Raw genomic sequence first — 273,052 nt, 5'->3', positions numbered from 1 at the left:
ATGCCTGAGGATGGATGCATGTAAATGTGTGTGAAGGCTGAGTGAAAATGTACCCCTCCTTTGTTTGTTTGTTAGCCAATGTAACTAGGTTACCTCACAACCTCTGAGGATGCCTGCCATAGATGTGGGGGAAACGTCAGGAGAGAATACTTCTGGAACATGGCCATACAGCCCACAAAATATAAAACAACCCTCTAACTGTAGGTTGTTTGTGAATACAATATAATTGCATAGAATTTGTATGTCTGTATGTCTAATGTTGTTCTTTGTTTTTCTGTAAAAGTTCTGATATACCCTCTCACGCCGAAATTGCAATAAAAAGAACCTGTGCTTTAAAGTTATTGAAAAGTTGTTCACAATATTTTGGTGTCAGAAGTGGGATATTCTGTTCAGTCTGAGCAGGATATTTTAACCTTAGTTTTAAAAGTATTCATTACAGTTTTATATCAAAGACACTATTATATTACACCTTTGTATAGTATGGAATTGATTTTAGGAGCCTGGAACTAAATACTTTAACTAAATACTGCACATTGGAAGGAAAAAGGCAATAAATTGGATGTATCCCCAGTCCACACACAATCTTTTCTCCAGGATTCCTGTTTTCTGGGTAGGCAAAATTAGGGTATACTGCGACACGTTTGGTTTTTATGGTTTGATGGACACAGGTTTTGTTTCATGCACAAAATTATTAATAATACTGTGCATACAATTACCTTCATGTGTGTGTAATAAGGTGTAAAATAAATGAATAACATGTAAAATAAATGAATAAATAACATGTAAAATAAATGAATAAATGATGTGTGTTCCATCTCTGAGATATTTTTTAAAAATATTTTATTTATGGTTTTAACCTGTACATAAAGTAGGAACATTGAGAAAAAAAGGGAAAAAAAATAAAAAACAAATAACACACTTAGAAAAATAAGAAAAAAAGGAAAATTATAGTAATTGTATAAAAATAAGATAAAAATGACAAACAAGACGACCCCCTCCCTCCTTGAATAGCACTTCCAGCTCCTCTACATTGCTTCTTAAATCTTCCTCTATACATACAATTTTTAACAGCAAACAACTATATCAAATCTGAAGTCTAAGGGTTCCTATAAGCATAAATCATAAAAGCTCTATATTACTTCTTAGCAAGTATTGCCTCAGTTTATTCCAATCCATCCGCTGTTTTGGCGAGATATTCTGTGATACTTTTTGTGTCAATAAATCCATATTTTTTATATCGATCAACTTCAACATCCATTTTTCCTTTGTGGGAATTTCTTGTGTTTTCCATTCTTTGGCAATGCATATCCTGGCGGCTGTTATCATGTAAGTCAAAAGTTTCTCCGTGTTGGGGTCCATTTGAAAATCAACTATACCTAATAAAAAATATTCTGGTTTTGTATTGAATTTAATTTGTAATATTTTTTCCATTTCTCTTTTTAATTCCTGCCAAAACCTTTTTACTTTTCTACATCCCCACCACATATGCTTAAAATCTCCATTATGTTTCTGACATTTCCAACATTTCCCATCTCCTTTGCCTTTGCTGAACTTCGCAAGTCTATCCGGTGTAAGATACCATCTATAGAAGATCTTGTACCAATTCTCCCTTAGTTCTATTGCGTATGTGAGTTTTTGGTATACTGCGACACGTTTGGTTTTTATGGTTTGATGGACACAGGTTTTGTTTCATGCACAAAATTATTAAAAATACTGTGCATACAATTACCTTCATGGGCGTGTAATAAGGTGTAAAATAAATGAATAACATGTAAAATAAATGAATAAATAACATGTAAAATAAATGGATAAATGATGTGTGTTCCATCTCTGAGATATTTCTTTATGTAAGTAGATTCAAGCAGAGATATCTCAAAATCCAGGGGGAAACATCAAAAACATCTCTGGTTCCAGGCATTTTGGATAAACCACTTTTAATTAGCTTATGTGGTATGCACTTTTAACAGATTTCATGTTTATTTTAATATACTGCTTTTCCCTATCTTGACCCATGGGGAGAAATGAGGAAGAAATAACAGCAGCAACTCAACTTCTAGTATAATTGTAATAATAATAATAACTCATCTTGCAGTATCACTAAGGTTAAGATCTTCTGTGTCGCACCCCTAGGCTGCATAGGCACCTTGAAACCACACTGGAGCCCAGAATATAAGCAATAAAGCTGTTTATTGAATATTATAATTGAGCACAAGCAAGTAAAGTTCAGAGTCAAAAAAGTGGGTTAAATCCACAAAAGCAGTATACTTATTAGTCTTTAAGCAGGAGTCCAAGAAAGTCACTCAAGGTTGTAGTCCAAACTAGAACTGGCACTTAGTCCCACAAGAAGTATCAAGAGTAGTCCATACAGGATTCAATTCCAAGGCATGAAACAATCAAGAAACCACAGGAAGCAAGGCTTGAGTGCAGGATCAAACTCCAAATATAATCCAAGGCATTGGTAATCCACAGGGTAAAGACACAGAAGTAATCAACTGGATCCAAAGGCAGAAATTAGGAAGGAACTTGACTTAAAAGTCCACGGCAGCAAAGCATACAAGAACCCGGAGGCAAAGATCTTCCTCTCTTGAATTGCCAAGTTGCCACCTCTGCCGAGCAGAGAAAGGACAAAGTATTTAAGGAAGATCCAAGGCCTTCCTCCCTGGGAACACTATTTCTCTCATGGGAAAACTACTCATTAGCCTGCTTCAAAAGCAGGCGTTCACTCCTTCGTAAACATTCGCGCTCCCTTCTTCTGTGAGTGATAACCGGAACTCTACTGAATAATGAAAGCCTTAAGATCTGCCACACATTGGTCAATGGTCAACCCGTTTTAATTTCCAGACGTAGAACAGGTAGAACAGGTAGTCCAGCCCCCGATAAGCCCTCATTGCGGACCACGTAGTCCACGCGGAATGCCTTCTTAGGACAATCAGAACATCTGCTTCTTCTTTCAAAGGGAAGGAGGAAGCAGCGTAGGACGAAGGGGCCAAAACATCGTCTCTGATGCCATGCAGCGAAAATAAGAAACTACAAGCAATGTTTAATCTTCTAGTTTTGATTAGTTTGCCTTTGTTAGGTCAGGAGGTATCAAAAATAAAAGAGCATTAAGAAACAAACCTATTTTTGTGCCTCTCAGTTGATGACTGAGTGTTATTTCTTAAAACACCAGATGTCATTGAATTCAAGGCAGCTTGCTCCATGGCTTATCTCCTCTGCAAGGTGCCCAGGATCGCCTTCCCGGCGAGAAGGAAGACGTTCCTCGGCACTTTGCAGAGAAGAGAAGCGGCGCCCGTTTCTCCCGCCGCAGGAAAGCCTGGAAAGCCGCCCACTGTAAGTCTGCGGGGGTCGCGGTCTCAGGAGCAGAAGCCCCGGAAAGCCCTGATCCTCCTCTCCCTGCTGCTCAGCCCCGCTCCGGTTTGGGGGCGGGGGGTGGTGCCAACATTCGTTGGGGGGGGGGGGCAAAATTCTTATTGCCTACACATGAAAATTACCTAAGGATGGCTCTGCCAGGAGGGCACCATCAAGAGCTTTCTCAATCAATAGGAAATGTGATCCTGTGCTGATTGGAGGCAAAGCCACCACCAAAGCTGTCCTGGTGGCCCATAAGTGACCTTTGAATGCTTTAATGCAATTTCCTGCTTCTTGGCCGGGGGTTGGACTGGATGGCCCATGAGGTCTCTTCCAACTCTACTATTCTATGATTCTATGATTCAATAGCTGCACATTGCGAGCCCGTATCACACCAGAGCCAAACGAGTAGGCAAAGAGTACGCATTGCACCTGAAGTCTTGTACCTGCCTCCTACAGAATCCCAAGGCCTGGAGTTTAGGGGAGGGGCCCTTAAAATGCCCAGCCAGAGAGGTCCTGAGCCAGAGCTGGAGGCTGGAGACAAGGCTGCCATGGCTGCTTGGCTTCCTCGGCTCCTCTGCCTTTGGCTCCTTTCAGGGGCCTCACTAGCCGTGACGTTTCATGAATGTCCGCTGGCCAAGATTTTCCTTGAGGAAGGGCTGGACGGATACGCAGGCATCTCTTTGGAACAGTGTGAGTCGGTCGGACCCTTCCGGCTTTTTATTTGGGGCAACTTGGTTATTTGGTTATTGGTTGGTTTTGGTATTGGCTGAGGCTCCTGGACGTCTTACCTTCCCGTAGAAAGCCATTGTACGCAAGGGACCGAAATGACGTCCCTGAGATCAAGTGCCGAGATCAAGGTTTGCTTTTTTGGAATTTTGATGCAATGGATCTTGGTTGATTCTGTGGTTAAGGAGGGCTGATGTGCATCTAGGGTGGGAAAGAATGAAGTTGCGGACACCCATGAGCTGCCATGGCTCAAAGCTATGAAGTCCTGGGAGTTGTAGTTTGGTGAGGCGCCAGAACTCTTTGGAGGAGAAAGCCATAACCCACAGCCCCCTGCTTTCATTCCCTTCCTTTTGTCTCGCTCCTTTCCTTCTCTTCTTTTTTCCTCCCTCCCTCTGTGATGACTCATGGGCCTTGTAGTCCTGTTCCTAGTACTATTGTGGCAGACGAAGAGGAAAACATGGGGTTTTCGCCGGTTCAGCAAGAGCCGGAGTCTCTTCACCTGCAGGATGTTGATGTTTGCCCTCAAGAATTCAGCCAAACAGGCCTTGGGCAGAACTCCCCTCCGTTTCCCAGGAGGGAAAATTATTCTAAAGACAGGGGAGTCAGGGAGGCTAATCGGAGAAGCCTGAGAATTGCTGCCAAACAAATGGCTGATTAGGTCTGCTTCCCTTGGGAAATTCTAAGGAGTCTTGCATCTGGACAGAGTTGGGTTTCGTTTCCCGTTCTCTAGGGAAAGAGTTCTGTTGGCGGGAAAACGAGACCCAATATAGGTGTTTGGCGCGAGGGATTCTTTGCGGAGTCAATTGATCAGCTTGAGGAGAGAGATCGTGTGTGGACTTCGTAATCCCAGTTCCTTGCTTCCCGGATCAAGCTTCAAGCCTTGCCCTGTCTCACGGTTTTACCACGGACTCTGTTTCATGCTTCATGTTTGCCTTGTCTCCAGTCATGGATCTAGCCAAGAATCAAGTTTATTTCCAGCCTTGTTGTCAAGCTTCATTGGACTCTAAGACTCTGTTATTTCCCCACACTATTGCTTGGCAAAGTGTGTGTTTCGGTCAAGTGGATTAAAACTTTGAACTCTAATATCATTTATTGGACAATATATTTTTGGACTATATTTGACCTCATTTGAAAGGTCTGCTTCTGAACTATATTCTTCACTTGTTTTTATTGATTTTATATATTTCTTTAATAAAGATATTAGATAGAGACTGGCCTCTGTGTAAGGTTATTGGTGCTCTGCTGCCAGGGTTCTGACACCCTCCCTCCCTCCCTCCCTCCCTCCCTCCCTCCCTTCCTTCCTTACAAATGCAAGATACTCCTCTTAGGTAGAAAAAAGGAAATGCTGTCACACCTCAGGCTAAGTTCACCTTGCTGTAGATACCCAGTCAGACACACAGAGAGTCTTTTGAGGTTTTTATTAAGCAAAGCAGGATATAAATCAAGCAAGCAATCAAAAGGTAGTTCAAAGTTGTAGTGAAAGAGTCAATAAGTCCAATAAGATCACAAGGTAAAGAAATGTCCAATAATCCAAAATGCAAGGTCCATAAGTTCAGAGAGCATGGCAAAAGCGATAATCCACAAGGCAAGGTAATAGTCCAATGAGTCCATAGAACAAGGCCCAAGAATCCAAGAACACTGACGAGGAGAACATCCACCTAGATCAAGCGAAGAATTGCTCTGACAAAAGAGTGGTCTGCAAAAGCACCCTTTAATAACAATTCAGAAAAGCGTTCCTTTTCCCACAGCTAGACTCCCTTGCAGTCTCCTTTTTCCGCGCTAACCGCTCACTTCTACGAAACTGGGAACCCATCCAAGACAAACGGTCCTCTCTAGATAACTCATTGCTTGCGCTACTGTTATCTTGCACCTGGTCAGGAGCTAACCCGTCTTCCTCATTATTTCCCAAAGCTGAAGTTTCTCCTACATCAGTTCTCAAGGGAAGAATGTCAGCCTGACCGTTATCTATCTCTCCTGGGGTCAGCAGGTCATCCTGCTCAAACTGAAACTGCATCTCTGAGCTGGCTTCATCTTCATCCTCAGACTGCTCAAGAATCCCAAAACCAGAATCCCCTTCAGCTTCATCTTGAATCTGGCCAGCCTGTGGCTGGGATACAACAAATGCAGAGAAGGAATGGGGGACGATGCCTGGCTCGACAGCAGGACATGTGAAAAAGATCTTGAAGTCCTTGTGGTGAGGAAGGGGAACATGAGCCAGGAATGTCATGCGGCGTCAAAAAAAGCCAATGGGATTTTGGCCTCCATCAAGAAGAGTCTAGTGTCTACATCAAGGGAAATCATGCTAGCCTTCTATTCTGCCTTGGTCAGACCACACCTGGAATTGCACTGTGCCCAATTCTGGGAACTGCAACAGAAGGGAGATGCTGACAAGCTGTGTCCAGAGGAGGGCGGCTCAAAGAATCAAGGGTCTGGAGAACAAGCCCTAGGAGGAGCGGCTTAAAGAGTGGGGCATGTTTAGCCTGCAGAACAGAAGGTGAGAGGAGACATGTGAGGGCCATGGATCAAGAGGTGACAGAGGGGAAGTCCTAGGGAGGAGGGAGCAGGCTTCCTTTCTGCTGCCCTGGAGACTAAGACGCAATGGAACAATGGCTTCAAACTACAGGAAAGGAGATTCTACCTGAACATCAGGAAGAACTTTCTGACTGTGTGTGAGAGAGAGCTCTTCAGCAGTGGAACTCTCTCTCTCTCTGCCCCAGAGGGAGTGTGGTGGAGGCTCCCATTTTGGAGGCTTTTAAGCAGAGGCTGGATAGTCATCTGTCGGGGATGCTTTGAATGTGATTTTCCTGCTTCTTAGAAGAATGGGGTTGGACTGGATGGCCCACCAGGTCTCTTCCAACGCTATGATTCTATGATTCCTTCCTTTCTTTCCATCCCTTCATACATTTTCTCCCTCTCTTTTCTTCCATATTTCATTCCTATGTCATCCCTTCTTTATCTTCCCTTCCTTTTGTCATCCATTCCTTTCTCTTCCTGTCCTTCTCTTTCTTTCCTTCCCTTCCCTCATACCCTTTCATCTTTCTCTTCTTTCCTTTCCTCTTTTTTTCCTACCTTTACAGTCTTCCTTGCACTCCTTCTTCTTTTTTAAGCCTCATGTTCCACTTTATAGCCTTTGGAGGTCTCCATTTTGTTCAGACCTCATGTTCAAATAGCAGACAAAGGTTTGAGGTAATGAGACAAAGAGAGTTCCGGTTGTTGTCGAAAAAGACGTTTATTCTCAGTGGCCAGAGAGAATAAGCAATAGGAAGGACCCTCTCCTGTATTCAGGACAGCGAGGGTACAGAACCAAGAAACACAGGCCTTTTATACCACTTTTGCCTTCATCTACCTATGTCATATAGGCATTTTCCATCACCAATTAGAGTCAAAAAAGTCTTACTTTGCACTTTACTAAAAGCTACTATTGTGTTTTCCTAAAATATAGGCTACTGTCAAGACCTCTGACCCTCCATTAGGCCTTATCTAAGGAATTCCTATCTAGGCTTTCTGGGATCCCATTAATTGAGGAATTTCCCTTTATCTTGGCTCTTAGGGAGTCATTAGCACTCCTACATGGCGCCAGGTCTTATCTTGACATCCCAAAAGCCTTGATTTGTCTTTTGTCCATTAGCATGGAGCTTGTTGACACTTGACATATGTTTCTGGCACTTAGGGTGAACTTTGGTCTCTGCTGGGTATTTGCTAGGCAGAGTGTATTTTGGAGCTATATGCACACCTTCTGCTTATGATTATATATATCTATATTTTATTCCCATTTCTAATATGATTACATTTGAACCTTGGATCTTTTGGTCCGCAAGTTCAGCAGCTCAGTGCTTTAACACACTGTGCCACCAGTTTATTGATGTTTATTGATGGTTATATGTAAGCAAAAGCAAAATAGAGTTCAGAGTCAGTAAAGTAGGTTTAAATTCACAAGAGCAAGGTACTTGAAGTTCTTTCTTGAATAAGCAATGTTACCACCTCTGGCTGTGGCAGAGAAAGCAAGCCATTTTAAGGAGAATCCAAGGTCTTTCTCTCATGAGAAAACTACTCATTAGATTTCTTCAAAAGCAACTGTCTGCTTCTTCGCAGGCATTCTTGTTTCCTCCTCCCATGAGTTATTGCTGCCTTCCTGTCAAACTCATTATCCTCCTCTATATCCGGTTGCTCCTGACACGAAAAAAATATATATATTGATAATAATAATGTAATACAATATAACACTAATAATAATACCATATAATAATATTAATTATATATTCTATATTACATATATATTTATTACTAATAATATTACAGTATAGTGGTATAGTTCAATATAGTAATATATAATGCTAATATTGTGCTATGCTGATAATATAATATATTGTATGTACATATAATTTGTAAGCCACTCTGAGTCCCCTTTGGGGTAAGAAGGGTGTGATACAAATGTAGTAAATAAATGCAGTAAATAAATAATAAATACATTATAGACTTAGGCTCACCCAAAGTCTGAAATGACTTGAAGGCACACAACAACAACAACAACAACAACAACAACCCTAATTAACTTGACTATCTCATTAGCCAGAAGCAGGACCACACTTCTCATTGAAATCCTGATAAATACATGTTGGTTAAAATTGTTTTTATTTTTAAATATTGTATTGTTCTTTCATTGTTGTTGTTGTTGTTGTTGTTGTTGTTTTTGCACTACAAATAAGACATATGCAGTGTGCATCGGAATTTGTTTGTATTTTTTTCAAATGATAATCCGGCCCCTCAACAGTCTGAAGGATTATGGACCGGCCCTTGGCTTAAAAAGTTTGAGGACCCCTGGTCTAGTCCCCTGAAAGGCACAGTTGCACTCTCTCAGCCATAGAGTAAGATACACACACACAGATTGAATATAAATCTTCATTATATTACTTATATTCATTACAGTGAATATCTTGGCTGTGTCTTTTAGGGCTGTGCTAATAATAATAATAATAATAATAATAATAATAATAATAATAATAATAATAAGTTTATTTTTGTATCCTGCCTCCATCACTCCGAAGGGACTTGGGGCGGCTCACATGGGGACGAGCCCAGTATCAACATAAGTTTTGTCTTATTCCAAGCCTCAACCATTTGGAGGATTGTTATCCTGAAAGGTCAGAGGTTTGAATCCGGGGCGGGGTGAGCTCCCGCTGTTAGCCCCAGCTTCTGCCAACCTAACAGTACGAAAACATGCAGATGTTTGTAGATCAATAGGTACCATTCCAATGGGAAGGTAACGGCGCTCCATTCAGTCACTCTGCCTCCATGACCTTGGAGGTGTCAATGGACAACGCCGGCTCTTCTGCTTAGAAATGGAGATGAGCACCAACCCCCAGATTCAGACAGGACTGGACTTAATGTCAGGGGAAAATCTTTACTTTTACTCTATATAGTTTCTAAAATTCTGATAATAGATATGGTTCATTGATCTTGATGTTTAGGTTTGCCAAAGTAAAGTGTGCGTGTCATTTTCAATGCCTAAATATTTGAAAACATGCCTAAGAAAGAGTGACAGGACTTGCACTCTTGAGTGTCCACTGAAGTTGATCAGTGGAGCCTGATTTCTGTCAAAGTGTATTGACACAGTTTCCAAGTGTTTCCAACAGACGTTGTTGTAACTATAAATTACCAATTGACAGTCATTTTCCGTTATTTTAAGACTTAAAACTTTGTAACTAAAATAGAAAATGGATTTAATTAAGTCTATATAAAATATAGAATGATCCATACCATTTAAATTATATTGTGTTCTGGAACTATTCTTCATGATTAAATTTCAACCCCCCCCCCTTTTTTTTCTGACTGTATCCATACATTGTTCTCTTTGCTTTTAGGGATGTGTATAGCATTTCACTCAAGTTCGTACAATACGGATCACACCAACAAGTATGGATTTGGATTGTTTCATTTCGACAGACAAGTTTGGTGCAAAACGGGCGAGGAGGACTCACTGAACCTCTGCAACATATGCTGTTCAAGTAAGTGCTTTGAGAAAAGTTTTCTCTCTTTCTTAAAAGTTTCAAAACTGCAATTTCGAAGCAGGTAAAAGAGGCAGGGGGGAAAAAGAAATGGAATAGACAAAAATGGGTAAGGCAGGATTTGGTAGGAGAAAGGAAAAGGAGGAAAGAGAAAGAGAAGAAAGAAAGAAAGAAAGAAAGAAAGAAAGAAAGAAAGAAAGAAAGAAAGAAAGAGAAAGGAAGGAAGGAAGGAAGGAAGGAAGGAAGGAAGGAAGGAAGGAAGGAAGGAAGAAAGAAAGAAAGAAAGAAAGAAAGAAAGAAAGAAAGAAAGAAAGAAAGAAAGAAAGAAAGAAAGAAAGATCTATCAGGCAAATAATGAGAAGAAAGGAAGAAAAGTGAGAGGGAGAAAGTGCATAGGGATGTGGGCAAACTACAACTCCCGTCATCACAGATCAGTTCTCTCTAAACCCCATAAAAAAATTTTTGTCCTCTCTAGAGTTAGGTGCACTGTCATGAGAAGCTTGTGTGCTCTCGGGTTGGGTGCCCTTCAACTCCCATCATCCTGGTCATGAGAAGCTTGTGTGCTCTCAGGTTGGGTGCCCTTCAACTCCCATCGTCCTGGTCATGAGAAGCTTGTGTGCTCTCAGGTTGAGTGTCCTTCAACTCCCATCATCCTGGTCATGAGAAGCTTGTGTGCTCTCAGGTTGGGTGCCCTTCAACTCCCATCATCCTGGTCATGAGAAGCTTGTGTGCTCTCGGGTTGGGTGCCCTTCAACTCCCATCATCCTGGTCATGAGAAGCTTGTGGGCTCTCAGGTTGGGTGCCCTTCAACTCCCATCATCCTGGTCATGAGAAGCTTGTGTGCTCTCAGGTTGGGTGCCCTTCAACTCCCATCATCCTGGTCATGAGAAGCTTGTGTGCTCTCGGGTTGGGTGCCCTTCAACTCCCATCATCCTGGTCATGAGAAGCTTGTGTGCTCTCGGGTTGGGTGCCCTTCAACTCCCATTATCCTGGTCATGAGAAGCTTGTGTGCTCTCAGGTTGGGTGCCCTTCAACTCCCATCGTCCTGGTCATGAGAAGCTTGTGTGCTCTCAGGTTGAGTGTCCTTCAACTCCCATCATCCTGGTCATGAGAAGCTTGTGTGCTCTCAGGTTGGGTGCCCTTCAACTCCCATCATCCTGGTCATGAGAAGCTTGTGTGCTCTCGGGTTGGGTGCCCTTCAACTCCCATCATCCTGGTCATGAGAAGCTTGTGTGCTCTCAGGTTGGGTGCCCTTCAACTCCCATCATCCTGGTCATGAGAAGCTTGTGTGCTCTCGGGTTGGGTGCCCTTCAACTCCCATCATCCTGGTCATGAGAAGCTTGTGTGCTCTCGGGTTGGGTGCCCTTCAACTCCCATCATCCTGGTCATGAGAAGCTTGTGTGCTCTCGGGTTGGGTACCCTTCAACTCCCATCATCCTGGTCATGAGAAGCTTGTGCGCGCTCGGGTTGGGTGCCCTTCAACTCCCATCATCCTGGTCATGAGAAGCTTGTGTGCTCTCAGGTTAGGTGCCCTTCAACTCCCAACATCCTGGTCATGAGAAGCTTGTGCGCGCTCGGGTTGGGTGCCCTTCAACTCCCATCATCCTGGTCATGAGAAGCTTGTGTGCTCTCGGGTTGGGTACCCGTCAACTCTCATCATCCTGGTCATGAGAAGCTTGTGTGCTCTCAGGTTGGGTGCCCTTCAACTCCCATCATCCTGGTCATGAGAAGCTTGTGTGCTCTCGGGTTGGGTGCCCTTCAACTCCCATCATCCTGGTCATGAGAAGCTTGTGTGCTCTCGGGTTGGGTGCCCTTCAACTCCCATCATCCTGGTCATGAGAAGCTTGTGTGCTCTCGGGTTGGGTACCCGTCAACTCCCATCATCCTGGTCATGAGAAGCTTGTGTGCTCTCAGGTTGGGTGCCCTTCAACTCCCATCATCCTGGTCATGAGAAGCTTGTGTGCTCTCGGGTTGGGTGCCCTTCAACTCCCATCATCCTGGTCATGAGAAGCTTGTGTGCTCTCGGGTTGGGTGCCCTTCAACTCCCATCATCCTGGTCATGAGAAGCTTGTGTGCTCTCGGGTTGGGTACCCTTCAACTCCCATCATCCTGGTCATGAGAAGCTTGTGCGCGCTCGGGTTGGGTGCCCTTCAACTCCCATCATCCTGGTCATGAGAAGCTTGTGTGCTCTCAGGTTAGGTGCCCTTCAACTCCCAACATCCTGGTCATGAGAAGCTTGTGCGCGCTCGGGTTGGGTGCCCTTCAACTCCCATCATCCTGGTCATGAGAAGCTTGTGTGCTCTCGGGTTGGGTACCCGTCAACTCTCATCATCCTGGTCATGAGAAGCTTGTGTGCTCTCGGGTTGGGTACCCGTCAACTCCCATCATCCTGGTCATGAGAAGCTTGTGTGCTCTCGGGTTGGGTGCCCTTCAACTCCCATCATCCTGGTCATGAGAAGCTTGTGCGCGCTCGGGTTGGGTGCCCTTCAACTCCCATCATCCTGGTCATGAGAAGCTTGTGTGCTCTCGGGTTGGGTACCCGTCAACTCCCATCATCCTGGTCATGAGAAGCTTGTGCGCGCTCGGGTTGGGTACCCGTCAACTCCCATCATCCTGGTCATGAGAAGCTTGTGTGCTCTCGGTTGGGTACCCGTCAACTCCCATCATCCTGGTCATGAGAAGCTTGTGTGCTCTCGGGTTGGGTACCCGTCAACTCTCATCATCCTGGTCATGAGAAGCTTGTGTGCTCTCGGGTTGGGTACCCGTCAACTCCCATCATCCTGGTCATGAGAAGCTTGTGTGCTCTCGGGTTGGGTGCCCTTCAACTCCCATCATCCTGGTCATGAGAAGCTTGTGCGCGCTCGGGTTGGGTGCCCTTCAACTCCCATCATCCTGGTCATGAGAAGCTTGTGTGCTCTCGGGTTGGGTGCCCTTCAACTCCCATCATCCTGGTCATGAGAAGCTTGTGTGCTCTCGGGTTGGGTACCCTTCAACTCCCATCATCCTGGTCATGAGAAGCTTGTGTGCTCTCGGGTTGGGTGCCCTTCAACTCCCATCATCCTGGTCATGAGAAGCTTGTGCGCGCTCGGGTTGGGTGCCCTTCAACTCCCATCATCCTGGTCATGAGAAGCTTGTGCGCGCTCGGGTTGGGTGCCCTTCAACTCCCATCATCCTGGTCATGAGAAGCTTGTGTGCTCTCGGGTTGGGTGCCCTTCAACTCCCACCATCCTGGTCATGAGAAGCTTGTGCGCGCTCGGGTTGGGTGCCCTTCAACTCCCATTATCCTGGTCATGAGAAGCTTGTGTGCTCTCGGGTTGGGTGCCCTTCAGCTCCCGTCATCCTGGTCATGAGAAGCCAGAATATAAGCAATAAAGCTGTTCATTGAATATTATAATTGAGCATAAGCAAGTAAAGTTCAGAGTCAACAAAGTGGGTTAAATCCACAAAAGCAATATACTTATCAGTCTTTAAGCAGGAGTCCAAGAAAGTCACTCAAGGTTGTAGTCCAAACTAGAACTGGTACTTAGCTCTGTAAGAAATATCAAGAGTAGTCCATACAGGATTCAATTCCAATAATAATAATAATAATAATAATAATAATAATAATAATAATAATAATAATAATAATAATATCGAAAAATCAGCTGATGACCCAAACTGCAGACTGTGCAAGGAAACCGACGAAACCATGGGTCATATCCTCAGCTGCTGTAAGAAAATTGCACAGACAGACTACAAACAGAGGCACAACTATGTGGCCCAAATGATTCATTGGAACTTATGCCTCAAGTACCACCTCCCAGCAGCAAAGAACTGGTGGGATCACAAACCTGCAAAAGTATTGGAAAATGAGCACGCAAAGATACTGTGGGACTTCCGAATCCAGACTGACAAAGTTCTGGAACACAACACACCAGACATCACAGTTGTGGAAAAGAACAAGGTTTGGATCATTGATATCGCCATCCCAGGTGACAGTCGCATTGACGAAAAACAACAGGAAAAACTCAGCCGCTCTCAGGACCTCAAGATTGAACTTCAAAGACTCTGGCAGAAACCAGTACAGGTGGTCCCGGTGGTGATGGGCACATTGGGTGCTGTGCCAAAAGATCTCAGCCGGCATTTGGAAACAATAGACATTGACAAAATTACGATCTGCCAACTGCAAAAGGCCACCCTGCTGGGATCTGCGCGCATCATCCGAAAATACATCACACAGTCCTAGATACTTGAGAAGTGTTCGAATTGTGATTTTGTGATATGAAATCCAGCATATCTATCTTGTTTGCTGTGTCATAATAAAATAATAATAATAATAATAATAATAATAATAATAATAATAATAATTTTATTCTTATATCCCGCCCCATCTCCCCGAAGGGACTCGGGGCGGCTCACATGGGGCCATGCCCAGACACAACAACACAAGTCAAATAAAACATTAACAACCGAGCAATAAAACTTCAACATGATTAAGAACAGTCGTAAAAGTCCATATATAAAATAATATTAAATCACGATTTGAGTCCAAGGCATGAAACGATCAAGAAACCACAGGAAGTAAGGCTGGAGTACATGATCAAACTCCAAATATAATCCAAGGCATTGGTAATCCACACGGCAAAGACACAGGAGTAATCAACTGGATTCAAAAGTAAAACAAGGTAGGCACTTGACTTAAAAGTCCACGGCAGCAAGGCATACAAGGACACAGAGGCAAAGATCTTTCTCTCTTGAATTGCAAAGTTGTCACCTCTGCCGAGCAGAGAAAGGACAAAGTGTTTAAGGAAGATCCAAGGCCTTCCTCCCTGGGAACACTATTTCTCTCATGGGAAAACTACTCATTAGCCTGCTTCAAAAGCAGGCGTTCACTCCTTCGTAAACATTCGCTCTCCCTTCTTCTGTGAGTGAACACCTCCCTTCTGTCAAATACATCATTCTCCTCTAAACTAGAATGTCCATCTGGCAGCTGTTGAACTGACCTTGACAGGGGAGAAGAATGTGCTTCAGAATGCCTGCTTGCAACCATCTCTTCTCTGGCCCCAGAATCCACTGGATTTCAGGCCCAAAACCAGAGTCTTGTGGCAAGTCCTCTGGCAAAGTAGGTGCAGGTACAATTACTGGCTGAACGGGGCTAATGTCAGGCTCAGGCTGAGCTACAAGTCACTCAGATCCATTTCCCGTTGGGTGAGAAGAGTGGGATATAAATGTTGGAAATAAATAAATAAATAAATTTTGACTTGGATGCTGTTATTGATACAGTTCCAATGGATGTAACTTTGGCTCCTGCTTGTCCAGTGTTGATGGATACCTTTCAATATGTGCAACCTGATGATGTGGACAGGATCCCTGGAGAGCTGAGAGCTACCACATGTATCATCATCATCATCATCATCATCATCATTTAATTACTTATTAATCGCCCTCCATCCACGATGCTCTAGGCTATTTACAAGATATTATAGATCCTTTTCCTTCCTGGCTGAACAAACAGGCCAGAGAGGGACTGGCAGAGTGGGTGAAGGTGATGGTCAATGCCTCCTTGGAACAAGGCAAACTTCCAGCTTGCCTAAAGGAAGCAGTTGTTAGACAGATATTTAAAAATCCAACCCAGAACCCCTCTATGATAGACAACTATCAGCCAGTGTCCAACCTTCCCTTTCTGAGCAAGGACTGACAGCGGTGGCGACGGTGGGGTGAGACCCTGGTTGCCGTGCAGAGTGGGTTCCAAAAACCTCATCCCGGTCTCACCTCCTTCTCCAGGCTGTATTCCCATGCGGAGAATCAGCAGTGGTCAGCCAACACTCCAGCAGGCGAAATCCAACTGTTGTTTAACTTTATTTACATAACTATTTACAGTTGCAGTTATTTCCAATAAATCCCGGACACATGGCTGTGTCTCCTCGGCTACAGAGCATGGCATTCATAGTCCATCTCCAGAGAATGCTCAAGCCGAACACACACTAACAGACGACACTCCCCTGCATTCCACAGACCAAGAAGGAAGTCCCGGTCAAACAAACTTGACCCCATTGGTCCTGTGATACATCAATCAAAGCAGGTTCTTATTAACTCCATAGTTACTGAAATGCCTTGCCGAAACTCACACAGAAGGCATTTCTAACAGCCTAGATTGATTTCAACATTTCACACAATTCACAATACCCTGACAATTCCCCTCCGAAATGTTTAAATCAATACTCTACATACTTAAACACTCTACACATTTGATCAAACTCTCTCTTGAACTTCTACAAGATAACACATGTATACATACAGTCTCTATCAATCACATGTAAATTGCATTGATTACAATATATCAACACTCTTCTCGCATCTTTATTAACACAATCGATGCTAGCAATATATCACAAAACACTTTTGCTTCACTTCATTAATCAATAGTTTTCCCAACCTCTGAAAAACTTGATTCATTGTGCCACATTGATTCACTTAATGCTGCCAGGCTATATTTCAACTCACTGCTGGCTTATTCATGGATTTCAGTTTCTCTTAAATCCAAGTCATCTCACAATCATACTTCACCCAAAAATCTAGAGAGTTCTTTCTCTCACTCTCTATCTCTATTACATATTGATTTTTCCACAACAATGATTCTCAAAAAATGATTAACGTCTTGGGGCGTATGGTGGCCGCCAAACTCTAGGGATTTCTGTATGAAACAGATTATCTAGATCCATTCCAATCAGATTTCAGGCCTGGCTATGGAACAAAGACAGATTTGGTCATCTTGGTGGATGACCTGCAATGAGAGCTAGACAGGGGTGTGTGTCCATGTTGGTTCCCCGGGATCTCTCAGCAGCTTTGGATACCCTTGACCATGGGATCCTTCTGTGTCATCTCGCTGGGATAGGACTGGGAGGCACAGTCTTACAGTGGCTCCATTCCTTCCTGGAGGGCCGCACCCAGGAGGTGGTGTTGAAGGACTCCTGTTTGAGCTCCCAACCATTAACCTGTGGGGTTTCTCAAGGGACCATTTTGTCCTCCATGCTGTTTAACATCTACATTAAACTGCTGGGAGAGATCATCTAGAGTTTTGGAGTTTGATACCATCTGTACACGGATGATGCCCAACTCCATTATTCTTTCCGTGGGATGTCAAGGAAGCAGTTCAGTACCTGAACTGAAGCCTGAAGTGTGTAATGGACTGGATGAGGGTAAACAAATTTAAGGTAAATCCAGATGTTGTAGTCCAGCCTCTGCTGGTGTCCGATGTGTCTGATGTCAATGACGTTTCCGGGGCTGCGTCTGATTGCAATGGGGTTGATGGTACTGACAGGCTTGCTTTAGAGCTAGAGGTTTTCGCAGAACAGAGACTGGAGACTCAAGGTCACATTCCTGAAAGGGGCCGGTTTTCTGAGGAGGATTTGTCAGATGCAGATGTAGAGGGCAATGAGCTGGCCAATAGACAGAGAAACTTTTGTAAACACAGAGAGAGTTCCCAGGTCCTTTGATGGTCAATTTGCCTTCGAGAGAAAAGGGCAGATAAAATATCTGGTGAGAAAGTGAAACGAAATGTGTTTTTCTCACTGCAGGAGGCTTCATTGAGTTCAACGTTGGTGATTTAAGCCAGCCAGGAACGTTCATGCTCAAAGTTTCCTAAATGGATTTTTAGCTTCATGGCTCCTGTCCTGCCAAGTTCCTGTCTTTTGATTCCAAGTGTGCTTTAATTTCATGGTTCCAGTTTATCAAGTTCATGCCTTGACTACTGGGATTTACACTGCCTTGTGTTTTTGGGTTTTGCAAACTTGTGCCTTGTGTTTTATTCTTGTACATTGGAAGCTGTGGACTATTGGTGATGTTTTAGGAAAACATTTTGGACTATACTCTTAAATCCTTTTTATTGCTTGGCTTTTATATATTCTTCAATGAACTGCTTGCTGATAATACTTAGCTGGTGTGGTGTTTTATGGTCAGAGGCGTTCCATTTCTGGGATACAAAACCAGATTAGATGGAAGTAGTGCTGGTCTTGTGTAAGATTGATCCGGGAGTAGGGTTACAACTTGAGATAGACGGGGTTACACTCTCCCTGAAATCCCAAGTTCGCAGTTAGGGGGTGATTCTGGAAACCGCCTTAAACCTCGAAGCCCAGGTGGCAGCGGTGACCAGGACTGCCTTTGCACAAATTATTTATTTATTTATTTCTCACATTTATATCTGCCCTTCTCACCCGAAGGGACTCAGGGCGGCTTACAACAGTGGCAACAATTAGATGCCCATACAAACCAATATAAAAACAGCACATAAAACAGTTAAAACTATTAAAATACATTATGAATTAAAAATATACATTTCAAACATAAAATCAGATCCGCTGTGTGCCCGCTGAGCCAGTTCCTGGAGAAATCTGACTTGGTCACTGTAGTACATACACTGGTTATATCTCGTTTGGGCTACTGTAATGCGCTCTATGTGGGACTGCCCTTGAAAAGTGTCTAGAAACTTCAATTGGTCCAGAGGAGAGCAGCCAGGTTAATCATCGGAGCCAATTCCAGGGAGCACACCACACCCCTGTTGAAACAGCTTCACTGGCTTCCGATTTGTTTCCGGACCCAGTTCAACGTGCTGGTTCTAACCCTGCATGGCTTTGGTCCAGGTTACCTGAGAGACTGTGCCCAGTGATACAGACTGGGTGAACCTTTAAGGTCCAGCAATGTCCTGTTTTGTCTTTCAAGAACAGCCTTAAAACACTGTGGTAAGTAAATGAAAAGTGCTTATAGAGGCTATAGAGTCCCCTCTCAGCTGCTAGGGCAGTTCCTAATTACTCACCTGCATTTCTGGCCGATATTCTAGTTGAACAATGTCTCTGCTCTGTTTCCTTTCACCTCTCCTGAAATGTGGGTACTGGCAAAATCTCCTCCTCAGATTCCAACTCGCCCTCAGATTCATGAACACTTTCCTGCTCCCCTTCCTCTTCTGAAGAAGAGGAATCCCTAACAAGCAAGGAGACTCTCATTTCCACACAATCCGAATGCCCGATCACCGTCTCCCAAAGCAGTTGCTCTACTCCGAACTCAAGAACAGGAAACATAATGTTGGTGGGCAGGAAAAGAGATTTAAAGATGGGTTTAAAGCCAACTCCCATCATGCTGGGCCAATCTCCCCCCAATCCCTCCAGAATGTCATGCCGGTCTTGGGAGTCTATGTGCAAAGCTCGGTCCAGATCTTGTTGTTGGTGGCAGTTACCATGCTCTCTGGAAGTGGTGGCCATCTTGGAAAATACATACAAACCAACATAGATACATTGTAGCTTCCATTAAAAATCTCTCTCTCTCTCTCTCTCTTTTTTACAGAGTTGGCAGATGCTGACATCCACGATGACATTAAGTGCGTCAAAAAAATTGTGCGCTCACCAGATAAACTAACCCTATTGTAAGTCCCTGTTTTCCAAAAGCATCTTTAATATCCTTTGGTTTAATTCCTTGTTTATAACATTGACCATCTAAGCTACAATCAAAATTATTTACATTAAATAATAGGGCAAAATAGCAAAGCTTATCGAAGAATATATATGAAAAGCAATTCAACAAAATAGTATAAGAATGCAATGTTCAAATACAGTAGAGTCTCACTTATCCAACATAAACGGGCCGGCAGAATGTTGCATAAGCGAATATTTTGGATAATAAGGAGGGATTAAGGAAAAGCCTATTAAACATCAAATTAGGTTATGATTTTAAAAATTAAGCACCAAAACATCATGTTATACAGTAGTTCAATAAGTAGTTCAATACGCAGTAATGCTATGTACTTATTACTGTATTTACGAATTAGCACCAAAATATCACGACGTATTGAAAACATTGACTACAAAAATGCGTTGGATAATCCAGAACATTGGATAAGCGAGTGTTGGATAAGTGAGACTCTACTGTATAAGGAATAATCCACAAAATCCAATAACCCACAAAATCCAAAATAATCCACAAAATCCAATCATCCGCTTCCTACATGAGTCCAACCGTCATCTTCCTAACGGTCCTGAGCTGTGATTTGTTTATGTCTGTGTCCCGAGACCTTTTTGGTCCTCGGTTTTAATCTTGTTCCTTTTCTCCGTCCCTGGCTCTCTCTCTCTTAACAAATGCTCCTTATAACAACTACGTGAAGGATTTTCTCCCCGTTGCATTTGCCTGCGCCATCGCATGTCACGTTTCCAACCCTGTTCTGACACTCTTCAATGCCTTTGTTTACTCTGTGCGCCCGCGTTCTCTGTTTTAGACCCCTCTCTGTCTTCACACTGTCGGCTCCCTTCACCGGACCTTGGTACAAACTACATTTATCTCCCTCGTCCACCGTCATCTCTCAAAAATGCATTCTTATTCAAATAAATGAAAATATTTTTGTACTGCTACAAGTTTACAGAGGTGGAGAACGGAGGTAAACAACCAACAAAAAGATTTAAGTTAATTGATAAAAAAGGAACAATCCACAAAAGTTAAAGTACTTGAGAAGCATCAAAAACTAGGGGGAAAAAGCAGGATAAATCCAAACATGAAATGTTGGAATCACAGACGCCTTAAAGGTCCAGACTTAAAAGTAACTTCAAAACTGAGTTTATTGCAACAAAAGAAAAGGGACACAGGGATACTTAAATGCAGTTCCACTGGTCAAAACTCAAAATACCAAACCAGACTTGGTCCAAAAGGTAAACAGAAATGTAATCCAGATTAACTGGGTGCAAAGAGCAACAAGACAAACAAAACGTCTGAGGCAAAACAAAAAGGCACAATACACAAATGGTTAACAAAGGAGTTGCAAGAAGAGAAGCGTCGTCAGCCGAAGTCTAAGGTCGAAAAGGGAGGAATCCAAAACAGCGTTGCTCCAGTGTTCGCAGAAGCAGCGTCTTTAGCCAAACTGGTTCAGATCCAAACTGCAGATCCAAGTCCAACGCCGAACATGAAAGCAGGCAGCAGCAAGACTACAAGAAACTTTCCCAATACACAACACCCAGCACACGAACACACAACAACACCTTGCCTTCTGCAAAGACCCCTCACCCCTGAACCCACGTTTATCTACAAATCAACATCAGAAGATGAATTGACCACCGCCCCATCACTATCCCCGCAGCTGCTCCCAGCTCTTCACGTGAATTCCCTTGACTCTCCCTCCAATTCCTCCATCTCCTGTCAAGACTTAGATCCCCAAGAATCAGTTGGATCCCCTGATTGCCAGTCTTCACTCCCAGAGAACCCCATAAAGGTATCACTAGTTGTTGGTGCCTCACAAATAGCTTGCACTTCTCTTATCTTAGTCCAATCCATGGTGTCTCCTTCTACTTCACTCATTGACCCATCATCCCCAGAGAATCCCTCAAACGACTCCTCATCTGTAGGTGCCATAAGTATGTCCCGGATCCTCTTTCTCTGCTGCTCTTCATCAGATTCCTGTTCCTGAGTAACCCTTTCCCCCCTTCTGACACCCATACTACTGTCTGTGTCGCACCTCAGGCTAAGTTCACCTTGCTATAGATACCCAGTCAGACACACAGATAGTCTTTTGAGGTTTTTTATTAAGCAAAGCAGGATATAAATCAAACAAGCAATCAAAAGGTAGTTCAAAGTTGTAGTGAAAGAGTCAATAAGTCCAATAAGATCACAATGTAAAGAAATGTCCAATAATCCAAAATGCAAGGTCCATAAGTTCAGAGAGCATGGCAAGAGCAATAATCCACAAGGCAAGGTAATAGTCCATAGAGTCCAAAGAACAAGGCCCAAGAATCCAAGAACACAGACGAGGAGAGCATCCACCTAGATAAAAAGAGGAATTGCTCTGACAAAGAGTGATCTGCAAAAGCACACTTTAATAACAACTCAGAAATGCGTTCCTTTTCCCACAGCTAGACTCCCGTTTTCGCGCTAAACGCTCACTTCTACGAAACTGGGAACCCATCCAAGACAAACGGTCCTCTCTGGACAACTCATTGCTTGTGCTACCGTTATCTTGCACCTGGCCTGGAGCTAAACCGTCTCCCTCATTATTTTTCAAAGCTGAAGTTTCTCTCTAATCATTTCTCAGGGGAAGAATGTCAGCCTGACCGTTATCTATCTCTCCTGGGGTCAGCAGTTCATCCTGCTCAAACTGAAATTGCATCTCTGAGCTGGCTTCAGCCTCAGATTGCTCTTGAATCCCAAAACCAGAATCCCCTTCATCTTCATCTTGAATCTGGCCAGCCTGTGGCTGGGATACAACAGTCTGCAACATTATCATCCCCAGAGAATCCCTCAAACGACTCCTCATCTGTAGGTGCCGTAAGTATGTCCCGGATCCTCTTTCTCTGCTGCTCTTCATCAGATTTCTGCTCCTGAGTAACCCTTTCCCCCTTCTGACACCCATACTACGGTCTGCAACATTATAATCCCCAGAGAATCCCTCAAACGACTCCTCATCTGTAGGTGCCATAAGTATGTCCCAGATCCTCTTTCTCTGCTGATCTTCATCAGATTCCTGTTCCTGAGTAACCCTTTCCCCCCTTCTGGCACCCATGCTACTGTTTGTAACGTTACTCACAGGCTCTACTACAACATGAAATTCAGGAACAGTCCTTAGAAACTTGAGCACATGAAACATGAACAAAGGAAGCATGGAACTAGAAATCCCTTAACAGACTTGACTTGGCAGAAGTTCTACACTCAAACACCAACGTTGCCTCAACTGACGAAGTAGCCTCTTGATCTTCGAATATAGGTAGAAAAATTGTGCCTTTTCCCTTGAGAAGTCAATGAGGACTTTTTTGCTAATAGGTGGCTTGACCTTTGTACTCTCTCCGGAGAAGCTTTATGATGATGGAACATCAATCTCCTATCTAACTGCTGCTCGTTAGTCTGTCCACCTGGACTTTCATTTTCATCCTCTGAGCTCAGTTCTGTCTCTGACCTTGCTTCTCTAGGGAACTGCCTTTCTGGAATGCGGCCTCCCTCGGACAGAGATCTCACATTCTCAGGGCTTAAAATCTCTTGATTCTCCTGCTGGCCTGAAAGCCCAGAATCCCCAGTGTCAACATCAGGCAGCCTAGCAGTCCCAGAATCCCTAGTGTTATCATCAGGTACAGGCACAATCAAAGGCTGGACTACAATACAGCAGTCAATAAGAGAGCAGATCCAAATCAGCCTTCATTTTGACCAATCAGGGGAGAGAGAGGCCGGGGTGGGCAAGTTTGAATAGCTGACAAGCGTATAAAGTCTGGCACCTCTGTATTCATGTTATGTGTGTATTTTCAGCACTAGCCTTACACATCCCCCTTCTAGCCTCTGCTTAGTTTCATCATTTATGTGTCTTCGGTTGAAACCTTTTCCCTTCTGTGTTTAAAACCAAAGTGAATTATCCTGCAATAATCTTGAGTGTCTGTTGTCCCCCAACTCCACACTTGTTTGTTCTCTCTTTGTCTTCTAGCTGGGCATGGAACTCGGTGTGCAGGTCTGACTCTATAGGGCATTGGGCTGGAAAAGTGAACTGCAAAAGGCTCAATCGTCCATCGAAGAATATATTACGAAAGAAAGGCAGTGCTGTTCTTGATTTCTTCTGAAAGAAAAGGGACGAGAACTGTCTTCTCTCCTTTTGATCCATGTTCTGTCTCTTCTTGCTTTGGAAAAATGTCCTTTCATTGCTGAAATTGTCAATAAATTGAAGCAGATTCTAGGTTCTGCTGAATGAACGTTTGCAACCAAGGTGGCTGTTATTTTTTTTTAATGGTAACAACTTATTTATTTTTATGAAGCTTGCATAATATGCATAATATCACAGCTCTATAATCTTGCCTGATCCCACAGATATTTGAAAACTCCTTCCTTGTCAATCCCCTAATGCACTGGTTCTCAAACAGAGTTCCATGAAAGCTTATCTGTTGCACCTCAGCACTGGTTCACCTTGCTCTAACACACACTCCACCACAACAGGCTTGGTTTTTCCCCCAGTTTTATTTATTTATTTATTTATGGGCTGTCTGGCCATGTTCCGGAAGTATTCTCTCCTGAAGTTTTGCCTACATCTATGGCAGGCATCCTCACAACCTCTTAGGATGCCTGCCATAGATGTGGGTAAAACGTCAGGAGAGAACAGCCTGGAAAACATTCAACAACCCTCTAACTGTAGGTTGTTTGTGAATCCAATATAATTGCATAGAATTTGTATGTCTGTATGTCTAATGTTGTTCTTTGTTTTTCTGTTCTGATATACCCCCTCACACTAAAATTGCAATTAAAAAAACCCTATGCTTTAAAGTTATTGAAAGGTTGTTCATAATATTTTGGTGTCAAAGTGGGATATTCTGTTCAGTCTGAGCAGGATATTTTAACCTTAGTTTTAAAAGTATTCATTACAGTTTTATATCAGGGACACTATTATATTACATCTTTGTATAGTATGGAATTGATTTTAGGAGCCTGGAACTAAATACTTACTAAATAAGTGCACATTGGAAGGAAAAAGGCAATAAATCGGATATATCCCCAGTCTACACACTAGGGTTGTCAAAAAAACCCCACTTTGATTCTTATATCGGAATTATTTCAGATTGTTCTCGCTTTTTGAAACGCATTCCGAGACGTTGTCTCACAGCGCAACTGGCAATGTAATTTGAACCATCGTTGGCCCATTCTCTAATTGTCTCTTAAGGTTTTGTTAATTTTTTCCCCAAATTTTTTTTCCCAAATTTTTTTTAAAATATTTTTAAAAATTATTTTGTTTCTGCAACCTATCTTGAATGGGAGCTTAGCGCAGCCTAACTTGGCTGCCACTCCCCAACATGGCTGCCGCTCCCCGGTCAATCAGAAGCTTCCACGATGGACGCAAAGGTGGGGGCTAGAGTCCTCTGCGTCCACGTGGAAGATTGGCATGAAGCCCATTGCGCAGCCCGGGCAAGCCATTCTGGGATGGGTTTTGTGCGGAGAGGGTGGTGGTGTGGAAGCAGAGAGCAAGCAAGCCTGTCTTGAGGGGGAGAGGGAGAAGGGGTCCGGTCTGGTCTGGTTTGGAGAAAGGGTTAGGCTTTTGTTGCTGGCTCCTTCTTTTGGGAGTGACTGAGTGTGTTAATTTTGGGCAGCGCTCAGCTATAGAGCTGTGAATTCCAGGTTCTTTTTTCCATCTTAAAAAAAAATCTAGCTTTCAATTTCATTAAGAATAGTTCTTGCTGGATCACAGCATACCTTTGTTGCAGAATCAGTAGTCTATTTCATTAAGAAGGCATTGGCTTTGAGGTGCGTGGCATCACATAGCCAAACAACATTGATTTCCAGAGTTCTTGCTTACAAATATAGCAAGGGAATTTATTTATTTATTTATTTACAGTATTTATATTCCACCTTTCTCACCCCGAAGGGGACTCAGGGTGGATTACAATGAACACATATATGGCAAACATTCAATGCCAACAGACAAACAACATACATTAGACAAACTCAGAGGCATTTTTAACATTTTTCCAGCTTCACGATTCCGGCCACAGGGGGAGCTGTTGCTTCACCGTCCAGTAGTGGCTGTACTTCCTCATTCCTTTCCTCGTGTTTTGCTGGCAGTTTTATGGTGTTGTAAATTAGCCTCCCACATAAAGCGTCCCTAAATTTCCCTAATTGACAGATGCAACTGTCTTTCGGGGCTGCATAGGTCAACAGCAAGCCGGGGCTATTAATGGTCGGAGGCTTAACCCGACCCGGGCTTCGAACTCATGACCTCTCGGTCAGTAGTGATTTATAGCATCTGGTTACTAGCCAGCTGAGCCACAGCCCGGCCCCACTTTATAGTTTTCAAGGTATCTTTGCACTCCTGTCATTGCTCTATTTCGAATTGAAAGCAAGGCATTGCCTTTGAGGCTTGTGGGATCACGTAGCAAGACACACCATTGATTTCCAGTGTCCTTCTTGCTTAAAAATATAACAAGGGAATGTATAGTTTTCAAAGTATCTTTGCACACCTTGCCCGAGCATTGGCCAGGTTGGTCACTGGTACATTTCCAAAGGAAGGCATTGAGTTTGGGGCTTGCGGGAGCACATAGCAATAATAATAATAATAATAATAATAATAATAATAATAATAATAATAATAATAATAATAACTTTATTTTTATACCCCGCCCCATCTCCCCGAAGGGACTCGGGGCGGCTTACATGGGGCCTTGCCCGATAAACAATCAAATATCAAAACACAGCAATAAAACAGTTATCCAATAAAAACATCAATTACGTAAAAACAATCGTTAAAATCAACATAAAACATACAATATTAACACTGGAGACTAATTCATAGAACCCAGGCAAGGCATAACATTGAATTCCAGTGTCCTTTTTCCTAAAAAATATTACAAAGGGAATCTCTAGTTTCCAAAGTTCCTTTGCACACAGTGCCTGAGCATTGCCTGGCTTGGTCACAGGTACATTTCCTAACAAAGGCATTGGGTTTGGGGCTTCTGGGAGCACATAGCAAGACATAGCATTGATTTCCAGTGTCCTTTTTCCTTAAAAATATTACAAAGGGAAAATCGGACACAGAAACCAAGTTACACAAGTAGAAGAAGGACTTTCACATTGAAAAAAACACAATTGAACAGGAAATAAAACTTTCAAACCAGGAACAGGTTTCTTCAATTATTAAAAAATAGTTTATTATAAAAGCTATGAAAATTCACCAAAAATCGGAGGATACAGAAAACATTCTGCAATTTGGTGAGCTAGGAGGGTTGAATGTGTTCTCCCACTATACCAAATTTGATCAGGATAGCTCAAGAAATGAGGGCAGGAGAGCCCTGTAAAAGTCCCCCCGGGTGCTGTTTTTTCTGTTTTTTCGTAGTGATTGAAAGTAGTACATATCCCATCACCCATGGTCCATCATCCCGCAAACGGCACCAGGACATAAAGCGCATCATGGGGTAGGCTGTCTGGAATTGTGGGAGTTGGAGTCCAAAACACCTGGAGGGCCCAAATTGGCCCATGCCTGGTTTGAAGGCTTTCATAGAATCCTAGAGTTAGAAGGGGCGCCCAAAGGCCATCTAGTCAAACCCCCTTCTGCCATAGAGGAAGACACCATCCAAGCCCTCCTGACAGATGGCCATCCAGTCATAAATATGATTGGGAGATAGATAGAGTCCTAGATTTGAAAGGGGTCTCTGAAGGTCATCCAGTCCAGCCCCTTCTGCCGCAAAGGAAGAGACCATCCAAGCCCTCCTGACAGATGACCATCCACTCATAAATACGATTGGGAGATTTGAAAGGGGTCTCTGAAGGTCATCCAGTCCAGCCCCGTCTGCCACAAAGGAAGACACCATCCAAGCCCTCCCGGCAGAAGGTCATTCCAACCATACATACGATTGAGACATTTATCTATTTATTTATTTATTTATTTATTTCTGATATTTCTCCTCCACCTTTCTGCAATGGACCCAAAGTGGCTTGCAAGGTCATTAAGCCACGTGCTAACATCCACCATATAAATAAAACATAAAAGTAACGTCAAGCAATAGTAGTATAAATAAGACATCGCGGGGTTCAGTGGGGGCAGGTGAACTACAACTCCCATATGCAAGTCCATCATCCATGGTCCATCCCACCCCAATCAGTGCCCGGATGTATAGTGGGTCATGGGGACTGTATGTGTCAAGCCTGTTAGAGTGAGTAGGCCGAAGCCTGCTGGTCGTAATAATAATAATAATAATAATAATAATAATAATAATAATAATAACTTTATTTTTATACCCCGCCTCTATCTCCCCGGAGGGGACTCAGGGCGGCTTACATGGGGCCAAGCCCGAATAAAAACAGTAGCAGTATAAAACACAGCAATAGACAACAACTTGCACAATAAAAAAATAAAAAAATAAAATAAAACATTAGCCAATAAAAAACAAGAACTAATTAAAAACATGGATTAAAACGGAGAGATTGTAAAAGTAGACTGGGTAAGGTGCACCATATAAATATTGTAAACACAAGGTGACTGATAAAGTGCTGCAAATTCTGGAAGTGCAAATTGGGATGGGAGTTTTTTGCCTCAGTAAAAACTGAGGGGGGGGGGGGAGTAAACCATCCTTAAAAGGAAAGATTAAAAAGATAGTCATTATTTTCTCTTTAATGTGCTGTGAATAGTACTGTGTCCCAATGAGCCAGGGAAAAGCTGCCTTCTTTGGAACAATGCTGAACAGGGAAGATGGCATCCTCTTTTTGGGCCTAGCAGCCTTTAAAGGCCGAGACATGTCAGTAGAAATGCTGAAGGGGGTGAGGTGAGGGGGGTAGAAGTTTTCATAAACATATCCGCAAACATTGTTTAAAAGGAAGCATTAAAACATAATCATTTTCCATCATTAGTTGGATTCAGAATGCTGTGAATGTGTGAGTGAACTGTAATTCCTAGCACCCAAAGTTTTTTTATTATTAGTATACACAGTTGGCCATGTTGGGTGTATTTGGTCCAGATCCGTTGTCAGTTGGTTCATGGGTCCTAGGGGTGATGTGTGTCAAGTTTGGTCCAGGTCCGGCCTTCCTGGTGGTCCCAGTGGTATTTTTGATTACAAAAGTGTAGGCCGAAGGCTGTTAAGTGTACCAAAGCTAGCGTCGTTCTGAGGAGAAAGAGTAGACCGAAGCCTGTTTGTGGTAGTTTTTGCCTCAGGGGTCCCAGTGGCCTGTGAAAGTGGCGGCCAATCAGAAAGCTGGCCCATATTCTGGCCGACCAATCAGAAAGCTGGCCCATATTCCGGCCGGCCAATCAGAAAGCTGATACAAACATACAAACATTCACTTTTATTATATATAAAGATATAGATACTGCCTTTCCCTATCTTGACCCATGGGGAGAAATGAGGAAGAAATAACAGCAGCAACTCAACTTCTAGTATTGTGATGACTCATGGGCCTTGTAGTCCTGCTCATGACATTGTAATGCCTGATGAAGAAGAAAACTTGGGTTTTTTACCTTCCCAGTCAGAACTGGAATCTTCTCAGCCAGATCTTTCCCAGGCAGATCTGGGAACCTTGCACCTGCAAGAAAGTTGTGTCCCAGAAGTATGTCAAACAAACCCTGAGCCTACATCTCCCGTGTTCTCTCGCCATGAGTTTTGTAAACAACAGAGGGGTTTGGAAGCAGCTTCGCGCAGGAGTGCGAGGATAGCAGCTAAGAATGTACCCAATTAAGTCTGCTTTTCGTGAGAATCTTTAAGGAGTCAGACATCTGGTCTCAGAGTTTAGCTTTCGTTTCTGGTTCCCAGAGAACTGCTTCGGCGGGAAAGTTAGACTCTATATAGGTGTTTTACCCGCGTAGTAACTTCGCGGAGTCAATTCGTCAGCCTCCGGAGCGAGTTGTGTCTGGACAGCGCGCTCCGATTCAAGCCTCGTTCCTGCTCAAGCCTTGCCTTGTTTCCAGCCTCCGCTCCTGTTTCCCAGCCTTTGTTTACCTACGGATCTGCCTTGTTTCCCAGGACTAACCCTTGCCTTGTTTCACGGATTTTACCAAGTTATTCCACGGACCTTGTTCTTGTTCCTCGTTACCTTGTTCCACGTTTCAAGCCTTGTTTCAAGTATCAAGTTATTTCCTAGCCTTGCTCAAGTTCATGGACTAAAGGACCTTGTCATCTCCCCTCACTTTGCCTGGCAAAGTGAGTGTTTCGGTTATTGGATTACAACTTTGGACCTTAATATTTCATATTGGACATTGTTTCTTTGGACTAATTTTGACCTTTCCTGAAAGGTCTGCTTCTGGACTAACTTTTATATTTGCTTTTACTAACTTTATATATTTCCTTAATAAAGATATTAGATAGAATCTGGCCTCTGCGTATGGTTATTGGTGCTCTGTAGCCTGGGTCGTGACAGTTTGACTCCGCCGCCTCTTCCAAGGAGACAGACCCATGTCTCAGTACATAGCCGAGTTCCGAGTGCTGGCCCACAACACCGGCTGGAACGATGTTGCCCTCAGAGGACAATTTCGGGAGGGTCTCAACATTGAAATGCTGGAGGAAATCTCCAAGGTGGATCCTCCCCAAACGCTGGAAGCACTCATCGATCAATGTTTACGGGCTGAAGTCATGATTGCCAACAGAAAACAGTGGGTCCGAGGCCAGAGCGGTAGAACTGGGGCAAAACCCCCCGCTCCCGTCAGCGTTCAGCCGCGTCCAGTGTGGAGACCCCCACCACCATCCCCATACCCCAGAGGGAGCGAGGAGGTGCCGATGCAGTTGGGCAATGTGCGTCCCAGATTAGATGCCGCCGAGAAGGCCCGCCGCCAACGCCTAAATCTCTGCTGGTATTGCGGGAATGGGGGCCACTTCGCCAGAGAGTGCCCAGCCAAAGGGAAGCCCGCCGCCCGTCTTGCGGCGGCGTCCTCCACGGAGACGAAGGCGTCTGAGGCGGCTGGCACACAGCCGGCGGGGGAAGCCAACGACCGGGCGTAGAGAGGCTCGCCAACCCGGTCAAGAAACCCGTTCAAGAGCCGCCAACCGGGGTCCTGTTCCTTCTAGTGGTCACCTTATGGTCAGCAAAAAAGGGACCCGTCATGATCCACGCCATGATAGACTCAGGAGCTACCAACAATTTCATTGATAGAGAGTATGCCGACTCTCTGGGATTACAATATCATGACTTCAAGAATGCCCGTGTGGTGCAAGCCATTGATGGCCGCCCTCTCAAGACGGGCCCCGTAAGCCAGTGGTCGGAACCCACCAGGATGTGGATAAGGGAACATATGGAAGAGATTTCCTTCTTTGTTACTGAGGTTCCCCATTTCCCTGTGATTTTGGGGATTCCATGGCTGACACTTCACGACCCAAGCATCTCCTGGTCCAACAGAGAACTGCAGTTTGCTTCAAAGTACTGCCAAAATCATTGCCTCGTAGCCAAGGTCTGCCATGCCACAGACACCGAGCCCATTATCACCTTGCCAAAGAAGTACTCCGAGTATTGGGATGTATTCAATGAAAAAGAAGCCGAAAGGTTACCCCCACATAGACCTTATGACTGTGCCATTGACTTGGTGGAGGGGGCCCCGATCCCGCGAGGGCATCTCTACTCCCTGACTGAACCAGAGCAAGAAGCTCTCAGGGAATTCATAGAGACAAACCTTCGCAAGGGATTCATCAGACCCTCTCAATCCCCAGCCGCCTCCCCAGTGATGTTTGTGAAAAAGAAGTCAGGGGAATTACGCTTGGTGGTGGACTACAGAGCATTGAATAATATCACCAAGCGGAACAGCTATCCCCTGCCCTTAATCTCGGATCTACTAGACCGACTTCGAGGAGCCAAGGTTTACACCAAGCTGGATCTTCGGGGAGCTTACAACTTAGTTCGCATCAGAGAAGGGGACGAGTGGAAGACCGCCTTCCAGACTAAATTCGGATTATTCGAGTCCCGAGTTATGAATTATGGATTATGCGGAGCTCCCGCAACGTTCCAGCATTTTGTCAATGACATTTTCCAGGACTATCTAGATAGGTTCTTGATAATCTACCTGGACGATTTTTTGGTGTTTTCTAGATCACAATCAGAACATGAGAACCACGTCAAAATGGTGCTACAACGATTGCGGGATCATGGGCTTTATGCCAAGCTGGAAAAATGCGCTTTTGATCTACAAGAGGTAGATTTCCTTGGATACCGTATCTCGCCTCTAGGGCTCTCCATGGATCCAGCCAAGGTTTCAGCAGTATTGGAATGGCGGGCGCCAACTAACAAGAAGGAGGTGCAGCGATTCTTGGGGTTCGCGAACTACTACCGCAAGTTCATTCCAGATTTTGCCCGCTGGTCTGACCCAATCACTAGCTGCATCCGTGGAAAACGGCCCTTCCGCTGGACTGATCAAGCAGAGAAAGGGTTCCAGCAACTAAAGAAATTATTCACATCCCAGCCAATCCTTCAGCATCCAGATCCTGAAACCCTTTTTGTGGTGCAAGCGGACGCCTCTGATGTGGCAATTGGGGCTGTGCTCCTACAACCGGTGGGAGATCACCTTCATCCTTGTGCTTATTATTCTCGTCAACTAACCGCACCAGAGAGGAACTATACCATTTGGGAAAAAGAACTATTAGCCATAAAGGCAGCTTTTGAAACTTGGAGACATTGGCTAGAAGGGGCCAAATTTCCCATTGAAGTCCACACTGATCATCGGAATCTAGAACATCTAAGAACTGCCCGCAAGCTAAATCAAAGGCAGCAACGTTGGGCTTTATTCTTTGAACGTTTCAACTTCCAGATTCATTATGTGACCCCAGCCCAAACCAAGCAAGCAGACGCCCTGTCACGTAAACCGGAATACGCTGCGGGACGCAAGGAGACCTTTGAATCCCAACTACTACAACCCGAGAACTTTGCCACGCTCACAGTGGGGAACACCAAATCCACTCCCATTGATTCAACTCCCCCTAATCCAGGGCCCATCTGTGCTCAAGAAATCAGGGCTAGTCAGCAAGCAGATGCCTGGGCGCAGGACCAACTTCGTCAAGGTCTGCACTTTCCCTTTTCGCTTAAAGATGGACTGCTTTGCTATAGAAATCATGTTTATATCCCACCCGGACCGGGCAGGGAAAAAGTACTTCGTCTGTGTCATGACTGCAAACCAGCAGGGCATTTCGGACTATTTAAAACCATGCATTTGATCCTAAGAGATTTCTGGTGGCCCAAGATCCGCAAGGATGTAGAAAAATATGTTAACACCTGCCCAGTATGCCAGCGCTCCAAGATAAGAAGGGAGAAGCCCTCAGGGCTTCTACACCCCCTTCCTAACCCATCTCGCCCATGGGAAATAATTTCTGCGGATTTTATCACTGACTTACCACCTTCCTGTGGATTCACCACGATCCTAGTGGTGGTGGACCTTTTCACCAAGTTAGCCCATTTCATTCCCTGTGAAGGTCTTCCCACGGCCCAAGAGACTGCAGATTTATTCCTCCAACATGTTTTCAGACTACATGGATTGCCCAAGAGTTTGGTCACAGACCGTGGATCCCAATTCACCTCTCGTTTCTGGAAGGCACTACAAAAACTATTGGGCATAGACTCTCGTTTATCTTCAGCTCATCATCCCCAAACGGATGGGCAAACGGAGCGCACCAATGCCACTTTGGAACAGTACCTTCGCTGTTATGTAAACTACCAACAGGACAATTGGGCTTCTCTGTTACCACTGTCGGAATTTGCCTACAACAATGGAGTCCAGGCTTCTACAAAAGAAACGCCGTTCTTTGCAAACTACGGCTTCCATCCACGTTTCTTTCCCCCTGTCATTGAAACTTCAGAAGTTCCCGCAGCAGAAGATTGGCTGCAGGAACTCACAGCGGTGCAACAACTTTTGCTTCAGCAACTGGAACAAGCCAAGGAGGACTATAAACGTCACGCGGACAAACATCGCCAGCCGGGCCCCGAAATCAAGGTAGGAGATCGGGTTTTTCTGTCCACTCGCTTTTTGCCCTCCCACCGCCCTTGCCGGAAGTTAGATGCCCGTTTCATTGGCCCCTATCCAGTGGTGGCGCAATTAAACCCCGTGACTTTCAAACTCCAACTTCCACGTTCAATGCGCATTCACCCAGTGTTTCACCGCTCCCTGCTCCTTCCGGCGGATGGTGTGCGGCCAGATGTAGACCGGCCGGCCCCCGTCCCTATTTTGGTGGATGGGGAGGACGAGTTCGAGGTTCAGGACATTTTAGATTCTCGCTTTCACCGCCGCCGCCTGCAATATCTCATTGACTGGGTGGGTTTTGGCCCTGAGGAACGCTCTTGGGAAGACGCCTCCACAGTCCATGCTCCTGATCTAACCCGTCGCTTTCATCAGACCTATCCCGCCAAGCCACGACCTCGCGCCTCGGGGAGAGAGTCCCAGTTTGGGAGGGGCCTTGAGGAGGGGGATAGTGTGATGACTCATGGGCCTTGTAGTCCTGCTCATGACATTGTAATGCCTGATGAAGAAGAAAACTTGGGTTTTTTACCTTCCCAGTCAGAACTGGAATCTTCTCAGCCAGATCTTTCCCAGGCAGATCTGGGAACCTTGCACCTGCAAGAAAGTTGTGTCCCAGAAGTATGTCAAACAAACCCTGAGCCTACATCTCCCGTGTTCTCTCGCCATGAGTTTTGTAAACAACAGAGGGGTTTGGAAGCAGCTTCGCGCAGGAGTGCGAGGATAGCAGCTAAGAATGTACCCAATTAAGTCTGCTTTTCGTGAGAATCTTTAAGGAGTCAGACATCTGGTCTCAGAGTTTAGCTTTCGTTTCTGGTTCCCAGAGAACTGCTTCGGCGGGAAAGTTAGACTCTATATAGGTGTTTTACCCGCGTAGTAACTTCGCGGAGTCAATTCGTCAGCCTCCGGAGCGAGTTGTGTCTGGACAGCGCGCTCCGATTCAAGCCTCGTTCCTGCTCAAGCCTTGCCTTGTTTCCAGCCTCCGCTCCTGTTTCCCAGCCTTTGTTTACCTACGGATCTGCCTTGTTTCCCAGGACTAACCCTTGCCTTGTTTCACGGATTTTACCAAGTTATTCCACGGACCTTGTTCTTGTTCCTCGTTACCTTGTTCCACGTTTCAAGCCTTGTTTCAAGTATCAAGTTATTTCCTAGCCTTGCTCAAGTTCATGGACTAAAGGACCTTGTCATCTCCCCTCACTTTGCCTGGCAAAGTGAGTGTTTCGGTTATTGGATTACAACTTTGGACCTTAATATTTCATATTGGACATTGTTTCTTTGGACTAATTTTGACCTTTCCTGAAAGGTCTGCTTCTGGACTAACTTTTATATTTGCTTTTACTAACTTTATATATTTCCTTAATAAAGATATTAGATAGAATCTGGCCTCTGCGTATGGTTATTGGTGCTCTGTAGCCTGGGTCGTGACAAGTATAATTGTAATAATAATAATAACTCGCAGTATCACTAAGGTTAAGATCTTCTGTGTCACACCCCTAGGCTGCATAGGCACCTTGAAACCACACTGGAGCCCAGAATATAAGCAATAAAGCTGTTTATTGAATATTATAATCGAGCACAAGCAATTAAAGTTCAGAGTCAAAAAAGTGGGTTAAATCCACAAAAGCAGTATACTTATTAGTCTTTAAGCAGGAGTCCAAGAAAGTCACTCAAGGTTGTAGTCCAAACTAGAACTGGTGCTTAGTCCCACAAGAAGTATCAAGAGTAGTCCATACAGGATTCAATTCCAAGGCATGAAACAATCAAGAAACCACAGGAAGCAAGGCTTGAGTGCAGGATCAAACTCCAAATATAATCCAAGGCATTGGTAATCCACAGGGTAAAGACACAGAAGTAATCAACTGGATCCAAAGGCAGAAACTAGGAAGGAACTTGACTTAAAAGTCCACGGCAGCAAAGCATACAAGAACCCGGAGGCAAAGAGCTTCCTCTCTTGAATTGCCAAGTTGCCACCTCTGCCGAGCAGAGAAAGGACAAAGTATTTAAGGAAGATCCAAGGCCTTCCTCCCTGGGAACACTATTTCTCTCATGGGAAAACTACTCATTAGCCTGCTTCAAAAGCAGGCGTTCACTCCTTCGTAAACATTCGCGCTCCCTTCTTCTGTGAATGATAACCGGAACTCTACTGAATAATGAAAGCCTTAAGATCTGCCACACATTGGTCAATGGTCAACCCGTTTTAATTTCCAGACGTAGAACAGGTAGAACAGGTAGTCCAGCCCCCGATAAGCCTTCATTGGGGAGCACGTAGTCCACGCGGAATGCCTTCTTAGGACAATCAGAACATCTGCTTCTTCTTTCAAAGGGTTTTAATTAGTTTGCCTTTCTTATGTCAGGAGGTATCAAAAATAAAAGAGCATTAAGAAACAAACCTATATTTGTGCCTCTCACCTGATGACTGAGTGTTATTTCTTAAAACACAAGATGTCATTGAATTCAAGGCAGCTTGCTCCCTCATAGATGTTGATAGGATTGCAATCCTTAGGTGGCTGTCTATGAGGGGTGTGCAATAGCCAGCAGAGTGATCTTGTTTGTTGTGGACTCATCTTGTTGTGTATCTAATGACAACAACAACAACCACAACACCAACAACAACGACAACAACAACAACTTTATTCCCAAAAGGGACATGGGGTGTCTTACATATGTGACAGAATGCCGATAGACACAAATACAAAACAATCAATCAACACAAAAACACAATTAAAATAAGACATAGTTGAATATAGCCATCCAGTTAAAAGTACAATTCAATAAAACATAAGAATATAAAATAGCCGTGTAACTCAATCAATAATCAACAAGATCACTGGTCAATTTCTCTCCCCCCAGTATTTTCTGTGGGTCAAAGGGTGCAGTGAGTGCAGCAAACGGCTAGCTGTTGTTGGCTGCAAGGAGTGCACAACTACTCTGTTGCAACAGCTCCACTGGCTGCCAGTCACATTTCACAGGGCTGGCTTTGACCTACAAAGCCCTATACAGCTCCAGTCCAGGTGATCTGAAGGACCACATCTCTTTCTATGAACCTGGTAGACATCTGTGACCAACGGGAGGGGAGGCTCCCACAATGTGAGATTGATCAGGAGGCAGAGGCGGTTCAACTGCCAGGCCAACTAAGGCACTTGCCTGTGGCGCCATCTTTTAGGGGGCGCTGTTGGGGCCCGGCCCCATGGCTTATCTCCTCTGCAAAGTGCCCAGGATCGCCTTCCCGGCAAGAAGGAAGACGTTCCTCGGCGCTTTGCAGATAAGAGAAGCGGCGCCCGCTTCGCCCGCTGCAGGAAAGCCTGGAAAGCCACCCGCTGTAAGTCTGCAGGGGTCGCGGGTCCCAGGAGCGGAAGCCCTGATCCTTCCTCCCTTCCCTGCTGCTCAGCCTTGGGGGGGGGGGCACCAAATTTCAGGGGGGAGGGTGTGCCAACATTTGGGGGGGGGGCAAAATTCTTATTGCCTATGCATGAAAATTACCAAAGAACGGCTTTGCCATCAAGAGAGCACCATCAAGATCTTTCTCAATCAATAGGAAAAACGATCCTGTGCTGATTGGAGGCAAAGCCACCACCAAAGCTGTCCCGGTGGCCCATAAGTGACCAATAGCTGCACATTGTGAGCCCGTATCACACCAGAGCCAAACGAGTAGGCAAAGAGTACGCATTGCACCTGAAGTCTTGTCCCTGCCTCCTACAGAATCCCAGGGCCTGGAGTTTAGGGGAGGGGCCTTTAAAATGCCTGGTCCTGAGCCAGAGCTGGAGGCTGGAGACAAGGCTGCCATGGCTGCTTGGCTTCCTCGGCTCCTCTGCCTTTGGCTCCTTTCAGGGGCCTCACTAGCCGTGACGTTTCATGAATGTCCGCTGGCCAAGATTTTCCTTGAGGAAGGGCTGGACGGATACGCAGGCATCTCTTTGGAACAGTGTGAGTCGGTCGGACCCTTCCGGCTTTTTATTTAGGGCAACTTGGTTATTTGGTTATTGGTTGTTCTTGGTATTGGCTGAGGCTCCTGGACCTCTTCCCTTTCCGTAGAAAGCCATTGTACGCAAGGGAGCGAAATGACGTCCCTGAGATCAAGTGCCGAGATCAAGGTTTGCTTTTTTGGAATTTTGATGCAATGGATCTTGGTTGATTCTGTGGTTAAGGAGGGCTGATGTGCATCTAGGGTGGGAAAGAATGCAGTTGTGGACACCCATGAGCTGCCATGGCTCAAAGCTATGAAGTCCTGGGAGTTGTAGTTTGGTGAGGTGCCAGAACTCTTTGGAGGAGAAAGCCCCCTGCTTTCATTCCCTTCCCTTTCTCTCGCTCCTTTCCTTCTCTTCTTTTTCCCTCGCTCCCTCGCTCCCTCGCTCCCTCCCTCCCTCCCTTCCTTCCTTCCTTCTCTTCCTTCCTTCCTTCTTCTCTTCCTTCCTTCCTTCCTTCCTTCCTTCTTCTCTTCCTCCCTTCTTCCCTTCCTTCCTTCCTTCCTTCCTTCCTTCCTTCCTTCCTTCTTCTCTTCCTTCCTTCCTTCCTTCCTACCTTCCTTCCTTCCTTCCTTCTTCTCTTCCTCCCTTCTTCCCTTCCTTCCTTCCTTCCTTCCTTCCTTCCTTCCTTCCTTCCTTCCTTCCTTCCTTCCTTCTTCTCTTCCTTCCTTCCTTCCTACCTTCCTTCCTTCCTTCTTCTCTTCCTCCCTTCTTCCCTTCCTTCCTTCCTTCCTTCCTTCCTTCCTTCCTTCTTCCCTTCCTTCCTTCCTTCCTTCCTTCTTCTCTTCCTTCCTTCCTTCTTCTCTTCCTTCCTTCCTTCCTTCCTTCCTTCCTTCATTCCTTCCTTCTTGTCTTCCTTCCTTCCTTCTTCTCTTCCTTCCTTCCTTCTTCTCTTCCTTCCTTCTCTTCCTTCCTTCCTTCTTCCCTCCCCTCCCCTCCCCTCCCCTCCTTCCTTCCTTCCTTCCTTCCTTCCTTCCTTCCTTCCTTCCTTCCTTCCTTCCTTCCTTCCTTCCTTCCTTCCTTCCTTCCACTATTGGAAGTATAAATCTTCATTATGTGGCCAACTGCCTGGTTTGGGGTAGGAATCCTGGCTGTTGTTGCACCCCTAGGCTATGTAGGCACCTCAAAACCTCTCTGGAGTCCCAGAATAAAAGCAAGCTAGTTGTGTATTGATGTTTATATGTAAGCAAAAGCAAAATTCAGAGTCAGTAAAATAGGTTTAAATCCACAAGAGCAAGGTACTTGAAGTTCATGAAACAAGAGTCTATAAAAACAACTCAAGAGAATAGTCCAAACAGGTATGAATCAATAGTCCAAGGTATGAATCAAGGATAACCACAGACAAGACAAGACTAGAGTGCAGGATTAATTCCAAGGTAGTCCAGGGTATAAAGTCAATGATGAACCACAAGGCAAAGGTCTTGACTGGAATAAAAACCAAATGGCAAAGTCACTGAAATATCCAACTGGATTCATAGGCCAAGGCAAGGCTGGAACTTGAAGCCAGATACACAGCTGCAGGAATACACAGAGCAAAGATCCTTCTTTCTTGAATAAGCAATGTTACCACCTCTGGCTGTGGCAGAGAAAACAAGCCATTTTAAGGAGAATCCAAGGTCTTTCTCTCATGAGAAAACGACTCATTAGTTTTCTTCAAAAGCAACCGTCTGCTTCTTCGCAGGCATTCTCATTCCCTCCTCCCATGAGTTATCGCTGCCTTCTTGTCAAACTCATTATCCTCCTCTAAACTAGAATGTCCATCTGGCACCTGGAGATCTGACCTTGACTGCTGGGAGGAATGTGGTTCGCAATTGCTGCTTGCAACTATTCTGTCTCTAGTCCCAGAATCCACTGGGACAGATTCTGGCTGCATCTTAGGCCTAATCCTAGAGTCCCTTGGCAAGGCAGGTGCAGGGACAATCCCTGGCTGAATGGACCCAATCTCAGGCTCAGGCTGGGCTACACCAGCTGTGGCCTTCACGCCTGTGTTCTCACCTCCTGCTAGGCTGCTTGTTGGGCCTTTCCTGGAAGAGGCTGTTTGCGTTGTTGCTTCAGTGGGTGCCATTTTCTACAGTGTTTGAGAGGACTTGACAGGTCCTATTTGTTCAGGCTCATGGTCATAGGCACAGTTGCACTCTATCAGCCACAGATTGTATATAAATCTTCATTATCTTGCTTGTATTCATTAGGGTGAATATCTTGGCCGTGTCTTTTAGGGCTGTGCTTATTATAATAATAATAATACTAATAAGTTTATTTTTGTATCCTGCCTCCATCTCCCCAAAGGGACTTTGGGCCGCTCACATGGGGACGAGCCCAGTATCAACATACGTTTTGTCTTATTCCAAGCTGTAAAAACGTCAGGCAGGAGGAGAGAAATCTTTTAATCCCACCACTGCCAACGATTTGTAACATGGCAACCACCAATTGGCAAGGAGGTGCCTCCTATTTCAGCAATGCACAACCACCAAAGACTCAGGGAGGAGACCTTTTACTTGTTTTTTCTTTCTTCTTCTTCACTTTAGATGGTAACGTAACTTAGTTTAGAATATTTGTGACAGAGGCTGAGATGTTTGAGAGAACAATAGCACGTTTATTGAGGCACAAGCTTAATGGTTGGTTACAATTCTCACTTAGAGGCACTTTGATTAGTTGCAAAGCTAGAATGAGGTGATTCAAACTTCTTAAAATGTCACTTCTTTCTTTACTACTCTAAACTGCAGTCACCCTATGAATTTCAATCACAGCCAATCTGTTCCTTATCTGGAAACAGACTACCTTAAAATAAGCCACCAAACTTATTTTAAACTGACTCAAATAAGCACTTGAGCCTCCCTGATTCTCCAACTGAGAATCAGTCTTCACTGTAATTCATCCGATTACAGACTACCTTAAAATAAATCACCAAACTTAAAATGACCAATTGAGTCTCTCTGGTCCCCTAACTTAGGATCAGCCTTCCCTGAGCTTCAACAGAGCCCAGACTGAGTTTTCCTCCAAATTCTACTCTCTCTTCAGCTAAAGGCAGTTGGCTCCGCCCCCTTCTCCATGGCAATCACTCATGATAGCAGAGTAACTGAAATACTGACTCTTTTAAAACACAGTTAAACATGACATCTGTAAACGAAAATAAAAACACACTTCTTTACACAAGCCTCAACCATTTAGTGGATTGTAATCCTGAAAGGTCAGCAGTTTGAATCCGGGGCGGGGTGAGCTCCTACTGTTAGCCCCAGCTTCTGCCAACCTAACAGTACGAAAACATGCAGATGTTTGTAGATCAATAAGTACCATTCCAATGGGATGGTAACAGCACTCCATGCAATCATGCCGCCTCCATGACCTTGGAGGTGTCTATGGGCAACACTGGCTCTTCTGCTTAGAAATGGAGATGAGCACCAACCCCCAGAGTCGGGCACAACTGGACTTAATATCAGGAAAAAACCTTTACCTTTACCCTATATAGTTTCTAAAATTCTAATAATATATATGGTTCATTGATCTTGATTTTTAGATTTGCCAATGTAAAGTGTTGTGTGTCATTTTCAACACCGAAATGTTTGAAAACATGCCTAAGAAGCACAATGGGGCAAGAAAGAGAGATGGGACTTGCACTGAAGTTGATCAGTGGAGACTGATTTCTGTCAAAGTGTATTGACACAGTTTCCAAGTGTTTCCAACAGACGTTGTGGTATTCTTTTGTAACTATAAATTATCAATTGACAGTCATTTTCAGTTATTTTAAGACTTCAAACTTTGTAATTAAAATAGAAAATGGATTTCATTAAGTCTATATAAAATATAGAATGATTCATATCATTTAAATTATATTGCGTTCTGGAACTACTCTTCATGAATAAATTTCAACCTCCCCCTCCCCCATTTGTTCTGACCTTATCCATACATTGTTCTCTTTGCTTTTAGGGATGTGTATAGCATATCACTCAAGTAAGTACAATACGGATCACAAGAATCGGTTTGGATTTGGAATTTTTCATTTCGACAGCCAGGTTTGGTGCAAAACGGGCGAGGAGGACTCACTGAACCTCTGTAACATATGCTGTTCAAGTAAGTGCTTTGAGAAAAGTTTTCTCTCTTTCTTAAACTGCAAGTTTGATGCAGGTAAAAGAGGCAGGAAGAAAAAAGAAATGGAATAGACAAAAATGGGTAAGGCAGGATTTGGTAGGAGAAAGGAAAAGGAGGAAAGAGAAAAAGAAGAGATAGGAGGGGAAAAAAGAAAGAAAGAAAGAAAGAAAGAAAGAGAGAAAGAAAGAAAGATCTATCAGGCAAATAATGAGAAGAAAGAAAGAAAAGTGAGAGGGAGAAAGTGCATAAGGACGTGGGCAAACTACAACTCCCGTCATCACAGATCAGTTCTCTCTAAACCCCATAAAATTTTTTTTGTCCTCTCTAGAGTTAGGTGCACTGTCATGAGAAGCTTGTGTGCTCTTGGGTTGAGTGTCCTTCAACTCCCATCATCCTGGTCATGAGAAGCTTGTGTGCTCTCAGGTTGGGTGTCCTTCAACTCCCATCATCTTGGTCATGAGAAGGTTGTGTGCTCTTGGGTGGGGTGCCCTTCAACTCCCATCATCCTGGTCATGAGAAGCTTGTGTGCTCTGAAGTTGGGTGAACTTCAACTTCCATCATCCTGGTCATGAAAAGCTTGTGTGCTCTCGAGTTGGGTGCCCTCCAACTCCTGAACCCATCCTGTCCAAGAAACCCTAGTATCTTAAGATGGTCATGTTGGGTATGTGCTCCAAGTTTGGTCCAGATTCATCATCGGTAGTGAAGCCAAAATCCAGCTACCCACCATAGAGCGGAATGAGGATCCAGTGCACCACAATTGCTCCTGAACATCCTCTCTCACAGAACAGAGCCAAACGAGTCTCTTGGTTTTCCAAGGAGTTGGTAGTGATGAAGCAAGTGAGACAGAGACTAGAGCAATTTTGGAGTAGAACTCGAAGCGAACCTGATGTAGTCCAGCCTGTTCTGGTGTCTGATGTGTCTGATGTCAATGACGTTTCTGGGCCTGTGTCTGATTGCAATGGGGTTGATGGTACTGACAGTCTTGCTTTAGAGCCAGAGGTTTTCGCAGAACAGAGACTGGAGACTCACGGTCACATTCCTGAAAGGGGCCGGTTTTCCAGCTTGCCTAAAGGAAGCAGTTGTTAGACTCCTGTTTGAGCTCCCAACCATGAACCTGTGGAGTTCCTCAAGGTTCCATTTTGTCCTCCATGCTGTTTAACATCTACATTAAACTGCTGGGAGAGATCGTCTAGAATTTTGGAATTCGATACCATCTCTACACGGATGATGCCCAACTCCATTACTTCTTTCCATGGGATGTCAAGGAAGCAGTTCAGTACCTGAACTGATGCCTGAAGTCAGTAATGGACTGGATGAGGGTAAACAAATTGAAGCTCAATCCAGATGTTGTAGTCCAGCCTGTGCTGGTGTCCGATGTGTCTGATGTCAATGACATTTCTGGGCCTGTGTCTGATTGCAATGGGGTTGATGGTACTGACAGGCTTGCTTTAGAGCTAGAGGTTTTCGCAGAACAGAGACTGGAGACTCAAGGTCACATTCCTGAAAGGGGCCGGTTTTCTAAGGAGGATTTGTCAGATGCAGATGTAGAGGGTAATGAGCTCGCTGATAGACAGAGAGACTTTTGTAAACACAGAGAGAGTTCCCAGGTCCTTCGATGGTCAATTTGCCTTCGAGAGAAAAGGGCAAATAAAATATCTGGTGAGAAAGTGAAACGAAATTGTTTTTTCTCACTACAGGAGGCTTTTTAAGGGAAAGGGAAAAGCCTTTTGCTTCATTGGGTTCAATGTTGGTGATTTAAGCCAGTCATGCCAAGTTCATGCTCAAAGTTTCCCAAATGGATTTTTAGCTTCATGGCTCCTGTCCTGCCAAGTTCCTGTCTTTTGATTCCAAGTGTGCTTTAATTTCATGGTTCCAGTTTACCAAGTTCATGCCTTGACTATTGGGATTTACACTGCCTTGTGTTTTTGGGTTTTGCAATCTTGTGCCTTGTGTTTTATTCTTGTACATTGGAAGCTGTGGACTATTGGTGATGTTTTAAGAAAACTTTTTGGACTATACTCTTAAATCCTTTTTATTGCTTGGCTTTTATATATTCTTCAATGAACTGCTTGCTGATAATACTTAGGTGGTGTGGTGTTTTACGGTCAGAGGCGTTCCATTTCTGGGATACAAAACCAGATTAGATGGAAGTAGTGCTGGCCTTGTGTAAGATTGATCCGGGAGTAGGGTTACAACTTGAGCTAGACGGGGTTACACTCTCCCTGAAATCCCAAGTTCGCAGTTAGGGGGTGATTCTGGATACCGCCTTAAACCTCGAAGCCCAGGTGGCAGCGGTGACCAGGACTGCCTTTGCACAATTAAAAATTGTATGCCCGCTGAGCCAGTTCCTGGAGAAATCTGACTTGGTCACTGTAGTACATACACTGGTTATATCTCATTTGGACTACTGTGGGACTGCTCTTGAAAAGTGTCTAGAAACTTCAATTGGTCCAGAGAACAGCAGCCAGGTCAATCATCGGAGCCAATTCCAGGGAGCACACCACACCCCTGTTGAAACAGCTTCACTGGCTTCCGATTTGTTTCCGGACCCAGTTCAACGTGCTGGTTCTAACCCATAAAGCCCTGCATGGCTTTGGTCCAGGTTACCTGAGAGACTGTGCCCAGTGATACAGACTGGGTGAACCTTTAAGGTCCAGCAATGTCCTGTTTTGTCTTTCAAGAACAGCCTTAAAACACTGTGGCAAGTAAATGAAAAGTGCTTTACTTCAGCAAAACCTAAAGTACAGCACACTCAGTGGAATAATGCAAAAGGAAACAAGGCGGTCTTAGGGTAAACACAGTTCTTAGTCTCTGTTAAATTCCCAAATCAAATAGCAGCCTTACTTCAGACAAAGAAACAGCAATAAATCCTTAGGAGCAGTTTCCCAGATGCAGACTCGAAGCAGGCACAAGGGGAGCGAAGGCTTAGGCATTAGTTTGTTACTAGCAAGAGCTGGCTGCACCTGCTTCTGCTTTATAGCCCTGAGTCCCCTCTCGGGCTGCTAGGGCAGTTCCTAATTACTCAGCTGCATTTCTGGCAGATATTCTAGCTGAACAACGTCTCTGCTCTGTTTCCTTTTGCCTCTCCTGAAATGTGGGTACTTGCAAAATTTCCTCCTCAGATTCCAACTCGCCCTCAGATTCATGAACACTTTCCTGCTCCCCTTCCTCTTCTGAAGAAGAGGAATCCCTAACAAGCAAGGGGACTCTCATTTCCACACAATCCAGGGACAACGTAGAGATACCAAGGTGCTTGTTCATAAAGCCATTCCCCCCCAACCCTACTCTACGCCTGCAAAACGTGGACGGTGTACAGATGTCACACTCAACTCCTGGAGTGTTTCCATTAGCGTTGCCTCAGAAAAATCCTGCAAATCTCTTGGGAAGAGAGGCGGACAAATGTCAGCATGCTTGAGGAAGCAAAGATCACCAGCATTGAAGCGATGCTCCTACGCCATCAACTCCGCTGGACTGAAGGCCATGTTGTCTGAATGCCCAAAGATCACCGTCTCCCAAAGCAGCTCCTCTACTCCGAACTCAAGAACGGGAAACGTAATGTTGGTGGGCAGGAAAAGAAATTTAAAGATGGGCTCAAAGCCAACCTTAAAACCTCTGGCATAGACACTGAGAACTGGGAAGCCCTGGCCCTTGAGTGCTCTAATTGGAGGTCAGCTGTGACCAGCAGTGCTGCGGAGTTCGAAGAGGCACGAACGGAAGGCCTAAGGGAGAAGCGTGCCAAGAGGAAGGAGCATCAAGCCAACCCTGACCGGGAACGCCTTCCACCTGGAAACCGATGTCCTCACTGCGGAAGGGGGAACATGCAGATCAAGAATAGGTCTCTTCAGCCACCTACGAACCCACCCCCAAGACCCCACAACTGGAAGGCAATCATCCTCGTCCTATGAGGGATCGCTTAAGTATATCTTTTGGGCAATTACAACTGCAACGAAACATTCATCCTCTGCTAACCAAATATATTTTTTATAGTGGCATGTCTTTGTGTCCTTGGCAGTTCAAAGACATGGTTCTTCAGTTTAACAGCTGAGTTACCTGTGTGCCATTAAATGAATGCTTATGAATATCACTTGTTCAAAGAGTTAACTTCTAACAAGACCATGCTTTTCTTGACTAGTGGTTTTCAAAAGGTGGTCTCCACATATTCATGGAGATTCACATTTGCCAAAAGGATATGTATCCAGAGACTGGGTGCAGTTATTTTTCAGTAACTAATGCAAGAGGTTATGGATACACATTGTCACTAATGGGCCAGATCTTTCAGTTGCTAATCCGAAAACGGCTTTTTTGCATTAACTGATTTCAGATTCGGGTACTCACTGAAATTCAGATACCAAAAACAAATTGTGGTCCAGCTGAATTACACAACCCTAATTTGTGCCAGGTCTGGTCCAGATCCATTACTGCTGGGATTCACAAGGCCCTCTGGATGTGGAGGAACTATAACTCCCATCATGTTGGGACAATCTCCCCCCAGTCCCTCCAGAATGTCATGCTGGTCTTGGGAGTCTATGTGCAAAGCTTGGTCCAGATCCGTTGTTGATGGCAGTCACAATGCTCTCTGGAAGTGGGGGCCATCTTGAAAAATACATACAAACCAACATAGATATATTGTAGCCTCCATTTAAAAATCTCTCTCTCTCTCTCTCTCTCTCTTTTTTTTACAGAGTTGGCAGATATGAACATCCACGACGACATTAAGTGTGTCAAAAAAGTTGTGCGCTCGCCAGAAAAACTAGACCAATTGTAAGTCCCTGTTTTCCAAAAGCATCTTTAATATCCTTTGGTTTGATTCCTTGTTTATAACATTGACCATCTAAGCTACAATCAAAATTATTTACATTAAAAGGGGGGAAGTGGAAGGAAGGGGGGAAAAGACATAGAACTTAAAAACATAAGACTCCAGTCCAGGGCAAAATAGCAAAGCTTATCAAAGAATATATATGAAAAGCAATTCAGCAAAATAGTATAAGAATCCAAAGTTCAAATATCAAGAATAATCCACAAAATCCAATAACCCACAAAATCCAAAATAATCCACAAAATACAATCATCCGCTTTCTGCATGAGTCCACCCGTCGTCTTCCTAACGGTCCTGAGCTGTGATTTGTTTATGTCTGTGTCCCGAGACCTTTTTGGTCCTCGGTTTTAATCCTGTTCCTTTTCTCCGTCCCTGGCTCTCTCTCTCTTAAGAAACGCTCCTTATAGCAACTACGTGAAGGATTTTCTCCCCGTTGCATTAGCCTGCGCCATCACATGTCACGTTTCCAACCCTGTTCTGACACTCTTCAATGCCTTTGTTTACTCTGTGCGCCCGCGTTCTCTGTTTTAGACCCCTCTCTGTCTTCACACTGTCGGCTCCCTTCACCGGACCTTGGTACAAACTACATGTCTCTCCCTTGTCCGCCGTCATCTCTCAAAAATGTATTCTAATTCAAATAAATGAAAATATTTTTGTACTGCTATGAGTTTACAGAGGTGGCGAACGGAGGTAAACAACCAATAAAAAGATTTAAGTTAATTGATAAAAAAGGAACAATCCACAAAAGTTAAAGTACTTGAGAAGCATCAAAAACTAGGAAAACAAAAGCAGGATAATTCCAAACATGAAATGTTGGAATCACAGACGCCTTAAAGGTCCAGACTTAAAAGTGACTTCAAAACAGAGTTTATTGCAACAAAAGAAAAGGGATGCAGGGATACTTAAATGCAGTTTCACGGGTCAAAACTAAAAAAACCAAACCAGACTTGGTCCAAAAGGTAAACAGAAATGTAATCCAGAGCAACAAGACAAATAAAGCGCTCTGAGGCAAAACAAAAAGGCACAGTACATAAATGGTTCACAAAGGAGTTCCAAGAAGAGAAGCGTTGTCAGCCAAAGTCCAAGGTCGAAACAGGAGGAATCCAAAACAGCATTGCTCCAAAAGGAGATGCAAGAAGAGAAGCGTCGTCAGCCGAAGTCCAGGGTCGAAAAGGGAGGAATCCAAAACAGCGTTGTTCCAAAAGGAGATGCAAGAAGAGAAGCGTCGTCAGCCAAAGTCCAAGGTCGAAACAGGAGGAATCCAAAACAGCGTTGCTCCAAAAGGAGATGCAAGAAGAGAAGCGTCGTCAGCCGAAGTCCAGGGTCGAAAAGGGAGGAATCCAAAACAGCGTTGCTCCAAAAGGAGATGCAAGAAGAGAAGCGTCGTCAGCCGAAGTCCAAGGTTGAAACAGAAGGAATCCAAAACAGCGTTGCTCCAAAAGGAGATGCAAGAAGAGAAGCGTCGTCAGCCAAAGTCCAAGGTCGAAAAGGGAGGAATCCAAAACAGCGTTGCTCCAAAAGGAGATGCAAGAAGAGAAGCGTCGTCAGCCAAAATCCAAGGTCGAAAAGGGAGGAATCCAAAACAGCGTTGCTCCAAAAGGAGATGCAAGAAGAGAAGCGTCGTCAGCCGAAATCCAAGGTCGAAAAGGGAGGAATCCAAAACAGTGTTGCTCCAAAAGGAGATGCAAGAAGAGAAGCGTCGTCAGCCAAAATCCAAGGTCGAAAAGGGAGGAATCCAAAACAGCGTTGCTCCAAAAGGAGATGCAAGAAGAGAAGCGTCGTCAGCCAAAATCCAAGGTCGAAAAGGGAGGAATCCAAAACAGCGTTGCTCCAAAAGGAGATGCAAGAAGAGAAGCGTCGTCAGCCAAAGTCCAAGGTCGAAAAGGGAGGAATCCAAAACAGTGTTGCTCCAAAAGGAGATGCAAGAAGAGAACCATCGTCAGCTGAAATCCAAGGTCGAAAAGGGAGGAAGCCGAAACAGCGTTGCTCCAGTGTTCGCAGAAGCAGCGTCTTTAGCCAAACTGGTTCAGATCCAAACTGCAGATCCAAGTCCAACGCCGAACATGAAAGCAGGCAGCAGCAAGACTACAAGAAACTTTCCCAATACACAACACCCAGCACACGAACACACAACAACACCTTGCCTTCTGCGAAGACCCCTCACCCCTGAACCCACGTTTATCTAAAAATCAACATCAGACGATGAACTGACCATCGCCCCATCACTATCCCCGCAGCTGCTCCCAGCTCTTCACGTGAATTCCCTTGACTCTCCCTCCAATTCCTCCATCTCCTGTCAAGACTTACATCCCCAAGAATCAGTTGGATCCCCTGATTGCCAGTCTTCACTCCCAGAGAACCTCATAAAGGTATCACTAGTTGTTGGTGCCTCACAAATAGCTTGCACTTCTCTTATCTTAGTCCAATCCATGGTGTCTCCTTCTCCTTCACTCATTGACCCATCATCCCCAGAGAATCCCTCAAACGACTCCTCATTTGTAGGTGCCATAAGTATGTCCCGGATCCTCTTTCTCTGCTGCTCTTCATCAGATTCCTGCTCCCGAGTAACCCCCTTCCTCCTTCTGGCACGCATACTACTGTTTGTAACGTTACTCACAGGCTCTACTACAACATGAAATTCAGGAACAGTCCTTAGAAACTTGAGCACATGAAACATGAACAAAGGAAGCATGGAACTAGAAATCCCTTAACAGACTTGACTTGGCAGAAGTTCTACACTCAAACACCAACGTTGCCTCAACTGACGAAGTAGCCTCTTGATCTTGCGAATATAAGCAGAAAAATTGTGCCTTTTCCCTTGAAAAGTCAATGAGGACTTTTTTTCTAATAGGCGGCTTTATGATGACGGAACATCAATCTCCTCTCTAACTGCAGCTCGTTAGTCTGTCCACCTGGACTTTCATTTTCATCCTCTGAGCTCAGTTCTGTCTCTGACCTTGCTTCTCTAGGGAACTGCCTTTCTGGAATGCGGCCTCCCTCGGACAGAGATCTCACATTCTCAGGGCTTGAAATCTCTTGATTCTCCTGCTGGCCTGAAAGCCCAGAATCCCCAGTGTCAACATCAGGCAGCCTAGCAGTCCCAGAATCCCTAGTGTTATCATCAGGTACAGGCACAATCAAAGGCTGGACTGTCCTGCTCACTTCAAAGGATCAGTCTGAACGCAGATTAAAGATAACTGCTCTCAAATCCAATCTTTATTGAAGAACACATGACTTTGGAAAAGTCAAGAATGACTCAATGTTTACATACAACTATTTTTATAACTTTTGATGCTACGTAACACCACACGTAAATATCATCATCAAGTCCCACCTCCAATATCACATTACTACCATTTTCACACACTAAACCAATTATAATTGTTTATACTTTCGGTCCCAAGTTCCCAGGCGTATTCTATCTTCTTCTGCCAGGTGCTTCTGGGATTGTTTATGTTATGACTCCCAGTTACAGGGCTGAATTACCAAAGCCCTGTAACTGGGTTCCATGACATGGTGCCCTCCTTTTCTTCGTCCTCCTCTTCGGTTCTTCCTTCATCACAAACCTGAAACAAAACAATAATTCTATGTGTCCATTTTGTCCAAAGTACCCATATATTTTTTCAGTAAGCTACGATGGAATACAGGGTGTATTTTCCCTAAACTTTTTGGCAATGCCAACTGGAAAGTCACTTCGTTGATAACACCCTGTATTCTAAATGGTCCAATATATTTAGGGCCTAATTTTTTCGAAGGTAGCCCCAGTTTGATGTTTTGGGTACTTAACCACACTAAATCTCCTTTCTCCAATTTATCACCTTCCACCCTCTTTCTATCTGCGAACACTTTATACTTTTTATGTGCTTCCTTTAAGGATGCAGTCACTTGACTCCAGCATTCCATCATTTGTGTTTTCCATTTCCCCGCCTCTGTTCCCTCATTCTCTGTCCATCTTGGCAGCTGGGGCAGAGGCTGTATTTCATACCCGTAGACTACTTCAAAGGGGGTTTTATTTGTTGCTGAATGTATAGTCGAATTAAAAGCTAGTTCTGCAAAAGCCAACCACCGAGACCAGTCATTTTGTCTCATGTTAGAGTACATTCGAAGGAACTGCCCAAGTGTCTGCTGAGTACGTTCTACCGCCCCATTTGTCATGGGGTGAAAAGCAGAACTTAAACTCCTTTCTGCTCCTAGCATTTCCAAGAATTTTTCCCAAAATTTTGCTGTGAATTGTACTCCTCTGTCACTGACTACTCTACTGGGACATCCATGCAGTTTGTAAATGTGGTTTATGTACAATTCAGCTAGTTTCTCGGCTGATGGTAGTTTTGGCAGTGCTATAAAGTGGGCCTGTTTAGAAAACAGGTCTAATACTGTCCAAATATAACGATGTCCTTTGCTAACCGGTAGTTCCCCCACAAAGTCCATAGCTACACATTCCCAAGGTCTGGTAGGTTCTGCTACTGTTTGTAATAATCCCATTGGTTTCCCTCCTCTCGATTTATTTCTGGCACAATCATCACATTGAACCACATGGTTCTTTATGTCCTTCCTCATCCCTGGCCACCAGCAATGTTTTGCTATTGCTTTTGTTGTTTTTGTAATTCCTGTATGACCAGCGCTCTGGTTATTGTGAAAACGATGCAAAATCTTGATCCTTAATGTTGCTGGGATATACAGTTTCTTGTTCACAAACCAAAATCCCCCCTTCTGCTCCCCCTGTTCCGCATTGGATGCGATCCATTGGTCTCCTTCATAAGACTGTTTCAGTTCGTTTCCCCAATTATCTTCCCCGCCGAGTTCAACCATAGCAGTGTTCTCTTTTTGGGTTTGTGCTCTTGTCCTGACAGCTAAGCCCCATTGTTTATCAGAGAATATTGTTCCCTCTTTTGCTGTGGTTATTCCTTCGTGTTGAGGCATGCGTGAAAGGGCATCTGCCAAGACATTCTGCTTCCCTTGAAAGAACTTTAATTGGAAATCGAACCTGCTGAAGTATTGTGCCCATCTAATCTGTTTGGGGGACAGTTTTCGAGGAGACTTTAAATACTGGAGGTTCTTATGGTCAGACCAAATTTCAAATGGGATTCCGCTTCCTTCGAGAAAGTGCCGCCAGCATTCTAAGGCCTTTAATATGGCTAGTGCCTCTTTTTCCCATATCGGCCAACATTTTTCAGTTTCGCTGAACTTCCGGGACAAATATCCACAGGGTTTTAAGTTCCCATTTTGATCTTTTTGCAATAGTACTGCTCCGTATGCACAGTCTGAGGCATCGCAATGGATTATGAAAGGACTCCTGATATCGGGGTGTTTTAGGATGGGTCCTTCTGTGAAGCATTCTTTTAGGGTTTCGAATGCCTTTTGGCATTCTGGCGTCCAACTTAGTCTGGCGCCAGGAGCTTTTACTTTTGCTGTCTCCCCTTTCCCTTTTGTTTTTAAAAGTTCAGTAAGGGGTGCGGTTATTTGCGCGAAGCCTTTTATGAAGGGTCTGTAAAAATTTGCAAACCCCAGGAATGATTGCAATTGCCTCCTTGTTTGAGGCACTCCCCATTCTTTCACATCTGATACTTTAGCTGGATCCATAGCTAACCCTTCTGGAGATATCCGATACCCCAGAAAGTCAATTTGAGTTTTATTAAATTCACATTTGGACAGTTTTGCGTACAGCTTTGCTTCCCTTAGCCTCTGCAAAACTTCCCGGACCAATTTTACGTGTTTTTCCTTATCTTCACTCACGATCAAGATATCATCAAGGAATATGAATACCCCTCTGTACAACAATGGGTGTAGTATTTCATTTATAAGCTGCATAAAGCAACCGCCTCCGTTTTTTAAACCGAAAGGCAAAATTTTATATTCAAAATGGCCGAATGCGCAGGAAAATGCAGTTTTCCAAGTATCCTCCGGTTTTATTCTTAATTTATGATACGCTTCAATTAAATCAAGTTTAGTAAATATGCTCCCTTTCTTCAATACGGTAATTAAATCCTTTACTAAGGGCATAGGGTATTTATTGTCCTTAGTAATTGCGTTTAAATTTCGATAATCAATGCACAATCGTAGGGAGTTGTCTTTCTTTCTCCTAAATAACACTGGGGCCCCGAGAGGAGAGTTGGATGGCTTAATGAAGCCTCGCGCCAGGTTTTTATCAATATATTTCCTCAATTCCTCCTTCTCCTGCACAGACATGGGATACACTTTTGGTTTTGGTAAGTCTGCTCCTGGGGTTATTTCAATTTCTACTTCTATATTCCTTTTGGGAGGCAATTTACTGGCCTCTTTCTGATTGAAAACATCCACAAAGTCTCTGTATTCAGGTGGCAATAGCTGTGGGTTTATCTCACCTGCTTCATCTTCCTCGTCCTCCTCTTCTGCAATTTTGCTTATCTCCCATTGCGTCTGCTGTTCTTTGAATGCTAAGCTCTTTCCTCTCCAATCTACTTCAGGATTTGCCTGTTCGAGCCATGGTATCCCTAATATTACGTGGTATGTGGCAATAGGGGCTATTACAAAGGATATTCTTCCTTCCCATTTGCCTATTTTACATGGGACCTCCCGTATTTCCTTTGTAGATACTTCCCCAGCAGCGACTGATCCATCTAGCTGCGAAAATGCAATTGGGGAGTCAAGCGCCATCTGCTGGCATTTCAGCGCTCCTGCTAATTCCGGAGTTATAATATTTCTAGAACAACCACAATCCACAAATGCCTTGCAGGTGGCCTGATTCTCTAGTCCCGAGAGGCAGATTGGCACTACTATCATGCGTTTGTCCCGACTCACCAATTTTTCTGAAGATTCTGGGGCCTGCACCTCCTCTTCCGCGCGCCTCCCGGTTGCTGGCTTGGGCTTTGGGGGTTTTGGCGGCTCCCCCTTCCGGGCCCAGCATTCTGCTGCTCGATGGCCCGTCTTCCCACATACAAAGCATTCCAGTTTAGGTTTGTTGTAGTCTCCTCTGGAGGGAATCCCCGGCCTCCCTCCGGGTCTTTCCTGCTTCCTCGTTTCTCCTCGACCTCTCGCCACCGGTCTTTGCTGGCCGCTGCTGCTTCTGAAGCGCTTTACTTGGGCCAGGGTGGATTCGACGCGCCCCGCTAGTTGAATCCATCCCTGGAGCGTTTCGGGGTCATCTCTGTGCGCTGCCCAGCTGAAAATCTCGGGGCGTAGTCCCTCTTTAAATAACTCCACTTTGGTCACTTCAGACCACTCTGGTACCCTTTCCGCGAGGTGGAGGAATTCCTCTGCGTACTCGGGCACTGTTTTGTCCCTCTGCTTTATTCCTTTCAGCTGGTCTCGAGCCCTCAATTGCTCTAGCCGGTCTCTGAACCGGTTTTCCAGTGCGGCGAGGAAGCGGGGCACTGACCTCAGACATGGGTCGTGTCTGGCATGGAGTTGCACGTACCAGCTGGCTGCTCCTCGCTTTAGTGTGTTGCCGATGGCTCGAACCCTGCTTGCTTCGGAGGGGAATGTGTGTGCGTTGTCTTCCATGTATCCTCTGATGCTAATTAGAAAAAAGTTCAGTTCATCTGATTCCCCTCCGTATTCCAGTTTGAGATCTTCCCTTCTCGGCATCCATTCTGCGGCCCGTTGATGCTGTCTGGGAGGCATGGGGAAGGGTTGCATCAGGTTTCCTCGGGCGGCTCCTTGGAACACGCCGCGCCCCACTCCGGTGGTCATTCTGCGCGGCTCCCGAAAGTCTGCCGCCGCTGTCGGCCCTTCCGCCCATCCGCATACTGGCCTCGCTGTAGCTCCCTCATCTCGCCTTTCCTCGTCGTACGGCACATCCTCCTCCTCTTCCTGGATCCCCCGCTCCTCTCCGCCTTCGTCTGCAAATCCACTGGACCCGATTCCTGGCCCCAGTGGCCTTTCCACCCCGACGCCCATTCGGGGGGTTGGGAGCTCTGTTGGAGATGGCGGCCTCAGAGTTCCCAGAGCTCGCTGGCGCTCCACTTCGCGCGCCATTCTGTCTCGGAACTCCAGTTCCTGCCAGTATTCCTCATCCCCCTCGTCCCTTGCCGCCACGGGACTCTGCGTTGACGCTCGCTGGCCCCTCTGGCTCCAATCTCCTTCTTTACTTGGCTCTCTCTCGGCGCCATATCGGATGGGCTCCTTTTGGAGATTCTCTTCTAATAGTGGCACCAACCTCCCCACGGTTTCCGACAGCCTGGATAAATTTGTTTCCAGGATGGATAACCGCAGGGCCACGGTCTCCGGCATGCTTCCTCCAGATCCCCAACTGGTTTCTGCCGCCGCCGGAACGCCTCTTCCCCCTCTGGGAATCCTCTGAGTCACGCCGTCCGGCTTGGGGTACCCCGTAGAGGAAGCTATGGCTTGCAATGTCTCTTCCGCCAACGGCCGAGCTCCCAGCGAAGGCCCCTTTGCTCCGTCATGGCTTTGATCTCCTTCCCTGCTCATTATCACTTCACTGCAAATTTGCAGGAGGGTGAGAACTGGATTCTTGACTTAATTGTCCTGCTCACTTCAAAGGATCAGTCTGAACGCAGATTAAAGATAACTGCTCTCAAATCCAATCTTTATTGAAGAACACATGACTTTGGAAAAGTCAAGAATGACTCAATGTTTACATACAACTATTTTTATAACTTTTGATGCTACGTAACACCACACGTAAATATCATCATCAAGTCCCACCTCCAATATCACATTACTACCATTTTCACACACTAAACCAATTATAATTGTTTATACTTTCGGTCCCAAGTTCCCAGGCGTATTCTATCTTCTTCTGCCAGGTGCTTCTGGGATTGTTTATGTTATGACTCCCAGTTACAGGGCTGAATTACCAAAGCCCTGTAACTGGGTTCCATGACACTGGACTACAATACAGCAGTCAATAAGAGAGCAGATCCAAATCAGCCTTCATTTTGACCAATCAGGGGAGAGAGAGGCCGGGGTGGGCAAGTTTGAATAGCTGACAAGCGTATAAAGTCTGGCACCTCTGTATTCATGTTATGTGTGTATTTTCAGCACTAGCCTTACACATCCCCCTTCTAGCCTCTGCTTAGTTTCATCATTTATGTGCCTTCGGTTGAAACCTTTTCCCTTCTGTGTTTAAAACCAAAGTGAATTATCCTGCAATAATCTTGAGTGTCTGTTGCCCCCGACCTCCACACTTGTTTGTTCTCTCTTTGACTTCTAGCTGGGCATGGAAGGCGGTGTGCAAGTCTGAACCTTTAGACCATTGGGCTGGAAAAGTGAACTGCAAAAGGCTCAATCGTCCGTGGAAGAATATATCATGAAACAGTGTTTCTCTTGATTTGTTCTGAAAGAAAAGGGATGAGAACTAGCTTCTCTCCTTTTGATCCATGTTCTGTCTCTTCTTGCTTTGGAAAAATGTCCTTTCATTGCTGAAATTGTCAATAAATCGAAGCAGATTCTAGGTTCTGCTGAATGAACATTTGCGACTAAGGTGGCTGTTATTTAAAAAAAAAAATGGTAAAATAGCATAGTACTTCTGGAGAAACAAGGTCTCATGAGCTTCAAAAATATAATCCAAATACAGATGAAACGCAGCAAAGATATATGTCCATGAACCAAGACAAGCCAAGAGTTTAGCTTCCAAAAGCAACGTTGCTCTGTCTGAAATCTTCCCCAATTTCACCCCTTTTTAACCATTCTTGCAAGCTAGAAACACATTCCTCTGAGCTTTGGCTCCCCACGCTTAACCACGATTCTCACGGAAGGTCTGGGGCCCAATCTCAACTTTAATCTAGTGTTTCTAAGGAGAACTCCTCTCTCTTGCTGCTGCCAGAGCCATCTGGACTTTGTTGATGTTGACAGTTCTCAAAATCCTGTGAAAGGTCACCCTTATCACTAACTTCAGCGTCCCTGCTAAACCCAGAGCTTTCCACATTCCCCTGATCAGCCTGCATTTCTGAGCCTTCAACATTTCCTGGAACAAACTGCTGAAACCCAAATCCCCCTTCATCATCAGACTGAACCACAACATTATCAGGGGTCCATGAGAAGATTAAGATAATGGCAGTCAAATTTTTTTGTCTGTTTAACATCTTTATTCATGACTTGGATTAAGGTTTAGAGAGCCTGCTTATCAAGTTTGCAGATGACACCAAATGAGGAGAGTGAGCTAATACTTTTTAATCTATTTTTGTAAACCGCTCTGAGCCAAACCGGGAGTAGCGGTATATAAGTTTAATAATAATAATAATAATACTTCAGAGGACAGGATCAGAATTCAAAATGGCCTCAACAGATTAGAGAGCTGATTGGCCAAAATTAACAACATGAATTCCAACAAGGACAAATGTAAGATACTACACTTAGGTTGAAAAAAATGAAATGCAAAGATACAGGATGGGAGACACCTGGCTTGGCAACAGTCCATGTGAGAAAGATCTTGGAGTTTTCGTGGGGAACAAGCTGAACATGAGCCAAGAGTGTAATGCAGCAGCTCAAAAAGCCAATGGGAGTTTGGGCTGCATCCAAAGAAGTATCATGTCTAGATCAAGGGCAGTCAGTGTGCCTCTCTATTTGGCTTTGGTCAGACCTCTTCACTTGGAATAACACAGTGTCCAATGCTGGACACCACAATTTAAGACAGATATTGACAAGCAGGAAGGTGTCCAGAGGAAGAGGGTGGGTAAAATCATCAAAGGTCTGGAGACCATGAATCCCAATAAGGAGCATCTTAAAGAGCTGGGTCTGTTCAGCCTCAGCAGAGAAGGTTGAGAGGAGACATGAGAGGCATGTATGAATATGGGAAAGGGGGTCATAAGGAATAGGGAGTACGCTTCCTTATGACAGGACCCAGAACAAACTAGGACTGATAGCAATGGGTTCAAATTACAGGAAAGAAGATTCCACCTGAACATTAGGAAGAATTACCCAATGGTAAGATAGTTGTTCGGCAGTGGAACTCTCTGCCTCAGAATCTGTTGGAAGGTCCTTCCTTGGAAGCTTTTAAACAGAGGCTGAGTGGCCATCTCTTAGGGGTACTTTGATTGTACTTTTCCTGCAGGGTTGGGTTGGACTAGAAGGGGTTGGTAGAAGGGGGTTGGACTAGATAGCCTATGTGGTCTCTTCCAACTCTGATTCTATAATTATATGACAAACAGTGGCAATTAGCAGAGAAGCAGCCATTAAGCCCAGTCACAACGTAGCTAATTGGAAACTGCCCTGAGTCCCTTTGGGGAGATAGGGCAGTCTATAAATAAAGTTTATTTAGTTAGCGCATATGCATCTTGTCATCTGTTCCAGGACCTTCTCGCTTGTTCTCCAGTCAGTTCATGGTGTGTATGTGTGTGTACATATCATTCAGTGTTAAGACATGTTGTAAGTTATATTTTGTCTTGGACAAATGGTGCAAAAGTGGCATTATAATGCAAAATCTAAGGCTGAATTTACCCAATCTTAATGAACAAGTCAAAGACGTCTAAGGCAACAATAACAATCCTAGAACATCCACTGAAAACAAAAAATAAAAATTCAGAAATACCTTGGGGAATGTTTGTCATATTGTTTCCTTTCTGTGGGAGATCCTTGTGTTCTGACTGCCCAGCATGTAATCTGCTTTTGGACATTTAATAACAGCCCATTAGCTCTAACTTAGCTGCTAAGACACCTGCATACAAATCACAGTGTTTGTAAAGACAAAGAAAGTATTTTTGTCCAATGCAAATTGGGCGAATTAAACCAAAGCAAGACAAGTTTATCCTCCCAAGCTCTTGCCAGCAACAATGAAAAGGCGATCAAGCTTTAAGTAAGTTACCATGTGGTTAAGGCTGGGAAGGCATATACAATAGGCTTGTGCATGTGGTGCGGTTGTTTTTGGGACTCGTACATTCTTCAGATGTCCAGCACTTCCGAAGGGGTTTTCGATGTGCCTGGAGAGAGTGAGAAAGCCTGGTGGCAGAACTGGAGGAAGAGGAGTTTGGCCCAGCTGTAGAACAAGTAGAACAAACCACTTCCATTAATCTGGGAGAACAACTGATGCTCAAACAGGTCATACAGGTGAGAAACCTGGAGAAAGCCTATCATGATGATTTTTCCCCCAGGCCAGGACAAACTGGGTTAACACAACATCACATATCCACAATTCCAGGGAAAATAGTAAGGAGTCCAGGAAGAGAATGGCCGCAAAAGTTAAAAGAGGTAATCAATAGGGAGGTAGAGGCTATGTTGGAGCTAGGGGTCATTGAGGAGTCCCACAGTCCATGGCAAAATCGGCCAGGGCCACTTTTTACTTACTTACTTAGGCAATCCCTTGTAGGCTGGGGATGATGGTCCTCCCATTCGGGTGTCTTGGAGGTGTGTCCATAGGTGGATGAAGAGACCTATTCTTCATCCGCATGTTGTTCCGCAGTGAGGACATCGGTTTTCGGGTGGAAGGCGGTCCCGGTCAGTGTTGGCTTGACGTGCTTTCCTCTAGGCCCGTTTCTCCCTTAAGCCCTCCATTCGTGCCTATTTGAACTCCACAGCAATGCTGGTCACAGCTGACCTCCAGTTAGTGCACTCAAGGGCCAGGGCTTACCAGTTCTCAGTGTCTATGCCACCGTTTTTAAGGTTGGCTTTAAGACCATTTTTACATCTTTTTTCCTGTCCACCTACTTTCCGTTTTCCGTTCTTGAGTTGGGAGTATAACAACTGCTTTGGGAGACAGTGTTCAGACAATGTGGCCATTCCAGCGGAGTTGATGGCGCAGGAGCATCACTTCTTTTTTTTTTTTAATATATATTTTTATTGAAGTTTTACCTTATAAGATAGAGTAAATTAACATTGAAAGAGTGAGAACATTTGATTGTATAGAAAGTGGGAAAACTGAGATTTAAAAAGGATCAAAAAGGGAGAGAGAGAAAACCAAAAACCAAAAACAAAGCTAAAATGTCCATATTTATATAAAAAAGAAAAAAAGATCTGAACAAATGGCGATATAAAAATGCAAAGTACTTGGCAAAGAAATACACCAAAAAGCAAAAGCAAAAAGCTCACTGTTTCACAACCTGTTCACAAGCCACCAGCAATTGTGAACTGTAGTTCTTTTTTTTTCTTCATCATGACCTTTTTTTTTTTCACAGAAGGAAGTTAAACGAGTGGTGAAAATTAAAATTTATAATAGTCAAATTTGAAACCCCCATGTTGAAATGGTCTTTCCTTCTAAAAACCTTTTGAAGGGATCCCAGACTTTCCTAAACTCAGAAGGGTCTTTTGACTGGAGATACCCTGTCAGAATGTCCATCTCAGCCACCTCCGTCACTTTCACGATCCATTCCTCCATTTCTGGTGTTTCCTCCAATTTCCAGGCTCGTGCATAAACTATTCTCGCAGCCGTTGTCATCAAAGTGAAGAGTTTATCGTGTGGCTTCAGCAGTGATGTGTCTGTTATTCCTAGTAGGAATATTTCTGGGTGCATGGGTATTTTTAACTTTAGTATTTTTTCAGTGGTTTTATGAATCTTAATCCAAAAGTTTTTTGCCTTCTTACAAGTCCACCACATGTGGAAAAATGATCCCGTTGCTTGTTTACATTTCCAGCAAGTGCTTTTTAATTGTGGCTGTATTTTGGCTAATTTAACAGGTGTCATATAAGCTTGATAAAACATTTTGTAGAAATTTTCTAGAAGGGAATAACTTCTGAAAATTTTTATTTTTACTCTCCAGAGGTATTCCCATTCATCTATGCTAATCGAGCGACCAATGTTTTTAGCCCATTTTACCATACACTCCTTGATATATTCATCTTCTGTGTGTAATTTTAACAGGAGACTGTAAAGCTTAGATAGTTGTTTATTTCTTGATTGAAGTATCCTATCAAGGTCTGTCTTTTCTTCTTCAAATCCTGTATGCACATCTTTTTGATATTGTTGGTGTATTTGTGCATATTCAAACCAGTTCATGTTATAGCCCTGCTGGTTTATTTCTATCAATGATTTCAGTTGGAGGTTATCTTGTGTTTTCTTGAGTATTTCTGCATATGTTGGCCATCTTTTATTGCCCTTTGAATTTCCACTTTGTTTGAAAGCTTCTTGGATCGAGGTCCATTGTGGTAATTTTCAGGAGCATCACTTCAGTGCTGGTGGTCTTTGCTTCTTCCAGCACACTGACATTTGTCTGCCTGTCTTCCCAAGATATTTGTAGGATTTTTCTGAGGCAACGCTGATGGAAACGCTCTAGGAGTTGATTGTGACGTCTGTAGACAGTCCACATTTTGCAGGCACATAGCAGGGTTGGGAGGACAATGGCTTCATAAATGAGCACCTTGGTCTCCCTATGGATATCTCGATCCTCAAACACCCTCTGTGTTGCACCCCAAGGCAGAGTGAGCACTCGAAAACCAGGCAGGGGCCCAATATAACACACAAGCCTTTTATTAAAGCAGAGTATATATCTATGCGGAATTAAGGCAGAAAGCCAGAGTAAGAAATAGTCCTTATATATATAGTCAATTGCAGTTCAGAAAGAGTTCAGAAATGTCCAAATTGTAATCCACAAGTGAAAACTCAATAGTTTTCTCCAAGAAATCAAAGTTTGTCCATGAAACACCAACAGTAACACGGCACTGCAAATCTGCAAACTCCAAATCAACTCAAAGAGTCCCGTAGCAGGACCAAGAAAGCAAGGTAAACAAGGCAGAGTCAATCTCGATTCAGGAACAAGGAAAACTTGATACAAGGTGAAGTCTACTCGGGAGTCGCAGCACGGTGTGGCTCGCCTGGAACTGGGAACTTGGCACGGATTCAGGAGACAAGGCAAGGAGCTGGAAACTGGAACCTCTTCCGAGGAAAGGCAAAGTTGACACCGCAATGAGAATACAGTGAGGGGCACTTTTAACAAAATCCCAAGTATGCAAGATTAGGGAGTACAGAACCCACAAAACTTCTCATGGGAAAGTTAGCCATTATCCAGTTTGAGAGCTAACCTCCGACTCCTTCTCACACCCTCCCTCCTGCTCCTATCTTTTGTAACAAATTCCTTCGGATTAAAAGTCTCATCTTCACCCAGATCAACACCATCTGGTGTGGGTAACAATGAGGAGACATCAGAATATTCACCAATTAGCGGTGTCTCTGGCACAACCATATCAGGCAGCTGCAAGGCCAAGGGGCCCCGGTCCGAGGCAGAAATGTCTGCAAAATCCGCAGCAGCATCTGTTTCCAACTCCATTTCTTGATGGAATACAGGCCATAATGGCTGAGCTACAACATTCTGCTTCACTCGGAAAAATGCTGCACTCACAGAGCTCAGGCGTTGTTGTATTTCAGTGTCAATGTTGACTTTTGTGGAGAGGTGTCTGCCAAGGGGGCAGAAATGGTCAACTTTTTCTAATGTAACATAACATTAGCCAGTACTAGTATCCAAAACAGGTGGTGGTATATGTTTTTGTATTGATTTTCATAGGCTAAATGCAATTTTTAAGTTCAATGCCTACCCTATGTTCAGAATCGACGAATTATTGAGCAAGCTGGGAAATGCAAATTATGCCACATTCTTAGATTTAACTAAAGGTTATTGGCAGATTCCTTTCATAAAGGACTCCTGAAAGAAAACAACTTTTGTCACTCCTAATGGGCTCTACCATTTTAGCCTCATGCCCTTTGGGTTACATGGGGCCACAATGACTTTTCAGAGACCAGTACAGGATTGTGTTGCTGCCGATATCGACGATATCATTATTTTCAGTTCCTCCTGGGAAGCTCACCTGATCCATTTACAGAAAGTTCTCAACACTCTTAGGCAAGCTGGTCTCACTGCTAATTCCAAGAAATATAAAGTGGCACAAACCGAGTTGCCTTACCTAGGTTACATGTAGGAGGGGGGGCAAATTAGAACAGTACCTGAAAATCCAACAATTTTTGGAGTTGGCAGGATATTATTGTAAATTTGTTTCGCATTTTGCCAGTCTAGCTTCTCCTTTAACTGATCTGATTAGGAAGAGGTGTCCTAAGAAAATCAGATGAGGGAAGAGAGAGGGACAGGTATTTCAGGGACTGAAAGACAAGCTATGTCAGGCTCCAGTATTGACTGCACCTGATTTTTCTGAGCCCTTTATTGTTCAAATGGATCCTTGGGAGTATGATTGGGGGCACTCTTGGCACAGTGGAGGGGCTCGGAAGAACATCCTATCTTGTATTTGAGCCAGAAATTAAGTCCTAGAGAACGTTATTGAATGGGAGGCACTGGCTGTAAAATAGTCTACATACACCTTAAGACACTATCTGTGGGGTGCCCCCTTTCCGTTAGTCACAGATCATGCCCTCTTCTTGTGGTTGCACCGGATGAAGGATGCCAATCCTAGATCGACTACATGGTATCTTAGTCTATACATTTATAATTTCTCACCGGCATGGCAAGGAACATGCTAATGTCAATTATTTCTCTCGACAGGGTAAGCTAGCCAGAATGCAAACACTGGGTGGTTCCCTCTTGGAGGTGGTGGTGGAGGCGTGTAAGGGGGAGGCAGTGGAGGGTCCCAACCAGGAATTGGAAAGGAGCTGTGACATCCTGTGACTGCAACCACTAAGTTTCACAAGCAAAAGGTTGACAGACTGATTCAGGATGATCGTTGTATCCCTCAGAGAGAAATTTCAAGCATAATCGGCAAATCAGACCCCGGACTGATTTACGGCTACAGCATGAGGATTTTGGAGGAATGGATTTTAATCATATGTTTTATATTTTATATTGTTTTAATTGTTTTATTGGATTTTCATTGCTGTTTTAATTATGTGTAGGCATTGAATTGTTGCCAATTTGTACGCCGCCCTGAGTCCCTTCGGGTGAGAAGGGTGGGATATAAATGTTGTAAATAAATAAATAAATAAATAAATTTCACAAGAACGTGTGGGTCACATTATTGCTTCGCTTGGCTATCGGAAGATCTGTACACGATGGGGACTGCGAGACGCCGGTTGTGGAAACAGAGTGTTGAGTTCTTCCGTGACGGCTTCAGAAAATTTGTTCATCGTTGGCAGAAATGTACCCAATTGTCTGGTGATGATGTGGAAAAGTGAATAGTGGTCGTTAAAGAGGACATTCGAAGGATTCTTTATATGTTTATTAAAATATTCCCATCCAAACCCAAGTAACGAAGGTGGAGCCATTACTTTTCATTGAACCCTCATAAAATTAGACATTTAGGAAAAAGAGTGAAGGGTTAAGAAAAAAACAGAAGGGATAAGAAAAAAGAGGAAAGTTGGGAGATGGGGGAAATGTGTGTGTGTATGGGGGGGGGGGGATGGGGTTGTTGGCTGACTTCCTGTCTCTTTCGTCAGGATTTTGAGTCTGCTTGAAGTTGCTTTTGTTCTCTACTGCCCTTCGATTTTCTTACTTGTATTTCTTTCATGGTTCTTTCATAGTTAAACTAATATTTTCATTCTTTTTCTTTCTCCAGACTGGCATCAGGTCTGGTGTCATTTTTGGGAACCGGGAGCCCACAATCCTTGACATAGTCCCAATTGTTTTTGCCTTCACAGTTTGATCTCCAAGCAGTCCTGAAAGAATAAGATACATGTCATTTCTCTGGTTGGAGCCTCCTGGTGTGGGTTAAACCTTTGTGCCGGCAGGACTGCTGGCTTGAAGGTTGGATTTCTGACCTAAAGGTTGCTGGTTTGAATTGAGCCCGGGGAGAGTGCAGATGAACTCCCTTTGTCAGCTTCAGCTCTATGTGGGGACAGGAGAGAAGATTTCCACCACGATGCTAAAAACATCAAAATATTTGGGCATCTGTCCTTGCAGATGGCCAATTCTCTCATGCCAGTAGAGACTTGCGGTTTCTCAAGTTGCTCCTGACACGAAAAAAATTATCTGGTGCCTACTGGGTGTGTGTGGGGTGTGTGTGGGGGGGGTGGGGGTGGGGGGAGGTCATCCACACTGGGGAAAGAATGCAGTGTGGCCACACTTCCACTGCTATGCAGTCCTGGGAGTTGTAGTTTGGGAGGGAAGGCTAAGGGAAGGGTTTGGCAGGGAAGGCTAAGGACCTTGCAAAACTACAGCTCCTATTACTCACCAAGAATCCAGCCCTTTGTTCTTGATGTGCATTTTAAGACATTGAATATCATCTGATAGGTCTTCGTTTACGAAATCTGCCAAAATATATCCATTAGCATATATAAGTGGTGTAAGGACTGCTTTTTCCAGCTCTCTTCCGTCCTTGCCTGGTACTCACAAAATGTCACAATGGAGACTGTCTTGCACTCCTAGAGTGTCATTATGGCAACATTCTGATATTCTTCCGTTTCTCCTCTCTCTTATTGTGTCGGTCAGTAGCAATTCCTATCTATCCATATATTGCCCTCTTGTGCTTACACCTGAGGCCCGGGGCCAGAAGTGGCCCCCTGGGTGCTCACCTCAGGCCCTCCTCATTTTCCCTGTCTCGAGCGCTCTCAGACAACATGTGTCTCTCCCTCCTCCTGACATAAGGATGGTATGAGCAACCCCATTCTTTTGCAATTAGGACGGCTTGAGGAAGGCATGCAGTGGCTGAGAGCCCTCTCGAGCACTCTCAGCCACCATGTGTCTCTCCCTCCTCCTGGCATAAGGATGGTATGAGCAACCCCATTCTTTTGCAAGGAGGACAGCGTGAGGAAGGCATGCAGTGGCTGAGAGCCCTCTTGGGCGCTCTCAGCCACCATGTGTCTCACCCTCCTCTTGGCATAAGGATGGTATGAGCAACCCCATTCTTTTGCAATTAGGACGGCTTGAGGAAGGCATGCAGTGGCTGAGAGCCCTCTCGAGCACTCTCAGCCACCATGTGTCTCTCCCTCCTCCTGACATAAGGATGGTATGAGCAACCCCATTCTTTTGCAATTAGGACGGCTTGAGGAAGGCATGCAGTGGCTGAGAGCCCTCTCGAGCACTCTCAGCCACCATGTGTCTCTCCCTCCTCCTGGCATAAGGATGGTATGAGCAACCCCATTCTTTTGCAAGGAGGACAGCGTGAGGAAGGCATGCAGTGGCTGAGAGCCCTCTTGGGCGCTCTCAGCCACCATGTGTCTCACCCTCCTCTTGGCATAAGGATGGTATGAGCAACCCCATTCTTTTGCAATTAGGACGGCTTGAGGAAGGCATGCAGTGGCTGAGAGCCCTCTCGAGCGCTCTCAGCCACCATGTGTCTCTCCCTACTCCTGACATAAGGATGGTATGAGCAACCCCATTCTTTTGCAATTAGGACGGCTTGAGGAAGGCATGCAGTGGCTGAGAGCCCTCTCGAGCACTCTCAGCCACCATGTGTCTCTCCCTCCTCCTGGCATAAGGATGGTATGAGCAACCCCATTCTTTTGCAAGGAGGACAGCGTGAGGAAGGCATGCAGTGGCTGAGAGCCCTCTTGGGCGCTCTCAGCCACCATGTGTCTCTCCCTCCTCCTGGCATAAGGATGGTATGAGCAACCCCATTCTTTTGCAAGGAGGACAGCGTGAGGAAGGCATGCAGTGGCTGAGAGCCCTCTTGGGCGCTCTCAGCCACCATGTGTCTCACCCTCCTCTTGGCATAAGGATGGTATGAGCAACCCCATTCTTTTGCAATTAGGACGGCTTGAGGAAGGCATGCAGTGGCTGAGAGCCCTCTCGAGCGCTCTCAGCCACCATGTGTCTCTCCCTCCTCCTGACATAAGGATGGTATGAGCAACCCCATTCTTTTACAATTAGGACGGCTTGAGGAAGGCATGCAGTGGCTGAGAGCCCTCTCGAGCACTCTCAGCCACCATGTGTCTCTCCCTCCTCCTGGCATAAGGATGGTATGAGCAACCCCATTCTTTTGCAAGGAGGACAGCGTGAGGAAGGCATGCAGTGGCTGAGAGCCCTCTTGGGCGCTCTCAGCCACCATGTGTCTCACCCTCCTCTTGGCATAAGGATGGTATGAGCAACCCCATTCTTTTGCAATTAGGACGGCTTGAGGAAGGCATGCAGTGGCTGAGAGCCCTCTCGAGCGCTCTCAGCCACCATGTGTCTCTCCCTCCTCCTGACATAAGGATGGTATGAGCAACCCCATTCTTTTGCAATTAGGACGGCTTGAGGAAGGCATGCAGTGGCTGAGAGCCCTCTCGAGCACTCTCAGCCACCATGTGTCTCTCCCTCCTCCTGGCATAAGGATGGTATGAGCAACCCCATTCTTTTGCAAGGAGGACAGCGTGAGGAAGGCATGCAGTGGCTGAGAGCCCTCTTGGGCGCTCTCAGCCACCATGTGTCTCTCCCTCCTCCTGGCATAAGGATGGTATGAGCAACCCCATTCTTTTGCAAGGAGGACAGCGTGAGGAAGGCATGCAGTGGCTGAGAGCCCTCTTGGGCGCTCTCAGCCACCATGTGTCTCACCCTCCTCTTGGCATAAGGATGGTATGAGCAACCCCATTCTTTTGCAATTAGGACGGCTTGAGGAAGGCATGCAGTGGCTGAGAGCCCTCTCGAGCACTCTCAGCCACCATGTGTCTCTCCCTCCTCCTGGCATAAGGATGGTATGAGCAACCCCATTCTTTTGCAAGGAGGACAGCTTGAGGAAGGCATGCAGTGGCTGAGAGCCCTCTCGAGGGCTCTCAGCCACCATGTGTCTCACCCTCCTCCTGACATAAGGATGGTATGAGCAACCCCATTCTTTTGCAAGGAGGACAGCTTGAGGAAGGCATGCAGTGGCTGAGAGCCCTCTCGAGCGCTCTCAGCCACCATGTGTCTCTCCCTCCTCCTGGCATAAGGATGGTATGAGCAACCCCATTCTTTTGCAAGGAGAACAGCTTGAGGAAGGCATGCAGTGGCTGAGAGCCCTCTCGAGCGCTCTCAGCCACCATGTGTCTCACCCTCCTCCTGGCATAAGGATGGTATGAGCAACCCCATTCTTTTGCAAGGAGGACAGCTTGAGGAAGGCATGCAGTGGCTGAGAGCCCTCTCAAGCGCTCTCAGCCACCATGTGTCTCACCCTCCTCCTGGCATAAGGATGGTGTGAGCAACCCCATTCTTTTGCAAGGAGGACGGCGTAAGGAAGGCAGGCAGTGGCTGAGAGCCCTCTCGAGCGCTCTCAGCCACCATGTGTCTCACCCTTCTCATGGCATAAGGATGGTGTGAGCAACCCCATTCTTTTGGAAGGAGGACGGCTTGAGGAAGGCATGCAGTGGCTGAGAGCCCTTTCGAGCGCTCGCTAACACGATGTGTCTCACCCTCCTCCTGGCATAAGGATGGTGTGAGCAACCCCATTCTTTTGCAAGGAGGACGGCGTAAGGAAGGCAGGCAGTGGCTGAGAGCCCTCTTGAGCGCACTCAGCCACCATGTGTCTCACCCTCCTCCTGGTATTAGGATGGTGCGAGCAACCCCATTCTTTTGCAAGAAGGATGGTTTGAGGAAGGCATGCAGTGGCTGAGAGCCCTCTTGAGTGCTCTCAGCCACCATGTGTCTCTCCCTCCTCCTGGTATAAGGATGGTGTGCGCAACCCCATTCTTTTGCAAGGAGGACAGCTTGAGGAAGGCATGCAGTGGCTGAGAGCCCTCTCGAGCGCTCTCAGCCACTGCCTGTCTTGCCCTCCTCCCAGCATAATGCCAAGAGGACAGCCCGAGGATTGGAGGAGGAGGAGGAGGAGGGGGATCGGGGCAGTCTCTGCACCTCCTGCCTTCCTCCTGGAATAGGGATGGGGCAGATATCCCCTTCCTTATGCTAGGATGACAACCTGATCACAACCTAGGTCCGGCCTTTCCCTACCCAGTGTGTGACAGCCCCTCCCCCTCCTGGCCCGGTTATCCTAGCCAGCCCCGCAATATGGCCCCACGGCAAAAAAGGTTTGCCCGTTCCTAAATTTCATATATACCTTCCTCTTGTGGTCGCATACATAGATAAGGTAAAGGTTTCCCCTGACGTTAAGTCCAGTCATGTATGACTCTTGGGGTTGGTGCTCACCCCCATTTCTAAGCCGAAGAGCCGGCGTTGTCCGTAGACACCTCCAAGGTCATGTGGCCACTGGCATGACTGCATGGAGCGCCGTTACCTTCCTGCCAGAGCAGTACCTATTGATCTACTCACATTGGCATATTTTCGAACTGCTAGGTTGGCAGGAGCTGGAGCTAACAGCGGGCGCTCACACCATTCCCGGGGTTTGAACCTGGGACCTTTTGGTCTGCAAGTTCAGCAGCTCAGTGCTTTAACGCACTTCACCACCAGGGCTCCTTCATACATAAAGACCTATTTATTTGATTTTGGAGCCCTATGAGGTTGGTGGACATGCAAACAGCAGCTGGATGTCCACCTGCCAGGAGAGCTTTGATTCCCTCTTCCCACACAACACAAGGAGGTTGGTCTGTGTGGCCTTTAGAAGCCCCTTCCAACTCTAGGATTCTTGGTGTCACAGAGATTCTGGCAGTAAGGAAGTCACTTACAAGTGCAGCAGGTTTGGCAGAGATTTGTATATGATTCTCTGGAATTATCCTGGCAATGATCTGTGTTGCTCAGTTTGAAAATCCCATAATTCCTGTGCGGTCCTGTAAATGAAAGGATTTCTGCGCTATCCAGCTTACTTGCATGAGTAGCAAAACAGACCCCTGTAAGAAAGCAAGGCAGTTCAATCCTTATGTTGAGGACAGAGCAGTCTCTAAAAATTTTCTTTATTGGTACTTTCCACCCACAACACCACGTAGAAAGTGCTCCCCATCCAAGAAGAAAGCCAGGTATACCCCAATTTTGTGTACTCTGTGAATGCACATTAGTGGAGACTAGCAAGCTAAGTGTAGACAGGTGGGACAGAGCAAACCCGACAATGAGCTGAGTGTCCAAACACATTATTTATTAAGGCACATATAGAGGCAACAACAGTGCAAGCCAAAGAGGCCTACATTACAGTCCAAGTGCAAGGTATATAAGGAATCAGAGGTAGGCTCAGGGGTACTCTGGCCACCCAGTACAGCTGAGGAGGTCGTGTGCCATAGCCACAAAATATCTCAATGATAAAGGATGAGATCCGCAAGAGGTGAGGAAGAAGGTGAAATCATCTTGAAGTCACAACCCTTGAAAAAGGGGGAACAATTTTTTAATAAACATGTAAGAAACAGTGAACTCTGAGTCTTTGACCTTTTCTTTGTGAAAGGGAGAAATCGACGGAATGTCCTTAGGCAAGGCAGGAGGAGAGGACCGATCTGCCCAAAGTAGAGTCTCTATGGGCTCTGGAGTCTATTCTGTAGTGCGAGACGAAGGTCAAGGGGGTTGACCAAATAGTTGCCTTGCAGATGGAGTCAAGGGGGGTATTGTAGGCATAAGCCCGAGAAGTGGAGGGTTTGTGGGCCACCTGGCGGATTTTTTGCAGGCCAGGATGGGAGGTATTCATGTCAAAATGTTCCATGCCGAGAGGTGAAGAGAGTGAACGTCAGGATGGAGAAGTTGACCCCCCTGTCTGGTGAGGAGTTGAGGATGGGTTGGGAGAGGATGATGGTTCCCTGAAGACATTTAGAGGAGAACAAGGTACCAGAGCTAACGGGGCCAGGCCGGCGCTATGAGGATCGTCGATGTGGAGGTGAGCTGCAGTCTTTCCAACACCTACAGTATCAAGGGGATTGGGGGGAACATGTAGAAGAGTTCCGCCAGCCAGTCGAGGAGGAAGGCATCTCCTAAGCATCCTGGGGCTACTCCTAGGGATAGTCTTGCTCCGTATCGAGGCAATTGAACATTCTGGGGAGAGGCAAAGAGGTCGATCGTCATCCATCCACACTTGTCGAAGATGGAATGGAGAACATCTGGATTGAGCTGCCACTTGTGGGAGGACCTTGTCATCCTGCTGAGGGAATTGGTGAGGTGGTTTTGTTTGCCTGGAAGGTGCAGGGCCAGGATGGACATGTCGTGAGCCAGAGATGGGTGGAGAGGGTCATCAGTTTCCTCAATCCCGTTCTGCCTTGTTTGTAGTTGTACTACATCGCTACCATGCTGTCTGTCTGGATTTGGGCAGTCTTGTGGGCGATGAGGCGGGAGAAGGCTTTGATGGCCTTGAAAATGTCTGGGAGTTCGAGAAATTTATGTGGTGGGACCTGTCCTGGGGGGACCAGAGGTCCTGAATCATGAGATCTTCTAAGTGAACTCCCCATGCAAACTTCGAGGAGTCGGTCATTATGGTCGTTATGCAAACATTGGACCGGCTTCTCCACCAAGACAGGGATCGACTTGTGGTACCATGAGGTAGATCGGGTTCGGATGTCATGATGGCTTGAAGACATCGATGAACCACCTTTGTAGTGGTCTGAGGTGCAACCTGGCAAAAGGAGTGACCAGGAAGGTGGTGGCCATGTGGCCAAGAAGTACCTGGATGGATCTCACCTGAACTCTGCGACTGTATTTGCAGAGGGTGATCTCTTGTTGTAAAGCCAGGAACCTGTCTGGTGGTAGGGATGCTATTTGTGAGACGAAGAGGGCGCCTATGAACTATTTTTCTCGACGGAGCAAGATTTGACTTTTCTGTGTTCAATTGCAGATCTAGTGAGTCCAGTCGTTCTGTCATCAAGCTGAACGACAGAACTGTAAACTGGTATGTTAGGATTCTGAAAGAAAGGAAGCGCCCATGGGAACTCTGTATCGACACGTGGAAGTATGCGTCCCGTAGGTCGATGAATGCAAAGCAGTTTCCTCGATGCAATTTTGGGAAGGTTGAGGAGATGCTGACCATCCGGAACTTTGTGGACCAGATAAATGAGTTCGCAGTCCTGAGATCTAGGATAGAATGGAGGCGTCCCCCTCTTTTCAGGATAGTAAAATATCTGGAGAAGAAACCGCGAGGGTCCAGTTCTGAAGGAGAAGGCTGGATGGCACCTTTTGAGATGAGGGTCTCAATGTCACAGACAGAACGCCAGCGAGTAAAACAAAACTCAGTTTATTGAGGTTACAGAACTAAAAACGCCCGTAGGAAACAAAGAACAGGGCAAACACTTGACTTCAGTGTGATAAGTAACAAAAAACAGCTCAGTTTGAGTAAAAACGGTTCAAAGGGATAAACCGGGTTAAACAGAAGTATAATCCGGATTAAATCAAAAGTGCTTACTTCAGCCTGGCAAACAATGCAAACAAAAGAGGATCAACAGGAGTCAGAATGTAAACAACAGACTGGTAGCAGATTCCTCTCTGCTACTCAGAAACAGCAGGAGAATAAACCAGGCTTGTTTATTCCTTCCTGCAGCGAACGAAAAGCGTGGTCGTAGTCAGGATTCAGTTTAAGGTTCAGCGGCCAACGATATCCAGGTCCAGGCACAGCAGTCAGCAGTAACGGCAGTCAGCAGGGTCCCAATCCGGTCCAGAGATCAATAGCCAAGCGTAGTCGTCTAGGAATCCAAAGGTCTCACCGATAGCCAGCAGAAGGGATAATCCGGAATGGAAGTCAGTCAGTCCAGCGTCAATCCAGTGCGAGTAGATATTGCCCGTCAAAAAGACGACGGAGGTCCAAGGTATCCAGTACGAATCACACCCGTCTTCAGGAAGTTCCCCAACAAAAGCCCAAGCGTCCGTCCAGATTACCTTGCCCAACGCAATTAGACATTGGTCCCAAACCCCAATTTATCCCAGTTCAAGCTCATCATCACTGTCAGCTGCCATCCCAATTCCAGGTGCCCCAACATCCTCATCCTCATCAGAGCTTAAGCACCTTTGACTACACCCCCACAGCATCCCCAGCTGTGGATCCCGCTCCATCCCTCCAGCCAGTCCATGGGTCTGATCCTGCAACCCGCCAATCACCTCCCATGCTTTCATTGCCTGTTTCCCCAACACCCAAATCCTCCCTCACACGAGTCCATTCCATGTCGTCCTCCTCTGAGCTGGCCATCTCTTCCTCCAAACCCTCAGAAAAACCCTCAAATGAGTCCTCATCTGTCGGGTCTGTAAACAAATCCCGGAGCCGTTTTCTTTCACGCTCCTCGAAAGAGTCTGACTCTCGAGGAGTCTTATGACCCCTTCTTCTATTACCGGAGCCCGAAGGCTCAATCATAACACTCAACCTTCGTGAGGATCTTGGGCGATGGGTTGCTGAGGAGGACACGGCCAATTGGAGGCAGCTCTTCGAACCCTAATACATATCCATCTTGAAGAATATGGAGCACCCAGGCATCTGAGGTGATAGTCTCCCAGGTATTTTCAAAGGAGTTTGGTGGTGAGATAGGGGTGAGGATTGGGGACCTGGAGGACTGATGACGGTGGCAGTAGTAGGCAAGGTGGGGGCAGTACTGAGGAGTACACTGTCAAACTCGACGGTGAGTCTGGTTGCTGGCAGAAGGAGTTTGACCCCTATGCTTGGGGGGCTGTTGATGCTGGTGTTGCTGTTGCTACTGGTTTTGCTGCAGCGGTCTCGAGGAGTGTCTATAGCCCTGTGGTTAGAAGGGCTGGTGAGAATAGCAACGGAACCGTTGGTGATACCAGCGGGTCCTTTGAGCATGTGATTGTTGCACTCTACACTTTGCTGCCAAGATCTTAAAGTCTTGTTTGGACTTGAGTTTATTGTCGGTACCTGCATTAAAAAGACCCAAAGCGTGGAAGGGAAGGTCTTCTATTACTTGCCTTGACGAAGTAGAGAGACTGGAAGATCTCAGCCAGGAGTGGCAGCGAATAGCAACCGCATGAGCAATCATCTTATCAGCGGTGTCGCCCTTATGCTTCGCCAACTGGATCTGCTGATGGGCCAGAGAGTCAGCTTCTTGTTGCAGGGTCATCAGGACTGAATGATTCTCATCAGAAGCTTAGCGAAGAAGGGCTGGGCTTTTTCCCACAATATCTGTTGGTAAGCCCCCATTCGGGCCCCATAGTTTGCCATTCTGCTGAGGAGCAGGGCTCTGGAGTAAAGCTTTCGACTCACTGCATTGAATCTTTTGCCCTCTCAAACACTCGGCATATTAGAGTGTCGGCCAGAGGATTGGGCCACCTTGACCACCACCAAGTTTGGATCAGGATGGTGTTTCAGACACTCGAGTGAGGCATCATTAGTTCGGTATCATGCTTCAATCCTCTTCAAGGTCTGCGGTATCGACAACGGAGCCTTCTAGGATGCCTGGATTACATCCAACAAGTAAGGAAGAAAGGGTAGTAGGGTGACTGGAGGGGCTTCTGCCTGGACCCTCTTAAAGACAGGGTCGGTAACAGCCTTCGATGTTTGCTTTATTTCTAGGCCTAGAGCGTCCGCCATTCTGACCACCTGGTTTGAGAAGGCTCGAACATTGTCCATAGGCGAAGGTGGGTAAACTTCGTAGGCCTCATGAGCCGTCGAGAGGTCGTGGCCTAAAGATAAGACCAAGTCCGAATGTACAGATTCCGGAGAGTGGTTCTCTTGCTCACTGTCTTCAGCCTCTTGAGGAAACTAAGAGGAGAGGATGATACAGTCTCTGGAAGAGGCAAGGCCGTAAGGAGAGAAGAGGAGGTGGGCCTGGGATCCTTGGAGGCTGAAGCTTGGGCGGCTCGAGCCAGATGGGCTGTTTGCCTTCCACCAGTGTAAACAGTTCTTGGTGGGCCTATGATTGTTGGGGCCGAGCCTCTGGAACTGACACCCGGACCACCATTTGTGTTGAGTGGTGGGGTAAGTCTTGGATTTGTCCCTCAGATAAGTGCTGGGTAGGGAACTGAGAGGAAGACCTTTGTGGTTGGGCCAGCTGGATTGGCAAAGACCTTCTGGACAAGGTGGTCGAGGAGGAAGGGATGTCCTTTTTCGAGGAAGCCGAGGAGGATGACCATTGAACCAGACGCTTTTTAGCTGTGAGTTGCTTCGAAGGAGTCCACATGGACTTCCCTGGAGTCAGGGCGATTGGGCAGGAAGCTGCAAAATCCAACTGGGCCCAGCGTGTCTCCTCATGTGCCTTTTAAAAGAGATTTTCATCGCCGATGTCGGAGGAGGAGACACCACTTGGGAGCGGACCGAGGCCACCAAGGTCACCGAGCTTGAAGTCGAGGAAGGCCCAACTTTGCCCGACTGGGTCAACACCATAGCGGTTGTTACCGTGCAGGGAGGTTTGGAGGGCCCGGATGTTATCGAAGTTTTTGAGGTTTTTGAAAGATTCAGCTTGGAAGAGTTTCCGTTGGAGCCTGCGCAGGCGCAGTTATCTCCACTAGCGTGCATTCACAGAGTACACGAAGAAAAAGGTACATGTACCTAGGTTTTCTTCATATATACACAATAGAAGTGAAGATATGTATAGTAGAGTTCCGGTTATCCAACATTAAGGGGCGGTCCGAATGATGGATAACTGGAACTGTTGGATAATAGGGAGGCCCTATTATCCAAGCCAGGGGCTTGTCAAGGAGGGAAGGGACTTTTGCACACCATGCCTGGAGAAGCCCCTCCCGGGGGTGCAGAGGGGGAGGCCAAGCTGGAGAGGCGCCCTTTGAGCAACTTTTTAATCTTCTCTCTCTGGAGGCCGCAGGCAGGTGCCTCGAGGGAGGCAGGCTCCGAAGGAGAACTCAATGGAAGTTTTATTCTCCCCGCGCCTCACTTGCTTGCTTTTCAGGAGCTCGCCAGGTGCTGCGGAACCCTCTCTTTGGGCCTGGCATGGGTCTCCTCTGCCAGGGTGACCCCAAACCTTTGATCTCCTCTATCAATGGTGGAAGCTGTAGTTCACCTACATTCAGATAAACTGTGGCCACTACCGATGGTAGATCTCGGCCAAACTTGGCACACAGAACCCCCATGGCCAACTGAACCTACTGGAGAGGTTTGTGGGGACTGACTCGCCATGATGGGAGTTGTAGTTCATCCTGCAGCCAGAGCAAACACTGAACACTACCTAGAGCACCTAGAGCAAACTTGCCCAATATGAGAAACTTTAAGTTTTGATGGAGTTTGAGGGGGCTAACCTGGCATGATGTGAGTTGTAGTTCACCCACAACCTTACGCATTTTGTAAATTTTTTTTTAAACGCTGGGTACCCAAGCTAGTTGAAAAAAAAGTAATCTCAGAAGAATGAATGCAGTTTGACTCCTCTTTAAAAGCCACGGGAGCATGGGAGTTGTAGTTTGGTGAGGCTCCCACCTGCTTTGGCAGGGAGGGCTAAGGACCATGTCAAAGTGAGATCGAACTGCATTAACTCTACAGCAGGGGTCCTCAAACTTTTTAAGTGCAGGGCCGGTTCACGGTCCCTCAGACTGTTGGGGGGCCGGACAATGATGAAATAGTCCAAAATTAGGATTGTTGTTGTTGTGTGCCTTCAAGGCATTTCAGACTGAGGTCAACCCTAAGTCTAAAGTTTAGGACAGGGGCCAGGGAAATGACCTTGGAGGCCTGCATCCGGCCCACGGGCCTCAGTTTGGGGACCCCAGCTTTACAGTGTAGATGTGCCTTTGGAGGGAGCAAGGGGATTACCAACATTAATGCTTAAGAGAAGAAGGGACGGATTCCGTACCCAGGATTCAAGGAAGGAACCCAATGAAGAAAGAAAGAAAGAAAGAAAGAAAGAAAGAAAGAAGAAACTCACAGTCAGCCACGCCGAGGCCCTCGTATCCCTCCACCTTGGCATCTTGCAGAATATGGGCCAAATGGCATCTTGAGAAAATCTTGCCTTTTGTCCCTGTTGCAGCGAAGTGAAAGAGAACCACCAAAGGGAAAAGCTTCATTGCTCCGGCCTCCTTCCCTTTGCAGCGATCTGCTTTTTATCTCCAAGGAGCCCAATGTGGGAGGACCACACAGGGAAACGGGCCAATTCCCAGAGCAAGAAAACAGCAAGAGAGAGATAGAGAGTACGGGGGCTGAGTGTGCAGAAGGATCAGTCCTCAAGCTGGGAGGTACTCCAAAGGCCATCCGGTCCTACCCCCTCGTTCCATCAAGTTAGACACCATCCGACCCCTCCCGACAGATGACCATCTTGGGAGTGTGGTGAAGAAGGTGACTCCACTGGACTCCCAGGCAGCAGGGGAATTAAAGGATGTTTGAAAGGGGCACCTCAAAGCCAATCCATTTCAGTTCCCTTCTGCTAGGCAGGAATACCCCATTTAAGCCCCCCTGACAGACGGCCATCCAGCCTTGTGTTTCTAAACCTCCAGAGCAGGAGACTCTGCAGAACTCCCAGGCACCAAAATATCCCATGGTTGAGTAACTCCTATTAATGAATGAATGAATGAATGATAAAATATAGGAGGCACCTCACAAGTCATCTAGTCCAACTCAATCTGCCTATTGTTTAAGAAGTAATAAACTCAGTTTCAGGATCCAACCAAAGGTGCATCTACACTGCAGAATGAATGACATTTCACCCCCTCGAACGGTCAGAGACAGAGTTGTTTTCTCTGCCAAAAAGTGCTGGTGCCTCGCTGAACTACAACTCCCAGTATCTCACTACTTAGAACCATGGCAGCTCAAGTGTAGTCAAACTGCAATCATCCCACAGGAAAGACACCCCCTGAGATGTCAAGGAGAAGGCAAGTGGAAGAGGGAAGCACACACTGGGTCCCCAGGTTCAGATCAAGATCTTCTAATTTGAGGACATGCTCTGCTTGAGCCTCCACAGATCACACAAACTGCCTCATTTGAGAGATAATCAGAACATCAGCTGCTTGGTTAATCTTTCTTTGAAAAAGGTGGGCAGAGGATGAAAACCTGGAAAGGGAGGATAAATGGAAATGAAGGACAGGTGCGTTCATAAATTATTATAGATGACTTAGACATCTATAATGGTGGCGGCGCAGTGTGTTAAAGCGCTGAGCTGCTGAACTTGCAGACCAAAAGGTCCCAGGTTCAAATCCCAGGAGCAGAATGAACGCCCGCTGTTAGCCCCAGCTCCTGCCAACCTAGCAGTTCGAAAGCATGCAAATGTGAGTAGATCAATAGGTACCGCTCTGGCGGGAAGGTAACGGCACTCCATGCAGTCATGCCGGCCACATGACCTTGGAGGTATCTACGGACAACGCTGGCTCTTCGGCTTAGAAATGGAGATGCGCATCAACCCCGAGAGTCGGTCACGACTGGACTTAACGTCAGGGGAAAACCTTTACTTAGACCAGTGATGGTGAACCTATGACACGCGTGTCAGCACTGACGCGCCTAGCCATTTTGGTGACACGCCAAGAGGGACGTTTCATCCTTGGCTCCTGCACAGCCAGATGCAGTAGCTGAGAGTGAAACATTTGCTGTAGTGTGGCGGCCCCCGCTCGTGCAGCAAAAGGGGCTCCACCAGGCCAGGCCGCTGCCTCAGTTCGGGGGTAGTGGCCAAAGCCCCGGATGAGTGAGCGGAAAAGGAGGGGGAGCGTCATCCAGGCATAGCGAGGGAAGGGAAGAGGAGCTGAGGAAAGGGAGAGAGAGCCGCCACCGGCCCCGAGGCTGGGCCAGGCACAAAGAGAAGCCACTTGTGGCTCTGAGGAGGGTTTTTGTGCAGTCACATCAAGTGGCGCAGGCAGTGCAGGCCGCGGAGGGCACCAGGTAAGCTTTGCCTGGGCTTGAGGCACGGCTTGCTCCAAATCCCTGGGGCGGTGGAGGGGATAGTGCTGTGCGCAGGGATGCCATCCCACCCGGGGCCATCAGGGATCCAGCCGAGGCGGGGGGAAAAAGAGGCCCACCACTCAGCTGGTGCAGGCCCTCAGAGCCAGGCCCTCCTTTGCGATGGCTGGTAGCCATGCAGTGGGTGGCTTTCACAGTGTTCAGCCTTGTGTCTCTCACAGTTAGCAGCAACTTCCCACTGCACATCAGAGCGGGTGTTGCACCCTAGGGCTACGAGAGCACTCTGAAAACCACACTTGAGCCAGAATCAAAAGCAAAGCAGTTTATTGAAGATATATATATATATATATATATATATATATATATATATATATATATACACACACACAAATATTTAAAAGTCTCTGAAGTATATAGTCTATAATAAAAGGTACTTGACTGTGCAATTATTGTTGTGATGGTGTCTTCGAGTAGATACTACTAGTTGTGTTAGGAGAGGCAGGAAAACTACTTGTGAGCAAGACTCCGATGAGGAACAACAAAGGAAGAGAATCCGGGAAATACTTTTAGAACCCACTGATGATGATTCCTTTGAAGGTTTTGAAGGGGATTATGGGGCTGGGAGTCAGGAGGATGGGATATTGGACTCTGGGAGTGAAGAGATGGATTGGACTAGGATTCGAGAGATCCGGGATATTTGTGAGGAACCCACAAGCAGTGGTACGTTTGAGGGATGGCACAGCAAAGATACAGCTGGATCTCAGGGAGTTATGGGTTTGGATAGAAGGTGGACTGGCTGGAGAGATCGTAGAAGGGCAGCAGCTGGAGGTGGGTTTGATGGGGCATTGGGCGACTCTAGCTCCAATGAGGATTTGCGGCAACAAGGTTCAGCAAGGTCAAGGGACAAAGTCAAGGGACAAGGTCAAGGGACAAATTATTTTGCCTGAATGTTTTGATGGCTCTCGGGACCATTTGTCAGTGTTCCTGGCTCAAGTGGAATTGTATTTCACTCAAGTTTCTCCACTGGCTTTTCCCACTAAAAAAGCTAAAGTTTCTTTTATGCTCAGCCTACTCTCTGGGGCTGCTGCACAATGGGCTGTTGGTATTATTGCTGGTAATAGCCCAATTAAGGACAGCTTGGCTGCTTTTAAGATTGCACTGACTGAAGCGTTCGGGGACCCTTTGCAAACTGAGACCGCTGGGTGGGCATTGTAATGCACAGGAACACGATTATTCCCATCCAAACCCAAGTAACAAAGGTGGAGCCATTACTTTTCATTCAACCCTCATAAAATTAGACATTTAGGAAAAAGAATGAAAGGTTAAGAAAAAGTAGAAGGGATAAGAAAAAAAGAGGAAAGTTGGGAGATGGGGGGAATGTGTGCGTGTAGGGAGGGATGGGGTTGTTGGCTGACTTCCTGTCTCTTTCGTCGGGATTTTGAGTCTTTGCTTCAAGTTGCTTTTGTTCTCTTTTGTTCTCTTCATTTTTCTTACTTGTATTTCTTTCATGGTTCTTTCATAGTTAAACTAATATTTTCATTCTTTTTCTTCTTCCATATAATGTTTGACTGGCATCCCGTCTGGTGGCATTTTTGGGAACCGGGAGCCCACAATCCTTGGCGTACTCCTGATTGTTTTTGCCTTTACATTTTGACCTCCAAGCAATCCTGAAAGAATAGGATTCATGTCATTTCTCTGGTAGGAGCCCCCGGTGGCGCAATGGGTTAAACCTTTGTGTCGGCAGGACTGCTGGCTTGAAGGTTGGATTGCTGACCTAAAGGTTGCTGGTTTGAATCGAGCCCGGGGAGAGTGCAGATGAACTCCCTCTGTCAGCTCCAACTCCATGCGGGGACATGAGAGAAGATTTCCACCACGATGGTAAAAACATCAAAACATTTGCACATTTAATACAAATGTTCATACCTACACATCATTTATCTATTATCACATTTCTCCATCCTCTTCCCTTCTATATTGTCTACTCACATATCTAATATATCATCATTCTATTCATTTCCCCCCTTCCCTCCCCCTCCCCCCTCCACTCCCCCGCCCCTACCCCTTACCACAATTCCATTAGAAATTTAACTCCATCCATGAGCACAACTTTTCCCATTTCTGTACAACAGTTACATTGGCTTCGCCCCTTTTTATCCAGTCTGAATATATTGTCCATTTCTCTTTAATTTTCCTCATTTTATCTTCCTTCTTATCCTCAGAGGTTACATTTGCAATAATTTCTGATTGGACCTGGTCAAACAAATAGTTATTCCAATTCACCATATTCCACTTTTTTTCGTCTCTCCAACCCCAAGCTATTACTGCCTTCCCTGCAAGAATCATAGCTTTGAATAGATATTGATATTTTACGTTAATTTTATTGTTCCCTAATATCCCCATCCACATTAATTCCATGTTTACTTGGAGTGAAATTCTAAATAATTCCTCTATTTTCCCTGTTATTTTTTCCCAAAATATTTTTACCCTTGGACATTCCCACCACATGTGGGCATACCATCCCTTGCCTACTCCACAATGCCAACATGTTGAATTTTTATTCCTCATCATATTAGCTAATTGTGCTGGGGTGCGGTACCATTTCCATATGAATTTCCTTTCCATTTCTTTGTACTTCTCGATTTTAATTTTTGTGGCCTCTCTTTTTAAGTTCTCTATTATTTGTCTTGTAAGTACCCCCTCTTTTTGCCATTGGTCTTGTAATGTTCTTATCATATATTCCTCATCTTTGATCATCCCTTTGTATATTACTCCCACCAGCCCTTTCTCTGAAATCTGTGCTTTCTTAATTATGTCTTCCATCATACTCTTCTTAATTATACATTATCCATATTTCCCTTGTTTCAGTTTATTATATAGTCCTAATATCTTAATCCAATTTTTATCTCCCATTTTATCTATTACTCTCTTTATGGGGATAAGATGGCCGTTCATATTGTATAAATCTTTAATTCTATAGTATCCTTTGGCCTTCATTTCTCTCCACCAGCCGGAATCAAACTCCTTCTCATAAAGGCTTTTGATTGGGGTCCATTTTGATGTTCCTGGCATCCATTTAAATTTCCATTTTTTCCAAATTTTTAATGACAGTTTTCTGGTGCCTCTTGTTCTTTTAATGCTTATTTCCAAGTTTCTTGTAAAAATTCCAAAACTTGCCTCTCTCTTACTAACTCCTTCCTCTATCTTAAACCATTTATCCCTTTTCTCTCTCATATTTTCGAATAATGGTTTTATCTGGAACGCTTCATAGTATAGTTCTAAATTTGGGATTCCCCACCCCAGATCTTCCTGGTGTGTAAAGTATATTTTATTTGGTAGTCTAGATTTCTTTTCTCCTAAGATCCATTTCTTGATAATCCTATTCCAAATATTAAATTGTCCTTGTTTAATTTCCAGTGGGAGAACTTGGAATAAGTATAATAATTTAGGTATCAGGAACATTTTAGTTGCTTTTATTTTCCCTAAGGTGCTCAAATTTTTGTTTTTCCAATTTTCCATTTTGTTTGAAATTTTCTTCCATGTCTGTTTATAATTAATCTCCACCATCTTTCCCATATTCTTATGTATAGTCACTCCCAAATATTTTATTTCCTTCTTACCCATACCTATTTCTGTTATATTATCTATTTCTCTTTTTTCTTTACATCAAAATACATAATTTCTGATTTCTTTATGTTTACTCCCAATCCTGTATTTTTTTCAAAATCTGTTAGTATAATTTTTAATTCTCTTATTCCTATTAAAGGATGAGATAAAATTATCATAATGTCATCTGCATAAATATTCAGCCTGATTTCCCCGCCATCAAATTTGAAGCCTTCTATCCTTACGCTGTTTCTTATTCTGTCTGCCAAGATCTCAATAACCATTATAAATAGATGTGGTGATAGCGGGCAGCCTTGCCGGACTCCTCTTTGAATGGGAAACTCATTTGACAAGCCGTCATTAACTCTAACCACAGCATCACTTTCCCTATATAGTTCTCTGATTGCATTTATAAATGGATTTCCTATTCCAAATTTAATCATTGTCTCCCATAGAAATTCATGATTTATTGTAGCAAATGCTTTATATATATACAATTTTAAAAACGCTAATTTCTTTCCTTGTCTGTGCTCCATTATGTTTATTATATTTCTGATTGGATGTCCAATTTGCCTCCCTTTCACAAATCCATATTGATCCTCTTTTATCACTTTAGGTAATACCGTTTCCAATCTATTTGCTAAAAATTTTGCAAATATTTTATAGTCTTGGTTTAATAAACTGATTGGTCTATATGAGCCTGTATCTTTTGGGTCTCTCTGTGGTTTCAATATAACTCTTATTTCCGTTTTCCTCCAAGTATTAGGGGCTTTTCCTCCCCTCATTATATTGTTAAATAATCTTTGCATTTCTGGGCCTAATATTTCTATAAATTCCTTATAAAATTCAGCTGGGAAACCGTCCAGTCCTGGGGATTTAGAATTTTTCAATTTCTTAACCACTTCCTTTATTTCCTGTTCCATGATTTCTGAATTTAATCTTTGTTTTTCCTTCTTTCCTAACCTTATATCTAAATTTTCCTCCATTTGACCTTTATTATCTTCCTTATATAATCTTAGATAAAATGAGGCAAATGCTTCTCTTATTTTAACAGAGTTACGAATAATTTTGTTCTCCTGAGTCTTTATAGCCTTAATCTTCTGTTTTTCCTTTCTATTTTTCAAATATTTTGCCAAACTCTTCATAGAATTAATATTAGGTCTATGAATTTCATTTTTAACTAAATTTTGTCTTTTCCAAATTGAAAAAAAAATCCAATTCATCTAGTTCCTTTCTCAGCATTTCAATCTGGTTCTATGTTTGAGCCTTAAACTTAATCTGTTGTTGTCCTTGGAGGTTTTTTATTTTCTGAATTTTGTTTTGTCTATCTGCATGCCATTTCCTTTTAATTATTTTCTCTTTGAGGATGCAATGTCCTCTGATCACAGCTTTTGCTGCATCCCATATTATGCTATCTGAGGATGAACCCTATTTTCTTGAAAATAATACCAAATTTGCTTGATCATATAATCTCTATCTTCCTTTCTCCCTGTAATTATATTATTGTATTTCCATAACTTATTTCTATGTTCTATATTAATCTCTAATTCCATTATTATTGGAGCATGTTCTGAGAGCCAAATTCCTTGAGTGTATATATTTCTTATTTCCATCTCATTAGATTCTCTAATCATTATATAATCTATGCATGTATATTTTTATACCTATTAGAATAGAATGTAGGATTAGCTTTATTGTTGGCTATCTCAAATGCATCTTTTAGTCCCCAGTTTCCTAATTTATATAAGTTCTGTTTGCTTATATCTAAATTGAAATCCCCTGTTAGAATAGTTTCTCCCTCATAGAAATTCTGAAGTTTTTTCAGGATTTTTCTCAAAAAACGTTGCTGACCTTTATTTGGGGAGTATATATTAGCTATGGTAAAAATTTTATTGTCCATTTTAAATTTCAGCATTACATATCTTCCATCTGTATCTATGAGTTGATCTAATATCTCGAAATTAATATTATTATTCATAAGAATTGCTGTTCCTCTAGCTCTTTTGGTACCTCTAGCCTCAATCACTGTTTGCCAAGTATTAGAATTCAATAATGGGCATTGATCCCGTTTATCTTTGTGCAATTCTTGCAGACAAATTATGCTAGCCCCTTCTGCCTTGGCCAATTTAATTAATCTATACTTTTTTACATTTGACAACAAGCCATTCACATTAAATGTGCAATATACTCACAACATGAAATATATATATATGTACTAGCTGTGCCCGGCCACGCGTTGCTGTGGCAAAGTGGTGGTGGTATTGGTTAAAAATTGTTGTGTAATTTTTATTTGACGTTATTTGCATTTTTTATTAATTTTATTGTAAGTTATATTTTTATTTATTATATTTTATTATTTTCTTGTATTATTTTTAGTTATTTTCTGTTATTATAGTATTTTATTGTATCATTTTTTTAGTATTTTTTATTATTTTTTATTGGGTTGCTAGGAGACCAAGTTGGAGGAGCTTAGCCTTCTAACTGGCAGCAATTGGATAAAAGCAATTATTCCTCTCTCTCTAATTAGGACTTTATTTTTCTTTTCTTTTTGTTGTATCAACCTAGAGCCGTGGATGATGGGTTGTGTGGTCAAATTTCGAGGTTGGGGGGCCTGTAGTTTTGTTGTTTTGTGGGTCGCCGTGATGCCATCACTCTTTTATATATATAGATATAGATATATACATACACACATCTCAAAACATCAAAACATTTGGGCATCTGTCCTTGCAGACGGCCAATTCTCTCATACCAGTAGAGACTTGCAGTTTCTCAAGTTGCTCCTGACACGAAAAAAAATTATCTGGTGGCTACTTGGTGTGTGTGTGTGTGGGGGGGGTGGGTGGTCATCCACACTGGGGAATGAATGCAGTGTGGCCACACTTCCACTGCTATGCAGTCCTGGGAGTTGTAGTTTGGGAGGGAAGGCTAAGGGAAGGGTTTGGCAGGGAAGGCTAAGGATCTTGCAAAACTACAGCTCCTATTACTCACCAAGCATCCAGCCCTTTGTTGTTCTTGATGTGCATTTTAAGACATTGAATATCATCTGATAGGTCTTCGTTTAGGAAATCTGCCAAAATATATACATTAGCATATGTAAGCAGTGTTGCCTGGGAATGCATTTTGTGAGCATAGCATTCTGTGAAGAGCTGGGTTTCCTCACAGTAAGGACTGCTTTTTCCAGCTCTCTTCTGTCCTTGCCTGGTACTCACAAAATGTCACAATGGAGACTCTCCTGCACTCCTAGACTGTCATTATGGCAACATTCTGATATTCTTCCATTTCTCCTCTCTCTTATTGTGTCAGTCAGTAGCAATTCCTATCTATGCATATACTGCCCTCTTGTGCTTACACCTGAGCACTGCATCCATCCATCTCTAGAGGCCAGGAGCTAATCCAGGCATGGGCAAACTAAGGCCCGGGGCCAGATGTGGCCCCTTGGGTGCTCACCTCAGGCCTTGCTCATTTCCCCTGTCATCTTGCAGATGGACACAGTGGCCTGCCATATCCTTATGCCAATAAGGTGTGTGCAGAAGAGAAGGCTAAGAGGAGACATGATAGCCATGTACAAATATGTGAAGGGAAGTCATAGGGAGGAGGGAGCAAGCTTGTTTTCTGCTGCCCTGGAGACTAGGACGCAATGGAACAAGGGCTTCAAACTACAGGAAAGGAGATTCCACCTGAACATCAGGAAGAACTTCCTCACTGTGAGAGCTGTTCGACAGTGGAACTCTCTCACCCGGGCTGTGGTGGAGGCTCCTCCCTTGGAGGCTTTTAAGCAGAGGCTGGATGGCCATCTGTCGGGGGTGCTTTGAATGCGATTTCCTGCTTCTTGGCAGGGGGTTGGACTGGATGGCCCATGTGGTCTCTTCCAACTCTACTATTCTATGATTCTATGATTCTATGATACCTCAGGCACCTTTGGCCCCTGACCCTGTAACTATTGCTGACCAGGACGAAGAAGACTTTGGTTTTCTTCCAAGTCAGCAAGATTCAACTCCTTTCCAGATGCCTTCTATTGACTTTGCTGATCCATCACCAATTAAGGATGCCCTTGAAACAGTGCAGGCTCTCTCAGATTCTCCGGACAGGTTAGCATTTGATCGCAGGGCTTTTTTGAAAACAGAGAGATCGCAGAGACAAAGTTTGAGGAGAAGCGGCAGATTAGCAGAGTGTGGTGACTATGGCTAAGCTCAGTTCTCTTGGGAAGAATTGGGGAGTCAGGCACCTGGTTTGGGGGATCTGATAAACTTCAATAAAAGTATTGCGCTGGGAACTTTCCTTTGCGGTGTCAACGTTACTTCTGACTGAAGAACATCATCGTCTCTAGCTCTCACATCCCAAGCGGTCTGACGGCACGCTTACTCTTGAGTAGACCGGGTGTCAGACTACGCTCCTGCCCTGGTTTGGATTGCGATTCAGCTCCAGTACATCTAGCCCGTGCCTTGCCCTGAAATCTTGGTTTTGGACATTTACTTCAGAGAACTCATCTATGCTACCTTGCTCCTTTCCCCCCACTTAATCCTCAAACCGAGGTTGAGTGTGTTTCAGTTTATGGACTTTGGACCTTAATATTGGACATATGACTTTCACTTATTGGACTAATTTTGATCTTTCCTGAAAGGTCATTTGCTTGCTCAACTTTTCTGCTTATTTTCTTTTGGAACTTTATTTGCTTCAATAAAGATATTATATTGTTATTGGCCTCTGTGTTGGTTTTCAGTGTTCTCGCTGCCTAGGGATGTAACAGTGGGAGAGGAAGGCATGTAGCAGCTGAGAGCCCTCTCGGGCACTCACAGCCACCATGTGTCTCATCCTCCTCCTGGTATAAGGATGGTGCGAGCAACCCCATTCTTTTGCAAGGAGGACAGCTTGAGGAAGGCATGCAGTGGCTGAGAGCCCTCTCGAGCGCTCTCAGCCACTGCCTGTCTTGCCCTCCTCCCAGCATAATGTCAAGAGGACAGCCCGAGGATTGGAGAAGGAGGAGGAGGAGGAGGAGGGGGATCGGGGAAGTCTCGGCACCTCCTGCCTTCCCCCTGGAATAGGGACAGGGCAGGCAGCCCCTTCCTTATGCTGGAATGACAACCTGACCATTACCTAGGCCCTGCCTTGTCCTGCCCCTCCTGGCCCTGCCCTCTCTCAGGTCCGGCCTTTCCCTACCCAGTGTGTGACAGCCCCTCCCCCTCCTGGCCCGGTTATCCTACCGTGTTTCCCCGAAAATAAGACATCCCCATAAAATAAGACCTAGTAGAAATTTGGGGGGATTGTCTAATATAAGACACCCCCCAAAAGTAAGACCTAGGAAGAGGGAGCCGAAGAAGAAGGGAAGGCAAAGGAGGAGCCCTCCTTCACTTTCCCCAATGGCGAAGGCGCTCTCTTTTGCCGCCTGGAAAGGAGAGGAGGCAGCCCTTCTTCTCCTTTCCGGGCGGCAGTGGTGACGGCGGCCCCCTTCGCCGCCCATGAAGGAGGAGCCCTTTTTCTCTTTCTTGGCTGGCGATGGCTCTCTTTCGCTTCTTCTCCTGCACACCGCTGCCATGGTGGAGGAGAAGAGAGTGAAATAAGACCTCCCCCGAAAGTAAGACCTAGGGGGTCTTTAGAGCAAAAAAAAATATATATATAAGACAGTGTCTTATTTTAGGGGAAACACGGTAGCCAGTCCTGCAATATGGCCCCAAGGCAAAAAAGGTTTGCCTGTTCCTGAATTTCATATATACCTTCCTCTTGTGGCATACATAGGTAAGGTAACGGTTTCCCCTGACGTTAAGTCCAGTCATGTCTGACTCTTGGGGTTGGTGCTCATCTCCATTTCTAAGTTGAAGAGCCAGCGTTGTCCATAGACACCTCCAAGGTCATGTGGCTGGCATGACTGCATGGAGCGCTGTTACCTTCCCGCCGGAGCAGTACCTATTGATCTACTCACATTGGCATGTTTTCGAACTGCTAGGTTGGCAGGAGCTGGAGCTAACAGCAGGTGCTCACGCCGCTCCCAGGGTTTGAACCTGGGACCTTTTGGTCTGCAAGTTCAGCAGCTCAGCACTTTAACACACTTTACCACCAGGGCTCCTTCATACATAAAGACCTATTTATTTGATTTTGGAGCCCTATAAGGTTGGTGGACATGCAAACAGCAGCTGGATGTCCACCTGCCAGGAGAGCTTTGATTCCCTCTTCCCACACAACACAAGGAGGTTGGTCTGTGTGGCCTTTAGAAGCCCCTTCCAACTCTAGGATTCTTGGTGTCACAGAGATTCTGGCAGTAAGGAAGTCACTTACAAGTGCAGCAGGTCTGGCAGAGATTTGTATATGATTCTCTGGAATTATCCTGGCAATGATCTCTGTTGCTCAGTTTGAAAATCCCGTAATTCCTGTGGGCTCCTGTCCACGTAAGGATTTCTGCACTATCCAGCTTACTTGCATGAATAGCATAACAGAGCCCTGGAAGAAAGCAAGGCAGTTCAATCCTTATGTTGAGGACAGAGCAGTCTCTAAAAGCTTTCTTGGTACTTTCCACCCACAACACCATGTAGAGAGCGCTCCCCATCCAAGAAGAAAGCCAGGTATGCCCCAATTTAGTATACGTCTTCATTGGAGATCTCAAAATGGTGCCACTCTTTTGGAAGGAGAGACTTCATTCTTTCGCCCAGCCTTGTGCTAGAAGCAATACAAGGATGCTTTCAGGTCTCCCCTTATCCTCCATATGGCTGTGTTAGGCTGCATCTACAGGTGTGGGAGGAGGAGATGAAGGAACCAAAGCTTATGAAATAATTTACCCCTCCCAACCAGAGAGGAGATGATGCAAGCTGTGAGCGCCGTGGTCTGTGGTTTGGGCTCGTAGACACATCACACCTAGTTCATGCAACAGGGTGCATAGACTTAATGAGGAAATGGAAAAGTAGAGATTTCACCTGCTAGGGAAATGTGGTAAGGTTCCTCGGAACTGTTTACAGTGATGTATAAAAGGGAGCCAAAGCCTTGGTGGGCGCGGCAATCCTTTGCTTTGCTTGCATCAAGGTACTTGCAAATTGCTCGCCTTTCTCACAGCTGTGATTAAACATAAGACTTTTTTCTCCTACCCGGAATTTTGTGGTTCTTGGTGAGTCCTCCCTCCATCAGCCCTAAAATCTCTTTGGGCAGCGCGGGTGGGGGGAGGTCCACTACAGAGAGAGTATAGCGAAATACGAATATTGTATAGATATTAGGAAATATTGTATTGGTTCATGCATATGGAAAGGTTGCTTACCTGTAACCGTATTTGTTTGAGTGGTAATCTGTGAATTCACACTAGTGGAGATAACTGCGCCAGCGCAGGCTGCAACAGAAACTCACCCAGGCTGAATATTCCAAATTTTGGTGGTAACCCCGCCCCTCTACTTGCAGGACATAAAAGGCAGCCCTGGGCACATGCTCCCCAGTTCCTGCTCCACAAAGGCAACAACAAAGGGAGAGATTTGCTAGAGGTTAGGAATGGCGGGTTTGTGTGAATTCACACAGTACCACTCGAAGAAACATGGTTACAGGTAAGCAACGTGTCCTTTTTATTTGTGTACTCTGTAAGTGCACATTAGTGGAGACTAGCAAGCTAAGTGTAGACAGATGGGACAGAGCAAACCCGACAATGAGTTGAGTGTCCAAACATATTATTTATTAAGGCACATATAGAGGCAACAACAGTGCAAGCCAAAGAGGCCTACATTAGAGTCCAAGTGCAAGGTATATAAGGAATCAGAGGTAGGCTCAGGGGTACTGTGGCTACCCAGTACAGCTGAGGAGGTCATGTGCCATAGCCACAAAATATCTCAGTGATAAAGGATGAGATCCGCAGCAGGTGAGGAAAAAGGTGAAATCATTGGTATGAAAGTTCAATGGCTTGAGCAATCCTGTAGGAAAGTCTCTGGGATGAGATTGGTTTTGCCATCTTATCTGGGGCATAGGAAACAAAGAGTACAGAACCGAGAAATCTTGTAGGCATAAGCCTGAGAAGTGGAGGGTTTATGGGCCACCTGGAAGATTTTTTGCAGGCCAGGATGGAAGGTATTCTTGTCAAAATGTTCCATGCCGAGAAGTGAAGAGAGTGAACGTCTGGATGGAGAAGTTGACGCCCCTGTCTGGTAAGGAGGTGAGGCTAGGATGGGAGATGATGGTTCCCTGAAGACATTTAGAGGAGAACAAGGTACCATGGCTAACGGGGCCAGGCCGGGGCTATGAGGATTGCTGACGTGGAGGCGAGCTGCAGTCTCTCCAACACCTACAGTATCAAGGGGATTGGGGGGAACATGTAGAAGAGTTCCTGTCAGGACCCAGGCTGCAGAGCACCAATAACCATGCACAGAGACCAGAATCTATCTAATATCTTTATTAAAGGAATATATAAAGTCAATAAAAACAAGTGAAGAATATAGTTCAGAAGTAGACCTTTCAGGAAAGGTCAAATATAGTCCAAGAAAACAATGTCCAATATGTGATATTAGAGTCCAAAGTTATAATCCAATAACCGAAACACACACTTTGCCAGGCAAAGTGTGGGGAAATGGCAGGGTCCTTTAGTCCAATGAAGCTTGACAACAAGGCTGGAAGCAAACCAGAGCTCCTGAATCATGAGATCTTCTAAGTGAGCTCCCCACGCAAACTTTGAGGAGTCGGTCATTATGGTCGTTATGCAAACATTGGACCGGCTTCTCCGCCAAGACAGGGATCGACTTGTGGTACCATGAGGTAGATCGGGTTCGGATGTCGTGATGGCTTGAAGACATCGATGAACCACCTTTGTAGTGGTCTGAGGTGCAACCTGGTGAAAGGTGTGACCAAGAAGGTGGTGGCCATGTGGTCGAGAAATACCTGGATGGATCTCACTCAAACTCTGCGACTGTATTTGCAGAGGGTGATCTCTTGTTGTAAAGCCAGGAACTTGTCTGGTGGTAGGGATGCTATTTGTGAGACGAAGTTGAAGAGGGCGCCTATGAACTTTATTTTTCTTGACGGAGTGAGATTTGACTTTTCTGTGTTCAGTTGCAGACCTAGTGAGTCCAGTAACTGGAGCCTATGTACAACATGGAATTATAACGTAGCGGGGTCGGGTCTGACCAAAAGCTAGTTGTCCAGATAGGGAAAGATGATGATCCCTTGCTTTCTGAGGTGGGCTGCGACAACAGCTATGACTTTGGTAAACACCCTCAGTGCCGTCATCAAGCTGAATTACAGAACTGTAAACTGGTATGTTAGATCGAGGATTCTGAAAGAAAGGAAGCACCCATGGGACCTCCGTATCGACACGTGGAAGTATGCGTCCCATAGGTTGATGAATGCAAAGTAGTTTCCTCGATGCAATATTTGGAAGGTTGGGGAGATGCTGACCATCCGGAACTTTGTGGACCAGGTAAATGAGTTCGGAGTCCTGAGATCTAGGATAGGGTGGAGGCCTCCCCCTCTTTTCAGGATAGTAAAATATCTGGAGAAGAAACTGTGAGGGTCCAGTTGTGATGACTCATGGGCCTTGTAGTCCTGTTCCTAGTACTATTGTGGCAGATGAAGAGGAAAACATGGGGTTTTCGCCGGTTCAGCAAGAGCCGGAGTCTCTTCACCTGCAGGATGTTGATGTTTGCCCTCAATAATTCAGCCAAACAGGCCTTGGGCAGAACTCCCCTCCGTTTCCCAGGAAGGAATCTTATGCTAGAGAAAGGGGAGTCAGGGAGGCCCAACGAAGGAGTTTACGCATCGCTGCCAAAAATCAAGCCGATTAGGCCTGCTTCCCTTGGGAAATTCTAAGGAGTCACACATCTGGACAGAGTTGGGTTTCGTTTCCCGTTCTCTAGGGAAAGAGTTCTGTTGGCGGGAAAACGAGACCCAATATAGGTGTTTGGCGCGAGGGATTCTTTGCGGAGTCAATTGATCAGCTTGAGGAGAGAGATCGTGTGTGGACTTCGTAATCCCAGTTCCTTGCTTCCCGGATCAAGCTTCAAGCCTTGCCCTGTCTCACGGTTTTACCATGGACTCTGTTTCATGCTTCATGTTTGCCTTGTCTCCAGTCACGGTTCTAGCCAAGAATCAAGTTTATTTCCAGCCTTGTTGTCAAGCTTCATTGGACTCTAAGACTCTGTTATTTCCCCACACTATTGCTTGGCAAAGTGTGTGTTTCAGTCAAGTGGATTAAAACTTTGAACTCTAATATCATTTATTGGACTATACATTTTTGGACTATATTTGACCTCATTTGAAAGGTCTGCTTCTGAACTATATTCTTCACTTGTTTTTATTGATTTTATATATTTCTTTAATAAAGATATTAGATAGAGACTGGCCTCTGTGTAAGGTTATTGGTGCTCTGCTGCCAGGGTTCTGACACCAGTTCTGAAGGAGAAGGCTGGATGGCACCTTTCGAGATGAGGGTCTCGACCGTGAGGATCTCAGGCGATGGGTTGGTGAGGAAGACACGGCCGGTTGGAGGCAGCTCTTTGAACCCTAATGCATATCCAATTTAGAACAATACGGAGCACCCAGGCATCTGAGCTGATAGTCTCCCAGGTATTTTCAAAGGAGGCCAGGCGATCTCCAAATTGTGGAGTTTGGTGGTGAGGTAGGAGTGAGGTTTCAGGACCTGGAGGAGTGATGACGGTGGCAGTGGTAGGCAAGGTGGAGGCAGTACTGAGGAGTACACTGTCAAACTCGACTGTGAGTCTGGTTGCTGGCAGAAGGAGTTCGACCCCTATGCTTGGGGGGCTGTTGATGCCGGTGTTGCTGTTGCTACTGGTTTTGCTGCAGCTGTCTCGAGGAGTGTCTATAGCCCTGTGGTTAGAAGGGCTGGTGGGCATAGCTATAGAACCATTGGTTGTACCAGTGGGTCCCTTGAGCATGTGATTGTGGCACTCCACACTTTGCTGCCAAGATCTTAAAGTCTTGTTTGGACTTGAGTTTATTGTCGGTACCTGCATTAAAGAGACTCAAAGCATGGAAGGGAAGGTCTTCTATTACTTGCCTTGATGAAGTAGAGAGACTGGAAGATCTGAGCCAGGAGTGGCAGCGAATGGCAACCACATGAGCAATCATTTTACCAGCGGTGTCGCCCTTATGCTTCGCCATCTGGATCTGGTGATGGGCCAGAGAGTCAGCTTCTTGTTGCAGGGTCGTCAGGACTGAATAATCCTCATGAGAAGCTTGGTGAAGAAGGGCTGGGCTTTTCCCCACAATATCTGTTGGTAAGCCCCCATGCGGGCCCCATAGTTTGCCATTCTGCCGAGGAGCAGGGCTCTGGAGTAAAGCTTTTGACCCACTGCGTTGAATCTTTTGCCCTCTCAAACACTCGGCGTATTAGATTGTCAGCCAGAGGATTGGGCCACCTTGACCACCACCGAGTTTGGATCAGGATGGTGTTTCAGACACTCAAGCGAGGCGTCATCAGTTTGGTACCATGCTCCTATCCTCTTTGAGGGCAGCGGTATTAATGACAGTCGTCCAGGAAGAAAGGGCAGTAGGGTGGTTGGAGGGGCTTCTGCCTGGATCCTCTTAAAAATAGGGTCGGTAACGGCCTTCGATGTTTGCTTTATTTCTAGGCCTAGAGCGTCCACCATTCTGACCACCTGGTTTGAGAAGGCCCGAATATTGTCCATAGGCAAAGGTGGGTCAACTTCGTAGGCCTCATGAACCGGCGAGAGGTCGAGGCCTAAAGATAAGACCAAGTCTGAGTGTACAGATTCCGGAGGGTGGTTGTCTTGCTCACCATCTTCAGTCCCTTGAGGGGACCAAAGAGAAGTGGATAACGCAGTCTCTGGAAGAGGCAAGGCCACAGGGAGAGAAGAGGAGGTGGGCCTGGGATCCTTGAAGGCTGAAGCTTGGGCGGTTCGAGCCAGGTGGGCTGTTTGCCTTCCACCAATGTAAACAGTTCTTGGTGGGCCTGTGATTGTTGGGGCCAAGCCTCTGGAACTGACACCTGGACCACCGTTTGTGTCGAGTGGTGGGGTAAGTCTTGGATTTGTCCCTCAGATAAGTGCCGGGTAGGGAACTGAGAGGAAGACCTTTGTGGTTGGGCCAGCTGGATTGGCAAAGACCTTCTGGACAAGGTGGTCGAGGAGGAAGGGATGTCCTTTTTCGAGGAAGCCTATAAGGACGACCCGACCGTTGAACCAGACGCTTTTTAGCTGTGAGTTGCTTCGAAGGAGCCCACATGGACTTCCCTGGAGTCAGGGCGATTGGGCAGGAAGCTGCAAAATCCAACTGGGCCCAGCGTGTCTCCTCATGTGCCTTTTAAAAGAGATTTTCATCGCCGATGTCGGAGGAGGAGACACCACTTGGGAGCGGACCGACACAGGGAGGTTTGGAGGGCTTGGATGTTGTTGAAGTTTTCAAGGTTTTTGAAAGATTCAGCTTGGTAGAGTTTCCGTTAGAGCCTGCGCAGGCGCAGTTATCTCCACTAGCGTGCATTCACAGAGTACACAAAGAAAAAGTACATGTACCTAGAGCAAAATTGCCCAATATGACAAACTTTAAGTACTAACCTGGCATGATGTGAGTTGTCGTTCACCCACAACCTTATGCATTTTGTAAAATATTTTTTTAAACGCTGGATACTCAAGCTAGTTGAAAAAAAATGTAATGAAGAAAGAAAGAAGAAACTCACAGTCACCCACGCTTAAGCCCTCGTATCCCTCCACCTTGGCATCGTGCAGAATATGGGCCAAATGGCATCTTGAGAAAATCTTGCCTTTCGACCCTGTTGCAGTGAAGTGAAAGAGAAACACCAAAGGGAAAAGCGTCATTGCTCCGGCCTCCTTCCCTTTGCAGCGATCTGCTTTTTATCTCCAAGGAGCCCAATGTGGGAGGACCACACAGGGAAACAGACCAATTCCTAGAGCAAGAAAACAGCAAGAGAGAGATAGAGAGTACGGGGGCTGAGTGTGCGGAAGGATCAGTCCTCAAGCTGGGAGGTACTCCAAAGGCCATCCGGTCCTACCCTCTTGTTCCATCAAGTTAGACACATCCGACCCCTCCTGACAGATGGCCATCCTGGGAGTCTGTTGAAGAAGGTGACTCCACTGGACTCCCAGGCAGCAGGGGATGGGTGAATTATGGTGTTTGAAAGGGGCACCTCAAAGCCAATCCATTCCAGTTCCCTTTTGCTAGGCAGGAATACCCAATTTAAGCCCCCCTGACAGACGGCCATCCAGCCTTGTGTTTCTAAACCTCCAGCACACGAGACTCTGCCAAACTCCAAGGCACCAAAATATCCCATGGTTGAGTAACTCTTATTAATGAATGAATGAATGATAAAATATAGGAGGCACGTCACAGATCATCTAGTCCAACTCAATCTGCCTATTGTTTAAGAAGTAATAAACTCAGTTTCAGGACCAAACTAAAGGTGCATCTACACTGCAGAATGAATGACATTTCACCCCCTGGAATGGTCACAGACAGAGTTGTTTTCTCTGCCAAAAAGTGCTGGTGCCTCGCTGAACTACAACTCCCAGGATCTCACTGCTTAGAACCATGGCAGCTCAAGTGTAGTTAAACTGCAATCATCCCACAGGAAAGACACCCCCTGAGATGTCAAGGAGAAGGCAGGTGGAAGAGGGAAGCACACACTGGGTCCCCAGGTTCAGATCAAGATCTTCTAATTTGAGGACATGCTCTGCTTGAGCCTCCACAGATCACACAGACTGCCTTGTCTGAGATAATCAGAACATCAGCTGCTTTGGTTAATCTTTCTTTGAAAAAGGTGGGCAGAGGATGAAAACCTGGAAAGGGAGGATAAATGGAAATGAAGGACAGCATCCTCTAGATTAGTGGTTTTCAACCTGTGGGTCCCCAGGTGTTTTGGCCTACAACTCCCAGAAATCCCAGCCAGTTTTCCAGCTGTTAGGATTTCTGGGAGTTGAAGGCCAAATCTTCTGGGGATCCACAGGTTGATAACCACTGCTCTAAAGGAAGTTCATGGTCATTGACTAGGTCCTCCAGTCGTTAGCTCGGTCTTCCAGTGCTCCAGAGGCATTGGCTAGATCTTCCAATGTAACCCTAGAGTCATTGTCAGATCTTCCAATGCAACTGTCAGAACCCTGCTACTAGAGCCTGGATGTGGCTCTAAGTTTCAGGGTCACTGACATTGATAAGACACCTGCGTCTCAGGACTCGGAGAAGAAACTGCTGCTGGACTTGGCGGGGAATCTGCGCGGGGTTTTGCTGAGCGGGAAGAGACTTTTCAAATGAGGGGGAGGGTATATAAAGGATGGTTGGCCGGAGCCTCCCATTCTTGGCTTTTCTGATGTCTATGTTTCCTGCAGTAAAGTTTCTGGTGATACCACAGAGTGTCTCGTGTGTTTATTCAGGAGCGGCTGTAGTGAGCTGACACTAAGCCAAGAATACGGACACCATCCCGTTGTAGCGGTGAGGTGTAACATGCAAGTGGAGGATGAAGAGCTCTTGGGCGCAGGAGGAGGAAGGTCGGGAAGGGCCACTCCCGAGCCGGACGCTGAGTTCCACCAGCTGGCGGCCCTGGCATCATCCACCGCTTATGCCCAGCCGAACGGGGTAACCCAGAGGCGTGGAGTGGTGCAGGGAGACAGCACCGGAGGAGAGGAAGATCTACCCTCCCCAGCCCCACAAAGGATGGTGTTTCTGGAGGAGAGGATGTCGGCGATGGAGACCACCCTGGCAGTAATGTCGAGGGTGATGGAGCGCCTGGCGTTTTTGGCGGAGCCAGAGAGAGGAAGGGAACTTCGGACTGGCTCAATGTGGGACATGAGCGTGGGAAGCAGCCAGGGCTTTGCAGACCTCCCAGCACCGAAGGGAAGGGGAATGCGAAAGGAGCCCGGCGCCCGGCCCAAGACCCAAACAAGCCTGACGCGGGTGGAGGAGAGTGACGACGAAGGGGAAAAGCCTCAGAGAATCCCGGCTACGCTCCCAGCTGAGACCCGAGTGCCCCTGGCGAATGCCGGGCGTGGCACAGGGCCAAGAGAAACAGCGGCGGGGCCCACTGGTCCACAAGTGGGCTTGCGACGGACGGAGGATTGGGGATTGCCGCCACAGGGACCCCTACCGAGACGAGAGGAACTAAGGATCGAGTTTGGGGGAGAGTCCTCTGAACTGGATTTTTTCCTTACCACGGTGAGGGGCTATATGGAGGACAATGCTCACACTTTTAGAACGGAATCCAGCCAGATCCGGGCCATTGGTGCAGTGTTGAAGAGGGGAGCGGCTAGCTGGTACGTTCAGCTGCACGTGCGGCGCGACCCATGTCTGGGGTCAGTCCGGCGCTTTATGGGGGCCCTGGAGACCCGTTTCCGAGATCCATTGGAGCAAATCTGGGCGAGGGAGAAGTTGAAGCTCTCCCAGGGGCAGAGGTCGGTATCTGAGTATGCGGAGGAATTCCAATGCCTCGCCGAAAAGGTGCCGGAATGGTCTGCAGTGACAAAGATGGAACTCTTCAAAGAGGGGCTCAGGCGGGAGATCCTCTCCTGGGCGGTGCACCGTGATGAGCCTGACACACTGCACGGATGGATTCAGCTGGCGGGGCACGTCGAGACATCGCTGGCCCAAGCGAGGAGGCACCGAGGAGGGCTACAGCAACGGCCGCAGATGTGATGACTCATGGGCCTTGTAGTCCTGCTCATGACATTGTAATGCCTGATGAAGAAGAAAACTTGGGTTTTTTACCTTCCCAGTCAGAACTGGAATCTTCTCAGCCAGATCTTTCCCAGGCAGATCTGGGAACCTTGCACCTGCAAGAAAGTTGTGTCCCAGAAGTATGTCAAACAAACCCTGAGCCTACATCTCCCGTGTTCTCTCGCCATGAGTTTTGTAAACAACAGAGGGGTTTGGAAGCAGCTTCGCGCAGGAGTGCGAGGATAGCAGCTAAGAATGTACCCAATTAAGTCTGCTTTTCGTGAGAATCTTTAAGGAGTCAGACATCTGGTCTCGGAGTTTAGCTTTCGTTTCTGGTTCTCAGAGAACTGCTTCGGCGGGAAAGTTAGACTCTATATAGGTGTTTTACCCGCGTAGTAACTTCGCGGAGTCAATTCGTCAGCCTCCGGAGCGAGTTGTGTCTGGACAGCGCGCTCCGATTCAAGCCTCGTTCCTGCTCAAGCCTTGCCTTGTTTCCAGCCTTCGTTCCTGTTTCCCAGCCTTTGTTTACCTACGGATCTTGCCTTGTTTCCCAGGACTAACCCTTGCCTTGTTTCACGGATTTTACCAAGTTATTCCACGGACCTTGTTCTTGTTCCTCGTTACCTTGTTCCACGTTTCAAGCCTTGTTTCAAGTATCAAGTTATTTCCTAGCCTTGCTCAAGTTCATGGACTAAAGGACCTTGTCATCTCCCCTCACTTTGCCTGGCAAAGTGAGTGTTTCGGTTATTGGATTACAACTTTGGACCTTAATATTTCATATTGGACATTATTTCTTTGGACTAATTTTGACCTTTCCTGAAAGGTCTGCTTCTGGACTAACTTTTACATTTGCTTTTACTAACTTTATATATTTCCTTAATAAAGATATTAGATAGAATCTGGCCTCTGCGTATGGTTATTGGTGCTCTGTAGCCTGGGTCGTGACAGCTTGACTCTGCCACCCTAAGCACCAATTAACCTCGGCCAGAATGTCTACCGGAACCGTACCTGGGCCGAGCGGCCAGCCGATTACCTACACCATCGACAAGGATGAGGTGGACCGAATCCGTGATAAGCTCAATGCACAGGATGGGGAAATAAAGGGTTTGAAGGAACGCGGAATCCGTCTTCCGGCCATGGCGTTGCCAACCAAGTTTACTGGAGAAGCTTCTAAGGTTCATGTTTTCCGTCGCCAATGCCAAGCTTATCTAGAGGCCCGTGATGCCGAGTTTCCCCAGGAAGACATCAAGGTGGCGTGGATTTACAGTCTCCTAGACGGGCCAGCGGCTAACTGGGCGACGGCTCTGTTCGACCAAGCCTCCCCACATCTAAGGTCAGCGCAACATTTCTTGGACCACCTTAAGGCGACCTGGGGAATCGAGGACAATTTGGAGGCCGCCGGGCACAAACTCTGCCGCCTCTTCCAAGGAGACAGACCCATGTCTCAGTACATAGCCGAGTTCCGAGTGCTGGCCCACAACACCGGCTGGAACGATGTTGCCCTCAGAGGACAATTTCGGGAGGGTCTCAACATTGAAATGCTGGAGGAAATCTCCAAGGTGGATCCTCCCCAAACGCTGGAAGCACTCATCGATCAATGTTTACGGGCTGAAGTCATGATTGCCAACAGAAAACAGTGGGTCCGAGGCCAGAGCGGTAGAGCTGGGGCAAAACCCTCCGCTCCCGCCAGCGTTCAGGTCCAATGTGGAGACCCCCACCACCATCCCCATACCCCAGAGGGAGCGAGGAGGTGCCAATGCAGTTGGGCAATGTGCGTCCCAGGTTAGATGCCGCCGAGAAGGCCCGCCGCCAACGCCTAAATCTCTGCTGGTATTGCGGGAATGGGGGCCACTTCGCCAGAGAGTGCCCAGCCAAAGGGAAGCCCGCCGCCCGTCTTGCGGCGGCGTCCTCCACGGAGACGAAGGCGTCTGAGGCGGCTGGCACACAGCCGGCGGGGGAAGCCAACGACCGGGCGTAGAGAGGCTCGCCAACCCGGTCAAGAAACCCGTTCAAGAGCCGCCAACCGGGGTCCTGTTCCTTCTAGTGGTCACCTTATGGTCAGCAAAAAGGGGACCCGTCATGATCCACGCCATGATAGACTCAGGAGCTACCAACAATTTCATTGATAGAGAGTATGCCGACTCTCTGGGATTACAATATCATGACTTCAAGAATGCCCGTGTGGTGCAAGCCATTGATGGTCGCCCTCTCAAGACGGGCCCCGTAAGCCAGTGGTCGGAACCCACCAGGATGTGGATAAGGGAACATATGGAAGAGATTTCCTTCTTTGTTACTGAGGTTCCCCATTTCCCTGTGATTTTGGGGATTCCATGGCTGACACTTCACGACCCAAGCATCTCCTGGTCCAACAGAGAACTGCAGTTTGCTTCAAAGTACTGCCAAAATCATTGCCTCGTAGCCAAGGTCTGCCATGCCACAGACACCGAGCCCATTATCACCTTGCCCAAGAAGTACTCCGAGTATTGGGATGTATTCAATGAAAAAGAAGCCGAAAGGTTACCCCCACATAGACCTTATGACTGTGCCATTGACTTGGTGGAGGGGGCCCCGATCCCGCGAGGGCATCTCTACTCCCTGACTGAACCAGAGCAAGAAGCTCTCAGGGAATTCATAGAGACAAACCTTCGCAAGGGATTCATCAGACCCTCTCAATCCCCAGCCGCCTCCCCAGTGATGTTTGTGAAGAAGAAGTCAGGGGAATTACGCTTGGTGGTGGACTACAGAGCATTGAATAATATCACCAAGCGGAACAGCTACCCCCTGCCCTTAATCTCGGATCTACTAGACCGACTTCGAGGAGCCAAGGTTTACACCAAGCTGGATCTTCGGGGAGCTTACAACTTAGTTCGCATCAGAGAAGGGGACGAGTGGAAGACCGCCTTCCAGACTAAATTCGGATTATTCGAGTCCCGAGTTATGAATTATGGATTATGCGGAGCTCCCGCAACGTTCCAACACTTTGTCAATGACATTTTCCAGGACTATCTAGATAGGTTCTTGATAATCTACCTGGACGATTTTTTGGTGTTTTCTAGATCACAATCAGAACATGAGAACCACGTCAAAATGGTGTTACAACGATTGCGGGATCATGGACTTTATGCCAAGCTGGAAAAATGCGCTTTTGATCTACAAGAGGTAGATTTCCTTGGATACCGTATCTCGCCTCTAGGGCTCTCCATGGATCCAGCCAAGGTTTCCGCAGTATTGGAATGGCGGGCGCCAACTAACAAGAAGGAGGTGCAGCGATTCTTGGGGTTCGCGAACTACTACCGCAAGTTCATTCCAGATTTTGCCCGCTGGTCTGACCCAATCACTAGCTGCATCCGTGGAAAACGGCCCTTCCGCTGGACTGATCAAGCAGAGAAAGGGTTCCAGCAACTAAAGAAATTATTCACATCCCAGCCAATCCTTCAGCATCCAGATCCTGAAACCCTTTTTGTGGTGCAAGCGGACGCCTCTGATGTGGCAATTGGGGCTGTGCTCCTACAACCAGTGGGAGATCACCTTCATCCTTGTGCTTATTATTCTCGTCAACTAACCGCACCAGAGAGGAACTATACCATTTGGGAAAAAGAACTATTAGCCATAAAGGCAGCTTTTGAAACTTGGAGACATTGGCTAGAAGGGGCCAAATTTCCCATTGAAGTCCACACTGATCATCGGAATCTAGAACATCTAAGAACTGCCCGCAAGCTAAATCAAAGGCAGCAACGTTGGGCTTTATTCTTTGAACGTTTCAACTTCCAGATTCATTATGTGACCCCAGCCCAAACCAAGCAAGCAGACGCCCTGTCACGTAAACCGGAATACGCTGCAGGACGCAAGGAGACCTTTGAATCCCAACTACTACAACCCGAGAACTTTGCCACGCTCACAGTGGGGAACACCAAATCCACTCCCATTGATTCAACTCCCCCTAATCCAGGGCCCATCTGTGCTCAAGAAATCAGGGCTAGTCAGCAAGCAGATGCCTGGGCGCAGGACCAACTTCGTCAAGGTCTGCACTTTCCCTTTTCGCTTAAAGATGGACTGCTTTGCTATAGAAATCATGTTTATATCCCACCCGGACCGGGCAGGGAAAAAGTACTTCGTCTGTGTCATGACTGCAAACCAGCAGGGCATTTCGGACTATTTAAAACCATGCATTTGATCCTAAGAGATTTCTGGTGGCCCAAGATCCGCAAGGATGTGGAAAAATATGTTAACACCTGCCCAGTATGCCAGCGCTCCAAGATAAGAAGGGAGAAGCCCTCAGGGCTTCTACACCCCCTTCCTAACCCATCTCGCCCATGGGAAATAATTTCTGCGGATTTTATCACTGACTTACCACCTTCCTGTGGATTCACCACGATCCTAGTGGTGGTGGACCTTTTCACCAAGTTAGCCCATTTCATTCCCTGTGAAGGTCTTCCCACGGCCCAAGAGACTGCAGATTTATTCCTCCAACATGTTTTCAGACTACATGGATTGCCCAAGAGTTTGGTCACAGACCGTGGATCCCAATTCACCTCTCGTTTCTGGAAGGCACTACAAAAACTATTGGGCATAGACTCTCGTTTATCTTCAGCTCACCATCCCCAAACGGATGGGCAAACGGAGCGCACCAATGCCACTTTGGAACAGTACCTTCGCTGTTATATAAACTACCAACAGGACAATTGGGCTTCTCTGTTACCACTGTCGGAATTTGCCTACAACAATGGAGTCCAGGCTTCTACAAAAGAAACGCCGTTCTTTGCAAACTACGGCTTCCATCCACGTTTCTTTCCCCCTGTCATTGAAACTTCAGAAGTTCCCGCAGCAGAAGATTGGCTGCAGGAACTCACAGCGGTGCAACAACTTTTGCTCCAGCAACTGGAACAAGCCAAGGAGGACTATAAACGTCACGCGGACAAACATCGCCAGCCGGGCCCCGAAATCAAGGTAGGAGATCGGGTTTTTCTGTCCACTCGCTTTTTGCCCTCCCACCGCCCTTGCCGGAAGTTAGATGCCCGTTTCATTGGCCCCTATCCAGTGGTGGCGCAATTAAACCCCGTGACTTTCAAACTCCAACTTCCACGTTCAATGCGCATTCACCCAGTGTTTCACCGCTCCCTGCTCCTTCCGGCGGATGGTGTGCGGCCAGATGTAGACCGGCCGGCCCCCGTCCCTATTTTGGTGGATGGGGAGGACGAGTTCGAGGTTCAGGACATTTTAGATTCTCGCTTTCACCGCCGCCGCCTGCAATATCTCATTGACTGGGTGGGTTTTGGCCCTGAGGAACGCTCTTGGGAAGACGCCTCCACAGTCCATGCTCCTGATCTAACCCGTCGCTTTCATCAAACCTATCCCGCCAAGCCACGACCTCGCGCCTCGGGGAGAGAGTTCCAGTTTGGGAGGGGCCTTGAGGAGGGGGATAGTGTGATGACTCATGGGCCTTGTAGTCCTGCTCATGACATTGTAATGCCTGATGAAGAAGAAAACTTGGGTTTTTTACCTTCCCAGTCAGAACTGGAATCTTCTCAGCCAGATCTTTCCCAGGCAGATCTGGGAACCTTGCACCTGCAAGAAAGTTGTGTCCCAGAAGTATGTCAAACAAACCCTGAGCCTACATCTCCCGTGTTCTCTCGCCATGAGTTTTGTAAACAACAGAGGGGTTTGGAAGCAGCTTCGCGCAGGAGTGCGAGGATAGCAGCTAAGAATGTACCCAATTAAGTCTGCTTTTCGTGAGAATCTTTAAGGAGTCAGACATCTGGTCTCGGAGTTTAGCTTTCGTTTCTGGTTCTCAGAGAACTGCTTCGGCGGGAAAGTTAGACTCTATATAGGTGTTTTACCCGCGTAGTAACTTCGCGGAGTCAATTCGTCAGCCTCCGGAGCGAGTTGTGTCTGGACAGCGCGCTCCGATTCAAGCCTCGTTCCTGCTCAAGCCTTGCCTTGTTTCCAGCCTTCGTTCCTGTTTCCCAGCCTTTGTTTACCTACGGATCTTGCCTTGTTTCCCAGGACTAACCCTTGCCTTGTTTCACGGATTTTACCAAGTTATTCCACGGACCTTGTTCTTGTTCCTCGTTACCTTGTTCCACGTTTCAAGCCTTGTTTCAAGTATCAAGTTATTTCCTAGCCTTGCTCAAGTTCATGGACTAAAGGACCTTGTCATCTCCCCTCACTTTGCCTGGCAAAGTGAGTGTTTCGGTTATTGGATTACAACTTTGGGCCTTAATATTTCATATTGGACATTGTTTCTTTGGACTAATTTTGACCTTTCCTGAAAGGTCTGCTTCTGGACTAACTTTTACATTTGCTTTTACTAACTTTATATATTTCCTTAATAAAGATATTAGATAGAATCTGGCCTCTGCGTATGGTTATTGGTGCTCTGTAGCCTGGGTCGTGACAGCAGATGAAAGAGGGGAGCCGGAAGGAGGGATCAGCCCCAGCCGGGAGGAGAGCAGAGCCAAGAGGGAACGTGAGCACCAGCAGGAGCGGCTGCTTCGTGTGCGGCCGGTTGGGCCACAGGGCTGCCGAGTGCTGGCAGAGAAAAGGGGAAGGCGGAGGCCCACCCAAACCAAGAGCCGTGGCAGGAAAACGCGCCGAGGAAGAACCACCGATGAGGGACCATTCGGGGGGGGTGGTGGTAAGTCAGGACAAAGCTATGATAGTGGTCCCCATTCAGCTTGAAAATGGCAGCAAACAAGCAACATGCAAAGTGTTTGTGGATTGTGGATGTTCCAGGAACATCATTTCCCCTGAATTAGCCGGGGGATTGGGATGCAAAAGAACGAGCCTAGAATCCCCAATAGCATTTTCGCAGTTGGACGGATCCACAGCATCAGGATCGTTAGCTAGGCACAGTGTCGAAGATGTAAAGTGTAAGATAGGGAGTTGAGACAAGAAATGTTAAGGAAATGCCACGATAACAAGGGTGCAGGTCATCTAGGCCCTACCAGGACTATTAAACTGTTGGCCAAACAATGCTGGTGGCCCGGAATGAGGAAAGACGCCAGGGGGTACGTCACGCAGTGTGAATTATGTGCAGAGGGCAAAACACCACCTGGGAAGCCCCAGGGGCTTTTGCAGAAGGTGGTGGAGCCCATGAGGCCATGGGAATGCGTGGCAATGGATTTTGTAGGCAAACTACCCCCCAGCAGAGGCCACAGATACATTTGGACAATATTGGACCTATTCTCAAAACAGGCGCACTTTGTGGCCCTGCCAAAACTCCCCTCGGCTGAAAAGCTCGTGGATTTGTATGTAAAGCACGTCTATCGCCTACATGGGTGCCCCGACAAAATAATTAGCGACCGGGGAGTCCAATTCACTGCAAAATTTTGGGGAAAATTCTTACAGCTGTTAGGAGCAGAAAGGAATCTGAGCTCGGCCTTTCATCCCGCGACCAACGGGGGGGGGTCGAACGTACCCAACAAACACTGTGCCAATTCTTGAGGATGTACACCAATTATAGACAGGACGATTGGTCAGACCTTCTGCCTTTTGCTGAGAGGCATTTAACGGGGCCGTACATTCGGCCACAGGTCGTGCCCCATTCGAAATAGTATACAGACAGGAGGTGGCACCTTTCCCCAGGCTACCCGAGTGGAAGGAAGGAGAGGGCCAGACCGACAAGGAATGGCCGGCTAAAATTAAGCAAGGGTGGCAGAACGTGGTGGAGGCATTGCGGGAAACGCAAAAGAAGTACAAGCTCTTTGCAGATCGTAGGCGCCGAGAGGGGGACAAATTGGGCGAAGGAGATCTGGTTTGGCTGAGCACAAAAAACCTGAAATTGGGGTTCCCATCTAAGAAATTAGCTCCACGCTATATAGGGCCGTTCAGGGTGGCGAAAAGAATAAACGAAGTGACCTATCAGCTGAGGCTACCCAAGAACCTAGGAAAGGTACACCCGGTATTCCATTGCAGCCTGTTAAAAAAGTATAAAGGAACTCTGGACAACGGAGAACAATAGTTGTGTTAAATCTTTTCCTTCCAGGACGAAGGGGAGGAGGACGCCATGTCAGAGCCCTGCTACTAGAGCCTGGGTGTGGCTCTGAGTTTCAGGGTCACTGACATTGATAAGACACCTACGTCTCAGGACTCGGAGAAGAAACGGCTGCTGGACTTGGCGGGGAATCTGCACGGGGTTTTGCTGAGACTTTTCAAATGAGGGGGAGGGTATATAAAGGATGGTTGGCCGGAGCCTCCCATTCTTGGCTTTTCTGATGTCTATGTTTCCTGCAGTAAAGTTTCTGGTGATACCACAGAGTGTCTTGTGTGTTCATTCAGGAGCGGCTGTAGTGAGCTGACAGCAACTCCAGAGGTTCTCCAAATCAACTCCAGAGGCATTGTCTAGGTCTTCCTATGCAACCCTAGAGTCATTGGCTAGGTACTTGACTGTGCAATTATAGTCCAACAAAGTCTTTGAAAGTTGTAATCCACAGACAGAACTCGATAGTTCCACACAGAGTCAAAGACAGCAAGTAATCCGAGGTTGCAGAGATCCAAACAAGGCGTAGCAATTTCAACAACTGTAATCCGCATGGAAAACATCCACTAGGAGTAACGAGAAACAGGAGCAACAAGGCAAGGCCTAACCGAGAGTCAGCAGGCTCAAACTCTCTCCAGGTATCTTGAGAAACAGCACGGGAAACTAGGCAAGAAACAGGGACTGGAACTGAGATGCTTCTCCCAAGGAAAGCAATGTTGACAGTGCAAGGAAATCCGAGAGTGAGGTCCCTTTAAGGGATTCTCAAGGCTACCTGCCCTGAGAATCCAGGCATCTCCCGTTTCACAAGGGAAAGTTGACTCAACAGCGTTTGAGAGCTAAGCATCTGCTGCACCTTAGACATTCTCTTTCACTCCTTTCTTGTGAGATAGATTGTCTGCGGTCAAAGAATTCATCCTCCCCTGCCGCCTCTCCATCTGATGAATCCAAACTTGGGTGATCATCAGAATGTTCCCCAATTAACTGTTTTTCTGAAGATTCAACAATAGGCAGCTGCAAGATCACTGGGCTCGGATCCCAATCCTGCAGAGGCCCATCATCCGATTCAGTCTCTGAGTCAACTTCCATTTCCTGTGGAGGTTCTGATCCTGATGGTTGGGCTACAACACTATCCCGCCCGCTCAGGGCCCCCCAGCCCCTCCCCTCCTCAGCTGGCAACTCCAGCTTTATTGTAGAGATTATCAACAGGTGTAGGTTTGATACATCCTGTGATTATTCTGCATGTTTCGTTCAGTGCTATGTTCACCTGTTTCGCTTGGGCAGACTTGTGCCAAACAGGGCAGGCATACTCAGCAGTTGAGTAAGACAAGGCCAGGGCTGATGTTCTTATTAATTTTGGGTCTGCACCCCAATGACCAGCTGATTCCTAATCCATCTTCAAAGAGGTTAGGTAAAATTGCAAACCAATACACACATACAATACAGTAAGCAATAAGATACATAGCAAACCACTAGTGGGAGCTTGAGAAGATTACTATTCAATATATTAGAATTATTATATTACAATATTAGTAATATAATAATTAGGATGCCAAGTCACCTTATCTGTCTCCTGAGGAATCTGTATCACAGCCAAGTCATAACAGACCATGGAACAACAGACTGGTTCAAGATTGGGAAAGAAGTGCGGGAGGGCTGCATCCTCTCAACTGACCTATTCAACTTGTATGCAGAACACATCATGTGATGTGCGTGGCTTGACGAATCCAAGGCTGGAGTTAAAATTGCTGAAAGAAACATTAACAACCTTAGATATGTAGATGATACCACTCTGATGGCTGAAAGTGAGGAGGAGATGAGGAGCCTTCTCACCAATGTGGAAGAAAGGAGAAAGCGCAAAAGCCATGCTGCAGTTAAACATTAAGAAAACCAAGATTATGGCAACCAGACCGATTGATAACTGTATAGCATTTAAATCTGGATGATTGCTGTCTATAAATCTTATTATTTGTATTATTGTGAACATTATTATGTATATGAGGCTCTAATATACATATTGTGTTCGTTCTATGGTTTGAACCTTTATCATGGTGCACATTTTTCATATATTGTTTAAAATGGACAGCTGTGTTTAGTTATCATTATACTGTTACCGCCACCGCCAGCCGAAAAGCCCCCCCCCCCCCCCCCAGTCCCAGGACAACATGTCAGAGCCAGTAACCCTAAAGGAAGGAGAAGCCATCAGAGGAATCTAGCCCAGGGCAAAATCTAAGGCTGAATTTACCCAATCTTAATGAACAAGTCAAAGACGTCTAAGGCAACAGTAACAATCCTAGAACATCCACTGAAAACAAAAAATAAAAATTCAGAAATACCTTGGGGAATGTTTGTCATATTGTTTCCTTTCTGTGGGAGATCCTTGTGTTCTGACTGCCCAGCATGTAATCTGCTTTTGGACATTTAATAACAGCCCATTAGCACTAACTTAGCTGCTAAGACACCTGCATACAAATCACAGTGTTTGTAAAGACAAAGAAAGTATTTTTGTCCAATGCAAATTGGGCGAATTAAACCAAAGCAAGACAAGTTTATCCTCCCAAGCTCTTGCCAGCAACAATGAAAAGGCGATCAAGCTTTAAGTAAGTTACCATGTGGTTAAGGCTGGGAAGGCATATACAATAGGCTTGTGCATGTGGTGCGGTTGTTTTTGGGACTCGTACATTCTTCAGATGTCCAGCACTTCCGAAGGGGTTTTCGATGTGCCTGGAGAGAGTGAGAAAGCCTGGTGGCAGAACTGGAGGAAGAGGAGTTTGGCCCAGCTGTAGAACAAGTAGAACAAACCACTTCCATTAATCTGGGAGAACAACTGATGCTCAAACAGGTCATACAGGTGAGAAACCTGGAGAAAGCCTATCATGATGATTTTTCCCCCAGGCCAGGGCAAACTGGGTTAACACAACATCACATATCCACAATTCCAGGGAAAATAGTAAGGAGTCCAGGAAGAGAATGGCCGCAAAAGTTAAAAGAGGTAATCAATAGGGAGGTAGAGGCTATGTTGGAGCTAGGGGTCATTGAGGAGTCCCACAGTCCATGGCAAAATCGGCCAGGGCCACTTTTTACTTACTTACTTAGGCAATCCCTTGTAGGCTGGGGATGATGGTCCTCCCATTCGGGTGTCTTGGAGGTGTGTCCATAGGTGAATGAAGAGACCTATTCTTCATCCGCATGTTGTTCCGCAGTGAGGACATCGGTTTTCGGGTGGAAGGCGGTCCCGGTCAGTGTTGGCTTGACGTGCTTTCCTCTAGGCCCGTTTCTCCCTTAAGCCCTCCATTCGTGCCTATTTGAACTCCACAGCAATGCTGGTCACAGCTGACCTCCAGTTAGTGCACTCAAGGGCCAGGGCTTACCAGTTCTCAGTGTCTATGCCACCGTATTTAAGGTTGGCTTTAAGACCATCTTTACATCTCTTTTCCTGTCCACCTACTTTCCGTTTTCCGTTCTTGAGTTGGGATTATAGTAACTGCTTTGCGAGACAGTGTTCACACAACGTGGCCAGTCCAGCGGAGTTTATGGCGTAGGAGCATCGCTTCAGTGCTAGTGGTCTTTGCTTCTTCCAGCACACTGACATTTGTCTGCCTGTCTTCCCAAGATATTTGTAGAATTTTTCAGAGGCAACGCTGATGGAAACGCTCCAGGAGTTGAGTGTGATATCTGTAGACAGTCCACATTTTGCAGGCACATAGCAGGGTTGGGAGGACAGTGGCTTCATAAATGAGCATCTTGGTATTTCTACGGATGTTCCGATCATCAAACACTCTCTGCTTCATTCGGAAAAATGCTGCACCCGCAGAGCTCAGGTGGTGTTGTATTTCAGTGTCAATGTTGACTTTTGTGGAGAGGTGTCTGCCAAGGGGGCAGAAATGGTCAACTTTTTCTAATGTAACATAACATTAGCCAGTACTAGTATCCAAAACAGGTGGTGGTATATGTTTTTGTATTGATTTTCATAGGCTAAATGCAATTTTTAAGTTCAATGCCTACCCTATGTCCAGAATCGACGAATTATTGAGCAAGCTGGGAAATGCAAATTATGCCACATTCTTAGATTTAATTAAAGGCTATTGGCAGATTCCTTTCATAAAGGACTCCTGAGGGAAAACAACTTTTGCCACTTCTAATGGGCTCTACCATTTTAGCCTCATGCCCTTTGGGTTACATGGGGCCACAATGACTTTTCAGAGACCAGTACAGGATTGTGCTGCTGCCGATATCGACGATATCATTATTTTCAGTTCCTCCTGGGAAGCTCACCTGATCCATTTACAGAAAGTTCTCAACACTCTTAGGCAAGCTGGTCTCACTGCTAATCCCAAGAAATGTAAAGTGGCACAAACCGAGTTGCCTTACCTAGGTTACATGTAGGAGGGGGGGCAAATTAGAACAGTACCTGAAAATCCAACAATTTTTGGAGTTGGCAGGATATTATTGTAAATTTGTTTCGCATTTTGCCAGTCTAGCTTCTCCTTTAACTGATCTGATTAGGAAGAGGTGTCCTAAGAAAATCAGATGAGGGAAGAGAGAGGGACAGGTATTTCAGGGACTGAAAGACAAGCTATGTCAGGCTCCAGTATTGACTGCACCTGATTTTTCTGAGCCCTTTATTGTTCAAATGGATCCTTGGGAGTATGATTGGGGGCACTCTTGGCACAGTGGAGGGGCTCGGAAGAACATCCTATCTTGTATTTGAGCCAGAAATTAAGTCCTAGAGAACGTTATTGAATGGGAGGCACTGGCTGTAAAATAGTCTACATACACCTTAAGACACTATCTGTGGGGTGCCCCTTTTCTGTTAGTCACAGATCACATAGAATCATAGAATAGTAGAGTTGGAAGAGACCTCATGGGCCATCCAGTCCAACCCCCTGCCAAGAAGCAGGAAAATCTCATTTAAAGCACCCCCGAGAGATGGCCATCCAGCCTCTGCTTAAAAGCCTCCAAAGAAGGAGCCTCCACCACTGTCCAGGGGAGAGAGTTCCACTGCAGAACAGTCCTCACAGTGAGGAAGGTCTTCCTGATGTTCAGGTGGAATCTCCTTTCCTGTAGTTTGAAGCCATTGTTCCATTGCGTCCTGGTCTGCAGGGCAGCAGAAAACAAGCTCCCTCCCTCCTCCCTATGACTTCCCTTCATGTATTTGTACACGGCTATCATGTCTCCTCTAAGCCTTCTCTTCTGCAGGCTAAACATGGCCAGTTCTTTAAGCCGCTCCTCATAGGGCTTGTTCTCCAGACCTTTGATCATTTTAGTTGCCCTCCTCTGGACGCTTTCCAGCTTGTCAACATCTCCCTTCAACTGTGGTGCCCAGAACTGGACACAGTGTGATTCCAGGTGTGGTCTGACCAAGGCGGAATAGAGAGGGAGCATGACTTCCCTGGATCTAGACGCTATACCCCTATTGATGCAGGCCAGAATCCCATTGGCTTTTTTAGCTGCCGCATCACATTGTTGGCTCATGTTTAACTTGTTGTCCACAAGGACTCCAAGATCTTTTTCACATGTACTGCTATCGAGCCAGGAGTCCCCCATTCTGTATCTTTGATTTCCATTTTTTCTGCCGAAGTGAAGTATCTTGCATTTATCCCTGTTGAACTTCATTTTGTTAGTTTCGGCCCATCTCTCTAATCTGTTAAGATTGTTTTGAATTCTGCTCCTGTCTTCTGGAGTGTTTGCTATCCCTTCCAGTTTGGTGTCATCTCAAACATGATGATCGTGCCTTCTAACCCTTCATCTAAGTCGTTAATAAAGATATTGAACAGAACTGGGCCCAAGACGGAACCCTGCGGCCCTCCACTCGTGACTTCTTACCAAGATGAAGACGATGCATTGGTGAGCACCCTTTGGGTTCGTTTGCTTAGCCAATTACAGAGCCACCTAACCGTAGTTTTGTCTAGCCCACATTTTACTAGTTTGTTTGCCAGAAGGTCGTGGGAGATTTTGTCGAAGGCCTTACTGAAATCCAGATACGCTACATCCACAGCATTTCCTGTATCGACCCAACTCTATCGAAAAAGGAGATCAGATTAGTCTGGCATGACTTGTTTTTGGTAAATCCGTGTTGGCTATTAGCAATGACTGCATTTGTTTCTAGATGTTCGCACACCACTTCCTTAATGATCTTTTCCAGTATCTTGTCTAGTATTGACGTGAGGCTGACCGGATGGTAATTGTTTGGGTCATTCTTTTTTCCCTGTTCTTGTGGTGGCACTGGATGAAGGATGCCAATCCTAGATCGACTAGATGGTATCTTAGTCTATGCATTCATCATTTCTCACCGGCATGGCAAGGAACATGATAATGTCAATTATTTCTCTCGACAGGAAAAGCTTGTCAGAATGCAAACACTGGGTGGTTCCCTCTTGGAGGTGGTGGTGGAGGCGTGTAAGGGGGAGGCAGTAGAGGGTCCCAACCAGGAATTGGAAAGAAGCTGTGATGTCCTGTGACTGCAACCACTGAGTTTCACAAACAAAAGATTGATTCAGGACAATCGTCGTATCCCTCAGAGAGAATTTTCAAGCATAATCGGCATTTCACAAGAACGTGTGGGTCACATTATTGCTTCGTTTGGCTATCGGAAGATCTGTACACGATGGGGACTGCGAGATGCCGGTTGCGGAAACAGTGTGTTGAGTTCTTCCGTGACGGCTTCAGAAAACTTGTTCATTGTTGGCAGAAATTTATCCAATTGTCTGATGATTATGCGGAAAACTGAATAGTGGTAGTTAAGGAGCACATTCTAAGGATTATTTCTGTGTTTATTAAAATATTCCCATCCAAACCCAAGTAACGAAGATGGAGCCATTACTTTTCATTCAACCCTCATAAAATTAGATAATTAGGAAAAAGAGTGAAGGGTTAAGAAAAAGAAGAAGGGATAAGAAAAAAAAGAGGAAAAAGAGGAAAGTTTGGAGGTGGGGGGAATGTGTATGTGTGTGTGTGGGGGAGGGGGATGGGGTTGTTGGTTGATTTCCTGTCTCTTTCGTTGGGATTTTGAGTCTTTTCTTGAAGTTGCTTTTGTTCTCTACTGCCCTTCGTTTTTCTTATTTCTATCTCTTTCATGGTTCTTTCATAGTTAAACTGACATTTTTGGGAACCGGGAGCCCACAATTCTTGATGTACTGCAGATTGTCTCCTTTTGCACAGTGTGTCCTCCAAGCCTTCCTGAAAGAATAAGATACATGTTATTTCTCTGGTTGGAGCCCCCGGTGGCGCAATGGGTAAAACCTTTGTGCCGGCAGGACTGCTGGCTTGAAGGTTGGATTGCTGACCTAAAGGTTGCTGGTTTGAATCGAGCCCGGGGAGAATGCAGATGAGCTCCCTCTGTCAGCTCCAGCTCCATGCGGGGACATGAGAGAAGATTTCCACCACGATGCTAAAAACATCAAAACATTTGGGCATCTGTCCTTGCAGATGGCCAATTCTCTCATACCAGTAGAGACCTGCAGTTTCTCAAGTCGCTCCTGACATGAAAAAAAATTATCTGGTGGCTACTGGGCGTGTGTGTGTGGGGGGTGGGGGTGGGGTGGGGTGGGGGGTGGTCATCCACACTGGGGAATGAATGCAGTGTGGCCACACTTCCACTGCTATGCAGTCCTGGGAGTTGTAGTTTGGGAGGGAAGGCTAAGGGAAGGGTTTGGCAGGGAAGGCTAAGGATCTTGCAAAACTACAGCTCCTATTACTCACCAAGTGTCCAGCCCTTTGTGGTGCTTGATATGTCTTTTAAGACATTGAATATCATCTGATAGGTCTTCGTTTAGGAAATCTGCCAAAATATATACATTAGCATATGTAAGCGGTGTTGCCTGGGAATGCATTTTGTGAGCATAGCATTCTGTGAAGAGCTGGGTTTCCTCACAGTAAGGACTGCTTTTTCCAGCTCTCTTCCGTCCTTGCCTGGTACTCACAAAATGTCACAATGGAGACGGTCCTGCACTCCTAGAGTTTCATTATGGCAACATTCTAATATTCTTCCATTTCTCCTCTCTCTTATTGTGTCGGCCATTAGCAATTCCTATCTACCCATATACTGCCCTCTTGTGCTTACACCTGAGGCCCGGGGCCAGAACTGGCCCCCTGGGTGCTCACTTCAGGCCCTCCTCATTTTCCCTGTCTCGAGCGCTCTCAGACACCATGTGTCTCACCCTCCTCTTGGCATAAGGATGGTGCGCGCAACCCCATTCTTTTGCAAGGAGGACAGCGTGAGGAAGGCATGCAGTGGTTGAGAGCCATCTTGAGCGCTCTCAGCCACCATGTGTCTCACCCTCCTCTTGGCATAAGGATGGTGCGCGCAACTCCATTCTTTTCCAAGGAGGACAGCTTGAGGAAGGCATGCAGTAGCTGAGAGCCCTCTTTTGCGCTCACAGCCACCATGTGTCTCACCCTCCTCCTGGCATAAGGATGGTGCGCGCAACCCCATTTTTTTGCAAGGAGGACAGCTTGAGGAAGGCATGCAATGGTTGAGAGCCCTCTTTTGCGCTTACAGCCACCATGTGTCTCACCCTCCTCCTGGTATAAGGATGGTGTGAGCAACCCCATTCTTTTGCAAGGAGGACGGCTTGAGGAAGGCATGCAGTGGCTGAGAGCCCTCTTGAGCGCTTTTAGGCACCATGTGTCTCACCCTCCTCCTGGTATAAGTACGGTGCGAGCAATCCCATTCTTTTGTAAGGAGGACGGCTTGAGGAAGGCATGCAGTGGCTGAGAGCCCTGTCAAGCGCTCTCAGCCGCTGCCTGTCTTGCCCTCAGAGGACAGTCTCAGGATTGGAAAAGGAGGATGGGGAGGAGGATCGGGGCAGTCTCCGCACCTCCTGCCTTCCTCCTCGAATAGGGACAGGGCAGGCAGGGACGACAACCTGATCATGACCTAGGCCCTGCCCTGTCCTTCCCCTCCTGGCCCTAACCTCTCCCAGGTCGGTGTCACAGAGATTCTGGCAGTAAGGAAGTCACTTACAAGTGCAGCAGGTTTGGCAGACATTCCATGAGTGTCTGGAATTATCCCGGCAATGATCTCTGTTGCTCAGTTTGAAAATCCCGTAATCCCTGTGGGTTCCTTTGAACGTAGTGATGTCTCCGCTATCCAGATTACTAACATGAATAGCAAAACAGAGCCCTGGAACAAAGCAAGGCAATTCAATCCTTATGTCGAGGATGGAGCAGTCTCTAAAAGCTTTCTTTATTGGTACTTTCCACCCACAACACCATGTAGAGAGCGCTCCCCATCCAAGAAGAAAGCCAGGTATGCCCCAATTTAGTATATGTCTTCATTGGAGATCTCAAAACGGCAGCGTGCCACTCTTTTGGCAGGAGAGATTTCATGCTTTCGCCCAGCCTTGTGCTAGAAGCAATACAAGGATGCTTTCAGGTCTCCCCTTATCCTCCATATGGCTGTGTTAGGCTGCATCTACAGGTGTGGGAGGAGGAGATGAAGGAACCAAAGCTTATGAAATAATTTACCCCTCCCAACCAGAGAGGAGATGATGCAAGCTGTCAGCGCTGTGATCTGTGGTTTGGGCTCGTAGACACATCACGCCTAGTTCATGCAACAGGGTGCATAGACATAATTAGGAAATGGAGAAGTAGAGATTTCACCTGCTAGGGAAATGTGGTAAGGTTCCTCGGAACTGTTTACAGTGATGTATAAAAGGGAGCCAAAGCCTTGGTGGGCGCGGTAGTCCTTTGCTTTGCTTGCATCAAGGTACTTGCATATTGCTCACCTTTTTCACAGCTGTGATTAAAAATAAGACTTTTTTTCTCCTACCCGGAATTTTGTGGTTCTTGGTGAGTCCTCCCTCCATCAGCCCCAAAATCTCTTTCGGCGGCGTGGGTGGGGGTTGGGGTCCACTACAGAGAGAGTATAACCAAATACGAATATTGTATAGATATTAGGAAATATTGTATTGGTTCATGCATATAGAAAGGTTGCTTACCTGTAACCATGTTTGTTTGAGTGGTAATCTGTGAATTCACACTAGTGGAAATAACTTTGCTTGCGCAGGCTCCAACTGAAACTCTCCCAAATTGAATATTTCAAATTTTGGTGGTAACCCCGCCCCTCTACTCGCAGGACATAAAAGGCAGCCCTGGGCGCATGCTCCCCAGTTCCTGCTTCACAAAGGTGACGAGAAAGGGAGAGATTTCCTAGAGGGGAGGAAGCGTGGGTTTGTGTGAATTCACACAGTACCACTCAAAGAAACATGGTTACAGGTAAGCAACCTGTCCTTTTTCTTTGTGTACTCTGTGAATGCACACTAGTGGAGACTACCAAGCTAGGTGTAGACAGGTGGGACAGAGCAAACCCGACAATGAGTTGAGTGTCCAAACACATTATTTATTAAGGCACATATAGAGGCAACAACAGTGCAAGCCAAAGAGGCCTACATTACAGTCCATGTGCAAGGTATATAAGGAATCAGAGGTAGGCTCAGGGGTACTGTGGCCACCCAGTACAGCTGAGGAGGTCGTGTGCCATAGCCACAAAATATCTCAGTGATAAAGGATGAGATCCACAACAGGTGGGGAAGAAGGTAAAATCATCTTGAAGTCACAACCCTTGAAAAAGGGGGAACAATTTTTTAATAAACATATAAGAAACAGTGAACTCTGAGTCTTATAGAGGGAATCCCTCTAAGGAATGCTATAGATGCTGCCAGGTCCCTTGTAGACCAAAGGGGGAGGAGGGCAGCAGGCCAGTTGGTATGAAAGTTTTATGGCTTGAGCAATCCTGTGGGAAAGTCTCTGGGATGAGATTGGGTTTGCCATCTTATCTGAGGCATAGGAAACAAAGAGTACGGAACCGAGAAATCTTGTAGGCATAAGCCCGAGAAGTGGAGGGTTTGTGGGTCGCCTGACGGATTTTTTGCAGGCCAGGATGAGAGGTATTCATGTCAAAATGTTCCATGCCGAGAGGTGAAGAGAGTGGGATTGGGGGGAACATGTAGAAGAGTTCCGCCGACCAGTCGAGGAGAAAGGCATCTCCTAAGCATCCTGGGGCTACTCCTAGGGATAGTCTTGCTCCGTACCAAGGTAATAAAACATTCTGGGGAGAGGCAAAGAGGTCGATTGTCATCCATCCACACTTGTCGAAGATGGAATGGAGAACATCCAGATCGAGCTGCCACTCGTGGGAGGACGTTGTCATCCTGCTGAGGGAGTCGGCGAGGTGGTTTTGTTTGCCTGGAAGGTGCAGGGCCAGGATGGACATGTTGTGAGCTATGCACCAGAGCCAGAGATGGGTGGAGAGGTGAACTCCCCACACAAACTTTGAGGAGTCGGTTGTTATGGTCATTATGCTTGTCCACCAGGACAGGGATCGACAGATGACTTGTGGTACCGTGAGGTAGATCGAGTTGGGGTGTCGTGACGGCTTGAAGACATCGATGAACCACTACTGTAATGCTCTGAGGCACAACCTGCCGAAATGAGTGACCAGGAAGGTGGAGGCCATGTGGCAGAGAAGTACCTGGATGGATCGCGCCAGAACTCTGCGATTGTATTTGCTAAGGGTGATCTCTTGTTGTAAAGCCAGGAACCTGTCTGGTGGTAGGAATGCTATTTGTGAGACGAAGTCAAAGAAGGTGCCTATGAACTTTATATTTCTCGACAGAGTGAGATTTGACCTTTCTGTGTTCAGTTGCAGACCTAGTGAATCCAGTAACTGGAGCCTATGTGTAACATGGAGCTCGAACGTAGTGGGGTCGAGTCTGACCAAAAGCCAGTCATCCAGAGAGGGAATGATGATGATCTCTTGCTTTCTGAGGTGGGCTGCGACAACTGCTATGACTTTGGTAAACACCCTCGGTGCCATCATCAAGCTTAACGGCAGACTGTAAGATGAGGTTCTCGACTGTGAGGATCTCAGGTGATGGGTTGGTGAGGAAGACACAGCCGGCTGGAGCACTAATGCACTTCGAACACTAATGCATATCGATCTCGAACAATACGGAGCACCCAGGCATCTGAGGTGATAGTCTCCCAGGTATTTGCAAAGGCGGCCAGGCAATCGCCAAATTGTGGAGTTTGGTGGTGAGGTAGGGGTGAGGATTGGGGACCTGGAGGAGTGATGACGGTGGCAGTGGTAGGCAAGGTGGGGGCAGTATTGAGGAGTACACCGAAAAAACTTGACGGTGAGTCTGGTTGCTGGCAGAAGGAGTTTGACCCCTATGCTTGGGGGGCTGTTGATGCCAATGTTGCTGTTGCTACTGGTTTTGCTGCAGCGGTCTCGAGGAGTGTCTATAGCCCTGTGGTTAGAAGGGCTGGTGGGAATAGCAAGGGAACCATTGGTTTTACCAGCGGGTCCTTTGAGCATGTGATTGTTGCACTCCACATTTTGCTGCCAAGATCTTAAAGTCATGATTGGACTTGAGTTTATCATTGCTCCCTGCATTAAGGAGATCCAAAGTGTTAAAGGGAAGGTCTTCTATTACTTGCCTCGACAAGGAAGAGAGACTGGAAGATCTGAGCTAGGAGTGGCAGCGAATAGCAACCGCGTGAGCAATCATCTTACCAGCGGTGTCGCCCATTGATTCGCCATATGGATCTGCTGATGGGCCAGAGAGTCCGCTTCTTGTTACAGGGTCGTCAGGACTGAATTATCCTCATCAGAAGCTTGGTGAAGAAGGGCTGGGCTTTTCCCCACAATATCTGTTGGTAAGCCCCCATGCGGGCCTCATAGTTTGCCATTCTGCCGAGGAGCAGGGCTCCGGAGTAAAGCTTTCGACCCACTGCATCGAATCATTTGCTCTCTCCATCACTCGGCATATTAGATTGCCAGCCGGAGGATTGGGCTGCCTTGACCACCACCGAGTTTGGATCAGGATGGTGTTTCAGACACTCGAGTGAGGCGTCATCAGTTTGGTACCATGCTTCGAACCTCTTCGAGGTCGGCGGTATTGACAACGGAGCCTTCCAGGATGCCTGGATCACATCCAACAAGTAAGGAAGAAAGGGTAGTAGGGTGGCTGGAGGGGCTTCTGCCTGGACCCTCTTAAAGACAGGGTCGGTAACAGCCTTCGATGTTTGCTTTATTTCTAGGCCTAGAGCGTCCGCCATTCTGACCACCTGGTTTGAGAAGGCTCGAACATTGTCCATAGGCGAAGGGGGGTAAACTTCGTAGGCCTCATGAGCCGTCGAGAGGTCGTGGCCTAAAGATAAGACCAAGTCCGAGTGTACAGATTCCGGAGAGTGGTTCTCTTGCTCACTGTCTTCAGCCTCTTGAGGAAACTAAGAGGAGAGGATGATACAGTCTCTGGAAGAGGCAAGGCCGTAAGGAGAGAAGAGGAGGTGGGCCTGGGATCCTTGGAGGCTGAAGCTTGGGCGGCTCGAGCCAGATGGGCTGTTTGCCTTCCACCAGTGTAAACAGTTCTTGGTGGGCCTATGATTGTTGGGGCTGAGCCTCTGGAACTGACACCCGGACCACCGTTTGTGTCGAGTGGTGGGGTAAGTCTTGGATTTGTCCCTCAGATAAGTGCTGGGTAGGGAACTGAGAGGAAGACCTTTGTGGTTGGGCCAGCTGGATTGGCAAAGACCTTCTGGACAAGTTGGTCGAGGAGGAAGGGATGTCCTTTTTCGAGGAAACCGAGGAGGATGACCGTTGAACCAGACGCTTTTTAGCTGTGAGTTGCTTCGAAGGAGTCCACATGGACTTCCCTGGAGTCAGGGCGATTGGGCAGGAAGCTGCAAAATTTGACTGGGCCCGGCATGTCTCCTCATGTGCCCTCTTAAAAGAGACTTTCATCGCCGATGTCGGAGGAGATGCCACGTGGGAGCGGACCGATGCCACCAAGGCCACCGAGCTCGAAGTCAAGAAAAGCCCAACTTTGCCCAACTGGGTTGACACCGTAGCTGTTGTTACGTGCAGGGAGGTTTGGAGGGCCTGGATGTTGTTGAAGTTTTCGAGGTTTTTGAAAGATTCAGCTTGGAAGAGTTTCCGTTGGAGCCTGCGCAGGTGCAATTATCTCCACTAGTGTGCATTCATGGAGTACACGAGAAAAAAAATACATGTACCTATATTTGCTTCACTGTTTTTTATGAAACTTGCCCAATATGTATTAAGTACTGATGGAGTTTGAGGGGGTTAACCTGGCATGATGTGAGTTGTAGTTCACCCACATCCTTATGCATTTTGTAAAATAATTTTTTAAAAAATGCTGGGTACCCAGGCTAATTGAAAAAAGTCATCTCAGAAGAATGAAAGCAGTTTGACTCCTCTTTAAAAGCCATGGGAGCATGGGAGTTGTAGTTTGTTGAGGCTCCCCCCTGCTTTGGCAGAGAGAGCTAAGGGCCACGTCAAAGTGAGATCGAACTACAGCAGGGGTCCTCAAACTTTTTAAGTTGTTAGTGTGTTCTGTTGTTAGTGTGAAATGTTAGATCAAGTTATACTGTTGGGTGTTTGCAACTGTGTGTTTCCCGCAGAGCATTCCAGGAGTGCATGGGTTAATCACAAGGCAGCATGATTGATTGCCTGCAGGACCAATAGGTCAGGGCTTCCATTTGAACAGTGCCAGCTTGTACTGATAACAGCCTTGGCAAGCGGAGAAGAAGCGCCATGTGTCTGGAGAGTTATGGCTTTGAGTAATTGTATATAACTTGTAAATAAAGCAATTAGACCTGCTGGGATCAGCAGTAAAACGACCGAGCTGTCGTTTTGTTGGTGCCACTTTTGCTGCTACATCAAGTGGTCCTTTGGGTGAGCAGACAGAGAGAACTGACTCATCAAAACAGTTAGGGTGGCGGACGATCGATTTATCCCCCTCACCCCAAACCCTGACATAAGTGTAGGGCCGGTTCACAGTTGCTCAGACTGTTGGGGGGCCGGACTATGATGTCGTTGTTGTGTGCCTTCAAGGCATTTCAGACTGAGGTCAACCCTAAGTCTAAAGTTTAGGACAGGGGCCAGGGAAATGACCTTGGAGGCCTGCATCCTGCCCATGGGCCTCAGTTTGGGGACCCCAGCTTTACAGTGTAGATGCGCCTTTGGAGGGAGCAAGGGGAACACCAACATTAATGCTTAAGAGAAGAAGGGACGGATTCTGTACCCAGGATTCAAGGAAGGAACTCAACGAAGAAAGAAAGAAAGAAGGAACTCACAGTCAGCCAAGCGGACGCCCTCGTATCCGTCCACCTTAGCATTGTGCAGAATATGGGCCAAATGGCATCTTGAGAAAATCTTGCCTTTCGACCCTGCTGCAGCGAAATGAAAGAGAATCACCAAAGGGGAAAGCTTCATTGCTCCGGCCTCCTTCCCTTTGCAGCGATCTACTTTTTATCTCCACAGAGCCCAATGTGGGAGGACCACACAGGGAAACGGGCCAATTCCCAAAGCAAGAAAACAGCAAGAGAGAGATAGAGAGTACGGGGGTTGAGTGTGCAGAAGGATCAGTCCTCAAGCTGGGCGGTACTCCAAAGGCCATCCGGTCCTACCCCCTTGTTCTATCAAGTTAGACACATCCGACCCCTCCCGACAGATGGCCATCCTGGGAGTCTGGTGAAGAAGGTGACTCCACTGGACTCCTAGGCAGCAGGGCATGGATGAATTATGGTGTTTGAAAGGGGCACCTCAAAGCCAACCCATTCCAGTTCCCTTTTGCTAGGCAGGAATACCCAATTTAAGCCCCTTAAGCTGCTTAGAACCATGGCAGCTCAAGTGTAGTCAAACTACAATCATCCCACAGGAAAGACACCCCCTGAGATGTCAAGGAGAAGGCAAGTGGAAGAGGGAAGCACACACTGGGTCCCCAGGTTCAGATCAAGATCTTCTAATTTGAGGACATGCTCTGCTTGAGCCTCCACAGATCACACAGACTGCCTTGTCTGAGAGATAATCAGAACATCAGCTGCTTTGGTTAATCTTTCTTTGAAAAAGGTGGGCTGAGGATGAAAACCTGGAAAGGGAGGATAAATGGAAATGAAGGACAGGTGCGTTCATAAATTATTATAGATGACTTAGACTCAAAAATGGTATACAGTCACACCCTGTCTCTATGGAAGAAACATTCTTGGCTTACCTGAAACCATGGTTGCAATGGAACACCAGGAAATTACCAGAGTTGTGCTGAAGGACCTAGAGATTCCTAGCAGCATCCTCTAGATGAGTGGTTTTCAACTTGTGGGTCCCCAGATGTTTTGGCCTACAACTCCCAGAAATCCCAGCCAGTTTTCCAGCTGTTAGGATTTCTGGGAGATGAAGGCCAAATCTTCTGGGGATCCACAGGTTGAGAACCACTGCTCTAAAGATTGGTAGGGTCCTCCAAAGGAAGTTCATGGTCATTGACTAGGTCCTCCAGTTGGACTCTAAAGTCGTTAGTTCGGTCTTCCAATGCGTCAGAGACATTGGCTAGATCTTCCAATGTAACCCTAGAGTCATTGTCAGATCTTCCAATGTAACCCTAGAGTCATTGTCAGATCTTCCAATGCAACCCTAGAGTCATTGTTAGATCTTCCAATGCAACTGCAGAGTTTCTCCAAATCAACTCCAGAGACATTGGCTAGGTCTTCCTATGCAAATAAGTGTCATTGGCTAGGTCCTCCAGTGCAATGCAACCTTAGAGGCATTGGCTAAGCCCTCCACTGCAACTCCAGAGTCATTTGGCTAGGATCTCTAGTGTAAGAGTCGTTGGCTAGGTCTTCCATTGCAACTTTAAAGTCATTGGCTAGGTTCTCTGCTGCAACTCTAGAGTCATTGGCTAAGTCCTCCACAGTAATTCCAGAGACATTGTGTCGAGGAGACAATTAAGGGGAGTGGTGGTTCTCATGAAGCTTTTCCTTGATTTGTGTCTACTGGGAGGAGCCTGGTAGCCATGCAGTGGGTGGCTTTCATAATGTTCAGCCTTGTTTCTCTCACAGTTAGCAGCAACTTCCCGCTGCACATCAGAGTGGGCAACTCCAGCTTTATTGTAGAGTTTTTCAACAGGTGTTCACCTGCTTCGCATGGGGAGACTTGTGCCAAACAGGGCAGGCATACTCAGCAGTTGAGTAAGACAAGGCCAGGGCTGATGTTCTTATTAATTTTGGGTCTGCACCCCATGTGCAGACCCAAAATGACCAGCCAATTCCTAATCCATCTTCAAAGAGGTTAGGTAAAATTGCAAACCAATACACACATACAATACAGTAAGCAATAATATACATAACAAACTACTAGTGGGAGCTTGAGAAGATTACTATTCAATATATTGGAATTATTATATGACAATATGAGTAATATTGGGCCCCTGGTGGTGGCGCTGTGTGTTAACGCGCTGAGCTACTGAACTTGCAGACCGAAAGGTCCCAGGTTCAAATCCCGGGAGCGGAATGAGCGGCCGCTGTTAGCCCCAGATTCTGCCAACCTAGCAGTTCGAAAACATGCAAATGTGAGTAGATCAATAAGTACCGCTCCGGTGGGAAGGTAACAGCGCTCCATGCAGTCATGCCGGCCACATGACCTTGGAGGTGTCTACGGACAACGCCGGCTCTTCGGCTTAGAAATGGAGATGAGTACCAACCCCCAGAGTCGGTCGCGACTGGACTTAACGGCAGGGGAAAACCTTTACCTTTTTACTTATGAGTAATATGATAATTAGGATACCAAATCACCTTATCTGTCTCCTGAGGAATCTCTATCACGATCAAGTAGCAACAGTCAGAACAGACCATGGAACAGGAGACGGGTTCAAGATTGGGAAAGGAGTGCGGGAGGGCTGCATCCTCTCTCCCGACCTATTCAACTTGTATGCAGAACACATCATGCGATGTTCGGGGCTTGAGGAATCCAAGGCCAGAGCTAAAGTTGCTGAAAGAAACATGAACAACCTCAGGTATGCAGATGGTACCACTTTGATGACCGAAAGTGAGGAGGAGCTGAGGAGCCTTATCACTAAGGTGGAAGAAAGAAGAAAGGGCAAAAGCCGGGCTGCAGTTAAACATCAAGAAGACCAAGATAATGGCAACCAGACTGGCAAATAGAGGAGAAAACGTGAAGGCAGGGACAGACTTTATATTTCTAGGCACGAAGATCACTGCAGATGCAGACTGCAGCCAGGAAATCAGAAGACGTTTCCTTCTTGGGAGGAGAGCAATGGCCAACCTTGACAAAATAGTGAAGAGTAGAGACATCACACTGGCAACGAAGGTCCGCATAGTGAAAGCAATTGTATTCCCCATAGTAACCTATGGAAGCAAGAGCCTGACCATAAGGAAGGCTGAGCGAAGGAAAAGAGATGCTTTTGAACTTTGTTGCTGGAGGAAAATCCTGAGAGTGCCTTGGACCACAACAAGATCCAACCAGTCAATCCTCCAGGAAATAATGCCCAGTGGCTGCTCACTGGAGGGAAGGATATTAGAGGCAAAGATGAAGTATTTTGGCCACATCATGAGAAGACAGGAAAGAGAATGATGCTGGGGAAAATGGAAGGAAAAAGGAAGAGAGGCCGACCAAGGGCAAGGTGGGTAGATACCAGCATATTGCACCACACCAATATACTGTAATATTACGGTAATATTACATGTAATACATAATATGTAATTTATACTATTATATTGTATTATTATTAGTATTATATTGCATTATATTATAATATTACAGTACTATCAATATTACATGTATATAAAATATATTAATTATTAATTATTGTAAATTATATTGTATATTATATTATACAGTAGAGTCTCACTAATCTAAAATAAACGGGCCGGCAGAACGTTGGATAAGCGAAAATATTGGATAATAAGGAAGGATTAAGGAAAAACCCATTAAACATCAAAGTACTTTATGATTTTACAAATTAGGCACCAAAACATCATGTTTTACAACAAATGGACAGAAAAAGCAGTTTAATACATGGTAACTTTATGTAGTAATTACTGTATTTATGAATTTAATACCAAAACATGACAATGTATTGAAAACATTGACTACAAAAACACTGACTACGAAAAGTGTTGTGAATGAGTCTTCTGAGGCTGTGAGTGATAATGGAGGGATCAGGAGAGGAAGGAAGAACCCTCGCGAGGAGGGCTCGCTGGAAGATTTACACAGGAAGAGAATCAGGGAGATTGATGGGGAGTCTTCTGAGGAGGATTCATGTGGGGACCTGGGAGGGGATCTTAAGCTGGAAATGGATGCTGAGGAACCGGTGGTGATAGAGGAAATTGGCATAGATTGGGCATGGGCTCCGGAGGATCTTGGGGAGGAATCTGAGTCCATGGATGCTGTAGATGCTGGAGAGGCTTGGGTATCTTCAGAAGCAGATCCCACATGGTCTGCCTGGAGGAATGAGGGTAGTTCCACAGGTGTGGACAGAGTTGGGTGTGGGCAGGATGATGTTGATTCTGATGAGGAGTTTGGAACGCTTGATCCTAGGGCGTTGGCTGTTTGGAGCTCAGATTCTGATGAGGAACTTGGGACACCTGACCCTAGGGCGTTGGAAGTTTGGACGCCCAAGGAAACCTAAATAAATTGGGGATGTTTGGTCACTATTCTTTGCATGTGGCAAGGTGTTGCTGGGCGCCATTGGGTTTCCTGCACGTGATTCTGAAGACTGGCTTGGGACTTTGCAACAGATGTAAGTTTGCTCCGGGTTATTCTTCAACGGAGGGCTAGAATTGTGTGGGTTTTCCTGGACTGCACTGTTATTACTATTTTGCATTAGCTGCTGTTCGCCTTCGTTGTCTTGGCTTTTTGTGCCATCCCTTGACGTGGACCTTCTTGTGACAACTTCACCCTTTGGACCTTGGACTGAATCTCGACTTGGCTTATTTCTTCGCTCCCAAACGCAGCTTGGCATCGTTCTCATCTCCATGGCTATCTACCGTTGCTGACTGCTGGCTTTGTTCCCGACCCTGGCGCTGTTCCCTTATCCCGACTTCAGACCGGCTTAACTTCGCTACAACACTACGCTCCTTTGGCTCCTGGCCTGGCTTCTGTCTCTGCAGCGGCTTGCCGCTAACTCCTCAGCGTTTTCCAGTTTTGTTTGTTTGTGCTGCTTTTGGTGAAGAGCTTTTAACCCCGTTTGGGTTTTTGCCTCAATTTGGAATCGCTGCTGTACTCCTGGGTTTTGGGGAAGGTTTTGGGGCTTTGCGGTGATTTACCTTTGTTTGTTTTGCCATTTTAAGCCCGTTTTGTGTCTTTGGGCTGAGTTCAAGTACTTTATGTTAAATCCGGATTATATCTCTGGTTAATCCGGATTATATGCCAGTTCATGTTTTTGGCATTTTTTCTGTTTTGCCTGAAGATTAAGTGTTTTAAGCCTCTGACAATCTACTGAGCTATTTTTGAGTTGTTACTTAAATAAACTATATTTCGCTCTCAAGTTGGCGTCTGACCTTTGACAAAAAGGTAGATTATGTTGTATAATCCAGAATGTTGGATAAGCGAGACTCTACTGTATTTATTATTGTAAATTATATTGTATATTATATATACACACACACACAAATATATATATATATATATATATATATACACATAATATTATATTATTAGCATAGCATGTTACTGGGGGGAGGGGCCTCCAGGTGATGGCACAGAAGACATGATGGAAATTATTATCAATATTATATGTATACCCTGTTTCCCCTAAAATAAGACATCCTCAGAAAACAAGACCTAGTAGAGATTTTGCTGAATTGCTAAGTAAGACCAAGCACCATTTGTGTTTGGAAGCATGCCCGCTGAACAGAAAACCAGAGCATGCAGGTTTGATAAATGTACGTACCATAGATTGTTGTACATGGAAATAATGGTAGTAACAAGAAATTCTTGATAGGACTCACTGGTTATGCTAGTTTGTGATGACAACTACTGTGCAGTATATAATAAATGTTCATTTTTTTGTTCAACAATAAATGTGAATTTTTCTTCATGGAAAAATAAGACATCCCCTGAAAATAAGACCTAGAGCAGGGGTCCCCAAACTAAGGCCCGGGGGCCGGATGCGGCCCTCCAAGGTCATTTACCTGGCTCTTAGTTTTAGACTTTGCCTCGCCCAAAGTCTGATATGACTTGAAAGCACACAATACCAACAATCCTACTTGACTATCTCATTGGCCAGAAGCAGGCCCAGACTTCCCATTGAAATCCTGATAGGTTTATGTTGGTTAAAATTGTTTTTATTTTTAAATATTGTATTGTTCTTTCATTTACTAATACTGTGCTATGGTAACAATTGAATATATTGTGTATACATATATTGATACTAATATTATAATGTAATACAATATAATACTAATAATTATACAATATAATAATATTAAGTATATATTATATATTAAATGGAATATTACTAATAATATTACGGTATAGTGGTATAGGACAATATAGTAATATATAATGCTAATATTGTGCTAGGCCAATAATATAATATATTATATGTACATACAACTTGTAAGCCACTCTGAGTCCCCTTCGGGGTGAGAGAGGGTAGGGTATCAATGTAGTAAATAAATAAATAGTTGTTGTTGGTTTTTTTTGCACTACAAATAAGACATGTGCACTGTGCATATGAATTTGTTCGTTTTTTTTTTTTTCAAATGATAATTCGGCCCCTCAACAGCCTGAGGGACCATGAACCGGCCCTCCACTTTAAAAGTTTGAGGACCCCTGACCTAGAGCATCTTTGGGAGCAAAAATTAATATAAGACACTTTTATTTTCTGGGAAACACAATACTATATCTTCTATATATACACTAGGGTCTCACTTATCCAACACTCGCTTATCCAACATTCTGGATTATCCAACGCATTTTTGTAGTCAATGTTTTCAATATATTGTGATATTTTGGTGCTAAATTCGTAAATATAGTAATTACTACATATCATTACTGTGTATTGAACTATTTTTCTGTCAAATTTGTTGTATAACATGATGTTTTGGTGCTTAATTTGTAAAATCATGACATAATTTGATGTTTAATAGGCTTTTCCTTAATCTCTCCTTATTATCCAACATATTCGCTTATCCAACGTTCTGCCGGCCCGTTTACGTTGGATAAGAGAGACTCTACTGTATAAATACTTATGGAATTTTTACCTAAAAGTAGGCAATGAAACTAACCCACCCAGAACCATGAAACTTGGCAACACAACCCACAATTTTTGTGACTAGGTTCCGACAACAAAACCAAACAAAAGGTAGAGCAGGGGTCCCCAAACTTTTAAAGCAGAGGGCCGGTCCACAATCTTTCAGACTGTGGAGGGGCCAGATTATCATTTGAAAAAAAACCCAAACAAATTCCTATGCACACTGCACATGTCTTATTTATAGTGCAAAACAACAACAACAATGAAAGAACAATACTATATTTAAAAAAGAAAACAACTGTAACCAACATAAACCTATCAGGATTTCAATGGGAAGTGTGGGTCTGCTTCTGGCCAATGAGATAGTCAAGTTAATTAGGATTGTTGTTGTTGTTGTTGTTGTTGTGTGCCTTCAAGTCATTTCAGACTTTGGGCGAGCCGAAGTCTAAAATTATTTATTTATTCATCTACTACATTTATTTATTACATTTATATCCCACCCTTCTCACCCCGAAGGGGACTCAGAGCAGCTGTATGTACATACAATATATTATATTATTAGCATTGCACAATATTAGCATGATATATTACTATATTGAACTATACTACTATACTGTAATATTATATGTAATATATAACATATAATTAATATTATTATATGGTATTATTATTTGTATTATATTGTATAACATTATAATATTATTATCAGTATTATCAGTATTATATGTAAATACAATATATTATATTATTAAAAATGATATAAAAAGATTATATTATAAAACTGAGGGCGGGGGCCAGGTAAATGACCTTGGAGGGCCGCATCCGGCCCCCGGGCCTTAGTTTGGGGACCCCTGCAGTAGAGTCTCACTTATCCAACATAAACGGGCCGACAGAATGTTGGATAAGCGAATATGTTGGATAATAAGGAGAGATTAAGAAAAAAGCCTATTAAACATTAAATTAGGTTATGATTTTACAAATTAAGCACCAAAACATCATGTTATACAACACATTTGACAGAAAAAGTAGTTCAATACATAGTAATGCTATGTAGTAATTACTGTATTTACGAATTTAGCACCAAAATATCACAGTATATTGAAAACATTGACTACAAAAATGCGTTGGATAGTCCAGAACGTTGGATAAGCGAGTGTTGGATAAGTGAGACTCTACTGTATTACTCACATCCATAGCTCACAAAATCCCCAAAACCCAAAAAGACCATCTGTGCCTGCAAGAAAGGAAGACATGCGGCTGAGAGGGAAAAGGAAAGGGCCCGAGGCCGCGAGTTGGAGTCCAAAACACACCCGGAGAGGCCTAGCCTGCCTTACCTCCTTCCATCGCTGCTGCTTCAGGCTCCTTTTAACGGCTCCCGTCGGGCCTTCTTTCTCCCCTCAGCTTGTCAGCCCTGTGGGAGGATGCGACTAGGCCTCGACTAGGCCGCAAAACAATTCCAGGCCTCGACTAGGCCGCAAAACAATTCAGAGGCACTGAGAGGAAATTGGGGGTAAGTCTTTGGGGGTGAGAAACGAATGCAGGAATTCTTGGACTGGGGGCCAATGGAAAGGGAAATGGGGGTCTTTGGGGGAGGAGAAAATAATAATAATAGTAATAATAATAATAATGGGCCAATGAAGAGGGGAATGGGAGGCCTTGGGGTGAGGAGAAAATAATAATAATAATAACGCATCATCCGAAAATACATCACACAGTCCTAGACACTTGGGAAATGTTCGATTTGTGATTTTGTGATACGAAGTCCAGCATATCTATCTTGTTTGCTGTGTCATACAATAATAATAATAATAATAATAATAATAATAATAATAATAATAATAAGGGGCCAATGAAGAGGGGAATGAGGGGGGCATGGGGTGAGGAGAAAATAATAATAATAATAATAATAATAATAATAATAATAATAATAATAATAATAATTCTGCGGTTTTCTGGCATTGTATATTTTTGCCGCTTCTGTGACTGTTCATTTGGGGTTTGATGATTCCGTAGCCCACTTGTCAATGGATGTCCATTGTCCAGAATCAGCAGCATCCACCGCGGTCCTTTTTATCCTGGGCGACGACCGAGCCAGTATAGACTTCGTTTGGGTTTGATTCTCCATAATGCGAATGGGTTAGGTGCTCTTGGTTGTGCTCCTCAGCTGAAGCCTCTCTGGCTTGGTTGGACCTGCCAGTAGTTACACTACCGCCAGCACAGCCCTCAGTCATCATTGGAGCAGCTAAGCCCCCCCATGCCCTGGCAGAATATGTCAAGCAAAGTGAAGAACCTGCTTTGATTGAAGTCAAAAATCAGAAACTCCTCAAAACACAGCAGACAAAAAACCAGTACAAGAAAACCGCACTACAAACTAGAGCTGACAGCTGGCACAACAAAACACTGCATGGAAAGTTCCTTGACAAAATTGAAGGAAAAGCTGATAAGGAGAAGACCTGGCTCTGGCTCACGAATGGGACCCTGAAGAAGGAGACAGAAGGCCTGATCCTTGCAGCCCAGGAGCAAGACATCAGAACAAAGGCAATTAAGGCCAAGATTGAAAAATCAGCTGATGACCCAAAATGCAGACTGTGCAAGGAAACCGACAAAACCATGGATCATATCCTCAGCTGCTGTAAGAAAATCGCACAGACAGACTACAAACAGAGGCACAACTATGTGGCCCAAATGATTCATTGGAACTTATGCCTCAAGTACCACCTCCCAGCAGCAAAGAACTGGTGGGATCACAAACCTGCAAAAGTATTGGAAAATGAACATGCAAAGATACTGTGGGACTTCCGAATCCAGACTGACAAAGTTCTGGAACACAACACACCAGACATCACAGTTGTGGAAAAGAACAAGGTTTGGATCATTGATGTTGCCATCCCAGGTGACAGTCGCATAGATGAAAAACAACAGGAAAAACTCAGCCGCTATCAGGACCTCAAGATTGAACTTCAAAGACTCTGGCAGAAACCAGTACAGGTGGTCCCGGTGGTGATGGGCACACTGGGTGCCGTGCCAAAAGATCTCAGCCAGCATTTGGAAACCATAGACATGGACAAGATTACGATCTGCCAACTGCAAAAGGCCACCCGACTGGGATCTGCACGCATCATCCGAAAATACATCACACAGTCCTAGACTCTTGGGAAGTGTTCGACTGGTGATTTTGTGATACGAAATCCAGCATATCTATCTTGTTTGCTGTGTCATACAATAATAATAATAATAATAATAATAATAATAATGGGCCAATGAAGAGGGGAATGAGGGGGGGCTTGGGTGAGGAGAAAATAATAATAATAATAATAATAATAATAACAACAACAACAACAACAGGCCAATGAAGAGGGGAATGGGAGGCCTTGGGGTGAGGAGAAAATAATAATAACGCATCATCCGAAAATACATCACACAGTCCTAGACACTTGGGAAGTGTTCGATTTGTGATTTTGTGATACGAAGTCCAGCATATCAATCTTGTTTGCTGTGTCATACAACAACAACAACAACAACAACAACAACAACAACAACAACAACAACAATAATAATAATGGGCACAATGAAGAGGGGAATGGGAGGCCTTGGGGTGAGGAGAAAATAATAATAATAGTAATAATAACAACAGTAACAATAATATGGGTCCAATAGAGAGGGGAATGGGGGGTCTTTGGGGTGAGGAGAAAATAATAGTAATAGTAATAATAATAATAACAATAATAATCTAATAACAATAATAATGGGGGTCCTCACAGTAAAGGGTAATGGGGGGGCTCTCAAACCAAGGAAATAATATATTGGGGGGGGGGGGAATGTCTAAAGTCCCTTCCTCAATTCAATAAAATGCCAGTTGAACTGGATTATACGGCAGTCTGGACTCAGATAATGCAGCTCAAGGCACATAGTGTGACTTGCCTACCTCCATATTTCTGGGTCCCTTCCACCCAACTGAATGCCATCGCCCATTTCCTGCTTTGAACTGGGTTCACTCTGAACCACACTCTGACAAAAGGGGAATTCCAGACATGAAACAATCAGGGCCAGCTAACACCTTCCCAACAAAACATTCCCCCAGGGAGGAAGCTCCCAGGCTTTGAAGCTGAAAGCCCATTACATCCAAAACATTCTGCAAAACTGCGGCCTTCAGACTTGCCTCCAACAGAAAAAACAACTAACAGCCAGAAATATTGTATATTCACAGACTTTAAAATCTAACATATACTAACTACCGCCAATTCTTCAGTACTTTATTTCCAACATCACCACAATTTGCCACAGCATCGCGTGGCTGGGCACAGCTAGTTACATTATAATATTATTATCAATATTACATGTATATAAAATACATTAATTATTAATTATTGTAAATTATATTGTATGTTATATACAATATTATATACAGTAGAGTCTCGCTTATCTAACATAAACAGGCCGGGAGAACGTTGGATAAGCAAAAATCTTGGATAAGAAGGAGGGATTAAGGAAAAGCCTATTAAACATCAAATTAGGTTATGATTTTACAAATTAAGCACCAAAACATCATGTTAGACAACAAATTTGATAGAAAAAGCAGTTCAATATGCAGTAATGCTATACAGTAATTACTGTATTTACGAATTTATCACCAAAATATCATGATGTATTGAAAACATTGACTACAAAAATGGCTTGGATAATCCAGAATGTTGGATCAGCGAGTGTTGGATAAGTGAGACTCTACTGTAGTACAATATGGTAATTTATTGCCAGTATTATGCTATGCTAATAATATAATATTGTATGTACATTTAATTTGTAAGTCGCTCCAGCTGAGGGCACAGAAGAGAAGATGGAAATTATTATCAATATTATATGTATATGTAATATACAATATATTATATTATTACCATAGCACAATATTAGTATTACATTACTAGATTACTAGTTTTTTTTATTATCCTGCATTACATTTGACATGGTCTGATCTAAGGTCTACATACAAGGCTCCTGGAAGAATGGAATTGAGTAGCTATATATTTCAAGCTTGTATATTGTGTTTTTTTTATTAATTACTGTTAATCATTTTAGATGTGTTGTTGATTTTTATTGACTGTATTTGGGCATTGAGTTTTGCCAGTTGTTGTAAGCCGCCTTGAGTCCCCTCCTTTATTTATTTATTTATGTTGTAAATAAATAAATAAATAAATACATATGACTATGTGGTCCTATCCCACTCTACTTTTTTCCAGGGTGGAAAGGGTTAATCTCTGCAGGCAGCCCCTTGGGTTTAGCAGGGAAACCCCGTAGCAAAGGCCCCTCCCTCCTCCTGGTCTTGGGTTTGGATTGTTCCAAACGGAACCCAAAGGAGGGGGGTGCTAGGTTTTCCCATTGGAAACTCCAACCTGGGCAGAGCATCTTAGGAAATCCGTGATGACATCTATGAGGGTTCTGGATAGGAAGCCATGAAGCCAGGTGTGCTTCTGGGTTGGGATATGAGCCCCAGGCCTTGCAAGAGAACTCTTCCCCAGGCGCAAACTCCCCCATTATTGTGCCCCAGTTGGTATAGCCCTGTCCTTTATCTCTTGTTGCAGGTGGCTTGCGTTTCAGTGCATTTTTGCACGTGGATGGGGTTGGAAGGTGGTTTTTCTCTTTTCAAATGCATTCTTTCTCCAAATAATAGGAGTAAAGCAAACGTTAATTGTGGTGGCTGTTTTAGGGGATGGAGAAGTATATTTTGAAAAGGAAAGCAGTCCCAACTCTTGGCAAAGATGCCTTTGGAAAGCAAAAGGCAATATATTGAATCACCAACTCTGGGGTGTGCTTGGCTGCTTTTGAAATCCCAGTTGGAAAGGGACTTAAGTGCAGAGGAGTCATTTAGAAACAACTTTTTTTAATTAAAAGACTTAAAAAGCCTTTTTGCCATGTAAATACAGTAGAGTCTCACATATCCAAGAACATTGGATAAGTGAATAGGTTGGATAACAAGGAGAGATACTCTACTGTATTATTGAAAATTATATTCTATATTATATACAATATTATATGTATACAGTAGAGTCTCACCCAAGAACATTGAATAAGCAAATATGTTGGATAACAAAGAGATACACTACTGAATTACTGTAAATTATATTCTATATTATATACAATATTATATGTATACAGTAGAGTCTCACCCAAGAACATTGAATAAGCAAATATGTTGGATAACAAAGAGATACACTACTGAATTACTGTAAATTATATTCTATATTATATACATTATTATATATATACAGTAGAGTCTCACCCAAGAACATTGGATAAGCAAATATGTTGGATAACAAAGAGATACACTACTGAATTACTGTAAATTATATTCTATATTATATACATTATTATATGTATACAGTAGATTCTCACCCAAGAACATTGGATAAGCAAATATGTTGGATAACAAAGAGATACTCTACTGTATTATTGAAAATTATATTCTATATTATATACAATATTATATGTATACAGTAGAGTCTCACCCAAGAACATTGAATAAGCAAATATGTTGGATAACAAAGAGATACACTACTGAATTACTGTAAATTATATTCTATATTATATACATTATTATATGTATACAGTAGAGTCTCACCCAAGAACATTGGATAAGCAAATATGTTGGATAACAGAGATACACTACTGAATTACTGTAAATTATATTCTATATTATATACAATATTATATGTATACACAGTAGAGTCTCACCCAAGAACATTGAATAAGCAAATATGTTGGATAACAAAGAGATAACACTACTGAATTACTGTAAATTATATTCTATATTATATACAATATTATATGTATACAGTAGAGTCTCACCCAAGAACATTGGATAAGCAAATATGTTGGATAACAAAGAGATAACACTACTGAATTACTGTAAATTATATTCTATATTATATACAATATTATATTATATACAATATTATATGTATACAGTAGAGTCTCACCCAAGAACATTGAATAAGCAAATATGTTGGATAACAAAGAGATACACTACTGAATTACTGTAAATTATATTCTATATTATATACAATATTATATTATATACAATATTATATGTATACAGTAGAGTCTCACCCAAGAACATTGAATAAGCAAATATGTTGGATAACAAAGAGATACACTACTGAATTACTGTAAATTATATTCTATATTATATACATTATTATATGTATACAGTAGAGTCTCACCCAAGAACATTGAATAAGCAAATATGTTGGATAACAAAGAGATACACTACTGAATTACTGTAAATTCTATTCTATATGATATACATTATTATATGTATACAGTAGAGTCTCACCCAAGAACATTGAATAAGCAAATATGTTGGATAACAAAGAGATACACTACTGAATTACTGTAAATTATATTCTATATTATATACAATATTATATGCATATAGTAGAGTCTCACTTGACCAAGAACATTGGATAAGCGAATATGTTGGATACCAAGGAGAGATACTCTACTATATTTATTATTGTAAATTATATTGTATATTATATACAGTATACTCTCACCCAAGAACATTTGATAAGCAAATATGTTGGATAACAAGGAGAGATACTCTACTGTATTATTGTAAATTATATTGTATATTATATACAATATTATATGTATACAGTAGAGTCTCACTCAAGAACATTGGATAAGCGAATATGTTGGATAACAAGGAGAGATACTCTAGTGTATTTATTACTGTAAATTATATATTATATATAATATATGTATACAGTAGAGTCTCACTTATCCAAGATAAATGGGCCGGCAGAACATTGGATAAGCGAAAATCTTGGATACTAAGGTGAGATTAAGGAGAAGCCTATTAAACACCAAGTTATGATTTTACAAATTAAGCACCAAAACAACATGTTATACAACAAATTTGACAAAAAGTAGTTCAATATGCAGTAATGCTACGTAGTAATTACTGCATATACGAATTTATTTACTACATTTATGTCCCGCTCTTCTCACCCCGCAGGGGACTTATAAATCAAATGTACATGCAATATATTATTAGCATAGCACAAAATAAGCACTAAATTATTATACTGTACTATATCATTTATATGGTAATATTATTAGTAATATTACAATTAATTAATATATAATTAATATTATATTGTATTATTATTAGTATAATATTGTATTATTCTATAATACTATCAATATTATATGTAGATACAATATATATTTATAAATTTAGCACCCAAATATCACGATGTATTGAAAACACTGACTACAAAAATGTGTTGGATAATCCAGAGCGTTGGATAAGCAAATGTTGGATAAGTGAGACTACTGAATGAGATTACTGTTTTGAAATTGCTATTTTCGATACTTTGCTGTCATTTTGAAATCCCTCCCCCCTTTTCCCACCTGCTTTGGTTAACTCCAGATAAATTCTTGAACTCAGGGCGGCTTACAAAAATGGGCAAAATTTAATGCCCCAAAATGCAATCATAAAAGCAAAACAATACATATAGATCCATTAATATCGTTGAAATACATTATAAAAACCTTCAAAAACATATATCTAATGAATTCCATTCGTCCAAGATCCTCATGCAATGATCCTCAATAAATGTAATGTGAAGGGGTGACTCAAAAGTAGCTATGACTCCATTATGGATAAAATTTCATCACAAGCATTCTAAACACTGAAATACGCCCAATTCTTTAATCTCAGAAGGGAATTGTAATATGAGACATCAGAAGCCATACTGGCACCAAATAAAATATTTCAGAAATACTGCAAAAAGCTGTATTTTGCAATAACTCTTATGTGAACAAAGAACTAGGTCAGCCTTTCCTACCTACAGAGAGCCTGGCTACTTTTAAGGAGGACTTGGAAGACCTGGCTGTTTAAACAGGCCTTTGAAAATGATTAGATGAATATCTCTCAATGTGGTCAAAGCCTTTGTTACAGTATTTTATGGATATACTCCAACTCGGATGTTTTGGCTTTTATTTAACTTGCTAACTTGGGGTAGGACCTTGTTTGTTTTTGGATGTGAGGTCATATCATTTTGGTCATGTTAATGTTATGTCTTAGAAAAAAATCAGTGTGAACTACAATTGGCAAAAATCTTAGGTCAACCCTCCCAAAGCTCCCCCAGTATTCACAGTTGGCCGTGTTGGGTCTGTGTGTCAAGTTTGGTCCAGATCTGTCACTTGGAGAGTTCGGTGTTCTCTGAATATGGGTGAACTATAACTCCAATGCCAAGGTCAATTACCCCAAGTTGGCCATAGAATCATAGAATCATAGAATAGTAGAGTTGGAAGAGACCTCATGGGCCATCCAGTCCAACCTCCTGCCAAGAAGCAGGAAATCGCATTCAAAGCACCCCCGACAGTTGGCCATCCAGCCTCTGTTTAAAAGCTTCCAAAGAAGGAGCCCCCACCAGTCTGGGGGAGAGAGTTCCACTGCCGAACAGCCCTCACAGTGAGGAAGTTCTTCCAGATGTTCAGGTGGAATCTCCTTTCCTGTAGTTTGAAGCCATTGTTCCGCGTCCTAGTCTGCAGGGCAGCAGAAAACAACCTTGCTCCCTCCACCCTATGACTTCCCCTCACATATTTGTACATGGCTATCATGTCTCCTCTTAGCCTTCTCTTCTGCACCCAACTCTTCCCGTGTTGGGGGTGTGGGCCAAGTTTGGTCCAGATCTATCATTGGTGGGGTTCAGGGGGCTCACAGAATACAGGTGAACTACAACTCCCAGAGAGAAAGATCAATCATCTCCAAAGTCCACCAGAGTAGTACAGCCCAGAGAATGAAGGGAGGAGCTATTGCATCATAACTAGGGATGCAGAAAGCCAAGAGGGCCAAACTACAAAGCAAACACAGTATGGCAGATGCATATACCATGTCCTTGGGGCATGACACTCCCTGCCTGAAATCTTTAGATTTCAGTGAAAGCAAACATTAAAATATTGTCCTTGAGGTGTCTGTAAGGTTCATTTTCTTCAAAACTGAAACAAGAGGGAACACGTGTAATAAACAATAGTCAACAATCTAAACTTACAATGAAAGTTTTGAAGTTGTTGGCCACATCTAGAACCTTACATAGGATCCCAATTAACCAATCTTTGGGTTGGGGAAGCCGCAATTTGCCAACTCTTTCACCAACCCACATTGTAATCCACAAGAATATGTCAGAAGTTTGACAGTTTTAGTTCATGGAGGTATGCTCCCCGCTATGAGTTGTGGATGGTGTCCTTCTCTTTTTATGAGGCATTTCCTCTTGAAAGAAGAAGCACCAGTTCAAGATGGGACCACTCCATCAGTTTTCCTCAGCCAACTCCTGGTCCTGGCCTGTGGGTGGAGTTCGGGCCACTTGCTTCTGGGTCTCTGCCTCCAGCTGAATCTTTTCCTTCCTCTTTTTCTTTTGCTTGTGCCCTGCTCGTTTGGCTGCCTTAGTGCTATTGAAGGGCTTTGGTTCAGTGCTGTTATTGGCAGTGGGTGTTGTAGCCCAACCTCCATCTGAGCTGTCAGGTGAGCTTGAGGGTTGGGCCTGTTCAGCCTGTGATTGTCCCTGCACCTGCCTGGTCAGAGGACTCTGCGTTTGGGCCTGAGGTTCCTGTTCCTATGAAGCCAAGAGTCTGCGTTGGAGAAAACTACTGTTCCAGGCCAGCCAGAGTTTGTCCCGGTGGATTCTGGGACCAGAAACATAATAATAGAATCATAGTATAGTAGAGTTGGAAGAGACCTCATGGGCCATCCAGTCCAACCCCCTGCCAAGAAGCAGGAAATCGCGTTCAAAGCACCCCCGACAGATGGCCCTCCAGCCTCTGCTTAAAAACCTCCAAAGAAGGAGCCTCCACCACAGTCTGGGGCAGAGAGTTCCACAGCTCTCACAGTGAGGAAATTCTTCCTGATGTTCAGGTGGAATCTCTTTTCCTGTAGTTTAAAGCCATTGTTCCGCGTCCTGGTATGCAGGGCAGCAGAAAACAAGCTTGCTCCCTCCTCCCTATGACTTCCCCTCACATCTTGATCCATGGCTATCAAGTCTCCTCTCAGCCTTCTCTTCTGCAGGCTAAACATGCCCAGCTCTTTAAGCTGCTCCTTATAGGGTTTGTTCTCCCGACCTTTGGTCATTTTGGGTGCCCTCCTCTGGACACCTTCCAGCTTGTCAACATTTCCCTTCAATTGTGCCCAGAATTGGACACAGTGTGATTCCAGGTGTGGTCTGACCAAGGCAGAATAGAGGGGTAGCATGACTTCCCTGGATCTAGACACTATACTCCTATTGATTCAGGCCAAAATCCCGTTGGCCTTTTTAGCTGCCGCATCACATTGTTGGCTCATGTTTAACTTGTCCATGAGGACTCCAAGATCTTTTTCTACACATACTTGTGTTGAGCCAGGCATCGTCCCCCATTCTGTATCTTTGCATTTCATTTTTTCTGCCAAAGTGGAGTATCTTGCATTTGTCCCTGTTGAACTTCATTTTGTTAGTTTCGGCCCATCTCTCCTAGTTTAAGAATGGTTTCAAGTAGGCAGCTTGAACCGCATTCTACAAAGGAGTCAAGGTCGGATTTTCTTTTGCCAGATGTGTATTGTAGTTCGGATTCGGGTAGTAATAAGGCCGATGAGCTTGACAGGAAGAAAGCAATATATCAGCAGAGGAGAGAAAGAGAGGTTTTCAGCCACAGCAAAAGACTACTATTGAAAAAGAATAATGAGCAGTCTTCCCATGGAGAGAGGCCTTGAGTTTGCCTTAAGAAGGGCTGCTTTCTCTGAGAGATTCAGCGGTGGTAAGAACCCTGTTCCATGTTCCTGTGAACTTTCATGCCAATTCATGCAGTCTTGTCCTTTGAGTTTTGTTCCAGTCTTTGTCCTTGCTAGTGAGGAATTTTGGATTATCCAGTTCTTCGTGTACGTTTACAGTTTGGATTTCCTGTTCCAGTTAAGATCGTGCCTTGTGTTCCAGCATTGATTTTATTCCTTGGTTTAATTTTGGTCTTTGATTTCCTGCGTTCCAGTTTGATCCTGTGCTTCGTACTAATTGCGAAACCTTGTTTGGACTCATTTTGATATCCTGTTTGAACTATTGATTCCCTATGTGACTTTTAGAGACTCTAGCTTCAAGATTCTCAAGTAATGTGTACCTTGTGGACTAAAGCTTTATTTCATTGACTTTGAACTCTGATTTGCTACTGCTTGCATAATAACGTTCATTCAATAAGCAGTTTGTGTTACTTATATTCTGGGGCTCCAGTGTGGTTTTGAGGTGCCTCTGCAACTTAGGAGTGCAACAGTGAGTAGATGTGGGCTCTTACAAGGTCCAGTTGAAGGGGACTGCTCCCGATTTTGGGACTGGTGTGTGTGGACTGAGGGCAGGTGCAGGTTCTGCATGTTCTTTCTTAAATACCTTCTGATAAGTGCTGCAACCATTTGATAAGATAAATGTCTTAAGCAAAGAAATCTTAGGCCTTTTCATCTTATCTATGCAGACACTGCCTATGATAACCCATCCTAGATCGAGGCGTTGGGCAAAAGTTGCGTCGTGTGGTCCATTGATTGGCTGGCTTATTTTGTGCAGTCTGAAAAGCAGAAGTAGAATGTTTGCATTTTTGTCAAGGGCTGGTAGTTCATTGGTTATAGGCCTTAGATAAGGGTGATGGAAGGCCGCCTTTGATGTGTGGGTATCTCCTCTGTCAGATGGTATCTGGTTGCACTGAATAAGAGCTAAAAACATTGATGTTCCGCTGTGCATTTGATTAGACAATCCCCTATAACCTGACTCCTATTAAGATTTGAAATCTGCCCTGGCACTTTACTGTTGTTCTCCATCCCTAGTTCATTTCCCCATCCTATTTTGCCCACACCTTGCACTTTATGCTGACTCATGAACTTTTTCATCAGCCCTAATGTAACACCCCTAAGCAGCGTGAACACTGAAAACCAACACGGAGCCAATAAACAATCTAATATATTTATTAAAGCAATAAAAGTTCTAAACAAAAATAAGCTGAGTATATAGTCAAGCAGTTGACCTTTTAGGGAAGATCAAAATTAGTCCAATAAAATGAAGTTATATGTCCAGTATTAGAGTCTAAAGTCTATAATCCAAATGATCGAAACACACTCAAACTCTTTGGCAGTTTGAGTGGGGAAAGAATAAGGTTTCGCAGGAAGATTCTTGAAGTAAAGTCCAGAACAAGGATTCAAGGCTAGGCAAGGTATTTCGTGATGGATCTGAAAACGCAGTCCAAACTTGGCAAAGAGTGGGACACAACTCCCAGACTACTTGTGAGTAAACGCGCCGGTGGGCCGCTTGGAAGCTCAGGAACAAGAGACGATGTTCTTCAGTCAATAGTTACATTGACCACTGCGACAGAGAAACTCAGCACAGAACTTTTATTTAAGTTCAAGAGCTCCCCCCAAGCAGGTGTTTGACTCCCCAAATCTTCCCAGAGAACGAAGCTGTTTCAACATTGCACCAGATGCCTGCCTCCCGGAAACTTCCCAAGAGAACCGATTTAGCCACAATCGCCTCTCTCCGCTAATCTCACGCTTCTCCTTAAAATCTGTCTTTGGGAGCGATCTGTTTTGAGAAAAGCTCTTCTATCAAACACCAAACTTTCTGGAGAACCAGGCTCCGTTTCAAGGGCATCCCTAATTGGCTCTGGCACGGAAATGTCAACAGGAGACATCTGGAAAGGGACGGAATCTTGCTGAGGTGGAAGAAAGCCCAAGTCTTCTTCAGTTTGATCTATGGTGGCTGCGGGGTCATGGGCCAAAGGTGTCTGAGACATCACACCTAATCTAAAATGAGTTGCACCAGTCTGCCCATTCATGCCTAGGATTGGACCTTTTACAAGCTCACTGATGATCAGGTTAAGATTGTTTTTATGCTTTATGTTGTTTTAATGGCTGTTGATGATCATGTTTTATGTACTGATGTATGTGGCGCAGTGTGTTAAAGCGCTGAGCTGATGAACTCGCAGACCGAAAGGTCCCAGGTTCAAATCCAGGGAGCGGAGTGAGTGCCCGCTGTTAGCTCCAGCTCCTGCCAACCTAGCAGTTCGAAAACATGCAAATGTGAGTAGATCAATAGGTATCGCTCCGGCGGGAAGGTAACGGTGTTCCATGCAGTCATGCCGGCCACATGACCTTGGAGGTGTCTACGGACGCCGGCTCTTCGGCTTAGAAATGGAGATGAGCACCAACCCCCAGAGTCAGACACGACTGGACTTTACGTCAGGGGAGAGCCTTTACCTTTTCCTATGTGTTTTAAAACAATTTTAAATTTGGCACACAATTTTACATACAAGTATGCGGAGTACCAATGGGAAGCCCTCTGGCTCCCTTTGTAGCCAACCAATTTGTTCCTTACTTTGAGACAAAATTTATTTACAATAGAGCACATAATCTAGATCTCTTCGACATCATCTATTATGGATGATGCATTGATGACATCTTCACAATTTTCTGGTCCGATACAGCATGATCACATTAAATTTGCAAGTACATGTGACCACAAAAAATCAATTCCTTAGATATGTGTGTGTATTCAGGAAATCAAGTAGACTTTATATCAAAAACAACACCAAACCCACCAACAGAAACTCCCTATTACATTTCAACAGTTTCCACCATCACTCCTTGAAATCTATCTTACCATACAATCAACTATTAAGATTAAAACGTTACACCAGCCAACAGGAAGACTTCAAATCCATCATAGACCCCTTTAAACAGGCACTGAAGGTGAGGGTATATCCTGAAAGAATAGTTGATTTCAGCAGTCAAAAGAACTCAAGAAGTGTTCTACTACAGGAACAAACTAAGCGTAGTAAGGATCGTATTATCTGGCCACTTACACTCACACCACTATCATCCAAAATTAAGAATATTGTCAACAGACACTGGCATTTAATACAAGAGATTAGTGGCTGTGAAAACCACCTATGGTCCCATAAAAAATCAAGAAATTTTAGAAACTTTCTGATACATGCAGATCTCAGTACACCCATTACAACAGTAAGCAAAAACAAGTACATTACCCGTGTGGCCATTGTAATTGGCTGTATACAATCCTTAAGAATTCAACAAGATACATATCCCGAGCTACATCTTCACATCACATTGAGACATTTCACTTCATGTGCATCTGAAAATGTAATATATGTGATTATATGTCCATGTAAATTGTTATATGTGGGTATGACTTCTAGAGCATTGAGAACACGGATACAAGAACACCAATCCAGAGTCAGGAACGGATGCACAGACTCTATATACATGCTTTCAAGAAAAAGCTCATTCTGATGAGAGTTTTAAGTTCTTTGCAATAGAGAAAGTAACATCTATTGGAGATAGTAAAAGACGACTTCTACAAAGGGAGACTTTCTGGACCTTTACATTCTGTATTCTCCAAAGGACTGAATGATAGGTTTGACTTCACCTGCTATCTGTAGTTTAGCAGAGTATTTTAGGTCATGATGCAAGCCAAACGGCATCTGCAACTTAAAAGAAAACCACACAGATCCCTGCATGTGCAACAACATGTAAGTCAATTTTATTTCTGTAAATTTCTTTGCTATATTTCTGTATATACTAGACTAAGAAGTGGATAATATATGGGGTGTTTACACATACCTATTTCGGTACAACAATCACTGTTACTATAAGTGTGTACCCATGTTTATGTTTTGAATATTGACAACATGGAAAGGCCTTGAATTGAAGCAGGACTAAGCAAGTAATTAAGATTAAGAGAGACAGCAACATATCCACAACATACCGTAGTGAACTACAAGAAGATTCTGAGAATCGCAGTAAGAAGACTACAACCATACATCAAAAGACTGTTTAAGATCTAGTGCAAATATACACAACTTTTGAGGAAGGATTCCCCGAAATGAGGCATTGTACCTGTTGTGTATAGTTGTGTCTGTATATACACCATATTTGTGGACTGTTTTCGGTTTGAGATTGAGGTATGTTTTTCCTTATGTCTTACATAACAAGATAGTACCCAGTTGAAAATACTTAGCAATACTAGCATACTGTCTCATGAATACACAAATGTATTTATTTATTTATTACAACATTTATATCCCACCCTTCTCACCCAATAAGAGACTCAGGGTGGCTTACAATAAAACACACATATAAACAAAATATAAAATACAGTGCAAATAAATTAAAATTAGTTAATTAATTAGTTACAACATTCATAAAAATACAATAATATATGTTGTCCAAAACAGAATAGGAATAATTCTGGAGAACAGGAATAATTCTGGAGCTAGATAACAGTCCAAACCCATGCCACCAGCACAGGACGGAAATGACATTCAAAGATACTTTTTTACATAAGGTGTTAAACCCAATTTTGGGCTAAGATCAGGTCTATCCGCCCCTCCAGTTTCAATAGTTTTGACCCTTATAAACCCCCCTCTTTTTTTGCAAAAAATAAAAAATAGAAGAGATAAAAAGCAATGAAACAAAAAGGCAGAATTTGTATATAATGCTTAAGCTACACAGCAAACGACTACATAAAATACAAAACTAAATCAGAAACAAACACACCGATGAAACAGTTACCTACATAGATGCACAAACCAAACTAACAAACGAACAAGAGACACAGGTACACTTCTACAAGCCTCATTCTATCTGTTAGAATTTATCCCTTAGTATTCTACTCCCTATAGAAAATATTATATAATATAACACTTTTGATAACACTTTTCCAATTAATAAATCTTACAACTGATATTAGCCCATATTGTTGTCAGGGTGTTCACTTTGGCTAATTGCCGACGTTCACAAGCCACTCCTTTGCGTTAGAACAAGACGTTACTTCCATCTCTGCACAACTAAAACTGTTCAAAGTCCAGGTGTTTATAGGGTTTTCCCCCCAGTATGAGTCCTTTGATGTAAATGTGAATGTAAATGTCTCCTCCGAGTAAAGCTCTGTCGATTCTCCAGGCATTTATAGGGTTTCTCCCCAATGTGAACCCTTTGATGCCAACGTAGATCTGAACTCGAGTGAAGCTCTTTCCACACTCCAGGCATTTATAGGGTTTCTCCCCAGTGTGAGTTCTTTGATGTGAATTTAGAATTCCTTTCTGTCTAAAGCTCTTTCCACACTCCAAGCATTTATAGGGTTTCTCCCCAGTGTGAGTTCTTTGATGCGAACGTAGACCTGAACTCTGACTGAAGCTCTTTCCACACTCCAGGCATTTCTAGGGTTTCTCCCCAGTGTGAGTTCTTTGATGTGAATTTAGAATTCCTTTGGGTCCAAAGCTCTTTCCACATTCCAGGCATTTATAGGGTTTCTCCCCCAATGGTGAACCCTTTGATGCCAACGTAGACCTGAACTCTGACTGAAGCTCTGTCCACACTCCAAGCATTTATAGGGTTTCTCCCCAGTGTGAGTTCTTTGATGCGAACGTAGATTTGTGCGACGTTGGTTTGATGTATCACCTGATGGCAAAATGGGGGCTTGGATCCCACTCCCCTGGGGAGCCGACCATCGTGGGCCGGCTCCCACCCCCCGCCCCTTTCCCCAAAGCAGCAGGGCATGGGCTTAAACTGCGGAAATAGACATGGGGGGCATGGATCCCACACCCCTGCCCCTTTCCCTAAAGCAGTAGGGAGGGGGCTCAGCTGCAGAGATACACATGAGGGTTTGGATCCATTAAAAGCACTGGCAGGGGGAGTGGGAAAAATTGCAGCCAAAAGAAAGAAGAAATCAACGTGGTGTGATGACTCATGGGCCATGTAGTCCCGTTCCTAGCGCTGTTGTGACAGATGAAGAGGAAAACTTGGGTTTTCCACCGTTTCAGCCAGAATTGGAACTTTCCCAGCCTGAATTGGAGCCCTTGCACCTGCAGGAGGTTTGTCTTCCAGAAATCTGCCAAACAAGCCCTGAGTCAAAATCTCCCCCATTTTCTCGCCGTAATTATTATCAACAAAAAGGAGTTCAACAGGCTAATCGCAGAAGCCTGAGAATCGCAGCCAGGCATTCAGCTGATTAAGACTGCTTCCATGAGAAAATTTAGGGAGTCATGCATCTGGACACAGAGATTGACTTTCGGTTCTGGTTCCCCAGAGAAGTGTTCTTTGGTGGGAAAACGAGACCTATTTAGGTTCTTTGCCCTGTAGGAATCTTGCGGAGTCAATTCGTCAGCTACTGGAGTAGGTTGTGTGTGGACAGCGCTACTCCCGTTTCCAAGCCTTTGTTCCCGTTTCCAGCCTTGTTTTGCTTCACGGACCTTGCCTTGCTTCCTAGGACTCAGCCTTGCTTTCCAGGACCTTGCCTTGCTCCCCGGACCTTGCCAAATATTTACCACGGATCTTGTCCCTGTTCCTCGTTCCTTGTTGCCTTGTATCAAGCCTTGTGTTCCAAGAATCAAGTTTACTTCCTAGCCTTACATCAAGTTCCTTGGACTTAAGAACCTTGTCATCTCCCCTCACTTTGCTTGGCAAAGTGAGTGTTTCGGTTACTGGATTATAACTTTGGACCTTAATATTTTATATTGGACATTGTTTTCCTGGACTATAATTGACCTTTCCTGAAAGGTCTTCTTCTGAACTATATTCTACACTTATTTTTATTGCCTTTACTTATTTCCTTAATAAAGATATTAGATAGATTCTGGCCTCTGTGTATGGTTATTGGTGCCCTGCAACCTGGGTCGTGATACGTGGTGATCCGAACAGCAATGGCCAAGATGGAGAAAAAAGCAGAAAGAAATAATCCCCGTGGGGATCCGAACCCCAATGTCTATCTCAGCAGCAAAGACCCCACCCTGCGCCGGCCACAGTTGGCCGGCATGCATCCCCTAGAGAGAGAGAGAGAGAGAGAGAGAGAAAAACAGAGGACCCCGCCCCAAAGGAAGGATCTGGGAAAAATTGCCCAAATATGTACGGAAGGACAGCTGTGAGAGAAGAGAGATGAGATGCATCGTGGGAAACTCGACCACGTAAGCCGAGAGGCAGCAAAAAGAAAAGAAAGAAAAAAGCCGCAGGCAGCAAAGACCAAAACCGTGAGCCGGCCACAGTTGGCCGGTATGCATCCCCTACAGAGAGAGAGAGAGAAAAAACCAGAGGACCCCGGCCCAAAGGAAGGGTTTGGGCAAAATAGCACAAACGTGTGCGGAGGGACAGCTGCGAGAGAAGAGAGATGCGATGCATCGTGGGAAACTCGACCACGTAGGCCGAGAGGCAGCAAAAAGAAAAGAAAGAAAAAAGCCGCAGGCAGCAAAGAACACACCCTGAGCCGGCCACAGTTGGCCGGCATGCATCCCCTACAGAGAGAGAGAGAGAGAGAGAAAACCAGAGGACCCTGGCCCAAAGGAAGGGTTTGGGCAAAATAGCACAAACGTGTGCAGAGGGACAGCTGCGAGAGAAGAGAGATGCGATGCATCGTGGGAAACTCGACCACGTAGGCCGAGAGGCAGCAAAAAGAAAAGAAAGAAAAAAGCCGCAGGCAGCAAAGAACACACCCTGAGCCAGCCACAGTTGGCCAGAGCGCATCCCTGAGCGACCGGCCCGGCCCACCCACAAAGTTTACTGCTTTTACGACATTAGCCTCTACCCACACCACCACCCCACCACCCAAGGGGAAGGTGGTGTCGCCTTTTGGGAAGCTACTTAAAAGGGGTCCCAAGCCCCACTGCCCAGGGGGGCCGGCCACCGTTGGCCGGCCTCACGCCACCACCCCACCACCCAAGGGGAAGGGGGTGTCGCCTTTTGGGAAGCTACTTAAAAGGGGTCCCAAGCCCCACTGCCCAGGGGGGCCGGCCACCGTTGGCAGGTCCCACGCCACCACCCCACCACCCAAGGGGAAGGGGGTGTCGCCTTTTGGGAAGCTACTTAAAAGGGGTCCCAAGCCCCACTGCCTAGGGGTGCCGGCCACCGTTGGCCGGCCCCACGCCACCTCCCCACCACCCAAGGGGAAGGGCGTGTTTTCTTCACGTCTGCTAGTGAAATGTGGGCCCAAGCCCCACTGACTAATGTGTCAACCAGACCAGAGCCACAAAGTCTCTAGCCGCCACAAAGGCACACTCCCTGACAGCAAACCGTCAGCGGCCCTGGCCGCACCCCTACCGGGTGGACACAAGCTAGCTGGCAGTCCGCAGGGTAGTCGTGGCCACCATCACATCAATAATGATTATAATAATAATAACAACAGTAAGATCTTTATTTTTATTCCCCGCCCCATCTTCCCGGAGGGACTCTGAGCGGCTTCCATGGGGCGTGCCCGTCAACAATACAATGGGAACAATTAAACCCAAAAATTTTATATATATTAAAGAAAATGTTGCATCAATAACACATAAAATAAAAAAGCTGTCACAGTCAGCATACAGCATTACCTGCTTAAAAAACAGTGGTGTAAAAACACGGCTCTGGGCCGAGGGCTGAATACTTCCACAGAGATGAGGTAGTTTGAGAGTTAAAAATCATTAAAGTGCGAAATACTCTTGGCCTGGAAACCAATTCTTCATCTGGCAGCGATCCACCCCATAGTCCTCAAAGGCTTTTTGGAACTGGAAGGTTTTACGGCTCTGATGTAAGGTTAATGTTTCTATGGCGTTGAACTAGAGGGAAGACTTGTGTGTGTCTGGTGTTATTAAAGATCTCTAGCAGCTGAGCTGGAAAGAGGGAAATGACTTCTGTTGGTATACAGTTTCAGTAAAGTTGTGGATGTAAAATAATGAAAGATATTGTCTTTATGGAGTAGAAATGAATCCAAAGAACTAAAACATAGCACAAATGTTGAGACAAAAGAAACCATGAAGTCATAACTCATTGTTTTTAATAGCAATACAGAGTTTCTGAGAGATTTGTTTCTCTACTTATGGGTCTGCGGAAGATTAGCATCACATACTTACCTTCTGTGTCTTATCCTCTGACACACGCATAGAGATAAAACTTGTGGCAGGCAATGGCTGGGATCCATTAAAAAAAGGTTTATCCCTGTCATTGTGGGATTTGTTATCCCATATTTTAAAAACATTGTAAAGGGGTGGGAGATAAATAAAATGTTTTCGTTATCCTAAACCACAAGAGGCTTCGGCCAGGGTGTCCCACCTTTAACGATGGCTGTGTTAACAAATTTGGCTTGTAAACCACCTTTCGTCTCATCCGTCAAAACACAGTCCTCATTTTCAAATACAAAACGCTAAGAATTGTCCTGGACTGTCAGCAAAAGTGTTGGAAAAGTGCACCTGATACTTTTGCACAGCAGACATTTCTGCAAGTACCGTAATATTTTATGATGTCAAGACATAAAATTATTTTATTACTTTCATTAAAAAGAAATTAATTCTAAATTATGTTATTTCATTTTGTCCTCATGTTGCTTGGGCCGCTGCCCCAAGTAATCCGCACCGAGTCCACGCAGGGAGATGTTGGCGGGAAATAGAAATTTTTTAAATCATTTTACATTGATTGTTTTATAAACTCTCTTGAGAGTCCTCCTCGCTTCGAAGGGATTTCTTGATATTCCAGGACCGGGAGTTTGGCCCCGAGGAAGAGTATTCTCAGATCGGTCACTCGGCAAGCTGCTGAAAGGGGTCACACCATCGTCGGCCATGTTGAATACTCTCTTCAAAGCCTTGAACTGCTTGGAGGATAATTAATGGAATGTGCTGGGTTATTTGGGAATTCCAAGTCACCTAGTCTGTCCCACGAAAAGTGTTAGTTGACATGCTGGGAACAGAAAACGGATCAACCGCCGTTTTCATGATTGGGAACGGGTTGCGGCAGGGCCGCATAAGTTCAGCCTCTGGAATCATCTAGCCGTTTGTCTGGAACATTAAATGCGACATGCGTGGCTAGAGGACCTGTAGGCAGGATTTGAAATTTATGGAAGGCACATTTACAACCTATGGTATGAGATAACAGTCTGCTGGCTGAAAGAGAGTAGGGGCAGAGGAGCCTTCTCTCAAAGGTGAAAGAAGAAAGGACCAAAGCTGGGTTGTAAGAGAAGGAAGCCAAAGGGAACCACACAGATTTATAACTGTCAACAACATGGATTGGATGTGGATGGTTTGACAGACGTTTTATTTATTCTTGCGACATATCACTGTAGGTGCAGACTGTGGCCTGCAAGTTAGTAGAGGTTTTGCAGAGCTATGTCCACACTAGACAAAATAAGAACAGAGACTTCATGCAAACATTGGAGGACCGCATACTCGCATTGTCATCGCAATGCCGTAGTCCAGAAACCTGCGGATGTGAGAGCTTGACCGTAAGGAAGGCAGAGCGTTGGAAAAATGGCACTTTTGAAAAGAATTGCTTTTCGAAAAACAAGACAGTGCCTGGGAGTGTAAGAAGATCCAACTGGTCCATCCTCCATGTTTTAATGCCCGTCCGCTTCAAGGAGGTAGTGAAATTACAGGCATAGCATCAGGATGGCATGGACTTGAAGGAAATGTCGCCGTTGATGTCCGACAGGGAATTCTTTTGTGAATCCGTCCGAGAGTTCTCCATAGTTCGTAGAAGACTACAAGTCTTAGCTCAGAGTGTAAGACTTTCTGCAGTGTGATTCCACCCTCTTCTATCGTCCTACCAACAAACAGAACCTGCGCCCAGAGGTCACTAGCAGCCGCAAAGGCACACGCCCTGACGGGCAAACGGCACCGTCCTCGGGCGCGGACAGAGGGCGAGGGGACCCTAAGCCGTCCGTCCCTCGACAACAGCGTCGACAACCGCCTCTCAAGGCGATGGGACAGTGGAAGAAGAAAATTTTGAAAAGTGGTGGACAAGGCCGAGGTGTCCAGCTTTCTGCGGTGCGGTGATTCCACCCTCTTCTATCGTCCCTGCCAACAAGCCAGCAAAAAGCACTTCCGTAGCCAGAGAACCTGCGCCCACAGGTCACTAGCAGCCGCAAAGGCACATGCCCTGACGGGCAAACGGCACCGTCCGCGTGCGCGGACAGAGGGCGAGGGGACCATAAGGCGGCCGTCCCGCGGCCACAGCGTCGAGTACACTGCCTTTCAAGGTGATGGGACACAAGACAACCATTTTGAGAAATGGTGGCCAAGGCCGACGTGTCCAGCTTTCTGCGGTGCGGTGATTACACCCTCTTCTATCGTCGCTGCCAACAAGCCAGCAAAAAGCACTTCCGAAGCCAGAGAACCTGTGCCCAGAGGTGCAGCCGCAAAGGCACACGCCCTGACGGTCAAACGGCACCGTCCGCGTGCGCGGACATAGGGCGTGGGGAACATAAGGCGGCCGTCCAGCGGCCACTGCGTCGACCACACCCGCTCAAGCCGATGGGACAGTGAAAGATGAAAATTTTGAGAAGTGGTGGCCAAGGCAGAGGTGTACTAATTCATGCGGCAAGACACATCCACAAAGGTTCAGATGGACCTCTGTAAAGTGAGACTCTGCCGTATTCCTTCACCAAGTATGTCTTACCGAAGGATCCACATCAATTATAACAATGTTATTTCTGTACAGGAACAGCCAGGATCTGGAGAAGACCTAACATTCATGGCTCATTCCCGAAATATTTTTGGACAAAAAAAGGATAGAGATTTGATAGTAATCCGTTCTGGACCCAAAGCGGAAGCATTTCCTACCTTGTCTTTTATGGACTAATTTCCCCAAGAATATTAGAATCATTATTACAGGAGACAAAACCTCTAGGAACCTCAGGGAATGGCCCCTAGAGATTGATTTACCCAAAAACGACAGTGGGCAACGGTGTGTGATGATAAAGACGAGAACGGAAGGGAAGAGAGGAAGGAAAGCATGGTAGGATAGAGGAGAGAGTTGTTGGACATAGGCCAAAGGGGCAACCCCCCCGCCCCACAACAGAAATAGCCATAGTTAATCAGAAGCAGAGCTGCTTAAAGGAGGAGAAATGTTGTTCTAGGAGCCGTCGGAGTCAAAATTCAAATCGGGGAAATTCAACACGGGGAGGTTGGCCTTCAGGAAGACCCGTTTCTCTACTGTTTGAGGGTCCAGCAAGCTGCGGTGGGGCGTGACTACATCTCCCGCTAGGCTGAAGACCCTTTCGCTCTGCACACTGGTGGGTGGACAGCTGAGGAACTGGCGGGCTACGTGCGACAGATCCGGCCACATGTGTTCACGTGAAGCCCAATAGGCCAATGGATCACAAGAAATTATCTCAGGAGGCTCCTCAAAGTACCTGTTGACCGAGCCTTCGGCCAAGTCTACCTTTTGAGCAGAAGCCAGCAAAGAGGAATCTTCCGAGCAGGCAAGTATGGCCACCGTCTCTGCAAAGAAAGTGTTTCCTGGTCGCGGCTGGAAATCCGTAACCCTACGGCAACCCCCTGCCGGCTCCCGGGGCTATCACTCTCGCCACTAGCGCTAGTGCTGGGGGTGGCAGGCATTTCCGGTAGAGGGAACGCTGTGCCCGTTTCCCCCACCCTGGCAGCAAAGACCTCCCTCCCAAGGTTAACTAGTTGGGCCTTCCATACGGTAAACTCTTTTGGGCAGACGTTGTACTTTAGCCGTGGATCACACAAGGCCGCCACCATATGGACCTTGCTGGAAAGAAGTGGCTCAAGGCGTTTCCGTACAGCAAAGGACAACCTCCTCACCACCTCCTGGGCCGGCGGTGTCAGCGGTCCTGCCAGGGAGTCCAGTGTTCGACCGGCCCCAAGCCTTTCTAGGTGCCTCCTTAGCCTCAAGACCATGGGCACTGCCTGGCTAAGAAGGGCTTTTGATTCCGAAAGGGTTTCTGTGGCATGTTTGAATGGCTTTAGGACGTCTACCAGCTGGGAGATGGTGTCCCACTCCTGCTTAGTTGGAACAAGCTTGCTAACAGGCGCAACCAATGTAAGGGAGATGCCGTGTACCGCCTTCTGCTGCTCGACCATGCGTTCGAGCATTTTATAGGTTGAATTCCACCGAGTTGAGACGTCCTGGAGCAGCTTGTGCTGCGGGAGGCCTTCAAGGCTCTGCCTCTCTCAGCTGCCGGGCTGCCTTGATGCTCCTGTGGAAGTAGCCCGCGATCTTTCTACAGCGCTCGATCAGCAGGGAGATGTTTGCGGTGCTGGCTGGCTGCTCTTCCGGGCTCTTTAAACCTTCCTTGACGGTATTGTGAAGCAAGTGGGCCATGCAGGTGACATTCAAAAACCCTGCACTTTCAACCGCTTTGATCATATTTTTACCAGCGTCAGTCACCATGAAGCCCCTCCTCATTTCTTCCGGCCTGCACCGCATCCACTCCCCCATCATGTTTTCCAGATAGCTGCAGATGGTCTCTGCCTTGTGATCACGATCAACTACCTCCAAAGCGAGGAGTGCCCAACGATGGGATGAATCCATACTGCCTTCCTTCTCCCACCAATGTGCCGTGAGAGAGAGGTAGGAATGGCCTCCTCCCAAGCTTGACCAAATGTCTGAGGTAAAATGGATGTGTCCTCCCATGGCGCTATGCAACATCTGGATAATGCGTTCCTTGCATCCCTCGTACAGTCCGGGAATAACTTTTCTGGAAAAGGTGTGACGGGAGGGGATTTTGTAGCGGGGGCACAGGCGTTTCATAAGGCGGACGAAGCCTTCTTGTTCAACCAGGCGGAAGGGATGGTGATCAAGGGCAATCATCTCTCCCACAGTTTGGGTTATCTGCTGGGGTGTGAGTAATGTTTCCCCCGTTTTCTTTCTGGGTAATGGAATGGCCCAATCCTCCAAGGTGGACTGTGTCTGCCTTCCACCATCTTCACCAGGAGAACTTTGTGTGCTAATGCTGCCACTGGAAGGGCTTCCAGCTCCCCCTCCTACCGATATGGAGGGATGGTGTCGCTTCATGTGAGAGCTCAACCCCGAGGTCGCAAGATGTCTCAGGTCTCTGCCTCTGCTGATATTTGCCCCACAGTGTCTACAAACTGCCAAAGTAGCACGCTGAGAGTGGACATGGAAATGGTCCCAAATATATGACCTTGGCCTCCCCACAGCCACTGTGGCGACGCCCTCAGAGATGGGAGTCGTGGGCACCCTTTCAGCAGCATGAGAAAGTCTATGGTATGGTGGTACTACCTCCTCTACCTCCTCACTGTCAGTAGCGGGTGGAAGGGTGGGGTTATCTATATCCTCACTATCCATCACTTGTAGTTCCAGGACGGCAACACCTGTATGTTCCATTGATCGTCCTGCTGTCTCAGCTCCATACGACAACTGGCTCCATGTGGAGGGGTGTGAACTTTTAGCATTCGAACAGCCAGGTTCTTCATCAAGTCCACCCACTCCCATCGTTCCGCGTTCCAGACGGATGGGACCCACCCTAACGTTTTTGGCCCCCCACAGTGTCCGGGCTCTTGCTTGACCACTAGCTGGACTTGCTCCCCCAGACCTGCGTTCAGCTGGAGTTTTCAGGTGACAGAAGGGAGGGGAAGGTAAGGTATTGTGTAACTGGGGGGAAAGATTTGTTGTTTCTTCATTGGCAACGTGTTCTGTTCAGATCCTATTAAGTGCCGCAAAACCGTCTATTACTGTTTTAGTTATTGTTATTCGTTTACAAGGGGATACCTGTACTTTCCTTTTCTACAAAGGAGTATGGGAGGTGCAACCCTTTTGCCAAACTTGGCTTTTGATTCACAGTGGGCCTGGCACAGACAAACAGCCCTGCTAGAGCAGGCAAGGGCCAAATCAGGCTCCCTTGTTTCCCAAAAAGGAGGTGTAGTTCTACAAAGGAGTATGGGAGGTGCAACCCTTTTGCCAAACTTGGCTTTTGATTCACAGCGTCCCTGGCACAGACAAGCAGCCCTGCTTGAGCAGGCAAGGGCCAAATCAGGCTCCCTTGTTTCCCAAAAAGGAGGTGTAGTTCTACAAAGGAGTATGGAAGGTGCAACCTTTTGCCAAACTTGGCTTTTGATTCACAGCGTCCCTGGCACAGACAAACAGCCCTGCTAGAGCAAGCAAGGGGCAAATCAGGCTCCCTTGTTTCCCAAAAAGGGAGGTGTAGTTCTACAAAGGAGTATGGGAGCTGCAACCCTTTTGCCAAACTTGGCTTTTGATTCACAGCGTCCCTGGCACAGACAAGCAGCCCTGCTTGAGCAGGCAAGGGCCAAATCAGGCTCCCTTGTTTCCCAAAAAGGAGGTGTAGTTCTACAAAGGAGTATGGAAGGTGCAACCCTTTTGCCAAACTTGGCTTTTGATTCACAGCGTCCCTGGCACAGACAAACAGCCCTGCTAGAGCAAGCAAGGGGCAAATCAGGCTCCCTTGTTTCCCAAAAAGGGAGGTGTAGTTCTACAAAGGAGTATGGGAGCTGCAACCCTTTTGCCAAACTTGGCTTTTGATTCACAGCGTCCCTGGCACAGACAAACAGCCCTGCAGTGCTTGAGCAGCCTAGGGCCAAATCAGGCTCGGCTCCCTTGTTTCCAAAAACCCTTTTGCGTTGAAAAAAGAAAGAAGAAAGCCCACCCCGCCTGCAAGAGGAAAAATGGCGCAGCAGAAAAATTGCTGGCCGGGTGGAAAAATGGAAAACGCCAGTCTCGTGAGGAAAAAAACACCCACAGGCCCTTTGCAAAAAAAAAGAAAAAGAAACACCCAACAGTTTCCAAACCCACACCACCCCACCTCACCCACCCAACCTTTTCTCCCGGTCTTCTGTAGCCTAGCTCTAGCTCAGACACAGCCAAGGAAGCTGTGATGCAGCAATCTTGCCTGCCCGCCTAGAATCTCACTTCCACCCTCTAGATTCCCGGTGCAAATGAGCCACGAGGCTCCCTGTGCTCGCTCTTTTCATTCAGGACGTCCTACCAGCCCCTCCCCCTGGTTAAACGTGCTCTCTGATTGGCCACAAGGTGCAAACAACACGCTAGGTTGCCCCAGTGCACTTAAACAATTTAAGTGATTTGCAAAAGCTTTTTTTAAAAACGAAAAAAAACGACATAACTAAAAACGGCCAGTCGCGGTTCGAAACCGCGATATCCAGACATGTGGACAATCAAGGCCGTATATTGCTTCAAAAGTAACGAAAATAACGAATTAATAACGGGTAACGGGGAAATCGAATTATTTGAGCAAGCCTAGTAGTAGTATTTACTAGGCATGTCCGATCGATGAAAACAATGTTTCAATTCTTGTTTCTAACGTAGGGGGCGCCGGCGCTTCAAAATAGAAACTATTTCCGATTTTTAAACCCAAAATTTTAGGATATTTCCGAAAATTTGTAATGATTCTAAATGTTTCTAAAATTGTGGGCGTGCATGCACAATCGCCAAAAAAAAACGGCACCTGGGGGGGACTTTTACAGGGCTCTCCTGCCCTCATTTCTTGAGCTATCATCAAATTTGGTACAGTGGGAAAACACATTCAACACTCTTAGCTCAACATATTGCAGAACATTTCCTGTATGAATTTTCATAACTTGTTATAGCTTGTTATAATACACTATTTTTTAATATTTGAAGAAACCTGTTCCTGGTTTGAAAGTCTTATTTACTGTTCAATTGGGTTTTTATCACTGTGAAAGTCCCTCTTCTATTTGTGTATCTTTGTTTCTGTGGCCGGAAATCCACGAAAAGGGTGGACATTTGCAGACACACGAAACCCCCCGCTCTGGCAAGGTGTGCAAAGAAACTTTGAAAACTAGAAATTCCCTTGTTATATTTTTAAGCAAGAAGGGCACTGCAAAACAATGGTGTCTCTTCCTATGTGATCCCACAAGCAACAAACGCAATTCCTTCTTAATGAAATAGACTAGTGCAAGAACTATTCTTAATAAAATTAAAAGCTAGATAATAATCCCAGCTCAGAATGGCTCGCCCGGGCTACACACCGGGCTTTTATGCCATTCTGAAATGTGGACGTAGAGGATGTTAGCCCCCACCTTTGTGTCCATCATGGAAGCTTCTGATTGGACGGGGAGCGGCAGCCATGTTAATGTTAGGCTGTGCAAAGCTCCCATTCAAGGTAGGTTGCAGTAACAAATTTTTTAAAAATATATTTTAAATATATTGGGGGAATTAATGAGACATTAAGAGACAATTAGAGAATGGGCCAACGTTGGTTCAAATTACAATGCCGGTTGCGCCGTGAGACCACGTCTTGGAACACGTCGAAAAAAGCGAGAACAATCTGATATAAATCAGATATAAGATTCAAAACTATTTTTGGACAACCTTACTATTGACTGCTTGACCTGTGTTCTCCCTGCCATGGCTTGTTGGGGAACCTCTAGCTGGGGCTTACCTTGCGGGAAAACCTCAGCCAAACATTGAATGTCAAATCCGTGGCTAGGCGGTATCCTGACATACAGGCTACAACAGGCTTCTTTTCTTTGTGAGGATCAGGAACAGGTTTGGCTGCTGAATCTGATGCTCTTTTCTCACAGTTGGTTACTTTATCTTCGGCTTTGAAATTGTACATGTCTGCAGTGTTTGGTGCTACTGCACTCTGTATATCTCACTGTTTATTTGCGGTTCTTTGCAAAATAACTTTGGGAGCTACAACACTTGAAGCAAACTTTTCTCTGCTATCGCAACCCTTTCTTCATAAGGTTTCTTAACTAACTCATTCCAGTCCACAAGACTATGGGGCCTTTTGTGTAAAGGGCACAGAATTTCTTTGGTTTCTGGTCCACACAGGTCTTGGCTGTATAACTTTTGTGGATTTAACAGCAAAGGCAGTCCTCTTAGTTATCACTTAACAGTTTCCTCTGTGTTTTGGGTGTCCTTTCCTTCCGAAAACCTTGATAAAGAGTGGGAAATCCAGTTTGAGGACCGTTTCTCCTTTACGATTCTGGTGATGAACACTACAAGGTGGGTAAACAGTGGATATTTTTTCATGTTCCACCCTTTGTAAGTGAAAACTTCTTTCCCCCAAGCTTCTTGGAACTGGAAGGAGAGCTTTTGCAGAATTTGCCTTTGAGTTATGTATTGGTCTAGGCATGCCAATCTAGGGAGCTATGGGTTGGCCATAGCTGTTTCTAGCTCTACCAGCAGGTCACTCAAGTTCCATAATTGCTTAAAGTCTTTTGAGTTTGAGAAATTTATACAGTCTATTTAACAGAGAAGCCTCAGTTTCTGTGGAACCTCCATATCTGTCCTGCAGGCATGTCCACGCTGTCTCTAGGGCTCTTTCAGGGTCTGACACATACATTGCGTAGACTCTCTGTACTTGTGGTAAGAGGTAGGGCCCAGCCAGGCGATAAGCAGTGTGAGCTCTGTTAATGTAATTGTTTTGGTATAGTTTGAAATTGTACTTATAGTTTAAAGCTAGCTATCAGTGTGTGTGTCTGTAATCCAGCATGTATTTTAGTAGTGCAAGGGTTAAATGCATAAAGTAGAGATGTATGCCTAGGGCGAAGCAGTTGGAACTTCCAATAAGTTTCAGGATATTCGTCATGTTTTTAGATAACGGTGGAATGTGGGAGGTTACTTCTCATGCGGGCTTTTGAAGGAGTCGGACGAACAACTGCTGTGGCCTGGCAAATTGTGTAAATATTGTTTATATAACTGCGATAAAGTCTAAGCCACTGTTTCAGCTGTCAACTGAGAAGTCTGGTTTTTGTCCTGTGCGATCTGAGCCATCTGCCAGATTCATAGAATCGTAGAGTTGGAAGAGACCTCACGGGCTATCCAGTCCTCACAAGCCATCCACAGGAGAGGAATTGAGACCAGGAAAGTGATTCACCTCAACCAATTTATTGACAAGCTCTTCCTCAGCTAATAGCTTATAGCTCTTTTGAAGGTCATTGTTCAAAGGAGGAAATCTTCAGGCAAGTCAGATAACTTCTGAACTCCTTTATCTTTTAAATCTCTTTTAGAGCATTTGAAGATGGAAAAGTTCCAGGCCTCAGATGGTGTGGGAAACATCTGGTGAGGTGTGGAAAAGACTGGTCTTCTCCTCTCTATGTCTTTGCCCCATCCCATGGAAGGGTAACCCGAAGCTATGTTTTCATTATGGAAGGAATTCTTGACTGTAGGTTTTGGCTGTGACATGCCATACAGGAGAGAAGCCATGTAAATGCTTGAATGCTTTGATCATGTTGAAAGATCACAGCGTGAACAACATGTGGTCTTTGGAAGAGGGACACATTTGGAAGGGATGCAATTTTCACAAGATCTCTTTGTAGGTTTTGGCTGTGACATGCCATACAGGAGAGAAGCCATTTAAATGCTTGGATGCTTGATCATGTTGAGGGACACATTTGGAAGGGATACAATTGTCACAAGATCTCTTTGTGACCCAGTTCCTCGCTGTTTCTTCCTCTTCTGTTTTGTTTCGAGGTATTTGTAGAGACCAGTGGTTTCCAACCTTTAAGAGAGATGGCTTGTTTTTCAATTTTGGCACAGTACTTTTGCATGAATCCTAACTGGTTTTTATTAAGGGTGTAGATACTTGCTATAGTGATCTCACTGTTGTTTAATTTTCCCCTTATCACAAATTGTCCTTCTTTGCTGCTATTTTTTCTCTAGTTCAAATCTATGGCCACGCCTTCCAACTCTTCTGACCCCCTGGATTCATACTGTAATTTCCCAGTCTCTAGATAATAATAATTATGAGTACACCTCATTATAAATACTAATTTCAAGTTTGAAGTTGCAGACAGAGCTTTTCTACTTGGAATATTAACCAGGTTCTAGTTAAATTTCAATATGTTAAAATTATGCTTAGCTTAGCATATACTTTAATGAGCTTGTGCAGAGTCCATATATCATCACTCATGTCATGCTATTTGTTATTCCTTCTTGTTCAGAACTAGTATGAGTTTGGATGTTGTTTCTTAGTTTTTCCCCCCTCTGGAGCCCATTTTTTAAAACGTTCTGGCCTCAAGTGACCTTCACATCCATCATCAGTTTCCTCAGTTCCCTCCTCCAACTATAATTCTGTTGCAGATAAATGTATCTCTGGTGAGGAGTCGACCACGTTGCCGCTCAACAAAACAGCATCTAGGGAAACACCTCTCATGAAGGCTGTTGATATTGTCACAGCCCTCATAGAGTGGCCCTTAATCTGATTTGTCAAGTCACGGCCTGCAAGTCGATATGACAACTGGATAGCCGATATGATCCATGATGAAAGACCCTGCGAGGAGACTGGAAGGCCAGTGGCATTCTTCCTGTATTTCAGAAAAAGTCTTCGGGAGTTCCTTAAACCCGGTGGTCCTATTAACATAGAAGGTCAAGGCTGTACGGACGTCAAGAGAGTGGATAAGATCCTGGATGATTGCTGCTTGGCAATCATCCAGGTCTAAAGGTGGTGCTGGCATTCAGCAGCACCACCTTTAGACGGGAGGGATCACCAACCTGGGCACCCACATTTACCGTGTCAGGAGGCTGTTTCAAATCTAAAAGAACTCTTCTTTCCCTAGGTCAAATTGGTTTATGCCTCCCTTTCCCGAATCTCGCCCTCCCCTTAATGACTTCAATAGGGGGCCCCCGGCCGTTGGATGGCCTCCCTCCCCCTACGTGGTCCATCCTTGCAGTAATGCTAGCTATTGAATCTAAGCAAAGGTCTTATTTTTACTGCTTCCTTCTCTCACCTCCTTTGGCGCTAAAGATGATCCTTTCCTTCCTCCCCTCCCCCACCTTAGGAGTTACCCCAGTTCTAAATGTAGGAAGGTTCTGTAACTCCCTTCTCGCCTTACAGATCTTAAAGTGACGCGTGCTAAAGGTGTGTGTGTGTGGGGGGGGGGGGAACTAATTTATTATTGGAGTAAAGGAGGTTCCATTGGAGATTAAAAGCAGTAGTAGGCTTGTAATCAAAGTGCTAGAGAGTATTTTTCCGCAGCGTCTGGTAAAGTGCTCAAGTGCATCGGCATAGTCTGTCTAACTTAGACTATTTCCAGTGGTCAGTAGTTGTACTCGTAAAGAGAATCCAATAATAAACATCCCTTCCCGCCCTTCTACCAGCCCTCAGAGACGGTTGACGGTGTTGTTTGATCTTGGAGGGAACACATTTCCGATGTCGAGCCACTGGGACCACGCCCTTCCACAATTTCTGTTTGCACAATTTCTGTTTCAAATCAATGTCTGACTTTGTGATTGCAGAAATAAAACTCAGCCCAAGGCTTGGGACTAGAAACGGAGCGTGAGGGAAGCAATGCCTTGGCAAGAGTGCCACGTCCTTTGGAAACTAAATTGCTGTGGACCCTCTATTGAATCAAATCAATGTCTGACTTCGTGATTGCAGAAATAAAACTCAGCCCAAGGCTTGGGATTAGAAACTGAGCGTGAGGGAAGCAATGCCTTGGCGGGAATGCCAACGTCTTTGGAAACAATAAATTTCCTTGGACCCTCTATTGAATCAAATCAATGTCTGACTTTGTGATTGCAAAAATAAAACTAAGGCAGAGGGCTTGGGATTAGAAACTGAGCGGGCGCCAAGCAATGCCTTGGCAGGAATGCCCACGTCCTTTTGAAACTATAAATTTCCTTGGACCCTCTATTGAATCAAATCAATGTCTGACCTTGTGATTGTAGAAATAAAACTCAACCTGAGGGCTTTGGATTAGAAACGGAGCGTGAGGAAAGCAATGCCTTGGCAGGAGTGCCCACGTCCTTTGAAAACTATAAATTGCCTAATGCCTCTTTTCAAGCAAGGACTCTTTGCCAGATCCCACAAGCCCCAAGCCAATGCATTATTTATTACCCAAAAAATATACACAATCTCGAACTTGCAACAAAAGCCCAAACTCTTACCAGACCCAAACCCCTCTGTCTCTCTACAGCCAGAACTTCACCCTCTCTCCCTCAATGCAGGCGGCTTGTTTTCTTGCGCAGCGCACCACCCTCTCCACTCGGAAACCCAGCCCCAGAATGGCTCGCCAGGGCTATGGAGGGGGCTTTTATGGAGATCTTCCACGTGGACGCAGAGGACACTAGCCCCTACCTTGCCATCCATCGTGGAAGCCTCTGATTGGCCTGGGAGCGGCAGCCATTTTAGGCTGCGCTAGGCTCCCATTCAAGGTAGGTTGCAGAAACAAAAAAAAAAATTAAAAAATATTTTTTAAATATATTCAAAAAAAAAATTTGGGGGGGGGGGAAATTTAATGAAACATTAAGACACAATTAGAGAATGGGCCAACGATGGTTCAAATTACATTGCCAGTTGCGCCCAGGGACAACGTCTCGGAAATCGATTCAAAAAGCGAGAACAATCTGATTTAAATCTGAATTAAGACTCAAAACGAAAATTTGGACAAGCCTACTGTGGAGATAGATACTTTTTCAAGGAGCCAAGGTGGAGCCCGCAAAAAGCCGACCTACCTCAGCGCCATCTTGATTAAACTATCCAGTAGCACCAATAAACTGGATGCGCTGCATGGGTTCAAGGTGGGACTTGGCCAGGTTCACAATCAGACCTAGGGACTGGAGAAGGGATAGTTTTTGCAGTGAATATGAGTGTGTAACTGAGAGTGTGATCTAGCAACTAACAACCAATAATCTCTATAGGGGTAGATGGTAACACCTCCTAGGCAAAGGTGCGCCGTGACCACCACCATACACTTGGTGAATACCCTGGGCGCAGTAGGAAGGCCAAAGGGAAGGGCATTGAAACAGAAGGCCTGGTCCCCCACCATAAAAGAAAGGAACCTACGGTGGTCGTGCCGTATCAATGTATTGGAAGTAAGCATCGCATAAATCAATGGTGGTGAACCAAACTCCTTTATTCAACAATGGCAGAATTGAAGACAAAGCCACCATTCTGAACTTCTGGGGGCAATAAAGGTATCAATGTCCCTCAAGTCCAGGATAGGCCTACGCCTTCCATTCCGCTTTGGAACTAGAAAACAGCAGGAGATAAAACAATTAGGAAACATTGAAGGGTGTACCCTCTGAATGGCTCCTTTCTCCAACAAGGTAGAGACTTCATCCCACAAGTTGGGGGAAGGGGAGGGAACCTTAACGGTACCCACCAGGGATATTGAAAAAATCCTATGAAGTAACCTGACTGAACAATGCTAAGAACCCAACTGTCACAGGTAATATCACAGCAAAACGAAAAAAGGAAAAGTATGGTATATAATACAAAGCAACTTATGTTACAGTTATACACTTCTATTGAAATACAATCACTTATATATTATGATTTTAACATCAACCTATATATTCAAAACTATAGATAAGTGAATGTAATTTGAAAACGTCTCGGATCTGAATCGGGTTTAAATAAGCCTGGTGATTGACCGTAACTCCATCTCTTATCGTTTAAACAGTGAGTAATGGTAGACTTATGTATAGTATCAATATAAACAAACAACGTATAATGCAGTGTATATACCCTATTTATATGTTTGATCTAAATGGATTTATTTAACTCTCAAACCAAACATATACAATGTAATAATGAACATTAAAATTAATATTACTTCTATTGTCTTGATAATATTCTCAAGATTTGTAACAGTATTCTTCAAAATCAGTCATTCAGAGTACATTAAAGTGTCATGCCAGTATTCTTCAGAGTCAATCATTCATGTAAATAGTAACAAAGAAGGATAACTCCCTGATGGAGGGAGTATACTGGTGGATTCAAGAGTCTATACAGTCAGTTATTCTTCCCAGATGATGAAATAAATTCACTAATATGGGTACGTATATGGATCCCGGAGATAATGTGGTCAGTCAAATCTGTGGCTGGTATCCATATTTATGAACGGTCTCTTGTTGCATCTCCTGGCTATGTTTAAGATTGGAGTCGATCTCAGGGTTGAAGAGGTCCATTGCCAAGTCCTCAGCTATAGACTGGACTTCTTCTGAAAGGCCTTATGCTCGGAGCCATCCATAGCGTCTAATGGTGGTTGTGGCAAAAAGCTTTCCTGCCGAGTCAGCCATGTGCTTCCCCAGGTCTTTTTGTAGTTTAGCCAAAGATACAGCCTCCAGATGAAAAGCCCTCACCAGGCTTTGATCCTCTTGAGGAAGGTGATTTATGAAAGGAGCCATTTTTGACCACAAGTTTGGTTCCTCTCTTTTTGTTTATCTGTTCTCGTTTTCTTCAATTTTTTATAGAAATGTTTTGCTTTTTCTTCATTTGTAAGGCAATATTCAGTTTCTTTATAAGTCGCCATTATTCCTTCTGATCTTTCCCAGCAAAATCGGATATTTTGTTTTGAGTTCTTCTGTCAAAAATTTGTATTTTCTTATGAGGACTAATGAAAGGAATTCTTTTAGGATCACCACTTTTCTCGCCTTGTAGTATATTTGATTTTGGCTGCTTTGTAAGAGGATTTCATCTCTACAATTTCCCCTATTAAATTGGACTACCATGTCTCGTGCTTCTTTATTTCTTTTTGCATAATTTGTTTCAATTTGATATGCCCTATCAGTTTTCTGCTCTGACTGTTCTTCATCGCAATTCAGTCATTCCACTGTTAATCTTGTTATCACTTGTCTTAGATTTTCTTTAGAATCTTTTTGTAGTTTTCTGAATCTCCTATGAATCTTTCATTGTATTTTCTCCTTCTTTTGTTTGATGCTTTTCCGGGGTTCTGCTTCTTCTGATGCCTTGACGTTTTATCACTTTTGCTGAAGCTTGTTCTCATGCTGTTCCAGGGTCTCTGCTGCTTCTGACGCCCTGGCCTTTCCTTGCTTTAGTTGAAGTCTGGTTTGATTGTGTTCCAGGGTCTCTGCTGCTCTTGATGCCCTGGTCTTTTAAGTTGAAGCCTGGTCTGGTGTTGTTCCGGGGTGGCTGCTGCTCTTGATGCCCTGGCCTTTTCTTGCTTAAGCCTGGTCTGATGTTGTCCCGGGGTCTCTGTTGCTCTTGATGCCCTGGCCTTTTCTCGCTTAAGTTGAAGCCTGGTCTGATGTTGTTCCAGGATCTCTGCTGTTGTTGATGCCCTGGCCTTTTCTCGCTTAAGTTGAAGCCTGGTCTGATGTTGTTTCGGGATCTCTGCTGCTCTTGATGCCCTGGCCTTTTCTCGCTTAAGTTGAAACCTGGTCTGATGTTGTTTCGGGATCTCTGCTGCTCTTGATGCCCTGGCCTTTTCTCGCTTAAGTTGAAACCTGGTCTGATGTTGTTTCGGGATCTCTGCTGCTCTTGATGCCCTGGCCTTTTCTCGCTTAAGTTGAAGCCTGGTCTGATGTTGTTTCGGGATCTCTGCTGCTCTTGATGCCCTGGCCTTTTCTCGCTTAAGTTGAAGCCTGATCTAATGTTGTTTTGGAATCTCAGCTGCTCTTGATGCCCTGACCTTTTCTTGCTTAAGTTGAAGCCTGGTCTGATGTTGTTCCAGGATCTCTGCTGTTGTTGATGCCCTGGCCTTTTCTCGCTTACCGTATTTTTCGCTTTATAAGACGGACCTGATGATAAGACGCACCTAGTTTTCAGAGGAGGAAAATGGGGAAAAATAATTTGAACTAAAAGATGACCTAGAACATTTTAATAAAATAACATGTAATTATGTAGACACATTACCAAACAGTCAACAGCAGCATTAGGAAACATTATTACTGTAATTAATTGTAACAAAACTTTAGACAATTAACCCCTAGTCATCTAGAAACCCCAAAAAATCCCCACTACTGTCCGAACTCAAGCTCTGTGGCTCACTAACAGTGCTATCACTGTCACTGGAGTCTTCATACAGGACATTATCCTCAGAACCATCCAACGCATTACTGATGCCACATTTTTTGATGGATTTTATAACCGTTTCATCCTTCACTGACTGCCATGAAGACTTCACCCACTCGCAGACCTGGGCGATAGTGGGTCTTTTCATTCTTCCACTAGGTGTCAGATCGTGGTTTCCGGCAGCCATCCATTTATTCCACTCCTCTCGCATAAAAACCTTGAATGGCTTGTTGATTGACACATCCAGAGGCTGCAGCTGGCTGGTAAGACCTCCAGGAATCACCGCTAGATGAGTCTTCACATCTTTGAACTTGTTTTTTATAGGTTCACTGATATGTGCCCTAAACTGGTCAAGCACAAGTAGGGCCGGTTTCTTCAGAAGCCCTCCAGGGCTTTTGGACCACACTTTGTCGACCCATACTTTCATGCCGTTCTCATCCATCCACCCTTTGTCATGTACATGCACAATTACACCCTTTGGAATCGCCTCTTTTGGCATGTTCTTCCTCTTGAAGATGAGCATCGGTGGCAGTTTGGTCCCATCTGCGCAGCAGGACAACACAACCGTGTAATGTGTTTTCTCGTGTCCCAAGGTCTTTACGGTTATGGTTTTTACGCCTCTCACGTCAACGGTCCTGTTCGATGGAACATCAAAGGTTAATGGGACTTCATCCATATTCCCAATCTGGCCTATTTCATAGCCATTTCTCTTTCTTGCATCCAGCACATATTTGTGAAAAGAAACAATCTTGGACTCATATTCCTTTGGCATTTTTTGCGCAATTCTAGTTTTGGTGCGCATAGCAAGGCCACATCTCATGAATCTGTAGCACCATGATGGGGATCCAGTGAACTCCTCAATGCCTTTCTCTGCAGCTAGACGCTTGGCTTCATATATGATCATTTTTGTGGATACTGAGAAGCCATTGTTCCTGTGACGTGTGATCCACTCCTTCATTTCCACATCAATCTGTGGCCATTTTGCAGTACGCCCACGAAACGTGTGCTTACTCTTATCTGCTTTCTGCAGCGGATCCTCCTGTATCCTCCACTCCCGTATCATCTTTTCAGTTGGAGGTGGCCCGAAATGTCTCTCAGCGGCCCTGTTTCCATGTTCTTTGGCGTATTTTATCACCTCCAGTTTAAAAGGGATCCTATATGAGAGCCTTTTCTGCACTGACATCTTTCTAAATTTTGATGCAGCAGGAGATTACTGTATTTACGGTAGTTTTCTACAACAAAATATAGTAATAAAAAAACTGTCAGCATTGTGTCCTGCATAGTCATGGGGACACTAGCTGTGACTATAACCCCATCATCCTAAAGACTACACTGATTTACGGTACTGTACACTGGTTTATTCTTAAGGATGAGGGGAGTTATAGTCACATTAAATATGAACACTGTCCAGGTATTGTACCAATATTGGCTTACGGTAACTGACATGACTACAGTATAAGAATAAACCAGTGTACAGTAAATCAGTGTATTCTTTAGGATGATGGGATTATAGTCACATAACAGTTTTTGGCACACATTTTATTTTACAGTATGTTTTTTAATAATAGGAAATGGAGGATTTGACAGAGACGGAACTAGAAATGGCAGGGCTCCATAACGAACTATTATTGGTGTAGCACACCACCAATAACAGCCACACGTACTCAGAGGACTGAATGGGGGCAGTGGAGCACTTATACAGCATGGTGGGCACAGGGGAACACTTATACCGCATGGCAGGCACAGGGGAACACTTATACAGCACGGCGGGCACAGTGTATAAAACTGCACAGTATGGGGCAATCAGCACTCCTTCTGCACAGTTACTGTGCACAGTATGGTGGCTAGCATCCCCATTCACAGCTATACAGAATAGTATACAGTTAATGGGGGTGCTAGTCACCATACTGTCCAGGGGGAGTGCTGATTGCCCCTATACTGTGCCTTACCCTTCTCCCCCCCCCCCCTCAGGCTTTAGACGCCGCAGTCCCTACAGACAGCGGCGTCTAAAGGGTTATCACTGCCACAGGGGCCTGGCCATGTATGACAGCCGGGCTCCTGTAGTGTTCGTGAGGCGCGGCGCCATTGCGGACCTGCTGTTCTGTTCTGCGGGGAGAGGTTGGCGTGTGGTGACAGTGGTGGCCGGGGAGCAGGATTGCGCTGCTGCTACTGCTGCTGCTCTTCAACACTGTCATCGGCAGCAGCGAGATCGCGCTCCCCAGGTCACCCAGGTAACCACACAACCCCTCTAGCTCCGCCCATGTGAGGTCATATTGCGTTTATAAGACGCACTGACTTTTTCCCTCTATTTGGGGGGGGGGGGGAGTGCGTCTTATAAAGCGAAAAATACGGTAAGTTGAAGCCTGGTCTGATGTTGTTTCGGGATTTCTGCTGCTCTTGATGCCCTGGCCTTTTTTTGCTTAAGTTGAAGCCTGGTCTGATGTTCCGGGGTCTCTGCTGCTCTTGATGTCCTGGCCCTTTCTTGCTTAAGTTGAAAGCCTGGTCTGATGCTGTTTGTCGCACCTCAGGCTAAGTTCACCTTGCTTAGATACCCAGTCAACACACAATAGTCTTTTAAAGTCTTTATTAAAGCAAAGCAATATAGATGAAGCAAGCAATCAATGATAAGTCCAAGTATAAAGGAAATATCCAAAGTTAGTAGGAAATCAATAATTCATAAATGTTCAATAGTTCAAACGGCAAGGTCCGTTGATTCAAAGGCAAGATAATAGCAATAATCCATGAGGCATAAAGTTAGTCCAAGAAAATCCAAAGCTTAAGATCTTAATCCATAGAATCCAAAAAACATGAAGTTCAGAGCACACAATCTTAGTCCACAGGATCCAAAATACAAATTCCAAAGGCAAGAAACAGGGTCCAAGAATGCAGGAAATCCCAGGGCAAAGAATAGTCCATAGAAAGCACAGCACAAGGATGAAGCGATGAAATTGCTCTGACAAAGATATGGTCCGAAACAGCTGCTTTTAAAAGCTACCTAAAAAGGCGTTCCTTTTGCCACAGCTTGAATCTTTCGGCAGTTGACTTTTGCGCGCCAAGCGCGCGCTCCTCCGTAACTCGGATCCCCGCCAAGACAATCGGTCTTCTCTAGACAGCTCAGGGATATTGTTATCTCGCACCTGGCCTTCAGTTGTCCCGGCTCCGTCATTATCTGTTAGTTCTCCAGTTACCTCCTCATTATCTCTCATAACTGCCGGATCCTCCTCAAAAACTCCCAAAGGAAAAGTGTCAGCTTGACCGGTATCTGACTCTTCTGGAGGCAACAGGTCATCTTGCTGAAAGTGAAACTGCATGTCTTTAACAGAAGGCTCAGACTGATGCAAAATCCCCAAACCAGAATCCTCTTCTGTTCCATCTTGGAAACCAAAATCCCCTTCAGTGTCATCATCCTGAACATGACCATGGCCAGCCTGTGGCTGGGATATAACACTGTTCCAGGTTCTCTGCTGTTTCTGATGCCCTGACCTTTTCTCACATTTGTTGAAGCCTGGTCTGATGCTTTTCTGGATCCCTGTTATTCCTGATGCCCTGGTGTCGTGCTCACTTCAAACGACCGGCATGAAGACAGACCACTGGTAGCTGTTATCAAACAGGATCTTTATTGAAGAACACTCGACATGAACAAAGTCGAGAATGACATAATGTTTACATACGATCACCTTTATCACCTTTGTTTCAACGTCACATCACACGTAAATATCATCACTACAAAACCGTTACTCATCAAAAATGTTTTGGTTTCCCTCCTGAGTTTCCCAGGCTTCGCTGCCAGGTGTTCCGTGTGAGATGTAGAGGAGTGTAATTTGTCATGGCTCCGATTCAAGAGCTTGCAAACTCAGCTCTTGGAATTGGTCCCATGACATGGTACTTCCCCCCCGTCTTACGATTTCTCCTGTATCCCGTTCGTCCTGATCCTGCAATAGAACAAACACAGAAACTATGTATCTACTTTATCCGAAGCACCCATATATTTTTTTAGTAAGCTACGATGGAACACAGGGTGTATTTTCCCTAGGCTTTTTGGCAATTGCAATTGGAAGGTTACTTAGTTTATGATTCCCTGTATTTTAAAGGGTCCAATAAACCTAGGGCTTAACTTTTTTGAAGGTAGTCCTAGTTTTACGTTTTTTGTACTTAGCCATACTAAGTCTCCCCTTTCCAGCTTATCGCCCTCCTTCCTTTTCCGATCCGCAAATGTTTTGTATTTTTTGTGAGCTCTCAAAGCTACAGTCACTTGGTTCCAACATTCTTGCATTTGAGCCTTCCATTTCTCGGCCCCCTTTCCTCCATTCTCTGGCCACTTCGGCAATTGGGGTAAAGGTTGAACTTCGTGTCCATAGATTACCTCAAATGGGGATTTATTTGTTGCGGAGTGAATCGTGGAATTAAACGCTAACTCAGCAAATGCCAACCACTTAGACCAATCATTTTGTCTTTTGTTTGAATAAATGCGAAGGAATTGTCCAAGTGTTTGCTGTGTGCGTTCCACTGCCCCGTTCGTCATAGGGTGGAATGCGGAACTCATGCTCCTTTCTGCCCCTAACATTTCTAAAAACTTCTCCCAAAATTTGGCTGTGAATTGGACACCCCTGTCACTGACCACCCGGCTGGGACATCCGTGTAGTTTGTAGATATGATTTATATATAACTCAGCCAGTTTTTCTGCTGATGGTAGCTTTGTAAGTGCTATGAAATGGGCCTGTTTGGAGAATAAATCTAATACAGTCCATATATAACGATAACCCTTACTGGCAGGTAATTCCCCCACAAAGTCCATTGCTACACATTCCCAAGGTCTGGTAGGTTCCGCCACTGACTGCAATAGTCCCATTGGTTTTCCCCCCGGCGGTTTATTCATAGCACAACTGTTACATTGGTTTACATAATTCTTTATGTCCTTTCTCATTCCTGGCCACCAACATTGTTTCGCTACAGTCTTGGTAGTTTTTGTGATTCCCATGTGTCCTGCACTTTGGTTGTCGTGAAAACGATTCAATATTTTGACTCTTAGAGCTGCTGGGATGTATAGTTTCTTTTTCACAAACCATAATCCTCCCTTTTGTTCTCCCTTGTCTGGGTTGGACATAATCCATTGGTCTTCTTCATACGATTGGGTAAGTTCCTTTTCCCAAATACTGCCCTCGTTAATTTTGACTGCGGCCAAATCCTTTTTTTTCGTTTGTGCCCTGGTGGTGACTGCCAAACCCCATTGCTTCTCAGAAAATAAAGTTCCTTCTTTCGCTACGGTTGTGTTCTCATGTTGGGGCATGCGGGAGAGCGCATCGGCCAGAATGTTTCGCTTTCCTTGGAAAAATTTTAATTGGAAATTAAATCTACTAAAGTACTGTGCCCATCTAATTTGTTTAGGAGATAATTTTCGTGGGGATTTTAGATATTGGAGGTTTTTATGATCTGTCCACACTTCGAATGGGATTTCACTCCCTTCGAGGAAATGCCTCCAGCATTCCAATGCTTTCAGTATTGCTAACGCTTCCTTTTCCCATATGGGCCAGCATTTTTCGGCTTCGCTAAATTTTCTTGATAAATACCCACATGGCTTCAAATCCCCATTTTGATCCTTTTGCAATAGTACTGCTCCATATGCACAGTCTGAAGCATCACAATGTATTGTGAAAGGCTTCTGCATGTCTGGATGCTTTAAGATGGGTTCTTCGGTAAAGCGTTTTTTTTAGAATTTCAAAGGCTTTTTGGCATTCCGGCGTCCAAATTAATTTAGCACCAGGGGCTTTTACTTTTGCAGTTTCCCCCTTCCCTTTCGTTTTCAAAAGGTCGGTGAGGGGCGCCGCCAACTGGGCGAAGTCTTTTATGAAAGATTTATAGAAATTTGCGAACCCCAGGAATGATTGTAATTGTCTCCTTGTTTGGGGGACCCCCCATTCTTGTACATCCGATATTTTAGCTGGGTCCATGGCTAACCCATCTGAAGATATTCGATACCCCAAAAAGTCTATTTGTGTTTTGTTGAATTCACATTTAGCAAACTTTGCATATAGCTTGGCTTCCCTTAGTTTTTGTAATACTTCCCGGACCAATTTAATGTGCTGTTTCTTAGTTTCACTCACTATAAGGATGTCATCTAGAAATACGAATACCCCCCGATATAATAAAGGACGTAATATTTCATTTATGAGTTGCATGAAGCAAGAGCCCCCATTTTTTAATCCAAAAGGCAAAACTAAATATTCAAAAAGCCCATGAGCACAGGAAAATGCAGTTTTCCAAGTATCTCCAGGCTTAACCCTCAACTTGTGGTAAGCCTCAATTAGATCTAGTTTAGTAAATATGGTCCCTTTCTTCAGTACGGTAATTAGGTCCTTTACTAAGGGCATGGGGTATCTATTGTCTTTTGTAATGGCATTCAAATTTCTATAATCAATGCACAGTCTTAATGAATTGTCTTTCTTCCTCCTGAATAAAACCGGGGCCCCCAAAGGGGAGTTAGATGGCTTGATGAATCCCCGTGCCAGGTTTTTATCAATATATTTTCTCAGCTCTTCTTTTTCCTGAACGGACATGGGATAAACTTTGGGTTTTGGCAAACTTGCTCCTGGTGTGATTTCAATTCCCACTTCTAAATCCCTCTTGGGAGGCAATTTGCTTGCTTCTTTTTGATTAAACACATCTACAAAGTCTCTGTATTCCAGGGGCAATAGTTCTTTAGTTATTTCTTCTGATTCTTCCCCCTCGCCCCCTTCCTCCGCTATCTTACCTATCTCCCATTCCGCTTGTTGTTCTCTGAAAGACATGCTTTTTCCCCTCCAATCTACTTCGGGATTCGCCTGTTCTAGCCACGGGATCCCAAGTATTACATTGTACGTGGCAATAGGGGAAATCACAAAGGGTACTTTTCCTTCCCATTTGCCTATTTTACATGGAATACCCTGTGTTTCTTTCTTCGTTAGTCCTCCAGCAGCAAGTGATCCATCCAACTGCGAAAACGCAATTGGAACTTTCAGTATTGTCTGCTGGCACTTTAGAGCCTCTGCTAATTCCGGAGTTATAATGTTACTAGAGCAGCCACAATCTACAAACGCTCTACAGGTGGCTCGATCCTTTAGTCCCGATAAGCAAATTGGTATTACCATCATGCGTCTGTCCTGACTCACCAGCTTCTCCGTAGGCTCCGGGGCTTGTATCTCCTCCTCCGCTCGCCTCCCAGCCGCGGGCATGGGTTTCGGGGCTTTTGGTGGTTCCCCCTTCCGGACCCAACATTCCGCCGCCCGATGGCCCGCTTTCCCACACACAAAACAACCCTGTTTGATTTTGCAGTCGTCGCCTTTGGAAGTGGATCCGGGTCGTTCCCCGGGGCGCTCTTGCTTCCTTGCTTCCCCTCGACCTCTCGCTGGCGGTCGTTGCTGGGTGCTGCCGCTCCGGTAGCGCTTTACTTGGGACAGAGTAGATTCTACGCGCCCTGCCAGCTGGATCCATCTCGGCAAAGTCATTGGATCATCTCGGTGTGCTGCCCAACTAAATATCTCTGGGCGCAGTCCTTCTTTAAACATCTCGACTTTGGTAACCTCAGACCACTCTGGTACCTTTTCAGCGAGATGGAGGAACTCCTCTGCATATTCGGACACCGTCTTGTCCCTTTGCTTTATGGTTTTCAACTGGTCGCGAGCCCTCAATTGCTCCAGCGGGTCTCTAAAACGGTTCTCTAGTGCAGCTAGAAATCGATGCACCGACCTCAAGCACGGGTCGTGTCTAGCATGTAATTGCACATACCAGCCGGCTGCCCCCCTTTTGAAGGTAGTTCCGATGGTTCGAACTTTACTTTCTTCGGAGGGGAACGTATGCGCGTTATCGTCCATGTAACCTCTAATACAAACGAGGAAAAAGTCCAGTTCGGATGATTCCCCTCCATATTCTAATTTGAGTTCGTCTCTCCTGGGTCTCCACTCTGCGATGGGTTGCCTTTGGATGGGCGGCATGGAAATGGGTTGCATCGGGTTACTCCGGACCGGACCCCTGCCCATGCCCAGTCCTGGGGCTGCTATCCTCGCTCTCGATGCTGCTAGCAATCCGCCTCCCGTTGTTGCCGTGGGCCCCTCCGTCCATCTGAACGCAGGCGCCGCTGTTGCTCCTCCGACTCCTCCGAGGCCCCCTGTCGTCCTTTCGTCGTCAGATGGTGCATCCTCCCCGTCCTTAGGGGCATCTGGTTCCTCTCGGTCCTCCCCCACCAACCCGCTGGACCCGACCTCTGGCCCTAATGGTATTTCAACTCCAACGCCAAGCCGGGGGGTTGGGGCTCTCGTCGGGGTTGGTGGTCTAAGGGTTCTTAAGGCTCGCTGGCGACTCATTTCCTGTTCCATCCTTTCTCGGAACTCCAGCTCCTGCCAATACTCCTCGCTCTCGTCGCCGCCGACTGCCGTTGGGCTTTGCGTTGACGCGCGCTGGCCCCTTTGGCTCCAGGCTTCGCTCTCGCTCGGTCCTCTTTCGGCGCCGTATTGGGTTGACTCCCTCTGGAGATTCTCCTCCAGCAACGGCACCAACCTTCCCACAGTCTCCGATAGTCGGGATAGGTTGGTCTCCAGAATAGATAACCGTAGTGCCACGGTTTCTGGCATATTCCCACCGGATCCCCAACTGGTCTCCGTAACTGCCGAAATTCCTCTCCCTCCTCCAGGGATTCTGTGGGTCACTCCATTAGGTTTAGGGTATCCGGTAGAGGAAGCGATGGCCCGTGGCGTTTCCCCTTCCTCCAGATGAACATCTGGTAAGGGGCCCTCTGCCCCCTTCGGGCTCCGATCGCCCCCTCCGCTCATCGTCACTTCACCGCTGCTCCGCAGGAGGATGAGAATTAGGATTCTCGACTTTATGTCGTGCTCACTTCAAATGACCGGCATGAAGACAGACCACTGGTAGCTGTTATCAAACAGGATCTTTATTGAAGAACACTCGACATGAACAAAGTCGAGAATGACATAATGTTTACATACGATCACCTTTATCACCTTTGTTTCAACGTCACATCACACGTAAATATCATCACTACAAAACCGTTACTCATCAAAAATGTTTTGGTTTCCCTCCTGAGTTTCCCAGGCTTCGCTGCCAGGTGTTCCGTGTGAGATGTAGAGGAGTGTAATTTGTTATGGCTCCGATTCAAGAGCTTGCAAACTCAGCTCTTGGAATTGGTCCCATGACACCCTGGCCTTTTCTCGCTTTTGTTGAAGCCTGATCTGATGCTGTTCCGGGTCCCTGTTGTTCTCATTCAATTTGGCATTTTGTTAAACCCAATAAATACATTACTGGGTCAGGACGGAATTTGATTTTTAGTATTTCTTGTGTTTTTTCAAGTACATTATTCCAATATTTTTTCATTTTTTTGCAAGTTATTCTCTAGAAATTTCTTCTTTTCGGTCGGTACACATCTCTAGAAATAGTGTAAATTGGTCGGCTATTTTTTTCCCTCTAGATATATTAATCCATCTTTTTGTCTTTTCATGATATACTGTTTTTGTTTTGTTTTTATTTATTTTTTTACCAGCCAATTTCCAATTTTAGCGTTTTGAAAGTGGTACTGTCTGATAAACTTCATTTGTTTCTCTATTTGGTGTGTATGTATTATTTGTAGCTGTTTTTTAATATTTCAAAATCTAAGACAGTTTTCATGTTATAGAAGGTTCTCTTTTTAATTCCTCTTTTTTGCTTATATTTTCTGTAATTGCTTTAATTTCTTTATTTCTATTTTTGTTTCTTTATTTAATTTTGCATAAAGTAGCCCCTCATTACCACTTTCATGGCTTCCCATTGTGTGATTTTGGAGGTCTCCTCTCCTTTGTTAAATTTCAAATATTCATTTAATAATTTCCTGTTTAGTTCAGTGTCTTTCTCCTTCAATAAACTCTCATTTAGTTGCCATTTGAATTGTCTTATTTTTCCTTTTATTATAATTTCAAGTGCACAATAATCAGAAAAAAAATCTGGGTAATATTTTTATGTTTTTCATACTTGTTATTAAAGCATTCGTCGCCCATGACATATCAATGCGGGACCATGATTCGTGTCTACCAGAATAGAAGGTGTAGTCCCTTTGGTTTTCATTGTGGGTTCTCCACATCTCATGTAAATTTAGGTCTTCCATATGGTGGAGAAATTGTTTGGGTAGTTGACTTGATTTTGATTTTATTTTTGTCTGTTTTCCTTTGCTATCTGTTTTATCTTTAAGTCTACTACTCCATTGAAGTTGCCAAGGATGATCAGGTCTTCATACTCATTGGTCTATATTTTTTCAACTCTAAATTTGATCTTCAGGCCATTTGGGCAATAAATGCTACATACTAATATAGTTTATTTCAATTATCCCGATGTATTTCCCTTGGCTATCCTTAAAGGCCAATTTCGCAGGGATCCATTCTTTTACGTACAGGGCTACTACTCATTTTTTTTTCATTAGTAGATGTGTAATATTCTCTTCCCAATCTTTCTTTCACCAGGTGCTTTAGCATGTTTACTTGCAATATGCGTTTCTTGTAACGCGATCAAGTCAGAGTAAAACTTAAACTTAAAGTCAGGTCCCTTACTCTAGCTGTGTGTGGGTCCTTTCATGCAAACGCAGGTGTTCACTCTGTCGGTTGTCCCCTTAGAGCCCCAAGGACACACGTCGTCCAATTCATGCAGTCACCAACCGGAAGTCCCTGTCGGCACACAATTTTTAACTACGAAGGCCCTCCTGGCCACTGTTGACATATGAGCCTCATGTGTTCATGGTGAGTCCAGGAGGACCCTTCTCCTTCTCCTTTATACTGTTTTATAAATTTGAGCTAGTTTGCAGTTTATTCTAATTCCAAATTCCTTTTATTACTATTTAGGGCTTTCAACCTATTTACTAAAAGTAATTTCCGTGGGTTTTTCTTTAGTTCTTTCTCTATTATAATTATTTCCTTGTTAATTTCATTCAATTTTTGGTATTTCAATTTATTTTTCTCTATTTTCTGTTGTATAAGATGGCCCCTTATAACCGCTTTATATGCGTCCCATACCACTTGGTCGCTAGTTTCTGGTTGTATATTGAATTTAAAAAATTCATTCATTAATTTTTTATTTTTAATAATACCTTCTTTTTTGAGTAAATTATCGTCAAACCTCCATTTTCTGATTATACTTTTTGATTGTCATAGTTATTGGGCTATGATCCGATTTACCCCTTGGTAAAATATTAATTTTATCTGTTTTGGTACATAATGAGTTTGATAGCCAAATCATGTCAATTCTGGCCCATGTTTTATATCTGCCTGAGTAGAAAGTATTATCTCGAATTTCAGGGTTTTTAATCCTCCAAATATCTAGTAAATCAAATTCCTCTTTTAATTTCCAAAAGTTTTGTGGTAATAATCTTGTTTTCTCACTCTTTTATTTTTAATTATTTTAGTTGAGTCTAATTTAACATCCATTATCCCATTAAAATCGCCTAATATAATTAAGTGGTCAAATACCGATTCTGAAATATTTTTCCTTAAATCACTAATAAATTTTCTTTGTGGGCCATTTGGCGCATAGATATTAACAATTTTTTTTGTTGATTTTGCATCATTTGTACTGCTACAAATCTGCCTTCAGGATCTTTAAATTGAAATATTGCCAGAATGTTTTCATTTATATATGTAACAACTCCCCTTCTTTTTTATTGTCAAATGAAAAGAATTCTTTCTCCAAATTCTTATTTATTAGGTGGGCTCTGTATCTCTGTGAAATATGTGTTTCTTGTAAGGCTATTATGTCATATTTTCCTTTTCTTATGGTACAGTAGAACCCCGGTAGTCAGAGTTAAACGGGCGGACCTCAACTCGGTCAACCGAATAACTCGGATTACCAGGCGGGACGCAGGCTGGATCGGGGGAGGCGCTGCAAGCACCTCCCGATCCAGTCCTCATCCCAACCGCGGGGAGGCCTCTCCGTGGGGACGAAGGCTGGATCGGGAGGCGCTGCAAATGCCTCCCAATCCAGCCCTCGTCCCAACCGCGGGGAGGCCTCTCCGTGGTGACGAAGGCTGGATCGAGAGGGGTTGCAAACGCTTGCAGCACCTCCCGATCCACCCCTCGTCCCCACGGAGAGGCCTCCCCGCGGTTGGAAGCACCCGTGGAACGAAGGGGCTCTCCCTGCGACTCCTGCTTCCCTGGCTCCAAGCCTTCGCCAAAGGGAGAAAAGCCCCTTCATTCGGCGGGTGCTTAAAGGAAGCACCCGCGGAACAAAGGGGCTCTCCCTCCCTTTGGCGGAGGCCTGGAGCCAGGGAAGTGACTCCCGCTTCCCTGGCTCCAAGCCTTCGCTAAAGGAAGAAAGCTTCTTCGTTCGGCAGGTGCTTCCTTTAAGCACCCGCGGAACGAAGGGGCTCTCCCTCCCTTTGGCGGAGGCTTGGAGCCAGGGAAGCGACTCCTTCCCTGGCTCCAAGCCTCCGCCAAAGGGAGAAAGCCACTTCGTTCTGCGGGTGGGTGAACGGGGAGGGCCGCAAAAGCCCTCCCCATTCACCCACCCGCCCGCCCGTGCCTCGGCTCCTTCGTCATGCCGGGGCCGGCAACACCGCCGCCCTTCGTGGCAAAGGAGTTGGACGTACATGTTGCTAGGTAGCAGTCCACAGATCTGCTGTTCACTTCTCTTCTGTAGTGTTTTCTCTGTAGTGTCTTTTCTCTGTATCTGTATCTGTATCTTTCTGGAGCTTGACTGGGAATTGTAGCTTATTTATTTATTTTATTTATTTATTTACAGTATTTATATTCCGTCCTTCTCACCCCGAAGGGGACTCAGGGCGGATCACATTATAACACACATAGGGCAAACATAGGGCTTACCTGGCCATGGTAAACCATGTCCCATTATTTTGAGGAAAATACCAGATTCTCAATTTGGGCTAGTGGTTGCCCAGCTGGCGGATTCAGTGCACGAGCAGCATATTCCATAAGGGGTGGGAATCCTTGCAAATCCTCTGCTGAAAATGGCCCTGTGTCTGTGGGTGGGTGTCTTTAAGCGAGAGGACTAATTCTATGCATCTTGGGAGTCCTCAGAGCAGCTGTCTTCATCCTCCTCTATAGCCAGGGCTGGATGGGCTAGTAGTAGTACCACAGACAAGCACGTTAGTTAGGGCAGAAATCATTGTGGTTGGCTGTGGTACAGGTTCCTGTGGAGGGCATGACTATGAAGCAGGTGGTGTTGCGCATAAGCAGATTTCAGTGAGGTCCAATGCAAAAGACACAAGAAAGAAGAAAAAGAACAGAAAAACTTTACTCTTATCAGCAGAGTTAAAATATAAATTTGTAGTATTTCATACAAAATAAAATAGCCCAACAAACTTTACATAGTCCTTGTAAGTAACACAGAATAAGTCTTCTTCATTCAAATGAGAGATCAGAACATACAACAAATAGCTAAGAGCATCGCTGTTAGAGCATTGTTAAGTCAGCATCTCTAAACTGTATTCTAACATCCATACAGTTATACCCCCTGGGTGTGGTCCAAACTTGCTGGCTGACCTACATCAGCAGCTGCACATAATAAAATCAGAAGGTATTCTTTATCACACACACATACTTGATCAACTCTTACGACTTACTGTAACAGGTGACACCTGTGATTGTCTTCGATTGCCCTATTGGTGGCACCCACAATGGTAGTAATTGTGGGTAATCATAGCCCCCCCCCCAGGTAAGGGGCATAGTAGGGGTGGCAATGGAGTCATGGACACAAGTAGTTCATTTCCAGTGGGGAGCCCTGGTGATAGACTCCCTGGATGGGCTACGGGACCAAGATGACTAGGATCTCGTAGAGGAACGGTACCATGAGCCAGGATGAGCAGCATGAGGGAGACTTGTCACATGATCTCGAGCTCTGGAGGGTAAGTACCACCCTGAGGAATGGTGGGGGGGCATGGTTGGAGAGCATACAAACCCCAAATCCAGGACACCTCACTTTCTCTCCCTCTCTCCACTTGGGAATTGTGGGAGTTGTAGTCCAAAACACCAGCTGAGCCTGTGTTGCTGCAGTTCCAAAGGGAACCCCCCCCCCTTTTCTCTCCCTCTCCACTTTTGGGAATTGTGGGAGTTGGAAGTACTAAAAAGCACCAAGGATGGTGGGCGGGGCCAAATGTCTGCAGTGTGGAAACCACTTCACTGAAGAATACACAAGACAACTGAGTGCACTAAACAATGTGATCCCAAGGTAGGGGAAATTTCCTTTTTATAACGGAATGGAGGTAGGCTGAACTCTCTTCCTCTGAGCACTTCTGAACACTTCCAGGCGTAATCTGATGAAGTCCTATATAGGACAACTAGGGGCTAGAGAGTGGGCGGAGCTACTACCAAATCGTTAAATTCTATGACAAGTGTCTAAACTTTTCCAACGGGGCCAGTTCACTGTCCCTCAGACCTTGGAGGACCGGACTTCTTCAGCTACAGCAGCAGGAAAGGTGCGTGTGGGGCGAGGGATGCATGCTATGGGCCACATGTGACCCGCGGGCCGTAGTTTGGGGACCCCTGCTCTGTGAGTTTCTAGAGTTCCAAACTGTTCAGCGCATGTACGGAAAAACTCATATTTGCGATTTCACAGGGACCACGTAGAAGAATACAGTTACTGGTAAGCAATATATTCTTTCTTAGCTCCCTATAGTGTTGCCCCTAATATATGATAGTAATCCAAACAGGCTGATTGTATGTCGGGAATATTTCTCCAGCATTTATGATTTCATTATATCATTATAATGTTGATTATCAAGAGGGAGGAGAAACATAGGATGGATTCAGTATATGCAAATAAGAGACTATTTCAACACAGATAAAAGAATAGGTTTCGAGGACAAGGAAACATTCTGGGATAAAATAATGCAATCTGACACCAAATTAATAACAAAAATCTACAAAAAATTATTAGAATGGGCAACGGAACAGGAATTCATTAAAGATTGTATGATTAAATGGGAGAAAAATATAGGGAAGACAATAAAAATTGAGGAATGGGAAAGAGCTTGAAATCGTAGACTGAAATTTATGTACTCGGTAGACCTAAAAGAAAGCTGGCTGAAAATGTTTTATAGATGGTATCTGACCCCACAGAAATTATCAAAATACTATAAGTCTACTTCAAATAAATGCTGGAAGTATGGTTAAAAGGGCGGACTTGTGCAAAAGCAAAAGAATTCTGGAAAGAAATACATAGGAATATACAGAGAATACTTCAAATTAAGATTAGTTTAGACTCCAAGTTGCTCCTCCTGGGTATGTATGACAACATAGAGAAAATAAATAAATAAATAAAACTTATTTAATTATCTGATAACAGCAGTAAGAATGACATATGCTAAGGGATGGAGGGAACAAAACAGTCCAGATATAAAAAAACTGGTTTATTAAAATTTTGGAAATTATGAGTGCAGACAAATTAACATACTTACTATCGAACACTCAAGGCAAACCCAAAAAACAAGCAGATTGGGAATTAGTTACAAACTATTTAAGAACAGAGAACTGTAAAATGATAATATAAGGATACAATAGCCAAAGATAAAAGACTACACAACTGTCCCGGAATATAAACACTAAAGGAGAGAACAATAATACAACAAATAAATAGAAGAGGAAATACAAGGGGTATAGTTGATACCAAATGAGTGCGATACATAACAACACACATCTGATGGAAGTCAATTTTAATTATATGTGATAACTGTTAGTATTTAAGTGATGTTCTGTTTTTTTGTTTTTTGTTTTTTGTCTCTGTCCTCTTTTTCTTTTTCCTTTTGTTTCCTGATGTAGGGTTTTGATTAATAGATTTTCCCTAACCTCCTATATATTTTTTTACCCCCATGTTATCCCCCCTCACTGTGTGTAATTGTCGACATGATTCACACTCCTTGGAAAATGACTTTAATGAAAATTTATTTTAAAAAGAGGGAGAAGAAACAATCCAAAAATTAAACAATGGTTGATATCTCTCAGGGAGAGTTGTATATACTCAAGTATAAGTGGAGTTTTTCAGCCTTTATTTTAGGCTTAAAAAGCCTCCCTCAGCTTATACTCGGATGAGGGTCCTGGAAGGAAGGTGTGGGCCTTCTCGCCTGGACCCTCACCTCTCCCCACAGCAATTCAGCTCCCCTTTCTCTCCTCTCTCGCCCCCACACGTGCCTTTCCCCCCGTCTTCCTCACTAGTGCTCCAAAGAGCACTGCACCTGTCGCACCTCAGGATAGCTTCACCTTGCTAAAGACACCAGGCTGCACACAAGACATAGTCTTTTATAGTTTATTAGGAAATAAGCAGAGAAATAGTTCATAAAAGGTAAAAGTTCAGTTCCAAGATATAGTTACAAAACAAGGCTGTAATCATCAAATCCATAGAAGCATAGGCATGAAACAAAATCCTTCCAAAGGAAGCCAAAGACCCAGAAACAAGAATACATCCAGGCTACGAGGTAATACAGGAACGCAGACTTGATACAGGAAAGTTCTTGACTCAAGCTAAGAAGTTGCTTTTGATAAAAAATCTCTCTCTCAGCAGACTGTTTTAATAGCATAACATGAAATCATTCCTTTGCCTCCCTCTTACTTGCTATTCGGAGGCTTCTACGCAATCCCCGAAATTCCAGCCGACTGATGCGATCGAGCTCAGCGGCCTCATTGTCAAGGCCGTCAAGGCCACTGAAATTGTTAGTGTTATCAGAGCTACTCTCCCCTTCTGCTTCTGGCACCTGAAAACCATCATCAGAAACAACATCATTTCTTCCCATGGGAAAAACTCCCTGCTCTTCATCTCCCACAGCAGGAACACTCTACACCTGAATCCCATAATTCCCATCAGAGTCATCTTGAAATTCATCCTGAATCTGAGTCCCATCATTATGCACTTGCATCCCAGAATCCTCATCAGAGTCACACAAAGGCAAAGGCTGAGTCACAACAGAACCCTTGGTGGGCGACTTCTGCAGCAGCTGCTTCAGGCCAGGGAGCAAGGAGATCTTCTGGTGGGACGGGCTGCTGCTACTGCTTCCAGGAGCAGCTCCCTCCCTCTTTCTCTTCCTCTTCCCATCTGAGCCCCTCTTCTCCCGGGGCAGCCAAGGCAAGGAAGGAAGCGTATTTCCTCACCCCTCCCTCACCCTCACCCCACACGTGCCTTCCTCTCCTGGTCCCCACAGTGTGCTTCTCACCAATGATTCCACTTCATCTGGAAAGAAGTAACAATTGGGGCATAATGAGGGTTCTGTTCTGGGCCGTTCGGTGACCTGAACCCAAAAGGTGCTTCTCCTCAATGGTTCCTCATCTTCATCCTGGAAAGGAGGGACTATTTGGGTGCCATGAAGAGAGTCTCAGTCCTATTCAACATCTATTCATGACTTGGATGAAGGTTCAGAAGGCATGCTTGATCAAGTTTGCAGATGACACAAAATTGGGAGGAAGAGCTAATACTCCAGAAGTGTACAGGGTCAGAACTCAAAATGATCTCAATAGATTAGAGAGTTGGTTGTCCAAAATGAACAAAATGAATGTCAACAAGGACAAAATGTAAGATACTACGCTTAGGCAGAAAAAATGAAATGCAGAGATACAGAATGGGTGACGCCTGGCTTGACGACAGAGTCACACGTGAGAAAGATCTTGGAGTTTTTGTGGAGAACAAGCTGAACATGAGCTAAGAGTGTGATGTGGTAGCTAAAAAGCCTAATGAGATTCTGGGCTTCATCCAAAGCTGTATAGTGTCTAGATTGAGGGAGGCCATGGTGCTCCTGTCTTCTGTTTTGGTCAGGTCTCTTTACCTGGAATCACACTGTGTCCAATTCTGGGCACCACAATTGAAGGAAGATGTTGACTCATTCTGGGCACCACAATTGAAGGAAGATGTTGACTCTAAGCTGGATGTGTCCAGAGGAAGGCAACCAAAATGATCAAATGTCAGAAGACCATTCCTCTGAGGAGCGGCCTAAAGATTTGGGTCGGTTTAGTTTGAAGAAGATAAAGCTGAGAGAAGGGGACATGAGAGCCATGTTTAAATATTGGAAAAGTGTCATAAGGAAGAGAAAGTTTGTTTTCCACTTCCCTGGCGACTAGTTCAAATTCCAGGGAAGGAGATTCCACATGAACATTAGGAAGAACTTCCTGACTTGTAAGAAGAGCTGTTCAGCAGTGGAACTCTCTGCCTCAGAGTCTGGTGGAAGCTCCTTCCCTGAAGATTTTAAACGTCGGGGGGGGGGGGGGGCTTTGTGCTTTTCTAGCATGGCAAGGGGTTGGATTGGGTGGTCTCTTCCAACTCTGATTCTATGGGCATGCCAAGCTTGATCCAGATCCATAGTAATTTTAACCTGGATTTTAATTATTCTAATTTATTATGCTTTTGTGAGACTGTACCCCACTCTTCTTATGCTGGTCTATAACCATATTGATTAATAGTAGTTTGGGTTCATAGGGCACTCTGGATGTAGCAGCCATCTTGAAAAATACATACAAACATAGATATAACCATATATGTTTACTTTTATTTGATCTAGACATCGAACCTATCCAGCTTGGGATACAGAACTATATGAAGTGTTTGGAAGGACTTTCCTTCTAGAGAAGCAACTACAGACAGGAAGCCATGCATTTTGGGAGGAAAGGTAAAGGAAAGAATGAAAACTTGTCCTGCATCAGCAGAGAGATACACATTCTAGGTTTGATTCACCTTCACAGTTTACATTTATGCAACCATTTCGTATTGTTCTTTCTATAACAGTAATCTCTCCATACTTTCCTAGAAAGGAGATAAATTATTATTATTATTGTTATTATTATTATTATTATTATTATTATTATTATTATTATTAACCCTCCCTCTCTACCCGAAGGGTTTACCCACCGGTTAGGAATGTCCGCTTTTCTTTTTTTTAAAATGAAATTATAATAAACCACCGTATGTATTACAAACATATATACATCATACATAGAAAACCCGCCACCTACAGTACAATTAGACCTCAACCCAGGCATGGGCAAACAGATCCTGGGGCTAGATGGGGCACCCTACGTGCTTACCTAATTTTCCCTTTCTTCTTGGCATAAGGACATGCCAAAAAGATGGAGGGAGGAAGACATGCAGCTGCTGAGAGCCCACCGGAGTGCTCTTAGCCACCGTGTGTTTCACCCTCCTCCTAATTTGGGGAGGACAACTCAAGGAAGGCACGTGGCGGCTGAGAGCCCTCCAGCTGCCTGTCTTGCCCTCCTGGCATAATTCCAAGAGGACAGCATGAGGATTGGGGAGAAGGATTGGGGCAGCCCTGTCCTTATGCTGGGAGAACAACCGGAGGATGATCCTTCCCAGGTCTGCCCCGTCCAGCGTGCAAACGACCCCCCTCACTCTCAGCCTGGCCCAAAACCGTTTTCACTCCTTGCCTGCTTGTTGGATTTTGCCTTCCTTATTCCTTTTGGTGATTTTTCCCTTTTTATATGTATTTTCTTCAATAAACCGTTTTACTACTCAGTAGTGTCTCGGTTATCCGAGATAAAGGGGCGGGCCCAATTTCGGATAACCGAACTCCTCGGATAAGGCGAGGGCTCGCCAAGAGACGTCTCCCCGGATCTCCCTCAGCCGGGTCCTTGCTGGTGGAAAGAGTTTCCTCCAGCAAAACTCTGTCCTCCAGCAAGGGCCTAGCCAAGGAAAACCCACGGCACAGATCTCCCTTGGCCAGGCCCTTGCTGGAGGAAAGAGTTTCCTCCAGTAAAAAAAATTCCTCTAGCAAGGGCCTGGCCAACGAAAACCCACGACACAGATCTCCCTCGGCCAGGCCCTTCCTGGAGGAAAGAGTTTCCTCCAGCAATGGCCTGGCCGAGGAAAACCCGCGGGATGCTCCTTGTTTCTCGGAGGGACAGCGCTCATGCTTCCCTCTTAGGTGCTGTGGTGCCAACGTCTGATGAAAAGGAACTCACTCAAAGTCACCAATGGACTTTCCTTGACTGAATGGGGGGGGGGGTCTATACCTAGTCTCCAAAGTCATAGTCTGACAACACAAAACTATTGAAGTTAGGCTAGTTCTTTCCCCAAACTACAAGTCCCACGATGTTGTAAAAATGGAATCAATTGTATAGCATGAAAGGGACCTGGAATAATGAACCATGGATCCAACCATTATTAGTGTGTTAGGGAAGATAACATCTGACATACTTGGGTTGTTGTATGTTTTCCGGGCTGTATGGCCATGCTCCAGAAGTACACTCTCCTGACGTTTCGCCCACATCTATGGCAGGCATCCTCAGAGGTTGTCACACCTCTCAACCTCTGAGGATGCCTGCCATAGATGTGGGCGGAACGTCAGGAGAGAATACTTCTGGAACATGGCCATACAGCCCGGAAAACATACAACAACCCTGTGAATCCCGGCCATGAAAGCCTTCGACAACCCATCCAACATGTTTTCCAACTGAAAATGAAATATTTCAGGGATAAAAGTAATGTCACTCAAAATTGTTTTCTCCAAAGCAAATTGTGGAATATGGGGTGAAATTCCAATCCATGGAAAGAAAGCAATAAAACTCTTTCTCTGATAAGAGAAATCTGTTGCTTTCATGGTTTGCTTTGGGATGCCCTGAAGGAATTCTTTATTGGGCACGATAAAAAGCTGCATGAAAGTTTGCTAGGTTTTCATAAAGTTCTCAGTTTTTGACAGCAGATAAATGTTCAACTTGCATAGACTCACCAGTAATCAATATCGTCGTACGAGGAGACAATTTTTTTTGCGCATGCAATATCATCCTTGAGGTCTTTGTCTAAGAACACTGCCAAAGAAATGAATGTGAAATGAGAACATTCCCCAAAAGACAAAACATGTTGATTAGCTGGGATTGGCCTTGGATTGCTCAGTGTCGGGAAAACATCGGCGCCTTGTGTTGCTACCTAGTTCTGGACTGTGACTCACTTGAGCAAGGTACGTTGCACTTCTTCTTTGAACTGACACAATCCTCATAGCACCAATTGTGGCTGTCAATCTGGAAAATGCCATAATGGTTTTGGCCAGCAAAGCCATCGTCCTCGTACTCGGGGTCAAAACCGCTTGTGTAATGGATCACACATAGCCCTAGAAGCAAAGGAGAGGAAAATGACATGTCAGGAAGCAAAGCAGAAATAAGGAAACTGGCCTTTCATTTTGAAAAAGGAGCCATTTTGAAAACCCATTCGTACATGTTCAAATCAGTTGTGTACTATTATTAATACTACCATAATGTTTGTTATGTTTATTATTATTATTACCCTGCTTTTTTCCTTTACAAAGGAGACTCAAGGTAGCTTACGATGAAACCAACGCAATATAATTTAAAGCCTAAAAATAGGTGTCGATGTCCAGTTTTGGCGCCTCTTTCCTTGGGCATTTTCTGGACTTTTTCTTTTATGGTGTCGTAAAATACCTCCCCTGCTAATTAGCGGTACCTACTTTCTCTACTTACAGCTCTAAGCTGTTTTCAAACTGCTTAGGTAAACAGTGAGCTGGGCTGACAGTCGGGTGCTCACCCCACCAGGCTTCGAACTGGCCACCTTTCAGTTGGTAGATCTTATTGCTGCTGGTGATCTACCAGTTGTGTTAAAGCCCTGCCCTAATTTGGGCTTTGTTAGGCTTTGTAATTTTTAGTTGATGATTCTTCTGCTAGAAGTTCTCAACCTTTGGGTCTCCAGGTGTTTTGGCCTACAGCTCCCAGAAATCCCAGCCTGTTTACCAGCTGTTAGGATTTCCGGGAGTCGAAGGCCAAAACATCTGGGGACACAAAGGTTGAAAACCACTATGCTAGAGGGAAGAATGTGTGAATGATTTACCGGGAAGGAAGGTTAAAGTTGTATATGTATGTCTTCAACCCCCAAGCACAGGCGATCCCTGCAACGGGAGGGGTGAAAAAGGGGAAATAGTGTAATGGGGGACAATTATTATTGTAGGCACTGCTCTGAAGTATGTTTTACGAGGGTTATCCACAAAGTAAATTACGTTTTGGAATTAAAAATGAACAAAGTATAGGAGAAAACATTTACCATATGCAGTTGAAAGCCACACCCAAATACCACATCTCATGTAGTCGCCATTCAAATGAAGGCACTTACCATAGCGATGAATGAGCTTGGCAACTTCTTCCCCACAAAACTCTGCCGCTTGCGTCCTCAACGCAGCATTTTAGCGACGCTGCACAGCTGCGTGAAGGGCTGACCAGCTGGTTGAGGGTGCAAGTGGCAGAATTTAGTGGGGAAAGGAGCTGCAAAGCTCATTCATTGCTATGGTAAATTTGACAGAAAAAGTAGTTCATTACACATTAATGCTATGTAGTAATTACTGTATTTACGAATTTAGCACTAAAATATCACAATGCATTGAAAACATTGACTACTAAAATGCATTGGATAATCCAGAACGTTGCATAAGTGAAACTCTACTGTAGTCTTTAGAGTTTATTGAAAAACCGCAAAACAGCGAATCCGCAGAAAGTGAACCGCGAAGTAGCGAGGGAATACTGTAATACAATATGAAACAAGAGTGTTATAACAGTTAAAACCAGTCAATTAAAACAACAATACAAGGATAAAAAATTGCATTTAAAGCACATAAATGGCAAGGACATAATAAATACAGGATAGATTATTAAAAACCATCTGGGGCTGATTAGTTAATGACTGTTTCACCAAAGCCCTGCTGAAACATCCGAGTCTTCACTTGTTTCCTGAAGGAGAGGGAGTTTTCGAAACCTGGGATTTGTAGTTTTGCAAGAACTTGAGCCTCACCGAACTACAACTCTCAGGATCCCATAGCCTTGAGCCGTGGCTGTTCAAGTGGGGTCAAGCTACACTTGCTTTGCACCATCGATGGATGGACTTTTGCATTGTACCCCAAAATGTATTTGTCGCGTATCATCTGGCTGGATATTTCTTCTTGCTTCACACAAAAGAAAGCAAGCCATCGCATTTGGAGTCCTAGACCCGAAACCATAAGGAGGAGAACTGTCAACTCACAGTCGCCCAGGGAATAGCCTCCGTATCGATCCATCCCTTCCGCCTTCAAGGCCTCGGCTACGTTGCATTTGTATAACGGCTTGGCTTTGTTTGCTACAAGAAGCAGGCAGAAGTGGGAGAGGACGGAAAGCCGCATTGCCGGAGGAGTTTCAGAGCAATGGTCCAACAAGTTCCCACCGTGGCTTTATAGACTTCATTCCTTGTGTGGGCTGCTAGCAGGGATCGTACGTACTGTCTGCACCATTGGAGCAAAGGAGGAGAGTTGCTCATCGAAAGCTCATCGAAATACTCAGAGCTCTCAAATACCCTCACGTTTGTTTCCACTTTATTATGGCCATGTGTTCGAAAGAGAGACTTCCTAAAGCACCACGTTAAATCGAGGGACCTCCCAGTCAAACTCTTGTTTTGATTTGGCCAGACCTGCCCTGGAACAGCCCTGTGTCCAGTTGTTGTTATTATTCGATTCACAACAAGATGAGTACACGGCAAACAAGATCACTCTTCTGGCTGTTGTATTGGATCCGTATGGCTCACTCTTCCCAAGTGTCTAGGACTATGATGTATCAGCAAATAATGCATGCACATCTGAGTTGGGTGGTCTTTTGCGGCTGGCAGGTGGGGATTTTGTCAGTGCCAATTGTGTTCAAGTGCAGTCCAAGGTCTTGAGGCCCTGCATCCAATGTGCCGATCACCACTGGGACCACCTTGACTGGCTTGTGACAGACTCTTTGCAGTTCAATCTCTAAATCCTCCTATCACATCAGTTTTTCCAGTTGCTTCTCGTCGATTTTGTTGTCTCCTGGGATTGCAACATCAACAATCTATACTTGTTTCCCCCCACGATCGTGAGGTCAGGGGTCTTGTGCTCCTAAACTCTGTCAGTCTGAATTCGAAAGTCCCAGAGTAGTTTGATGTGTTCATTTTCTGTAATTTTTTTCAGGCTTTTGATCCCACCAGTTCTTTGTCACAGGCAGATGGTATTTGTGGCACAGGTTCAAATGGATTATTACTATTAACATAACGACATTGTATGACACAGCAAACGAGATAGATATGCTGGATTTCGTATCACAAAATCACAAGTCGAACACTTCCCAAGTGTCTAGGACTGTGTGATGTATTATTATTATTATTATTATTTTATTGTATGACACAGCAAACAAGATAAATATGATGGATTTCGTATCACAAAATCGCAAGTTGAACACTTCCCAACTGTTTAGGACTGTGATGTATTATTATTATTATTATTATTATTATTATTATTATTATTATTATTATTATTTTATTGTATGACACAGCAAACAAGATAGACATGCTGGATTTCGTTTCACAAAATCACAAGTCAAACACTTCCCAAGTGTCTAGGACTGTGTGATGTATTTTTGGATGATGCGTGCAGATCCCAGACGGGTGGCCTTTTGCAGTTGGCAGATCGTGATTTTCTCAATGCCTACTGTTTCCAAATGCCGGCTGAGAACTTTTGGCACGGCACCCAGTGTGCCCATCACCACTGGGACCACCTGTACTGGTTTCTGCCAGAGCCTTTGCAGTTTGATTTTGAGGTCCTGGTAACAGCTGAGTTTTTCCTGTTGTTTTTCGTTAATGTGACTGTCACCTGGGATGGCGACATCAATGATCCAAACTTCTTTCTTTTCCACAACCGTGACATCTGGTGTGTTGTGTTCCAAAGTCTCATCAGTCTGGATTCGAAAGTCCCACAGTATTTTTGCGTGCTCATTTTCCACAACCAGTTTGTGATCCAACCAGTTCTTTACTCCTGGCAGGTGATATTTGTAACATAAATTCCAAAGAATCCTTTGGCCCACATAGTTGTGCCTCTGTTTGTAGTTCGTCTGTGCAATTTTCTTACAGCAGCTGAGGGATATGGTCAATGGTTTTAATAGGAACACCAGAGGCACTCCAAATGGCCAGCTACTGGGCAAAAGACATATAGTATTAATGCCTAGTTTTAAAAAAAAATCTTTGTGTTTTCAAATACATTACAACTTGTACCCTCGGTTCACTTCTGAAACAAGAAATAAATAAATAAATACACAACCAAATCTGTCTGGAAAAATAGGCAGCCAGGCTCTAAAAAGTGTCAATAATGACGTAAGTTCTGTTCCGGGCTTGAAAGGACGAAGTTGGTCTTCCCAGGACAAAGTTTTTGCCCTTCTACTCAAGTGTCACCTACTTTTTAGGAACTGACCAATCAGGAACAAGTATCAGAACAAACCCAGATTTTAAAAAATCCTGTGATTTCCGATTGCAGGGACATACAGACATGCGAAGATCGGGATATTTGGCTAAACCCCGGGATATTCCCACACCTGGAAATCTCGTGTTTTGAGGCCTTTTGGACTAATTGCTATTGTGTTTACAGGGAACGGTCTGATTGCTGTGGGAACTCCTGGGATAAATAAAGGGACGGTTTGGATGGGCCCTCAGTCAGTTTATAAAACTGGGATGCAAAATGCAGATAAAAATATGCAAAATACAAGTAACATATAAACTATACATGTATATAAAGAAAGCCTAAGATCTGAGAGACATTGCTCAACGGTCAACCCGTTTTAATTTCCAGACGTAGAACAGGTAGAACGGGTAGTCCAGCCCCCGATAAGCCCTCACTGGGGACCACGTAGTCCACGCGGAATGCCTTCTTAGGACAATCAGAACATCTGCTTCTTCTTTCAAAGGGAAGGAGGAAGCAGCGTAGGACGAAGGGACCAAAACGTCGTCTCTGATGCCATGCAGTGAAAGTAAGAAACTACAAGCAATGTTTAATCTTCTGATTTTAATGAGTTTGCCTATTTTTAAAAAAGCTTTCATTAGGTTAAAAAAAGCATTAAAAAGCATTAAGAAACAAATCTTTTTTTGTGACTGTTATTTCTTAAAGCACCAGATGTCATTGAATTCAAGGCAGCTTTCTCCCTCATAGATGTTGATAGGATCGCAAATATAGAATCATAGAGTTGGAAGAGAACTCATGGGCCATCCAGTCCAACTCATTCTGCCAAGAAGCAGGAAAATTGCATTCAAAACAGCCCTGACAGATGGCCATCCAGCCTCTTATTATTTATTTATTGTGTTATAAGTGAGCCAAAGGTACAAGTTGTAATTTACTGTATTTGAAAACACAAAGAAAGTTAAACAAACTTGGCATTTTATGGGGGTTATCCAGAAAGTAGATTACGTTTTGGAATTAAAAATGAACGAAGTATAGGAGAAAACATTTTTACCATATGCAGTTGAAAGCCACACCCAAATACGACTTCTCAACATAGTCGCCATTCAAATCTAGGCTCTTACCATAGCAATGAATAAGCTTGGCAACTCCTTCCCCACCAAACTCTGCCGCTTGCATCCTCAACCAGCCGGTCTTCCCTTCCCACAGCTGTGCATCGTTGCCAAAACACTGTTAAGAACACAAGTGGCGGAGTTTGGTGGGGGAGGAGTTTCCAAGCTCATTCCTCGCTATGATAAGGACCTAGATTTGAATGGCGACTATGTTGAGAAGTGGTATTTCGGTGTGGCTTTCAACTGCATATGGTAAATGTTTTCTCCTATACTTGGTTCATTTTTAATTCCAAAATGTAATCTACTTTCTGAATAACCCTCGTACCAAATGTCCTTTGACCAGAAGCTGGCCACTTGAGTGCCTCTGGTGTTGCTACAAGAAGGTCCTCCATTGTGCATGTGGCAGGGCTCAGGCTGCATTGTAGTAAGTGGCATGTGATGTGATTTGCTCTTCTCCACACTCACATGTGGACTCCATTTTGTGGCCCCATTTCTTAAGATTGGCTCTGCATCTCATGGTGCCTTCCAAGTCTCCCCGTCTTCTGTGTGCCCAGAAGGAAGTCTTTCATCTGGTCTCAGCCACTGATTGAGGTTCTGGGTTTTAGCCTGCCACAATTGGACTCTTTCTTGCTGGGGTGTTCCTGCGATTATCTCTGTAGATCTTAGAAAACTATTTCTTGATTTAAGGTGTTGGCGTGCTGGCAGACATCCAAACAGGATGGGCTGGAGATGTCACTGCCTTGGTCCTTTCATTCACCCTATGCTATGCTGCAGAGACATGGACAATGGTCAAGGCTCTCTTGGAATAATGGAGCAGCTCTTGAATATTTTATTTAAAAACTAAAAAATCCCTTACCTAGGTGACCCTTACTCAAAAATCTTGTTTTTCCATGAAAGTGTTGACAGGACATGTTCTGGCTGACATTTGCTTTTTCTCACAATTGTAATGCTCCTAGGCAGCGCTAACACTGGGAACCAACACGGAGGCCAATAAACAATCTAATATCTTTATTAAAACAATAAAAGTTTCAAACAAAAACAAGCAGAATAGATAGTCAAGCAGTTGACCTTTTAAGAAAGATCAAAGTTAGTCCAAAAAATGAAAGTCTTATGTCCAATATTAGAGTCCAAAGTCCAGAATCCAATAACCGAAGCACACTCAAACTTAATGGAAGTTTGAGTGGGGAAAGAAACAAAGTTCCTCAGAAAAGTACTTGAAGTAATAGTCCAGAGCAAGGTTTCAAGGCAAGGCTAGGGCTGTTCGTGATGGATCTAAAACGCAGTCCAAACTTGGCAAGGGACTAGACGCAATGCCCGGTCTACTCGAGAGTAAGTTCGCCAGCAGGCCGCTTGGAAGCTCAGGATCAAGAGACAATGTGTTCTTCCATCAGAAGTTCAGTTGACACCGCAACAGAGATTCTCTGCGCAGAACTTTTATTGAAGTCCAAGAGCTCCCCCAAGCAGGTGCTTGACTCTTCCAAATCTTCCCAAGAGAAACGAGCTGCTAACAATGAAGCGCCAGATGCCTGCCTCCCCAAATTCTTCCCAAGAGAACTGACCTAGCCACAATCACCTCACTCTGCTAATCTCACACTTCTCCTTAAACTTTGTCTTTGAGAGCGATCTGTTTTGAAAGTAGCCCTTCTATCAAACTCCAAACTCTCCGGAAATCCGAGAAGAGCCAGCAACATCTCAAAGGCATTCCTAATTGGCTCTGGCATGGCAATGTCAACAGGAGACATCTGGAAAGGGATTGAATCTTGCTGCTGTGGGAAAAAAACCAAATCCTCTTCAGTTTGATCAGCAATGGCTGCGGGATCAGGGGCCAAAGGTGCCTGAGACATCACAACAATATAAGGTCATGCAAACTGCAGTAATGATGTGGCTGCTGGATGATGCATATGTGGGATGAACTATGAACATGTCACCTGAGGATAGTGCATACGTGGAGCAAACTATGGACACTTCACCTGATGTGATGAGTAATGAGTAATATAAGTTACAAGGCAACTACACATGTCCAAAAGGATTATAATAGTCAGCAAATTCCATTGTCAGTTAGCTTTCTGCGCATGCTTCTGTAAAATTGTATAAATTGGAAAGCCACTACAGGCAAGGGGTGGCATTGTGTTTTCTGGGCATTAGCTAACATTGCTACCTGCTCTTGGCCAAAAGTAAACTATCTTGAAGACAACTTCTGCTGTCAGTCTGCTTTCTTCACCTGCGTCCAAACGAAATTCTGCAGCAGGAACAATTACGGGCTGCACACGCCTCCCTCGAAAGATGGTTTGTTGGGATGTCTCTCCAAACGCAGAGAGAACACGGACTGCACAACAAGGATGTTCATAAATGCTCAAAAGTGAAAGATCCTCTACACCACATTGCCAAACTCAAATTTGCAGGCCACGTGATGCTCAGAACAGATGGGCACTGGAGCAATGGCATGGCAACATGATACCCACGGGGATGGATGAAACCTCTTGGTCGTCCTCCCACTCAGTGGTCGGATTCATTCAGTGTGGTTTATAATGTGAGAAACAAACATGGTTGTACAGTGATACAATGATCAACTTGTGCTCGAAATAGATACGAATGGAGGCTAATAGAGATGTTGTGATCTACTCGAAAGCTGAGGAAATGTCTAAGGAAGGGTCTACGTGTCAGTACTATGGAGCGCTGTTTCCGCTGACATCCTTTATGGCCATTGAGAATAAAGACTCTGATAGTGGCCTTCAATCTGTTTTGTGTCTCAACTGGCCTTCTGTGTTTATTATTATTATTATTATTTTATTATGACACAGCAAACAAGATAGATATGCTGGATTTCATATCACAAAATCACAAGTCAATCACTTCCCAAGTGTCTATGACTGTGTGATGTATTTTTGGATGATGCGTGCAGATCCCAGCAGGGTGGCCTTTTGCAGTTGGCAGATCGTGATTTTGTCAATGTCTATTGTTTCCAAATGCCGGCTGAGATCTTTTGGCACGGCATCCAGTGTGCCGATCACCACCGGGACCACCTGCATTGGTTTCTGCCAGAGTCTTTGAAGTTCAATCTTGAGGTTCTGATAGCGGCTGAGTTTTTCCTGTTGTTTTTCGTCAATGCGACTATCACCTGGGATGGAGACATCAATGATCCAAACCTTTTCCTTTTCCACAACTGTGAGGTCTGGTGTGTTGTGTTCCAGAACTTTGTCAGTCTGGATTCGGAAGTCCCACAGTATCTTTGCGTGCTCATTTTCCAATACTTTTGCAGGTCTGTGATCCCACCAGTTCTTTTCTGCTGGGAGGTGGTACTTGAGGCATAAGTTCCAATGAATCATTTGGGCCAGATAGTTGTGCCTCTGTTTGTAGTCTGTCTGTGCGGTTTTCTTACAGCAGCTGAGGATATGATCCATGGTTTCATCGGTTTCCTAGCACAGTCTGCATTTTGGGTCATCAGGTGGTTTTTCAATCTTGGCCTGAATTGCCTTTGTTCTGATGTCTTGCTCCTGGGCTGCAAGGATCAGGCCTTCTGTCTCCTTCTTCAGGGTTCCATTCGTGAGCCACAGCCAGGTTTTCTCCTTATCAGCTTTTCCTTCAATTTTGTCAAGGAACTTTCCATGCAATGTTTTGTTGTGCCAGCTGTCAGCTCTAGTTTGTAGTGCGGTTTTCTTGTACTGTTTTTTTGTCTGCTGTGCTTTGAGGAATTTCTGATTTTTGACTTCAATCAAAGCAGGTTCTTCACTTTGCTTTACATATTCTGCCAGGGCATGTTCTTTTTCTTTGACTACTTGTTTGACTTGTAAGAGTCCTCTGCCCCCTGATCTTCTAGGCAGATACAGCTGATCAACATCACTGCGGGGGTGCAGTGAATGATGAATGGTCATGAGTTTTCTTGTTTTTCTGTCCAATTCATGACAGAAATTGTTATTACTATTATTATTATTATTAACAACAACAACAACAATAATAATTTTTATATTCTGAAAACTTGGCACACCAGGCTCTGAACCCACGGTCCGTGCAGAATCACAGAACGTAACTATGCAGAGCAGGAAGCTGGGTGCTGGCCCTTATCTGGCTCTTGCCATCTTCAAAGGCAGCCCACGTTGGCCGTACTCCTCCTCCATTCTTTGCTTGCACATTCCTTCTTTGCAGTGAGTCTCCAGAGAGCTCTCCATCAGCCAAGACCATTCGAGGCCTCTCTGCGATGCCGATTTTGAAACTCATGGCTCCTTTTTTAATCTTCCTGCTCATTGGGGCTGGTGAAACCAAGATCATTTCGCGATGTGCCCTGGCTAATCTCATTGCCGATTTAGTCCCGGACGGGTATGCGCGATACACTATCAATGACTGTGAGTCCGGATGGTAACTCTTCTATCGACTTTCTCCATTCACCCTTTCCATTTCAGGTCCTGTGCTCTCAATGTGTTCTCTCTCAAAAGAAGTAGTAGTCATTCAAGGGTGAGCTAACAGGGACATAAAGCCTCGTTGCTGTTTTGAAAACGTGTACATTTCTTTTACAGAACCATGCAACTTCTTAAAATAATAATTATGTGTATGTGTGTGTGATATATATAGTACCCATTTTACAGATTTGCCCAGGCTGTCGTCGTCCTCCTCCTCCTCCTCCTCCTCCTCCTTCTTCTTCTTGGGATGGGAGCCCTATGTACTGCTTTTAACTTACTTTGAGGGAAGGCATAAAGTCAGGCTTGCGTTTGAATCTGTGTTTATTGATTTGAAATGTTGTTTTTAATATGTCATATTTAATTCTGTTTTAATGTTTATATATATTTGTAGCTTTAAAATTGTACTGGAATTCTTTTAATGTCAGCCACTTTGAATCACCTTTGTGGAGAGAATGTGGGGTATAAATAAGCATAATAATGCCATTGATGCCATCTGTACGCAGATGACGTTCAACTCTATCACTCCTTTCCACCTGCAATGAAGGAGGCTGTTCAGGTCCTGAGCCAGGGTTTGGCAGCTGTGAGGATGAACAAACTGAAATTGAATCCAGACAAGATAGAGGCGCTCCTAGTCAGTCTTAAGGCTGAATAGGGTTTAGCAGGTATTGGTAAACTAAGGCCCTGGGTGCTTATCTCAGACCCTCCCCTAATTTTCCCTCTCCTCTTGGCATAAGAACATGGCGGCTCACTCTGTCCTTATGCCAAAAACATTGGGGAGGAAGACAGGCAGCAGCTGAGAGCCCTCTGGAGTGCTCTCAGCCACCGTGTGTCTCCTGACATAAGGACAGATGTGAGTGGCCTCATCCTTATGCGAGGAGGACAGCTCAGGGAAGGCACGTGGTGGCTGAGAGCCCTCTGGAGCACTCTCAGCCACTGCATGTCTTTCCCTCCTCCCATCATAAAGACAGTGCAAACAACCCCATCCTTATTCAGGGAGGACAGCCCAGGGAAGGCATGTGGTGGCTGAGAGCCCTCTGGAGCACTCTCAGCCACTGCATGTCTTGCCCTCCTCCCATCATAAAGACGGTCCAAACAACCCCAGCCTTATTCAGGGAGGACAGCCCAGGGAAGGCATGTGGTGGCTGAGAGACCTCTGGAACAGTCTCATCCACTGCATGTCTTGCCCTCCTCCCATCATAAAGACGGTGCAAATAAATCCAGCCTTATTCAGGAAGGACAGCTCAAGTAAGGCACGTGGTGGCTGAGAGTCCTCTCAGATGCCTGTCTTGCCCTCCTGGAACTTCAGGTTTCAATGGTGGCCAGGAGAGCTTTAGCACAATTAAAACTTATGCGCCAGTGACACCCATATCTTGAAATGCCAGATTTGGCCATGGTGGTCCATGCTCTTGTAACATCTCAAATAGATAACTGCAATGGGCTCTATGTGGGATTGCTTTTGAAGACTGCCCAGAAACTTCAAATGGTCCACCGAACGGCAGCCAGATTGCTCACTAGAGCGGTGTATATGACCCCCCGTTCTGCCAGCCCCACTGGCCGCCAGTCTGCTACCGAGGACAATTCAAAGTGCTGCCGTTGTGTCTCTTCTATGACCAACTTCAGACGTTTATATATATGTGGAATGTCAGCTTGAGGCAAGTGTGAATGTTATAAGTGGCCACTTTGATTAGCATTGAATGGCTTTGCAGCTTCAAAGCCTGTCTGCTTCCTGTCTGGGGGAATCCATTGTTGGGAGGTGTTAGCTGGTCCTGATTGTTTCCTGTCTGGAATTCCTCTGTTTGCTGAGTGGTGTTTTTTTAAAAATTCCACTGGTTTTTATTTCACATTATGTTTCGATTACAGTCAAAAGTATTTTTTAAAACTTGTAACTTGATAATAAAAGTAGTTATTCTCTTTAGAGTGCTGCAACAATGATAGCATTTACATCTTCCTTTTTTTTCTATATTTTATTTATGATTTTAAACATACATAAAAAGTTAGGGAACAATTGAATGAAATAGAAAAAGAAGAAAAGAAGGGAGAAAAAAATAGCAAAAAATAAAATAAAATAATATCCGAGGCCTCTGGATATATACAGATGTTTAACGGGCTACAATTATTTGTGTTTCGCGATGCAGAGGTCCTGGAAGTAGAAAACAGTTTGTTGGTTTCTTTCTTTCTTTCTTTCTTTCTTTCTTTCTTTCTTTCTTTCTTTCTTAGTGGTGTTCTTTATTTACTGTCCTGATTTTAGAGTTTTTTTTAATAATCCCTTTCGGTGGCCTTTTAATTGTGGATTATCTGCCTTGATATTCTGGGTTATATGGCAGAATATCAAAGCAGAATAACCCACAATATCTGCTTTGAACTTTTATCTGAGTCCACTCTGCCCTATATCCCAATTCAATGTTTGGTGCTAAATTTGCAAATATAGTAATTCCTACATAACATCACCATGTATTGAACTGCTGAATTGGTGCTTAATTTGTAAAATCATAATGTAATTTGATGTTTAATAGGCTTTTTTTCTTAATCCCTCCTTATTATGCAACATTTGCACTTATCCAACACTTTTATTTTTCAGTGATTGGTTTGGGGGGGGGGGGCAAAATTCTGTTCGCTTACACTTGAAAATTACCTATGACCGGACCTGCTGCTAATCTATGGAACTTCCTCCCCAATGAAATCAGGTCAACCCCCTCTTGCCTGTCTTTTAGGAAGAAACTTAAGACGTGGCTGTGGGACCAAGCATTCAACCAGTAAATAGTGCAATGAGGATAATGGACTAAGGGAATTGACAATTGGACAGGTCTTGGACTATGATCTGGATTACGTGATATTTATTGATGTTTTAATAATTAATGTCTAATGGTAAATAAATAAAAATAATATTGGTGAAAAACATGTGGGGCCATTAATGTGTTGCGATGGGTCTGCAGGCGCCCTTTGCTAAAGTCCTCTTCTTCTTTGCTTTGCTCCAGGGATCTGTCTCGCCCACTCTGCGAGCTATTTCGATTCAATGAGAATATCAAGACAGGAAGAGGACAGTGCCCGGAGATATGGGATATTCCAGTTCAGTAACATGGAACATTGCTCCGACGGATGCCGCAGCTCCCTGAACATATGCCGCACGCAATGCACAAGTAAAGTCACCTCTTCTTTTGGGCAGAACCTGGGGGAAAACAACAAAGGGCGCGTCTATCTACATCACTTGTGTCAAAACTCAAGGCCTGCCGTGTCATTTTCATGTACCTCCACCACCTATATCCCTCATCATTATAGAATTACAGAATAACTAGCTTCCAATGACATCCTTGGCAGGTCTTCCAATGCAACTCCAGGGTCATTGTAAGAGAACCATGTAGGGCTTCACTGGGAGGACCTCATCTCCAGATGGAACCAGAGATGGCTCAGTTCCATTTGGAATAAGGGTACTTGTTGCCCTGGAATCGGGGAAGTTTTTGGCAGCCTCCAGTCACAGCACCCGCATTTCTTATTTCTCTTGTTGACAGACTTCATAAATGATGACTTGAGGGACGATATCCGGTGTGTGATGAAAATAATCAGAGCTGACACTGGGTTCGACGAATGGTAAGTGCGTCCATTAATGCAGCCTGATACCACATGAATTGTGGTTAAGACCCAATGCGACAGAGTTCTGGGAGCTATAGTTTGGAGAGGACCCCGCACTCCGTGGCAGAGAAGACCTTGTGAAACTACAGCTCCCAGGATGCTGTTCACATGAATTCCCCAAAACCTTCCGTTTGCCAGATTTGGCAGCAGCTACGCAATTCAAACTACAAGCTAAGCATTCTTATCCTGAATCCCGAACTACGCCAAAATCTGAAATGATAATAATAATTATTGAATGTCCCTTATACTTACATTCAAAACACTCCAAAACTGTCTCTGTGAATGGCTGAAACAGTGACAGCGTTGTTTTCTGATAGTGTGAGGTACAATCAACTGGGAACAATAAAAAGATATTGGATAAAATGGTCTTTAGACTATGTAAATAAAGTGGTTGGTTTAAAATACGTTTTAAAAATATTTCTATGTTGAATTCCGTTTTAATGTTCATATGTGTTAGGTTTTAATTCAAATATTGTTATGGTTGTTAATTTTAGCTGCTTTGAGTTTCCTCTGGCAGAGAAATAGTAGGAAATAAATACTAACAATGTAGATGGAACATAAATGTGCTTCATGTTTAGACTTAGGTTCCAATGTGCTTCTTTGTAAAGAGAGATTCTTCCTAAATCCAAAACAGGTCTCATGCATTTCGGGTAAGTGAAACTCAACTTGTTAGATAACTTTGGATGCATCCACACTGTAGAATAGTTGCAGTTTGGCCTCACTTGGCCCAATATTATGAAGATCATGGGTGTTTTAGTTGTACATGCCTTTAATCTTCCCTACAAAAGAGTGCAGGTGCCTTGACAAACTACAACTCCCAGGATGGGAGACAGATGTTAAGAAGAATAGATATACAATAGGATGGGTTTTATTGTCACCTGTCCTAGAGATCTTCAGATATAGGTTGTATTACAGACATTGATAGATAGATAGATAGATAGATAGATAGATAGATGATAGACTAGATGGGTAATAGATGATTGATAGGTCAGACAGACAGATGGGGTCTATGGGAAATCAGACGACAGATAGATGAACAGACAGAATAAGTGATAGATATATAGAAAAATATAGATCATCATTATGACAGATGGGATAGAGGATAGAAAGGAAGACAGAGATGATTCCAGATGACAGATGATAAAAGATGGTGGTGATAAATAGGACAAATGAAATAGATGATGATAGGTCATGCAGAGATGTTGTGTTTTTATTTAATTATATAGATGTTATATTATATTTATTTATTATAACCGCTGCCACCAGTATAAAGATGTTTTTATTTAAACGCTGCCACCAATTATTAAAGATGTTTATAATGCTGCCACCAGATATAAAGGAGATTATTAACGCTTGCCACCACTATGGGAAGATATAGCCACTAGCTACTTGGAGAGGAGACCTTTTAAATTTTGTTTTTCTTCCTTCTTCTTGGTTACTCTTGATGGTAATAAATGTGACAGAAGCTGAGATGTTAGAAAGAACAATAACACGTTTATTCAGACACAAAGCTTAATGGTTACAGTAACTTTCTCTTTAGAGGCACTTTAGTTAACAGTTGCAAAGCTAGAATGAGGTGTTTCAAACTCCTTAAAATGTCACTTTCTTTACTGCTTTAAACTGCAGTCACCCTGTGAATTACAATCACAGATTATCTGTTCCTTATCAGGAGACAGACTACCTTAAAATAAGTCACCAAACTTATTTTAAACTGACTCAAAAATAAACAATTGAGTCTCCCTGATTCCTTCAACTGAGGATCAGTCTTCAGTGTACCTCATCAGGGCACAGACTAACTGCTTCTTTTTCAAACCTGCACTTCTCCACCAAAACGGCAGTTGGCTCCGCCCACTTCTCCATGGCAACCAACTGATGCCATAACTTAAATATTGACCCTTTTAAAACACAATTAAACATGACATCTGTAAACCAAAAAAAATCACACTTCATTTATTTATTTTATTTCATTACAGGTCAATAGAGGCTCCAGATAGATAGATGACGGGTAAGATAAGATAAGATAGATAGATGAGACAGGCAGGCAGGCAGACAGATGGGATAGACTATGATACATAGATAGAGGAGACAGTCAGACAGACGGGATAGATTATGATAGATAGATAGATAGATAGATAGATAGATAGATGATAGATAGAGGAGAGTTCCAGAGCTGTGGGGCCACCACCGAGAAGGCCCTCTCCCTTGTCCCCAGTGGCGGGAACGAGATCTCAAGGATTGTGCAGGCTCATAGTAAGAATTAATGCAATCACAAAGATAAGCTGGACCCGAACCATTTAGGGCTTCATAGATGATAACTCAAAATGCAGATGTCTATCATCTACAGTGAAACATAAAAAGGAAAGTATGGTATATAATATGTAAGTACTATGTTGGTAATGTAATATTATCTTCTATATAAACACCTTTAGTGGCACTTGCTATACAAGCTGCAAAAGAAGGGGATTATGGTGTCGTATTAACATCTAAACTGGATTTGACTAGAAACAGTGGTAGATCATAGCCCCATCCCTATGGAATCTCTTACGTTTACTAGTAGTATATATTGCAATGAATACTTTACTTAAGGTATCCACTACTTGTATTCTCATTTACTACATTAGTATAGTTCTTAACATAAAGGAATACACTTGGCAACACTTACAAGGTATTATGGAAAAACTATTCCTATTTATAGTTTAAGTGCCAATTATGTCAAATAAAAATAAAAACCAGACAAAGTCTTATTTAGTTATTTATTTATAGTATTTATATTCCGCCCTTCTCACCCCGAAGGGGACTCAGGGCGGATCACATTATATACATATAGGGCAAACATTCAATGCCTTAACATAGAACAAAGACAAAGACAAACGCAGGTTCCAAGCTGGCCTCGAACTCATGACCTCTTGGTCAGAGTGATTTGTTGCTGCTGGCTGCAGGATTATTGTTGACTTAATAACAATCAAAATCAAAATAGCTGACAGAGCGTTGAACCGAGTTAAATAAACAGTTCTTTTGCAGCTTGTATAACAAGTGCCACTAAAAGGTGTTTATATAGAAGATAATATTACATTACCAACATAGTACTTACATATTATATACCATACTTTCCTTTTTATGCTTCATAGATGATAACCAGCACCCTGAATTGGGACTGGAAACTTATCGGCAGCCAGTGGAGCTGTTTGAATAAGAGGGTTGTCCACTCTCTATAATCCTTTCCCTTTAACAACCTGGCCGCCAACCATTGCACTAGCTGGAGTTTCCGGGCCGTCTTCAAGGGCAGCCCCACGTAGAGTGCGTTGCAGTAATCCGACCTGGAGATAACTAAGGCATAGACCACCATGGCCAAGTCAGGCTTCTCAAGGTGTGGTCGTAGTTGGCGTCCCAGCTTTAACTGTGCCAAGGCTTTCCCGGCCACCGCCAGCACCTGGGCTTCAGGTGTCAGTGCCAGGTCCAGGAGGACACCGAAACTGCGGACCTGCGACTTCGGGGGGAGAGTAACCCCATCAAGCACTGGCTGCCACCCAATACCCCGACCGGTCGCGCGACTGTGTAGGAGGACCTCTGACACGAAGGGCTTTCTTGGAGTAAGGTGGAAAGGAGTAGTAGAGTTGAGTGTCATCTGCATAGAGGACCTTGATGTAGTAGAGTTGAGTGTCATCTGCATAGAGGACCTTGATGGCCATGTATCAAGGTGTGAGGGGAAGACATAGGGAGGAGGGAGCAAGCTTCTTTTCTGCGCCCTGGAGACGAGGACAGACAGACAGGTGGGACAGATGGGACGTTATCTATATCACCTAAACATTAGGAAGAACTTCCTCACTGGGAGAGCTGTTCATCAGTGGAACTCTTTCCCCCAGACTGTGGTGGAGGCTCCTTCTTTGGAGGCTTTGAAGCAGAGGCTGGATGGCCATCCATCGGGGGTGCTTTGGGTGCAATTTTCCTGCTTCTTGGCAGAATGGGGTTGGACTGGATGGTCCACGAGGTCCCTTCCAACTCTAGGATTCTAAGATAGACTGATGTATCCCATCATATTGCAGATGGCCAAAGAGCAGCTGGAACGTCCCTAAATCTCTCTGTCATCAAATACAATAATTGGCCTAATGGATTCCTGCACTCTTCTGTGTCCCTTAGGAGAGTATATGGGGTGAACTGCAAAGGAAAAGACCTAGCGAGGTGGATCCAGGGCTGCACAATCGTGAAACCATGGGACAAGTGGCGCTAATCCCAGGCCTTTCTCCGGATTCTCCACCGATGAAGAATGACCCCAACGCTTGACAATGTTTTAAAGTCTTCTCTGACAGCATTTCGTCGCATGGAGTAATGGCTGTTAATAAATTGTATCAAACTGCATTCAATTCTGCATTTGTTTAGGTTTTCTCCAATGAAACATCATTAAATCTCTGGCAACAATCAAAGCTGTAAAACACGTTGTTGCACTCCAAGGCAGCGTGAGCATTGGAAACCAAACAGAGACCAATAATCATATAATATCTTTATTAAAACAATTAAAAATTCAGGAAAGAATAAGTGGAAAGTGTAAGTGAGCAATTGTCCTTTATGATAGGGTATGAATTAGTCCAAAGAGTAGAAGAGAAATGTCCAGTATTATTGTCCAAAGTCCAGAAACCGAAACATGCTCAAAACAGTTGAAAGTTCTTGAGCGGGGAAACACAACAAGAAAGCAAGAGTGAAATATCAAGGTCCAAAGTCACTAGATAGTCTTTGTCATTAAGGCAGGAACGAGATGGAGTTAAACCCAATCTGGATTCAAGAACAAGGCAAGGAAGTGAATTTACTCTGGTTTAAATCGGGAGTCGCGGCTCGGCTTGGCCGCCAGGAACAGGAGGCTTGGCTTGGTGAAATCGGGGAACTGGAGTCGGTGAAGTGTTCTCAGGAAAACGCTACGTTGACACCGCAAAATGTTTGCAGTGCCAGACACTTTTATGGAACGAAGATCAGATCCCAACGAAAGGAGACCAAACTCCCCAAAGGTTCCCAAGGGAATCTTCTTATCCACAATCCCCTCGAGATGCCAAGCGGTTACTCCTTCGAAGCCCTTGTTTTGCTGATCTCTGGCGATGCAAAATCTCCTTTCGGTTGAAGGGCACGTTCTCTGAGGAACTCTGGACATCTGGTTCAGCCATGGGAGTAACATTTCCCGTATCTCTCCCAATTAAGGAAGCATCTGAACTATCAACAGTGGCAGCTGTAACTTAAAGGAGCTGGGAGAACTGGGCAAAAGGTCAGAATAAGCTTCATCCTGGTCAAAGTTCATTTCTGGATCATGTTCAGAAGCCAAAGGTGGCTGGGGTATGACAGTATCCATCAAGGACTCGGTGTCACAGTAGATGATGAAGCAGCAGCTCCCCCTGTGGCCGGAATCGAGCATACCCTCAGGAAGCTGGAAACTGGAGAAGGTTAAATTACCTTTGTGTCTCTGTCTCTATGTTCATATGGCATTGAATGTTTGCCACGTATGTGTACATTGTGATCCACCCTGAGTCCCCTTTGGGATGAGAAAGAAGGGAGGAATATAAATACTGTAAATAAATAAATGAATAAATGTTAATCTAGGTTTTTTAAAAATTATTATATTCTAACTCTTAATGCAGTTTGACACCAGACCCCATCTCCATTGCCAGTAGGTTCATAGAATGCAGTTCAACTGCATTACATAGGACAGTGCAGATGGGGCCTCACTTGAACTGCCTTGGCTCATAATAATAATAATAATTTATTAATAGCACAGACAGACTACAAACAGAGGCACAACTATGTGGCCCAAATGATTCATTGGAACTTATGCCTCAAGTACCACCTCCCAGCAGCAAAGAACTGGTGGGATCACAAACCTGCAAAAGTATTGGAGAATGAGCACGCAAAGATACTGTGGGACTTCCGGATCCAGACTGACAAAGTTCTGGAACACAACACACCAGACATCACAGTTGTGGAAAAGAAAAAGGTTTGGATCATTGATGTTGCCATCCCAGGTGACAGTCGCATTGACGAAAAACAACAGGAAAAACTCAGCCGCTATCAGGACCTCAAGATTGAACTTCAAAGACTCTGGCAGAAACCAGTTCAGGTGGTCCCGGTGGTGATGGGCACACTGGGTGCCGTGCCAAAAGATCTCAGCCGGCATTTGGAAACAATAGACATTGACAAAATCACCATCTGCCAACTGCAAAAGGCCACCCTACTGGGATCTGCACACATCATCCGTAAATACATCACACAGTCCTAGACACTTCGGAAGTGTTCGACTTGTGGTTTTGCGAAACGAAATCCAGCATATCGATCTTGTTTGCTGTGCCATACAACGTCGTTGTGTTGATAATAATAATAATAATAATAATAACTTTATTATTAGTGGGGACTCGGGTGGCTTACATGGGACAGAGGCCCAAACAAGGACAAGATAAACGACAACATAATACAAATTGCAATATAAAAAGATAAAACAATAAAGTTCCCTCACTTATCGCTGGGGTTAGGTTCCAGGACCACCCGCAATAAGTGAAAATCCGCAAAGTAGGGACACTATATTTATTTTAATATTTATACATTACTAATTTGGGGACCCGGCGGTGCCCGGGTTATTTGAGAACGGAATTGTTTGCCTTTGTTCCAAGTTTAGTCTCGATCCAGTGTCATTGGCGTGGGTGAACTACAATTCCCATATGCAAGTCCATGGTCCATTCCCCTCCAAACAACTCCAGGATGTAAAGTAGGTCATGGGGACTCGATGTGTCAAGTTTGGTCTTGATCAGACATTGGTGGGGGTCACAGTGGTCTGGGAAGTGAGTGAAGGTACTGTAAATCCCATCATCCATGGTCCATTGTTCCTCAAACCGCAGCAGGACATAAAGTAGGTGATGGGGATATGTGTGCCAAGTTTGATCTTGATCAGTCATTGGTGTGGGTTGCAGTGGTCTGAGGAAGTGAGTGAAGGTACTGGAAATCCCATGTTCCCTGGTCCGTTGTTCCCTCAAATGACAGGAGGACGTAAAGTGGGCCACATTGCACCTATATGTCAAGTTTGGTGCAGTTTCATCATTCATGGGTATCACAGTGGTCCGTGGGAGGTAAATCGGGTGAGGGTAGTGCAAATCCCATCATCCATGGTCCATCCTGCACCAAACCGGATCAGGACGTAAAGGGGGCCTCATTGCACCTGTGTATCAAGTTTGGAACAGTTTCGTCATTCATGGGAATCACTGTGGCCTGTGGAAGGTGAATTGGATGAAGGTACTGCAAATCCCATTGTCCTTGGTCCATCCTCCCCCAAACTGCTGCAACATATAAAGTGTCATTTGCTGCCCCAGGACTTAAAGGGGTTCATGGGTGTTGTTTGTGCGAAGTTTGGTCCAGTTCCGTCACTGGTGGGCATCGCAGTGGCCTGTGGGAATCGTAGTGATTGAAAGTGGTACATATCCCATCACCCATGGTCCTTCATCCTGCAAACGGCACCAGGACATAAAGCGCATCATGGGGTAGGCTGTCTGGAATTGTGGGAGTTGGAGTCCAAAACACCTGGAGGGCCCAAGTTGGCCCATGCCTGTTTTAAAGGCTTTCATACAATCCTAGAGTTAGAAGGGGTGCCCAAAGGCCATCTAGTCAAACCCCCTTCTGCCATAGAGGAAGACACCATCCAAGCCCTCCCGACAGATGGCCATCCAGTCATAAATATGATTGGGAGATAGAGTCCTAGATTTGAAAGGGTCTGTGAAGGTCATCCAGTCCAGCCCCTTCTGCTGTAAAGGAAGACACCATTCAAGCCCTCCTGACAGATGACCATTGAGTCATAAATATGATTGGGAGATTTGAAAGGGGTCTCTGAAGGTCATCCAGTCCAGCCCCATCTGCCACAAAGGAAGAAACCATTCAAGTCCTCCCGACAGAAGGTCATTCCAACCATGCATACGATTGAGACATTTATCTATTTATTTATTTATTTATTTCTGATATTTCTCTCCCGCCTTTCTGCAATGGACCCAAAGTGTCTTGCAAGGTCATTAAGCCACGTGCTAACATCCACTATATAAATAAAACACAAAAGTAACATCAAGCAATAGTATATATATATATATAAGACATAAAAGTCGAAGAAGCTGCCTGCTATGGAGCAATCTTGAGGAGGCAAGATGGCGTCCTGTTTTGCAGCCTAGGAGGAGAAAGGCAGCCTGCAAGGCCTTAAACATTTCAGCAGAGGGGCCACAAAGGGGGCCAGTGGTGGGTGGGTAAGGTGGGGGGGGGGGGATAAAAGTGTTCATAAAGACAGCCAAAACCATCCTTAAAAGGAAAGATTAAAAAGATAGTCATTTTTTCTCTTCAGTCTATTGTGGAAAGTACATATAGTAATGTAAATGTAAAGTGTTTTATTATCAGTATGCACAGTTGGCCATGTTGGGTGTGTTTGGTCCAGATCCGTTATCAGTGGGTTCATGGGTCCTAGGGGTGATGTGTGTCAAGTTTGGTCCAGGTCCGGCCTTCCTGGTGGTCCCAGTGGTATTTTTGATTACAAAAGTGTAGGCCGAAGGCTGTTAAGTGTACCAAAGCTAGCGTCATCCTGAGGAGAGAGAGTAGGCTGAACGAAGCCTGCTGGTTGTAGTTTTTGCCTCCGGGGTCCCAGTGGCCTGTGAAAGTGGAGGCCAATCAGAAAGCTGGCCCATATTCCGCCAGGCCAATCAAAACGCTGGCACATATTCCGCCTGGCCAATCAAAACGCTGGCACATACACACATACAAACATTCACTTTTATTATATACTAGCTTGGGGACCCGGCGGTGCTCGAGTTATTAAAAGAGGGCATTGAGTTGTTTTGGGATGTGAGGAAATATCACTTAAATTTGGTCCAGATCTGTCGTAGGCTGGGTGCAGTGCTGTCTGGATAAGTGTGAACTACAACTTCCAGATTCCCAGGACAATCGCCCCCAAAGCAGGCCTGTATGCACAATTGACCATGTTGGGTCTCTGTGCCAAATGTGGTTCACATCTGATGTCATCAGGGGTCAGTACATGCTGGATGCAGGTGAACTATAACTCCCAAAATCAAGGTCCATTCCCCTAAACCCCTGCAGTATGTTTAGTTGGTCATGGGGCTTCTCTGTGGCACGTATGATCCAGATCCATCGTCGGCTGGGTTCGATGCTGTCTGGATAAGGGTGAACTACAACTCCCTGAGCCAAAGGTCAATCACCCCGAAACCCTGCCTGTATGCACAGTTGGGTACGATGAGGCAGTGTGCCAAGTTTGGTCCAGATCCGACATTGGCTGGGTTGGTTCATCAAGTGCTCTGCTATGGCCGATTTCTCTGGTTGAATTAATCTGCAGTGCCTTTCATGTTCTTTGACTCGTGTTTGGGCAACGCTGCATTTGGTGGTCCCTATGTAGACTTGGCCACAGCTGCACTCAAGTCTCACCTACTTTTTAGGAACTGACCAATCAGAAACAAGTATCAGAACAAACCCAGATTTTTTTAAAAAAAATCCTGTGATTTCTGATTGTAGGGACATGCGAAGATCGGGATATTTGGCTAAAACCCAGGATATTCCCACACCTGGAAATCTCGTGTTTTTTGCCTTTTGTAGTGATTGCTTTTGTGTTTACAGGGACCTGTGTTGTTATGCCCCAGCCACCTTTGGGTTCTGAACCTGATTCAGAAATGAACGTTGACCATGATGAAGCTTATTCTGACCTTTTACCCAGTTCTATGAACTCCTTTCAATTACAGACCTCAGCTGTGGATAGCTCCGATGCTTCCTTAATTGGGAGAGATACTGAAAACATGACTCCCGTGGTAGAACCAGATGTCCCGGGTTCCCCAGGGAACGTATCCTTCAACCGAAAGGAGTTTTTGCATCGCCAGAGATCAGCAAAACAAGGGCCTAGAAGTAGTAACCGCTTGGCATCTCGAGGGGATTGTGGATAAGAAGATTCCCTTGGGAACCTTTGGGGAGTTTGGTCTCCTTTCGCTGTGATTAGATCTAAGTTCCATAAAAGTGTCTTACACTGTGAACAATTCGTGGTGTCAACGTAGCAACTTCTGAGAACACTTCACCATTTCCAGTTCCCTGATTTCACCAAGCCAAGTCTCCTGTTCCTGGTGGCCAAGCCGAGCCGCGACTCCCGATTTAATCCAGAATAAATTCACGTCCTTGCCTTGTTCCTGAATCCAGATTGCATTTAGCTCCGTCTCATTCCTGTCTTGATCTCCAAGACTTTCTAGTGACTTTGGACCTTGTTATTCACTCCTACTTTCTTGTTGTTTCCCCGCTCAAGAATTTTCCAACAGTTTTGAGTGTGTTTCGCTTTCTGGACTTTGGACAATAATATTGGACATATTTCTTCAACTCTTTGGACTAATTCATACCATATCGTAATGGACTATTGCTCACTCATCCTTTCCACTTATTCTTTCCTGAATTTATAATTGTTTTAATAAAGATATTATATGATTATTGGTCTCTGCTTGGTTTCCAGTGCTCATGCTGCCTTGGGGTGCAACAGGTGTGTAGCCGCCCTCCTGATTGCTGCGGGAACTCCTGGGATAAATAAAGGGACTGTCTGGATGGGCCCTCAGTCAGTTTATAAAACTGGGATGCAAAATGCAGATAAAAATACGCAAAATACAAATAACATATAAACTATCTATATATATATAAAAGGGTAATGAAATTTCGGCCTAGGACAAAACAGCAAAACTATACATCCCAGAAACATTAAACTTGCCAGCACAACCTCTCATCCATGCCTCTACGTTCATACAACAAAAAGGAAAGAAAAATAAAGTCCTAATTAGAGGGAGAGGAATAATTGTTTTTATCCAATTGCTGCCAGTTAGAAGGCTAAGCTCCGCCCACTTGGTCTCCTAGCAACCCACTCAGCCCAGGGGACAGGCAGAGTTAGGCCTCACTTAGGCCTCTTCCCCACTGCCTATAAAATACAGATTATCTGATTTTAACTGGATTATATGGCAGTGTAGACTTAAGGCCCTTCCACACAGCTATAAAACCCATTTATAATGGACTTTATGTCAGGCGAAAACCTTTACCTTTACCTTAACCTACCACCAGTTCCTCAATACTTTATTTTCCATACCACCATACTTAGCCACAGCAACACGTGGCCGGGCACAGCTAGTACATGTATATAAAGAAAGCCTAAGATCTGAGAGACATTGCTCAACGGTCAACCCGTTTTAATTTCCAGACGTAGAACAGGTAGAACGGGTAGTCCAGCCCCCGATAAGCCCTCATTGGGGAGCACGTAGTCCACGCGGAATGCCTTCTTGGGACAATCAGAACATCTGCTTCTTCTTTCAAAGGGAAGGAGGAAGCAACGTAGGACAAAGGGACCAAAACATCGTCTCTGATGCCATGCAGTGAAAGTAAGAAACTACAAGCAATGTTTAATCTTCTGGTTTTAATGAGTTTGCCTATTTTTAAAAAAGCTTTAATTAGGTCAGGGAGGTATGAAAAATAAAAAGCATTAAGAAACAAATTTATTTTTGTGACTGCTATTTCTTAAAGTACCAGATGTCATTGAATTCAAGGCAGCTTTCTCCCTCATAGATGTTGATAGGATCGCAAACATAGAATCATAGAGTAGGAAGAGAACTCATGGGCCATCCAGTCCAACTCCATTCTGCCAAGAAGCAGGAAAATTGCATTCAAAGCATCCCCGACAGGTGGCCATCCAGCCTCTATTATTTATTTATTGTGTTATAAGTGAACCAAGGGTACATGTTGTAATTTACTATATTTGAAAACACAAAGAAAGTTAAACAAACTTAGCATTTTACGGGTGTTATCCAGAAAGTAGATTACGTTTTGGAATTAAAAATGAACAAAGTATAGGAGAAAACATTTTTACCATATGCAGTTGAAAGCCACACCCAAATACCACTTCTCAACATAGTCGCCATTCAAATCTAGGCTCTTACCATAGCAATGAATGAGTTTGGCAACTCCTTCCCCACCAAATTCTGCCTCTTGCGTCCTCAACCAGCCGGTCTTCCCTTCCCACAGCTGTGCATCGTTGCCAAAACACTGCGTTGAGAACGCAAGCGGCAGAGTTTGGTGGGGGAGGAGTTTCCAAGCTCATTCCTCGCTATCATAAGTGCCTAGATTTGAATGGCGACTATGTTGAGAAGTGGTATTTGGGTGTGGCTTTCAACTGCATATGGTAAATGTTTTCTCCTATGCTTTGTTCATTTTAAATTCCAAAATGTAATCTAATTTCTGGATAACCCTCGTACCAAATGTCCTTTGACCAGAAGCTGGCCACTTGAGTGCCTCTGGTGTTGCTACAAGAAGGTCCTCCATTGTGCATGTGGCAGGGCTCAGGCTGCATTGTAGTAAGTGGCATGTGATGTGATTTGCTCTTCTCCACACTCACATGTGGACTCCACTTTGTGGCCCCATTTCTTAAGATTGGCTCTGCATCTCATGGTGCCTTCCAAGTCTCCCCGTCTTCTGTGTGCCCAGAAGGAAGTCTTTCATCTGGTCTCAGCCACTGATTGAGGTTCTGGGTTTTAGCCTGCCACAATTGGACTCTTTCTTGCTGGGGTGTTCCTGCGATTATCTCTGTAGATCTTAGAAAACTATTTCTTGATTTAAAGCATTGGCATGCTGGCAGACATCCAAACAGGATGGGCTGGAGATGTCACTGCCTTGGTCCTTTCATTCACCCTATGCTATGCTGTAGAGACATGGACAATGGTCAAGGCTCTCTTGGAATAATGGAGCAGCTCTTGAATATTTTATTTAAAAACTCTAAAAAATCCCTTACCTAGGTGACCCTTACTCAAAAATCTTGTTTTTCCATGAAAGTGTTGACAGGACATGTTCTGGCTGACATTTGCTTTTTCTCACAATTGTAATGCTCCTAGGCAGCGCGAACACTGGGAACCAACACTCAGCTGTGTTAAAGATGGAAGGCCAACCGGAGTCTGTACCCGACAGTTTTCACCAGTGCCTCGAGGCCATTATTGGATGGTTGCGTTCCAGTAGTTTGAGGGTGAATCCAGCAAAGACGGAGATCCTATGGCTGGGCCGACCGGGCAGTGGGGATATCCAGTTGCCAACCCTGGATGGTGAAGTGCTACGCCCGTCTTCACTAGTAAAGAGTCTGGGAGTCCTCTTGGACCCTTCACTGACGATGCAGGCCCAGGTCTCCGCCGTTACCAAAACTGCTTTTTTTCATCTTCGGCAGGCTAGACGGCTAGCCCCCTATCTATCTAGGGACAACCTGGCTACAGTGATCCAGGCTACAGTCATCTCGAGACTGGATTACTGTAATGCCCTTTACATTGGCCTTCCTGTGTCGGTGATCCGGAAGCTCAAATTGGTGCAAAATGCAGCTGCCCGGCTCCTTGCAGGAGTCCCCATAAGATGCCACATAACACCAATCTTACGGCAGCTGCACTGGTTACCAATTGAGCACCGGATCACTTTCAAAGTGATGGTGCTTACCTTCAAGGCCTTACATGGTCCAGGGCCGATGTACCTGAGGGACCGCCTCACCCCTTACAAACCCCAGAGATCCCTCCGTTCTGAGGACCAAGACCTGCTGGAAGTCCCCAGTTTTAAGACCTTGCGTCTAACTGCAACTAGACGCAGAGCCTTTTCAGTAGTGGCGCCATCTCTGTGGAACACCTTGCCACCTGAAGTTCGTGCCTTGCGGGACTTGTTGGCCTTCCGCAGGGCATGTAAGACACACCTGTTTCGGCAGGCTTTTGAGTTCTGTTGCTGATGTTTTAAAAGGTGCTTTTAAGATGTTTTAAAGATTTTTTTTAAATGATGTTTTTAAAATGTTTTTTAAATTGTTGATTTTAGCCGGTTCTTGTAAGCCGCTCCGAGCCCTAGGGGAGTGGCGGCATATAAGTTTGAAAAATAAATATAAAAAATAAAACACGGAGGCCAATAAACAATCTAATATCTTTATTAAAACAATAAAAGTTTCAAACAAAAACAAGCAGAATAGATAGTCAAGCAGTTGACCTTTTAAGAAAGATCAAAGTTAGTCCAAAAAATGAAAGTCTTATGTCCAATATTAGAGTCCAAAGTCCAGAATCCAATAACCGAAGCACACTCAAACTTAATGGAAGTTTGAGTGGGGAAAGAAACAAAGTTCCTCAGAAAAGTACTTGAAGTAATAGTCCAGAGCAAGGTTTCAAGGCAAGGCTAGGGCTGTTCGTGATGGATCTAAAACGCAGTCCAAACTTGGCAAGGGACTAGACGCAATGCCCGGTCTACTCGAGAGTAAGTTCGCCAGCAGGCCGCTTGGAAGCTCAGGATCAAGAGACAATGTGTTCTTCCATCAGAAGTTCAGTTGACACCGCAACAGAGATTCTCTGCGCAGAACTTTTATTGAAGTCCAAGAGCTCCCCCAAGCAGGTGCTTGACTCTTCCAAATCTTCCCAAGAGAAACGAGCTGCTAACAATGAAGCGCCAGATGCCTGCCTCCCCAAATTCTTCCCAAGAGAACTGACCTAGCCACAATCACCTCACTCTGCTAATCTCACACTTCTCCTTAAACTTTGTCTTTGAGAGCGATCTGTTTTGAAAGTAGCCCTTCTATCAAACTCCAAACTCTCCGGAAATCCTAGAAGAGCCAGCAACATCTCAAAGGCATTCCTAATTGGCTCTGGCACGGCAATGTCAACAGGAGACATTTGGAAAGGGATTGAATCTTGCTGCGGTGGGTAAAAAACCAAATCCTCTTCAGTTTGATCAGCAATGGCTGCGGGATCAGGGGCCAAAGGTGCCTGAGACATCACAACAATATAAGGTCATGCAAACTGCAGTAATGATGTGGCTGCTGGATGATGCATATGTGGGATGAACTATGAACATGTCACCTGAGGATAGTGCATACGTGGAGCAAACTATGGACACTTCACCTGATGTGATGAGTAATGAGTAATATAAGTTACAAGGCAACTACACATGTCCAAAAGGATTATAATAGTCAGCAAATTCCATTGTCAGTTAGCTTTCTGCGCATGCTTCTGTAAAATTGTATAAATTGGAAAGCCACTACAGGCAAGGGGTGGCATTGTGTTTTCTGGGCATTAGCTAACATTGTTATCTGCTCTTGGCCAAAAGTAAACTATCTTGAAGACAACTTCTGCTGTCAGTCTGCTTTCTTCACCTGCGTCCAAACGAAATTCCGCAGCAGGAACAATTACGGGCTGCACACGCCTCCCTCGAAAGATGGTTTGTTGGGATGTCTCTCCAAACGCAGAGAGAACACGGACTGCACAACAAAGATGCTCATAAATGATCAAAAGTGAAAGATCCTCTACACCACATTGCCAAACTCAAATTTGCAGGCCACGTGATGCGCAGAACAGATGGGCACTGGAGCAATGCCATGGCAACATGGTAGCCACGGGGATGGACGAGACCTCTTGGTCGTCCTCCCACTCGGTGGTCGGATTCATTGTGTGGTGTATAATGTGAGAAACAAACATAGTTGTACTGTTGGGTTATCTAAGCAATCATGCATGCATTTTCAATGTGGGATGGTTTATGTAGTTAGTTATGTTTGTTGCTTAGTAACCTGAGCCAAGATGCATTCCAGAGTTGATGACACCATTTAGGGGGTTTTGCATATGAAATGGGAAATGGGAGTATCCTTTCTGGGGACACACAGGAAGTGATGTACAGATACCTCTTCCTTTCTCTTCCTCTTCACTCCTGACCATGCCATGCTGATGTTCCTATCTGTTAAGGGATATGTAGTATCCTGAACTGTTTTTCTTTTGGAACTAAGATGTTTTTGCCTGTATGTCCATCATCATACAAGATTGTGAGTAAACATATTTTTGCTATTTTATTTGATGTTGCTGATGCTTATTTTATGCGCATGACTTTTTAAAGGGAAAGGGAGGCTGGATATTTTGTCTTATTGTTTATTTCCTTTTTACCTCTGCTCACATAAACCCCTAGTCTTCTGCGTTTTACTGCTCTGCACCAACATTTAATCATATTGGGATCATAATTTTAACAGGTTATGAATGAAAATATATTCCTATTATGTACAATGATGCAATGATAACTCATGCTCGAAATAGATACGAATGGAGGCGAATAGAGATGATGTGATCCACTCGAAAGCTGAGGAAATGTCTAAGGAAGGGTCTACGTGTCAGTACTATGGAGCGCTGTTTCCGCTGACATCCTCTCTGGCCATTGAGAATAAAGCCTCTGATAATGGCCTTCAATCTGTTTTGTGTCTCATCTGGCCTTCTGTTTTTATTATTATTATATTTTTTATATTCTGAAAACTTGGCACACCAGGCTCTGAACCCACGGTCCGTGCAGAAGCTGAAATCACAGAACGTAACTATGCAGAGCAGGAAGCTGGGTGCTGGCCCTTATCTGGCTCTTGCCATCTTCAAAGGCAGCCCACGTTGGCCGTACTCCTCCTCCATTCTATGCTTGCACATTCCTTCTTTGCAGTGAGTCTCCAGAGAGCTCTCCATCAGCCAAGACCATTCGAGGCCTCTTTGCGATGCTGATTTTGAAACTCATGGCTCCTTTTTTAATCTTCCTGCTCATTGGGGCTGGTGAAACCAAGATCATTTCGCGATGTGCCCTGGCTAATCTCATTGCCGATTTAGTCCCGGACGGGTATGCGCGATACACTATCAATGACTGTGAGTCTGGACGGTAACTCTTCTATCGACTTTCTCCATTCACCCTTTCCATTTCAGGTCCTGTGCTCTCAATGTGTTCTCTCTCAAAAGAAGTAGTAGACATTCAAGGGTGAGCTATCAGGGACATAAAGCCTCGTTGCTGTTTTGAAAACGTGTACATTTCTTTTACAGAACCATGCAACTTCTTAAAATAATAATTGTGTGTATGTGTGTGTGATATATATAGTACCCATTTCTTGCCCTCCTCCTATCATAAAGATGTTGCAAACAACCCCATCCTTATTCAGGGAGGACAGCTCAAGGAAGGCATGTGGCGGCTGAGAGCCCTCTGGAGCACTCTCATCCACTGCATGTCTTGCCCTCCTCCCATCATAAAGACAGTGCAAACAACCCCAGCCTTATTTGGGGAGGACAGCTCAGGGAAGGCAGGTAGCAGCTGAGAGCCCTCTGGAGAACTCTCAGCCACTGCATGTCTTGCCCTCCTCTCATCATAAAGACGGTCCAAACAACCCCAGCCTTATTCAGGGAGGACAGCTCAAGGAAGGCATGTGGCGGCTGAGAGCCCTCTGGAACAGTCTCAGCCACTGCATGTCTTGCCCTCCTCCCATCATAAAGACGGTCCAAACAACCCCAGCCTTATTCAGGGAGGACAGCTCAAGGAAGGCATGTGGCGGCTGAGAGCCCTCTGGAACAGTCTCAGCCACTGCATGTCTTGCCCTCCTCCCATCATAAAGACGGTCCAAACAACCCCAGCCTTATTCAGGGAGGACAGCTCAAGGAAGGCATGTGGCGGCTGAGAGCCCTCTGGAACAGTCTCAGCCACTGCATGTCTTGCCCTCCTCCCATCATAAAGACGGTCCAAACAACCCCAGCCTTATTCAGGGAGGACAGCTCAAGGAAGGCATGTGGCGGCTGAGAGCCCTCTGGAACAGTCTCAGCCACTGCATGTCTTGCCCTCCTCCCATCATAAAGACGGTCCAAACAACCCCAGCCTTATTCAGGGAGGACAGCTCAAGGAAGGCATGTGGCGGCTGAGAGCCCTCTGGAACAGTCTCAGCCACTGCATGTCTTGCCCTCCTCCCATCATAAAGACGGTGCAAATAAATCCAGCCTTATTCAGGAAGGACAGCTCAAGTAAGGCACGTGGTGGCTGAGAGTCCTCTCAGATGCCTGTCTTGCCCTCCTGGAACTTCAGGTTTCAATGGTGGCCAGGAGAGCTTTAGCACAATTAAAACTTATGCGCCGGTGACACCCATATCTTGAAATGCCAGATTTGGCCATGGTGGTCCATGCTCTTGTAACATCTCAAATAGATAACTGCAATGCGCTCTATGTGGGATTGCTTTTGAAGACTTGCCCAGAAACTTCAAATGGTCCACCGAATGGCAGCCAGATTGCTCACTAGAGCGGCGTACAAGGAGCACATGACCCCCTGTTCTGCCAGCTCCACTGGCCGCCAGTCTGCTACCGAGGACAATTCAAAGGGCTGCCGTTAGCCTATAAAGCCCTCAACGGTTCCAGCCCATCTTGCCTGTCCGAACGTGTCTCTTCTATGTATGACCAACTTTGGAAGTTAAGATAATCTGGGGAGGCCCTGCTCTTGGTCCCACCACCTTTGTAAGCACGATTGGTTGGGAAGAGAGATGTCCTTCTCAGTGGTGGCTGCTAATCTATGGAACTCCCTCCCCAATGAAATCAGGTCATCCCCCTCTCGCCTGTCTTTTAGGAAGAAACTTAAGACGTGGCTGTGGGACCAAGCATTCAACCAGTAAATAGTGCAATGAGGATAATGGACTAAGGGAATTGTCAATTGGACAGGTCTTGGACTATGATCTGGATTACGTGATATTAATTGATGTTTTAATAATTAATGTCTAATGGTAAATAAATAAAAATAATATTGGTGAAAGACATGTGGGGCCATTAATGTGTTGCGATGGGTCTGCAGGCGCCCTTTGCTAAAGTCCTCTTCTTCTTTGCTTTGCTCCAGGGATCTGTCTCGCCCACTCTGCGAGCTATTTCGATTCAATGAAAATATCAAAACAGGAAGAGGACAGTGCCCGGAGATATGGGATATTCCAGTTCAGTAACATGGAACATTGCTCCGACGGATGCCGCAGCTCCCTGAACATATGCCGCACGCAATGCACAAGTAAAGTCACCTCTTCTTTTGGGCAGAACCTGGGGGAAAACAACAAAGGGCGCGTCTATCTACATCACTTGTGTCAAAACTCAAGGCCTGCCCTGTCATTTTCATGTACCTCCACCACCTATATCCCTCATCATTATAGAATTATAGAACAACTAGCTGTGCCCGGCCACGTGTTGCTGTGGCTTATAGGAATCATTTGTTGGCCAGGTGGAATAGCAGTGAATAGCCTTGCAGCCTCAAAGCCTGGCTGTTTTCTTCTTATGAGAATCCTTGTTTGGGGAGCTGGAATACAATGGAATAGGCTTGCTGCTTGGAAGGCTGGGTACCTGCGTTCTGGGGGAATGGTTTTTTGGGCTGCTAGAATTGCAATGAATAGCCTTTTGCTGCTTCAAAGCCTGCAAAAAGACACACCTTGTGAGTAACTACTGGATTAGTGTCAGCAAAGAAGTAGAAAAAACTTTTTTTTTTAGATGGATTGCAGAAGATAGAGAATAGGCCCCAGGATTTTGTTTCTTGGCTCAGAGTACACAGAGCAGGAAAACAAATAGTGGGGCAGATCCTCAATGACTGGGGCCCCACAAACACACAGGCGAAGAGCCAAAGGGGTGCCCGAGTATCTACCATCCATCACCGCTGTGGGCATACTTTGAAAATGAATGGCTGTGAAGGACTTCCCAACAAACATGAGTTCTTTCTGGACCTTCCACAGATATATAATCCTCCCTTGCTTAGTTTCCAGTATACCTCACAACCTCTGAGGATGCCTGCCATAGATGTGGGCGAAACGTCAGGAGGGAATACTTCTGGAACATGGCCACACAGCCCGAAAGACATACAACAACTCAGCTTCCGGTGTCTTGCATTCCAGGCTTTTCATTTTGCTAGCTGTACAAAACACCTCCTGGGGAGAACCCCAGATGAGGATTTTTTTACACTTTCTCAATAGTTAAATAGGGTAAAGTGAGCACGGGATCAAATGGAGCGGAGACCAACCTCTGCCTAGACCAGTGGTTCGCAACCTGTGGTTCCCCAGGTGTTTTGATCTACAACTCCCAGAAATCCCAGCCAGTTTTCCAGCTGTTAGGATTTTTGGAAGTTGAAGGACAAAAGAACCACTAGCCTAGTCCAAGGATGACGGACAGTGCATGGAGAGAGTCTAAGCAGTTTCTTAAGACATGTATTTTGGAGGCCCTCCAATTTCACTATCTGTGATTCAGATAGTTATTATTCTCCCAGGCGAGAAGGTCTGGCCAAAGCAGAAGAGAGGGGGACCATATCTGGAAACTCTCCTTCAATGGATGCAGCCTAGAATCGCATTGGCTTTTTAAAGCTGCGATATCTCACCGTTGATGGTCTCCTAAGAACCCCTATATCCCTTTCCCATGGAGTTTTTTTTTTTCCAATCCAGGTATCCCCCAGGCTATGCCTGTGTATTTAATGTGAGTTTGGGACCATACATTCCTCCCTTTTGAAGTTCATTGTGTTCATTTTGGCCAATCAGCTCCATTATGTGTCGTGGTCACTTTGGACTCTTTTCCTGCCCTTTGGAGCTGTAGCTCTCCCAATTTGCACTTAGAGATTCCTACGGGTGTCCTCTCTAGAGCTGGGCAGGTCCCTCCAACGCAAGTGCATTGTCAATGCCTAAATCCTCCAGTGGAACTCTAGAGTTATTGCCTAGGTCTTCCAATGTACCTCTACAGGCACATTAGCTAGGTCTTCCAGTACAACTCCAGAAGCATTGGCCAGGTACTCCAAAACAAGTCTGGAGGCATTGACTACGGCTTCCAGTGCCATCCTTGGCAGGTCTTCCAATGCAACTCCAGGGTCATTGGCTAGGTACTCCAAAACAACTCCGGAGGCATTGACTACGGCTTCCAGTGCCATCCTTGGCAGGTCTTCCAATGCAACTCCAGGGTCATTGGCTAGGTACTCCAAAACAACTCCGGAGGCATTGACTACGGCTTCCAGTGCCATCCTTGGCAGGTCTTCCAATGCAACTCCAGGGTCATTGGCTAGGTACTCCAAAACAACTCCGGAGGCATTGACTAGAGCTTCCAGTGCCCTCCTTGGCAGGTCTTCCAATGCAACTCCAGGGTCATTGGCTAGGTACTCCAAAACAACTCCGGAGGCATTGACTAGAGCTTCCAGTGCCATCCTTGGCAGGTCTTCCAATGCAACTCCAGGGTCATTGGCTAGGTACTCCAAAACAACTCCGGAGGCTTTGACTAGGGCTTCCAGTGCCATCCTTGGCAGGTCTTCCAATGCAACTCCAGGGTCATTGGCTAGGTACTCCAAAACAACTCCGGAGGCTTTGACTAGGGCTTCCAATGCCATCCTTGGCAGGTCTTCCAATGCAACTCCAGGGTCATTGGCTAGGTACTCCAAAACAACTCCGGAGGCTTTGACTAGGGCTTCCAATGCCATCCTTGGCAGGTCTTCTAATGCAAGTCCTGGGTTATTGGCTAGGTACTCCAAAGCAACTCTGGAGGCATTGACTAGAGCTTCCAGTGCCATCCTTGGCAGGTCTTCCAATGCAAGTCCTGGGTTATTGGCTAGGTACTCCAAAGCAACTCTGGAGGCATTGACTAGAGCTTCCAGTGCCATCCTTGGCAGGTCTTCCAATGCAACTCCAGGGTCATTGGCTAGGTACTCCAAAACAACTCCGGAGGCTTTGACTAGGGCTTCCAATGCCATCCTTGGCAGGTCTTCTAATGCAAGTCCTGGGTTATTGGCTAGGTACTCCAAAGCAACTCTGGAGGCATTGACTAGGGCTTCCAATGCCATCCTTGGCAGGTCTTCTAATGCAAGTCCTGGGTTATTGGCTAGGTACTCCAAAGCAACTCTGGAGGCATTGACTAGGGCTTCCAATGCCATCCTTGGCAGGTCTTCTAATGCAACTCTTGGGTTATTGGCTAGGTACTCCAAAACAACTCTGGAGGCATTGACTAGGGCTTCCAATGCCATCCATGGCAGGTCTTCTAATGCAACTCTTGGGTTATTGGCTAGGTACTCCAAAACAACTCCGGAGGCATTGACTAGAGCTTCCAGTGCCCTCCTTGGCAGGTCTTCCAATGCAACTCCAGGGTCATTGGCTAGGTACTCCAAAACAACTCCGGAGGCTTTGACTAGGGCTTCCAATGCCATCCTTGGCAGGTCTTCTAATGCAAGTCCTGGGTTATTGGCTAGGTACTCCAAAGCAACTCTGGAGGCATTGACTAGAGCTTCCAGTGCCATCCTTGGCAGGTCTTCCAATGCAACTCCAGGGTCATTGGCTAGGTACTCCAAAACAACTCCGGAGGCTTTGACTAGGGCTTCCAATGCCATCCTTGGCAGGTCTTCTAATGCAAGTCCTGGGTTATTGGCTAGGTACTCCAAAGCAACTCTGGAGGCATTGACTAGAGCTTCCAGTGCCATCCTTGGCAGGTCTTCCAATGCAACTCCAGGGTCATTGGCTAGGTACTCCAAAACAACTCCGGAGGCTTTGACTAGGGCTTCCAATGCCATCCTTGGCAGGTCTTCTAATGCAAGTCCTGGGTTATTGGCTAGGTACTCCAAAGCAACTCTGGAGGCATTGACTAGGGCTTCCAATGCCATCCATGGCAGGTCTTCTAATGCAACTCCAAAGGCATTGGCAGGTCTCCCAATTCAATTCATGCAACCAAAATGGAAGATCTTGTGCAACTGCAGAACCAACATTTTTCAGTTTCTACAGAACACTGCAATGCTGATATTCAAAGACAAAGAAACAAGTAAGAGAACCATGTATGGCTTCACTGGGAGGACCTCATCTCCAGATGGAACCAGAAATGGCTCAATTCCATTTTGAATAAGGGTATTTCTTGCTCTGGAATCGGAGAAGTTTTTGGCAGCCTCCCGTCACAGCGCCCGCATTTCTTGTTTCTCTTGTTGACAGACTTCATAAATGATGACTTGAGGGATGATATCCGGTGTGTGATGAAAATAATCAGAGCTGACACTGGGTTCGACGAATGGTAAGTGCGTCCGTTAATGCAGCCTGATACCACATGAATTGTGTGTCAGAACCCTGCTACTAGAGCCTGGATGTGGCTCTGAGTTTCAGGGTCACTGACATTGATAAGACACCTGCGTCCCAGGACTCGGAGGAGAAACGGCTGATGGACTTGGCGGGGAATTTGCGCGGGGTTTTACTGAGCGGGAAGAGACTGTTCAAATGAGGGGGAGGGTATATAAAGGAGGGTTGGCCGGAGCCTCCCATTCTTGGCTTTTCTGATGTTCATGTTTCCTACAGTAAAAGTTCCTGGTGATACCACAGAGAGTCTCGTGTGTTCATTCAGGAGCGGCTGTGGTGAGCTGACACTAAGGGGCAGAGGTCGGTATCTGAGTATGCGGAGGAGTTCCAATGCCTCGCTGAAAAGGTGCCGGAATGGTCTGCAGTGACAAAGATAGAACTCTTCAAAGAGGGGCTCAGGCGGGAGATCCTCTCCTGGGCGGTGCATCGTGATGAGCCTGACACACTGCGCGGATGGATTCAGCTGGCGGGGCGCATCGAGACATCGCTGGCCCAGGCGAGGAGGCACCGAGGAGGGCTACAGCAGCGGCCGCAGATGAAAGAGGGGAGCCGGAAGGAGGGATCAACCCCAGCCGGGAGGAGAACGGAGCCGACAGGGAACGTGAGCACCAGCAGGAGGGGCTGCTTCGTGTGCGGCCGTTTGGGCCACAGGGCTGCCGAGTGCTGGCAGAGAAAAGGGGAAGGCGGAGGCCCGCCCAAACCAAGAGCCGTGGCAGGGAAACGCGCCGAGGAAGAACCACCGATGAGGCACCACTCGGGGGGGTTGGTAAGTCAGGACAAAGCCATGATAGTGGTCCCCATTCAGCTGGAAAGTGGCAGCAAACAAGCAACCTGCAAAGCATTTGTGGATTGTGGATGTTCCAGGAACATCATCTCCCCTGAATTAGCCGAGGGATTGGGATGCGAAAGAACGAACCTAGAATCCCCAATAGCTTTTTCGCAGTTGGACGGATCCACAGCATCGGGATCATTAGCTAAGTACAGTGCCGAAGATGTAAAGTGTAAGATAGGGAGTTGGGAAGGAAAGGTGTCATTTGTGATATCACAAATAGCCAGCTATAATGTTATACTAGGCATGCCATGGCTGGGGCAGGCCAACCCGCAAATCAACTGGGAGGATAAGAGCATGATCTTCAGGATGAAGTTGGAAGGAGGGAGCCAGGAAGTGGAAAGGGAGCCGGGGAAAAGGGGGGAGGAAGACTCTATCAGGATAGCAGAACTGGCAGATAAATTACCCCCAGAGTATCGGGATTTTGTGGACGTATTTGATGAGAAGGAAGCAGACAGTTTCCCACCGAAGCGGAGAGTTGAAGTGAAGATAGAGCTAGTCCCAGGAGCAGAGCTTCCTAAGGCAAAAATATACCCAATGTCGGCTAGGGAAAAGGAGGAACTGAGAAAATACATTGATAAAAACCTAGCGAGGGGTTTCATAGAGCCTTCAAATTCCCCTCTAGGGGCGCCTGTGTTGTTCAGGCGCAAAAAGGACCAAACGCTGAGGCTCTGCATTGACTACAGGGGCCTGAATGCAATCAGTTCTGGAAATAAATACCCCCTACCTTTAGTGAAGGACTTGATCGCCCAGTTATCGGAGGGACAGATATTCACTAAATTGGACTTAATTGAAGCGTACCATAAATTGCAGATTAAACCAGAGGACAGGTGGAAGACGGCCTTCTCCTGTGCATTCGGATTATTCAATTATCGTGTGCTCCCTTTCGGTTTGTGCGGCGGAGGCGCCGCGTTCATGCAATTAATCAACGAAGTGTTGCATCCATTGTTGTACAAGGGAGTCTTTGTTTTTTTAGATGACATATTGTTAGTATCTCGGACTAAGGAGCAACACATAGAACTAGTCAGGGAAGTCCTGCAAAAGTTGAGAGAAGCAAAACTGTATGCGAAGCTTGCCAAGTGCGAGTTCAATAAAGACCAGATAGACTTTCTGGGGTATAGGATTTCCTCCCAGGGAGTGGCGATGGACCCTGCGAAGGTAGAAGACGTGAGGGGGTGGGAAGCCCCCAAAACACGGAAGCAGCTGCAATCCTTCCTAGGGTTCGCAAACTTCTATAGAACATTTATCAAGGACTTTGCGCGCCTCACTTTGCCATTAACGGATTTGTTAAAGACTAAAGGTAGGGGAGAAACAGCCAAAGTGAAGGCCCCAGGGGCCAAACTGACCTGGACAATAGAATGCCAGGAAGCTTTCGAAGCCCTTAAAAAGCGTTTTACTGAGGAGCCTGTCCTACAGCACCCTGATATGTCTAAAGCCTTTGTATTACATTGCGATGCGTCAGACCGGGCATATGGGGCAGTTCTGCTACAGAAAGACGAGGGGGGGAACCTGAAGCCATGTGGCTATCTGTCAAAAAAGTTTAGCGATACAGAAAAAAACTGGCCGATTTGGGAGAGAGAAGCCTTAGCGATTCTAAAAGCACTAGAGTGCTGGAGACACTTTCTGGAAGGAAGTGGAACACCGTTTGAGGTGTGGACTGACCATAGAAATTTACAGTATCTAAGATCCCCTCGTAAACTATCAGCGAAGCAAATTAGATGGGCCCAATATTTCAGCCGTTTTGATTTCAGACTCAGATTCTTCCAGGGGAAACATAATATACTCGCTGACGCTCTCTCTCGGATGCCTCAGCACGGGGGAGGAATTCAGGAATCTGAAGGGAGTATTTTTCTTGATAAGCAATGGGGCCTGGCAGTACTAACTCGAGCACAAGCGGCCAAAGAAAACAAACGTACTGCCATTTCCACGGGGGGAGGAGAAATATGGGAGGAAGAGTTGAAGCGAGCGTATGGAATGGACAAATGGTTACAAACAAACAAAGAAAAGGGAGAATTGTGTGGGGATTTGGTGTTTGTAAATAAGAAATTGTATATTCCTGAATGTTTAAGACGAGAAATGTTAAGGAAGTACCATGATAACAAGGGTGCGGGTCATCTAGGCCCCACCAGGACTATTAAACTGTTGGCCAAACAATGCTGGTGGCCCGGAATGAGGAAAGACGCCAGGGGATACGTCACGCAGTGTGAATTATGTGCAGAGGGAAAAACACCACCGGGGAAGCCCCAGGGGCTATTGCAGAAGGTGGTGGAGCCCATGAGGCCATGGGAATGCGTAGCCATGGATTTTGTAGGCGAACTACCCCCCAGCAGAGGCCACAGATACATTTGGACAATATTGGACCTATTCTCAAAACAGGCACACTTTGTGGCTCTGCCAAAACTCCCTTCAGCTGAAAAACTTGCTGATTTGTATGTGAAGCATGTATATCGCCTACATGGGTGTCCCGACAAGATAATTAGTGACCGGGGAGTCCAATTTACTGCAAAATTTTGGGGAAAATTCTTACAGCTGTTAGGAGCAGAAAGGAACCTGAGCTCGGCCTTTCATCCCGCGACCAACGGGGGGGTCGAACGTACCCAACAGACACTGTGCCAATTCTTAAGGATGTACACCAATTATAGACAGGATGATTGGGCGGACCTTCTTCCGTTTGCTGAGATGGCTTTTAACGGGGCCGTACATTCGGCCACAGGTCGTGCCCCATTCGAAATAGTATACGGACAGGAGGTGGCACCTTTCCCCAGGCTACCCGAGTGGAAGGAAGGGGAGGGCCAGACCGACGAGGAATGGCCGGCCAAAATCAAGCAAGGGTGGCAAACCGTGGTAGAGGCATTGCGGGAAACACAAAAGAAGTACAAGCTCTTTGCGGATCGTAGGCGCCGAGAGGGGGACAAATTGGGCGAAGGAGATCTGGTTTGGCTGAGCACAAAAAACCTGAAATTGGGGTTCCCATCCAAGAAATTGGCTCCACGCTATATAGGGCCATTCAGGGTAGCAAAAAGAATAAACGAAGTGACCTATGAGCTGAGGCTACCAAAGGACCTAGGAAAGGTACACCCGGTATTCCATTGCAGCCTGTTAAAAAAGTATAAAGGAACTCTGGACAGCGGAGAACAATAGTTGTGTTTAATCTTTTCCTTCCAGGACGAAGGGGAGGAGGACGCCATGTCAGAACCCTGCTACTAGAGCCTGGATGTGGCTCTGAGTTTCAGGGTCACTGACAGGGCCGGCCCAAGGAAATTTTCAAGTGTAAGCAAAACAGGATTTTGGTGCCCCCCCCCAAAAAAAACCCAATCACCGAGAAATAAAAGGTAGAAGGTAGAGGTGAATAGAATGGATAAAAGAGTTTACCTTACAACCAGAAGTTTATTAACAACATTATGTTCATATAGTAACATTACATAGAATTAACACCAATCTTGCATTTTAATAAATAAATATTTTAATAAACTTTGCAACAATTTTAATTTTTTTGTTATTTCTAGTCTACAAGTACTACACAAAGGTTTCCTGGTCATGATATCTCTTAAGAAGATTTTTCAGACTTCAGACTAGCTTCAGATCAGTTTTGTTTGGGAGAACGCAGCCCCAGGAGAATAGACACTTCCTTTCTCAGGAAGTGAACTCTTGTCCTTCAGAAGTGCCACGCCAGCGTGGACCATTGTAATGGGTGTAGCAAAGCAGGGGAAATCCAGTCATGAATCAATCAGGGCCAGCTAACACCTCCCAACAAAGTATTCCCATCATCAAAGTCTGGTAAATCCTCTGTTTTCTCACAGCCACAGACGGCAGAAGCACATACCATATCGCAAAGAACACCACTCTGAAAACGGGAATTCCAGACAGGAAACAATCAGGGTCAGCTAACACCTCCCAACAAAAAATTCACTCAGAGAGGAAACAGCCTGGCTGTAAATCTGCAAAGCCATTACATCCTTATCATTTTTCCTAATTGCAGCATTCATACTTGCCTCTAACAGACAAAAAAAATCAGAAATATTGTATATTCACAACCTTTAAGAAATAATATCCCCTGATGGCACAGCATGTGAAAGCGCTGAGCTGCTGAAATTCTGGACCGACAGGCTGCAGCAGGTTTGAATTGGGGGACCAGAGTGAGCCCTCACTGTTAGCCCCAGCTTCTGCCAACCCAGAAGTTCAGAAACATGCAAATGTGAGTGCATCAATAGGTACTGCTCCAGCGGGAAGGTAACGCCGCTCCATGCAGTCATCCCACATGACCTTGGAGGAGTCTACGGACAAGGCTGGCTCTTTGGCTTAGAAATGGAGATGAGCACCAAACCCCAGAATCAGACATGACTGGACTTAATGTCTGGGGAAAAACATTTACCCTTTAGGGTTGTTGTATGTCTTTCGGGCTGTGTGGCCATGTTCCAGAAGTATTCTCTCCTGACGTTTTGCCCACATCTATGGCAGGCATCCTCAGAGGTTGTGAGGTATACCTCACAACCTCTGAGGATGCCTGCCATAGATGTGGGCGAAACGTCAGGAGAGAATACTTCTGGAACATGGCCACACAGCCCGAAAGACATACAACAACCCTGTGATCCCGGCCATGAAAGCCTTCGACAACATGTTTACCCTTTACCTTAACTACCACAAGTTCCTCAATACTTTATTTCCCATACCACCATACTTCGCCACAACAAAGCGTGGTCGGGCACAACTAGTATATATAATATATAATTATTAAAACTATAAATCCCAGCAACTACAACTCCCTACTCAATTAATTAATTAACAAAACATTCAGTCACCAACTACAACTCCCAAAACAAGGGATTAAACATTAAACATGTAGAGTAGAGTTTCACTTATCCAACATAAGTAGGCCGGCAGAACGTTGGATAAGCAAATATGTTGGATAATAAGGAGAGATTAAGAAAAAGCCTATTGAACATCAAAATAGGTTATGATTTTACAAATTAAGCACCAAAACATCATGTTGGACAACAAATTTGACAGAAAAAGTAGTTCCATGCATAGTAATGCTATGTAGTAATCACAGTGGAGTCTCACTTATCCAACACTCGCTTATCCAATGTTCTGGATTATCCAACGCATTTTTGTAGTCAATGTTTTCAATATATCGTGAGAGGGCCAGCTAACACCTCCCAACAAAGTATTCCCATCATCAAACTCTGGTAAATGCTCTGTTTTCTCACGGCCACAGACGGCAGAAGCACATAACATATCGCATAGAACACCACTCTGAAAACAGGGGAATTCCAGACAGGAAACAATCAGGGCCAGCTAACACCTCCCAACAAAAAATTCACTCAGGGAGGAAACAGCCAGGCTTTAAAGCTGCAAGGTCTTTACATCCTTATCATTTTTCCTAATTGCAGCATTCATACTTGCCTCTAACAGACAAAAAAAAACCCAATCAGAAATATTGTATATTCACAACCTTTAGGAAATAATATCCCCTGATGGCACAGCGTGTGAAAGCGCTGAGCTGCTGAAATTCTGGACTGAAAGGCCGCAGCAGATTTGAATTGGGGGACCAGAGTGAGCCCTCACTGTTAGCCCCAGCTTCTGCCAACCCAGAAGTTCAAAAACATGCAAATGTGAGTGCATCAATAGGTACTGCTCCAGCGGGAAGGTAACGCCGCTCCATGCAGTCATCCCACATGACCTTGGAGGAGTCTACGGACAAGGCTGGCTCTTTGGCTTAGAAATGGAGATGAGCACCAAACCCCAGAATCAGACATGACTGGACTTAATGTCAGGAGGAAAACATTTACCCTTTAGGGTTGTTGTATGTCTTTCGGGCTGCGTGGCCATGTTCCAGAAGTATTCTCTCCTGACGTTTCGCCCACATCTATGGCAGGCATCCTCTGAGGTTGTGAGGTCTGTTGGAAACTAAGCAAGAGAGGTTTATATATCTGTGGAAGGTCCAGGGTGGGAGAAAGAATTCTTGTCTGTTGGAGGCAAGAGTGAATGTTGCAATTAATCACCTTGATTAGAGTGAAAAGCCTTGCAGCTTCAAGATCTGGCTGATTCCTACCTGTGGGAATCCTTTGTTGGGAGGTGTTACCTGGTTGTTTCATGTCTGGAATTCCCTTTTTCAGAGTGTGTTTCTTTATTTACTGTCCTGATTTTAGAGTTTTAAAATGATGTTTGCCAGATTTTGTTCATTTTCATGGTTTCCTCCTTTCTGTTGATATTGTCCACTTGCCTCCTCCTTGCCCAATTCTCCCTTCCTGGACGCGGCCGCAGGTCGCCAGGGCGAGCTGCGTCCGCGTCCAGGAAGTAAAAGGAGGATTGGGCGATCTCTGCTGTGTGCATGCACACAGCAGGGATCGCCCAATTCTCCCTTCCTAGATGCGGCCGCAGGTCGCCAGGGCGAGCTGCGGCCGCGTCCAGGAAGTAAAGGAGGATTGGGCGATCTCTGCTGTGTGCATGCACACAGCAGGGATCGCCCAATTCTCCCTTCCTAGATGCGGCCGCAGGTCGCCAGGGCGAGCTGCGGCCGCGTCCAGGAAGTAAAGGAGGATTGGGCGATCTCTGCTGTGTGCATGCACACAGCAGGGATCGCCCAATTCTCCCTTCCTGGACGCGGCCGCAGGTCGCCAGGGCGAGCTGCGGCCGCGTCCAGGAAGTAAAGGAGGATTGGGCGATCTCTGCTGTGTGCATGCACACAGCAGGGATCGCCCAATTCTCCCTTCCTAGATGCGGCCGCAGGTCGCCAGGGCGAGCTGCGGCCGCGTCCAGGAAGTAAAGGAGGATTGGGCGATCTCTGCTGTGTGCATGCACACAGCAGGGATCGCCCAATTCTCCCTTCCTGGACGCGGCCGCAGGTCGCCAGGGCGAGCTGCGGCCGCGTCCAGGAAGTAAAGGAGGATTGGGCGATCTCTGCTGTGTGCATGCACACAGCAGGGATCGCCCAATTCTCCCTTCCTGGACGCGGCCGCAGGTCGCCAGGGCGAGCTGCGGCCGCGTCCAGGAAGTAAAGGAGGATTGGGCGATCTCTGCTGTGTGCATGCACACAGCAGGGATCGCCCAATTCTCCCTTCCTAGATGCGGCCGCAGGTCGCCAGGGCGAGCTGCGGCCGCGTCCAGGAAGTAAAGGAGGATTGGGCGATCTCTGCTGTGTGCATGCACACAGCAGGGATCGCCCAATTCTCCCTTCCTAGATGCGGCCGCAGGTCGCCAGGGCGAGCTGCGGCCGCGTCCAGGAAGTAAAGGAGGATTGGGCGATCTCTGCTGTGTGCATGCACACAGCAGGGATCGCCCAATTCTCCCTTCCTGGACGCGGCCGCAGGTCGCCAGGGCGAGCTGCGGCCGCGTCCAGGAAGTAAAGGAGGATTGGGCGATCTCTGCTGTGTGCATGCACACAGCAGGGATCGCCCAATTCTCCCTTCCTGGACGCGGCCGCAGGTCGCCAGGGCGAGCTGCGGCCGCGTCCAGGAAGTAAAGGAGGATTGGGCGATCTCTGCTGTGTGCATGCACACAGCAGGGATCGCCCAATTCTCCCTTCCTAGACGCGGCCGCAGGTCGCCAGGGCGAGCTGCAGCCGCATCCAGGAAGTAAAGGAGGATTGGGCGATCTCTGCTGTGTGCATGCACACAGCAGGGATCGCCCAATTCTCCCTTCCTAGACGCGGCCGCAGGTCGCCAGGGCGAGCTGCAGCCGCATCCAGGAAGTAAAGGAGGATTGGGCGATCTCTGCTGTGTGCATGCACACAGCAGGGATCGCCCAATTCTCCCTTCCTAGACGCGGCCGCAGGTCGCCAGGGCGAGCTGCAGCCGCATCCAGGAAGTAAAGGAGGATTGGGCGATCTCTGCTGTGTGCATGCACACAGCAGGGATCGCCCAATTCTCCCTTCCTAGACGCGGCCGCAGGTCGCCAGGGCGAGCTGCAGCCGCATCCAGGAAGTAAAGGAGGATTGGGCGATCTCTGCTGTGTGCATGCACACAGCAGGGATCGCCCAATTCTCCCTTCCTAGATGCGGCCGCAGGTCGCCAGGGCGAGCTGCGGCCGCGTCCAGGAACTAAGGGAGAATTGGGCAATCTCTGCTGTGGCGCTATGGGCTGCTGTCGACACCTCGACAGCGCCCCTAGCGGCCAGCGCCCGAGGCCGCCGCGTCAGCAGCCTCATATGTCCAACCGGCCCTGGTCACTGACATTGATAAGACACCTGCGTCCCAGGACTCGGAGGAGAAACGGCTGATGGACTTGGCGGGGAATTTGCGCGGGGTTTTACTGAGCGGGAAGAGACTGTTCAAATGAGGGGGAGGGTATATAAAGGAGGGTTGGCCGGAGCCTCCCATTCTTGGCTTTTCTGATGTTCATGTTTCCTACAGTAAAAGTTCCTGGTGATACCACAGAGAGTCTCGTGTGTTCATTCAGGAGCGGCTGTGGTGAGCTGACATTGTGGTTAAGACCCAATGTGACAGAGTTCTGGGAGCTATAGTTTGGAGAGGACCCTGCACTCTGTGGCAGAGAAGACCTTGTGAAACTACAGCTCCCAGGATGCTATTCACATGAATTCCCCCAAACCTTCCGTTTGCCAGATTTGGCAGCAGCTACGCAATTCAAACTACAAGCTAAGCGTCCTTATTCTGAATCCCAAACTACGCCAAAATCTGAAATGATAATAATAATAATAATGTATTGAATGTAAGCCAGGCTGAACAATGAATGCAAAGGGAAGCAAGGAAAAACTCAGCTCTTTCTTCTTTAGCAAAGGGATCTGAAGAAGACAGATTTCCTGCCAGCCGATCCTGGTTGCTTGCAAAACCTGGGCCGATTGCAACCTAGCCGATCCTGCCTGCTTCTCCTTGGGAGCTGCTCTCCTCCAGTCCGCTTTCCGGAGCTTGCTTGCTTCCCTTTGCATTCATTGTTCAGCCTGGCTGAGTTTCAGCGTTGCAATAATGCTGGTCTCAGTGGCGGGAAAGTGTTGAGGCTATGAAACTTCCAAAGTCATTCCTCACTGTGATAAGTGCCTAAATCTGAATGAGAACTATGTTGAAATGTACTATTTCAGTGTGGCTTTCAACTGCATATCGTAAGTGGTTTATCCTATATTTTGTTCTTTTTTAATTCCAAAATGTCATGTACTTTCTGGATAGCCCTCGTAGATAGATAGATAGATAGATAGATAGATAGATAGATAGATAGATAGATAGATAGAGGAGAGTTCCAGGGCCCAACCGGTCGCGCGACTGTCTAGGAGGACCTCTGACACGATGGGCTTCCTTGGAGTAAGGTGGAAAGGAGTAGTAGAGTTGAGTGTCATCTGCATAGAGGACCTTGATGGCCATGTATCAAGGTGTGAGGAGAAGACATAGGGAGGAGGGAGCAAGCTTCTTTTCTGCGCCCTGGAGACGAGGACAGACAGACAGGTGGGACAGATGGGACGTTATCTATATCACCTAAATATTAGGAAGAACTTCCTCACTGGGAGAGCTGTTCATCAGTGGAACTCTTTCCCCCAGACTGTGGTGGAGGCTCCTTCTTTGGAGGCTTTGAAGCAGAGGCTAGATGGCCATCCATCGGGGGTGCTTTGAATGCGATTTTCCTGCTTCTTGGCGGAATGGGGTTGGACTGGATGGTCCACGAGGTCTCTTCCAACTCTAGGATTCTATGATAGATGGACTGATGTATCCCATCATATTGCAGATGGCCAAAGAGCAGCTGGAACGTCCCTAAATCTCTCTGTCATCAAATGCAATAATTGGCCTAATGGATTCCTGAACTCTTCTGTGTCCCTTAGGAGAGTATATGGCGTGAACTGCAAAGGAAAAAACCTAGCGAGGTGGATCCAGGGCTGCACAATCGTGAAACCGTGGGACAAGTGGCGCTAATCCCAGGCCTTTCTCCAGATTCTCCACCGATGAAGAATGACTCCAACGCTTGACAATGTTTTAAAGTCTTCTCTGACAAAGTATTTCGTCGCATGGAGTAATGGCTGTTAATAAATCGTATCAAACTGCATTCAATTCTACAATTTCTCCAATCTCTGCCAACAATCAAAGCTGTAAAATACGTCAACAACCAACGTGCATTAACCTGAAGGGAGAATAAGATCAAAACTTTAACCAATCAGAACAATATCTATTTATTTATTTATTTATTCATTCATTTATTTAATTAATTTATATACCGCTCTTCTCTGTCAGTGGGACTCAGAGCGGTCTTACACAATGGCAGAATTAAATGCCACATAAAAAATACAACATGTAGTAAAAACCAAACATAAAACACAAATAAAAGCCAATATCCAAATCAAATTAAAACAATTAAAACCATATGACCATTACAACAGGGGAAGTTTCGAGCCAAAGTCAGAGCCAGTCTGTGTTCGACTTAATATTAATTCACAGAATTCATCAGGTCATATCAACTCAGATCTTAGGATGGGCCAAACGCTTGCTCGTGAGCGAGTGAGGGACGGACCCTGGCTGGCCAGTGAAGGAGGGCAGCAAAGGCCCCCCTCACTTGCTCACTCACTCACCAGGCCGGGTCCTGGTGCTGCCAGGACCAGGCCTGGTGAGTGAGTGAGAGAAGGATGGAAGGTGGGTGAGTGTGAAGGAAGGCGGCAAAGGCCTTCCCTTGCTCGCTTGCTCGCTCACTCACCAAGCCAGGTCCTGGTGCTGCCGGGACTAGGCCTGGTGAGGGAGTGAGGGATGGAGGACGGTCGAGTGAAGGAGGGCAGCAAAGGCTCTCCCTCCCTCGCTCGCTCACTCAATCACCAGACCGGGTCCTGGTGCTGCCAGGACTAGGCCTGGTGAGGGAGTGGGGGATGGAGGGTGGTTGAGTGAAGGAGGGCAGCAAAGGCTCTCCCTCTTTCGCTCACTCAATCATCAGACCGGGTCCTGGTGTTGCCGGGACTAAGCCTGGTGAGTGAGTGTGAGGGATGGAGGGTGGTTGAGTGAAGGAGGGCAGCAAAGGCTCTCCCTCCTTTCCTCGCTTACTCACTCAATCACCAGGCCGGGTCCTGGTGCTGCTGGGACTAGGCCTGGTGAGCGAATGAGGGATGGAGGGCGGCCGAGTGAAGGAGGGCAGCAAAGGCTCTCCCTCCTTTCCTCGCTTACTCACTAAATCACCAGGCCAGATCCTGGTGCTGCTGGGACTAGGCCTGGTGAGCGAGTGAGGGATGGAGGGTGGTCGAGTGAAGGAGGGCAGCAAAGGCTCTCCCTCCTTTCCTCGCTTACTCACTCAATCACCAGGCCAGATCCTGGTGCTGCTGGGACTAGGCCTGGTGAGCGAGTGAGGGATGGAGGGTGGTCGAGTGAAGGAGGGCAGTAAAGGCTCTCCCTCCTTTCCTTGCTCACTCACTCAATCACCAGGCCAGATCCTGGTGCTGCTGGGACTAGGCCTGGTGAGCGAGTGAGGGATGGAGGGCGGCCGAGTGAAGGAGGGCAGCAAAGGCTCTCCTTCCTTTCCTCGCTTACTCACTCAATCACCAGGCCGGGTCCTGGTGCTGCTGGGACTAGGCCTGGTGAGCGAATGAGGGATGGAGGGCGACCGAGTGAAGGAGGGCAGCAAAGGCTCTCCCTCCTTTCCTCGCTTACTCACTCAATCACCAGGCCAGATCCTGGTGCTGCTGGGACTAGGCCTGGTGAGCGAGTGAGGGATGGAGGGCGGCCGAGTGAAGGAGGGCAGCAAAGGCTCTCCCTCCTTTCCTCGCTTACTCACTCAATCACCAGGCCGGGTCCTGGTGCTGCTGGGACTAGGCCTGGTGAGCGAATGAGGGATGGAGGGCGGCCGAGTGAAGGAGGGCAGCAAAGGCTCTCCCTCCTTTCCTCGCTTACTCACTCAATCACCAGGCCAGATCCTGGTGCTGCTGGGACTAGGCCTGGTGAGCGAGTGAGGGATGGAGGGCGGCCGAGTGAAGGAGGGCAGTAAAGGCTCTCCCTCCTTTCCTCGCTTACTCACTCAATCACCAGGCCGGGTCCTGGTGCTGCTGGGACTAGGCCTGGTGAGCGAGTGAGGGATGGAGGGCGGCCGAGTGAAGGAGGGCAGCAAAGGCTCTCCCTCCTTTCCTCGCTTACTCACTCAATCACCAGGCCGGGTCCTGGTGCTGCTGGGACTAGGCCTGGTGAAGGAGTGAGGGATGGAGGGCGGCCGAGTGAAGGAGGGCAGCAAAGGCTCTCCCTCCTTTCCTCGCTTACTCACTCAATCACCAGGCCAGATCCTGGTGCTGCTGGGACTAGGCCTGGTGAGCGAGTGAGGGATGGAGGGCGGCCGAGTGAAGGAGGGCAGCAAAGGCTCTCCCTCCTTTCCTCGCTTACTCACTCAATCACCAGGCCGGGTCCTGGTGCTGCTGGGACTAGGCCTGGTGAGCGAGTGAGGGATGGAGGGTGGTCGAGTGAAGGAGGGCAGCAAAGGCTCTCCCTCCTTTCCTTGCTTACTCACTCAATCACCACCCCGGGTCCTGGTGCTGCTGGGACTAGGCCTGGTGAGCGAGTGAGGGATGGAGGGTGGTCGAGTGAAGGAGGGCAGCAAAGGCTCTCCCTCCTTTCCTCTCTTACTCACTCAATCACCAGGCCAGATCCTGGTGCTGCTGGGACTAGGCCTGGTGAGCGAGTGAGGGATGGAGGGTGGTCGAGTGAAGGAGGGCAGCAAAGGCTCTCCCTCCTTTCCTCGCTTACTCACTCAATCACCAGGCCAGATCCTGGTGCTGCTGGGACTAGGCCTGGTGAGCGAGTGAGGGATGGAGGGCGGCCGAGTGAAGGAGGGCAGCAAAGGCTCTCCCTCCTTTCCTCGCTTACTCACTCAATCACCAGGCCAGATCCTGGTGCTGCTGGGACTAGGCCTGGTGAGCGAGTGAGGGATGGAGGGTGGTCGAGTGAAGGAGGGCAGTAAAGGCTCTCCCTCCTTTCCTCGCTCACTCACTCAATCACCAGGCCGGGTCCTGGTGCTGCTGGGACTAGGCCTGGTGAGCGAGTGAGGGATGGAGGGCGGCCGAGTGAAGGAGGGCAGCAAAGGCTCTCTCTCCCTCGCTCTCTCGCTTGCTCACTCACTCACCAGGCCGTGCCCTGGTGCTGCCATCACCACTGGCCCAGGACCTGGCCTGGTGAGTGAGCGAGGGAGGGAGGCCACCCTATTATCCAACAGTTTTGCTTAGCCAACATTCTGCCCGCCAGTCAAGCGCAACCACAAGAGGGCAGTATATCGGTATTAGCTACTGGCCTCCAGGGATAGAATCAGAATCATAGAATCACCAGTTGGAAGAGACCTCATAGGCCATCCTGGCCAACCCCCTGCCAAGGAGGAAAATCACATTCAAAGTATGTAATTAACAACAACAACAACAACAACAACAACAACAACAACAACTTTATTCTTATATCCCACCCCATCTCCCTGGGATATCCCTCAGGTGCAACCACAAGAAGGCAGTATATGTATATATGTATGTTGCACTCAGGTGCAACTACAAGAGGGCAGTATATAGATACTAGCTGTGCCCGGCCACGTGTTGCTGTGGCTTATGGGAATCCTTTGTTGGCCAGGTGGAATAGCAGTTAATATCCTTGCAGTCTCAAAGCCTGGCCATTTTCTTCTTATGGGAATCCTTGTTTTATGAGCTGGAATACAATGGAATAGGCTTGCTGCTAGGAAGCCTGGGTACTTTCGTTCTAGAGGAATGGTTTTTTGGGCTGCTAGAATTGCAATGAATAGCCTGGCTGCTTCAAAGCCTGGCTGCTTGCTACCTAGTGGAATCTTTAGTTGGTGAGCTTCAATAGTACAGAGCAGCATCGTTGCTTCAAAGCCTGGCCACCTTCTACCAAGGTTAATCCTTTGGTGGTCTGGTTGAATTGCACTGAATAGCCTTGCAGCTTCAACCTGGCTGTGTTATACATGAATCCTTGTTTCGCACCCTCAATCAAAAAGCAACTTTGAAGCCTGGCTACTTCCTTAGTAGGGGAATCCTTGTTCGGCCAGTTTGAACTGCACTGAATAGTCTTGCAGTTTAATAGCCTGGCCGCTTTCTATATAGGGGCATCCTTCGTTGGCCATATTGAATGGGATGGAGTAGCCTCGTGGCTTCAGAGTTTGGGGGTTTTCTGTTTAGGGGAAATCTTGGTTGGCCAGGTTGAACGGCACTGAATAGCCTTGCTGCTTGCAAGCCTGGCCACATTCTACCTTGTGGAATCCTTGGTGGCCAGGTTGAATAGCAATGAATAGTCTCGATGCGGCAAGTATGGATGCTGCAATTAGTCACCTTGATTAGCATTTAATGGCCTAGCTGCTTCCTGCCTGGGGCAATCCTTTGTTGGGAGGTGCTAGCTGGCCTTGTTTGTTTCCTTTCTGGAATTTCCCTGTTTCCAGAGTGTTGCTCTTTATTTACTGTCCTGATTTTAGAGATTATATTGTTCTGTATTATTATACCACAGTAAGTAGTATATATTACATTTATAATCTTCTATTATCTGCTTAGAACTGGATTATTTGAGGCCCCTTCTACACAGCTGTATAACATTCACACTGCACTGGATTATATGGCAGTGTGGAATCAAGATAATCCAGGACTCAAGATAATCCAGTTCAAAGCAGATACTGTGGATTACCTGCCTTGGCATTCTGTGTTATATAGCTGTGTGGAAGGGCCTTGAGTCTACACTGCCATATAATCCAGTTCAAATCAGATAATCTGTATTTTATAGGCATTGTGAAAGAGACCTAAGTGAACTCTGCCTGTCACCTGGGCGCCATTCCGGTTGAGGGGTTGCTAGGCGATGAAGGCGGGGCTAGAGGGGGTGGGGCCTACCCTTCTGACTGGCAGCCGGGGGAAAACGGCTCTTCTTCATCCTCCAATTTGGCCTTTATTTTTCTAGGTTTTTTTATTGAAAGACATAGATTGGATGACTATGTCTTTTGTAGCCAAATTTGGTGTGATTTGGTTTATTTACAGTATTTATATTCGGCCCTTCTTTCTCACCCTGAAGGGGACTCAGGGCGGATCACATTATACACACATAGGGCAAACATTCAATGCCCATAAACACATCAGACAGAGACAGAGACAGACAGATGCAGAGGCAATTTAACCTTCTCCTGAGGGGATGTTCGATTCTGGCCACAGGGGGGGAGCAGCTGCTTCATCATCCACTGTGACGGCACTTCCTCATTCCAGGTCGTAAATTAGTTAAACTTGCCTCCCCACTTTTTTTTAATAAGTGGTACCTTATTTCCTACTTGATAGATGCAACTATCTTTCGGGTTGCTAGGTCAGCAATGAGCAGGGGATATTTTTTATTTTTAATTGACGGGTGCTCACCCTGCTACGGGCTGGCCTCGAACTCATGACCTCATGGTCAGAGTGATTTATTGCAGCTGTTCAACAGCCTGCGCCACAGTGGAAAACATTGACTACAAAAATGCCTTGGATAATCCAGAACGTTGGATAAGCGAGCCTTGGATAAGTGAGACTCTACTGTATTTAGAATCCATGGAATGCCCTAAAAGTGCTAAATAAATTGTAGGCAGTATAGGAAGCCTCCACTTATCTCACATGGTAGGAACACTGTCAGAAAACAGAAAGTCCGTTCAAAAATAAAACCAAGGGGGTCTTTTTGTTTTGTTTTTCAAATGCAAGACTAAACATTCGATGGCATGAGTTGATGGAGTGAGACAAAAAAAAAACTGCAAAAAAAGCACAAGAGGAGATGAAAGAGCAGAAGGGGTCAAAAGTGAGGAACATGGCTAAAGTGAACCTATCAAAAGAACGCCGCATCCAAAAACAAGCCATATAGGAGGTCGAGGATTTTCATTGAGAAGTGGAAGGGTTCTCCATCCTCTGTCATGGGCTGGCAAATGAAGACAACACCCTTCAGGCACGGATGGCTTCTAAGAAAGTTTATTCCTTGTAACAGAAAGGCAAGGGACTGTGGGTAACTAATTGCCAAAACACGGCACCAAGATTTGGCTGTTGGGATCACAGCTGTCTCTCTACCTTTGCTGCATCATCATCATCATCATCTCCTCCTCCTCTTCTTCTTCTTCTGGACTTCTGCAACTCCAAACTCAGCCAAAGAGTGTCTTTGCCTTGCAAATGATAAAAGCCGCTTTCTTGCAGGGCTGGGATCCAAGGTTTCCATTCTGGACATAGGCACAGCCTCCCTGACCCAACTCAGTGTCACTGCAGCAAATGAGAAAAACACAAGTGTTTACTCAGCTGGACACCCCTGAACCTTCCAGGCATCTGCTTTGTGATAATAATAATAATAATAATAATAATAATAATAATAATAATAATCCCCCCGCAGGCCCCACCTTGACGTGGTGGGGGTCCAGACTGACAAAGTTCTGGAACACAACACACTAGACATCACAGTTGTGGAAAAGAAAAAGGTTTGGATCATTGATGTCGCCATCCCACGTGACAGTCGCATTGACAAAAAACAACAGGAAAAACTCAGCCGCTATCAGGACCTCAAGATTGAACTTCAAAGACTCTGGCAGAAACCAGTGCAGGTGGTCCTGGTGGTGATGGGCACACTGGGTGCCGTGCCAAAAGATCTCAGCCAGCATTTGGAAACAATACACATTGACAAAATTACGATCTGCCAACTGCAAAAGGCCACCCTGCTGGGATCTGCACGCATCATCCGAAAATACATCACACAGTCCTAGACACTTGGGAAGTGTTCGACTTGTGATTTTTTGATACGAAATCCAGCATGTCTAACTTGTTTGCTGTGTCATAATAAAATAATAATAATAATAATAATAATAATAATAATAATAATAATAATAATAACAACAACTTTATTCTTATACCCCGCCCCATCTCCCCGAAGGGACTCAGGGCGGCTTACATGGGGCCAAGCCCGGAACAACAATATAAAAGCAAACGCAAACAATACAATAAACCAATCAACAATAAAACATCAAACAACGATAAAACAGTCATAAAAAGTCACATACAAAGATAAAATCTTAAAATCCCATAATGTTATTTAATGTGCAAAATGTTTAGACAAACGATGCTGGAATTGGATAAAGGTTTGCTACCACTCCAAACTTCACTTCAGCATCGAAGTAGGAAAACTGTACTCAAACTCAGTTTGTGTCATTGTGGACACATGGGTGCATTACTGACCACTTCCAGTTGTGATATGACATCAGTTACATATTTATATTGTACTTCACCTTTCTTCCAATATAGAACCCAAGGGGCTCACCGTGTGGGTTTATGCCATTTTCCCAGGGGCTGTGGCGCAGGCTGGTAAACAGCTGCTGCAATAGATCACTCTGACCATGAGGTCATGAGTTCGAGGCCAGCCCGTGGCAGGGTGAGCACCCATCAATTAAAAATAAAAAATAGCCCCTGCTCGTTGATGACCTAGCAACCCAAAAGATAGTTGCATCTATCAAGTAGGAAATAAGGTACCACTTATAAAAAGTGGGGAGGCAAGTTTAACTAATTTACGACATTGGAATGAGGAAGTGCGGTCAGAGTGGATGATGAAGCAGCTGCTCCCCCCCGTGGCCAGAATCGAACATCCCCTCGGGAGAAGGTTAAATTGCCTCTGCGTCTGTCTGTCTGTTGTCTCTGTCTCGATGTGTTTATGGGCATTGAATGTTTGCCCTATATGTACATAATGTGATTCGCCGTGAGTCCCCTTCAGGGTGAGAAAGAAGGGCGGAATATAAATACTGTAAATAAATAAATAAATTTAAGGGCTTTGGACAGATTTGTTTGTTGTTGTCTGTCTTCAGGTTGTTTCCAATTCATGGTGACCTGAAGGCAAAACTATCGCCGGGTTTCTCGAGCAAGATCTGTCCAGAGGAAGTGTAGCATTGCCTCCCTTTGAGACTGAGAGAGTGTGACTTGCCTTAGGTCATCAACCAGTGGGTTTTTCATGGCAGAAGCAAGCTTCAGACCCTGTTTTCCATGGTCATAGAATCACCGAGAGGGAAGAGACCCCAGGAGCCACCCAGTCCAACCCCCTTTCGCCAGGCAGAAGTAGTGGCACCCACCTTTACCATATGGGGTAAATAAAGACACACATTGTAATGCCCTGCAGTCAGGTGGACACTTACTTTTTCAAATTGAAAGGTGATCCATCTGCCCACATCCACTTATTCACATCTGTATCGTACTTTAGGCCAATCCAGAATTTGAGGAAATTGCTATGCTTGCGACGATTGAAATGTTTTTTTGATTCATACCTCAGGAAATTCTGTAATGTGAAACAACAGGGATCTTGTGTGTGTGTGTGTGAGGGAAGAAATGCTTACATATATGACAAAAACAAAAACTGAGAAGCCACTTTGCTCATAGAGGCAATGCTTTTAGCTTACTTCTAGTCCTTGTAATGTCATGTGAAGGCTTCCTAGCGCAGACAGCAAGGTTCCCATACAGGTGTGGAAATCATCTATTGGACAGATGGCAAGCTATTTAACCTCAGCAGACTGAAAGCCAAAACCAAGGTCACCACAACATCTGTTATGGAACTCCAATATGCTGATGACAACGTAGTCTGTGTGCATTCAGAAGAAGACCCACAAGCCACTCTAAACACCTTTGCAGAAGCATATGAGAAGCTCGGCCTCTCACTGAACATCGAGAAAACCAAAGTGCTCTTCCAACAGGCACCAGCTAATCCCTCTGCAAAGCCAGGAATACAGCTTAACGGTGTCACATTAGAAAACGTTGACCATTTCTGCTCCCTTGGCAGCCTCCTCTCCACAAAAGTCAACATTGACACTGAAATACAACACCGCCTGAGCTCTGCGAGCGCAGCATTTTTCCGTATGAAGCAGAGAGTGTAGAGAAATCCGTAGAGATACCAAGGTGCTTGTTTACAAAGCCATTCCCCTCCCAACCCTGCTCTACGCCTGCGAAACGTGGACCGTCTACAGACGTCACACTCAACTCCTAGAGCGTTTCTATCAGTGTTGCCTCAGAAAAATCCTGCAAATCTCTTGGGAAGACAGGCGGACAAATGTCAGCGTGCTTGAGGAAGCAAAGACCACCAGCATTGAAGCGATGCTCCTACGCCATCAACTCCGCTGGACTGAAGGCCACGTTGTCCAAATGCCCAAAGATCACCGTCTCCCAAAGCAGCTCCTCTACTCCGAACTCAAGAACGGGAAACGTAATGTTGGTGGGCAGGAAAAGATGGGCTTAAAGCCGACCTTAAAAACTGTGGCATAGACACTGAGAACTGGGAAGCCCTGGCCCTTGAGCACTCTAATTGGAGGTCAGCTGTGACCAGCAGTGCTGCAGAGTTCGAAGAGGCACGAACGGAGGGCTTAAGGGAGAAACGTGCCAAGAGGAAGGCCCATCAAGCCAACCCTGACCGGGACTGCCTTCCTCACTGCGGGAGAACATGCAGATCAAGAATAGGTCTCTTCAGCCACCTAAGAACCCACCCCCAAGACACCAAAGATGGAAGACAATCCTCCTCGAACTACGAGGGATCGCCTAAGTAAGTAAGTACACAAACTGTGAGCTCCACTACATTTTAAAAAGTGAAGGATTCTTCCATTCTCTTTGGCAGCATTCTTAGTGTCTGGCATGTTATGAGTGTTAACTATTAAGGTGGTCTAGTAGTTTCCTTATAATGCTACTCCTGTATTAGGAAAGGAAGAAAACACCGTACACTGAGTCCCCCCCCCCCCCCATTTGCACAAGAACTGCCGCAGCCATACCATCTCTTCTGAGCCATTGACGACCACCAGAGAGGATTTTTCGTCCAGGCAGAAACCATTGCTCCAAGACCAGCTCATGGCTCTGTGTCGGAAGAGGTAGCAGTTGTCTCCCCACTGCACCCAGGGGACTTCGCAGATGCTGCAGTTATACGCTGGGAAGCAGAAGGTTGGTGTTGGAACAAGTTACATGTGTGTAAAGAAATAAATTATGCCCTTTCTAAGTCTTTCATTGCCCTGCGAAGCCACAGAGCATCACTTCTAGGCTGTAGTCCTGATAGTGACATATGTGACTATGTTGACTTACGTCTTTTTATGGTATTTGCAGCGGGATTGTAAAATCAAACAACAGCTGCTTGTCAATGATCCCGATAGGGAATTTAGACCACAATAATATGAAGGCTGAGCCTGGGAAGCGTTGCTAACCAAAATCAATAATCAAAGTTCCAAATGAAAGATTCACCAGATGTGAAGACCAAGGACAGAGACATTTGAATGCATTCGGGCCATGAATGGATGAATGTGGGCTCCTGCCCAAAAGTGCAAGCATAAAAGAACATGTGCTGCACAAACAATTTTCTGAGTTTGAATTGAACCTCCCGTTTCTGGTTGGCTAGGATCCACACCAGGATTGGTAGGCAAGGGAGAAGGGCAGCTCTAGAGCAGTGGGTCTCAACCTGTGGGTCCCCAGGTGTTTTGCCCTACAACTCCGAGAAATCCCAGCCAGTTTACCAGCTGTTAGGATTTTTGGGAGTTGAAGGCCAAAACAGGTTGAGAACCACTGGTCTAAAGTAAAGAGCTAGTTGGCTGCAGAGCCTCCCCTGTGGGAGGGCACAGCCTGAACAAACAGATTAAAGATATGCTGATGGTTATTAATCCAGTTTTATATTAAACAAAGGCAGGGTTGTAGTTTTTTTTAGAAAGCAACGGTGTAAGGCTGAGTTGTTGAAGCAGACAAACAGGTTTGGCTAGCCAGGATATTACCATATCCTTGAAACAATGGTTCTGGCCAATGGCTCTGGCTTGGAAGATCCCAGAGAGATTTGTTTAACCTTTAAGGCAGGGGTCCCCAAACTAAGGCCTGGGGGCCGGATGACCTGGCCCCTGTCTTAAACTTTAGACTTAGGGTTGACCTAAGTCTACCTGGTCTTTGGAGGTCTCTTTACTTACCTGTGGTCTTATGAGATTGTCTAAATGGTCTTTGAAGGTCTCTTTGCTTAGCTACGGCCTTATGAGACCATTTAGATGGCTTTTGGAGGTCACTTTCCTTACTTATGGTCCCATGAGACCGTCTAGATGGCCTTTGGTGGCCCCTTTCCTTACCCATGGTCTTATGAAACCATCTAGATGGTCTTTGAGTGTCCCTTTCCTTATCTATGGTCTTCTGATGGCCTTATGAGATCATCTAGATGGCCTTTTAGGGTCCCTTTCATCACCGATCGTCTTATGAGACCATCTAGATCGTCTTATGAGATTGTCTAGATCAGGGGTCCCCAAACTAAGGCCCATGGACCAGTTGCGGCCCTCCAAGGTCATTGGCCTGGCCTCTGTCCTAAACTTTAGACTCAAGGTTGACCTAAGTCTGAAATGATTTGAAGGCACACAACAACAATCCTAATTTTGGACTATTTCATCATAGTCCGGGTACCCAAAAGTCTGAGGGACTGTGAATCTGCCCTCCATTTAAAAAGTTTGAGGACCCCTGCTTTAGGGTCATGTAGAGTTGGCTGCCTTGATACATTTAATAAAATATTTATACATTTTAGATTTGGGAAATGGATACATTATATAAAAGGATAAAAGTTATACAGAAAGTAATAGATACAAATAGCTGTTGTTGATTTTAGTTTTTTAGCCCTGGATCAAGCTTTTGGCTTTCTAGGCATAGACATGATGTAAATGTAGGGCCCAGGTTGTCAGAGACAATGGGTAATTGATTACCTTTTCTCAGGCCAGCCAAATAAAGAAATGTCTGCAGGAAAGTTGAAATGGCCAAAGTCATCTTTGCCTCTTATTGTGGTCAGTTCTCCAGTTCTCAAGCAGAAAGTTTATCTGTTGGGTGTGAGAGTTTGTAATGGCTGGATGGTTTACTTGAACCACGTCTATGGCCCAGGGCATGACATTCCTGGGAATCGTTGCCTCTTGGCCTAGGTTAGTCAGAGGCCAATATCTCTTGTCTCAGAAGTAAAATAGAATATATTTAACTGATTCATAAGAATAAAGTGGAAGAAAATATAGTTAAATGTTAGGAGGACAGAGGAGAGAAGCAAGGGTCTGGAGGTGGCAGGGCTTGGGAGACTTCGAGTAAAAGGAAAGGTGCCACAGTATTTCATTTTGGCTTGTTGCCCTTGGAAAACTACAAATCTTTTTTTGGGAAGGTTCCTGTGTTCGACAACAATTTTATGATTGTAAGTGTGCCTCTACACTGTAAAATTAATGCAGTTTGACACCACTTTAATTGTCCTGGCTAAATACTATGGAATCCGAGGAGGAGGAGGAGGTCTTGTGCCTTCTCTGCCAATAGCCTATCTGCCAAATACTGCTGGTTCATCACCAAAATGCAACTCCCAGGATTCTATAGCACTGGGCCATGGTAGCAAAAGAGGTGTCAAGCTGCATTAACTGTATAGTGTAGCAGCAGCTCCTGTTTCTGGAGGAATCTGTGAATCTGGAATCTCTTGGATGAAGTCCTGCCCCATCCCTTTTGCAAGGAAACCAGCCAACCTCCAGAGCCTTGGCCCAGCCTATCCGACTCCGCGTTAGCCCACCTTTGCCGAACTGCAGGTCCATCAGTAATTCGGCCAGGATGACGACCTGCAAGTTGATCATACTCTTCAGTTCCCCGGAGTTCTCTAAGAGTCTGTGCACTTCAGACAGAAGCAAAACACAATCCAAGTAAGTATTAAGAACAGAAAAGACCACCTCACAGTTTGGATAGACTTGCGATGAAGGATGTTCTGCGGCTCAATTGAATACATCAGTGTTGGGGCTTGGAGAGTCCCTACTGTCTTTTTCTTCCACTCAGACACTAGAGATAAGACATTCAAACTACCGTTTTATTATTCGTCAGAGTAAAACTGAGGGTGACCAGCAAAGGGGGAAAAAGTGTCACAAGATCCAAGTCGCAGCTCGGAGCAAAAACAAAATAGTGCAAGACTTTTTCCCACTCACACATCTTTTGGCTTCTCTGTCCTTCTATGGGCACCTCTTATCCACACAATTTCCCCCTCTCTCCTCCCCTCTCCCTCCTTTCTCTTCAGGTCACCCTTTTACCTACTCCCAAAGATTATGCCCATGCAGTGGAAATGAAATAGAATCATTAGAACACATCTTGTTGCAGTCCTGCTATTACTCAGCCCAGCGAGGTCAACTCATACACCCAACCCTTTGGCTAGCCGAATATGTGTATGCGGGGCCCCAGAAATTGAGGACCTGCCCCACTATTTGTTCGCCTGCTCCCTATACTCTGCACCAAGAAATAAATTCTTAGGGCCTATTCTATGGTACCTACAATCGAACACGGTTGCAGAAAAGATCTTCTACCTTTTATCTGACACCAACTCCACAATCATGTATAAGGTCTCTCTCTTTACCTTGGCAGCAAATAAAATCAGAACGGGAATGATTGCGGACATTGCAATCGACTGCGCCGGGGATGCTTTTATCTAGTTTTTAATATGACTGATATTTTATACTGGCTTTTTACCGGTTATATTTTGCAAGCTCTGTTTTATACTCCATGCATGCTGCTTTTAACCATGGAATTTTACAGGGTTTCTATAGATGCTTGGTTGATATTTTTACTTATGTTTTTTAAATGACTGATTTTATACTTTGGCATTTTACCGGTAATTGTGCAGCTCTCAGCACATGTTGCACTTGTGCTGCTGCACCTCACGATGTATAGTTTGCATGTTCTGTTTAATCCTGCTTGCATCCTACTTTTAAGTGTTGGATTTTATAGTGTTTTGTATAGATGTTTGTTTGATGTTGTTTCTGTATATGCATATGACCATTGGTCGGAGCATTAATAATTTGATTGATTGATACACCCAACCCTGACCCGATTGTCTGACCATGCGCCACAAGAGAAGGTCATATATCTTATGGAGGATACACACCATGAGGTGACCCTCACGGTGGCAAAGTTCTTTGCAGTGGCAGCAAGGCTGAGAAAGGGTCTAATCTCCGATCAGGGCATTACCTGACTTTGTGTAGTATGTGTCTGTTTAGCATATTTCCTCCAGTTTTGAATGTTCTGTAACTCCTGTACGTTATCTACTTAACAGCTGTGGGTCCATGGACCATAATAAAGTTTATTATTATTATTATTATTATTATTATTATTATTATTATTATTATTATTATTATTATTTTCATCTCTTCTCAATTGCCTATCCAAGACTCCAGCTGTGCTTTGTCTAGCTAGACCAGTGGTTCTCAATGTTGGATTTTGGTTGTATGTATATGAAATGTAAATCAAGTGTTTCTGCTGTTTTGCAAGTGTGTGTTTCAGCAATGAAACAGTTAACAGCAGGCCAGTTTGACTGACAGCCTGCTGTGACCTATGAGACATGATTTCCGGCCTTGGAGGTCGGAACTTCCTTTGGACTAAGGAATGTGCTTTCTTATCTCTTGTTGTACTGAGAGACAAGCCGAGCTGAAGAATGCCGGCTTTGAGTGATGGACTTTGCTGCTTTGTAAATATCTTTGTAAATATTAAATAAGTGTTTGAACTGTAGACTGTAGATGTCTTTGAGTCTGACACTTGAGGAATTGGTGAGAGCAGAAGTTCACCAATTTGTCAGGGTGCTGGTCCGGAGCTACTGATCGATGGTGTTGAAGAAACCCACCAACACACACCCTGAACCCTGGCTCCTGCATCCTTGACACTCAACCTGTGGGTCCCCAGATGCTTTGGCCTTCAACTCCCAGAAATCCTAACAGCTGGTAAACTGGCTGGGATTTCTGGGAGTTGTAGGCCAAAACACCTGGGGACCCCCAGGTTGAGAACCACTGAGCTAGACTGACAGAATGAGGCTTAGATCCTCTTCTTAAATCCTCCAGTTCCCCCTTCCTTTCTGTCTCAGTCTTCCTTTTTAATTGTCTTACACAGGGGTCCCCAAACTAAGGCCCGTGGGCCAGATGCGGCCCTCCAAGGTCATTGACCTGGCCCTTGTCCTAAACTTTAGACTTAGGGTTGACCTCAGTCTATCTGGTATTTGGAGGTTTCTTTGCTTATCTATGGTCTTATGAGATCATCTAGATGGTCTTTGAAGGTCTCTTTGCTTAGCTATGGCCTTATGAGACCATCTAGATGGCCTTTGGGGGGCCCTCTCCTTACCTATGGCCATATGAAACCATCTAGATGGTCTTTGAAGGTCCCTTTCCTTACGTATGGTCTTCTGATGGCCTGATGAGATCATCTAGATGGCCTTTGAGGGTCCCTTTCCTTACCAATGGTCTTATGAGACCATTTAGATGGTCTTTGGGGGGGTCTCTTTGCTTACCTATGGTCTTATGAGATGGTCTAGATCAGGAGTCCCCAAACTAAGGCCCTCCAGGGTCATTCACCTGGCCTCTGTCCTAAACTTTAGGCTCAGAGTTGATCTAAGTCTGAAATGACTTGAAGGCACACAACAACAACAATTCTAATTTTGGACTATTTCATCATAGTCCGGCCCCTCAACAGTCTGAGGGACTGTGAACCGGCCCTCCACTTAAAAAGTTTAAGCACCCCTGGTCTTACATCTTAATTCATTCAAATAGCTTTTTGCTTATCTCTTCCTTGCCTTGCATGTTCATGATGGACACCAAAATCATCAGGATTATACAAACCAACAGGAGGCCGATTGTGGAATTACAGGACTCGTTGGCAATCTCTATGGCATTCTCTAACGGGAAGAGAGGAACAAGTGTCAGAGAAGTCAACCATGCTGCTAACTCTCCTGAAGTTACATCACTGAGCATATTCAGGTATTTGGGGCCACAGCAGATGAGCCGCCCAAGATCTTGCCTGGAAAATGATCACCTGGATGACCTGGGCAGTCAGTTCCCATGCAAGATGAGAAAATTTCAGCCATGGCTTTGAAAGAACATGACCAAATGCAAAAATATATGATTGAATGCTCAAAACAGGATTTCCCATGCCCTCATATTCCCAGTGTCTATGTTTGATGGGGAAAGCTTGATGGGCCAATGAAGAAATCTGACAGGAAGGAAATCAACTGCTTTATGATGCAAAACTGAAGGAGAGTTCTGCGAATGCCATAGTCCACCTAAAAGACAAATAAATGTGTTCAAGGACAAACCAGAACTTTCCCTAGATGACTAAACTGAGGTTGTCACAGAATCAGAGTTGGAAGAGACCACATAGGTCATCTATTAGTCATACATTGGATCTACCATAAGAAAACATAACTTGCTTTAAAAAAAAAGACAGCAGTGCTTAATGAGGTAGAAGGCAGTAGAAAAAGAGGAAGATTGCTTGTAGCTGAATCAATTCATCCAATTTAGTTGTCCACCCTCTTTAAAGATTTCAACAGGGATCCCATCAGGTCCACTGGCTTTCTTTTTGAATTAGCTGATGCTGACTTCCTCCAAACTGCAAGCTCATCCTTGTTTGTTGTTGACGAATTTGTGAGATAATTTCTTCAGCCACGTTGGAGCTGCGGTTGAGGGGAGGTTATGTTAGTGCTCTTTCCAACGAAGTGCAATTTATTTATTTTTTATATCCTTCAGAAGTTTGGTTCCATCTGATCGAATGTAGAGGATGTATGCCATTTATTGGGCCATAGATGATCTTGGTGACTTTTAAGAATCTCTGTGCATCATGGACATGTGCAAAGTGTTGGATTTCTTGAGCCTTATTTGTCCACCAGATCTCCTTGAGTTCTCTGGTCCTTTAGACCTCAGCTTTTGCATTAGCGTAGATTTTTCTCTTAGTAGCACAGTTGGTGTCTCTTTGCCATGTTTGGAAGGCTTTCTTTTTCTTGCTGATTAACTGTTGGATCTCATTAATCATCAGTTAGGAAGTTCTTCCTAATGTTCAGGTGTAATCTCTTTTCCTGTAGTTTGAAGCTGTTGTTCCATTGCATCTTGTTCCATTGCATCTGATCAGGTTTAGAATCACTGCGCCCCCCAACCTCCGCAGGGTCCGCCCCAGGAGGCTTATGGATCCGGACGGATTCCTGACAGCTCTTGGGGAGTTTCCCGCCACCTTGGCTGGTGATTCTGTCGATGCTCTGGTCACTCTCTGGAACAAGGAGGTGACTAGGGCAATAGACACGATCGCTCCGGAACGTCCCCTCTCGAGTACCCGAGCTAAACCATCTCCTTGGTTCACTGAGGAGCTGGCAGCGATGAAGCGAAAGAAGAGGGAACTAGAGGAACGTGTGGTGGCCGCACAACTCCAGGCATTCTTGGTTGACACTGATTTTCTAGATCCGGCGCAGTCTGGTTTCAGGCCGGGGCATGGTACCGAGACAGCCTTGGTCGCCTTAGTCGATTATCTTGGCCGGGAACTGGACAGGGGGAGTGTGTCCCTGCTGGTTCTGCTGGACCTCTCAGCGGCCTTCGATACCGTCGATCACGGTATCCTTCTGGGGCGCCTTGCTGTGATGGGTCTCGGAGGTACTGTTTTGCAGTGGCTCCGGTCCTTCCTGGAGGGTTGTTCCCAGATGGTGTCATTGGGGGACACCTGCTCGACCCCACAACCATTGTCTTGTGGGGTCCCGCAGGGGTCAGTACTGTCCCCCATGTTGTTTAACATCTACATGAAGCCATTGGGAGACATCATCCGGAGTTTCGGGGTGAGGTGTCATCTGTACGCAGATGATGTCCAGCTCTGTCACTCCTTCCCACCTGTCACTAAGGAGCCTGTTCAGGTCCTGAACCGGTGTCTGGCCGCTGTGTCAGACTGGATGAGGGCCAACAAATTGAAATTGAATCCAGACAAGACAGAGGTCCTCCTGGTCAGTCGTAAGGCTGAACAGGGAATAGGGTTACAGCCTGTGTTGGACGGGGTCGCACTCCCCCTGAAGACGCAGGTTCACAGTCTGGGTGTGATCCTGGACTCATCGCTGAGCCTGGAGCCCCAGGTCTCGGCGGTGGCCAGGGGAGCATTTGCGCAACTGAGACTTGTGCGCCAGCTGCGCCCGTTCCTTGGGAGGTCTGACTTGGCCACCCACGCTCTGGTTACAGCTCGTTTGGATTACTGCAACGCTCTCTACGTGGGGTTGCCTTTGAAGACGGCCCGGAAGCTCCAACTAGTACAACGGGCGGCAGCCAGGCTTATAACTGGGGCGGCATACAGGGAGCGTACCACCCCCCTGCTAAGCCAGCTCCACTGGCTGCCGATATGCTACCGAGCCCAATTCAAAGTGCTGGTCTTGACCTATAAAGCCCTAAACGGTTCTGGCCCAATTTACTTATCCGCACGTATCTCCTCATATGAGCCAGCTAGATCCCTAAGATCATCTGGAGAGGCCCTGCTCTCGGTCCCACCTGCCTCGCAGGCGCGGCTGGTGGGAACGAGGGACAGGGCCTTCTCGGTGGTGGCTCCCCGGCTGTGGAACACCCTCCCCACAAATATCCGACAAGCCCCAACTCTTCTGGGTTTCAGAAAGGCTGTGTGAAAACATGGCTGTGTGCACAAGCTTTTAACGAGTAATATGATAACGTCGACATGGTCCGATTGAAGGCTGAAGCATGAGGTTTTTAGACAAATGGATCTAATTTACTTATGTTTTAATTTTTATAATGTATTTTAATGATGTATTTTTATAGTTTTAATTGATTATATGTACTGTTTTTTGTTTTATTATTATGTTCTTGGCATTAAATGTTGCCAACTGTGTAAGCCGCCCTGAGTCCCCCCGGGTGAGAAGGGCGGGGTATAAATTCTGGAAATAAATAAATAATAAATCTTAGTCTCCAGGGCAGCAGAAAACATTCTTGCTCTCTCCTCCCTATGACTTCCCCTCACATTTCATCAAACCAGTCTTGTGTCACACCTCAGGTTAACTTCACCTTGCTAAAGACACCAGGCTGTCTTTTATAGTTTATTAGAAAATAGGAAAAAAATAGTTCATAAAAGGTAAAAGTTCAGTTCCAAAATATAGTTACAAAAACAAGGCTATAATCCTCAAATCCATAGAAACATAGGCATGAAACAAGGTCCTTTCAAAAGAAGCCAAAGAATACATCCAGGCTACAAGATAATACAGGAAAGCAGACTTGGTTCTTGATTCAAGTGAGGGAATTGCTTTGACAAAGATTTCCCTCTCAGCAGACTCTTTTAATAGCATGACATGAAGGCATTTCTTTGTCCTTTGACCTCCCTCTTATTTGCTATGCAACCCCCGAAATTCCAACTGACTAACGCGATCGAGAAAAGCGGCCTCATCGTCAAGGCCGTCAAGGCGACTGAGCTCGTTAGTGTTATCGGAGCTACTCTCCCTTTCTGCTTCTTGCACCTGAAAACCATAATCAGAAACAACATCATTTCTTCCCATGGGAAAAACTCCCCGCTCTTCATCTCCCACAGCAGGAACACTCTGCACCTGAACCCATAATTCCCATCAGAGTCATCTTGAAATTCATCCTGAATCTGAATCCCATCATTGTGCACTTGCATCACAGAATCCTCATCAGAGTCACACAAAGGCAAAGGCCGAGTCAACACTATCCAAAGGCTGAGTCACAATATCTTGATGTTTCTTAATTTGGTATCACAGGCTGTGAGGATGGAGGTCTTCAGTTTATTCCAATGTTTCTCAACATTGTCAGGGTATTCTATGGATAGATGATTCTTCAGTGTTCTTTGGAGAAGAGCTTTGTTTAGAGAGTTCTTGAAGGGCTTGGGTTTTCATTTTATGACTTATCTTGCTTCCTGGGAGCCACCATTTGGTGACAATCTTGATGGTCATTGTGGAACACAACCTCTTGTCATCACCAACATGCTCTTCTGCCAGAAAAACAACTGGAAGCAACCCCAGTCAAGGCATTGGGACCTCTTAGACTATGTAATTCTACATGCCAGAGACCATCTTGCTGTGCTTCTCACAAGAACTATGTCAGGTGTTGATGACTGCTGGACAGACCACATGTTAATTCGATAACAGTAGCTAATACAGATTGAATATCCCTGATGCTTAGGGCCCGAAGTTGGATGGGGAGGGGGGGATTTTGGGATGCCTGTATTTGCATAATGAGCTATACTGGAGATAGGACCCAAATCCAAACATGGAAATCATTTACACTTTATACACCTGGAGGTCATTGTATACAACCACAAATAGTTACGTGCATTGTGTACATTGCAGAGGCAGAAAGCAAAGGTGTCACCATCTAAACCAACTAAGTGGATTCTGCAATATGTTGAATTTAGGAATCCTGGATGAGGAATACTCAACCTGTAATAAAATAAAACAATGATAACAATATACTGTTAAAAGGTATGGGAATGTGGACATTGCACCAGCAGAAATTAAAGGCGTCACTGTTGTGCCCACCTTTGCGGTATTTTTAATTTTGGAATTCTGGGCAAAGGATGGTCAACCTGTAATAAAACAGAGCAATTCTAATAATATACTGTGGGAAAAGTTATGAGAGAATGTGGTCCATACGTACAGTACAGTACTGTTTTCGGACTCTGATTTACTGTGGGATAAAAGGAGGGAGGAGGGACAACTGCCATGAATTGGTTATACTTCTTCATGCACTTACTCAGAGTGAAGAACCCTCGAGAAGACGTCTTCACTGGCTTGAAGGGGATCAGCTTCGATGGCGTAGGGCCGTGTTCGAGGGGACCGGTTTTCAGTAGGGGCCTCATCTCCGAGGGGCCACGGTTCAGTGGGAACCCACTTTGTTGCAAGGGCCTCATCTCTGAGGGACCACGGCTCAGAGGGTACCCCTGTTGCATGGGGAACTCTGAGGGGTCATTCCTCCCAGGGGCCCCATGTGGGAAGGCCCTCAACATTGAGGGGCCACGACTCACTGGGACCACCAATTGATGCATGGGTCTCAACTCCGAGAGGCCGTAGGTCAGCAGGGGTACCGCTGGTATGGACCTCACCTGTAGGGTGGCACGGCTAACTGGGGGCCCTGCTTGCTGAAAGGGTGTGGCCTCAGAGGGGTCCTGCCTCCCTAAGGACCCTGAACGTGGCGTGGGCTCCACCTCTGTCATGATACGGACCGCTGGGCTCCCGGAAGGGGCCCGGCTCCCTAGGGACCCCGAGCGAGCTGTGAGCTTCCCCTCTGAGGGGGCCTGGACTGCTGCAGAGTCCTTTTCTGAGGGCCCCTTCTCCGAGTACTCCTTCTGTGAGGGCCCCTTCTCCGAGGGCCCCTTCTCTGATGGCCCCTTCTCCGAGTGCCTCTTCTCCGAGTACCACTTCTCCGAGGGCCCCTTCTCTGAGGGCCCCTTCTCCGAGTGCCTCTTCTCCGAGTACCACTTCTCCGAGGGCCCCTTCTCTGAGTACTCCTTCTCTGAGGGCCTCTTCTCCGAGTGCCTCTTCTCCGAGTACTCCTTCTCTGAGGGCCACTTCTCCGAGGGCCCCTTCTCTGAGTGCCTCTTCTCCGAGGGCCTCTTCTCTGAGTGCCTCTTCTCAGAGGGCCTCTTCTCTGAGAGCTCCTTCTCTGAGGGCTCCTTTTCTGAGGACCCCTTCTCCGAGATCCCCATCTCCAGGGACTCCTTTTCCGAGGACTCCTTTTCTGAGGGCCCTGCTTGCATGGAAACCCTTGGCTCTTCCGAACCCCCAGGGACGTCTTTCACCATGGTGGCTCTGCTGCGTTCGGCCTATGTGGAGAAATATTTTAAAGGGATGCCCTAAAATGGCTGCCCCGAAGGCTGCCCCTAGTCTGGCCTTTAAAGAAACAAGGAAGAAAGATGCTGTTTCCTCATCAATTGATCTTCAAAGGAATAAATAATATTTTCATATTGTTATTGGTTGGATTCTACGTATTTCACTTTTTAAAATGTCCACCCCAAAGTGTCTGCTCTGAGGAATGACCTAGAATGGCCGTCCCAAAGAGAGTTCTAAAACGGCCACCTTGAAGAGAGTTCTAAAATGGCTGCCCTGAAGAGAATTCTAAAACGGCTGCCTTGATGGGTGATCTAAAATGGCCGCCATGAAGAGTTCTAAAATGGCTGCCCTAAGGGATGACCTAAAATGGCCGCCCCGAAGAGAGTTCTAAAATGGCCTCCCTGAAGAAAATTCTAAAACGGCTGCCTTGTGGGAGGATCTAAAATGGCTGTCCTGAAGAGATTTCTAAAATGGTCACCTTGAGGGGCAATCTAAAATGGCTGCCATGAAGAGAGTTCTAAAACAGCCATCCTGAAGAGAGTTCTAAAATGGCTGCCTTGAGGAATGATCTAAAATGGCTGCCCTGAAGGAAATTCCCAATTATCTGCCCTCACAGATGCCTCAAAATGGCCGCCTAAAGCCTAACTGAAAACCAAAAAAGAGGTGGAAGAAAATTTCCTCACAGTTCAATCTTAACACGAATCATTTAAACCTTCGAATATTGTAATCAACTTGATTGCATTTGAACGTTTTAGTTTTTTTTTTTAAAAAAAGTAGGTATTAAGTTATAATTTGAACTGTTCTTAATGCTGTGGGGTGCTTGGGGTCTCATTTAAGAAAGGAAGTGGGATACAAATAAATATTTATTTATTTCTTTATTTATTTGTTACATTTATATGCCGCCCTTCTCACCTGGAAGGGGACTCAGAGGGGCTTTCAAATTAAATTTACATACAATATTATATTGTTAGCATAGTACAATACTGGCAATAAATTACTATATTGCACTATATCAATATATTATATTATTACATGTAATATTACATTAATATTACATGTAAAATATATAATTAATATTATTATATTGTATTATTAGTATTATATCATATTACAATATAATATTATGAATACATCTTTTTGTCATTGTGAGCCACCTTGGGGCCCAAATTTGGCAGGAAAGTGGTCTATAATAATTATTATAACAATGATTATAAGTCATAAAAAAGTCTGCTTGCTAAATTAACCCAGAGTTGTATACTTGAGGCCCTGTCAACACAGCTTTATAATGCAGTTTAAACTGGATTATATGGTCAGTATAGAGTAATATACAGTAGAGTCTCACTTATCAAAGCTAAACGGGCCAGCAGAAGCTTGGATAAGCGAATATCTTGGATAATAAGGAGAGTTTAAGGAAAAGCACCAAAACATCATGTTATACAACAAATTTGACAGAAAAAGTAATTCAATATGCAGTAATGCTAAGTAGTAATTACTGTATTAATGAATTTAGCACCAAAATATCATGATATATTGAAAACATTGACTACAAAAATGGCTTGGATTATCCAGAGGCTTGGATAAGCGAGGCTTGGATAAGTGAGACTCTACTGTAATGCAGACTGAACTACATTGAACATCCTTATATATCTGTCTAGACTAGGCTTGGGCAAACCTGGGGCTCTCCAGGTGTTTTGGATTTCAGCTCCCACAATTCCTAACAGGCTCAGGCCCTTTCTTTTTTCCCCTCAACCGCTTAAGCGGCTTAATACTTATTATTATTATTATTATTATTATTATTATTATATTATTATTGTATGACATGATAGATATGCTGGATTTCGTTTCACAAAATCACAAGTCGAACACTTCCCAAGTGTCTAGGACTGTGTGATGTATTTTCGGATGATGCACGCAGATCCCAGATTATTATTGTTGTTGTTGTTGTTGTGTGTCTATCTATCTATCTATCTATCTACACATACACACACACTGATACCTTGATTTACGGGTGACCCTATTTGCAAGTTGCATTAATGGGGAGAAGTTATTTTTTGAAACGGTTGTTCCTAATGTGTTGCACTAAATAGGGACATGTTCTAACCATCACTGTAAGGTAGGCTGACATTGTAAAGAGGGTTGAATTCTACTTTTCTTACTTTCATATGGCGCTGTGTAATGACACGTGCCTCACTTATTTCACAAATATTGAAAGAGAGGAAGAAACAAACCTCCTTGGGCAGGTTCCATAGGTTTGTTTGCTTGTTTAAAATGCCCTGCAATTGAAAGTGAAAAAAGTGTGGCAAAAAAGGCAAATGTCATTGAAGAAGAAAATTAACTGAAGTCTGATCATGAAGGAAAATTGTACACTTAATAAATCCAGTTTGTTCACATTCTCTTTTATTACATGTTATTCTTTTTTAACACATTGTTTGTTTTTATAATGGACATTTTCTTATTTAAAAACACATAGCAAAAATGCAGTAAGTATACTGGAAAAACGAGGGTCTTGGGAGAGGGATGACATTCCGCTAAAACACTATGGAATCCAGATCGTAAATATTATAATCATTAGCATAACTAGAATGAAACTCAACAGAAATATGGAGTTTTTTTATCAAGACTTAAAGAAATGCATATAAATCTGTGGGTTATCTATATGAACCTAAGTATTCAGAAATATACAAGTTGGGATCATTTCAAGAAAGATCCTTTCATTTGTCTGTTTAATTGGTTCTTCTTGGGATTCTTCCTCTGACTGAAGCGGAAGAGCCTCTAAAACAGGAGAAATGGCTGCCGGCCTTAAAGCTTGTACTTACAGAGGAAGCGGCGCTTCGAGTCACAGTCTTCATCATTCCAATAGCGAAACCCTAGAAAGCAAGATAGGAGTCTCAGTTGCAGAATGATAGAAGCTAAGAGAGCTGGAAGAGGTCGTGAGCTACCTCACAACCTCTGAGGATGCCTGCCATAGATGTGGGCGAAACGTCAGGAGAGAATACTTCTGGAACATGGCCATACATCCCGGAAAACATACAACAACCCTGTGATCCCGGCCATGAAAGCCTTCCACAACACATTCCATGTTATTTCCTGCAACTTTGTACCTTGATTCTTGTTCCAGCCTTGTTCTTGTTTCTGGGGATTTCTGTGTATCCAGTTGATGTTCCAGTAACGTTTCAGTTTGGATTTCTGCTCCAGCCAAGACCCTTGCTTTGTGTTCCAGCATTGACTCTGCACTTTGGGCTAAACTTGGAGTTTTGTTCCTGTGTTCTAGTTTTGCTCCCTGAGTTCCAGTTTGACTCATGCTTTGGATAAATTCTTGATATCTCGTTTGGATTATTCTTGATACCTCTCTTGGGACTAACTTTGATATCCAGTTTGGACTATGTTCTTTGACTTTTATAGACTCGTTTCAAGATTTTCAATTACTTTGTTCTTGTGGATTCTATTGACTTTGGACTTTGATTTGCTATTGCTTGCATATAATCTTCAAGAAACAGCTTGCTTGCTTATATTCTGGGGCTCAATTGTGGTTTTGATGTGCCTACGCAGCCTATGGGTGCAACACATGCCAGAACTCCCTTTCAAGCTCCTTCAAGGACAAGCCAGTCACTTCAAGGATACCATCCATCTTGCCCTTGGTTGGCCCCTCTTCCTTTTGCCGTCCATTTCCCCCACCATCATTATCTTCTCCAAGCTTTCCTGTCTTCTTATGATGTGGCCAAAGTCCTTCATCTTTGCCTCTAATATCCTTCCCTCCAGTGAGCAGCCGAGCCTTCTTTCCTGGATATGGACTGGTTGGATCTTGTTGTGGTCCAAGGCACTCTCAGGATTTTCCTCCAACACACAGTTCAAAAGCGTCTATCTTTTGTGGTAGACAGTGTGTACCACAGAGCAATACAGAGAATGAAAGTACAGTAGAGTCTCACTTATCCAACATAAACGGGCCGGCAGAATGTTGGATTAGCGAATATGTTGGATAATAAGGAGAGATTAAGAAAAAGCCTATTAAACATCAAATTAGGTTATGATTTTACAAATGAAGCACCAAAACATCATGTTAGACAACAAATTTGGCAGAAAAAGTAGTTCAATACGCAGTAATGCTATGTAATAATTACTGTATTTATGAATTTAGCACCAAAATATCACGATATATTGAAAACATTGCCTCCAAAAATGCGTTGGATAATCCAGAACGTTGGATAAGTGAGACTCTATTGTAGATACATACAGACTCTACATTGAGTACACAAACAAAGTGGAATTACAGCATTCACACACATATAAACATTCATTCATCATTATGCATACATTACCATTGCTTCTTCCTTCTACTGGAAAAGAGACCCCAAAGTAGGTCAGATTGCATTCCCAGCAAATCTGCCATTCTGCGAATACATCACTTCTCTCCATTCCTTGGAAAATCATAGATTCATAAAATAATAGAGTTGGAAGAGACCATCCAGTCCAACCCCCTGCCATGCAGGAAAAGCATAAAGTATCCCTGACAGATGACCATCAACCTCTGTTTAAAAGTTTCCAAGGAAGGCTTCCACCACACTCCTAGGCAGAGAGTTCCACTGTTGAACAGCTCATACAGTCAGGAGATTCTTCCTGATGTTCAGGTGGAATCTCCTTTGGTTTAATTTGAACCCACTGTTCCTAGGCCTAGTTTCAAGGGCAGCAGAAAACAAGCCTGCTGCTCTCTCTTCCTTATGACAACTTTTCAGATATTATACATGGCTCTCATGTCTCCTCTCAACCTTCTCTTCTGCAGGCTAAACAGTTCAGTAGTTTTCCAGGCCTTATTTTTTCAAATGACATCTTTAAGCTATATAGACTCCAACCATACTCCTTTCATACCATTTCATTCAAACCATAAATCACATATTCATCACAGTCCTGGAGTTTGATTCCATTGCTCCATTGTGTCTTAATCTTTGGTGCAGCAGAAAACAAACCACCCCCCTCTTCAATATGACCGGCTTTCCAATATATCAATATGGCTCTCATGTCCCTTTCTCTCAGCCTTTTCTTCTCCAAGCTCAACATCCCCAGTCCCTCAGCTGCTGCTCAGAGGGATTCATGGCTTCCAGACTTTGGACCAGGTTGGTCTCCCTTCTTGGACACTTTTATTTATATATTTACAACATTTCTACCCCGCCCTTCTCACCCGAGGGGACTCAGGGTGGCTTACAACAACAGGCAAAATTCAGTGCCAAACAGATCAATAAAAACAGCAACAAAACCTGTGCATCTCCTCCTTGAATTACTTTGCCCAGAACTGGACACAGAATTTTATTCCAGGTGAGTCTGACCAAAGCAGAACAGAGTGGGATCAGGACTTCCACTATATATCTGGCTGCACGTGTCCTTTTTGCCTGACTCACCTGTATCATGGAGCAGCTCCACACAGTTCTCCCTGTAGTTTTTGTTGTTGGGTTCTCCTTCATCCCAGTAGCGATATCTGGAAGAAGAGCCATCGCTCCAGAACCACTTAATCTTCTCTGCAGGTATTGATTTGTTCTGAAGTTTGCAAAAAACAAAAACAAAAAACAACAACAATAACAACATGAGGAATGCTGGATCGGACTAAAGGACTACATTCCAATCTCTCATTCACACTGTTTCAATGGGAAACTTATTGGAAGAACATGATTGTGGCTATGTTTTCCCATGTTCTGGAGGAGCAGAAACAAGGAAAAGCTGCTTGGTTCCATATCCAGTGAACTCTTGTTTAGGAAGACATTGATCCACAACCTCCATGGCCACATCTGCACTGCCAAATAATGTTGTTTCATAATGCTTTGAACTGTATATGGCAGTCTAGATGGGGCTCATGATAGGATTTTATAGTTGTCAAGAACCCACAGTGGTTTGAAGTGAATTGGTCCTTGAGGGTGAAACAAAGATGTCAGTTTGGAAGAGGCCCATTGAAAGATGGATTTGGTTTCTCCGTGGAATATTTGGAGACAAAATGCCTGCAACAGGGAGCCTTGAAAACTTTCCCAATTACAATTATGAAACTAAAAACATACAGGTATTTCTTCTGGATAAAAAGTGAACTATACATAACTAATAATCTATCATTTGAGAAGAACACCCAAGAATTACATAGAAAAATATTATGCCTTTTCTCTCTTCTAGGGACCTGACATTGGCAGCTATTATTCTATTATTAGTCTCCAACCTAATCTTGGATCTTTTTGCTTAACTATAACTAGCAAGCAAACCATATCTTACACAAAGGAAACAAAGCTCTATTAATTCTGTTAAAACTGGCATCATTTATTTGACATGCTTCCCCACCCCCTCCAAACAGAGTTGAGACCTACTTTGCCAACGCGATACAATCCAATCCAGACATTCTCAAAATAATTGTAGTTGTCCAAAACGTAAGTGTCGATTTCCGACATCTCAGCAAAACTATCAACGGAAGTAAGGTGGGCTCCAGGCATGTAGTCTTGGCAGATTTTCTAGGAGATGAGACAGGAAATGAGAGATGCCGAGACAAGACAAGGGACAAATATAGCTTTTCTTAGAAGCAAAAAAGATAACCTTGACCATGGAGCAGCACTCACCTCTGCTTCTATCCAGCTCACTTTGAAGGAGAAGAACTTGTAGCAATCTTTCCTGTAGGAGAGCAGCTCTGGAGGACAGGACTTGACTGCAGCGTCTACAAAAGGTGAGACAGGAGGTCAGAAGAAAAATATCCCTCCCCCCTTTATATTTTCCGTAATAAAATATATATCAAAAATAAATAAATAAATAAATAACAGTATTTATTTGGGTGGTTTCTTGATAATACCTGCAGGAGGAGGAATGTCTCACCTTGCTTGGTCCTGCCTTGTAGGGAGAGACCTACCATCACGAAGCCTAAGGTGCAGGAGAGGAAACGGTCCATCTTTGCCACTTTTTTTCACCTGTGGAAAGAAAGACAGAGTTAGAAGAGACAGCGCCTGCTTATCTTTGGAAAAAGTCCTGTCAAAATGGAGATCTTTGAGACATGGGAAGAAGGGGAACAGCTAGGATCCCTAATTGATGGTCTCCGTATTCATCCCTTCCGGGTTCAGGTTGATCCAGTGGATTGAATCCAGTGGGATGATGATAATGATATTTATTTTAACTCAGGTAGGATCTGAGGCTGCTTCTACACTGCCATTTAAAATTTAGATTATCTGCTTTGAACTGGATTGTATGGTGGTGTAGACTCATATAATCCAGTTCAACCAGATAATCTGGGATCAGATACTGGATTATATGGCAGTGCAGATCCAGCATGAGTTCAATGGAATGATGACGATGATGATATTTATTTTATTTCAAAATTCTAATTTTTTTTACTAATTTCTATCATTCTTAATAAAAATTTAAAATGATAGCCATTCTTCAAAGCCATTGAACAACGACAATTTCAACAGAATGGAGGAAACCATGAAAATGAACACAATCTGGCTACCAGTATTTTTTTTTTTTAAAAAAAAACCTCTAAAATCAGGACAGTAAATAAAGAACAACATTCAGGAAACGGGGGAATTCCAGACAAGAAATAATCAGGGCCAGCTAACAACTCAGAATGAAGGATTCCCCCATGCAGTAATGGAGCTTGCAAGGCCATTTAAAGCTAATCAAGGTGATTAATAACAACATTCTCACAGGCCTCCAACAGACAAGACTTATTTCTTCCACCCTGGACCTTTCACAGATATAAAAACCTCCCTTGCTTAGTTTTTTCACTATACCTCAGAACCTCTGAGGATGACTGCCATAGATGTGGGCGAAATGTCAGGAGAGAATGCTTCTGGAACATGGCCAGACAGCCCGGAAAACACACAACAACCCAGTGATTCTGGCCATGAAAGCCTTCGACAACACATTCAAACACACACCCAAAATGTAGTTTAGAAAAATACGATTCTGGTTGCAAGGCCTGGCAACTGTGAATGGCCTCTTTCAAAGAACTAACAACAAGACATAAATAATTTAAGTTTAATACAGCTTCCTTCTCTGAAGAACATTGTATTCTGATTGCTGTTTAAGTTATTTTATTATGTTGTAAGCCGCTTTGGTTCCCATGAGGGAGAAAAATGGGATATAAATAAAGATGCATTATTAATATTATTATTATTATTATTGACACAAAGACATTGTATGACACAGCAAACGAGATCTATATGCTGGATTTCGTATCACAAAATCACAAGTCAAACACTTCCCAAGTGTCTAGGACTGTGTGCTGTATTATTATTATTATTATTATTATTATTATTATTATTATTATTATTACAGTAGAGTCTCACTTATCCAACATAAACGGGCCGGCAGAATGTTGGATAAGCAAATATGTTGGATAATAAGGAGGCATTAAGGAAAAGCCTATTAAACATCAAATTAGGTTATGCTTTTCCAAATGAAGCACCAAAACATCATGTTAGACAACAAATTTGGCAGAAAAAGTAGTTCAATACGCAGTAAAGCTATGTAGTAATTACTGTGTTTATGAATTTAGCACCAAAATATCACGATATATTGAAAACATTGACTACAAAAATGCGTTGGAAAATCCAGAACGTTGGATAAGCGAGTGTTGGATAAGTGAGACTCTACTGTATATGTATGTGTATATACTGATTTATGGCTACAGCACGAGGATTTTGGATGAATGGATTTTTAACCATATGTTTTATATTTTTATATTGTTTTAATTGTTATAATTGGATTATCATTGCTATGTTTTAATTATGTGTAGGCATCGAATTGTTGCCAATTGTGTACACCGGCCTGAGTCCCTTCAGGTGAGAAGGGCGGGATATAAATGTTGGAAATAAATAATATATATATATATATATATATATATATATATTTATAAAATTTTGTGTGTGTGTGTGTGTGTATATATATATATACACACACACACACACACACACACATTTCTCCTCAGCGAGATTCTAGACAAAGGCTGAGAGAGGAGGAAGGAAGGCAGGCCGCTCGTTCTGAGGGGAAAATAGAGGAACCATAAAATAATTAAATACATGAATATATAGAATTTTATTCCCAGTAAGGATTTATAATAATAATACAGTAGAATCTCGCTTATCCAACCTCCGCTTATCCAATGTTCTGCCTTTTAGTAGTCAATGTTTTTGTAGTTAATGTTTTCAATACATTGTGATATTTTGGTGCTAAATTCATAAATACAGTAATTATTACATAACGTTACTGTTTATTGAACTTCTTTTTCTGTCGATTTGTGGTAAAACATGATGTTTTGGTGCTTGATTTGTCAAATCATAACATAATTTGAGGTTTAATAGGCTTTTCCTTAATCCATTCTGCTGGCCCGTTTATGTTGGATAAGTGAGACTCTACTGTATATACATACATACACACACACATACACACACACTATATATATATACAATATACACCTTAAAAATGGTATAGTAGAGTCTCACTTATCCAACATAAACGGGCTGGCAGAACGTTGGATAAGCAAAAATGTGGATAATAAGGAGGGATGAAGGAAAAGCCTATTAAACCTCAAATTGTGTTATGATTTTACAAATTAAGCATCAAAACACTGTGTTTTACAGTTCAATACACCTTAATGTTATGTAGGAATTACTGCATTTACGAATTTAGCACCAAAACATCGCAATGTATTGAAAACATTGACTACAAAAACTTTGGCTACTAACAAAAGATAGAATTGGATAAAATGAACTTACAGTAACAACGTGGTCCTAAATTAAATCCGGAAAAAGTTCAGGCCTTGCTGCCTAGAGAAACAGCTGTGGATACCAGCTGGAGGCAGACTGCGTTGGATAATCCAGAATGTTGGATAAGCGAAGGTTGGATAAGCGAGACTCTACTGTATATGGAATTCGAAGAAGCAGGAATGGAGGGCGAAACGTGCCTGACCGGGACCACCTTCCGTCTGGAAAGCATGTGGGGCAAGAATAGGCCTCCACAGTCACCTTCATACCAACCGCCATGACACTACACTTCATCCTCAGAAAAAACAAGGGATTGCCTAAGTAAGTAAGTACAATAATATACAATATATCTTAACAATGAAGAAAACCCGAAAGTTAGAGTGTATTAAATGAGCCATATTTCCCTCTTGCCTTTGGCAAAACGAGCTTGAATTCCTGTCAGGAATGTTTAAGGCCTTCGGGCCTACAGGGACTCATTCTCTTCAGAGATATTCTTCGGCCTCTTTTTAATTCTCTGACAGGAATTTAGAGTCTGCACGCACGGCACGAATATAGGCCTTTTGAAACCATTCTTAATTGCAGATTCGTTTGTCACTCATGTTTTGTAATATCTTACTTGGTTCTCCTCAGGAAGAACAACTCTATGGGGAATTTTAAAGCATCTTGCGCAGGCCTGGGCCAACTTGGGCCTTGCCTCCATGGGTTTTGGACTTCGACTCCCGCCATTCCTCACAGCCTCAGGCCCTTTCCTTTTCCCCCTCAGCCGATTTAATTTCCCACAATGTTTGTTTGTTTGTTTGTTTGTTCCATGCATTTATACCCCGCCCTTCTCCCCGAGGGGACTCAGAGCGGCTTACATTCTGCCACGAGGGCCAGCAACAAATCTATATCTATAAAAGAGTGATGGCATCACGGCAGCGGACAAAACAACAAAAGTAAACACCCTACAACCTCCAAAATTGACAGCACAACCCCTCATCCATGCCTCTAGGTTGATACAACAAAAAGAAAAGAAAAATAAAGTCCTAATTAGAGGGAGAGGAATAATTGCTTTTATCCAATTGCTGCCAGTTAGAAGGCTAAGCTCTAACTAGCAACCTCCTAGCAACCCACGCAGCCCAGGGGACCCTTTACCTTAACTACCACCAATTCCTCAATACTTTATTTCCCATACAGTAGAGTCTCGCTTATCCAACGTAAACGGGCCGGCAGAACGTTGGATAAGCGAATATGTTGGATAATAAGGAGGGATTAAGGAAAAGCCTATAAAACATCAAATTAGGTTATGATTTTACAAATTAAGCACCAAAACATCATGTTATACAACAAATTTGGCAGAAAAAGTAGTTCAATAGGCAGCAATGCCATGTAGTCATTACTGTATTTACTAATTTAGCATTAAAATATCATGATATATTGAAAACACTGACTACAAAAATCCAGAATGTTGGATAAGCGAGTGTTGGATAAGTGAGACTTTATTGTACCACCATACTTCGCCACAGCAACGCGTGGCCGGGCACAGCTAGTATACTATAAAACAAAACAATTAAAACATGATAAAAACATGATTAAAAGTATACAAAAATTAAAACATGTGATACTGACATGGAATTAAAACAGATTGATCTGTCCTAATCTGAACTAGGGCTGGAAAACAATTGTGTTCCATTCGCATTGGAATAAGTATTTACCATGTCTTCACTTTTGAATATATATACAAACTGGAATGTCGTTTAGCCTTTTGTATCCATGTTTCTCTGAAAAGTGCAGACTAATTTTCCTAGCAAAATGTTGTGCAGAGAAATGCATCCTCCTAAAACGTGAATGTTAGTGGGAGGAAACCATTAAAAAAAACATTAGAATACCATGAAAAACAGATTTGGGATGTGTGAGTTTATAGGCAAACCCACATGCTAAAATGAACATGTTTGACCAATCTAAAACCACAGTGGGGGTATATGGGGGTTGAGCACTCTAAAAATAATTTTTTAAAATGTTGTTAGGCTGAGCAAATGGCAATGAAGATGCTTTCACCTTATTGGATAGACAAGAATAAAAACTCAACTCAAAGAGGGGTAGTTTTTAAGCAGTACAGCAAGTCATTTTTTTCCAAGAAAAATCTCATCTGCCTTTTCCTTAGGTCCAGGCTTTGGGGAAAAAAAACAAAGAGATGTCCATGGAACGTGACTTCTTCATGAGGATGAAATGCACTGTTACCAACAGAGGCAGAACTGTAAATCTCAAATCTGCCACATGGAAGGCAAGATATTTTTCCCTTGTATTGGTTGGAAGATTTAATATATGGGATAAAATTACTGCTTAATAATATAAATAATCTTTCTCGCTCTTTTGTTTCAGGTTTTGCACTGCACTGGACAAATTAAAGTCTACAATACTTGCCCTCCTCATGCTCTGTGTGGTTATAAGGAGCCTCTCCTGTCCTGCCTTGTATTAATGTGTGAACCTGTTCAGCACCCCTCCAATACTGACATCCCACTGGATAGTAAGACCTTCCTGAGCCGTCATAGCATGGACATGAAATTCACCTACTGTGATGACAGGTAAAATGATCCAACCGACTGCACAGGTGGGGAATGTCTAGCCCTCCAGATTTTCTTGAGTTTTTACTTTCAATAGGGTCAGCTAGCACAACCAACAGCAAGGAATTAAAAAGTTGTAGTTCAACAATATTCAGAAGGCCACCCATTACTCATCTTTGGTTCTTTATGTAACAGGAGGAACAGTGTTGCATTTCCAGTATGATAAATTGTGATGCACTTCCTTGTTATTGATTTCTCAAAAAAAGTGCAATAACTTTAAGTCTGTGTTTATGCAACATGATGCGAAAATGGCAATTCAAATATGGTTACAAGCAAAAGAATGGCCCCAGTTTTGAGGGTAACACTGGTTGCACTCCACATGTCCTGAATTAATATGAATAAAGTCCCAATGTAAACATGATGGACAAGTCTAATTGAATTGAATTTGTCTGGGAATTACAAAGTTTGTGGTCCTGTCAACACCATCCTGTAATCCTGTGATGCAGAATCCATTTAGGAATGCTCCAGATTAGAACCAGGATGAAGTTTTGATGCGGATTGTTTCATGGCCTCTCAGAAGCAAGTGGTTGAATCCAAAAAAGGGAACAGTAACCATAATATATTTAATGGCTACAGAAGTGGAAACCTCATGAGGAAGTCTTTATTCTCCCATAGAAGTGGAAGCTTGCCAGCAGACGTGTCGTTCTTTTGCTGAGTTGTCCTTGGAAGCTCTATAGAGGCAATGGTAGGCATCCAGGAGTCCTTCTTTACTATTCACTGCCTTTAAGAGCAGCTTAAATCCACTCCTTTGAGGCTGAGTCCACCAGACTCAGTTGCTACTATAAGTTCATTTTATGCAATTCTATCTTTATTTGTAGTCAAATAGTTAGTAGCCAATGTTAATTTTATAATTTTTATTAAAAATTTGAAAATAACAATAAAATCCACCATAGTGGGTTAGGAAAGTATGGAGGGGAAGAAAGGATGGGGGGTAGGGAGGGTGGTGGTGGTAGAAAGTGGGTAATAAGGGTGGGGGAAAGTGGGAAAGGGGTAATAAGGGTGGGGGGGTCAGGGTCCTTGTCGATTCTTGACTTCCATTCTTCTCTATAAAGTTGTCATGACTATTTGTATTATTTATGTTGTTGGTATCATTTTTTTGTCTCTGTGTGTGTGTCGACAGTTGACACTTCTCCTTCGTGTTAAGGGCTTTATAACAATATTCTAACTTTTTCTTTCTTCATCCAGTCCTTTACCAGTGTCCAATCTATCCCTTTTTTAAGCTTATTTTATGTTGTTGATAGCAAGAACGTTAGGTAGTCCATATTCATTATATCCCATATTCTTTTTATCCATTCTTCCACTTTGGGTATTAATTTCTGTTTCCATAATCTTGCAAGAACTAATCTGGCAGCTGTTGTTAAGTGTGTAAAGATTTTGTCTTCATTCTTTCCCCATTGGTTATTCGTCATGCCCAATAGAAAGAATTCTGGGAGTAGTGGTATTTTTATCTTTAAGATTTTTTGACATTTATCGTGGATTTCCCTCCAGTACGGTTTTACCTTCTCACAAGACCACCACATGTGTAGATACGATCCTTCACCTCTTCCACATTTCCAGCATTTAATCTTCTTGCCTTTGGTAAATTTTGATATCCTTTTTGGGGTCAGGTGCCACCGATAGAACATTTTCCACCAATTTTCTTTCAATTCATAGGCATATGTATAATTTAATTTTTCCCCCATAAACATTCCCATTCCTATAATAATATAGTTCTTCCTAGATCTCTTGCCCAATTTGTCATGCACTCCGTTATTTGTTCCTTCTCAGTGCTCCATTCCAATAGAAATTTATATATTCTTGAAATTTTCCTCTTTCCCTTGTCTAATATGACATCCCATGGTGTTACCTTATCCTCAAATCCCTGAATCTTATCTTTATTGAAACTTTCTTTTAATTGATAATACTGGAGCCAGGTTAGATTGTCATATTTTGATTTTAATTCTTCCTGTTCATTTTATGCAATTCTATCTTTATTTGTAGTCAATTAGTTAGTAGCTAATGTTTTTTTAGTCAATGTTTTCATTACATTGCGATGTTTTGGCGCTAAATTCATAAATTCAGTAATTACTACACAACGTTACTGTGTTTTGGACTGCTTTTTCTGTCTATTTGTTGTAAAACAGCATGTTTTTTGGTGCTTAATTTGTAAAATCATAGCGTAATTTGACGTTTAATAGGCTTTTCCTTAATTCCTCCATATTATCCAACATTTACGCTTATCCAACGTTCTGTCAGCCCATTTATGTTGGATAAGTGAGACTCTACTGTATATCGAAATGTATTGCATGTAACTCCATAGTGTAAATATACAGTTCTAATGGACATGTGGTCACAGCACATTCCACTGAAAGGGTTCAGAGAGTGGAGATGTCGACCTAGACCAATGATGGGCAACCTTTTGCGCTTGGTGTGTTAAAATTCACCAAAAAAAGCCTAGCATGACTTGGGTGGTGTGTCACTTTGAGAAAAAAAAACGCCCATAATTTCGCAATATGTATAGCTTAAATAACAAAAATATATAATTGTAATATATAACTGTATTCAGTAAATCAAAAACTATTTACTACCGCTATTTCCATGTACAACAATCTATGGTACCTCTTGCGATTTCCACGCTGATTTCTCTCTATTGTAGTTTCAATGTAGTCATGAATAATGAATAATAATATAATAGTAATAATAATCTACTACAATAATACAGTAGAGTCTCACTTATCCAACACTCGCTTATCCAACGTTCTGGATTATCCAACGCATTTTTGTAGTCAATGTTTTCAATAAACCATTTATTTATTTACAGTATTTATATTCCGCCCTTCTCACCCCGAAGGGGACTCAGGGCAGATTACAATGAACACATATATGGCAAACATTCAATGCCAACAGACAAACAACATATATAGACAGACACAGAGGCATTCAACATTTTTTCCAGCTTCACGATTCCGGCCACAGGGGGAGCTGTTGCTTCACTGTCCACTAGTGGCTGTACTTCCTCATTCCTTTCCTTGTGTTTTGCTGGCAGTTTTTATGATGTTCTAATTAGTTAAATTAGCCTCCCGCATAAAGCGTCCCTAAATTTCCCTACTTGACAGATGCAACTGTCTTTCGGGGCTGCATAGGTCAACAGCAAGCCAGGCTATTTAATGCTCGGGGGCTTAACTCGACCCGGGCTTCGAACTCATGATCTCTCGGTCAGTAGTGATTTATTGCAGCTGGTTACTAGCCAGCTGTGCCACAGTCCGGCCCCATGATATTTTGGTGCTAAATTCGTAAATATAGTAATTACTACATAGCATTATTTCGTATTGAACTACTTTTTCTGTCAAATTTGTTGTATAACATGATGTTTAGGTGCTTAATTTGTAAAATCATAACCTAACTTGATGTTTAATAGGCTTTTCCTTAATCGCTCCTTATTATCCAGCATATTCGCTTATCCAACATTCTGCCGGCCCGTTTATGTTGGATAAGTGAGAGTCTACTGTGTGTGTGTGTGTGTATATATATATATATATATATATATATATATATATATATATATATATATGTAATGTGCATAATTCCCATGGAGTAAACAACAAAACTACTGGACCAAATCACACCAAATTTGGCCACAAAAGACATAGTCATTCAATCAATCTGCATGTGGCAGTGTGTCAGCAAAAATGGCTAGGCGTGTCATTGCTGACACGCGTGTCATAGGTTGGCCATCACTGACCTAGAGGGACAGCTGAGCCATGACGATGTGACAGGCATGACAATAGTGGCATCATTTCCTGTGGCCACTTTGGGTATATAAGGAAGTGGAAGACATCTGCAATTTCTCTTTGCCATGATTCTCTTTGCCATGCAACATCTTTGCCATCTGGAACTCATTGAGGCCGTGGTAACACAGTGGGTTAAATCGCTAGCTACAGGAAATCTGCTGACCAGAGGGTTGGCAGTTCGAAGACGCAAGTTGGAGTGAGTTCCCGTTGTCAGCCCTAGCTTCTGCCAACCTAGCAATTCAAAATCATGCAATGCAAGTAGATCAATAGGTACCACATTTGCAGAAAGCTAAAAGGGCGCCCCATGCAGATATGGAGACATGCCAGCATCACGATCAGAGATTTCTATAGACCACAGGCAGCACGGCATGGAAAAATGGAACAAAAGCACCCCGCCATGGCTGCAGTTGAGCATCTCCTCCAGGCGCCTTTGTCTGTGTATTCTATGTTGTTGTTCACTGTGTAAAAGGCATTGAATGTTTGCCTTATATGTGTATACTGTAATCCACTCTGAGTTCCTCCGGTGAGATAAAGCAGAATATAAATAAAGTATATTATTATGATATTATTATTACTATTATTACTATTGTTGAATCGTTGCATCTTGCCACGTGCGTGTCTTGCTATGGTCACCTTGCTATAAGGTAAGGTAAAGGTTTTCCCCTGACATTAAGTCCAGTCATGTCTGACTCTGGGGGTTGGTGCTCATCTCCATTTCTAAGCCGAAGAGCCAGTGTTGTCCGTAGACACCTACAAGGTCATGTGGCCGGCATGACTGCATGGAGCGCCGTTACCTTCCCACAGGAGCGGTACCTATTGATCTACTCACATTGGCATGTTTTCAAACTGCTGGGTTGGCAGAAGCTGGAGCTAACAGCGGGCGCTCACTCCGCTCCCGGTATTTGAACCTGCGACCTTTCTGTCTGCAAATTCAGCAACTCAGTGCTTTAACACACTTCGCCACCGGGGCTCCTCACCTTGCTATGGTTGTGAGTATATATCTCTGTATATTCTGATAGCAGACCTCTAAAAATTGCTGTATATATAGAGCAACAGTGATGAATAAAAACTTCCAAAGGAGTTTGGATGAAAGCTGTCAAGAAATGGTTAAATTGAGACTCATTTATCTTCTGTCTCAATTTACCTCCTTCTCCGGCGATCTGGCTATCTGCTCAGTCGTACAGAAATAAATTCACACCTCCTGGCTGTCAGCTGAAACCAGCGGCTTTTACCTTTATTTACCCTGAAGAAGGAGACAGAAGGCCTGATCCTTGCAGCCCAGGAGCAAGCCATCGGAACAAATGCAATTAAGGCCAAGATCGAAAAATCAGCTGATGACCCAAAATGCAGACTGTGCAAGGAAGCTGACGAAACCATTGATCATATCCTCAGCTGCTGTAAGAAAATTGCACAGACAGACTACAAACAGAGGCACAACTGTGTAGCCCAAATGATCCATTGGAACTTATGCCTCAAGTACCACCTCCCAGCAGAAAAGAACTGGTGGGATCACAAACCAGCAAAGGTTGTGGAAAATGAGCATGCAAAGATACTGTGGGACTTCCGAATCCAGACTGACAAAGTTCTGGAACACAACACACCAGACATCACAGTTGTGGAAAAGAACAAGGTTTGGATCATTGATGTTGCCATCCCAGGTGACAGTCGCATTGATGAAAAACAACAGGAAAAACTCAGCCGCTATCAGGACCTCAAGATTGAACTGCAAAGACTCTGGCAGAAACCAGTGCAGGTGGTCCCGGTGGTGATGGGCACACTGGGTGCCGTGCCAAAAGATCTCAGCCGGCATTTGGAAACAATAGACATTGACAAAATCACAATTTGCCAACTGCAAAAGGCCACGCTGCTGGGATCTGCGTGCATCATCCGAAAATACATCACACAGTCCTAGACACTTGGGAAGTGTTCGACTTGTGGTTTTGCGAAACGAAATCCAGCATATCGATCTTGTTTGCTGTGTCATACAACGTCGTTGTGTCAATAATAATAATAATAGGGTTGGAAGAGACCCCTTGGGCCATTGGGTCCAATCCCCTTCTGCCTCTGTGCACCAAAAGCACAAGCAAAGCATCCCTGACAGATGACCACCAGCCTCAATAATAATAATAATAATAATAATAATAATAATAATAATAATAATAATAATAATAATTGTAAGAGAAGAAGAGACCCCTTGGGTCATTTAGCCCAACCCTCTTCTGCCCTTGTGCCGTGGGGGCCAGATAAATGGCTTCGATGGGCCGCATCCGGCCCCCGGGCCTTAGTTTGGGGACCCCTGCTTTAGAAGGAGGGTAAAAACCAGGATTTGGGAGCAGGCCTTTGATAAATAGCGCAGTACAATGATTTAACCTGGAAATTGTGCCATTGATTATGAAACGGCTTTAGCCCTTGTCTTTGGATGACGCGTCTTAACATTGGAGTGTATTTTAATTATGCTTTTATTTCTGAATCAATCTATATACAGTGTTCCCTCACTACTTCGCGGTTCACTTTTCGCAGATTCGCTGTTTTGCGGTTTTTCAATACACTCTAAAAGACTATCATAAATCATAAAAAATTACAATTTACAGCCTAAGAAAGGGAGGAAGGTGAAGCTGAAGGGAGAGAAAAGGAGCCCAAGCGTCAACGGGAGGAGAAAGAGGCGATTTATCAACACATGATTGGTAGATAAAGACTTAAAATAGTGTATAACTACTATAATAATGTATAAATATTAAAATAAATATAGCGTCCCTACTTCATGGATTTTCACTTATTGCAGGTGGTTCTGGAACCTAATCCCCGCGATGAGGGAACACTGTACTCCCGTTTTTTTCTTCTTTCATATTCCTTTTTTAAAATAGTCTTTGAAATCTGTCCAATCTGTTTCTTTCATAGCTCTTCTGGTGCATTTTTATTGTTAAAAATGTTAATTTATCCATGTCTTTAATCTCTATGACTTTAGCCATCCATAAATCTTTAGTTGGTGTTTCTTCTGATTTCCATAGTTTTGCTAAAATAGTCCTAGCTGCTGTTTTAAAAAGGGTGAGATGTTTATCCTTGTGTACGTCAATCTCATCTTGATATTCATATAGCCCTAATAAAAGGGTTTCAGGTTTCAATTCCAGGTTAATTTTTAAAATCTTATTACATTCTGCATGGGTATCTTTCTAATATTTCATTATTTTTTTACAACTCCACCATATA

The 273,052-nt window shown here is 44.9% G+C and overlaps 8 protein-coding genes across 19 annotated transcripts; 3 read left to right on the top strand and 5 right to left on the bottom strand.

The window, feature by feature from the left end:
- Positions 1–3,802: 3,802 nt before the first annotated feature.
- LOC134299714 (alpha-lactalbumin-like) lies at positions 3,803–55,732 on the top strand. Of its 2 annotated transcripts, XM_062983442.1 has the most exons (5): positions 3,816–4,041; positions 9,939–10,082; positions 41,346–41,489; positions 46,190–46,268; positions 55,475–55,732. In XM_062983442.1, the coding sequence occupies exons 1-5, from the start codon at positions 3,846–3,848 to the stop codon at positions 55,572–55,574; spliced, it is 663 nt and encodes a 220-aa protein (XP_062839512.1). In that variant the 5' UTR covers positions 3,816–3,845; the 3' UTR covers positions 55,575–55,732. The 2 variants fall into 2 exon arrangements, with proteins under 2 accessions (XP_062839513.1, XP_062839512.1); XM_062983443.1 differs by lacking the exons at positions 41,346–41,489; positions 46,190–46,268; positions 55,475–55,732 and adding exons at positions 19,398–19,476; positions 23,497–23,758 and having other exon boundaries at positions 3,803–4,041.
- A 7,598-nt stretch (positions 55,733–63,330) lies between these two features.
- LOC103281229 (lysozyme C, milk isozyme) lies at positions 63,331–76,060 on the bottom strand. The gene is made up of 4 exons (XM_008122361.3): positions 75,677–76,060; positions 68,636–68,797; positions 64,297–64,372; positions 63,331–63,781 (listed from the first exon to the last, which is right to left on the bottom strand). Exons 1-4 carry the CDS (start codon positions 75,813–75,815, stop codon positions 63,661–63,663), a joined length of 498 nt encoding a protein of 165 aa, XP_008120568.1. The 5' UTR covers positions 75,816–76,060; the 3' UTR covers positions 63,331–63,660.
- A 1,413-nt stretch (positions 76,061–77,473) lies between these two features.
- LOC100566392 (lysozyme C, milk isozyme) lies at positions 77,474–202,950 on the top strand. Of its 3 annotated transcripts, XM_062983449.1 has the most exons (5): positions 77,474–77,613; positions 182,797–182,904; positions 197,938–198,099; positions 198,469–198,547; positions 202,727–202,950. In XM_062983449.1, exons 2-5 carry the CDS (start codon positions 182,886–182,888, stop codon positions 202,815–202,817), a joined length of 351 nt encoding a protein of 116 aa, XP_062839519.1. In that variant the 5' UTR covers positions 77,474–77,613; positions 182,797–182,885; the 3' UTR covers positions 202,818–202,950. The 3 variants fall into 3 exon arrangements, with proteins under 3 accessions (XP_062839519.1, XP_008118336.1, XP_016852685.1); XM_008120129.3 differs by lacking the exon at positions 77,474–77,613 and having other exon boundaries at positions 182,619–182,904; XM_016997196.2 differs by lacking the exons at positions 77,474–77,613; positions 182,797–182,904 and adding an exon at positions 194,688–194,908.
- Positions 111,547–128,303, bottom strand: LOC103281226 (lysozyme C, milk isozyme). Of its 3 annotated transcripts, XM_062983447.1 has the most exons (5): positions 119,894–120,163; positions 114,567–114,649; positions 113,760–113,918; positions 112,496–112,574; positions 111,547–111,973 (listed from the first exon to the last, which is right to left on the bottom strand). In XM_062983447.1, exons 2-5 carry the CDS (start codon positions 114,601–114,603, stop codon positions 111,868–111,870), a joined length of 381 nt encoding a protein of 126 aa, XP_062839517.1. In that variant the 5' UTR covers positions 114,604–114,649; positions 119,894–120,163; the 3' UTR covers positions 111,547–111,867. The 3 variants fall into 3 exon arrangements, with proteins under 3 accessions (XP_062839517.1, XP_062839518.1, XP_008120565.2); XM_062983448.1 differs by lacking the exons at positions 114,567–114,649; positions 119,894–120,163 and adding an exon at positions 128,139–128,303; XM_008122358.3 differs by lacking the exon at positions 114,567–114,649 and having other exon boundaries at positions 119,894–120,165.
- LOC134299715 (lysozyme C, milk isozyme-like) lies at positions 182,765–187,641 on the bottom strand. Its single transcript, XM_062983450.1, has 4 exons — positions 187,266–187,641; positions 185,197–185,355; positions 184,978–185,056; positions 182,765–183,038 (listed from the first exon to the last, which is right to left on the bottom strand). Exons 1-4 carry the CDS (start codon positions 187,399–187,401, stop codon positions 182,972–182,974), a joined length of 441 nt encoding a protein of 146 aa, XP_062839520.1. The 5' UTR covers positions 187,402–187,641; the 3' UTR covers positions 182,765–182,971.
- Positions 202,951–214,318: 11,368 nt separating the features above from the next.
- On the top strand, positions 214,319–232,280 carry LOC103280598 (lysozyme C, milk isozyme). 2 transcript variants are annotated; one of them, XM_062983437.1, is made up of 4 exons: positions 214,319–214,415; positions 217,256–217,417; positions 221,331–221,409; positions 232,060–232,280. In XM_062983437.1, the coding sequence occupies exons 1-4, from the start codon at positions 214,394–214,396 to the stop codon at positions 232,148–232,150; spliced, it is 354 nt and encodes a 117-aa protein (XP_062839507.1). In that variant the 5' UTR covers positions 214,319–214,393; the 3' UTR covers positions 232,151–232,280. The 2 variants fall into 2 exon arrangements, with proteins under 2 accessions (XP_062839507.1, XP_008118337.2); XM_008120130.3 differs by lacking the exon at positions 214,319–214,415 and adding an exon at positions 214,694–215,265.
- Positions 232,281–235,630: 3,350 nt separating this feature from the next.
- On the bottom strand, positions 235,631–254,155 carry LOC134299713 (uncharacterized protein C2orf16-like). 2 transcript variants are annotated; one of them, XM_062983435.1, is made up of 6 exons: positions 252,681–254,154; positions 247,745–247,846; positions 244,721–244,819; positions 241,956–242,107; positions 240,342–240,481; positions 235,631–238,434 (listed from the first exon to the last, which is right to left on the bottom strand). In XM_062983435.1, the coding sequence occupies exons 1-6, from the start codon at positions 253,726–253,728 to the stop codon at positions 238,320–238,322; spliced, it is 1,656 nt and encodes a 551-aa protein (XP_062839505.1). In that variant the 5' UTR covers positions 253,729–254,154; the 3' UTR covers positions 235,631–238,319. The 2 variants fall into 2 exon arrangements, with proteins under 2 accessions (XP_062839505.1, XP_062839506.1); XM_062983436.1 differs by lacking the exon at positions 240,342–240,481 and having other exon boundaries at positions 238,333–238,434; positions 252,681–254,155.
- A 1,964-nt stretch (positions 254,156–256,119) lies between these two features.
- LOC103280603 (C-type lectin lectoxin-Thr1) lies at positions 256,120–264,348 on the bottom strand. Of its 5 annotated transcripts, none has more exons than XM_062983430.1 (6): positions 264,089–264,348; positions 260,588–260,679; positions 260,338–260,432; positions 260,092–260,232; positions 259,147–259,282; positions 256,120–256,623 (listed from the first exon to the last, which is right to left on the bottom strand). In XM_062983430.1, the coding sequence occupies exons 2-6, from the start codon at positions 260,658–260,660 to the stop codon at positions 256,556–256,558; spliced, it is 513 nt and encodes a 170-aa protein (XP_062839500.1). In that variant the 5' UTR covers positions 260,661–260,679; positions 264,089–264,348; the 3' UTR covers positions 256,120–256,555. The 5 variants fall into 5 exon arrangements, with proteins under 5 accessions (XP_062839500.1, XP_062839498.1, XP_062839499.1 ...); XM_062983428.1 differs by lacking the exon at positions 264,089–264,348 and adding an exon at positions 263,884–264,026; XM_062983429.1 differs by lacking the exon at positions 264,089–264,348 and adding an exon at positions 263,485–263,770.
- Positions 264,349–273,052: the final 8,704 nt, after the last annotated feature.

The sequence above is a fragment of the Anolis carolinensis genome, chromosome 5, assembly GCF_035594765.1.
Source record: "Anolis carolinensis isolate JA03-04 chromosome 5, rAnoCar3.1.pri, whole genome shotgun sequence".
Classification (NCBI taxonomy): domain Eukaryota; kingdom Metazoa; phylum Chordata; class Lepidosauria; order Squamata; family Dactyloidae; genus Anolis; species Anolis carolinensis.
The sequence above is the reverse complement of the archived record's forward strand: the minus strand, read 5'-3'. Positions and strand labels throughout refer to the sequence as shown.

Bases quoted from the DNA above. Each gene is read 5' to 3' on its own strand.
- LOC134299714 (XM_062983442.1), top strand. From the start codon at position 3,846: ATGCCCAGCCAGAGAGGTCCTGAGCCAGAGCTGGAGGCTGGAGACAAG. The intron at 4,042-9,938 runs GTGAGTCGGTCG...CTTTGCTTTTAG, and splicing joins AGGCATCTCTTTGGAACAGT to GGATGTGTATAGCATTTCAC. The intron at 46,269-55,474 runs GTAAGTCCCTGT...TTTGACTTCTAG, and splicing joins CCAGAAAAACTAGACCAATT to CTGGGCATGGAAGGCGGTGT.
- LOC103281229 (XM_008122361.3), bottom strand. From the start codon at position 75,815: ATGAAGCTTTTCCCTTTGGTGGTTCTCTTTCACTTCGCTGCAACAGGG. The intron at 64,373-68,635 runs GTAAGTGACTTC...ATATTTTGGCAG, and splicing joins CTGCCAAACCTGCTGCACTT to ATTTCGTAAACGAAGACCTA. The intron at 63,782-64,296 runs GTGAGTAATAGG...TTATTCTTTCAG, and splicing joins AACAAAGGGCTGGATTCTTG to GACTGCTTGGAGATCAAACT.
- LOC103281226 (XM_008122358.3), bottom strand. From the start codon at position 120,032: ATGAAGCTTTCCCCTTTGGTGATTCTCTTTCATTTCGCTGCAGCAGGG. The intron at 113,919-119,893 runs GTGAGTTCCTTC...GCTTTGTTCCAG, and splicing joins GGGCGTCCGCTTGGCTGACT to GGCTCTGTTTTGCTATTCAT. The intron at 112,575-113,759 runs GTAAGTGACTTC...ATATTTTGGCAG, and splicing joins CTGCCAAACCTGCTGCACTT to ATTTCCTAAACGAAGACCTA.
- LOC134299715 (XM_062983450.1), bottom strand. From the start codon at position 187,401: ATGCGGCTTTCCGTCCTCTCCCACTTCTGCCTGCTTCTTGTAGCAAAC. The intron at 185,057-185,196 runs GTGAGTCACAGT...TTTCTTTGGCAG, and splicing joins GTGCAACGTACCTTGCTCAA to TGTTCTTAGACAAAGACCTC. The intron at 183,039-184,977 runs GTGAGTCTATGC...TCTCCTTTCTAG, and splicing joins TACGACGATATTGATTACTG to GAAAGTATGGAGAGATTACT.
- LOC100566392 (XM_016997196.2), top strand. From the start codon at position 194,764: ATGCCGATTTTGAAACTCATGGCTCCTTTTTTAATCTTCCTGCTCATT. The intron at 198,100-198,468 runs GTAAAGTCACCT...TCTTGTTGACAG, and splicing joins ATGCCGCACGCAATGCACAA to ACTTCATAAATGATGACTTG. The intron at 198,548-202,726 runs GTAAGTGCGTCC...TGTGTCCCTTAG, and splicing joins GACACTGGGTTCGACGAATG to GAGAGTATATGGGGTGAACT.
- LOC103280598 (XM_008120130.3), top strand. From the start codon at position 215,121: ATGCTGATTTTGAAACTCATGGCTCCTTTTTTAATCTTCCTGCTCATT. The intron at 215,266-217,255 runs GTGAGTCTGGAC...GCTTTGCTCCAG, and splicing joins GCGATACACTATCAATGACT to GGATCTGTCTCGCCCACTCT. The intron at 221,410-232,059 runs GTAAGTGCGTCC...TGTGTCCCTTAG, and splicing joins GACACTGGGTTCGACGAATG to GAGAGTATATGGCGTGAACT.
- LOC134299713 (XM_062983435.1), bottom strand. From the start codon at position 253,728: ATGGTGAAAGACGTCCCTGGGGGTTCGGAAGAGCCAAGGGTTTCCATG. The intron at 247,847-252,680 runs GTAAGTGCATGA...TCTTCCCGTTAG, and splicing joins TCGAGGGTTCTTCACTCTGA to AGAATGCCATAGAGATTGCC. The intron at 244,820-247,744 runs GCAAGGAAGAGA...TTCTGTCTGAAG, and splicing joins GTCCATCATGAACATGCAAG to TGCACAGACTCTTAGAGAAC.
- LOC103280603 (XM_062983430.1), bottom strand. From the start codon at position 260,660: ATGGACCGTTTCCTCTCCTGCACCTTAGGCTTCGTGATGGTAGGTCTC. The intron at 259,283-260,091 runs GTAGGTCTCAAC...TGCAAACTTCAG, and splicing joins GATTGTATCGCGTTGGCAAA to AACAAATCAATACCTGCAGA. The intron at 256,624-259,146 runs GTGAGTCAGGCA...CTTGCTTTCTAG, and splicing joins GGAGCTGCTCCATGATACAG to GGTTTCGCTATTGGAATGAT.